The sequence below is a fragment of the Eumetopias jubatus genome, unplaced genomic scaffold (assembly GCF_037043125.1).
Source record: "Eumetopias jubatus isolate StellerSeaLion01/CBP00866 unplaced genomic scaffold, mEumJub1_p1.0 scaffold_10, whole genome shotgun sequence".
In the NCBI taxonomy this organism is placed as follows: Eukaryota; Metazoa; Chordata; class Mammalia; order Carnivora; family Otariidae; genus Eumetopias; species Eumetopias jubatus.
In genome coordinates, this window is record NW_028274816.1 from 61071084 (window position 1) to 61352810 (window position 281727).

Consider the following 281727-nt stretch of genomic DNA (forward strand, 5'->3'; position numbering starts at 1 on the left):
TGGGAAAGTGGGTTATTGAGTGGGAAAGTGGATTAATCTGTGCCTTTTGGGGTAATAAAGCCAGTTTTTTAAATCTCCCACGTCCACTGTCAGCAAAAACTACAAACCAGGCCTGTTGTTGGACATCACCACACCTTAAGTGTTCGACCGACCGTGAGTGGGGTTACGTGTAATGTTCTCAATGGATGTAATGTGGTAAACTGGGGGGGTGTTGGGTGACCTTTTATCTGTTCGCTTTATGGTCCGGTCCCCTTGTATCTCCCAGACCTTTAAGGGTAAGGCGGGTCTAATCACTGGCCGTTTATGACTTATTACCTGGTGAGTGGTTCCCTTCGTGGCCAGTCGTGGATCCTCGACCTGTGGCACTCAAACTGTGGGGGCACTTTCTGTTCTAAGGAGGGAAGTGCCGCCATTTTTTGAGGGTCCCCGATTGAGAAGGTCTGCTCGGAACCGTGGGACGCCTTGACCGTCCTGAGCCGTTTTGGGTCAAGCGGAAGCTCCGTCCAGGCCACGTCCCTACAGCTCTCCCGTGGCACTCAAATGTGGAAGCACTCTTCGATCAAATCTGTGAAAAGTGCTACAATATTTGGGTGCTACTGGTGGGCACCATCAAGGGAACCCCGATCCTCTTAGGCCCCAGCTGTCTTCGGGGCTTTCTGGATCAACAGAGACCTTTATCCATGGGTAAATTGGGTAAATGGGGATTTTAGTATTCAGGAAGCGTCTGGACATTTCACAACCAACCGTGGAACTGGGGGACGTTTCAGTGTTAAATGTTTTTAACTTATTTCTGTATTAGGCTTCCTGATGCCGCGTGTGGCTCGACACCCTTTCCGGTGGCTTCCAGGAGCAGAATCCAACTACTCACACTGGGATACACAAAATGAGGGCACTCCCCGTTCTCTGCCTGGAAAGTGCTCCCATTTTTGTGTATCCTTGTATGAGGAAAACTGCTGCATCCTCGAGACGGACTGGGAAACAAGGGTTTTGGGTGAATGTGTTAACCTGCCTCTAGACTTCAGGCTCCTACCCCCCGGGACCCAGCCCAGCCGTCCCTGGTGCAGACGAGCTGTCCCCACAGCCCACGTCTTCTGCCCTGCCCGTTTCTCCTGCCTAGTGGGCATTTGTGCAATTCGGGAATTCTATTTCCATAAGCTGACCCAGTAGTCTTAAGGACCTTCCTTCCTTAAGCTCTGAACAGATTTTTCCCTCAATTCCAAAGATAATGAACCTTTCCAGTTTACTCATTTGTGGGTGGCTTCTTCTGCTCTTGACATTCAGTCCTGTTGTAATTACGTCTCAAATGGTGAAAATCAGTCTCAAGTCAGTTCCAATAAAATGCGAACCAAGTATGTTGGCTTCTGTGGTTTGACTACCCTGATAATAGGCCCTGTCCAGTGCCGTGGGGAGGGGAGGGAGGGGCTGGTTCTTGGGCTTCACATCTGTATGCTTAAGCTTATGTCCAAAAGGAAATGCCTGCCCATAATGGCTGCCCATGTGCAGGTGTGAAAACGTGCACGGGAAGCACCAAATGGTTGCAGTTCCCCACCCCAACATGGGGACACGTGCCACGGTCTCCCTATTCTCCCATTAAGGAGTCACCCTGATACTTAACAGACCCTTTCTCCACAATCCCAAGTGTTTTGAGATAAGCTACGCTCAAGACGTGGCCATACTGAAAATGGGCAATGGGTGGAGGGTGTCAGGAACGAGCGCCTTGTAGTCCTGTGTAGGATTCAAGTGGCTGAATGCAGAACCTCGAGGTCGTGAGCAGTGGGGGAAAAAAATGTAACACTGCCTGTGCTGGGGGGAGCGCACCCTGCAGCGTTGCTACTTTAGGCTGTGTCATAAAATGCCATTTTTCCTCCCTCTTAAGGCAAAATGCGCTCAGTACACGATAAACTTAGCTGCTGGTTAAGAGTTTACTGGGAATGGCTGCTAGGCTTCATGACCATTTTCAGTGGAACAGACCTTACCTGGTCCTGGAGGGCTGTGACCCACGGGTCTCCCCAAAGTACTGCAGTACGGTCCCCAAAGTCAGGCCTAGGGAGCTGCCTCGCCCCTTCCATTGTGCCACTATCTAGCCAGGAGCCTTCATACCTTAAGGCGTCCTGTTGAACCTTCGTCCTTCCCAAGAGCCACTCACGGACCCTGCCCCTCGAGAGGTAGCCCAGAATCTGGACATCGGGCCTGCATTTCTCCTTCAGCTCCAGCAAAGGGCCTGGGTCGTGACCCATGGGGCCGTGAAGGGGGGCTGTTTCAGAAGCAGCTGGCAAAGGGGGACAAGGCAGACATGCTACAGGGGGGCCCAGTCATGGAAAGGGCTGGGTTTCCAGGAGCCAAGTGTGACGTGACCGTTCCTGGGACATTTATTGATGCCCACAGGAATGACATCTGCGGAATCGGATTTACTTCCCTTTCCAGACGTCCATGGGTTACAAGTCACGAGTTCCTCGACAAATTAACCTCTGCTTCCTAGGAAGTTCCAGTCTTTCCCAGACACCTTTCACTTAGGGCTTCAGTGTGAGCAGCGTTCTCACGGTGTCCTTGGGGGTTCCTGCCCACCACCGGCTGGGGCTGAGGTTCCCTATCTCCCAACAGGGAAAACCTGCGTTTGTTCGAGTTCTTATCCAAAGCACAGTACAGGTTCTTGGCCGGCCTACAGTCGGCTAACCGTGGCAAGGGGTCCAACCGCGGTGCACCTGCCTCCAGCCTGGCGACAGGACCATGTGCAGAACAAGATTGCAAGGGTGTGGGTGTGGCTGTTGGCATGACCAGCATCCTAAGGCACGCTGCCTGGCACCCTCATTGCATCGCTGATCCTTGGATGAGGTTTCTCAACCTTGCACAAATGTCACTTTAACTAAACACTCTAGCCGTAGGGGGCTGTCTTGTCCTTTGCAGGTTGTTTGGGAGGATCCGTGGCCTCCAGCCACTACATCCAGTAGCTCCCAACACCACCCCAATGTCTCCTGACATTGCCAATTGCCCCGGGGAGGGTGAGGGGTGCAAAATCACCCTTTGCTGAGAACCATCTGGGGCCCTGTCCTAAGTTCTCTCCATGACATCTGCATTCCCAAAACTAACGCTCCACGCTCCATCACACGTTGATGACAGTCCCCAAGCAGAAGGGATTTAACCTGCGTGGGAGTTTGCAGGACATAAAAGAGGCTGGTATCACATGTTGACTAACGCGTTGGTCCTGGGACCAACTTCCTCTGTCCTGACTCCAAGAGCCAGTGGTTGTTCAGCAACCGATGTCCAGGTGAGGTTTCGTTAGCCGAAGGGCTGCCAGTCTTCTGTGGGTCATTTTATTTAGGTCCATTCCAAATAACCTTAGGACACAGAGCGGGACACATTATTCCAGGCCACTGCTGTGGCATTCAAATCTATCACGCCTCCTGCCTTATTACCATCATTTCATTATCTAGTACTTCGTTGGAAACCAGATCTCATCGGGAACCAGGCTGGACCCCAAGCTACACACCAGCGTATGTCCCTGACCTGCTCATTCAGTCTGGGGGACACTGAGGAGCCAAGAGGTGGAACGATTTGCAGAAACCCATCACAAAACTGGGAAGTGACAGAATTAGAACTTGAGGCCTGGCAGAGTAATTCCAGATTCTCGCTAAGCTACAACGGCCTCATTTGACAGACTAGGAAGTCGGTCCTCAGTGGATCACCCAAAGTCACCCAGCTAGTGAGGACAGAAAGTAAGGCCTCCTCGGCAATCCACACTAATTGCACACATTAGCACACGAAGGAAATGTTTCCAAATTTCTAGCTTATTTTTCCATCCGAACCATGGATCTCGACTACTGACGCTCACTCCCACCTCCAAGCCCCACGCCCCTGTCTCCTTCAGAACCAGAAACCCATCTCTCACCAGAGGACTCGAAGTTTGCAGCCGGGATGACTCAGCCCCTTGCAGAGCAGCCTGACCCCTGTGTTCCCCAGGGTGTTGTGGGTCAGATAGAGCTCCGTCAGGGTCTGGCTGACCCTGAGGGCAGAAGAAAGATCCTCGCAGGCTTTGGTTGTGAGACCACAGCTATCCAGCCTGTGGAAGACAAGGAGCGGTTGAAGAAACGTAAGGAGCTATTTTGGAAAGTCTCTTGAGAGGGATTCAGGATGATGTTTTCAGGGGACCAATTTAAGAGAAAGCAGAGTAGAACCCAACTGGTCCTGGTTAAGGCCAACGTGGTGATGGAAAACATTTAAGAGAGGCATTTAAGGATGCTTGTTAATTCACAGCTCCATCTCTCTAGGATGCCCACTGATTTTGCAGTCAAGTACCCACTTCCCTTCCTGGTAATTCTACCCCAATTTCTCATTGAAACCCCAGTCTCAGTCCATCTGGGGTTCATGCTGTCCTTCAGCTCAGGATCCAGGCCTGAGTTGGTTGGTTTCCATGTCTCCAGTTACCATGAACGGTTTCAGTTGGACAGAGGACCCACCCAAAACGGGTAAATCAGAACCTTACTTGCTTCCTGGAGTTTTTCTTTCAGAACTCAGACCTGGTAAGAAGAAGTCCTCCTTAGAGCTGCAGGTGTTGTGCCACCAAGCAGGATCAAGGCTAAACTTATTCAAGAGAGGAATCAATACAGCAACAAGTACGGAAGACAATAGAGATCAAGAGTCCAAACACCTAGGGGTGTCTGGGTGGCTCAGGTGGTTGAGGGCTGCCTTCGGCTCAGGCCATGATCCCAGGGTCCTGGGATCAAGCACCACGTCGGACTTCTTTCTCAGCGGGGAGCCTGCTTCCCCCTCTCCCTCTGCCTGCCACTCCACCTCCTGGTGCTCTCCCTTTCCCTATCAAATAAATAAATAAAATCTTTAAAAAAAAGTGTCCAAACACCTAGATCAAGCCATGCCTGAAGCAAGGACAGTGACACAAGTCAATAAGCCCTCCTCCCCGCCCCCTCCGGAGCCAGTATGAATTGGGCTGCCACCTGCCCAAACAGTATGCCATCTGATTCTCTCTGATTTCCAATCTGCCTCGCATTGTGTTTCTTCCCTGCATTCTCTGCTGTTACAATAAGAACAGGTAGTAGTATCTACTGAGGGCCAGCTCTATGCTGAGCACCTTGCTAAGGGCTTTGTTTGCTTCGTCATTCATTCCTCACAGCAACCGTCGGAAAGAAGTACCATCACAGCTGGGATGCTAAGTGGAAATATTTTAATCTTAGTTTGGCTGAGCTTGTGAGACAAGAGATGCCAGCTTCCAAAAGGAGGTACAAGATAACAGCTCTGGACTTGCAGAGGAAGAGAAAAAACCAGCGTGGTGCAGAAGGGTCCGGAGAGGAGGGTTAGGGTGAGACCCGTGGTGGGGGAGGGGGCTATGCAAGGAGGTCGACCCAGATTCCATGTCAGGAGACTGAGCAGTTGGGGCACTTCCTGGGGGTGTGGGTGGGGGTCCCGTAAGAACACACATGTGATCCCAAAGACAGAGGTGGCCTTTGGATACCTGCCAGATGGGGGGGAGATACTGACACCCCGGGACCCTAGCAGCACCAGTAAGGGGAAAGTGCTGTGCCTGAGCCCCCGTCTCGATGCCCGCCTACCCAGGTCCCCAGATAATCGAGAGACGCAGAAACGACCACAATAGAAACAGACAGTCATTCGGGGTGGGGGCCGGGCAGGTTCCAGGGAGAAAGAAGGAGGAGGAAGGGACAGTTCACATTTGGCTGGAATTCACACTGCAGCAGACTGATTTTTTATTCTATAAAGGTCACTGAAGAGCCAGGCATCTGCGCAAGTAAATGTCAACAGAAAGGGGAATTTTACAGCAAATGTTTACAGGCAATGAGCGAAGGGAAAGTGAGGCATTTTGTGTTTGCATCCCACAGAGAACGAATTCCTCTGTGAGCTGTTTGCAGCTTTTCTGTCCACCTCTCGGGGCTCCCGGTGTCTTCCAGGGCCGTGGAGGGCTGGCCCTTCCGCACAACGACAGGGACACGCCCCCACCACCGGCCCCCCACCCGTCCCAGCGCCCAGGGCTCACCACAGTTTCTGGAGCCTGCAGGTGGGGTGTCGCAGCCCCTCGCACAGCGGCCACATGCCCGCGTCCCCCAGGTCATTGAAGCTCAGGTCCAGTTCCCGAAGGTGGCGGTTGACCCGGAGCACGGTGCAGACACCCTCACAGGCGGCCGAGCTGAGCCTGCAAATGCCCAACCTGGAAGACAGGACGCCCAGAGCCCAGCTCACTCAGGCCGCAGACGTCCCCGGGGAGGGCTCCCGTGCCGGGTGCCCCCAGACAGAAGAAGGGAGAAGCAAGGGGCAGGCGGGTGGGCAGGCAGAAGGGAGAGAGAAACAAGAAAGAGAGAGGGGAGCAGGAAGGAAGGAGCACAGGAATATTTGGTATGGGCTGGGCATCGGACAGGTGCCAGGGTATGAGCGTCCGGCAGCTACTGTAACAAGTACCCACGCTGGTGGCTCACATGGTAGAAACTGACTGTCTCACGGCGCTGGGAGCCTGGTTCCCTCCGCGGCCCTGAGAACCTGCTCCAGGCTCTGCCCCGGGGAGTCTTTGGTGTTCCCTGCCCTGTACAAGCATCACCCCGATCTCTGCCCCCATGTTCACACTGCATCCTCCTGTGTGTGTGCTGTGTCTGAATTTCCCTTCTTCATGAGGACACCTTACTCGGGGCCGCCTCGCTCCAGCAGGCCCTCACCTGAACCAATTTTTTTTTAAAGATTTTATTTATTTATTTGACAGAGAGAGAGAGAGAGAGAGAGCACAAGCAGGGGGGGAGGCAAAGGGAAAGGGAGAAGCAGGCTTCCCGCGGAGCCGGGAGCCCGATGCGGGGCTGGATCCCAGGACCCTGGGATCATCACCTGAGCCGAAGGCAGACGCTCAACGGACTGAGCCACCCAGGCGCCCCACCCGAACTAATTTTATCTGCAACAGCCCCTGTAATGGGCTGGGTTGTGCCCCTCCCAATTTCAATATTGGAGCCCTCGCCGACACCTGATCTCCCAGCTTCCAGCCTCCAGAACTGCATCTCCACCGGCGGCCACCCTCTGAGGGCCTGGAGGCTGAGACTTCAACACGGGGATTTTCTGAACACATGGACCCATAACAACAAATGATTTACATAGGTCTCCCTGTCTTGTCTTGTCTCATCTTGTCTTTATTTTAAGTAATCCCCACACTCAACGTGGGGCTCAAACTCGCGACCCCAAGATCAAGAGTCGGATGCTCTTCTGATTGAGCCGACTAGGCTCCCCAACAGCAAGTGATTTGTAAGCATTACTTCCTTTGCTCCTGGCGATATCTGCTGGGTGGAAAATGGCGTCACACCCGTTGTTATGACACCCGTGAGCTTCTAGGCCGCGACAGACAGACGCCGTGCACTGCTCAAGGTCACAGACCCGGGGCCCCCTCAGCCACAGTCCCTGCCCTTGAAGTCGGAAGACTGTGGGGGGGCTTCAGAGAGTCAGAAGTGCTATATTTCATAGTATAGTATTTTTTTCCTAGTTTTCAGACATTTCTGCCTGAGATATAGCTCCCATACGGTGAAACCCTGAACTCTCCTTTCCTTCGAGGGTGACGCACAGGATCTGTGTAAATGTAAACGTCTGTCTGGCCTGATGTGTCTGGACAAGAGAAGGAGCCTGGCCTCAGTCAATAAGAGCCACGCTGGGGTAACTGGACCAATGTGTTCTAAAAAATAATTTTTTTTTAATGCATCCTAAAATTTAATGGCAGAAGGGCAGGGGGGTGGCTCAGATGGTTAAGCAGCTGCCTTCGCCTTAGGTCATGATCTCTGGGTCCTGGGATTCAGCCGGAGGCCCCACCCCCACCCCCACATCACATTGGGCTTCCTGCTTAGCCGGGAGTTGGCTTCTCTCTCTCCCTCTGCCCCTCCCCACTGCTCCTTCTCTCTCTCTCTCTCTCTCAAATAAATAAATAAAATCTTTTTCTTAAATAAATAAAATAAAATTTAATGGCAGAATAAATATCTATGAATAACTGAAAATCTGCAAAAACAAAAAGCAAAAGACAGACTCTTCCTAACAGTGGAGCATGTAACAAATTACAGCAATTACAACGGCAGGAAATTAGATTAGGAGCGCAGACACGTGGAGAGCATAGAATGGGGGAGGGGCGCCTAATTGGCTTAGGCGGAGGAGCAAGGGACTCTTGATATCAGGATCATGAGTTTGAGCCCCATGTTAGATGTAGAGATCACTTAGATAAATAAACCTAAAAAAAAAAAAAACCCTGCAATATGGGAAAATAGTTTGCAATGGGACTGGCATTAAAATCAGCAAGGAAAGCATGGATCCTTTATTAAATGGCATCGCAAAAATTAGAAAAAGAAAACTGAACCAAGCCTAACCACACATGTAAACACAAAGAAGAAACTGAATACACCTGCAATGGTGTACTAGCAAAGGATTCCTTTTTTTTAAAGTTTTATTTATTTATTTATTTATTTTAGTAATCTACACCCAACGTGGGGCTTGAACTCACAACCTCGAGATCAAGAGTCAGCCTGCTTCACCAACTGAGCCAGCCAGGTGCCTGGCAAAGGATTTCTGAGACCTGTCACAAGAATATAAATCATAGAAATACGTATGGATTTGACATCAAAACGTAAAGATTTCTGTTTGATGAAAGCATCCACAATTTGACAGATCGGTGACCCGCTGAGCAGACATTTCCAAGGTATGCAGTCAACAAAAGATTAATGTCTGAAACAGGGAACATCTGCGCATCAAGACAAATGTAGGACACATACCAAAGAAATCAATAAATTATATGAATAGGCAATTCACAGACTGGGGAAACCAAAAAAGCTGATAAGCACATCAACACGGAAATGCCATTTAAGAACATTTTACACCCACCAGGGCTTTAAAGATAGAAAGTTGAATAACCATAAAGATAACGGGCAAAGTAGCTTTCCTAAATTGCGAGTGGAAGAGTAAACTGCCGATCTTTCCAGAGAGCTATTCAGAAGGGTTGAGCTATCAGGGATGCAAATTCAGGCTGAGTGTGCGACTCGGCCCCCGGGGGTGGGATCTCACTGGGGTTCAGAAAGGGACACGTACAAGAAGGAACAGCAGAGTGGGGGTGGGGGGAGGGGCGTGACTCCACAGCCTCTGGTGTTTGCAGAGGATGGCATGCAGGTCAGCTCAAAGGAACGCGTTAGATGTGTCTGCACCAGGTCAGCGCATCCTGAATGTATAATGGTCAGTGGGGCGGAGACATTGGTGAGATGTATCGTTTACATCAAATAGAGACAGGCATGCCTGTAGATGAGCTTTGGGGTGCCAATGAAGGAGACAGAATTAAAGCAGAGGCGTGTGTGGGTCCATAGTGATATTGTGGTACCAGATGGGGTGGAGAGAAGAATGTGAAGAAACAGGGCACTTCTCCAAATGTAACAAAAGCAATAGAAGGTACGTGATTCACAATGCCTCAAAAGGAAAAAAAAAATCCTTCCAGCGTGAACGACATCAAATAGTAGATGGGGCTTCTGAAGGACAGACAGACTCTCCTTTGGTGCCCCCAAAAAATGATTTTCTGACAATTGACAGCCTTCAGTGTTTTCTTTTTGTTCCTTGGGTGTATTCATGCATTCACTCATTTAAAAATACGTTAACGAGGGTGCCTGGGTGGCTCAGTCGTTAAGCGGCTGCCTTCGGCTCAGGTCATGGTCCCAGGGTCCTGGGATCGAGCCCCACATCGGGCTCCCTGCTCCGCGGGGAGCCTGCTTCTCCCTCTCCCACTCCCCCTGCTTGTGTTCCCTCTCTCACTGTCTCTCTCTCTGTCAAAATAAATAAAAATCTTTAAATATATATGTTAACTAACTTGGAATTAAAACAAAAAAACTTAAGAAAAAAATTAAAATATATGTATTTCCAAACACCCCTGAATCAGTTCTTATAGTGGCCATCAGGGTATAGAGCTGACAGAGCCCCTGCACTTTTGGAAGGTCACGCGAATGATGAGTTTTAATGCGTGATGCTGAGAAGCGTAAGATCAAATTAAATCCCACAACTAGGAATCTAGACCCTCTTCAAGGGTCAGGGAAGGCATGCATGGGGAAGAAGCATTTGTTTTGAGTCCTAACAGATAAAACAGATGTCACCAGGGTAAAAGGGGGGTTAGCAAAGCAGAAGGGCACCCCAGGATGAAAGAACAGCTTGTACAAATGCCCTATGGCAGAAAAATCCTAGAGCTTAGTTATGGGAAGAGGGGTCACGTGAGCGTGACCCCGGGAAGCCCAGACATAAGAGCAAGGACTGTGGATTTGGACTCGGGTGACGGTGAGCAAAGCAGGACTCACCGGAGGGTCTGAAGCTTGCACTGGGGATGCCTGAGGCCCTCACACAGCAGCAGCACCCCGGGGTCCCCCAGGTCATTCAGGCTTAGATCCAGCTCCGTCAGGCTCTGGTTCACGCTGAGGGTGGAGGCGAGATCCTCACAGGCAGCCGCAGTGAGGTGGCAAATTTTCAACCTGCAGAAAATCCAACTCAGCATCATGGAGTTCTCCACACAGTGCCAATTTTATCCTCCCTATCCCCAATCGTAATAGTTTTCAAACAAACAACTCATTTTTTTAAAAAATGGGCAAAAGCTTTGAATAGACATTTCTCCACAGAAAGGAAACAAGTGGTCCAAAATCACATGAAAAGATGCTCAGCACCACTCATCATTAGGAAAATGCAAATCAAGACCACCACGAGACACCATGTCACATCCATTAGGATAGCCATTATAAAAAATGATAATAATACAGTTTTTTAAGACTTAAAAAAAAAAGAATCTGAAAATCACAAGCGTTGGCAAGGACGTGAAGAAATTGGAAACTTTATGCACTGTCGGTAAGAGTGAATAATGGTACAGTGGTGCTGGGAAACAATATGGCAGCTCCATGCAAAATTAAAAAATAGGGACGCCTGGGCGGCTCAGTCGTTAAGTGTCTGCCTGCAGCTCAGGTCATGGTCCCAGGGTCCTGGGATCGAGCCCCGCATCGGGCTCCCTGCTCAGAGGAAAGCCTGCTTCTCCCTCTCCCACTCCCCCTGCTTGTGTTCCCTCTCTCGCTGTGTCTCTCTCTCTCAAATAAATAAATAAATAAAACTTTAAAAAAAAATTAAAAAATAACCACATGATCCATCCATTCCATTTCTGGTTGCATAGCCCAAAGAATTGAAAGTAAAGGCTCAAAGAAATATTTGTACCCCGATGTTTACAGCATTATTCAAAATAGCCAAAAGGTAGAAGCAAGTGTCCATCGGTGGATAAATTGAATGGATAAGCAAACTGTGGTTTATCCATGCAACGTACTGTTATTCAGCCGTAAGAAGGAAGGAACCTTTAAAACACACTACAACGTGGATGAACCTTGAAAATATACTGAGTAAAATAAGCCAGTCACACACACACACACACACACACACAAATACTTTGTGATTCTACTTATATGAGGTATCTATGGTAGTCAAATTCATAAAGACAGAAAGTAGAACAGAGGTTATCAGGGGCCGGGGGAGGGAGATGGGGAGTCCGTGTTGAACGGACAGTTTCAGTTTTTCAAGATGAAAATGCAGGAGACGGACGGTGGTGATGTTTGCACAACAGTGTGAATGTGCTTACTACCACGGAACTGTATGCCTCAAAATGGTGAGATGGTAGGGGCGCCTGGCTGGCTCAGCTGGTAGAACGTGCGACTCTTGATCTTGGGGTCGTGAGTTTGAGCCTCACGTTGGGTGCAGAGACTACTTTAAAAAAATTGTAAGACAGTAAATTTTATGATATGTGTATTTTATTTTATTTTTAGTGCAATGCATTTTCTTGGCTAAAATAATCAAGAAAATACAGAACAACATTTCTGTGCCCATCACGTGTGATTCCTCAACCTCTCTTTGATGCAATGCCATAAGTTTGTAGTAATGTGTTTGGGGTGCTGTTAGAAGTGCCTTAACCGATACAAATATAGGGCAGGAAAACACTATTGTCCCTCAAAGATGTCCCTGGTTGACATTTAGCATATTGTCTTCCTATATATAGAAAGGGAAGACAGAGACAGAGTCCTGATTTTACCACGTGAGTCCCTGGATTCAGCTGTGCTTGAAACCAGTATTTCCCTCCGGACTTCTTGGTCAGAGAGGCCAACAAATTTCACTTTTATCTTCAACCACAGTGAGATGGGGTGTCTGTCACTGGTGACCACAGGAGTTTTTGTGGAAGGCCTTTATTTTAGGGGGCTCTATGGTGCTTGTCACTGATGTTACTATCCCCTTGATGTTTGTTTATTTATGTTTTATTGTGGTAAAATATATATCACGTGGGGTGCCTGGCTGGCTCGGTCGGTGGAGTGTGCAACTCTTTTTTTTTTTTAAGATTTTATTTATTTATTTGACAGAGAGAGACATAGCAAGAGAGGGAACACAAGCAGGGGGAGTGGGAGAGGGAGAAACAGGCTTCCTGTTGAGCAGGGAACCGATGCGGGGCTCCATCCCAGGACCCTGGGATCACGACCTGAGCCAAAGGCAGACGCTTAACGACTGAGCCACCCAGGCGCCCCTAGTGTGCAACTCTTGATGGGGTCTTGAGTTTGAGCCCCACGTTGAGTGTAAAGCTTACTTTATACCATTCTAACCTTTTTATTTAGTAATCTCTATACCCAACCCAAATGGGCTCGAACTCACGCCCCCAGGATCAAGAGTCACACCCTCTTCCAACTGAACCATCCCTGTTTTAACCATTTTTTTTTAAGTGTATGACTCAGTGGCATTAAGTATATTCACAAGGCTGTGCAACCATCACCACCATCCATGTCCAGAACTTTGCATGGTCCCAAACACAAACTCCGCACAGTTCCCCATTCCCTCCTGCCCTGGTCCCATGGCGACCGCTGTACTACTTTCTGTCTGGATTTGACTCTTCTAGGGACATCATAAGTGGAATCATATCATCTTTGTCCTTTTGTGATTGACATTTCACTGAACATCATGTCTTCCAGGTTGATGCACGTCGGAGCATGTGTCAGAATTTCATGCTTTTTTAAAGATAGAGTAATATCCCTCGTATGTATATGCCATATTTTGTTTACCCACATCCACAACCTGTGGATGGAAATTTGGGCTGTTTCCACCTTTGGGCTCTTGTGAATAAGGCTGTTACAAACAGCCTTGGGTGTACAGATAGTGGATGGATTTTTATACCATCCCTCAATACAAGGAGACTTGTGTTTTAAGTTGACCCCATCAAGAACTCACCACAGGATCTGCAGCCTACACACTGGGTGCCTCAAGCCTTGACATAACAGCCTCAGACCCAAATCCTCCAGCGCATTTCCCGTCAGGTCCAACTCCACCAGGTGTCGATTGGTGCTGAGCACGGAGGCGATCTCCTGGCAAGCCCCAGCCTCCAGCTGACACTTCCTCAACCTCAGGAGGAAAGACACGTTGAAGAGGGCACCATCTTGCTGTCCTCTAACCTGCTGGCTCATCCCCTAGCCCCTTGAATCACCCAACACGAACCTACACATGTGTCACTACAGCTCAGAGATGAACAAGACTTCATCATTTCCAGCAAGGAGCATCCCGTCTGATGATGCAGAGGGGTAAGCAAGTATCCTCTAGTGAAGGTGGTGCCATTGAGGCAGGAGTGCACCATAGCTCAGGGTGGGGTCTCTAGAGCTCAAGACCTGGGTATGTCCATCTCTGCCGCTCACTAGCCCTGCACCTTCGAGCAAGTTGTCAGCAAGTCTGTTTCATGTTTCAGGGAGCTGCCACGGTGCCTTAGGTTCATTGCCTCTAAAATAAGGATAATAATCGCACCTGCTTCCCAAGGTTGTTGCAACGACTACATACTTCACTAAAAGGACAGGGTGTAGAACCATGCAGGGCACACAGTAGGTGCTTGGACAGTGAATTACTGTTTATTAAAACCATCACAGTGGAGGGGACGCCTAACTCAGGTTTGGCAAACCGTGCACAGTTAGGGAAGACTCTGGGGAGTTTGAGATGGTTCTCGAAAGGCTGAGTAGGAGTTCACTGTCAGCAACAGGATGAGACGTGGCAGGAGACAGTAGAAAACACATGTGGTGGTCTCTGCCCCCACCCGGTTCCTGACACAGGGCTCCTGAAACCCCTACATTTTCTATGTGACAAGAACGCTAGGAGCATCTCTGGTTCTAAAAGGTGGGCTCCCGTCGGCAGCTGGGCACCAGAGAGACCATGCCAGGATGAGAGGCTGGCAACGTTCAGCCCTGCCCCCCACCCTCCACCAGAGAGGGGGGAGGGGCTGGAAATGGAGTTAATGATCTGCGGGCCACAAGAGGAAGTCTCCATAAAACCCCAAGAGCACACAGCTCGGAGGTTCCAGGCTGGTGAACACGTCCATGCTGGGAGGGTGACGCACCCCAGCTCCGTGGGGCAGAAGCTCCTGCTCTGGGACCCTCCCAGACCTCACCCCATGTGGCTCTTCCACTGGCTGTTCATCTGCATCTTTCACCATAGTCTTTAATAAACAGGTAAGTGTTTCCCTGAGTTCTCTGAGCCGCCCTAGGAGATTAATCAAACCCGAGGCAGGTTCAGAAGCCAGGTGACAACCAGGATTTGTAACTGACTCTGAAGCTGGGGGGGGGAAGCGTGAGGGGGCATCTCAGGGGACCAAGCCCTCACCTGTGGGACGTGACGCCACCTCCAGGTAGATGGTGGCAGAATGGACTTAAACTGTAAGGGAACTGTAGGACCCCTCCACTGGTGTGGCAGAGTTGCTTGCTGCGGGAAACCCCACACATTTGTGACCACAAGTGTCAGAGGGGAGTGAAGCAGCCCCCCAGGGGATGCTGGGTGGCTTGTCTACAGCAGTGGCCTTGCATCAAGAGGGTGCGGAGACTCACTGGATCACCTGAAGCCTGCATCTGGGATGCCGGAGCCCCTCGCAGAGCAGCCTCACGCCCGGCAGCCCCAGCCCGTTGCAGCTTAAGTCCACCCTTGTTAGGTTCTGGTTGGCCATCAGGGCGGCCGCGAGGTCCTGGCACGCAGAGCTGGCCACGCAGCACCTCTTCAGACTGGGTGGGAGGGAGGGGAGACGGGCCAGGTCACCGTGGTGGTGGATTCTGCCCCTTGTCCTTTGTCCCCCCTTGCTTTGGTCTATACCTATTCTCCCCTTTTTCTAAAGTAAAAGAAAGGAGATCAGGGGGTGCCAGGGGCCGGGGGGGGGGAGTTGGGGAGTGTCTGCTAAGGGCTAGGGTGTCTCTTTCTGCTGTGGGGAAAATTACCCAGAGTTTGTGGTGACATTTGCACAAGCTTGTGCATACATTAAAGAAAAACCACCCCTGAGTTTTCCAGTATGTCAATGATACGTCAATAAAAAAATAAATAAAAGCAACAAGAATAACATAAGATGTTTTGGTGCTTTGCAGTGAAGGAAATGCTGTCACAGAGGTGCCCTTAGAGAGGAATTCTAGACCCTCCTACTAGCTCTGCTCTACGGCTTTTCCTTCACTTGGAGAAGGAGGTGCCGTATGGCCAGTGGGTCCCGAGGAACGCGCCGGCCCCGTGGAAGCTTGCTCATCACTGCGTCTCTCCCTGAGCTGCAGGAAAGCAAGGCTGATGGCATTGACCTGAATGAGTTGGTGACATATGTAATATAAGTTCTTGGCATGGTTCCTTGCACGTGGCACGGGTTCAAGAAAGTATGGTATTATTTCTTATTATGTCTTTGGGATCGGGCCCATGTCCTGCTCACAAAATGGTTGCCTGCTTTGCTGGGCCCTGATCCCTGTGTCTGCCCTTCAGGACTCGGGCTACGGGAGCAGGGCTGTGTTCTGGGTCAGGGTCCAGACCCCCCTGGTTCCCTCAGCTGGCTGTCATCTAATTTCTGTAAGCCATGCCTTAATAGTGCCATGTTTGGTAACAGCATGGTAGAATATGCATAAGGTAAAATTTACCATCTTCACTTTTTTTTTTTTAAGTAATCTCTGCCCAACGTGGGGCTGCGACTCAGGACCCCGGAGGTCAGGAGTCCCCTGCTCCTCCGACTGCGTCAGTCAGGCGCCCCTGGCACCAGACTGTTTTAATTACTAAGGCTTTGTGCACTCCGCTTTGAAATCGGGGAGTGTGATTTGAGGTAGGAAGCCTGGAAAGGAGGAGATAAAATAAGAGAAGCAGGAGATAATGATGCTGGAATTTCTACTGACTGCTTCTGGTAGGTATGGGCTGAGTCGCGTCCCCCAACATTCATACACTGAAATCCTAAAGCCCCGTACCTCCGAGTGTGCCTGTATTTGGAAATAGGGTCTCTAAAGAAGTAATTAAAATGAGGTCACCGCTGTGACTTGGTGTCCTTACAGAAAGAGGAAATGGACACAGACACGCAGATGTGAACACACAGAGAGGAGACTGCAGAGGGGAAAGCCGCCCCGCCCACACCTGGATCCCAAACCCAGCAGCCCCGCCCACACCTGGACCCGGAACCCAGCAGCCCCGCCCACACCTGGACCCGGAACCCAGCAGCCCCGCCCACACCTGGACCCGGAACCCAGCAGCCCCGCCCACACCTGGACCCGGAACCCAGCAGCCCCGCCCACACCTGGACCCGGAACCCAGCAGCCCCGCCCACACCTGGACCCTGAACCCAGGAGCCCCGCTCACACCTGGACCCGGAACCGTGAGAAAATGAATTTCTGTTGTTTAAGCCCCCAAGTCTGTGGTGCTTCGTGAGGGCAGTGAGAGCGAGCACCACCGTCTAGTCTTTCTGACGGAGCCCCCTGAAGACAGGGGTGCAGGCCCGCCTGGACTCACCTCAGGTTCTGAAGTTTGCAGCCGGGGTGTCTGAGCCCCTGACACAGCAGCCTCACCCCCCGGCTGCCCAGCGCGTTGCGGTACAAAACCAGCTCCGTCAGGTTCGGATTGGTGCTCAGGGAGGCAGCAAGCCTTTTGCTGTAGGCCTCTGGCAAAACGTTCTTCTCGGGTCTGCAAGGAGGGGACACAGGACAAAGCCTGGTTGTGCCAGACGCGGAACGATTGTATGGGGACTGTGTGTCACTTCCCGCTTTATGAAGTATTTGTCGTCTTTACTGGTTACTTTTTTAAAGTAGGCTCCAAGTCCCACTCAGGGCTTGAACTCCCAACCCTGAGATCAGGAGTTGCACACTCTATGGACTGAGCCGGCCAGGCGCCCCTCATGCGTGTATTTTAAATATCCCACTGTAATTATTATTATTATTATTATTATTATTATTATTATTATTATTATTATTTTCCCCACAAGCATTGGCAGCCCACCCAGACCGGGCAGAAAATGTTCAGGCTTTGCTCCTTGTTGATTTAACACCAGGGAGCCCTTTTCCACCCTTCCCCTCACCTCTGCTGAACAGCAGAGTTGGGGGAGGGAGGCCAGGTGCAGCGGCACCTGGGAGCCTGGCAGAAACAGGAGCCCCACTTCATCAGAGATTCTGGGGGTGCATCCCTGAAATCTGTGTTTCAGACAGCCTCCCAGGTGTTCTGGCACGTTCCAGAAACACAGATGAACCTAGTGGTCTTCTGCAGTCCCTCTCTTTCTTCCAGCTGATGAAATTACGATGTTCTCTACTGAAGATCCAGAGCCAGAAATCATGAGCCTGTGGCCTGGGAGCTGAATTCCTCCAATGATTTATACATCAGGAGGCCTCACATGAAAATAGGGGTTTCCACACTTTCTTGAAAAACCACCAAGTCCAGCTGCACAGGGACCTCATGAGCACGAGGCAACTGCAGGGCGCCCTAGCCGGGTGTGAGATGACCTTGTTCCATGAAACCTCAATGGTTTCATGGTGGCCAGCCTGCCGATATCTGAATCCTGTTCCCCGAGCATAGCAGCTTGAAACAACACAGTCGGTTATCTTCTAGTTCTGGAGGTCCGAAGTCTGAAAGGAGTCTCACAGGGCAAGCGTCCAGGCGGGTGTTTCACCTGGATAATCCAAGACCTCAATCCCCACCTCAAGATCTTGAATTTAATCACACCTGCAAAGTCCCTTTTAACCTGGGAGGTGACCTATTCACAGATTCCAGGATTAGGGTGCAGGTGTCTTTGGGGGCGGGGGCATTATTCCACCCCCCACTCTAGCTTTGGCAAGCATTTGCATTTATAATTACTGTTTAGGAGAGAATAGGAAGTATATATATTGGTCTCTGCCCCTGGTTCCTGGCACAGAGCCCCTAATACTTCCGTGATTTCCTAAGTGGTAAGGGCACTAGGACCATCTCATTCTAATATGTGGTCTTTGACCCGGTCCCTGACCCAGGGCTCCTAAATCCTTTGGACTCTCTGGGTGATAGGAGAAGCTTTTGTTCTCATGAGCTGACTCGGGGTGAACTTCTGGGTGGGGCTGGTAACCAGAAAGACCAAGCTATAATTAGAAGCTTTGCACTTTCTGGGGAATTTTGGGAGATACGTAATTTTGGAATCTCTAAAATCTTTATGACAGTCCCTTCCTCTGAATCAGCCTGGGATGGAGAACGGGCTGACTCACATGGCACAGGGCATGACATGCGGCCTGTAAGGCCTTCTGATTTACTTCTAGTTATACAGTCTGTCTTAAAACCTATGTTTAGAGGCGCCTGGGTGGCTCAGAACACACTACCCCAAGAGGTGGTGGCACCTCAAATGTCTTGAGCTGAAGGAGTCTGAGAAAGAGGCAGAGGCAGGAGGGTCACTGACCCCCTACCCCACCACCATCTGGCCCTTCTTCCCTGAGAGCGGATCAATCTCCTGCGTGAAGGGTCTCCTCCCTGTACCAGAAGGAAGAGGGGCGTGCTGATCACCAGAGAGTGAATTCCCCTGGCCAAGAAGGCTATATAAACAACCTTGTTGCCTTGCACTGCCCCCCAGCCCAAAGCCCTTTGTCTTGTTAATTCTTTTCTTTTTTCTTTTAAGTAAACTCTACGCCCAATGTGGGGCTCAAACTCATGACCCCAAGTCCAAGAGTCACATGTTCCACTGACTGAGCCAGGCGCACCCCTGATTTCAGAGATCTTTCATTTTATTTATTTAGGTTTAAAGATTTTATTTATTTTAGAGAGAGCACACACAAGCAAGTGCATGTGAGGTGGGGGAGGGGCAGAGGGAGAGGGAGACAAGAAGACGCCCCACAGAGTGGGGAGCCCCATGCGGGGCTCGATCCCAGGACCCTGAGATCATGACCTGAGCCGAAATCAAGAATCGGACACTTAACTGACTGAGCCAACCAGGAGCGCCTAATTTCAGAGATCCTTTAATGTAGCTCTCTATGTAATGACATGATAAAGCTGATTGGAAATTCAGCCTGACATGTCCTCAGATGGCCTGTCAATTCTTTACAAGTTGACTGTTTTTTATCCGAATGAATGAGAGCCTCCTGCTGTGGTGCAGGCTCCCAAGCACATGTGAAAATTCAATAAACTGTGTCTGCTTTTCTCCTGTGAATCTGTCATACGTCAGTTGAATTCTTAGGCTCAGCCAGAGACCCAAAGAGAGAAGAGAATTTTCCTCCCCTACAGCTCCAAGACAAACCTGCACAAACACATCAGCCCATTAGTTTCCCCCATATTTCTGCCTTCCCACAATTAACCTCCGGAGAAACTCAGTGTCCTTTTGCTTTGTCTTGCCACTTCTCTAAAAATGTATTGTTCTTGTGTTAGGATGCTATAAAAGCCCAGGTTCTATTTGTTTTTTAAAGATTTATTTATTTATTTTGAGAGACTGAGAATGAGAGAGAGAGAGAGTACATGACAGGGGGGAGGGTTAGAGGGAGAAGCAGGCTCCTCCTGCTGAGCAGGGAGCCCGATGTGGGACTCGATCCCGGGACTCCAGGATCATGACCTGAGCCGAAGGCAGTCGCTTAACCAGCTGAGCCACCCAGGCGCCCACCACCCTGTTTTATTGTCCTTATAACGCTTCTCTCCATCTGAAACTACCTGAATGATCAATTTTTTTTTCTTGTTTGCCTGTTTCTTTATTTACTGTTCATTGTCTCTCTCCCTTCCCATTAGGATGTCTGGGTTGGCAGGGGCACTGTTGGCTTACTCACACTGTCTGCACCCTATAGAAAAACACCCTTGATAATATTTGTCGGCTGGATATGCTCTCCTTGACTGGGGCCCCAATTTAGTCCAAATGGATACTGTTTAAGAGCAGGTCACTAACCTGGACACTGTTGACATTGGGGGCCAGACCATCCTCTGTGGTGGGGAGCCGTCCTGGGCACTCTGGGGTGTCTTTGCAGCATCCCTGGCCTGCATCCCCCAAATGCCACAGCAACCCCCTACCTCCTCTAGTTGTGACGACCCAACATTTCTCCAGATATTGCCAGGTATCTCCTGGGGTGGCGACAACATCAACCCCAGTTGAGGACACAAACACGGTTGAGAGCAAGAACTTGGAGAGTGAGCCCCCCCGAGTACTTACGACTGTGCGGGCAGCATCTGGGACCCCGAAGCCCATCTCCCCCCATCATCCTCGTCCGTGCTGTAGGCAGCCCCATGCAAATGCAGCGCCAGGGCGCTCCTGCAGTTCTTCACACAAAAGGAGGAAATCACGTGCTCCATCTTGGTGGCCATGTTGCTGACCACGACCACTTGGAAGTGGCTCAGGGCCTGTTGGATAAAATCCTCCTCCTGGATCTCGTACAGACAGCTGAAGAGCTCCAGGGAGCCCTGCTGCAGAGTAGAGCCCTCGCTCTGAGCTTTGCTTTGGATCCACTGCAGTAGCTCTACCTTGATGTGAGGCGAGACTTTCCAGCAAAGACTCTTCTCCAGGTAGCTTCTCGTCTCCTCATTCAGGAGTCCAAACAGGAAACGGACGGTAAGGGCCAAGAAGCTCCGTTCTGAAAACCCGTACTCAGCCAGCAGCCTTGTCACGGTCTGCTCCGGGCCGGACCCACCCTCCCCGGGATCCAGGAGGTAGTACATGGCAGCAAAGAATTCCTGGAAGCTCAGGTGGATGAAGCTGTAGAACTTTTCACAGTTGATATCCTTCTGGAAGATGTTCATGTTGAGGAAGGAAGAAACGTCCGCCCCATCTAGGCCATGCTTCCGGAGGTCCCGCTCCTCAAACAGGATTTTCTGATTCCAGAGGCCATCTGCTGCCAAGGAGCACAGCCCTCTCTGATTGGGTGGGGGCTGGAGGGTCGGGCTCCCCGGCTTGGGCTGCATCAGACTCAGGAGGTACAGCATGTACACCGCTGTGGTGGTCCTGGATGTCTGCCTTAGGAGCCCCCCATCCTCCAACTGCTGCTTGAGGCAGGTGCAAACGACCCAGCACACCATGGGGACGAAGCACAAAGTGAAGAGGGGCTCGTTGTCCCTCACGAAATGGAAGACTTGGCCAGCCTGCTCCACATTGTGGAAATACTTGTAGAAGTACTCCTTCCTTTCTGCCTCAGAGAAGCCCAGGATCTCCACGTGCCTGGGGTGCTCCAGCCAGCGGTGGAGCTTCTCCAAAGCGGTGGGCCTGGTGGTAATGAGCACTGACAGCTCGGGCAGCAGCTTCTTCCGAATCAGGCTGCAAAGGAGAAGTTCTGTGGGCCGTTTCTCCTCCCAACAGAGGCACCAGGGGCCCTGAGGGTCGTGGAAAGAGGGTTTTAGCTCATCAAAGCCATCGATAATGAATAGGAGGCGCTCAGGCACTCGGACAAGCTCCTGGAGGGGCACGCTGGGCTCAGGGCAGCAGCTGGAGATGAGGTCTTGGGCGCTCTGCTCGGTGGTGCTCTGGTTCATCTCCCTGCAGTTGATGTAGAAGACGTAATCAAACCTGTCCTGGAAAAGCCTTCCGTCGGCCCAGTCCAGCATCACCTTGTGGGCCAGCATGGACTTGCCCATCCCTGCTGCTCCCTGCAGGACCACGGTGCGCGGCGGCTCCGGGCGCTCCTCGTCGGGTTCAAAGAGGGTCTCCATCTGGATGAAGCTGGCCTGGTGTCCCACGGTTCTCGCCTGTCCCCAGCCAGTGTCCAAAAGCTTCTGCTGGGCCCACATGGGATTTGAGTGTTCCTTCACCAAGAGGAGGCGGGTGTACCTGTGGCTGAGGTTGACGCATTCCCCTAGGCGCGCATTGCGGTCTTCCATCAGCCGGAACTTCCTGCGGACAAAGTCCCTGTAGGTTTCCCGGGGATCTAACGGGGAGGAATGAGGAGTCCGTGGGAGACTCATCAGCAAACGTTCACGGATTCATGAGTTAAAGCAAACCACAGTCTAGTGCCTACTTGTTCTGCAATATCCATGGGACGGTTTTCTGGATGGAGCCTGGGAACCTTGGTACTTCTCTATCAAGATTTCCCCTTTCTTTGGGAAGCAGAGGCACTAACATGGGAACTATCCTTACAGAGTATTCTATCCTTGCTGCTCAAACGGTGGTCCACGCCCAGGAGCTGATGGAAGACCACAAGGGCACCTAAGGAATGCGTCAGTCTCAGCCACCGGTTGGCTCGGGTCCTCCCAGTGAAGAGACACTGAAATCCCTTGTAGGCTCAACAAGGAGCTGGTGGGAAATGCAAAGGTAAGCCCCACTGCCCACCTATTGAATCAGAAACTGCACTTCTAACAAGACTGCTGCGTGATTTGCAAGCACGTTTAAGTTTGAGAAGGCAATGCTGCCAAGTTTTCCGTGCCCCCTTTGAAAAAAGGCAGATTCGTGGGCGCCTGGGTGGCTCAGTTGGTTAAGCGACTGCCTTCGGCTCAGGTCATGATCCTGGAGTCCCGGGATCGAGTCCCGCATCGGGGTCCCTGCTCGGCAGGGAGTCTGCTTCTCCCTCTGACCCAACCCCCTCTCATGCTCTCTCTGTCTCATTCTCTCAAATAAATAAATAAAATTTTAAAAAAAAGAAAAAAGGCAGATTCGTATCTGCACCAGAGAACTTACCATTCTATAAGTCCCATGCTTAAAGTCTCTTTGGGAAATCAACTTGGTATGGAAGTGAATGCATAATCTAGAACAGCGATACTCAGCAGGGTGATGGTGTCCCCCCTAGGGGATTTCTGGCAAGGTCTGGAGATATTTTGGGCTGCAGCAACTGGGGGTGGGGGGCAGGCTACTACCATCTAGTGGGTGGAGGCCAGGGATGCTGCTCAACATCCTACGGTGCCCAGGATATACCCCACAACAGAGAATGATTCAGCCCAAAGTGCCAGTGGTGCTCAGGTGGGGGAACCCTGGTCCAGATGAAAATGTATCCTTTTATATTTGGATATCACTGGAGGCCCATACTGTCTGCCCAAAGGAAGGTAAACAAGAGTTCTAAATTTGATCCCAGGACTCTCTCAAAAGGAATGCATGTACTCTTTTATTTTTAATTGTAGTAAGATATGCATAACCTAAAATTTAGCATTTTTACCATTTTCAAGTGTTTGATGGACTCAGTGACATTATGTGCATTTGCGAAGTTGTGCAATCATCACCACTGTCCGTTTCCAGAACTTTCCCATCATGCTCAACAGAAACTCTGTGCCTATTAGACACTAACTCCTTATTCCTCCTCCTATCCCAGCCCCTGGCGACCACTTTCTGTCTCATGAATATGACTACTTTAGGTACCTCATATAAGTGAAATCACACAGGATCTTTTTTGTGTTGGCTCATTTGACTTAGCATAATGCTTTCAAAGTATATCCATGCTGGAGCAAGTATCAGCAGAGAACATAGGAAAATAGAAAAGCTTAAAGTAAGGATGAGAACAAAGATGGAGTTACAGTATTTGGCCATGTGCTATGCCCAGTGCATTAAGGAGCCTTGAAAGGTGTCCAGAATCATTGGTGTTATTGTTGATGATGGTGCTGTCTGTCCCGCAACCCATACTCCTTTCTTCCTTGCCAACAATCCTGATTTTATTAAGGTAATGGTGCTGATCCCTTGGTTCCAGTGAATGCTGTCCCTTCACAAGCCCCGGAGGATGAATGTTGGCTAAACCAGTCATGAGCAATCTCATTCCCTGTTGCCAGTGGCTGGTCTGGGAATGTGCCCCGGTCCTGACCGAGGCAGGGGGCAGGGGGATGACCACTGGGAAGGGGGAAGCTCATTGAAAGGATTTTATTCCTGAATAAAACAATTCTCTGTCAAGGAAAAAAGCCTTCTGTCTCTCTTTTCTCCCCTGCTTGGAATTCACTTGCATGATTTGGTTGCCACCTTGCAACCATTAGGTGACAAGTCTCAGGACAAATGAACCAGTAAGAAGTTGGGGCTTTGACGGTGTTTGTTTTTTTTTTTTTTAAGATTTTATTTATTTGACAGAGAGAGACACAGCGAGAGAGGGAACACAAGCAGGCAGAGGGAGAGGGAGAAGCAGGCTTCCCACTGAGCAGGGAACCCGAAGCGGGGCTCAATCCCAGGACCCTGGGATCATGACCTGAGCGGAAGGCAGACGCCCAACAACTGAGCCACCCAGGTGCCCCTATGGTGTTATTGATCTACTACATCAACTCTGCAACCACCCAGCCCAAGATTTCTTGTTATAGGCAACATTAAATAAATGTCTTTTTTTTTTTTTTTTTGCTTGATCTACTCTGTTGGATAGTCTGATTCATGTGGCTTGTGCATTCTACAAACTACATGGCTCATAGCTCACCTCTTCTTGGAGCTCCAGGAAAGACTTCCAGAGAACATGCTGACTGGCTTCCCAGTGAGGATGGGCCACCAGGTGGAGTATCTGGAAGAGACATGTTAGGAGATCAGCTAGCATTTTTCTGGCTAGCTCGCTATAATATTAGCTACTGTGCATACCTGAAACAAATATAACTCATATGTCAATTTAAAAAATATTAGTTACTATTACATCAAACTGTCTACATAATTCTCTGCCCATCCACACCCCAAATGTTTGGCAGTCACCTCACATGCACTGTTGAAAGCACTTGTGCTTCATAACCCACTCTCCTTCCTGAGTGCACATCATGGTGATTGGCACCTCCACCCATCCAACAAATCCCCTCAGGCAGGAAGTTGTGAGTCAGCTTGGATTTCCTCCCTCTCTTTCAGTCCTTGGCCATGTCTCATCCATCCATGCACCCACCCACCTACACATCCATCTATCCATCCATCCAACAAATATACAGATATTGGGCACCAATGTTATCCAGGCAAATTTTGCTAGCATTGGATACACAGCCATAAACAAGGGCTCTGCTCCATGGACCTTATATTCCAGCAGTGTGGGGAGTTGAGCACATCAAAAATGAACACTTCAGAGGCAGCTGGGTGGCTCAGGCAGTTAAGCGCCTGACTTTGGTTCAGGTCATGATCTAGGGGTCCTGGGATCCAGACCCAGGTTAGCTGCTCTGGGCTCAGTGGGGAGTCTGCTTCTCCCTCTGCCCCTCCTCCTGCTCATGCTCTGTCTCTCTCTCAAATAAATGAATAAAATCTTTTAAAAAATTTAAAAATAAGCACTTCATATAACTTCAGATAATGATGAAAGTTATATCTACAATTAAACAAGGGTACATAACAGAGTGATTGAAAGTAGTATTTTAGTTTGGGTGGCCAGGGAAGGCTTTTCTGTGGATGTATTGTAAGATCAAAAATTCCAAATGTTTCCTGGGCATCTTTGAGCCTCACTGGACCCCCAAAATGTGAGCCTAAGTGTGAGTTCTGGTGCTCTGGCCAGGTATGCCCTCACCTAGTGGGACAGGCTCCCCACTTGACTAGTTTTCCTAGCAGAAGTAGACCAGCTGCCCCCCACCTCATCCCCTATCTCCTAGACCTAGTGCACCTCACGTGGTGGTCCTCATTCTCAAACATTCCAGTTCCCTGCTGGCCCATGAAATCATTCAAACAAGTCAATCTCAACCTTTTTTCAGGAATCACAAAGCACCCCATGCTCCTGCGTCTACAAAGCCTGCCTCCCACAGCCCCTGCGGGTTCACTGTATTCCTGAGTGCAACCCTGTGAGACCTGCATGGTGCGTGGGGTCTCCTCTCCTGGGCTGTGAGTGCATGTGACTGTTGTCAGTCTCATCTGTCCTGGGTTTGGTGTCATATGTCCAGCCATCCAAAACCATTTAGGGAGGGCTATCCCTCCTCCATCAATGGGGTGAATAGGGGGGTAATCAGAACACCATATAAGACACTTAATCCAAGATCTAAATGGCAAGAGGCCAGATATATGAGCAAAGTTGTTCTACGCAGAAAAAAAAAAAAAAACACACACACACAGCAAGGGTAAAAGTCCTTGGGAAGAATACGGTAACACAAGATAGGAATGAAGTTGGAGTGGAATGAGCTTCAGGGTAAGTGCTGGGTGGGTTTGGAGAGACAGGCTCAGCCAGATCTTGTGGGAGTAGGTCGAGGAGTTTGGATTACAGTCTATTCACAACGGAGGCCTTTGGAGGGTTCAAAACAAGGGAGGGGAATGATTTAATCAATGGTTGTAAAGATTATTGTGCCTGCTGAGTGGGGAAAGCCTGTAAGAAGCCGTGGGGGATGGGGGTGGGGTGGGAAGCAAAGCAGAGCTAGGGGCAGTTAGCCGAGCGCAAGGTGGGTTACCCACTGGGTGGCAGCACTGGGAGGCAGTGCTTGGAGCTGGAAGTACGGGGATTTACCAAAAACCGGGTGTGTGAGGTTGTAGGAAACAAGGCCTGAGGTGATGCCCAGGGAAAACTAATCACAAATGACAGAAATCGGACTTCACGCTCATTAGGGTGGCTGCTTCGAACAAATATAACAGAGGGCTAGCATTGCTGGCTAGCCGGTGGAGTGTGCGGTTCCTTATCCCAGGGCAACGAGTTCGAGCCCCACCTGGGGCACAGAGATTTTTTTTTTTTTTAAATGGGGGTGAAAAAAAGACACAAAAACCTAGAGATAACAGGTGTTGGCGGGGATGTGGGAAAATTGGAAACCTCGTGCACTGTGGTGAGAATGTAAAATGGGGCAGCCACGATGGAAAACAATGCATTCCTTAAAATATTAAAATAGAATTACCATTTGATCCAGCAATTTCTTTTCTGAGTACATACTCAGAATAATTGAAAGCAGAGCCTCAAAGAGATATTTGTACACCCATGTTAACAACAGCATTATTTACAATAACAACCCAAGGCTATTACCTTTCGGTTGTTGTAAATGATGAATGAATTAAAATGTAATGTTTGTGTGTGTGTGTGTGTGCATTCCATACGATGGAATATTATTCAGCCTTAAAAAGGAAGAAAACTCTGACACATGCTATAACATGGATGAGTCTTGAAAACATGTTGGGTGAAATAAGTCAGTCACAAAAAGACACTCTATGAATCCACTTCTATGACATATCTAGAAGAGTCTAATTCATTTATAATAATTTTGTTATGTGTATTTTACCACAATTTTATTTTATTTTATTTTTTAAAAATTTTTATTTATTTATTTATAAGAGACAGAGAGAGAGACAGGCAGAGGGAGAAGCAGGCTCCCCGCTGAGCAGGGAGCCCGATGCGGGGCTCGATCCCAGGACTCTGGGATCATGACCTGAGCCGAAGGCAGATGCTTAATGACTGAGCCACCCAGGCACACTTTACCACAATTAAAAAAAAAAAAAAAAAGCGGGTGCCTGGGTGGCTCAGTCGGTTAAACGTCTGCCTTCGGCTCAGGTCATGATCCCAGGGTCCTGGAATCGAGTCCCACATCAGGCTCCCTGCTCAGCAGGGAGTCTGCTTCTCCCTCCCTCCCTCTGTGCTCACTCTATCTCTCTGTCAAATAAATAAAATCTTTATAAATAAATAAATAAATAAATAAAAAGGTGATCAGTGAATATTACAGCTGACAAAGACGTCAGAGTTTTTTTTTTTTTAATTTTATTTAGTCATTTGAGACACCCAGAGATACAGAGAGAGAGCATGAGTAGGGGGAGAGGCAGGGGGAGAGGCAGGGGGAGTGGCAGAGACAGAGGGAGAAGCAGGCTCCCTGCTAAGCCAGGAGCCTGATGTGGGGCTCAATCCCAGGACTCTAGGATCATGACTTGAGCCGAAGGCAGATGCTTAACGACTGAGCCACCCAGGCATCCCCAGAAATGTTTTATCTTAGTGTTTTCTGAAGTGGGCCATGAACACCACCCACATCCAAATGCAGATTCCTGGTGTCCCTAACCTGCTGGTCTCGGATTCTACCTTCCCAGCAGGGTGTCTGGATGATTCCCACGCACATTAACATGCGAGAACCACTGAGCTAGTCCAGTCCCTTTTGTCTTACTGATGAGGCAACAGAGGCCCAGAGAGGTACACTGATTTTCCAGCACCACACAGCTAAAAATAAAGCTGAGCTTCAGACCATGGGGCTGCCTTTCGATGAATTGAAAGGACACAGTCTAGAGAAGGATGCTTGCCCAAAGTCATCAGTTGTGATGCCGGGGAGAGGTTTAGGTGCAATGGGAGAAGGGGGGGCACTTCATACTTGTATATTATTTGAATTTCCTATAAGAAGTATGTAGAACTTCTATAAGTAAAACAATTATATGAGATCATAAATGAATACATTTATTCTTTTTTCTTTATTGCTGATAGCGCTTTGATTTTCATAGGTGTTCTTGAGTAAAGATGGAACGTCTCACACTCCCGCAGTCCGAGGCCTCTGCAATGTTTCTCCGATGATGGAGACAGGGAAAGAAGGAGCCACCTGAGACCGGATCTGAGGAGGCCTCTTGTCATCACGCCTCACCAGCTCAAGAGAATCTGCCCCTAAATTTCTATGAATTACAAGCCAGTGGGCATCACATTGGGAACTTCAAATCAGCCCTCCCGGGAGTATTTACACCATGGAGAGTAGCAAATTCTACAAACCAGGGTCTCTGTTTTCTCATCTGCGCCACCCTCAACAGCAGCTGGTATCTGCTGCGCGTCGCCTGAAACCCTCTGCGGGTTTTATCCCAGTAACTCTTGTCTGGGGGCAAATCGTGTTTTTCTGAGCCTCAGTTTCCTTACTTCTATAACAGGGGTGATCCTAACAATACCTCTCGCACAGCACTGAAAGCACAGAGTGCATCCTTGTGCGCCGTGGAAAGCACGGAGCGCGTCCTTGTACACCTTGGAAAGCACGGAGCGCGTCCTGTGCACCGTGGATGCCGTGTTATGGGAGGGAGTGGGTGTTAGCAGCACCGTGATTATCTCATAGGACAGGAGATACAGTGAGAGAAATCGGGGCGCTGCAGAAGCCAGCTGGGGTGGTTGAGGGCCAGGGGCAGGCCCGGAGCGGGAGGAAAGAACTCGCGCACGAGGTAGTGCCTCCCGGGTTCTGAGGGTGAAGCAGGCGTTTTCCGGGCAGAGCGAGGGCGTCGCGGGCAGAACGCAGCGCGAGCAAGGCCAAGGGCAGAAGCAAGAGCCGGGTCTTGTGCGCGCGGCGACTGTCGCTAGCGGAAGGGCCCCCGGCGGGACCTGCGGCCTCCTTACCCCTCACCGGGTCCTCTCTCTGTCCTCTCTCCCACAGGTCCCGCCGGTTGATGCGCTGGAAGAGGCCCAGCGCCAGCGGCCAGGCGGCGTCCGGCCCGCAGTGCGCCACCAGCAACTGTGCGGTGTCAAGCGGCCCGGCTGGCTCCAGCCGCCCCCAGGGGATCCTGCCCGCCTCCACCTCCGTGCCCAGGTACAGCTTGAATTTCTTCAGCTCCACAGCCTCCAGTTCTTCCAGGTAGGCCGAGAGGCGACAGAGGCCGTCGCTGATCGTGGCTCCGGGCATGGCGGCCTCGTGCCCCGCGAAGGGCAGAAGCCGGAGCCCAGGGTGAGGGATGCCAGCTCGCCCACCGTCTGCGGCTCCTCAGGCCAGGCTGCAGGAGCGAGAAAGCAAAGTCCTAGTGTTGAAATAGAGTCCCCCCACCCCCCACCCACAGGGGACGCCTGCCCTGCCCCACGCCGCACTGTTCCCTTCCAAGAAGAGGAACTTGGTCAGATTAGGAAATCCCAGGAGTCATTCCACCGTGAGAAAGACTTTCACTTCTGCTCCCTCTTCCCGCATCCCTTGGCCAAGAGCCCTACTCCTTCCTTGATCCTTCCGGCTGTTTCTCTTGGCGCTGGCGTGCCTGTGGTCCTTTGGATTATTATCAAACTAGCTACCGCCCCTCCTCGCGGGATCCTCTCTGCTGGTATGGGACTTGGACAGGGAACCTGCAATGGCAGATGGCCCCTGAGCCAGAGGGACGTGAAATGTGGGCAAATGTGAGCAAACCTCCCTTCCAGGTAGAAGCATGAAGAACCTTAACTTGCAGGGGCCTGCTGTTTTCTCTTTTCTTGGCCCCAAGACTGTCATATACCTACCACTGTGTGGTAGGATAATGGTCTCCCAAAGATGTCTGTGTCCCAATCCCCGAACCTCTGAAATGCTACCTTAGGTAGCAGAAGAGGTTTTGCAGACGTGATGAAGGCTCTTGAGACAGGGACATTGCCATGGATTGTCCCGGTGGGCTTGGTGTTACCCCCAAGAGGATCAGAGTCAGAGGCAAGAGAGATGGAAGCAGAGGAAGGAGTGATATGATTGATATCTGGCTGGAAAAGGCAAGAAGTGGATTCTCACCTGGAACCTCCAAAGGAACAGCCTGCTGACACCCTGATTTTAGCCACCTTTCAAATTTCTGACCTCCAAAACTGTAAAACAGTCAACGTGTAGAGTGGCGATTTGTTATAGCGGCATAAGAAACTGATACAGACTCTTTTTGTCTGCATTGGACCAGAAATGGAAACAATGTAGATGTAGCCAGGGCTAGCAGACTCACAGTGAACTTGTAAGGAAACATGCTGCTGTAGGTCACGAAGGGGGAGGGCTCACTCCTTACTGCGGCGTACCTCAGCCAAGACTGACCGGCATAGGGATTTAATGATTTTGGGAGGGCGGTCAAAGCAGCACTGTTTCACTTAGGATGCCTTGGGCTGAAACTAGGGATCCTAATTTCAGTGCCTTAAACAATGAGGAGAAACAAGCTACAACTACAAGAAATAATATGGATGGATCCTACAGGCATAATATTAAACAAGAGAAGGCAGATTTTAAAAAGTGTGTTCTATATAATTACATTTGTATGAAATTCAAAAACAGGTAAAACCAATGAACAGTGTTGGGAGTTAAGGTATCAGTTGCCCTGGGAAGGGGGTCCAGTTCAGCCCCAACAGTTCTGATCACCATTCTCTTCCCAACAACTAGACCAGCACTGGAAATGCTGGAAATGCCCCCATTGTGTTTGATGAGATATATAATGAATGAGTCACACATACACATAACATTTTATGTGACCCAAGGTGGAGACATCACCTAAGGGAGGGCACAGTATTTGAAGAAAAAATATATGTATTTTGTTAAACTACTTGGAATGAAAATGAGACCTTAAAGCTACGTCCAGCCTATGGGCAGTGCAGGCTAGATCGTCCTGTGTGAGAAAAGGAAAGCAGAGGAAAATGGGGGAAGGGGATAGAGAAAGTGGGGAAGGCTTTCTGTGAAATGATAATACCTTCCTCACTTGCATATGAAAACTGTGGCATGCTTGATGGGGGTGGGGAACTCTGGTGGAAAGTTGTGAAGGGATTTTTATATTTTTATTATTGGTCTGGATTGATTAAGAAGACAAAATGATCGACCTGAAACAGGAGACAGGGGATTAGGAATGTTTTTCCACCAGGACTCATAAATGTGAGTGGCTCCCATAGGTATCAGGGAGCCGGCGAGTGCTTCTGTGCATGCCAACAAGGTGAAGACAGCATTTGGGGGAGTTCCTGCTGACTTTCTGGGGACAGCAGTGCAACGTGGAGACCCCCCCCAAGTGTCTCTCTCCCCCACCCTGTACCCCACCACCTTACTAGCCGTGTGCCCCTGGAAGAGTCACCTTACCTTCACTCCAAACCTCTGAAGGCTCAGCCAAGGAATGAAGAAATAGGAGGCAGGACAAGTCTTTACATAACTTACGTAAAATGGGAATCTCAGAGGTGAAGTATTGGGATCTGACCCTCAAATGTGACCTACTTCTATTTTCCTACTTTCACTAACTACTGTGGCCTCCGTGAGTCTACCCCTCCAGCTGCATGGCTGTTAGGGGCAGGGATGGGACAGATCTGCTCAAAGGGGAGGGGAGGGACTATGAGAGCCAGTAAATGCTTTCTGGACTCAGAATACAGCAGCACTCAGAATACACAAAGAATATAGCTTCGGAGGAGGTTATTCAAAGAGGGGGATTGGGATTAGTGATCATGGCTGGGTACAATCTCAAAACCGTGAGCCCAGTGCTTCTCAAACTTCCATTGTACATGAATCACCTGGGGATCTTATTAAAATAAGGATTCTGATTTAGTGGGCCTGAGACTCTGCATTTCTTTCTTTTTTTAAAAGATTTTAGTTATTTATTTGAGAGAGAGAGAGAGAGCAGGAGCAGGGAGGAGGGGCAGAGGGAGAGGGAGAAGCAGGGTCCCCACTTAGTAAGGAGCCCGATGCGGGGCTCAATCCTGGGACCCTGAGATCATGACCTGAGCTTAATGACTGAGCCACCCAGGCGCCCCTAGATTTTGCATTTCTAACAAGCTCTCAGTTGATGTCAGCACCGTTGGACCAAGTCCACATTAGCAAGGAGCCAGACTTCTGTCAAGATTAAACCTCCGTAAAAATGTCTTCAGAAGCCCTTGGCATAGAACAAACATGGGTAAATAAATAAAAAGCATTTACATAAATGAGAAAAAAATATGGGTTCACTTTGGATTCTCCAAAGCCATGGAGTTGAGAGTTTTAGAAGCCAAAGATGCCCCAGATACTATCTGGGTGACATTGGTTAAAAAATCATTAAGCACCCAACTGTGTGCTCCTGTTCAAGGTTGAGTGTCTGCCTTCGGCTCAGGTCATGATCCCGGGGTCCTGGGACCGAGCCCCGCATCGGGCTCCCTGCTCGGCGGGAAGCCTGCTTCTCCCTCTCCCACTCCCCCTGCTTGTGTTCCCTCTTTCACTGTGTCTCTCTCTGTCAAATAAATAAATAAAATCTTAAAAAAAAAGAAAAGTTAAGTCCAGGGTCAGTCCTTGCTAGGGGCACAGCTGACCTAGGTAGACAACTTAGCCACGGGGAACCTCTTTGCTCTGCTTTCTTCTGCATTTGTTTCGTTGCCTACAGATCTCCGCATCCCATGTCAGCTCACTGAGCAACACCTGCCAGGTAAGGTTCTGCCCGCTGAGTCCCGGAAGGGGAGCCCCGCTTTCCCACAGCTCTCATTGGCCAGATTCAGTCACATGCCCAGCTGCTTCTGATTGGTCAGCCAAAGCCTGGTGCCAAAGGCTGTGCTCCACGTGGCCTGAAACTTAGGGGGAGGTGGGTTGGGGGGTTGGGGGGTTGGGGGGTTGGGGGGTTGGGAGACACTTCTGTAACGAGAGGAGTGGGATCCAGATGGTGAGCAGGTGTCCATACGATGGTGAGAAGGGGAATGAAAGACAGAAGGCGAGGCTAGAACAAGTTGAGGTACCCATGAGAGCCCCTGCAAACACTTTATTTTTTATTTTATTATTATTTATTTATTTGTTTGTTCATTTATTTATTATGTTCAGTTAGCCAGCATATAGGACATCATTAGTTATTGATGTAGTGTTCAATGATTCATTAGTTGCATATAACACCCAGTGCTCATCACCACAGGTGCCCTCCTTGAAACCCCTCATCACCCAGTTACCCCATCCCCCCTGGTCCTCTTGCAAACACTTTTAACAGTGATGGATGTTCTGCAAACTGTCATTAAAATATCTCTGTCATTTCAGTGATATAAATCCCTCCTCTGCCCCTCCACGAAATCTTCAGTAAAGTCTGCTGTTCTCAGGAATGTTTTGTGTGAGTGGATTCCCCTTGAGTCTCGTTTTTGGGGAATCAGAGAACGCATGTGTGAAATAATAACCCCCAGTAGGCAAAGGAAGCTCTAGAACATTATAACCCTTCCACCGTTTGTAGACACTTTGCTAGAGAGCAGTGTAATTGGCAGAGGTTCAAGAGAAGTTTCTTAGATCATCAAGGTCAAGGAAACCAACATTAAGGTTAAGAATATCATCCACTCGGGCGCCTGGGTGACTCAGTTGGTTAAGCGACTGCCTTCGGCTCAGGTCATGATCCTGGAGTCCTGGGATCGAGTCCCACATCGGGCTCCCTGCTCAGCAGGGAGTCTGCTTCTCCCTCTGACCCTCTTCCCTCTCGTGCTCTCTATCTCTCATTCTCTCTCTCTCAAATAAATAAAATCTTTAAAAAAAAAAAAAAAAGAATATCATCCACTCTCCAGACAGGGATTGCTTTTAAATATGACAAAAATAGCATATTTCATGATTTGTTTCATTGGGTGCACCATAAATTATGATGATTTTTACAACTTAGATTTGGTCTTTACCCGTCAATTCCACTGTGATTTAAGTAAGTTTTATTTTTCCCCTATAACAAAGCTGAAGGTTAGCTGCTCAGTTGCTCACCGGCACTCTCAGGGACCCCAGCTCTTTCCACTGTGTATTCCTCTCCATCCCTGACATCTACCTCCATCGTCATGCTTGACGCCTCATCCTAAGACGGCCACCACAGCTTCCAGCATCCCAACCCTGATCAGGGCAGACGTCAGTAGGAAAGGGTGCTATCATTTTATCAGGAAGAGCAAACTCCTGCTCAGAAGACAGCACACTTTGACTTACATTTCACTGGTCAGAACCGGGCACGTGGCACCTGGTGTAGAGTTCAACAGTTAAAAAGAATTCTTGCTATGCTCTTCCACCTCAGTCCATTTGCTCCTACCATGTTTCCGGACTCAAGACTGACCCAGTCCTCAATGCCTGAATCTAGCGTCAAGGTGGTCATGATGACAAACTCTAAAATTCTTGTCACGAAAGTTCAAGCCTGCAATGGTGTGATGCAGTGGAAAGACCATGGTCCTGGAGTCAGACAGGCTGCGTGTGAATTTTGGCTCTGCCTTGTGCTAGCTCTGGGACCTTGGGCAAACCACTCCCTTCTGCAAGTTTCAGTTTCCTCCCTAAAAAAATGAGCATGATAACATCACGCCCTTCATAGTATTGGTGTGAAGATCTAATGAACTACATGACAGGTCGTCTATAAAAGTCAGGTGTTTCTTTTTGCTGTGACTGATTCTTTTTTTTTTTTAGATTTAATTTATTTATTTGACAGAGAGACACACAGCGAGACAGGGAACACAAGCAGGGGGAGTGGGAGAGGGAGAAGCCGGCTTTCCGCAGGGCAGGGAGCCCAATGCGGGCCTCGATCCCAGGACCCTGAAATCATGACCTCAACTGAAATCAAGAGTCCAACACTCCACTCAGCTCCCCCAGGCGCCCCCAGGGAAATTTTTAAAAATTATATATAATAATATATGTGTATCTGTATATATATGTGCATATACACATATAAAGTTTTCAAATATACATACACAGTGTAAATATTTTATACTTATATATGAAATTATAAATATATATAAATCATAATTTATAAATATATGAACATAATATATATATTAAATTGGCCCCTTCTTAGCCCTCCTGAGTCAGCATCTTTGTTGGGGGGCCTGGGGGGTGGGATGTGAAGCCATCAAATACATGTTTTCAAAAAAATTCCCCAAGTAATTCTGCCAAGAAGCACATATTTATGTTAATACCGTAAAGGCACAGAGAAATTATACTTTTTCTAGCAACAGAATTCCCTTGTCCCCATCCTAGAAGAGATCCGTTTCTGTCAAGGGAACATTTTGAGAAGTCGCTTAGGTATGAGACCTGTTCACTGCACAGATTTTGAAGTGCGAGGCGTGAGTGTTTGCAGACAGTGCTAAATCATCCAGGCTAAAAAGGAATTTTAGAAGCCAGGTGGGGAAAGCCAGAGGGAAAAGAAATAGGTGTCAGGTGCCTGGAGGGAACTCTGGTGGGTTTATGGAGGTGACTCGCGGGGATTTTAATTGCTTTGCTCTATGGTGAATGATGAAAGCTCTCTGAGCCTCCACTCCCATCAGCAGCACGATCTACATGTGACAGCACACCGAGTCCGTAGGTGGCACTGGATGAGACCAGAGGCTGCCCTGTGGGAGGCCACGGCGGGTGGTTAACCTTCACCCTGCTGTCACGTAGAGAGGACATTGAGTATCACCCTTCGGGCACTCATCACTGCTGTCATCACCACCATCACCAGCTCATAGGCAGCTGGCCATAAGATGGAAGTCATCCTTCCAGCCTACAGTTGGGGAAACCAAGGCCCAGGGGGAGCCCCAGAGAGTGTGCCTGTTTGGCAGAGCGAGGCAATGAGGGGACATGACTTCCAAACTCACATCTGTCTGGCTCTGAGGTCCAGCTTTTACACGCCTTATCCTCTGGAAGGACACTTACTGACCTACCAGGCGACTCCTCCAATTTGGGGTCCACTGGGGCCTGAAGAAGCGAAGTCACCTGCAGGCCATCATTTAGCACCCCAAAGCTGCCGAGTTCACCAGTCCCCACTGCCCAGGGCCTCTCTGTCCAGTGGTCGCAGTCACTGATTCACTGGGGGCCTGTGCACGGGGTTGTGAAACTTCCTGCATAGCTGTGTCCTCACCAGCTCCGACCGCAGACCCTGGAGGAAGTGCCCAGCCCGGTGGGCCCCTCCCCCACGGGGCTCAGGGACAGTCTTCCGGAGCCCCCCCACCCCCGCCCCAGGATCCCACTGACTCTGCCCTGACCAACCAGGCTGAGTAGGCCACTTGCTGAGGATGTTAAAACTCAGTAGCGCGAGGCACTCGGAGACAATCTGTTCTGTTCCTAACGCCTCCAACCAGGTCACGCCTCTCCGTTACAAGCTCTCTTCGCAAATGCAGGAGGGGGACACTTTGCAGAAGTGAGCATGGTGTAGAATTCCATGTTGCCTTCACCCAGTTAGTCTATGACTACCAGGAGCCCGTCCATCGGCCGGCTAAGCAGGTGGTTCCAGGAGAAGTGGGGTGAGGCCTGAGCTGGGGATCAAGCTCTGGGAGTGGAAGTGGACCCCTCCCACCCACTCTCCCTGAGTTCCGGGATTCCACCCTCTCCATTCTGTCCCTTCATCTGGACTTGCCCACTCCGGACTCTGCTCTGGGAATCAGCTTTGGGAGCCGAATGAGTAGGGAAAAGCTTGCCAAGCTGATGTAACGCAGAATCCCAGAATCCACACGGCTAGCTAGGACAGCCTGTCTTCCTTCCCCAAGAGAAGTCTGTGCTTGGTACAAGGCCAGCAGGTGGCTCTGTTCCAGACTCATCGGGGACCAGGCTGCTGGAAGCCTCCACACTGCTCCGCGATTGCCTTACCACCCCAGCCTAAGGCAGTCACTGCGGCTCTCACCAGACCCCAGCTGGCAGGCGGACGGAAGGAAAAAAAAATGGAGAGCAAGCAATTTTCTTAGGAAACCACAGTCCATACATTACACAGATCATCGCCCTTCTACCCCCAATCCCCCCAAACAGTCACATGACCAAGGTAGCTGCAAGGGGGGAATGGCAAATGCCTCTAATGGGCCATCAGGTGCCCAGATAAAATTCTAAGTGTTCTTTTGCTAAAGTAGAGACTGGGGAGGTAGAGTGACTAACAGCCTCCAGCATTATGCCAGAAGGTTATGTTTTCTGAAGCAAAAAAGCAATTTTTTCCCATCTTCCATTCTCCTGTAATGAATAACTATAACCACAGTCAGCTCTTAAACTAGCGATTTTTTTCCTCCCTATTCAAGTCGGGGGGGGGCGGGGAAGATTGCCTTCATTGGAAAAAAAAAAAAACCCACACACACACACACACACACACACACACACACACACACACAAAGCAAGTAACAAGCAGTCATCTGCAAAGCTTATGCCCTGAGCTTCTTAGAAGAAAACCTTCTTCCCGTGACCAGCAAATCCCTGCACCAGCTCATTTGCTAAGGCAGCAGATGGAGGGGCTCACAGTGGGGACACTGTGGTGTTGGAGAAAGCCGCCCCGTTGTTGAGGTCTGCATGGGGTTCAGGGACGTGATGAGGCAGCTCCCGTAGCTGAGGGAGGCCACCAGGATGCAGGAGGAGCAGGCCAATGAGGAGCCCCTGAGGAAGGCAGGTGCCGAACAGTGCTGAGGATGCCACTGTAGGATAGGCTGGCCATGGCCACCAGGAAGGGCTCCAGCTGCAGGGGCCTGGGGTTGGCTGGCCAGCCTGGGGGGAGCCCAGCTGCACAGGGAGCAGAGACGGATGGGTAGGTTTGTTGCTGGGGAGATGGCCACCTGCATTTGAGCTGGCTCTCGGTCTTGGCCTGCATCTTCACTCATTAGATATTCATTGTATATTCCATTCATCATATGCAGGTTCATATGGACTTCATTCATTATACACAGACGATATCCAGGCCTGCCTCCACAGGGTGGGCTGGCTGGGGTGTCATCTTATAAGATATCTGGGAAGACAGCACTTTGTGTCCATGGGTCATGTCCCCGTGCTTTAATAAAACCACTTTTTTTGCACCAATAATAATAGTAAGAAAATAAATAAAAAATCTGGGATATGTATTCACACACACACACATATATGCATATATATGTTGTTTATAAAAAAACACTCGGAACTGATAACATCTTACTAGTTCCCTCATTAATAAAGTAAATAAAATCTTTGACAGATTTCCTTTTTACATTCGTATGGACACTATGATTTCACATTTCAGAAAAGATCATCCTCTAAGCCTTAAAAATATGAATTAGGCTTGGGGCGCCTGGGCGGCTCAGTCAGTTAAGTGTCTGCCTTCAGCTCAGGTCATGATCTCAGGGTCCTGGGATAGAGCCCCCCGCTCAGCAGGGAGTCTGTTTCTCCCTCTCCCTTTGCCCCTCCCCCAGGCTCCTGCTCTCTTTCTCTCTCTAATAAATAAATAAAATCTTTTTTAAAAATCTGAATTAGCCTTGGCTAAAATGAACGGATACCCTGCATCACACGGGGATTTGATGAGAAGCCTTGAAAGGAAGGTATGTTTGTTGCTGGGGTGCTCGGAGGACCTAACTGCTGATATGGCCCTTCTTAGCTGGGTGAGGACGTGTAGGTAAGTGAATGTTATCATGACCCAGTGTCTTGGGAAGCAGTGAACGGGGGTCTGTGATATTATGATTTATAACAAGAGAGGGCCCACACTCTAACTCCCTCAAAGTGGCTTAGCAACAAAAAACCAAAGGTCCATATGTGGAGCCCAACAGATGGGAAAAACATCAATTGATTCTATAAAAGCATATTCCAGACCTTAATATTATGCAGCCATCAAAAGGAATGAGATCTTGCCATTTGCAACGACGTGGATGGAACTGGAGGGTGTTATGCTGAGTGAAATAAGTCAATCAGAGAAAGACATGTATCATATGACCTCACTGATATGAGGAATTCTTAATCTCAGGAAACAAACTGAGGGTTGCTGGAGTGGTGGGGGGTGGGAGGGATGGGGTGGCTGGGTGATAGACATTGGGGAGGGTATGTGCTACGGTGAGCGCTGTGAATTGTGCAAGACTGTTGAATCACAGATCTGTACCTTTGAAACAAATAATGCAATATATGTTAAGAAAAAAAAGAAGAAGAAGATAGCAGGAGGGGAAGAATGAAGGGGAGTAAGTCGGAGGGGGAGATGAACCATGAGAGACGACGGACTCTGAGAAACAAACTGAGGGTTCTAGAGGGGAGGGGGGTAGGGGGATGGGTTAGCCTGGTGATGGGTATTAAGGAGGGCACGTACTGCATGGAGCACTGGGTGTTATACGCAAGCAATGAATCACGGAACACTACATCAAAAACTAATGATGTAATGTGTGGTGATTAACATAACAATACAAAAATTAAAGAAAAAAAGCATTGAGTCATCTTATCCAAACAAAATGTAGTGTGTTCTCGATTCGGGCCTCCAATAAAAAGTGCCCTGGTTTTATTGCCGAGAGGAGATATGATCTCCGCAGAATTAACTCTTCCATCCGGCTAGTTTTAGGAGCAATTCTACTGGTCAAAGTTAGTATGAAAACCTACTCGGACCAGTGCCGGCCCCACACATCTGCACACACTCTAGAAAGTTAATGAAAAAAAAAAAAAGAAAGTTAATGGACACAACGCAGGGCAGGTGGGAGTCATCCTTTACAGCTGAGCACAGTGGGGTGCAAGTCACATAGTTAATGGTCGCAGAAAATCATAAACAATGTTATATATATTTGTATGTTTATTTATTTACTTAAGCCATCTCTAGACCCAACATGGGGCTCGAGCTCACAACCCTGAGATCAAGAGCCCCATGCCCTGAGCCTGCCAGGCACCCCATACAGGATATTATCTTAAGTCGAATTGCCCAGCAGTCAATCAGGGTGAAAAATAATAAAATAAACATTAAAAATATAAAATATAAAAAAATTAAAAAATAAATAAATTTTAAAAAAGAAAATCGAAAACAAAAGCCGCCGAGCTCCCGAGGACAGTGGCCTCCAAATTCGGGATTATGCCTCTAGGGGCCAAGGAGGCGGGGGTTGGGGGGGATGGAGGGGTGGCGGGCGGGCCCTTGGCTGGGTTTTGCAGGCTGACCTCTAACCTCCGCCGCGCGCCCGCCCGGGGCTGCAGAGGGCCCGCGCGGCCAGCAGAGCCACAGAGCAACCAGCAGAGGGCGCTCCGACACAGCAGGTGCTAACCCGGCCGGCGTCGCGGTGGGAGCGGAAGCCAGGTGAGCTGGCCCCGTCAACTTGCAAATGACTCACGGCTGAGTAACCCGAGTCGCAGCTCCTGGAAATCATCTGTGAGCAACGAGGCTAGTTGCCAAGCAGCAAGGTAGGCAAAGTTCCTGTAACAGGATAAAACACTGAGGAATGCCAGTGAAAGCCTGCCATTGTTCTCTTGGGCAAAACTGAGGGTGGGATCCTGGGCCGCGGGTGAGACACCTTTACTCAGAGGATTCAGCTCTGAGTAAGGAAACAGGTATTTTTCAATGCCACCGGATAACGTGGTGATTTAAAGGCAGGGCACGCCATTAACTTCTTTTTTTTTTTTTTAAGATTTTATTTATTTATTTGAGAGAGAGAGAATAAGAGATAGAGAGCACGGGAGGGAAAAGACGACTCCCTGCCGAGCAGGGAGCCCGGTGCGGGACTCGATCCCGGGACTCCAGGATCATGACCCGAGCCGAGGGCGGTCGCTTAAACCAACTGAGCCACCCAGGCGCCCAAGCCCTTGAGTTCTTTAAAGAGGAAGGGAGAGAAGGAGATTGGGAGGGAGCCGGCTCCAAGGAGGGAAGGAGCCAGGGAGCGGGAGGAAGAGAGCACCAGCTGGCCAAGCGTCACTTTGTCCCTTAGTCCGTGGCAGCACCAAGCAGCCCACAGTGCCCGCAGGCGACTGCGCACCCAGGAGGTGGTCAGGGCAGAAGGATGAGGTTGCGTCCCCCTAGATGGTTTTCCCCAGATAACAGATAATCTCATCTGGAGTCAGGAGGAAAGTAGCCGCGCTCTGTGCTGTTAGAACCCCTCAAGGAAGCGAGATAAGATGGGGGGCCAACTGTCACCCTGACCCCCCAGCCCCGCCCCCATCGGTCGGGGCTCGCCCTGGCCGAGTTCCTGAGCACTGCAGGCGGGCACAGAATGTGGGCAAATGGTCGTGCTGGGTCATTTGCAACTGGATTCCTTTCACTCGTGGTTGCACAAAGCGTGGGAAAACCTGCAGGCAGACCCGAAAAATCAATAGATTTTCCCAAATGCTGATAGGCAGGTAGAAGTCCTGCTCACCCGCACACAATGGAAAACATGCTGTCCCCAGGCAGTGGGGTTCTCATCTTGTGCCTGACTTAGGTTTAGCTCCTGCTGTATTATTTACCTGAATATTTATTTACCGAGATCCTGAATTTTAGGCTAAGCTATCTAATGTTTTAAAGAACTGTCACATTCTAATACATTGTGTGCCAACAAGAATAGATAGTACATTTTGTCAAATGCCCCTTTAGCGTGTCTGGGGATGATCATAGGCTTTTTTTTCTACTTATCTCAGTTATGATAAATTACTGATTTCCTAATCTGGGTCATCCTTGCTTCCCCCAATCAGCCAAGATGTATTTTTGTTCCTTTGTTTTAATATGCTGCTGAGTATCCTATGCCTACCAAACCACTCTCTCCTGGAACACAGCGCTGTGGTCGAAACTTTTGATGCTGATCTAATTTTCTTTCCCTTCTAAGTCAACTTGATCGATTGTTCAGATGTCTAAATAATTGTTTTCCTCTTTAAAAAAAAAAAGCCAACTAGTAGTTTTTCTAGAATGCCTCATGTTGACTGGTTTTGGTTGGCTTTTTTTTTTTAATTTTAGTATTTTACTTATTTACTTGAGACAGAGAGCACAAGCAGGGGGAGGGGCACAGGGAGCGGGAGAAGCAGACTCCCTGCTGAGCAGGGAGCCCAACGCGGGGCTCCAGCCATCCCAGGACCCCGGGATCAACCAGCTGAGCCGCCCAGGCGCCCCTTGGTTGGCTTTTCTAGTTACATCCTGGGCCCTTCAGTTTGGAGGCCCAAATCTTGAGTTTCAGGACATTTTTTTTAGATTCTGACTTTACCCATTGTTTCCCTCCCTTGCTTTGGTTTTTCTTCTTTAGCTATTTCCTCATCTCTCTTCTTTCCTCTCACTTTCTGGGGAATGGTTTGTAGCCTCCTCATTTATATCTGTTTTTTTTTTTTCTTTCTTCTTTCCATCCTCAATTTCACCTACCATGTGTTCTGTGGGTCTGTTCATTCCTATTACAGTTCAGCTGTCATTTTTAAAATATCTTCCTTTTCTTTTTTTTTTTTGACTTTTTAAAAAAATTTACATGTAAGATATCTTCTTAAACATTTCTAGTCCTCTCCTGACCCCCGTCAGAGCCTCTTTGGGTGCCTCCTGAGATTTCCTGAGTGCTATCGTCTCTCTGTGAGGCTGTGATTTCGAAAAAGACGTCTGCATTTGGCTCAGCCCCTCTGCTTGCATTTCAGGGTTCATCGGGACACTTGCCCACCTAGTTTTCCTGCAGATGTTGTCTGTAGGTTATTTTCCTCTGCAGTGTTTGTTGTTAAGGAAGGAATGAGGGAGATGCAAAACCAAATCATTCTTGCCTCTCCCTGCATGTATTCATTATTCCTTGGGGACATACTCAAGATTCTCGGGCATGCATTCTCTCACTCACTCACTCACTCACTCACGGGGTACTCACACACGCAACAGACACTGAGCCGGTCACAGGTGCGTGTCGGAGTGCATCCCAAGGATGCACGGCAAGCTCAGGAGATGCAAGAAGGAGCAGGCAAGTATGAAGCAGATGCCACTTTGCTCGGCAGAACAAAACAATTACTCATGTTTCTCATCAAATCAAAGGCTCAGGAAGAGGAATATAAACAGTTGGCACAGAGAACCCTCGCTTCGTTCCACTCTTTCTAGGGCTGTTGTCAAGGGCCTCTCAGACCTCCCGGGTCTGGACCAGCCAGCGCCCGCGGATTACAGGGCTCCCCAAGGCAGGACCTGGATCGTTCTGCCATCATGCTCCAGCACAAGGCCCAGAACACGGGAGGTCTTGGGAAAAGTCTCCTGAATTCGTGAATCAGCTGTGGAAAAAATAAGCTCTTTGGGTTTGTTCTCAAGCAAGGTTCTCAAGCTCAGCATAACTGGAATCTGGAGCTGAGTCATTCTGTGGCGGGTTGTGGCGGGGGTGGGGGCTGCTCACAGGTCTGCCCTCTACCTCCTGCATGCCGGTAGCTCCCTCCCCCCTAACTGAGACCCCCCCAAACTGTCTCAAGACATTGAAGTCCTTGGAGGGAGGGGTGTATTAATCATCTTTTATTCTGCGATGCTTTGACATGTTGGGGTCTGCCTGACTCTGGAGGGACTGCCCTTTTCAGGTCCAGCTAATTCCTAGAAACAGCAAACTGGCCTTTGCGTGTGCCTTTCCTGTGCAGAAGCCCACCTTCATGGCCCCTCTTCTCCCAGGGGCCAGACAACCAGGGACATCCCCTAATGGCCAAGAGCCCATCCTAAATCTGTTCACCCTGCCTCCCCTGTGCCTTCCCACAGTAACCCATGGTCAGGCTCTTGGCCACATTTCCCCCTCCTTCTGCCTCCTGTCTGACCCTGGTGTTTCCCCTTGGTGTGGCATGCCCCCTCCTCCTGGGATCTGGGAATGCACCTGTGCTGTTTTCACTATGGGCAGTTCTGACAGCAAACGTGGGGAGGATTCTTACACCACAACCAGTTGTCTAACTTTCCAGACGCCAAGTGTCCAGTGATTCAGGTCCCTTCTGAATCTATGTACCTGGAGACAGCATCAGACCCTGTGAGTTAAGGCTCTGTCCCACCAGACTGCCCCCCCCCACCTTCAGATGCCAGCCCCAAGTCCCAATTCGCCACCCGTACTTCTGACCGAATGGCTATAAACCAGGGGTTCCTGCAACCACCTCCTCGGGTTTGACAATTTGCTGGAATGGCTCGCAGGACTCAGGAGAGTGCTTTGCTGATAACTAGTTTATTATCAAAGATACAACTCAGGAATAGCCAAATAGGAGAGATGCACGGGGGCACCTGGCGGGCTCAGTCGGTAGAGCGTGCAACTCTTGATCTCAAGGTGGTGAGTTCAAGCCCCACATTGGGCGTAGAGTTTACTTAAAAAAATAAATAAAATACAACCTCCTAGAAGGACCCATGTGCCCAGACTCTAACACCTCTATAAAAAGAGAGAGAGAGAGATGCAGAGAGCAAGGTGTTGGGGGGTGGGGTGGGGCAGACACAGGGCTTCATGCCCCCTGCCATCGGTGATGGACTCGACCTCCAGGCCGGGGCAGGGGCTGAAGGCTCCAGTCCTTTAACGACGCCTGGGTCTTGGTGGCAGCCGGTCGCCATGCTGAAGCCATGTAGGGGCCACCAGTTAGCTCCTTAGCGTACAAAAGACACCACTCTGGAGAGTCCAAGGCTGTTGGGAGCCAAGTGCCGGGAACTGCCCACAAAGACCAAATATTAGAACAAAAAGATGCTCCTGTCCTCCCCTATCACTCAGGAAATTACAACAGTTTTAGAAGCTGAGTCAGGAACCCAGACAAAGACCAGTTATAAACTAGGGTTTCTTTCTTTTTTTTAATTAATTGTATTTATTTATTTGAGAGAGAGAGAGCATGAGAGAGATCACAAGCAGAGGGGAGGGGTAGAGGGAGAAGCCGACTCCCTGCTGAGCAGGGAGCCCAGTGACACTGGGCTTGATCCCGGGACCTGAGATCATGACCTGAGCCGAAGGCAGACGCTTAGCTGACTGATCCACCCAGATGCCCCTAAACTATGTTTTCAATGGCAGACAATCGTCCTGATCTGTTGGCTTCACCATACCTGAAAAACAATAAAACCTCTATTTTTTTTAAGTTTTTCTTTAAATCCCAGTTAGTCAACAGTGTTATATTAGTTTCAGGTGTACAATATGGTGATCCGACACTTCCATACAACACCTGGGGCTCATCACAACACGTGCCCTCCTTCATCCGTGTACCACCTGGTTTCCCCCCACCTCCCCTCTGGTGACCGGCAGTGTGTTCTCTACAGTCAAGAGTCTGTTTCTTGGTTTGTCTCTCTCTTTTTTTCCCCTTTGTTCATTTATGAGTGAAATCATATGTAAAACCTCCATTTTATTTGTTTGTTTGTTTATTCATTATCATTTTTAAAGATTTTATTTATCTGAGAGAGAGAGAGAGAGAGAGAGCGTGTGCAGGAGCACAAGCAGGGGGAGGGGCAGACAGAGGGAGAAGCAGGCTCCCCCCCCCGAGCAAGAAGCCTGATGTGGGACCTGATCCCAGGATCCTGGGATCATGACCTGAGCCAAAGGCAGATGCCCAACCAACTGAGACACCCAGGTGCCCCTATTTGTTTATCTATCTATTTATTTATTTATTTTAAGATTTTATTTATTAGAGAGAGAGACACAGCGAGAGCAGGAACACAAGCAGGGGGAGTGGGAGAGGGAGAAGCAGGCTTCCCGCTGAGCAGGGAGCCCGATGTGGGGCTCGATCCCAGGACCCCGGGATCATGACCTGAGCCGAAGGCAGACGCTTAACCACTGATCCACCCAGGCGCCCCTGCAATCTTTTTTTTTTTTTAAGTTTTATTTATTTAAGTCATCTCTACACCCAATGTGGAGCTTGAAATCACGACCCAGAGAGATCGAGTCGTGTGATGCTCTTCCGACTGAGCCAGCCAGGCGCCCCAAGGCTAGTTTAAGTTTGTTAGCTTTTTTAATTTTTTTTTTAAGATTTTATTTATTTATTTGAGAGAGAGAATGAGATAGAGAGAGAGCATGAGGGGGGGAGGGTCAGAGGGAGAAGCAGACTCCCTGCCGAGCAGGGAGCCTGATGCCGGACTCGATCCCGAGGACTCCAGGATCATGACCTGAGCCAGAGGCAGTCGCCCAACCAATTGAGCCACCCAGGCTCCCCTGTTAGCTTTTTTTAAAGTAATTTCTATGCTCAATGTGGGGCTCAAACTCATGACCTTGAGATCTCTACTGAACCAGCCAGAAATCCCTGTCTGCAATCTTCTTGAGGGGATTCAGAACAGGTCTCCCCAAAAAGGTGCTACTTTGGCATGTGGATTATTCTGAGCGGAAGGCAATCGAGACCCTGCAGGCTCAAGAGAAGCTTTAGCTCTTCCCTTAACTACCTAGAAGAATCTACACTGGAATCTTCCCCCAGATAAAGGTTATTATCAGAGATAAGTTTTATCTGAGTGCCCCATCTGTACGGCAGGGCAAACATCTACTTACCAAACGTGTGTTCTTACTGCCCTGCTCTCCTTTGAGATCCCAGCCCCAAGCCCACTCCTTAGCTCAGCAGGGCACGGATACCTACCTCATCCTGCCTCTCTGTCTTGGAACCTCATACGTATGAAAGTAAATTTGATTTTTCATGCTAATCTACCTCATGCCGGTTTAATTCTTGGACCAGCCTTTGAAGGGTAGAGGAGAATTTTTCCTCCCCAATATTCTATATGGGTTGAGATACTTAAAATTGTATCAGCAAAGTCACAGCCAGTGGTTAATTATCACAAGTTTTTATGTTTTTTTCTTCATTTTTTAAAAAATTCAAATATACTTTTTATTTTGGCTTTTTTTTTTAAGAGAGCGAGGGTGGGGTTGGGGGAGGGGCAGAGGGAGAGAGAGAGAGAGAGACTCTCAAGCCGACTCCATGCTGAGCGCAGAGCCCACGTGGGGCCTGATCTCATGACTCTGAGATCGTGACCTGAGCAGAAATCAAGAGTCAGATGCTCAAGTGACTTGCCACCCAGGCGCCCCTGAATGGAAGAACAGTTATACAATGTTACTGTAGTTTCAAGTGTACAACAAAGTGATTCCAGAAGTGTATACATTACGCTATGCTCACTCCAAGTGTAGCCGGCATCTGCAATTATCACAAGTTTGTTAAGCAAGCTCCCTTTCCTTTCGTAAACTTGGTTCACAGCTTCAGGTCGGCAGACTATTTCACAACAAACATTTCAGCAAATGTAACTGTCCAATACTAACAGTCACAGTTTTGAGGTTTTGAGGTGATGATCCTCGGGACTATTTTTTAAAAAATCTATGAATGTTATTCAAGTATTTTATGATGGCGAGCTATGGGATAAATATAATTTGGACTCTAATTTTAAGACATTTGGTATGTCAATGTTTGTTCACTTTTTTCTGAGCCATTTACACAAAGGTTAATGACTAACCCAGCCATGTGGGCTCACTCCTGTCAACCACTTCTTAAAGATTGTCTGAGGGCGCCTGGCTGACTCAGTCAGAGGAGCACGTGACTCTTGATCTCAGGGTCGTGAGTGTGAGCCCCACATTGGGAGTAGAGATTACATAAAAAAGTAAAATCTTAGGGGCTCCTGGGTGGCTCAGTTGGTTGGGCGTCTGCCTTCGGCTCAGGTCATGATTCCAGGGTCCTGGGATCGAGCCCCGCATCGGGCTCCCTGCTCAGCAGGGAGTCGGCTTCTCCCTCTCCCACTCCCCCTGCTTGTGTTCCCTCTCTCGCTCTGTCTCTCTATCAAATAAATAAATAAAATCTTAAAAAAAAAAAAGTAAAATCTAAAAAGAAGGGTGGGGGGCGGCTCCTGGGTGGCTCAGTTGGTTGAGCGACTGCCTTCAGCTCAGGTCATGATCCCGGGGTCCTGGGATCGAGCCCCGTGTTGGGCTCTCTGCTCAGCGGGGCACCTGCTTCTCCTTCTCCCTCTGCTCCTAACCAGCGCCCCCCCCCGCTTGTGTGCGCGCTCTCTCTCAAATAAAAAACTAAAATCTTTAAAAAAAATTTTTTTTTAATTGATGGTTTTCCTCAGTAACTGCATGTTGCAACTCAGGGCCTCTGGTTTCCACGATAATTTTGATAAAGGATAGGGCTTATCATCCGTATTTCTTATTTGCACAGAATTAATAGGCCCCGAGGGGACAGCCAGAAACACACTTCTGATAGAGACTGTCCTTGCCTGGCATGTCTCCTATTCATCAAGCTTGAGTAACCATAATAGGGTAACAGTTATTGAGCACTGACTGTGTTAGGAGTTGATCCAAATCCTTTCCACGCATTAAATAATTTAATCTGAGGTATGTGTTATCACAGAGAGTTGAAGTAATCTGCTAGTCATCTGTTGCTATGCAACAGAGTTCTCAAAATTGGAAGAGCTTAAAACAATAATAATTTCTTACTTCCCACGGTTGCCGGGGTTGGCTGGGCTCTCGGCCGGGTGGTTCTTCGGCTCCGTGCGGTGCCGACTAGAGGGACTCATGAAGCTGCGTTCAGTGGGTGGCTGAGCTGAGCTGGAAAATCCAAGATGGCATCCCTCAAATGCCTGGAGCCTTGGTGGGAATGATGGGAGCATGGGGGTCTTTCTCCAGTACACTCATCAGAGTCTAGCCCAGGCTTCATATCTAGTGGCTGGCTTCCAACCCAATGCAATCAGAAGCTGCAACGTCTGGTACTGCCGAGGCTGAGGAGTGACACAGTACCACTCCCAGCATGTTCTGTTGGCCCAGGCAAGTCATCGGACCACATGGAGGTCAACAAACTCCAACTCTCAGTGGGACAAGCAATATGATCCCACAGATTCGGGAGGGATGGTCTGCAGCCATCTTTGTAAGAGAGTATACAACAGGCATTTCACCTTTAAATGGTGGAGCCAGGATTGGACCAAAACTCTTGCTCCTAACCATGATGCTCTTCAGTCTCTCCCTGCACACTTCCAAAGACGTGTCAAGGATAGCTCAGAAGCAGAGCCACCTCCTCTGAAGTCCCGGATAAAGTCTTGTAGGTTAATATTAATTTTACCTGTCAGCCTGACTGGACCACGAGGTACACAGATATTTGGTCAAGCATTATTCCAGGCATGTCTGTGAGGGTGTTCCTGGAGGAGATTAACCTTGGAATCAGCACACTGAGTTAAGCAGATGGCCCTTCGTAATGTGGGTGGGCCTCCTCTAATCAGTTGAAGACTTGAATAGAACAAAAAATTCTTTCTGCCTCACTGCCTTTGGGCTGGGAAATTCATTTTTGTTTCCTGCCTTTGGCTCTTTCTGGGTCTCGAGCCTGTCAGCCTTCAGACCAGAACTGCACCACCGGCTCTCCTGGGTCTCTAGTTTGCTGGACGCAGATCTTGGGACATGTCAGCCTCCATAATTTTATATATGTTATATACATATAAATACACACATAATTTAATAAATATATAAAAGCACAGATAACCATGCTTGTCATCATCCTATCAGCTATGACCACTGGAGGAGCAACTCTTCCAAGTGGGGGAGACCAGACTCCCAAGTGCATTCATCTGCTTCCCATAAAACTGTAGCCCAGATCCCTTGGATGCATTCATTTGCTTCCCAGAATATCCTCAGATGAGCCCTGCTTCCTCTTACAGTGTATATCTGCATTACCTCCAGAACAACCATTTAATAACTCCCAAGAATAGCTCCTTTCTCTTAACATTTTTTACTATGTTCCAGGCATTCTTCCAAATCTTTTGAGAGACTGAGTTCCTAACTCTGAATGGGAAGGAAGACCACAGTCCCATCGGAGCCCACCTCCCCTGGTGAGCCTTGGAGACTGGAGGGAATTGGCAGTTCACTCCTCAAGGACATGCATGTCAAGGTCTGGCATTTTATAATTCTTACAGACTCATGAGTTGTCATGTCCCTGTTTCATGGATGCTGGCAGAAGACTTGCACTCCTGAGTCGCAAAGGGTTTATTCTCGGGGCGCCTGTGTGGCTCAGTCGTTAAGCATTTGCCTTCGGCTGAGGTCATGGTCCCAGGGTCCTGGGATCGAGCCCCGCATGGGGCTCCCTGCTCGGCGGGAAGCCTGCTTCTCGCTCTCCCACTCCCCCTGCTTGCGTTCCCTCTCTCGCTGTGTCTCTCTCTGTCAAATAAATAAATAAATCTTAAAAAAAAAAAAACAAAACACAAAGGGTTTATGCTCACAGCACCGCAACAGTAGGAGCTGCACGTTTGTGCCATGTTGTTCCGGGTCCCCCATGTCCCGTCTGGGCAAGCAGAGGGGGCAGCTGAAGAACACTAGCTCGGGGGTTTGGGGGCCCACCTCTGGTAGAACAAGCCTCTACTCTTTGTCCTGGAAGGAGACAGCCCCTCACCCACCAAGGTTGCTTGTGGCAAGCTCGGCCCCTGAGAAATGGCCAGATGAACAGTGGAGGTCCATGCATCTTGGCACGGACACCCTCTCCCAACGACATGGCCCTATAGAGCTGGCTGGGTGACTGGGCTACCTTGTCCTGAATGGATGCCTCTTGGTCATGAAAATACTGAGTCAGCATTACCTGGAGCTAGGGGGTCCCTCAGATTATCTCACCCACGAACTCTGGATGGATGTGTCCTTACAGAGTGAATCTATAAGACCACTACTTGTCCCCTCTAGTAAGACTATACCTGTCCTTCAGGTGTGTGTGTCTCTCCCTGTAGACCGCCCCCAATGGACTCCCTGAGGACCTTTCAGCTATATCTCCCTCAAACTCTGCTTGTTCTCAGACCCCACTCTCCTCTTACAACACCATTCATTTTACTCATTTTATTTTATTTTTTTTAAGATTTTATTTATTTGTTTGAGACAGAGACAGCATGAGCAGGGGGAAGGGCAGAGGGAGAAGCAGACTCCCCCGCCGAGCAGGGAGCCTGATGCGGGGCTCGATCCCAGGACCCTGCGATCATGACCTGAGCTGAAGGCAGATGCTTAACTGGTTGAGCCACCCAGGCGCCCCTATTTTATGATTATTTTTTAAAGGTTTATTTTTTTAAGTGGTCTCTACACCCGACGTGGGGCTCGAACTCACAAGTCCGAGGATCGAGAGTTGCATGCTTCACCTGCTGAGCCAGGCAGGCACCCCCATTTGACTCATTTTAGACCGAGCAAACGCACTCCCCCCCCACCCACACTTCAACTTGCTCTTCCCATTCCCAGGAATGCTCTGCTCTAAGGCATTCAGGCCCCAGGCAGAGAGGCCTTCTCTGATCACCTACCCTGGAGCCGCACCTGGTCACTCCTATCATTTGCTGTTTTCTGTTTCTCCATATTGTCCGACCCCATGAGGACCTCATGGCCTCACCTGCAGGGCCTGTAACGGGGACAGTTCTCTCTGTCAATACCGCTGGGTGGGTGTCGCCCCGGTCAGTATACTGACCCCCACTCCCCTGCAGCCACCCGGCGTCTTTCCCCAGGGCCCCTGCCTGCTCTGGCCTCCTCACTCACTTCACTTCTTGTCTCTACTCCAGCCACTTTGCTGGCTTTTCTCTGCCTAGCAAGATGGTTTAAAGCACAGAAATCAGATTATGTCGTTTGCAGTTTTAAAAGACTCTAATTGCTTCCTTTTCCACTTTGAACAAAAGCCAGAGTCATTATCATGTCCTGAAACACCTTCCACAATCCGGCTCCCGCTCACCTCAGCGGCTTCATTTCCTGCCTCCCGGTTGGCCATCTCTGTCCCACACTGCATTAGCCTAAAAGCTCTTTTTCCATACACTGCGACTGCACCCCTTTTATGCGGGGTCCTGAAGCTGATTCCTCCCTATGCTCGAAATGTCCAGACTCCTTCTCCTCCACTCTCTATGTGGCTGGCGTCTCCTAATCCCTCAGTTCTGGCTTGGATGTCACCAGCTCCGAGTGATCTTTCCCACCAGGTCAGGACCCTTGTGCATCCTCACGTTGCGTCTTTCATGTTTGAAAGGATCCGATCCATGTCTCTGCCGTCTGTATTGTCTGCCTCTCTCCTCAGATCATGTGTGCCCTGGATGGGCCACGTCTGTCTCATCCATGGCCATCTGCCCTGTTCTACGCAGCCAACCGATTCTTGCTGAAGGAAAGAATAAAAGAACTTTTGTCATCTTCATCAATATCTAGGGTAAATGCACTTTCTCATCACAGTTCTTAGAGCAAGATCTCAGCATGCAGGAGCCCTCGCGGGACCCAGATTCATCCAGTCGCTTTCCTGAAATGCCCCACCCCAGACTCGTGTCTGACAATATAGCAGGAGACCTAAGGAGGGGAGAGAGCCCCAGGGCCCGCCTGGTCTCTCATTCTCCAGGCCTAAGTTTATCTGGCAAACGAGGCGTGGTTCTGGAAACGTCCTCGGACCCTGTACCAGCCCTGGAACCGCTCCCAGTCGGCTGAGGCGACCACAGCCTGACTCAGAACACAGGGTCCCAGCAACAGATGCCGGGGCAGAGCCCCAGTCTGGAGATCATGAACCCTTGGGGGGTCAAATTCTGGCCTTGCTTCCAGCTGCCTGTTTGGGGACATATCAGCTGCTACTATTTATCACTATCTTTACCTTTGCCATAAGCCAGATGTCTTCTCCCCTGGGGCAAGCCCACTGCAGGCTCTTTCCAGAAGCATTCCTTTTCCAGCATAAGGCTCCCTGTTAGCCAGATTCTATACCATGCCCAGCTTTGACTCAGTAATCATTTACATGGTAAACTGCAAAGTATAAAGTACTTTTGTACATGGTCAACCTGTAAGAACAGAAGATTGCAACAACATGCATGGACCTGTAGGGCATTATGCAAACCGAGATAAGCCAGAGAAAAGACAAATGCCATATGATATCACTTACGTGTGGAATCTAAAAAAGCTGACTTCTGGGCGCCTGGATGGCTCAGATGGTTAAACGTGTGCCTTCAGCTCAGGTCATGATCCCAGGGTCCTGGGATTGAGTCCTCATTGGGCTCCCTGCTCAGTGGGGAGCCTGCTTCTCCCTCTGCCTCTCTCTCTGTCTCTTATGAATAAATAAATAAAATCTTTTAAAAAATAAATAAATAAAAATTAAAAAGGTGACCTCCTAGAAACTCAGAGTAGAATGGCGGTTACCAGGGGGTGGAAAAAGTGGGGAGATGTGGTCAAAGGGTACAAACTTGCAACTAGTAGATAAATAAGTCTTGGAGATGTAACCCACAGCATTGTGATTATAATTCATAATGCTGTATTATAAACTTCAGAGTTGCTAAAAGACTAGATCTTAATTATTCTCACTATAGTGAAATGGTTAAGTGTTATGACATGATGGAGATGTTAGCTAATGCTATTGCAATACATAAATGTATCAAATCAGGTGATAATATTGCAATATATAAATGTATCAAATCAGGTAACAATATTGCAACATATGAATGTATCAAATCAGGTGATAATATTGTAATATATAAATAAATCAGGTGATAATATTGCAATATATAAATGTATTGGGGTGCCCGGGTGGCTCAGTTGGTTAAGCATCAGACTTTTGATCTCAGCTTACGCCTTGATCCTGGATCATTGAGTTCAAGCTTGTGTTGGACTCCATACTGGGTGGGGAGCCTACTTAAAACAAAACCAAAAATCAGTCAGTCAAATCAACATGGTATAAACCTTAAACTTACACAATGTTATATGTCAGTTATAGCTCAATAAAAATAAAATTTTTTAGGTTGAATAAGTCCCCCACCCATCCCCGTTTTCCAGTTTCTCAACCCCCCACCCCTTACCACTTCATTATCTTCTCCAGAAATTCACTGCATATACAAGAATGTATTTAGTGGTTAGCAAGTGACAAGATGTCACAAGTTGGAGGCACTGTCCTAAATGGTCTCCTTGGTTTGAGCTTCATAATTAATACCTAACTGTTAAATGGGAAACACACTTATGGGTTTAAGAAACCCCAATAATGCAAAAAGGTACACATCAAAAGGTTTTACCCATGCTGTCATAACCTAAACACTTGCCAGGTGTCCTTCCCTTACAGGCCACCATGTTGATGAGTTTCTTATGCAACCCTCCAGTATTTATGCAAAACCCAGAAGATAGGAAAATATATTCCCATTTTAAACCTTTCCTCACACAAATGATGATGTAATCCTAGTCTGTCCTTGCTTATCTTACTAGAAAATAGATCCTGGAGATTTTCCTATGCTCTATCCAGTTAAATAACAGTCGCTCAGCTGAGTAGGGTCACCTGGCTGGTTCAGTTGGTAGAACATGTCTCTTGATCTCAGGGTCATGAGTTCAAACCCCATGTTGGATATAGAGATTACTTGAAAAAGAATTTAAAAAATAGAAACAGAAGTTCAGCTGAGTAAATTTATTTTTTTTAAGATTTTATTTATTTATTTGACAGAGAGAGAGAGAGAGAGCACAAGCAGGGGGAGCAGCAGAGGGAGAGGGAGAAGCAAGCTCCCCACCGAGTAGGGAGCCCAATACAAGGCTGCATCCCAGGACCCTGACTGGGGTCAATGCCCAAGCTGAAAGCAGATGCTTAAGTGACTGAGCCACCCAGGCGTCCCAGAAAAGGATGGGTTTTTAAAGGCAGAAAAAAGTAAATTATTAGCAAAGAATGCATTATTTTAGGCAAGGTCACCCTCCTGAGGGAAACTGAGGGGCCCATCCCATCCACACCGGTGCCTACCAAATAATTCCAAGTTGACTGATTAAAAGTCACCTTCTTGGGGGCTGGAATTGCATTTAGGTTAGGTGTTAAGTCTTGGTTTACTGATGTGGGGTTTTAGTACAAGTGACTCCATTTTGGGCCTGCTGTCTCCATTTTAACACCACCACACATTTGCAAATTGTTAAATTCTCCTCCGGTGACTCATTAGAGTTTTGTGGTTCCTGACTCCAAAGGTGCCCGGTACACGGACATACCTGAAAACCACTTGAGTGTGGAAGGGCGATATGGGGTTGTGGGATACAGATAATCTGGGGGCCAGATCCTTATCAAAGGTAGCTTTTTTTTTTTTTTTAAAGATTTTGCTTATTTGAGAGAGAGAGAAAGATCATGAGCAGGGGAGAGGGGTAGAGGGAGAAGCAGACTCCCCAGTACTCCCTGATCAGGGAGCCTGATACGGGACTCGATCCCAGGACCCTGGGATCATGACCTGAGCTGAAGATAATTAACCGTCTGAGCCACCCAGGCATCCCTCAAAGGTAGTTTTTTTTTTTAATATTTTATTTATTTATTCATGAGAGACAGAAGGAGAGAGAGAGGGAGAGAGAGAGAGAGAAGCAGAGGGAGAAGCAGTCTCCCAAGGAGCAGGGAGCCCGATGCGGGACTCGATCCCAGGACCCTGGGATCATGACCTGAGCCAAAGGCAGACGCTTAACCATCTGAGCCACCCAGGCGCCCTCAAAGGTAGTTTTGATGAGCGGATGCCTTAGTCCACTCAGGCCCCTCTAACAAAATACCTTGGGCCGGGTGGCTTACAAACAGTCCAAACTTACTTGTCACACTTTTGGAAGCGAGAAGCCCGAGGTCAAGGTGCCGGCCGATTCTGCATCTGGTGAGGGCTCGCCTCCTGGCTTGGAGAGGGCTGTCTGTCTTTTCCCTGTATCCTCACATGAAGGAAGGGGCAAGGGGATCTCTGGGGTCTCTTTTATAAGGGCATCAATCCCATTCAGGAGGGCTCCACCCTCATGATCTAAACCTCCCCAAACCATCACATTGGGGATTTCAGTACATGGGTGGTGGGGGGGGAGGTTGAGGAGTACAGACATTTAATCTATAGCAACAAAAGTTCTGTTTTAAAATAGCTCAACTTAAACTGTTTTTTTAAAAAGATTTTATTTATTTATTTGACAGACAGAGTGATAGCGAGAGCAGGAACACAAGCAGGGGGGAGAGGGAGAGGGAGAAGCAGGCTTCCCACCAAGTAGGGAGCCCGATGCGGGGCTCAATCCCAGGACCCTGGGATCATGACCTGAGCTGAAGGCAGAGGCCTACCAACTGAGACACCCAGGTGCCCCTGTTTTATTTTTCACAGTTAGCTCAGAGTTAACTTTTTTTTCCGAGGGTATGGTATGGGTGGGGGTTGTTTGGGGTAAATTCTCTACCCTTCCGAGGTTTTTCTGGCTGGTCGAAGAATTAAACTGACACGAGACAGAGTCACAGGGGAAAATCAAATTGAATTTTGCACATTCAGGGTCCCAACATACACGAGAGGTTCTAAGGCAGAGGGGCAGGATGAGGTAGGTATCCGTGCCCTGCTGAGCTAAGGAGTGGGCTGGGGGCTGGGGCCTCAAAGGGGAGCAGGGCAATAAGAACACACATTTGGTAACTAGATGTTTGCCCCGCCGTACAGATGGGCACTCAGATAAAACTTATCTTTGGTAATAGCTCTAATTCTGGAAAGACCCCCAATTTAGAGTCTTCTAGGTAGTGAAGGGAGGGGCAAAAGCTTCTCTTGAGCCTGCAGTGTCTCGATTGCCTTCAGCCCCAAAGAGTCCACATGCCAAAGTGGGACCTTTTTGGGGAGACTTGGTCTGAACTCCCTCAGGGGCATTGGCTCAGCAAGATAAAAAAAAAAAAGCCCCTCCTTTCTCCCCTACAATGTGGTGTATGTTTGTTCGTAAGTCATGTGACTTTCTTTCGTTCGTTCTTTCTTTCTTTCTTTCGTTCTTTCTTAAGATTTTATTCATTTGTCAGAGAGCGAGCACAAGCAGGGGGAGCAGCAGACAGAGGGAGAAGCAGGCTCTCCGCTGAGCAGGGAGCCTGATGCGGGACTCGATCCCGGGACCCTGGGATCATGACCTGAGCCAGAGGCAGATGCTTAACCAACCGAGCCACTCAGGCGCCCCCAAGTGACTTTCTATGTGTGTATCTGTTTCATCCACCCGTGCATCTGTCTTTGTGAGAAAAGCAAATTAGCGGCCTCCCTCCCACCAGCTCCTCTGTGGCTCTGGACTCAGCCACGTCACCTTCCTGCTCTTCTCTCTCCCTCAGGGCACCTGCACCTGCTCTGGAATGTGCCACCTTCCTCGGTCCCTTTGGGAGGCAGCTTCTCCTCATCCTCCAGCACTGAGCTCACGTGTCACACCCTCCCGAGGCCCTTCTCTGACCACTCTGTCTAAAGCAGACCCCCGATATCCTGCACATACTTTATGTCACTTCTCAGACACAAACTGTGTCTGTGTTTGCATCTTCACCGTCTCTCCCGCGACGGTGTGCAGGGAGCAGTGACTATCTTATGTCTTGTTCTCCTGTGCCCTGTTCTCCTCAGGGTGTTGCCTTCGCTTGGAACAATCGAGAAGGAAAAGGCACCTCTTCCAAATCCAGGATGAATGCATTCCACCCTCACAGTCCCCTAGAGGGCGGCCTATCACGGATGCGCCCGCAGGGCTGGGCCATCTGGAATTGTTTTTGTGAGTTTTCCCTGAACTGCGCCTTTTAACTACAGATTTAGAAAGAGAGACCTCACAAATGGTGGAAGCCAAGGTTCAGCCCTAGGTGACCGGAGATGAGTAATTTTTATTGACTCCGGGCCCCACGCTATGTCCCCCGAAGGCATGCAGAAGTTAACGGGACCAGATGGCCATCATGGTGGGGGTGACCCCAGCCTCGAGGGCCACAGCCTGGCTCACAGAGCCCTGGGACCCCACAGCAAGTATGGCATGCATCTCACGCCTGCAGATCACGGACACCAGGATAAATCAGCCTGGGCCTCCAAGCCTTCCAATTGTGCGTGTTTGATCCCCACTATTTTAATCGGAGAAAGGGAGCTTAATAAGGAAAAGGCATCTGTATTCATTTATCATCATAAGGCTCCTTGCCTGGCAGATTAAAAATAGCCCGTTAAAATGCATGCATGCGTACTTACACGTTTTTGACTTGGTAATATATTTACCCCGGCAGAGGATTCAGAAAATACAGAAAAGGGGTGGGTAGTGAAAAATAAGTCTCTTGCCCGTGCCCGCCTGCCACTTGCCCCGTTCTCCTGTCCCTCTGGCCAGACCCAGTTTCTTTTGTATCTTTCCAGAACTTTCCACAGCGTATTTTATACAATATTAGGATATGTTAGGTATTGTACCATTATTAGCGTCTGCCGATATGGAGCCATCCTTTAAGCATTTCACGTGCATTGAGTCATATAATCTACACTTAGATATAATTGGAAATAATCGGTTAATATGTTTAAATTTTACAATGTATCCATACACACGAAGAAGTCCAATTTCCACCCCATTCTACCCCACATTGCACTTTCTGCCCGCCCTTGCAAGCCATGGCTTTTAGGGACAAATATCAGCAAATAGGGGCGCCTGGGTGGCTCAGTCGGTGAAGAGTCTGTCTTCGGCTCAGGTCATGATCCCGAGGTCCTGGGATTGAGCCCTCCATCGGGCTCCCTGCTCAGTGGGGAGCCTGCTTCTCCCTCTCCCTCTGCAGCAACCTCTGCTTGTGCTCTCTCTCTTTAATCAAATAAATAAATACAATCTTTAAAAAAAATCAGCAAATAGACCTATTCTAATTTTAAATATTCTCACACAAAAGGTTAAATCCTCTTGTACCGTTCTGCGTCTTGCCTTCTTCATTAAGTCCATACCCTGGAAAATTTTCCATTTAGGTAAACAGAGCTCTTCTAATTCCCCCTTTTTTTTTTTTTAAGGTATGCACATTGTTGCATTATCTGGAGGTACCTCCCTTCGCTTATCCAGTCCCCTATAGCTGGGGACTTGATTTGTTTCCCATCCGGTAAGAACATTTAGCAGGGGAGTTTTACAAATCAACTAGATTTCCTTCCTCACCTCCTCCCCCCTCCCCCCCCCCCCCCCCCGCCCCACAAATGCAGCCTACATCTTCAAAACAGAAGACTCCAGTCTGTTTTACTTAAGGAGGATGAAAGTCACCATCTGTTAATCCAATCTGCGTTATGGGGGAAAATGAAAATCGTCTCATGGCCATGACATCTCCTTTCAGATCCCTCGAAGAGTAATTACTGAGGGTCTCCTGCAGGGTGGCATTGGCATCGAGGGCTCCTCCCTACTGAGGTCCTGGTTTGCAAATGACATTGCTTCTGGGTCTAAGAAGCAGGGAAGGCATTTATGGGAGGGACCCTGAGTAAATCACATTATGCATGGGAAGCCTAGACAATCAAGCTTGGGAATTTGGTGGGAAGCCAAGAACAGACCAGCAGAGTGTCCCTAAAGTCATGTGAAACCACAGGCAGCTGGGGAAGCTGCCACGGTGTGGCCACCGCCCACCGTCTCCACTGGACAACCCCTCCTCTCCTCGCCTGACCAATGAATGAAGCCTTCCCCCTTCCGCCTGCACTCTGAATGTCCCCACGTCCTAGTCTCTTTCCTGCCTAATCAGAGTCCCAGGAGAAAGCTTTCAATTACCCCTACCTCCCAGGGATAGGAGGAAGGCAAGTCTGGCTCCTCTAGGCTTCCTAAAAAATCAGACACCCCACCATAGTACCCACAGCGAGGAACTACCTCCAAAGTAAGAAGGTGGGGGAGTCTAGATACCGGGAAGCCCCCAAAATATCTGGCATTCTCTATAGCGTTTATATATGCTGACGTCCTGCAAAGAGCATTCTGAGAAGTAGGGGCCCTAGACACCTGCCCTGATACCAGGGACCAGGGAAGTCCCTCCCAGAACAGCAACCTTGGAGAACCACAGATGTCTAACAGTTTTGGCAACTATAAGTTCCTATTTATTCAGTGGTGTTGTTGTTTTTTAAGCACTAATAGAGATTCAATTTTGCCAAATACTCTTCGTATAGATGGGATCGTCATAGGCTTTTCTTCCTACCTGCCTCTGAGAATGTGATAGATCTCATTAGTTGTTTCTGAATATGAGCCATTTCCATGTTTAGCCATTCTCTATTGCATTTCCAGAGTAAACTCCACTTCGTCACAATTATATTATTATTTTTTTTTTTTTAAATACTACTGGAGGGCGCCTGGGTGGCTCAGTTGGTTAAGCGACTGCCTTCGGCTCAGGTCATGATCCTGGAGTCCAGGGATTGAGTCCCACATCAGGCTCCCTGCTCGGCAGGGAGTCTGCTTCTCCCTCTGACCCTCCCCCCCCACCATGTACACACACTCTCTCTCATTCTCGCTCTCTCAAATAAATAAATAAAATCTTTTAAAAAAATTAAATACTGCTGGAATCTGTTTGCTGGTTTAGGCTGGCACACTTCAAAAACATGGAGAGTTCCACTCTGAGCGTGAGGAAGTAACGCTTTAAGGATGGGCTATCCAATATGATAGCCACAGTGAGTGTCTTGAGCTGTGGCCAGTGGGACTAAAGAACTGGGTTTAACATTTTACTGATGTTTAATCTAAAAGCTGATACTTGGGGCACCTGGGTGGCTGAGTCGATAAGCGTCTGCCTTCAGCTCAGGTCAGGATCCCAGGGTCCTGGGATCGAGCCCCGCATTGGGATCCCTGCTCGGCGGGAAGCCTGCTTCTCCCTCTCCCACTCCCCCTGCTTGTGTTCCTGCTCTCACTGTGTCTCTCTCTGTCAAATAAATAAATTTAAAAATTTAAGCTTAAAAATAAAAAATAAAATAAAAGCTGATACTTGATTCGGTTAGATAACTCCTAAGTATGTTTGGACAACTTGGGCGTAGGGATTTACTTTTTCAGCTATTTTATGAATTCTACCTACAGATGAAGCGTTTTCCCTTGAAAACTTAGCGTCCAGATTGAGATGTGCTCTAAATGCAAAATAGCGGGGCGCCTGGGTGGCTCAGTCAGTTAAGCATCTGCCTTCGGCTCAGGTTATCATCCCTGGTTCCTGGGATCAGTCTGCACTGGGCTCCTTGCTCAGCAGGTAATTTGCTTCTCCCTCTCCCTTTGCTCCTCCCCCTGGCTGGTGCTCTCTCTCTCTCAAATAAATAAAAAATCTTTTAAAAAATGCAAAATAGTCCCTGAATTTTGAAGAGAGTACAGGCCAGCATCATCACTATGGCCAACAGCTAGGTCTTAGGGAGAAATCTTAAAAAAAAAAAATGATGTAGGAGGGCGCCTGGGTGGCTCAGTTGGTTAAGCGACTGCCTTCGGCTCAGGTCACGATCCTGGAGTTCCGAGATCGAGTCCCACATCGGGCTCCCTGCTCAGCAGGGAGTCTGCTTCTCCCTCTGACCCTCTTCCCTCTCGTGCTCTCTGTCTCTCATTTTCTCTCTCTCAAATAAATAAATAAAAAATCTTTTAAAAAAATGATGTAGGAGCACCCAGCTGGCTCAGTCGGTAAAATGTGGGACTCTTGATCTCGGGGTTGTGAGTTTGAGCCCCATATTGGGTATAGAGATTACTAAAAAAAAAAAAAAAAGGTATAAAACGTCTCATCAATAATTTGGGTTATATATAATATGTTATTAAAGTTAACTTACCTGTCTCTTTTTACTTTTTTTAAAATGTAGCTACTAGAAATGTTTACATTTGTGGCTCGCATTATATTTCTATTGGACAGTGCTGCTCTTGAAGAAAGCAGAAATTCATTCATAGGCTTTGGCGCTAGATGGTCTAAGAACTAGAGATACTGAGAACTCTGGAGAGGTACTTCTGAAAGGGTGGGTTTCCCGGTCATCGTGAGAACATTAAGGACTGATTCACTCTTGAGGATTCCTGTAGTCCAGTCCAGTCCAGCAAGTGTGGACCTTGCGAAAATCCATTCTAGTAATACTTGGATACTTCTATTTACCATACTTCTATTGACACCAACTCTTTTAGGGTTCCCGGACCCATTCCAACATGGGAGGGGTTCCCCCCACCTCACAACAAATTCTTGGACACCAGCTAGTGTTCAAGAATTCAAATCAATTCTGACATTATCTACCCAGAGATAGCACCAGATCCCCCAAGTTAAAGGCTCAGTTCTACAGAGACTGCCCCCACCCCCACAACAGATGCCCGCTGCAACACCCCAACCCATTGTCTGTGCTTCTGGCCAATGGCTATGGATTGGAGGTTCCAACAACCTCCTCCTTAGGTTCTTTTAATTTTTTATAAGATTTTATTTGTTTATTTGGCACAGAGAGAAAGAGAGCACAAGTAGGCAGAGCGGCAGGCTGAGCAAGGAGCCCGATGTGGGGCTGGATCCCAGGACCCCGGGATCATGACCTGAGCCAAAAGCGGATGCTTAACCAACTGAGCCACCCAGGTGCCCCCCCCTTAGGTTCTTTTAAATTGCTAGAGCAGCTCCCAGTCCTCAGGGAACACTTAGGTTCAAAGGATATGATAAAGGATATTTATCCTTTAGCTAGATGGAAGAGATGTATAGGGCCAGGTGTGGGGAAGGGGCGTGGGGCTTCCGTGCTGATCTCTGGGTCACCACTCTCTCAGGAACCCCCATGCTCCCCAACCCAGAAGCTCTCTCTGAATCCACCCAGTCCTCTCGGGGTTCTTGGAGGCTTCACTACATAGGCATGATTGACTGATTCATTGGCCACTGGCTGATTCCACCTGCAGCCTCTCCCCTCCCCAGAGGTCAGGGGGAGTGAAAGTTCCAACCCTCTAATCATGTGGTTGGTCCTCCTGGCCACCAGCCCCCACCCTTGGGTGGGGTCCCCAAATCTCCTTTTAATTAACAAAAGATAATTCATCATTCTTATCACAGGAAATCCCAAGCGTTTCAGGATTTGTGATCCAGGAACTGTGGATGATAGGAGAAATATATATTTGGTCATCAGAGGGACTAAATATAGATTTCTTACAAATCACACTGCAATAGTCAAACATTCCTTAAAAAAAGTGGAGGGGGGGGGTTCAGAGTGCTTCCTTTTTTCCACTTTCTTCTGTTCTATTCTGAAAGCTCCAGTCTGTTCCATTGTGTTATTCATCTAGCTGTGTGCTGACACAACACTCACTCAAGTATTTGGCTTCATAAGTAAGTCTTTTTTTTTTAAGTTTATTTAAGTAATTTCTACACCCACGTGGGGCTCAACCTCATGACCCTGAGATCAAGAGTCGCACACTCTTCCAGCTGAGCCAGCCAAGTGCCCCTGCATTCTCATGGTTGTGCAACCTTCACCACTACACATTTCCAGAACTTTTTAACATCCCAAACTAAAACTCTGTATCCCTTAAACACTCAATCTCATCCCTCCCTGCCTCTAGCCCCTGGTAATTACTATTCCACTTTCTGTATCCATACATCTGACTACTAGAGATGTCTCATATAAGTGGAATCACACAGTATTTGTCCTTTTGTGTTCGGCTTATTTCACGTAGTATAATGTTCTCCAGGCTCATCTGTGTTGTAGCAGGTGTCTGAATTTCCTTCCTTTAAAATACTGAGTTTTGATGTGCCTGGGTGCCTTAGTTGGTGAAGCGCCTGAATCTTGGTTTCGGCTTAGGTCATGATCTCAGGGTCCTGGGATGGAGCTCCGAGTGGGGCTCCATGCTGGACATGGAGTCTGTTCAAGATTCTCTCTCTGTCCTCTCCCTCTGCTCCTCCCCCGCTCTCTCTCTCTCAAAAAAAAAAAAAAAAAACTTAAAAAAAACACATTGAGTTCTGGAGAAATTTATTATCCAGCAATATGTGACTAGTACAGAGATGTACAGAAGTTGGTGAATCTGAGAGGAAATACAGGAAGCAAACATGACAGGACTTGGGGGTGTCCTGGATGTAGGGGCTGAGATGATCAGTGATGACTTAGCATTCTGGCTTCTGCAACTAGATGAGGGCTGGCGATACTCACTGGTGGTGTGTGCTGTGTGCTGCACTGGGAACGACAAGGTTTTGGAGGAAAGGTCTTCTGTTCATTGTAGATATGTTGAGTTTGGACTTTTGTGTCATCCAAGTGGAGGCACAGGGGGCACCTGGAAACACACATCTGGAGTGCAGAGATCTGGGTTGCAGAGACTAGATTCCCCCAGTCTCCCTTACAGCTCTGTGTGGTCATGCAGCTAAGTTCTGGGCAATGGGATGTGTGCAATTTCAGGATTACACCCTCGAAAAGAAGGAAGAATGCCAACCTCTCCCCATTCCTCTCTTCCTGCTGGAGGCAATGCCAACATAGTGGTATGATCTGGATCACATGCTGGATCCCACACAGAAGCCCTTGTTGAAGCAACAAGGGAGAATGGTTCCTTGAGACAGTGGAGGTATCATATCAACCTTGGATTGCTAACTCTTGGACTGCTAGAAGAGAGAGAAATATATCATTATCTTGCCTAGATCTGCATTGTTTAATACGGCAGCCATTGGCCACATGGGCCTATTGAACATTGGAAATGTGGCTAGTGTCATATGTTGAAATTTTTGAGGTATTGGATTAAATATGTTGTTAAAATTAACCCTTTCCTTCTATTTCATTTTAATGTGGCTACTAGAAAATTTAAAATTACACACATGGCTCACATTATTGTTTTTATTGGTCAGCCCTTGTTTCAGCCACTGATATTTTGCCTTTGCTGAACTAGCATCTTCACTAGTACATGGGTTGTTTACCCGTTGGTGCCACCTGAAGTCTGGTGTGTATGGGATCCCCTAGCAAGAGTGGGTCATGAGAAGAGCAGGGGCTCAGGAAGAGTTTTGAGGAACTCTAGTATTCAAAGGAGCATGAGCTTACAAAGGAGTCAGAGAAGGGGCCCAAAGAAGCAAAAGGAAAACCAGGAGAATGATGTGCCATGTAGTCCTAGAGGACAGTGTTTCAGTTGGAAGGAGACACCAGCATCATCAGTTATCCATATTAGTTTGCTGGGGGGGGGAGGCGGGGGGAGGGTCCATAAGAAAGTACCATGGACTGGGTGATATAGAAATTTACAGAATTTACAGAAATAAACAGAAATTCATTTTCTCACAGTTGTGCAAGTTAGAAACCCCAGATCAGTGTGCGGTTGGTTTTTTTCTGAAGCTCCTCTCCTTGGCTGATAGACTGCCATCTTTTCTTTGTCTTCACATGGTCACAGCGTGGCTATACCTAATGTCACTGAACTGTACACTTAAAGATGATCTAAAAGGTAAATTTTATGTTACGTGCACTTTTACCACAACTAAATATAACTATCATTTCTTGAAAAGTCAGTGAAAGATTCTTTGAGTGGGAGACACTAACTATCCAAAAAGAGGAAATAGTAATAGCAATATCAAGGGTATGAGGAGACGGATGTATTTAAAAACCACAAAGCTAAGAAGGATTTTGGCATGAGGTAAAAAGAACAACTCTGTACTTGTTAGGGGAAAGTGGTCCTGGAAACAGAGTCGGGTCTGTGGTTTTGGGAGACTGGGGGACTTCCCAGATGATGTTTTCCATCATCTCTCAAATAAAGGAGGCAGGTCACAGGCCGAGAATGGGAGGGGGGAGGGCTGGAGGCAGAACGGCGTCTGAGATTGAAGACAGTAAAAATGGTGCACTTGTCACCATGGAAACGAGATGAGTTGACCAGGCGAGAGCAGTATGGGACTGTGGGCAATGTCGAGAGCTCACGGAGGGTTTGGCCACCAAGTACTCACGGTGGGAACATTCAGCACTGTAAGGTGACTTTCTTCAGTAGCGTTCAGTTGTTTAGGGATAAGCTCGGAAAACCAAAACGAAACCTGCTTGATGGGCTAGTTCTCCAAGACTGGGGCCTTACAGATACAGAGGGACAGGGCTGCCTGGGTGGCTCAGTGGTTCAGCATCCAACTCTTGATTTCAGCTCAGGTCATGATCTCAGGGTCGTGAGACTGAGCCCCATGTGGGGCTCTGAACTCAGCGGGCTGTCTCCTTGAGATTTTCTCCCTCTCCCTCTGCCCCTCCCCGCCTTTCTAAAATCAATCAATCAATCTGTTTTTTTTAAAGATTTATTTATTTCAGAGAGCGAGAATGAGAGAGAGAGAGTACATGAGGGGGGGGAGGGTCAGAGGGAGGAGGAGGCTCCTCGCCGAGCAGGGAGCCCGATGCGGGACTCGATCCCGGGACTCCAGGATCATGGCCTGAGCCGAAGGCAGTCGCTTAACCAACTGAGCCACCCAGGTGTCCAATAAATAAATAAATCTTAACAAAACAAAACAAAGACAGAAGGGCAAAGGAGTGTTAGATGCCTAACATGGCAAGAGTATTATTGAAATGATGGACCCTGGAATCATACCCAAAGGAAAGAGAGGGTGGGCAGATGTGGGTTCCTATCAAGTTAAGAAAAGGTCATGGTGAAAAAAAAAGAAAAGAAAAGGTCGTGGTGGGGGCTGCTGAGAAAGCAAGGTGGAAGGAGGAGTGGTTGAGGTCAAAGGGGCGTGGAAAACTAAGCAGATGATGGAGTGGAGAGCACCATAAATGCTGCATCTCCTCTAGGTGCCTCCCAAAGGCCTTCCCATCATGTGGAAAATAGAAACACGATGATATTTTTACAGCTCATTGAGGTAAACAGATAAGCCTGCTATAGACAGAGGCAACCAGGCCACTCTGAGGGCCGAGGAAATCAATGTCCGCCAGCCCACCTATGACCTGCTCATGGCACATCAATTGGGAAGCTCTTTAGAGAATGTCCGGAAATCATGTGGAAAATGAGGGCAAGTGACCGGGAGGTCAGTAGATGACAAAAAGGTGGTATGGCCAGAGAACAGGCTGGCGGGGGGCGTAATTTGTTTCTCCCTCTTTTTTTAAGATTTTATTTATTTTATTTATTTGAGAGAGAGAGCGAGCGAGCACGGGGAGGGGGCAGGAAGAAGGGCAGAAGGAGAGGGAGAAGCAGACTCCCCACTGAGCAGGGAGCCCTATGTGGGACTCCATCCCGGGACCCCGGGATCATGACCTGAGCTGAAGGCAGAAGCTTAACTGAGCCACTCAGGTGCTCCAGGGGTGTATTTGTTTCACTGAAGGCCAGAGAAGAATACTTAAAGAAGTTGCTTTGGGGTGCCTGACTGCCTCAGCGGGTACAGCCTGTGATTCTCGATCTCAAGTTTGTGAGTTCAAGTCCCATGTTGAGTGTAGAGCCTACTTAAAAAAAAAAAAAGGAGGAGAAGAAGGAGAGGCTGAAGTTGCTTTGATAGGGGAATTTGATTTTCTGATTGTGGAATACTTCCAAAGGACTTAAAGCAAGGGTTGGACTTGAGCAGGGAGGAGCTGGAGCAGGGTGGTGGTGACTGAGAGAGCCAGCATCTAGGAGTCTCCCTCCTGTGTGGTGCCGGAGTCATGGGTTTCCATCATCTCAAGAAACCCAACCTCTCTGGGGAAAACTGAGATCTGGACACACAAGACCGTAATGCCCCTCGTTCTTCCCCCCCCTTCCATGAGGTTCACAGCTGGGTATACCGGACAGCGGCAGGGTAACTCCAATTGCAGCTACTATTCCAGGTGCGATCTCCCTGCTGGATGAAATCAACCCAGCCCTTGGCATCTAGAATGGCCAATCCATTTATCTCTATCACAATAGACAGAGGAACTAGATGCAGTTTGCTTTCATTAGGGATGGTGTAGTAGCTAAATAGTAGCCCCAGAGATATGTCCACATCCAAATCTCTGGAACCTATAAATGCCGTCTTATTTAGGAAAAGGGTCTTTGCTGATGTGATGATGAACTTAGGGATCTTGCGGAGAGGAGATCATCCTGGGTTATCCAGGTATTCCCTAAATCCAATGGTAAATGTCCTAATATCGTAATAAGGGGGGGTGGGAATATTTGAGACAGACTGAAGAGCAGAAGAGAAGGTGCATAACAACAGGGGGTAGACACTGGAGTGATGAGGCCACAAGACAAGGAACCCACAGTTACAAGAAACTGGAAGAAGCAAGGAACCCATTCTTCCTTAGAGCCTTCAGAGTGAGTGAGGCCCTGCTGATAATTCGATTTCAGATTTCTGCCCTCCAGGATTGCAAGAGAATAAATTTCTGTGTTCTGAATCACCAGGATTGTGATGATTGTTACTGCAGCCCTAGGACACTAACCCAGATAAACAGCAGTATTGTCTTACCTTCCCCTGGGGTTACACTAACTCTCCGACTATTCTTTAAGATACTTGAACTGCATCTATGACATAATGCTGCTAACACCTGAAAAGATAAGACCTGAAAAGCAGGAAGGAGCAGATAGATATACTGTATGTCTTATTAAGACACACACATGCCAGAGCGTGGGAGATAAACACCATGAAAATCGGGGAGCCTGTCGCCTCAGGGAAGTTACCTGAGAATCAGGTAGTCTGAGGACAGTGGGAATATCCCATGCAGATGAAGTTATTACATCTCGAGCCCTTTGCCACTAACAAATGAGATAAAATCTCCATGAGAGGAGATATTCCTTAGCCTGCTTTGTGCTCACATTGGAGGCACCCAAAAATATTTGTTGATGAATGAATGCAAGTTTCAGATGGACCTGGAGTACGTATGGAAAGATCCACATGATACTGATAGAACAGAGCTCCGTAAAACCCGTGTAATTCCTGAGTGGTTGGGGTGAGAGGAGACTCTTTTATTCAATATAAGCCCCTTTCAATCCTACCTGAGTTTATGCTAATGAGATGAGTCACGGGGAGCCCCTAGGTGCCTCAGGAGGGGGCTGACTGCCAGAGAAACCAATCCTGTGATTGGGAGGTTGGAATTTTCAGCCCTACCCCCTGACCTCCCTGGAGGAGATTGAGCTTGATCATGGATAGCCAGTGATTTAATCAACCATCCCATGTAATGGAACTTCCATAAAATTCCTAAACAACAGGGCTCAGAGACTTTCCGGTTGGTAAATGCATCAGGGTGCTGGGAGGTGGTATTTCTACATGGACGCTCGGCATCTCTCCTTCCATACTTTGCCCTATGTGTCTCTTCTATTTGGCTGTTCTGGAGTTCCATCCTTTGTAATAAGTCAGCAATACTAAGTAAAGTGCTTTCTTGAGCAGTGCTGAGCCCACAGCGTGCTAGGTTTCCTAGGGACACCAGCCAAACACCTGGTCACCTGAGAATTATGTTGGGCTCCCACCATCATGAATTGAGCAGTGACTTTTTCCTCCCTGGAATAATTAAATCTGGGTTGTTATTTGCTTTCCTTTCCTTACCCACTCCCGCTAACAGCAGCATCTGTGTACCCACTGAATGGCCCTATTCACCATCATGTTGACCCACACAATATTGCTTCTGATCAAGGAATTCCATTTATTAGGCAGTGGGTGGGCAGGCCCATGTACCCCATCACCCCAAAGCAGCGAGCTTCATAAAACAGAGGTATAGCCTGTTTGGAGAGTGCATTACAGTGCCAGGTTGGACACAACATCCTTGGTGCTGGGGGCTGTCCTACGGGATGGGCAAACACTCCGAACCAGGGGCACATGCATGGTGCCAGATTATACATACCCAGGAACCCTAAGGTATCACTTCTCAAGATCACACCCGGTGACTCATTCTTTCAATGTTTGCTTCCTCTTCCTGCTACCCTGAACTCTGCTGTTTTGGGGTTTTCACGCCGAAAGAAAAACACTTCCACCAGAGAGCACAACATAGTAAATTGTGCGGGTGGAGGCTACCCCCGGAATATTTAGGGTATCTCAGGAGTGCCGCTAGTGGGTCAAAGAGGGTGGCTGACTGGGGCAGGAAGCGGGAGAGAGATGCCTCTGCACTGGGGGCCAAGGAGGTGTCTGAGTGGAACGCCGGGGACTACGCTGGAGAACCTCCAAATCGCACCGTGTCCTGACTCCTTAGGTAGGGCCGGGATGCCTGGCTCATGGAGACCCCCTCCCCTATGCAGAGCACAGAATGACAGAGAGGGTCTGTGCCTATCCCCTTTGAGGGGGCACAAAAGTGGGCAGGCACGTTCCTCCCTCCATGCCACCCCCCCATACAGCCGAGCTCACCGCTTCTAGGCCCCCCAGCCCCTCCCACCTCCGTAGGCACGCAGCCTGCTAGACAGGCTCCCGGACCCCTTCCGACCACCCCACCCCGCCGCGACTCGCGCGCCTTCCACCCTAGGGCTGGGTCTCAAAGCCTCCTTAGTTGTCCTCCTGGAAGGCACCCAGCAGCGCCCCGTTAGCTCAGCGTCGTGGAGCATCCGCAGCCGCCACCAGGCCCCGCCCAGAGGCAGCCGCGAGCGAGGCCGCGCCAGGGACGACTGCAGAGCGCGGTGAGTGAGCAGGGCCAGCAGGGAGGGACCCAGGCGTCCCGGTCCCCGCCCCGACCCCGGGCAGGCATCCCGACCTTCAGCTTCAGCTTGCTTCTGGACTCCGTCCCTCAGTTTCAGGGCCCCAGAGTCGCCCTAAGAAAGGACCCCGCAGCCCCTCCCTGTTGTGGGCCTCGGGCAGACCAGCGACTCGGGCCCCTCCCATATTGCAGAAACCAGGAATCTGAAGCCCCCTGCCCCCCAGCCCCGTCCTCATCGAGCTCCTGAGCCCCTCCCTCAATCCGGGAACCAGGAATGCAGGCCAAAAATATCTCTCCGTTCCAGACCTAGGAGGCTCGGCTTGCAACCACATCTGAGCGGATGAAAACCCAGGAGTCTGAGCTTTGATTGCTTTTTGCGCCAAGTATCTGGGCCTCCAGCCTAGGCGTCATTTGGAACCTGGGAGTCCATGCCTCCGACTCCCACCGCCCTAGATCCAGGCGTTTTGCTATCAACAGCCCTTCCCCTGCCCCCATCGACTGTGACATCTGGGACCCAGGAGTCCCGCCCACCAATCCCTAACACCGCGAGTCCCAGTATAAATGAGGATTTGGGGACCCAGGAGTCGGGGACCTCAGCCCAGAAACCCGTTAAAGCCTAGAGATCAGCAGCCTCAACTATTTCGCCTTTCAGAGACCCAGGAGACAGAGACCCTAGCCCACAGACCCCATTAAACTGAGAGGCCTAGTCTCCCAACCGGCTGCCACCCAGATGTCCAAGATTTCATCCGTCCTGGAAGAGCGGGGCCGAGGCAGACGGGGAGGGGAGGGGGCCGGAATGGAGAGAGAGGGTTGAGTGAGGTGAGACTGGGGTGGGGGACCTGGGCTGGGGGCTCGCCCTAAACAGACGCTAAACAGAGGGGTTGCCATGGCAACGGCCTTCCCGAGCCGCGCCTGGAGACTGCGCTAGGGCCGAGTCGGGGAGGGCAGCCCCCAAGAGCCCCCACACCGCCAGCTGTTGTGTCTTCCTGTTTTGTCACCACGGCAACAGTGACCTCAGCCCTCCACCCCCACCACTGGCTTGGCCGGGGAGGCTCGGTCCATTGTACCCGGGGAGGGGCGTGGTCTTTTCTTGGCCCCGCCTCAGGGGTGGGGCTGGGATACCCCAGCTCGGGGAGTCCCTTTCTCAGCCCGAAACCCGCGCTCCCGCCGGGTCCCCGGCCCCGCCCCCGGCCCCGCCCCCGCCCCAGCCCGCTAACCCCACCCAGTAAGCAAACCCTTACAGTTTGCAGCTGCCGCCTCTGCTCGGCAGCAGCCGCCACTGCGGGAGAGGTGAGGCTGCGGGGACCCCCCCCCGGCGCGGAAGCTGCGGTCAGGATTCCCGGGTGCACAGGGTGGAAAGGGTTGGGGTCCGGAATGTCTGACTCTCTAGAAAGACTAGGGCATGGAGCAGGATCGGGTTCTGGAGAGGACAGGGCTTGAGACCTGCACTCATACAGGTCATCCATCTGAAAGAGGAGGGGAACGGGGGTCCTGAATCCTGCGTCTGAGGGAGGAGGGGCTGGGGGTCTGGACTCCCGGGTCTGAGGGAGGAGGGGCTGGGGGCCTGGACTCCTGGGTCTGAGGGAGGAGGGGCTGGGGCTCTGAGTCCTGGGTCTGAGGGAGGAGGGGCTTGGGGCCTGGACTCCTGGGTCTGAGGGAGGAGGGGCTGGGGCTCTGAGTCCTGGGTCTGAGGGAGGAGGGGCTGGGGGCCTGGACTCCTGGGTCTGAGGGAGGAGGGGCTGGGGGCCTGGACTCCTGGGTCTGAGGGAGGAGGGGCTGGGGGCCCGGATTCCTGGGTCTGAGAGAGGAGGGGTTGCGGGCCTGGATTCCTGGGTCTGAGGGAGGAGGTGCGGGGACCCTGGGCTCCTGCGTCTGGAGGAGAAGGGGGCTGGGGGCCTGGACTTCTGGGTCTGAGGTAGGAGGGACATGGGTGTCTGGGCTCCTGGGTTTGAGAGGGATGGGGACCCCTATGTGCTCTGGTTGAAGGGGGCTGATACCTAGTAGAAGAAGGTCTTCAGGAGGGGAGGAGCTTAGAGTTGGGAGTTTGGGTTTGGGAAAGAGAGTGGCCTTCCCCGCTCCCCACCCCTCCATTCTGGGGACAGAATTCGAACTTTGGGCCCCAAAGGCCAAAAAGCGAGGACTGGGAGGCTGGTGTCCTGGGCGGAGAGAAGCCAAGGCTGAGGCCGGCGTCCTTGGGTTGCTGAGAATGGAGGCTGGGGTTTAGGGACGCGATTCTCAGTCTGAGTGATGGGGTGTGGTGTTTGGCGTGGAGGTGGTGAGAGGGGATGGGCGTGGCCGGGGGAGCCCTTAAGCAGCGCGGAGAAGCCGAATTAGTGTTTCCTCTCTCTCCGGCTGTCTTTGGCGGTGCATTCCTGAGTTCTGACCTCAGGTGGTGGCTGGAAGCCGGGCGATAGGAGATGGACCCCTCCCCTCCGGGTGGTCCCTGCGCTACCCACCTCCTTCCTTGGGGCACTTCTGGAGTTGTGGCTCGCGCTTTTCCTCCTTCCCTGCTTGGGACCCAGCTGTACCCGCTTTCTAGAACGCCAGAGTGTAGGCCGGTCCTGACTTCCTCTTAACGGGTTTTCAAAGGGCGTGTGGGGGAGGAGGCGGCCGAGTCCCGCGTAGCACCTCCAGGTGGCCCGGGAGGCCCAGCCTTCACCCAGGGACCTGACTTCCGAGGGGTGGTGGGAGGTGTGGCTACTAATCTCTGGACTGGATTCCAACATCGCAGTTTCCGGCTTCAGGAGGGTGGGGGGGTTCCGCTGTGCAAACCCAGGGGTTGGGTTTCCCAGCCACTCATCTCCCAGAGACTCTCTTGGGGTCCAGGCTCCCATCCCTGCTCTAGGGACCCAGAAGGACCCAGAAATCCAGGCTTCAGACCTTTCGTCCTAGGTGGACCCTCCTACCCCGAAATCCACGAGTGGGGCGGGCCCTCCCGGAGGCCGGCGCGGGGCGGAGGTCCCAGCACCGCCCCACCCCCCCGCCCCCGGTCCCCGCCACATTCCAGATGGCTGGGATGACTTGAAGCCCTTATAAGGCCCGGAGACGCTGCGCCCGGCCTGGCCTTCCGCCCCCGCAGCCACCGCCCAGGGCCCCCCCGCCCGCCGGCCCCGCGGCTTTCTTGGGCTTGGGCAGGGTTAAGATCACTCACACCCACGCCGGCCGCGGGGCGTGCACTTTTACCGGGTTCCCTCCATTCCTGCCCCCGCCGTTTGGGAACTGGGGAGGAAGAAGGGGTGGGGCTTCCCTGGGGTCACCTCCGGGACCTCTCCGGCTCCCGGCCAAATCCCCGCCCCCGCTGGGAGGGCGCCCGGGCTGCAGAGCCTGGCCGCGAGTTCTGGGCGAGCCCCCGCGGCGGGCGGGCTGGTCGCCTGGGTCCCGGCAGGGCGGAGCCGGGGCTGAGTTTGGACGCTGACTCTCTCTCCCTCCCTCCTGTGTTCTGACTAGCCTTTTCCAGGTGTCGGACTTAATCCACCTCCCAGAGCCGGATCTTTCTCGGTCGGGGTTCTCGGAAAAGACCGCTGGTGAGTGAGCCTGAACTCCGTGTCTGTGGGAAGAGGGGCTGGGGGCCCGGACTCCTGGGTCTGAGGGAGGAGGGAGCTTCCCACCTAGACTTTTGTGTCAGAGGGAGGAACATCTGGGGACTTGGACCTGTGTACCTGGGAAAGAAGTGTGTCCAGGAACTGGGCTCCTGGGTCCTCAGGGCCTCTTGCAGGGAGAGCTGGGCAAGGTTAGAGCCTGTTCTGCTGTCCTCTAGGCCCTCCTGTGCCTGATCCTGGAAGGAGGAAGTTTCTTTCCCTGTGGCTAAGAGAGACCTTCGGAACCTTTTAGGGGTGGCAGTTGAGAGATTAGATGTCCTAGGGCCTGAGGGAGGATTTGGACACCTGGTCCCCAAGAGGCTGGGCCCTCTATCCCTGAGGGTCTTTAGGACAAGGAGGTAGAATTTGCAGGTTCTGGAGGGACAGAAGAAAGAAGCTGATTTCCTGGACTACAGGTGTCTGGTCAACTCAAGGCTGAGGGCCCAGAGTCCTGAGGTCTGAAGCTATGTAATCCAATGTGAGAGGCCTGGAGATTTAAGTGGAAGGGGCTGGGGCACTGGACAGTCAAGAATCTGGAGCACTGAGTTTCTTGGAAGCTGGGGAATTTGGAGGTTAGGCTCCATGTGGGGGAGGGGCATAGGCAGGAGGAAGCTCAGTGTCCTTGGGGGCAGTAGTCCAGGACGAAATCCCAGGTGGGAATTAGACGGAGGGCACAGACCCTTGATCTCTGAGGTGGGGGGTGGGCATGAGAGGGCGTGTTCCCGAGAGTTCAGACCCAGTTCCAGAGACAGGCTGGGAGGTTGGTTGGAAGCTCTGATCACATGTGGGTCCCTGAGAACGTTCCCACTTGGAGGTGGGACTCTTGAATGTCTGGAGGCTGGAAATGCAGGTGGGTGCAGGAGCAGGGGTGCAGAGCCCTGGGTAGCCAGAGGGAGCAGGTAGAGCTCAGGAAGCGGGGCCTCTCGTTCTGACCATGGTCCAGGAGGTTTTAGAGCAGAGTCCTGAGTGGCTGGATAGCTGAGTCCCTAGGGGAATGAGGGCAGCTTTGAGTGCCCAGGGTGGGAAGAAAGATAGATGGTTTTGCAGTTGTCGGGTTGCAGAGAGAGGAAAGGAGAGAGATGGCCTAGACTCTTGGGTTCTGACACGAGAGGTAGAAAACCGAGTCCAGAGGGAGGAGGGGCCTAGGACCTCGGTGACCAACTCATCCCCATAGGCCTGCAACTGTCCCACTTGGAAAACTGAAAAGCCTGCACCCTGGGTTTCCACCCCCAGCTAGAGTCCAGGTTACTTTGTTCCCAGGGGAGGAAGGGCTGATTCCCACGTTCGGAACCGTCGTAGGACACTTCCTTTCCCTTCTTCCCAGCCATGCCGGTGACGGTGACCCGCACGACCATCACAACCACCACGTCGTCATCCTCAGGCCTGGGCTCCCCAACCATCGTGGGGTCCCCTCGGGCACTGACCCAGCCCCTGGGCCTCCTCCGCCTGCTGCAGCTGCTGTCCACCTGTGTGGCCTTCTCCCTGGTGGCCAGTGTGGGTGCTTGGACCGGGGCCATGGGTGACTGGTCCATGTTCACTTGGTGCTTCTGCTTCTCTGTGACCCTCATCATCCTCATTGTCGAGTTATGTGGGCTCCAGTCCCGCTTCCCCCTGTCCTGGAGAAACTTCCCCATCACTTATGCGTGCTACGCCGCCCTTTTCTGCTTGTCGGCCTCCATTATCTACCCCACCACCTACGTCCAGTTCCTGTCGCATGGCCGCTCCCGGGACCACGCCATTGCCGCCACCGCCTTCTCTTGCATCGCTTGTGTGGCTTATGCCACCGAAGTGGCCTGGACCCGGGCCCGCCCCGGGGAGATCACCGGCTACATGGCCACCGTGCCCGGCCTGCTCAAGGTGCTGGAGACCTTTGTGGCCTGCATCATCTTCGCCTTCATCAGCAACCCCTCCCTGTACCAGCACCAGCCGGCCCTGGAGTGGTGTGTGGCCGTGTACTCCATCTGCTTCATCCTGGCGGCCGTGGCCATCCTGCTGAACCTGGGCGACTGCACCAACATGCTGCCCATCTCCTTCCCCAGTTTCCTGTCAGGCCTGGCCCTGCTCTCTGTCCTTCTGTACGCCACTGCTATTGTTCTCTGGCCGCTCTACCAGTTCAGCGAGAAGCACGGGGGCCAGCCCCGTCGGTCATGGGATGTGGGCTGCAGCAGCCGGCACACCTACTACGTGTGCAATTGGGACCGCCGACTGGCCGTGGCCATCTTGACGGCCATCAACCTGCTGGCTTACTTGGCCGACCTGGTGTACTCGGCCCGCCTGGTTTTCGTTAGGGTCTGAGGCTCCGACGACAGTGACGACGGGAGCTCTCAACTCCCTCTTGCCCGCAGAGGTTTCTTTCCCAAGTCCTACTTGCCTCTTCTGGCTCCCTCTCGCCTACCTTTCTCATTTCCTTCCCGATTCATCCGGCTCGTCTCTGTTCCCTTAGCTCCTGCCGCCTCTCTCCTGTAGCTCTCGCCTTTCCTTCCTGTTTGTTGGGTTGCCCACATCCTGTTTTGCCTGCTTGCCTCCTTCTGTTTTCACCTCTTCTTTCCTACCTATTTGTTTCTCAGCTCCATTCTGGTCCTCGTTTGTTTCCTCATCCGCCGGTATCCTGGCCGTCTCTGTGCCAGTTTCTTTCTTCCGATTTCCTTGGGAGCTCTGAGACTTCTTTCTTCTCTGCCACCACTCCACTGCCCCCCCACCTCCAAAGGTGCTGAGCTCCCCATCCCACCCCGCTCTTTGCAGCTGTTCGTACCCTGGGCCTCCCGAGGGGCCTCGTTGCCAAAGCATGCCTGCCCGCCCTGGCTGTGCCTTAGTTGGTGTGTACATGTGTGTTTGTGGGGGTGGGGGTGGGTGCCTAGGGATGGGGCTCCCTTTCTCCCAGTGGAGGGGGGTGTACAGTACATGTCCCCTTTAATCTCTGGAGGCCAGTGATCTCCAGTGGGCATGAGGCTTAAAGCACAGGCCCTGGGTCCCTGGGCTCTGCCTGGCCCCCAGCCTCACCTGATATTGGCTCCAGAACTTCTGCCAGGCTTACTAACCAGAATTTTTGCCATGCTTACTAAAATTCCACTGCCTGGAGGTCATCTTAAAGGAAGTAAAGGGTGAATGCTTTCCATCCCAAGGGCTGTCTGGGTTATTGAAAAAGGAGCTAGCAAAGAACTGCACGGTCTTAAGGACAACTGTCTGAAGTATTTATAGGGGACAGGGATGTGGCCCTCCCGCCTCAGTGTTAAGAACAGCATGGACTGCCTTTGCTGGGAGAAGAGGTTGGCCATCGCCGGCCTTAAACACAATGTGAGCCTGGGTTTGTTTGGTTGTTTTTGTTTTTGTTTTTTCCTTTTCCTGGCCACGAGGGCACAATGTACTGGGTGGCCCTCTTCTAAAAGGGAGGTTTCTTTTCAACATCTTTTTCGTGGGGGTGGTTGGGTTGGGTAGGTGGGGATTGCTGTTGCCATAGTCAGAGGAATTGAATTGCATTGCTTGAGTGTGGTACACACACACAAACACACACACACGTGTGTTTCTGCATGCTAGTTGCTTTCTGTAGCTGCTTCCTGCTTCTCTGGGACTCACACGCGTAACGTCATATATATAAATGTATAAATATATATTTTATTTTTTTTTAATTCCCTGGAGCTTCTGATTCCCATCAGTCCCCGCTCCTGCTGTCAACCACAGAGAGGGGACTTGTCCGTTTCCTCACTCCCACATCCATGATGTTCTGTTTTTTTTTACATCAATATAAAGGTAAAAGAAAAACTGTGCTTGCTTTATTGCTGAGGAGGAGGGCTCCAGGAGAGGGGGCAAGGTCCAGATTCTTGGGTCTGGTGGAAGAGGGGGCCTGGGGCCAAGACAACTTTGGCCTTTGGATCTCCCACATTTACTCTCTCAAGCCAGGATAACTAGTTAGGATTGAAATGGGTAAGATTTGTCCCTCCTTGGAATCCAATGAGCATTTCAGAAATATAGTGTCCCCATCTGAGTGCAACATTTCTTCCCGAAATCAACTCCTCGGGTTCCCCATCTCAGTAATAGGCTCCCGAGCCTGCGAACCCAGGCTCTGGTTCTTCCCATTGGCTCTGTCAGTCGCTCACCAGACACTGTCTGTCCAGGCTCCTGACCCGGCTCCTGACCCAGCTCAGGTATCATTTTGTTTGTCTTGAGTTAGTACCCCAGCCTCCTCCTTGACTAGCCCACCTCTTGCCCACCCTGGCCGCAGGGGGATGCTTCTAACCCCTGACACTGCCCTCCCCTGCTCAGATCCATATCTGCCTGCAGGTGATCCTAAAGCTCCTCCGTCTGGGCCTTCAGGATCTGACGCTGCCGACATTCCCACCCTCAGCTCCATCTTGCCCTCAGTTCCAAGCTCCCTGACACAACCTGTCCATAGAAGACCTTGATAAAGAGCAAACGAATTACTTCTACCATGAATCTATGTCCCAGAGAAGGTCCTGTTGCCTGAGGAGAATCACAAATACATAAACCCGCAAAAATCCCAGGATCATGCAACCCATTTTCTGCACTTAACACCAGCAAAAGCAATGGCAAGCGATATGTCGAGGGAGGGAGGAAGGGAGGGAGGAAGGGAGGGAGGCCCCCCCCCCGGAAGAGAAGGAAGGGCTAACGGGAATAGATACATTCCTTTTCCAGGAGAAGCCTCCTTTTGATATCTGCAGTGCCCACCCCGGAATTCCGACCCACACCAATGCCTGCCTCCTCCAAGGGCGTCTCGCCCCCCACCCCCGCTTGAACCCCTCTGGAAGGGACCAGGGAGAACAGCTCCAGTATTCGGGGGTGATGTGTTGGTGACGCGGCAAAAGCAGCCAAGCAAAGCAAGGCAGGATTCCCTAGGTCAGTTTCCAGGGCCACCCCGACCCCATATCCTTGCCCTTGGGCAGGCCGGACGCCTGGAGGTGGCTGGTAGGCAAGGGCACCCCACTTCTGAGGGGTTTGAAGAAGAGTCGGATTTCCCTCACCTCCCCTTCGGCTTCAAGAAGCCGACCCCGGACCCCCCAAATTTCCGAAGGTGGTGCGGTGGGCCGGGTCCCCAGGCGCCGCCGCGCCCCGCCTCCGCCTCGCGGGGCACGCCGGGAGAGGAAGTTCTCGGCCGCGTCGCCACAACAGGTAGTCCTCAGGCTCAGACTCCAAATCCCAGGATGCACCGCACTCCGCAGCGCGGGGCGGGCCGTGGTTGCCCTTGGCAACAGAGAAGGTCTCAGGGAGCCGGGAACCGAACGCGCTCGGGAGTTGGGGGAGGGCCGGGGCGCTACTGGAGAGGGGTGGGGACGCGGGCGGAGCGACAGAGCGGAGGCCGGAGCCCCGCAGGGCCGACGTTCGGAGGCACGGGGATGCGCAGGGTTTTCCAGGGCCAGAGAGGGACGTGGAGGGACGGGGAGACCCCCAGGCACGGAGAGAGAGGTTCCTAGCCAGAAGGGTGAGAAAGGGATAAAGATGGGGGTCGGGTGGGGGTGAGAGACACATGAGCTCAAACATTCAGAGAGACCCCCAGCGACCGAGGGAGACGCTGGCAGAGCCAGGGAGTGGGTCAGAGAGAGGGCCGGGCACAGAGGAGGAGGAAGAGGCGAGCACAGGGAGGTTCGTAGACACAGAGGCACGGGGAGAAGGAGGGCTGAGGGGTGCGGGAGACAGAAACTGACCCTCAAAGAGAAAGACACAGAGGGACGGAGACACGGAGGCCCGGAGTCACAGCCCGATGGAGAGCGACCGAGAGCGAGCCACAGAGACAAATAGAGGCAAGAAGAGGGAGAGAGTCAGGGAGACAGAAACAGGAATGTGTGGGACCTCCGGCAAGAGGCCAAGGAACACTGATGAGACAGACACCACAGAGAGAGGGACACCAAGACCCAGAGAGGGTCACAGCTTGGCCACAGGCATAGACGGAGACACAGCAAAAAAACCCCAGAGAAATAGAGGCAAGGACAGGGACAGAGACACAGAGACAGAGAGCCAGGAACACTGGGCAGGGACAGAGACACAGAGACGGGGAGCCAGGAACACTGGGCAGGGACAGAGACACAGAGACGGGGAGCCAGGAACACTGGGCAGGGACAGAGACTGAGAGCAAGAGACAATCCCAGAGGGAGACACAGACATACACATTCACCCAGGCCCAGAGAGAAATCAAGACTTGAAGAGCGGCAGAGAGAGACAGCGGGCCTCCCCGTTCACCACCGGGTCCCCAGCACTGAATACAAAGTTTGTGTAATGAAGCAGAGTGACACAGTCAGAAACCCAGGGATCCGAGTGGAGTCTCAGCGGGCTCACGGGACCCACCGAGGCACCTAGTGGGGAGGAAGCCCGGGTCCGGGTGACAGAAGGAGGTGGGGGCAGGGCACCGCTCAGAGGATGCCCCCTCCCTCCAGCCAGCCCCCGGAGTGGGTGTGCGCACGTGTGTGTGTGGGGGGGGGGAGGGCATTTGTCCCCAGTCTCAGGGAGGGGGGACGCCTTTAAACTGAAACCCCGCCCCTCGGTCGTCATGGCAACGCCTCCCCCCAGCCGGGGCTCCCACATTTCAGCAGGTGCCTGAGCTGGAGCTCCCGCCGCCGCTGCCGCCGCCCTTGCCTCCGGCTCCTCAGCGCCCCTGCCCTCGGCTCTCCGCCCTGCCCGCCCGCTCCCCCTGGCGGAGCCGGCGCGCCCCGGGGTGCCGCTCCTTGCCCTGCGCTCCGCGCCTGGAGGTGCCTCGCCCCTCTCCTTCCCTCCTCGCAATCTCCCCGTGGCTCAGTGCTCTCCCGAGTCTCCGGCTCCTCGCCCTTCCACCTGTTTCCCCAGAAAGGCAGGATCCTGGTCCCTGCTACGTTCCTGGGGCCATGGCAGGCCTGGGCCCCGGCGGAGGCGATTCAGAGGGGGGACCCCGGCCCCTGTTTTGCAGAAAGGGGGCTCTGAGGCAGAAGGTGGTCCACGAAGTCAAGAGCCACAAGTTCACCGCCCGCTTCTTCAAGCAGCCAACCTTCTGCAGCCACTGCACCGACTTCATCTGGTGAGGGAAGGGGCTGCGGGCTTGAGGAGGGAGGGAACGAGGGATGGAGACTCCTGTCACCCCAGACCCTGAGGGTTGGGGAAGGAGAGGGCTGCAGCCCTGGCTCCTGGTCCTAGGGTAGGAAGGGGCTGGGGACCCGGATCCCTGAGTCTGAGGGAGCAGGGCCTTGGGTCCCGGATTCCTGGGTCTGAGAGGAGGCGCTGGGGGCCTGGACTCCTGGGTCTGAGGGAGGAGGGGGCTGAGGGGGGTCTGGACTCCTGGGCCCGAGGGAGGAGGGCCTGGGGATCTGGACTGCCAGGTCTGAGGGAGGAGGGGCTGGGGGCCTGGACTCCTGGGTCTGAGGGAGGAGGGGCTGGGGGCCTGGACTCCTGGGTCTGAGGGAGGAGGAGGCTGGGGGTCTGGGCTCCAGGGTCTGAGGGAGGAGGGGGCTGGGGCCTGGACTCCTGGGCCTGAGGGAGGAGGGGCTGGGGGCCTGGGCTCCCGGGTCTGAGAGAAGAAGGGCTGAGGACTAGAATGTTTGGGTTCTAGAACAAGAGGCAGCTGGGGTCCTGCTCATGGGGGGAGCAAGGTGCAGTAAAGGCTGGCAGAGGTGGGAGACCGGGTACCCTTTTCTGCACTGACCTCTGATCCTTGATCTTGCAGGGGGATTGGAAAACAGGGCCTGCAATGTCAAGGTAAGAGCTGGGGACCCAGACTCCTGGGACCCTCAGGAGGGTGGAGGCTGGGGCCCCACAGCCCAGGAGGCTTGACACACGTGTTCTTCGGTCCCCAGAGAGGCGCGGGGGAGCCCGGGGCGGGGGGTGTGGCAGAGACACAGCCTGTGGTGGGGAGGGAGCTCTGATGGCGGGGCCACCGCGGAGGTGGTGCTGGGGGCCCCTCCCTCGGCCAGCTCCAGGTGGGGACAGATATTTGGAGAATCTGTTGCCATGGGAACAGAGAGATTTGGAAAAGGGGAGCTGAAAGGGAGGGGCTGGAGATGCGAAGTCAGAGCCCCCCCCTCAAGCTGCTGTCGCCATGACAACACCAACAGTCCTAGGCAGGGGCAGGCCGGGTGGGGTCACCAATGGGCGGGTGGGGGCCGGGCGGGGCTGGCAGTTATGGGGGGCGGGAGAGGGGGGCGAGTCCTAAAGCACCAGCTGCTACTGCTGAGAACAGAGTGAGTCAGGGAGGGGGAGGCCTGCAGCAGCCCCCAGACTCACTTCTGCCCAAGTCACTGCTCTCTCTCTTCTGTCGGAGGGCATTTCTCTGTTTGCTCTCCTCCTCAGCCTGCCTCTTTCCTTTCTTTCTTGCCTCGGTGGGCTTGTGTCTGTCGATGGGATCCTGTTTTCTCTCTGTGTCCCTGTGTCTCTGTCTTTCTCTGTCTGTCTCTGTGTCTCCCTTTGGCTGTGTGTAGGCACAGGGGTCTCTCTGCTCTCTGATGCTCTGTGTCTCTGTTTCTGTCTGTCTTTGGGTTTATCTCCCGAATTTCTGTCTCCTGGTTTCCCTCCCCCACTCCATGTTGGGGGTCTCTCCTTTGATTGTCTATTAAACTCTCTTGATTTTGGGGTCCCCCTCCCTCTGGTTTTCTTTCTGTAGGGGTCTCTCTCTTTCTGATTTTCTATCCATTGGGCTCTCTCTCTGTCTCTATGTCTCTATGATTCTCACCTTCAGTCTGCAGCTTTGTGGTTCATCGACGATGCCACGAATTTGTGACCTTCGAGTGTCCAGGCGCTGGGAAGGGCCCCCAGACGGATGTGAGTGCCCGGACACCTGATTCTTTCTCTTTGGGCCGCGCCCCCGCCCTCACCCCCTCGGCGTCCGTCCCAATTTCTCCTGCTATTTTTAAGGCTGGGAGGGGAGGGGGGCTGGAGAGATAGGGGGAGCTAGTCTGGCCCAGATTCCCTGCCCTTGGCCTGGAAAGGGGAAATGAGAGGGGGCTGAGACAGGCTGGGGACACAGGTGGGGGACCAAAGAGAGCATTGGAGGGGGTGGGCTGTCATCCAGGGGTCAAGAGATTTAAAAAAAAAAAAACAGAGTTGAGGGACAGAGAGAGAAACAACTATTGATGCAGGCACTGAGATAAGACAGAGAAACTCAGAAATGCAGAAAAAGATAGAGACCCAGACAGAGAAAGAGAGAGGAATGGAACAGAGACGGCAACCCAGGAGGGAGGAAAAGGTGAGCCACAGGGACCGAGAGAGACAGACAGAGACAAGAAACTCAGAGAAACAGGGCTGCAGAGACCCAGAGAGACAAGCTAGAATAGAAAATGGTAGATATAGAGAATGATTTCTGAGACGCCAAGAGAGAGGTCCAGGGAGACCCTTCAGTGCACACGCACATGCGCTCGCGTGCACACTCACACAGCTGCACGTGCGTATACAGATCCCTCATGCGCACACACAGAGACACACACAACCTCTCTCTCCCTCCCTCCCTCCGCTTCACATCAGGGGGGATGTCAGTCGACTTACAAGAACAGTCGACCCTGTGGCCCGTTCCTGATCCCTCCTTCACTTTCTTTCTGGCCTTGGGGCTCTTCTCTCTGAGGCTCCATTTCCCCTCTACGTATGCTGTCCACTATGGCAGCCACCAGCCACACCTAGCTAGCTAGAGGCGCACTTGAGAGGGGCTACCGTGACTGAGGAATGGAAATCTAAATTCCATTTAATTTGAACTGATTTAAATTTAAATAGCCACGTGTGGTTAGTGGCTACTGGGTGGGACAGCATAAATCTCGACCTCCCCCAGCTTGGTTTTTTTTTTTTTAAGATTTTATTTATTTATTTGACAGAGAGAGACACAGCGAGAGAGGGAACTTAAGCAGGGGGAGTGGGAGAGGGAGAAGCAGGCTTCCCGTGGAGCAGGGACCCCAGGATCATGACCTGAGCCCAAGGCAGATGCTTAAGGACTGAGCCACCCAGGCACCACCCCCCACCCCCGGCTTGTTTTGATAGCTCAATGAAGCCAGGTGGCTTGAGGGTCTAGCCCAGGTTTTGACATAGGGTTGAAGCCAGCTTTATGATTAGCAGATGAAGAAAGGGACAGAATGAGAACCTGAGACAGAGAGAGAAAGGGACAGAGAGATCTCCAGAAGTCCATGGGACATTTTGCCAGCTGGTTAGGTGAAGGAAATTGAAATTTACATAAAGGATGTGATTTCATAGGACATATATTGAGCACCACTGTCTACTAGCACCCATATATGTCCATGATTAGCCACCTCACCTGCCCACCTGCACCACCAACAATACTTCTGATTTATCCAGTGCTCATTGCATGCACTCAGCAGGTATCTTGCAGACAGTACAGGAGTGAGTCTGCACAACATGAGTGTTGTTCCTGTCCCCATCTGAGCAGAGGCTCCTGAGCCGAACACCTGGGCTTGAATCCCAGTTCCACCACACAGAGGTTCTGTGACCTTCCAAAAGTTTTTGATTTACTTCTCTGCACCTCTTGAGCTCCTCATCTGCAAAATGGGGATGATGACCACGCCTACCTTAAGGATTGTTTTGAGGACTAAATGAGTCAAGTTTTGAGGACATCCCAAGTCAAGTACCATGCTTGGGATGGTACCTGGTACATGGCGAGAGACAACGTATTGCTTATTATCCTTGTACAATTGTTGCTGTTACTGATGAAAAAACAGAGGAGGGGTCTTCCTCTACCTCATTCTGACTTTTTTTTTCCTTCTTAATGCTTTTGATCTTGTTGTCAGTCATATGGATCAGGAGCTAAAGAAGTGGGGAGGGCTTGGCAAGCATGATTTCCATTAGACCCCTTTCAGGGAGGCCTCGCGGCCCCATTTTATAGGAAGGAAGGGTCTGAGTCTCCGCAAAGCGCGGCGTGGGGGGAAGCCACTAGCTGGGTAGTGGGCAGAGTCAAAATGTGGACGCTAATCTAACTGGAGCTGCAGCTCTGTCTCCTTTGTAATGGTGATTTCACCTTGAGAATAAGAACAGCTTCTCTCCGGGGAGCGATGGAGCCTGTGAGTCAGGCATCCAGCTGAGAACTTTTACATAGTATATCACTTAGAACGGCAGGCACCCTTTGAGTTAGGGTCAGCTGAAGATCGTTAGAGGCCCAGAGCGTTGAAACAGATCATCACACCCTACTCCCCCGCCCCCCGCCCAGTGTCATTCAAAATAGAATCCCCGCTAAACTGCAAAAATAAATAAAAGCCCAAGAATATCCTGAATTTTCACCCTAGTGATAACTCTCGCGATGCATTCCTAGAAAAAGGCAAATACCAAATTATTTAACACTCAGACATTGCCAGGGGTGAGGAAGGAATGCTTTACCGGTGTCCTAAATTCATGCTTAATTGGACTCTGAACATTGAGCATTGCTTCAAGATACAGACTGTTGATTTCCACTGGGCAGAAGAGGACACTGAGGCTCAAAATTGGGCACTATCTTGCCCCCAAATGACACAGCTGGTAAATGGCCCAGCTCTTATTTAAACCCAGGGCTATGTGGAGACTGCAATAAAATCATGAATAGTAACCACGGCAGCACAAATAACAGTACTGAGCACATTTAGCATGCCAGGCCCTGTTACGCAGTTTACACTTCATCTTTCCTTCCCTCCTTCCCTCCTTCCTTCCTTCCTTCCCTCCTTCCCTCCCTCCCTCCTTCCTTCCTCCCTCCCTCTCTTCCCTTTCTCTCTTTCTTTTTTTCTCTCTCTTTCTTTCCTTTCTTTCCATTCTTTGTTTCATCTCTACACCTAATATGGGACTTGAACTCACACCCCCAAGATCAAGAGTCCCACACTCCATCGACTGAGCCAGCCAGGCGCCCCTACACTTGGTCTTTCATTAACTGAGAGGTCCCTGTAACTGAGAGGTCATATTCTCCATCTCACAAGGGGCTCAGAGAAGGCAGATCATCAGTGGGCAGACATTGATAGAGGCTGACAGTGAAACATCTGGAGTTCACTGTGGCCCACAAGTCCTCAGAGAACAGCTTTCGGGAGGTGGGGGAGCCTAGGGGCTTGGAACCTTAGGAGCCCCCACCTCCTGCGGGTTCTGCCCAAATGCCACCTTGTTAATGAAGCCTTCCCTGATCACTTTCTGCAAATTTCAGTCCCCACCCCTGGCAATCCCCTTTCTTGCTTCATTTTTCTCCAAAGCACCTGCTACCATCTATCATTCTATTTTACTTATTCACTGTGTTTATTTTCTGTCTCCCTCCACTAGAAAGGAAACTCCATGGGGACAGGAGTTTTTATTTGTTCACGGCTGGTCCTGGCACCAAGAACAGTGCCCGGCACACAGTAGGCACTCAATAAATATTGTAGAGCGAATGAGTGAGGTGGAGCAGTAGAAGACTGGGAGAGCAAGGGAGAGGAGGCAGAGTTCAAAGCGCTTCTCTCCCAGGGGTCTAGGGCACGCCCCCTCCTGGCCCCCTCTGATGTCTCCTCTCTGCCTCCAGGACCCCCGAAACAAGCACAAGTTCCGTCTGCACAGCTATAGCAGCCCCACCTTTTGCGACCACTGTGGCTCCCTTCTCTACGGGCTGGTGCACCAGGGCATGAAATGCTCCTGTGAGTCTACCCTCGCGGCTCCTGCCAGAACCTGGCGCTCCGGGGCCCCTTTCAAAGTGCAGTGTCTGGGTTCCGGGTAGTGCTGGAGGATGGCGTCTGGAGTGGGGGGGGCGGCCGGACACGCTACCTCCCGTTCTGTGCCCCCTAGGCTGCGAGATGAACGTGCACCGACGCTGTGTGCGCAGCGTGCCCTCTCTGTGCGGGGTGGACCACACGGAGCGCCGTGGGCGCCTGCAGCTGGAAATCCGAGCTCCGACTGCAGATGAGATACACGTCACAGGTGAAGCCGGGCTCCTGTGTCTGGTCCCGCCCTTTTACCCCAGGGGGAAGGGCCGAAGGTATTCACCTGCGCTGCCCACCCACCCCTACAGGGAAGGCCACGCCCCCTGCGGGTCACGCCCACCCTCCTGACCCCACCTGCAACGGCTGAGCACCGCCCAGCCACGCCCCTTCCACCATGTCTCAGAGTCCCCAGCCTTGACTCTTGCAACTTTCAGCGCCTTTTTTTTTTTTTTTTTTTTTTAAGATTTTTATCTACTGGGGCGCCTGTGTGGCTCAGTCGGCTAAGCGGCTAAGCGTCTGCCTTCGGCTCAGGTCATGATCCCAGGGTCCTGGGATGGAGCCTCGCATTGGGCTCCCTGCTCAGCGAGGAGTCTTCTTCTCCCTTTCCCTCTCACTCTCTCTCAAAAAAATAAATAAAATCTTTAAAAAAAATATCTATTTATTTGAGAGAGAGCGAGAAAGAGAACACACAAGCAGGGAGAAGGGCAGAGAGAGAGAAGCAGACTCCCTGCTGAGCAGGGAGGCCGATGCCGGGCCACCCAAGGGCCCCCTTTCAGCACCTCTTTTTTTTTTTAAGATTTTATTTATTTATTTGACAGACAGAGATACAGCGAGAGAGGGAACACAAGCAGGGGGAGTAGGAGAGGGAGGAGCAAGCTTCCCCCTGAGCAGGGAACCGATGCGGGGCTCAATCCCATGACTCCGGGATCCTGACCTGAGCCAAAGGCAGATGCTTAGCGACTGAGCTACCCAGGCGCCCCCCATTTCGGCACCTTTTAATGGCCATTCTAAATCAAGGTCCTTGAGAGGGAGGGAGGAGAGAAAACCTGATTCGGAGGGAGGCCTGGGATTACTAGTGGTGATGTGGCCAGGGTCCTCACTCCGGGGTCCTCAGGGAGGAGGGGGCTCTGGGTCTGATTTCTGGGTCCCTGGCTGGGAAAAGGGCTTTAGGCCCTGTCTTCTGGGTACTGACGAGGTAAGAGACCAAAGACACCTGGGTCGTCAGAAAGGCTGGGAGCTTGGATTTTTGATTGTCGACTGGGAGAGACTTAGGGGCCTCTTTCTGGATCTCTAACCCAGTCTACCCTCCTTCACTTCTCCTTTCAGTTGGCGAGGCCCGTAACCTCATCCCAATGGATCCCAATGGTCTGTCGGATCCCTATGTGAAGCTGAAGCTTATCCCAGACCCTCGGAACTTGACAAAACAGAAGACCCGGACGGTGAAAGCCACACTAAACCCTGTGTGGAACGAGACCTTTGTGTTGTGAGCCTCGGGTGCAGGGGACGCTGTGATGGCTGACAGAGAATGATCTAAGGGTCTTGGTGGCCCACAAGACCCCAGAGAGCAGATGGTGGGAGGTGTTAGGATAGAAGGAACCCAAGAAAAGGGCAGAGAAAGGCGGTGGGAGAGGGAATGGAGTGACTGAGGGAGAGGGATGGAGTTACAGAAGCCGAGAGAGAGAGAGAGAGAGAGAGAGAGAGAGAGAGAGAGAGAGAGGGAGAGGGAGGGAGGGAGGGAGATAGATCTGTGCATTTAATCTCCATCAAAGCCCACTACTTTGGAGTGAGACAGAGATGGAGGGTGTTCAGAAGAAGAGACACAAACCCAAAGAGACACATAGACAGAATGCAGGGAGGTGGGGTGTAAGCAGAGGGGTGGTGGGTGGGTGGCAGGAAGAGAAAGAGAAGCCAGTTAACAGAAAGACAGAAGGACAGAGACCCAGAGGGAGGAGGGGGCACAGAGACTCAGATTGGAGAGAGATCTGGAGGGAAAGGACGGGGACGCAGGGATGGGAAGGGGCCAAGAATGTGCGAGGAAGGGAGAGAGACTGAGCGCGGTCTAGATGTACTCAAGGTCCCGATACTGGGGAAGACCCCCTTTGGGAGGCTCAGAGATGACAGGACACTCTAGGGAGTAGGAACACACCCCAGCGCACCCCAGAAGGGCTTGCGTCCTCCTCCAGCACCAAGGATGGGGGAGTTCGGGGAGCGGGGAGCTGGACCCTCACTCCGCCCCACCCTTCCCGCAGCAACCTGAAGCCTGGGGACGTGGAGCGCCGGCTCAGCGTGGAGGTGTGGGACTGGGACCGGACTTCCCGCAACGATTTCATGGGTGCCATGTCCTTCGGTGTCTCGGAGCTGCTCAAGGCGCCGGTGGACGGCTGGTGAGGGCGGGGCAGGGGCGTGGTCTCTCTCCTCCGGGCCACCAGCATCCTGCCTCCCTGCGCTTCCCTCTCCCTCCTCCCGTGACCCTCCCCCCACCCCGTGTCCCCCCCCCCCCGCCCCTCCTTATCTCACTCTCTCTCTCCATCTCTGTGTCTTTCTTTCTGTGTCTCTTTCCCCGCTCTGATCCCTCTGCCTCTCCCTCGGCTGCATCCCCCCCACCCCCTACCCCCACCCCGACCCCGCCTCCTGCCCGGCTCTGGTCTCCGTCTGTATGTCAGGTACAAGTTACTGAACCAGGAGGAGGGCGAATATTACAATGTGCCGGTGGCTGATGCTGACAACTGCAGCCTCCTCCAGAAGTTTGAGGTACTCGGCCCGGCTTCCCCCAGGGGGGAGTCCAGCCCTGCCACCCACAGTTCAGAGCGGCTGGTTGCCCACGCGTCCTGGGACTACAATTCCCAGAAGACCCCGGGGCTCCGTCCCCTGCCTTTCTAGGGGACTCCTGCCCCAGGGTGTGATGGGAATCAAGAGTTCCTCTCCATTACCATGGCTTGGGGGTTTGGAGTCGCCACCCTATGCTCTAGGGCAACGTCCTACCTCCCTGGGTGCTCTGACTCTGGCTTTCTTCTCCCCCAGGCCTGTAACTACCCCCTGGAACTGTATGAGGTGAGTAGAGCTCAGGCCTGGAATGGAGACAGTTTCATTCCTGTGGTCTGCATGTCTCCCCCCACGTCTCCCTCCCCTGATACCTGCTGTCATTTCCACACCCATGGGCTGAGCACAGATTTGGCGGCCGGTCTTGTGCTTGCTGAGTAAACCTAGCAGCCCGGAGGGGAACCTGGCCCTGCTTGTACTACCTCAGGGGTAGCCCAGGGCACCGAGAAGCCTAGAGGAGGCGCGCTCAGCCAGCCTGGGGTGGGGGGTGGGGTGGGGTAGGGAGTGGCCGGGGAGGGACTTCCCTGAGGAGGTGACACCTGAACGGATCCTTGAGTTTTTCTGTTTATCACGGTGGCCTTCTGTCCTCCATTCCTTTTCTCACTCACTCAACACCTATTTCCTGAGGTGTCACGTAAGTCAAACCCTGTTCTGGGAGTAGAATCAGTCCATTCCCTGGGGAGCTCCAATTTCAAAGTAGGAGAAAGGTACAGATAGAGACATCCACCCAGAAGGGATATGTTTGATAATGGAGGTAGTAGCCTCAGGCACTGGGGAGTGCCGGAAGCAGCTGCACAGCCTGGGAGAGCCAGAGAAAGCTTCTGAGTGGGGTGGTGAGTCCAGGAGGGAGTGCGGGATTCTCCAGGCACAGGAGAGAGAGACCAGATTTCCAAGCTGAAGGATGGAAAACCTTCCAGGCAGAGGGAAGAGCAGGTGCAAAGGCCCTGTGGTGGGAGCAGGCTGGGAGTGTATGTAGCACAGCAAGGAGGACAGTGGGGCTGAAGCGGGGGAGAGGGTGGGAAAAAGGACATTAAATCAGAGGGAAGGGGTGGGACTTGTCACTCACTGGAAGGATTTTAGCTTTTTAAAGATTTTATATATTTATTTGACAGAGATAGCAAGAGCAGGAACATGAACAGGGGGAGTGGGAGAGAGAGAAGCAGTCTCCCTGGGATCATGACCTGAGCCAAAGGCAGATGCTTAACGACTGAGCCACCCGGGCGCCCCAGGATTTTAGCTTTTAAACTGGGTGAGATGGGGTGGGGGGGGTGGGAGCATCAAAGATGGCCTGAGGTGGTTTAGGTCTGAACAGGACACAAGCTCTGTGTGGCGAATAGAGCCAGAGGCAGAGGGGGAGGGGGAGAGGAGGCTCCGTGCAGACTCAGGTGGGAGGAGCAGGAAGCAGTGGTCATGTATGTGTTCCGACTCCGGGTGTACTCTGAAGGTTGAGCAATAAGAAATGCGCTCAGCACTCAGGTCCTGAGAGACCTTCATCCATTCAGCACCCTCAGTGCTGGACGATGCTGAAGACACAAAAAGGAGGGTGAGACACGGTTTCTGGCTTCAATGAATTTTGATTTCTGGCTCTGCTTTTTAATCTGCTGTGTGACATTGGGCAAGTTATTTAATGTCTCTGTGCCAATTTCCTCTTCTCTAAAACGGGGGTGGGGTTGGGGGTACCTGGTGGGCTCAGTCAGTGGAGCATGAGACTCTTGATCTTGGGGTTGTGAGTTTGAGCCCCATGTTGGGTGTAGAGATTACCTAAAAATAAAAAATAAAATGGGGGGGCGATAACAGGTTATCGAATGGCATATAGTAAATGTCTGAGTGTTAGTTCAATGACCAACCCTCCAGGCTGTGGAAAACCAGTGCAAGTTCGTAAGCCAACGGGGTGGGGAGGGGGGCAGAGACAACTTTCTTTTTCTCTGTCTCTCCCCATCCCTTTCATTCTTGGATGCTGTCTCTCTCTGGGGCGTCGCCTTGTACCCGTCTGGGGTCTGACTACCTCTGCATCTCTCCCCTTTCTCACAGCGGGTGCGGATGGGTCCGTCTTCCTCTCCCATCCCTTCCCCATCCCCGAGTCCCACCGACTCCAAGCGCTGTTTCTTTGGGACGACCCCTGGACGTCTGCACATCTCTGACTTCAGCTTCCTCATGGTTCTAGGAAAAGGCAGTTTTGGGAAGGTTGGATTCCTGGGGTCCTGGGGGAAAAGGGGAGGATGTCTGGGGCGGGGAGATCAGAGTCCTGGTCTTTAGGGAGGGACACTAGGCAACTGAGTCCCCAAAAAGGGCTCGATGGGACCCCTGAGTGCCCCTGAGAGGACAGGCATAAAGGCCTGGATGCTTTCCCTGAGGGAGTGCTCAGCAAAACCAGGGCACCTGGTCCCCTGAGAGAGAGAGAGAGAGAGAGAGAGAGAGAGGAAGGACCTGGGATTCCCTTTCTCTGTGTCCCTGAAAGGGCGGGGCAGGGACCTGCATCTCTGCGTTTGTTCCCAAGATGGACTGGGCCTTTTGGGGCTCTGTCCCCAGGTGATGCTGGCTGAGCGCAGGGGCTCTGATGAGCTCTACGCCATCAAGATCCTGAAGAAAGACGTGATTGTTCAGGATGATGACGTGGACTGCACCCTGGTGGAGAAGCGAGTGCTGGCCCTGGGGGGCCGAGGCCCGGGGGGACGGCCCCACTTTCTCACCCAGCTGCACTCCACCTTCCAGACCCCGGTAAGGAAGGGGAGGTGCATAGGCTGGCCCAGGTCAGACATCTGCTCCGGGATTCCAAGATTCTGGCGAGGCAAAAGAACCTCCTGCACGCTGACTGGGCGTGGCCAGAGGGGTGGGAGCCTGTTGGGCGTGGCCTGAGCCAGCGGGGTCTTGAGTGGGGGGTGTTCTGAGCCAAGGAGGTTTGAGTAAAGGGAGTGAGGGAAGGAGAATGGCTTCTGAGTGGCCTGCCAGCAGCTGGGCTCCAAGTAACTACGTCGTCACTCTCGGATTCTGAGAGAAGGTCTCGTCAGACACGGGGGGCGTGTCCCGCACTTCGTGGGACGGGACAAGGAGTGAGAACCGCCCGAGGTTGGAGAGGGCGTGACTCCTTCAAAAAGCTCTGGATAAACGTAATCAGCTTCCTGGATTTAAAGAAACATTATTGTCCATTGCAAGTGAGGCCCGAAACGCCTCTGGTTCCTAACCCGTGGTCAGGGTTGCGTTTGCGTGAGGAGGTGCGGGAAGAGGTGGCGGTGCCCCTGGGATTTCCAGGGGGTGTGGAGGCCTCAGTCTTCCATTCGCGGAGGGCAGGACCAGTTCGGAGTAGCAGGGGATAGGGCGGGTGGAGATTCTGTGGGGCTGGCTTAGAGTCCTCGGGACCTACCAGATGCTCTGGGTTGCTGATTGGGTGGATCCGGAGCCTTCCAAGTTTGTCTGGAGGGGGTGGGAATGGGCGCGTCCTACCCTCTGGTCAGCGTGTCCCCTCATCTAAGGCCCCCCCCGCCCGCCCCCCCGCCAGGATCGCCTGTATTTTGTGATGGAGTATGTCACCGGGGGCGACTTGATGTACCACATTCAGCAGTTGGGCAAGTTTAAGGAGCCCCATGCAGCGTGAGTCTCGCCCAAGAGAGGAGGGGTGGGGGGAGGAGGGCCCCAGTCTGTGACCTCTGACTCCCCGCCCCCTTCTCCAGGTTCTACGCAGCGGAAATCGCCATCGGCCTCTTCTTCCTTCACAATCAGGGCATCATCTACCGGTGAGTGGTCTGGGCCTTTCACTGGAGGCCATCAGGCCCCTAGAGGGAAAGCGATCAAACTCGCGGCTGCAGGGGCACCTGGCTGGCCCACTGCGTAGAGCGAGCGACTGGTGATCTTGGGGTCATGAGTTCAAGTCCCATGTTGGGCGTAGAGCTTACTGTAACACAAAACAAACAAACAGAAACCAAAACCTTGCTGCTCCAGCCTGTGGAACTCCACCCGTCCCTCAACTCCTATCCATCCTGCCTCCCACCCACCAGGGACCTGAAACTAGACAACGTGATGCTGGATGCCGAAGGACACATCAAAATCACTGACTTCGGCATGTGTAAGGAGAACGTCTTCCCTGGGACCACGACCCGCACCTTCTGCGGGACCCCAGACTACATAGCCCCCGAGGTAACCCTCCCTCTGCTGCTCTTGGTGCCATGCAACTTCGCAGGGCGGGTGTGTGGCTGGTTGTCTAACATTCCGAATGTGGGGGTCCTGACCCTGGGGTCTTTACATGGGTCGGGGGCGGTCCAACAGCAAGCAGCGCAGAGAGGCCTGTGCGCCCCGCCTTCCGAGTGGGCGGAGCTGGGTCTCTAAGCTGGCAAATTGTGCGGACAGGTGGGTGAGTGTTCTAAAAGAGCGGGACCCGCGACCCGCTCGGCTCCTAAGAATTCTCAGAGAGCAGGACCCGTTGCAGGACTATTCTAGAAGGTAGAGACACCTTCGAGTGTACTCTGAGTGGGTGGGGCTGCCCCCCCCCCCCGCCCGAACACTGGGCATGTGGAGGTTCTCTCCTGAATATTTCAAGGTGGGGGGAGTATACTCTGGCTTTGTTAAGGGGGTGGAGCTAATGATCTGACCGTACGTAAGTAGAGAGAGGGTCTCAGTTGAGGGGGGAGGTGGTGTTAGTGGTGCCTTTCTTAATCTTCCAGGGTGATTCAATGCTAATGTCCTTGCATCGTGTAATCAATGTCCATGGTTTCAAAACATGGCTGGGAGTCAGAATCACCTGTGGAGATTTTGAGAAACACACATATTGTTGACTCTGACCTATTGAGGCTGGAATTCTTAGGGCTAGGAACAGCCCCCTAGATGAATCTTAAATGCACCCAGATGTAAGACTCTCTGGTCTCTGAAATTTAGCCCTTATTTTACCCTCTCCTTAAGGAGAAGGTCCAGTTACCTAAATATTCTAGCTGAGTGGAACTTTTGACTTGGTCCTTAGATGGTCTTTATTTTTGGGACCAAAGGAATGTTCTAAGTAGGTAAATTCTGTTTCTGAATTGTCCAAAAAGATGGAGCTCTGGCCGAAGTGTTCCGAGTGGGAAGAGTTTGTGTTGAAAGCACTTCAAGTGGATAGGGTTCCCGGGGGGGTGAGGCCAGAAGGGGTCTTAGGCTGCTTAAAGCACAAAACAGGATTCCTTGACTTCCATCCTTCCTCACCAGATCATTGCCTACCAGCCCTATGGGAAGTCTGTGGATTGGTGGTCCTTTGGGGTTCTGCTGTATGAGATGCTGGCAGGACAGGTAAGGGAAGCTGGGAGAGGCTGGCCTGGCTAAAGGCAACACGGTGTGGGATAGCATCTGTTACATGGCCCCTCTCAAAGGAGCTGGTTAGGAAGGGATGTCTGCCATCTAAGGAGGGGTGCTAAGCAGTTGGGAATGTCCTGCCTGGATAGTGCTGTCCTTGGTCCTGAAGCATTATTTTCCCACAGGCCAGAGGCTCTTAAAATTTTTTTTGGTGCCAAGGACCCCTTCTCAGAACAATGTGTTTAAATGCCTGAAATAAAATAATAGGATTACAAAGGAAATCAATCGTATGTAAATGGCTATCAAAACTTAAAAATTTTAGTTTAACTTAGTTCTGCCAACTAAATAAATTTAATTTAAAGGTATACAATTAGGTAAATATTGAACACTGGGATGTGGACATATATGTGATTTCCTATTAATGAATTAAATGGTAATGTCTCACAATGGTGGGGAATAAACAAGAAGGTCTGCTAGTAATCTTGAAGTTGAGATGACTAACATTTTGAGATATCTGCAAATCTAATGTGCTAAGAAAATACCTGTGATTTCTGGTGGTGATGAAGTCCCAAGTACTACTATTGTGGTTTTTGCCTACATTTATAAGGGAATGCTAAATTTCAGTTAGAGATTTTTAAAAATAAAGATGTACTTTTTCCCCTGTTCAAGCTCATGGACCCTCTCAGTTGTATAAACAGACTTCCTAGACCCCACGTTAAGAATCTTTACCTTGGGAGGCCCCTGAGTGGCTCAGTCAGTTAAGCATCTGACTCTTGATTTCAGCTCAAGTCATGATCTCAGGGTCCCGAGATCAAGCCCTGTGTTGGGCTTCTCGCTGGGTGTGGAGTCTGCTTGGGATTCTTTCTCTCTCTGCTCCTCACTCACCCCCTCCCCCCACTCCTGCATGCTCTCAAAAAAAAAAAAAAAAAGAAAAGAAAGAAAAAGGAAAAAGAAAAGAAAAAAAAGAAGAAGAAAGGAAAGAAAGGAAAGAATCCTTGCCTTGGTATTGCTTTTCCTAATCCCGGAAGACTGGAAGCCACTCATCTAACCAAGAGAATGCTTTTACAGTTTTTCCTGCATTTTTTTGGTCTCTCTTCTATTTAAGTGACATATTGTCTAATTAATGCCCCGCTGATTTGCATGGCAGAGAAAGACAGAACAGCAAGGAGGTGCAGAGAGCTGGTGCCTCTGAGATAGGAGAGCAGAGAGTCTGAGAGGCAGAGAGAGAAAGCTTTGGTGGCTTGGTCCAGTTTTTTCCTAGGATGTTGGAGCGGGGTGTTTGTGTACTTGGTGGATGATGAGAGTGTGGAAGGTGGGGGAGAGGCAGTTGGTCAAGTCTCTGACTCTATCCCTCTATTTCCTCAGCCCCCTTTTGATGGGGAGGATGAGGAAGAGCTGTTTCAGGCCATCATGGAACAAACTGTCACTTACCCCAAGTCGCTTTCCCGGGAAGCCGTGGCGATCTGCAAGGGGGTGAGAGCCCCCTGACCCCCAGAGTCTCCGGACAACCCCTGTGCCCTACCACCACCATCCTGGGCTTCCCATGCAGTGGCTCTGTGCACATTAGAAAAAGGCTCCCGCCCCTCAAGTTACTTCCCTTCCATCTGCTGGAAAAGTTTGTATAATACAGAGATGTCATTAGAACACTAATCGACTGCCCCGCTGTCCTCTCCAGTCCAAGGATGGCCTCTGTCTCCTTCCCCTCTGCTGCACCCACTCCCCAGCTCCCCGCAGGGAGTGCTGGAAGGCCGGGGTCTGCCTCTCCAGAACCGGGTGGGTCAGGTGAACCTAACTCCTGCCACTTCTCTTCCTGTGGGATCTTGGGCAAGCCACCAAAACTCCGGGAGCCTGCCTCCTCTACTGGGGTCATGGAGTTAGTGCAAGAGAAAGAGTCTAGCCCGTGGCAGCTTTTCAACAAGCATTAGCACCCTTCTGCTTCTGGCTCCTGTCTCCATTCTCTCTGACTGTCACTCTCTGGCTTCTGTCTCCCACCTCGGCCTCCATCTACATTCGATGGGGCTTCCTGTGTCTCCACCTTTTCTCTGTGTCCCTGGGGATCTCTGTCCACCTCTTGCATCTTTGTCCCCCTCTCTCTGGGTGTCTGTTCCCCTCTTACCCCCAACCCCCGTACACACATATTCTGGGTCTCTGCCCTTCCCCTGGGTGTCCATCCCGCCCTCTCTCGGGATCTCTGTCCTCTCTTTGCTCTGGGTCTCCAACTGCTTTCTCTCTCCCTGTCCCTCCCTCCCTCCTTCCCTTTTCCTCTCCTCCCCTCCTTCTCCTCCATCCCTTTTGGGGATTCTTCGCTGGTCCCCTTCCTCTTTCTGGGTTTCTTGCCCCTCGCACCCTGATGCCCTGATTTCTCTCTCTTTCTCTGTCTGGCCCCGGTCTCTGGGGTTGGAGTCCGTCTACCCCGTTCTCACTTACTCTCCCCCATTCCTCTTTCCCTCCGCCTCCCCCATCCCTGTTCCTCCTTGCTATTCTCCTCTCTCTGGGTCTCTACGCTGTGTCTCTGTTCCTCCGTTTTTGTCTTTCTCTCTTGCTCCTTCTCTGTGCCTCCCTGTCCGGGACTCTGTCTGTCTGTCTGTCTCTGTGTTTTCCACAGTTCCTAACTAAGCATCCGGCGAAGCGCCTGGGCTCAGGGCCAGACGGGGAGCCCGCCATCCGTGCTCATGGCTTTTTCCGCTGGATGGACTGGGAGCGCTTGGAGCGACTGGAGATCGCCCCTCCGTTCAGACCCCGTCCGGTCAGCCACCTTTCGGGAACAAACCTTGGTCCCTCGGGGTGGGGGTACCCAGGAGCTCCAGTTCCTGTATGTGGAGGTGGGGTGGGGCTCCCTCTGTGGAGACGCCCTAACGGGAGATGCAGAGGCCATGAAGGATGTGCAGACATTCCAAAGGAGACAAGAGATGCACAGAGGGGACACAGAGGGACACCCAAGGAGCCAAGAGAATTTCATCTTTCCTTCCCCCGTGCTTCCCACAGTGTGGACGCAGCGGCGAGAACTTCGACAAATTCTTCACGCGGGCGGCGCCAGCACTGACCCCGCCAGACCGCCTAGTGTTGGCCAGCATCGACCAGGCCGATTTCCAAGGCTTCACCTACGTGAACCCGGATTTCGTGCACCCGGACGCCCGCAGCCCCATCAGCCCACCGCCTGTGCCAGTCATGTAATCTCTCCTGCCGCCACTAGGTGTCCCCATTGCTCCCTCCCCGCGCCAGCCTTAGCCCCCTCTTCACCCTTCTCCGATTCAGTTCTTGCTCCCCAGCATTCTAGCCTCTGCCCTGTGGGTGCTAGATGCCCCTCCCCAGCGTTCCTGGCATTCTAAACTCCATACAGTCTCTAGAGCCTTACCGCGTTCTAGATTCTGCTGTGCTGAGCCCTGGATTCTCCCCCACCTCTGTTCTGGACTCTGCTCTACCAGGTTCCAGAACCACTACCACTGTCCCAATTCCATGGGGTTCTAGACTCCATTTTGGTAGACTCTGTGCCTCTCCTTTTTTTTTTTTTTTTCCTTTCTGGGAAATAGTCTCATGGGGTGGGCTGTTCCAGACTTGGATTCCTGAACAAACCCCCACCTCCGACCCCCCCATCTCCACTCCATTCTGGAGTAAGTGGGAGGCTGTGCCCCCATGCTCCAGCGCTCCTCTTCTACACTCTAGGGATTCCTGGGATGTATGAAGGATTCTTACCCCAGCTGTTCTCAATCAGCTTTTGTTCTAGACGCCCCCACCCTAAACCCATCACTGCTCGCCTGCCAGGTGCATGGCTCCAGTCCTGCTCGGAACCCTTCCTCCCTCCTGTTCCCCCCGCCCCGTACCCCGTGCCTGCCACTCTCCGGGATTCTCTCCTCCTCCCCGCGCCCACTCTTCTCTTTGGCTCTCCCACCCGGCCACAGCTGCTGGAGAATAAATTTGGGATGCTGATGCTGAAGTGTTTGGATGTTTTCTTCTAAGCTTGCAGAATGAAGGGGGTGTGGAGGTGGGACAGCGACTGTACACGGAAACACACAGAGGCTGGGGGCAGGGCGGCAGAGAGAGAGGGAAAGCACAGAGACCCACAAAGTGGGGAGAAGGTACCCACAGCGCCAGAGGGAAAGAGCAGAGCCCGGGCGTGGGGGGAGGCACGAGTGCCGCGGAGAGGAGCGAAGTGGGCATGTGCACAAGGAGGTAGAGATGGACACGCAGACCACTGGGAGTGTCAGGTAGAGAACCCCCCCCCCCCCCGGCGCAGAGACCCAGGCATGCACCGACTCACCCAGAGCCATACACAAGCTCACAGACCCACACTGAGACCCAGAGACTGGGGCAGGGGTGGGGGCAGTCCTGAGAGGGGAGATGAAAGGCAAACCTCCTATGGAGAGACCTGGAGACGTGATCCCTGGGAGACCCCACGACAGAGAAACCAAACAAGCAGAGCCCGTGAGCTTAAGAGTTAGCCAGCGAGACAGAAGACAGGCCGACGCGCCCTCCGGGCCTCTTTGCCTTGACCCACTTGCGGGGGAGGGGGGCGGGGGGTGGAAAAAAACAGTCCCAACAGACTACAGTTCCCAGCAGACACCGCGGCGGACCCTTCCCCCCAAGTGCGGCCCCTCACCGCCAGGGCTGATGGAAAATGTAGTCCCGGACCCGGGCAGGCCAGTTGAATGGTGTGCCTATGTCTGTGTGTTTGGAGAGGACTGAGCCCCAAAGCTTCGCAGGCTCCCTCGGGGAGCCCCGGCGTCTCTTCGTCTCTGCAGGCCCTTGGGTTTCCGGGACTCGGTCCAGTTGGATGCTGGGGCTCCCCTTGGCTCGCTCAGCACCGGGGTGGTACCCCCATGCTCTGCCCGCGGCCCCCAGCCCCAGCTCCGACCCTCGGCGGGCGGCCTGCCCCTTTAAGAGTGGCCCCGCTGACATCACGGCGGGTGGGGGGGGGGGGGCTGGCCCGGCTCCCGGCTCCGCGGCGGCTGCAGGACCCGGCTCCGCTCTGCGCCCGCCTGCTGCTTTGGGGACCCCGGCCCGGGACGCCCCCTCCCGCCTCCTCCAGCCGCCCAGACCCCAGGCTCCGCCCCAGGCCTGGCCAGAGCCCCAGTCCTTATCAGGGGAGCCCCAGGATTGCCCCTGCTCTCTCTCCTTCTCAGGGTCTCTCTCTCCCTCTGTCTCTCTCTCTGTCTCTTTCCCTAGCTCAAGGTGTCTGGGTCTCAGCCTCTCTCAGCCCAGGGCCTGTGAGCGTCTCCCTGTCTCTCTGTCTCTCTGACCTGTCCACTTCCAGAGCCCCAGAATCTCTGAGCCCGAGGGCAGCGGGGGTCTTAGACCTGATCTCTGCCTCTCCTTTTCTCTCTCTCTGTCTCTTTTAGGCCACCTCTGTGTTTCCCCCAGTCTCCAGACCTGCGAGTCTCAGAATTTCTCAGCCTCGAGGTCTCGGTGGGGCTCTAGATCCTCGGCTCTGCCTCTCTGTCTCTCTGTGTGCCCCTGCCCCTCTCGGGCTCTCTGCCTCTGTTTCTATTCTCCTTCCCTCCCTGCCTCCCCCATTCTCAAGGCCCATCTCCCTCCCTCCCTGCAGCCTCCCCCTCCCTCCCTCCCTCCCTCCCCGCCCCTCCCCTCCTCCGCAGTAACCAATGAGCGGCCGCCGGTCCCAGCTCCCGGCGCCGTCCGCCGAGTGAGGCCGCGGGCGCGGGGGGTGGGGGGTGGGAGGCCGGGAGGGGGCCGGGACGCCGGGCTCCGGGGCGGGGGCGGGGGGCGCGGGCACCGGCGACCCCGGTGGCGGCGGCGGCGGCCGGGGGAAGCCGCGGGGCCGGTCATGCGGCTGCGGGGCCCGCGGCCCGGAGCGTGCGCCCAGCCCTGAGCGAGGTGAGCGCGAGGGGAGGGTCCTGGAAGGAGTGGGGGCTCCCCTCGAGGTGGCTGGGAGCCGGGGGTTGGGCCTAAAAGGGGCCTGAGTGGCCCCGGGGTGTGGGATTCTGGCGGTCAGGACGCCCGAGTTCTGGAGGCAACGAGGGGCGGGGGACACTGGGCCTAGGGAATCCGGGAGGACGGGGTCCTAGGGTCCCGGAGTGGGGCAACTATACTCTTAATGTCCGAGTCTTAGAGACCGTGAGCCCTGAGGAGGGTGCAGGCCAGGTCCCTGAGGGAGGCGGTCCTGGAGGAAGGGGGGGGGGCCCGGGCCCGGTAGGAGCAGGATGTGTCTGAGGAGGGGTCCCCAGAAACGGGGAATACGTTCCCGAAGAGACTGGAGGGAGACGGAGTTTGGACTTGGGGCTTGGAGAACGGGGCCCCTGGGATCCGAACGCCTGAATCCGGGAGAGACTGCGATAGATAAAGAAGGAAAAGAAGGTGGCTCCAGGCCTGGGAGAGGGTCCCAAAGGAGGAAGGGCCGGAGGAGAATGAGGAGATCTGGGCGGGCCATTTGGAGTGAGGCGGAATCGGAGCAAAGGAGGGGGTTTCAAAGGGGAAGTGAGAAAGGTGTCAATGGGCAAGGTCCCAGCTGGGAGCCCTAGGAGCCTTGGTGGGGGTGTGGGGGGAGCTGAGGTCAGCTACCTGGGGCTCAGGCAATCAGGGTGACCGGGTTTTTGATGCTTGTTTCCGAGCTGAGCGGGCTGGAACAGGAGCCGGCTGCTGGCGGTCAAGGCTTGGGACGGGGGATGGGAGGAAAAGCTGGTCAGAGCTCTGCCAGACTCGGATCCCTGACTCCTCCAAGAGGCTGGGGGTGGGGCCTGGTGGGATGGGGGCTCTGGATGCTGAGATGTGTGTGTGGCGGGGTGGGGGTGGGGCGGCTGATGAAAGTTGTCTGACTCCAAGATCGTTACTGGCATGGGGCAGAGTTTCAAGGCTCCAAGAAATCCTATTAGAGAAAGCCGGGTCTCAAGTCTTGGCTGCATTGTTGGGGAGTATTTAGGAGTCTTAACCTTCATAGTTAAAAAAGATGATGGGGATCGCTGGTATTTCGCTGATATTCAGGGATGTAGAGGTTTTTGGCTGAGGAAGGATGGGGATCCCAAGTTGAGTCCTCCAGATCATGGGATTGTGTAGTTTAGGGAAAAGTTAAGGGCGGGGGGGGGGGGGGAGGCGGGGCAAGGGTGGTAGATAAGAGATTAGGAACTCCCTAGTTAGAATCTCTAGATCTCTGACTGGAATCTGGAAGGCCACAGCTATGAACTGGTGATCTCTTGTTTTGAGGGCCTGGTGTTAGAGGGGTCAGAGTTCCAGGCTAGATGTTGAAGAGGGTCTGTAATTGGGAGTCCTAGTGTGGAAGTTGGAGTCCAGAATCTCTGGTAGGGAATTTGGGGATCTTGTGATGGCCCATGAGAGGGATAGGGATCCTGGGCTTCCTGATTTGGAATTTTAGTGTTCAGAACGCTGATCCCTAGGTTCAAGGATGGTCTAGGGTACTCAGGTTAGGGTTCTGAGTTGGAGGGGAAGGGGGTCCCAGATCATGGTTTTGACATTCTGGAGTCTCTAGCCAAAATCCAGGCTCCAGATCTCGGGATCCCAGTGTTCTGGGATCCAGCAGTCTGAGATGGAGTCCCAGCATCCTAGGTTCAGGGGGCTGCCCGGATCTGGGATGGGGGGAATTAGGGTTCTGGAACCTGAGATCTGAGTCATGAGCCGTGAACTCAGATTGGGGTACCAAATTGAGGTCATGGCACAGGATCAAAGTTAGAAGGTCATGGGTCCTGGTCCTGGTGTTAGAATTGGGTATTAAAGGTCAAGATAAGAGTCCAGGGGTTTAAACTTAAGTTTAGACCTCTGCTCAGGTCTTGATTAGTGGGTCCTTGGTTAGTAGGATCCTTAGTTAGGGGATTGGGGGATTTCTGGTAATTATTTAGCAAGGTCCAAAAGAAAGGGGTCAGGGTGCCAGGAGTCAGGATTGGGGGAATATGCCTGGTTCTAATGTTTTGTTTTGTTTTTAAAGATTTTATTTTTATTTTTTGACAGAGAGAGAGACAGCGAGAGAAGGAACACAAGCAGGGGGAGTGGGAGAGAGAGAAGCAGGCTTCCTGCTGATCAGGGAGCCCGATGAGGGGCTTGATCCCAGGACCCTGGGATCATGACCTGAGCCGAAGGCAGACGCTTAACGACTGAGCCACCCAGGTGCCCCTGGTTCTAGTGTTGAAATGTCTGATCCATGTAATAGTTTCTGAGTCCAGGCTCAAGGTTAAGGATTCTGGTGAGGGCTGGTGTCTAGGGTTAAGGTCTCTGGTCAGGGCATAAGGTTAGGGTTGGAGGGCCTGGTTCTGGCATCGAGAATATGGATGTTGAGTTTCTAGTCAGTGTTATGATATTTGGGACCCAAGTCCAGGCACATGGTTGGAGCTAAGGTTCAATCTCTGGATCTGGGCTGAAGGTTATGGTTGGAAATCTTATCCTGGGGTCAGGGATCTGGTGTGGTGGGTCTCTCATCAGGATCCAGAGCCAGAACACAAGTGTCAGGTTTGGGAAGTCCATTCCTGGGGTTGAGGGTCAACAGCTGATGTCACTGGTTCAAATGCAGAAATGGGGTCATGGGTTAGGGCACAGAGGTCAGATTTGAGAAGTTTCAGTCTAAGAAATGGTGTCTCTGGCTTGGGATCGGTGTCCCGAGTGGCTTCCCAGGTGGCTGCATGGGGTTGGGGACTCTAGTTAGTCCCCTCAGGACTCTCCAAGGCAGCAGCTTCCCGTGTCTCAGGCCCCGCAGGGCGCCCCCCGCCGCTGAGGATGAGTCACTGCAGCAGCCGCGCCCTGACCCTGCTGAGCAGCGTGTTTGGTGCATGTGGCCTGCTACTCGTGGGCATCGCGGTCAGCACTGATTACTGGCTGTACATGGAGGAGGGAACGGTGCTGCCGCAGAACCAGACCACGGAAGTCAAGATGGCACTGCATGCCGGCCTCTGGCGAGTCTGCTTCTTCGCAGGTACAGACGCCACGTGTCCTCCATTCAACTGTCTCTGCCTTGCCTGGGACCTGAGGGTCCTTATCCACAGTTCCATCCCTTGGGTTCCAGAAATCCAGAAACGGATCCTGTTTCTCTCCTGGAGAGACAAATTTCTTCCTGGAGACCCGATTTCTAGCCCTTCATTTCCTGGATCTAAAAGCCCCCATGCCAAGTCCCTAATCTCTGGAGAGTCCACTCTTAGAAGCAAGAGTCTAGCATCAGAGCTTGTCTCCTGCACAGTTCCAGTGTTGAACGGGCAGAAAAAAGAATCCAGCGCTCCCCGCCCCCGACGACCACAGAGACCTTCCTCCTTGGAATCCCCCCCCAATCCTCTTCAGGGATTAAGGAGTCCTCGCCCACGCGCCCCCCCCCACCCCTTTGGGACCCAGGGTTCCAGCCCTGTCCTCCATCCATGGAGGGAAGCTCGGAAGAGGAACTCCCAGACCTCCTGTGCATCCCCTTCTTGACCCCCTAAGAATAATATAGACAGTAACCCCTGGATCCAGCCTCACATACCCATCCCAGGGTCTCCCACTGTGTCACCTGCCCCTCACTGCCTCTCCAGAGCTCAGGAGCCCCTCATCCAGCTTTGCCTTCGTATCTTATCCCCAGGCCGGGAGAAGGGTCGCTGTGTGGCCTCGGAGTATTTCCTTGAACCGGAGATCAACTTGGTGACGGAGAACACGGAGAATATTCTGAGTGAGGGGGAAGCAGGGGGCCTAGACAAAGGGCGGCGAGTCCTGGGAGAAAGGGCAGCACCAGGAAAGGGGTGGGGTGGAGGTGGAGTGGGGGCTTGAAAGCAGGCAGTGGTTGGGTGAAGAGGAGGAGCCAGGTTGATGGGGCGTGGCCTGGGCAGTGGGTGGAGTCCACTGGAACGGGGTGGGGTCAGACTCAAGGGGTGTGGCCTGGGTGAAGGGGTGGGGTTAGCAATGGACGTATCGGAAGGGGAGGAGCTACATAAAGGGGCGGGGCCGGTGCAGGAGGAGAGGCCAGGGGAATGGGGAGGTGTCACCCCCCCCAGAGTCCCCCTCACCCCTTGTCTCTCCCTTTACCTTTCCCTCAGAGACGGTGCGCACGGCCACCCCGTTCCCCATGGTCAGTCTCTTCCTAGTGTTCACGGCCTTCGTCATCAGCAACATCGGCCACATCCGCCCACAGAGGACCATTCTGGCTTTCGTTTCTGGCATCTTCTTCATTCTCTCGGGTGAGCCCAACGGAAAGACTCAGGGCCTGGGGACTGTTTTCCGTTCCAGGAATCTGCGGTCCCTCCTCCACTAAGAAAGCCGCTTCCTTGCTGTGTGATCCTGGAGGGGTTGCCCAACCTCTCTGAGCCCCATTTTCCTTTTCTGTGAAATGGAGATAGCAAGCACCCATTTCACAACTTGTCGGGAGGACCCAATCATAGGGAGTGTTTATTAGGTGCTGATTAGGTGCTTGGCTCTGTTCTGATACTTCCCACAACCCTGTGAGGGAAATGCTATTAATAGTCCCATTGTACAGATACAGAAACAGACGCTCAGGGAGCTGAAGTCATTGCTCAGGCGCACAACCAGGGAGACACAGAGCTGGGACTCAGACACTTGCCGTTCACCTCCAGAGGCTGAATTTTTTCACCCATCCTGATATTTTAGCAGTTCACATATTTCAGGGCTTTTTATTTCCTGTGCAACATTTTATTTGAAACATTTTCAAACAGAAAAGTGGAAAGAATTTTGGAGTGAGCATCCATGTACCCACCACTTAGAGTCAACCATTACCCTCTTACTAGATGGCTTTGTCCTGTATCTGTCCATCTGTCTATATTCCTGCCCATCCATCAGTCCACCTTATTATTATCTCTTTATGCAGTTCAGTGGGAGTTGTAAGTGTCCATACACTTCACTCTGAATATGTCACCTTGCATGTCATTAGCCACATTGCAGTATTTGTCTTTGTTTTTTATTTTTTTCTTTTGAAATACGAAGCTCTTGTGCATGAGCGATCGCACACCCTTCCCATAACATCTCTGCCGCAGAGTTATTATTAGCACTCACTTGATAAAATGGGGGCACGGAGGTCCACAGTTGTGCAGGGAGTTGCCCAAGACACCAGCCTGAGTTGGAGCCGGGGGACCAAGTGTCCTGAGCTCCAGAGCAGAGTTCTTTCTCAGGTGTCACCCACCTCCAGTGTCAGCACTGTCTGGTCCAATTCAGTCCCTCTCGGCTCAGGTCAGGCCAGGTCAACCCGGCCTTAACACATTTAACTCATCCGTCTGGTCCAATTCACCCCAGTCCATTCTGACTCCGTTCGAATTAATTCAGCATCATTTCATTAAACTCCGTTCGGGTCCTTTTCATTCAGTTGACATTTTATGAACAAACCCCTCTTATGGCTCATTTCCATTCTGTCCCCTGGGGCCTGCACCCGGATCCCTCTTTAGAGTTGGCTCCGCAAAGAGTTGAAGATGGATCTTTGACTATCCCCAGAGAAACCAGGGTGCAACCTCCCTGTTAACTTGAATTGCAGCCTGTGGAGCTGGACACGGAGCTAAAATAAGACCCGTACAATGTCACCATCCTGGAGTGTCAGAGAAGAATGGTCTTATCATTTTTATTTTTTTTTAATTTTATTTATTTATTTGACAGGGAGAGAGTGAGAGCACAAGCTGGGAGACAGAGGGAGAGGGAGAAGCAGGCTCCTCGCTGAACAGGGAGCCCGACATGGGACTCGATCCCAGGACCCTGGGATCATGACCTGAGCTGAAGGCAGCCACTTAACCAACTGAGCCACTCAGGCGCCCCGCTCTTATCATTTTTCATATGGAAAAATAGTGGCCTAGAGAGAGAGAAAGGGGGACAAGGGTAGGAAGCATGGAGACTCTAATTCAATCCACCCAAAACACTAGAAGGAAGATCCCATTTTTGCTGTTCACAGAAGGGGCAACATAGCTCAGTGGTAGAGGGCAGTTGGCCCAGAGGGTGTTCTCATCCCAAAACCCACACTCATGCTCCTGCGATGTCCCAGGACCTGACTTCCCATGGTCAGGCTGAGGATCAATGTTGCTGTCAGGGCTGGAGGTCAGGCCTCTGATGTAGAGAAATTTGGGGGGACTGAACCCCACTTCCTGAAGCCCTTCCTCGAGTTCATGTCATAGACTATGGCCTGTGCACCCCACTTCAAGGAGTCTGTCATGCGCTTTCAAGGTTTGTGGGGTGAGGTGCCTGACAGTTCATGCTGCTGTGAACCTAGAAAGACCTGGGTGCAAATTCTTCGCCTGAACTGCATGGGCTCTCCATGGTCCCAAAATCCTATTGTTCTAAGGCCGGGTTGTTTCTATTCAGCCTGGAATGTAGGTGATTTTTGCCTACTGCACAATCCTGAAACAGAGGTGGAGTGAAGGGGGAGAGGGAGTGGGAGTTGGATGACAGAGAAAGGAAGGGGGAAAGGAGTTGTCGAGAGGACAAATCCTGGTCAAGGGTTGGCAAACCTGTGTAGGGCCAAATAGTAAATGTTTCAGGCTTTCTGAGCCATAGGATTGTGATACCAAAGGAAGCAGAGGTGAGGCGATGGGCATGGCTGTGTGCCAGTGATCCTACCTATGGGCCCTGAAATTTGAATTCCATGTAATTTTCATGAGCCATGAAATATTCTTCTTCTTTCATTTTGTCCCCCACCCCAACCCCCTCACCTTTTACAGATGTAAAAACCACGCTTAGCTTTAAAACCATGCAAAACCAGGTGCTGGGACACTTGGTAGGTTGCTGACCCCTGGTGTCCATCATAGATGTGAAGGGCCAACCCAGTGCCTGGTAGACACGTACATATGTACTGTACATCCATAGTAGTGGTGATGGCAGCAACCAAAATAATCAAGAGACATGGTTGGGGGAAGTTCTAAGTGCTTTACGTAAATTAAGGTATTTCTTTTTCTTTACCTACTAGGGCAGATGTCATTGTTATTGTCATTCTCTAGCTGAGGAAACGGAAGCAGCTAGAGGTTAAGTTGCTCCATAGCAGAAGCAGGATTCCCACCAGGCCTTCACCGTGACATTATACTGCCCCACCATAATGAAAAATCACCAAAAAATGGGGCACCTGGTTGGCTCAATCAGTAGAGCATGCAACTCTTGATCTCGGGGTCATGAGTTTGAGCCCCACATTGGGCATAGAGATTGCTTAAAAAAATAGGATAAATAAAAAATAAAAAGTTTTAAAAAATCGTAAAGATGGGGGCACTGGGTGGCTCAGTCGGTTGAGCATCCAACTCTTGATCTCAGCTCAGGTCATGATCTCAGGGTCATGAGTTCAAGCCCCACGTTGGGCTCCATGCTGGGCGTGGGGCCTACTTAAAAAAAATCATAAAAATGAAGGAGATTTAAAAGGAGAGGGAAGGATGACAGTACCAGTATCTTAGATCTGGGAACAGGATAATCTAGTCCAACTAGTTCATGTTCCCAAGACTTAGAGAGAGAGACAGGAGTTGCCTAAGGGCTGTTGAGTAGTGGCATTGGCATTCAGTTCTGGAGAAAGCAGTGGGAGGGTTGGGGCAGAGGAGGGACAGGGTCACCTGGGTGTTAAGCATCCTTTAGGGATGGACTAGCAGGAAAGAAACAGGAAATGGGCAAACCAAGGAAGAAGCTTATGCAGTGCTCTGGGCAAGAGCAGCTGGGGCTTGAGCTGGGGCTGGGGTTGGAAAGATAAAGGCAAGTGCATGGCTTTGACAGAGAAGGATATCGACAGAAGAATCAATGGAACCAGATGACTGGCTGGATATGGTTGGTGAGAGAAGCAGGGAGGAAGCTGGAATGACATTGACTCTCTTTTTCCAGGTCATAAGAAGCATGCTTCCCATGTAAAGCCCATACTAACCCCTGACCCTCAACATGTTCTATGCATCTGCTCATTCATTTGCTCATCAAGCATTTACAGACACCCTATATTGCCAAGCCCTGCACTGAGCACTGAAGATGTGGCTGAATCCTAGGTGAGAGCTCACATTCAGTCAAATATGAAACAGCCCCAATTACCCATCAGTCAAAAGTACACAGCTGCTTCGATCCCTTCCATGCTCAATGGATTCCCATTGCACGTAGAGTACATCCAAACTCTCCGTGCTAGCTTATAAGGTTTTCCAGGATTTAGCTAATGCTCAGATCTCTGACCTCATTTCCTAACCCACTAACACTCTCTCCATTGCTTACAACCTCAGCCACACTGGCCTATTCTATTCCTTGAAAATGCTCATCTCAGCCCCACATGAGGACTTTACATTCATCACCCCTCCATGCTTGGAAGTCTCTTCCTCCTGATACTCAAAGAGCTCGAACTTTCTCTCTTCAGACTTTCTTTCTCTGACAATAGTATGTAATGTTGCCGTGCCCCGACTATACCATCACTTTGCATGCTTTATATTTGATTCATAGCTATTTTCATCTTACGCGTTTTCCGTCTCCTACTAGAATGTAAACTCCTAAATACACGGACCTTTACAAGCATGCTCTCATTTGTGTCCACAGAGCCTAGATGAGTTGCTGGTACAAAGTACACATTGAAGTATTTGTATAAGAGAGGAATGATAAGGACAACTTAGGGCATTCTGGGAAAAGGGAGGATGCATTAACTTGGCACAGTAGGGTGGTGGGGAGGGGGGGAATGACCTGGGAGGGCTTCCAGGAGGAGGTGACATCTGAGTAGATGAAGCTGAAAGGGTGAGGGAGAATTTTTCAAGTGAAGAAAGAATAGTGCCTTGTATGGAGGTTGAAGTCACAGCACCTGTTAATGCCCTAGAAAGCATAAAGATAGGTAGACTCATGTGCAGCTCTCCATGGTCCTGAAGCCCTATTGTTCTAAGGCTGGGTTGTTTCTATTCAGCCTAGGATGTAGGTGATTCTTGCCTACTGCACAATCCTGAAACACAGGTGGGGTGAGAGGGAAGAGGGAGTGGGAGTTGGATTACAGAGAAAGGAAGGGGGAAAGGCGGGAGAAAAAGAGGAAAGGAGAAAACTGGCGAAAGAAGATTATTTTTGGAGGACCAGAGTCATTATAAAATGTCCAGGAAGTAGAAAGAATGGCAAGAATAACTTACCTTTTGCAATTGTTTTCACGTGATTTTCAATTACTAAACACACACACACACACACACAAAAGCAAAAAAGAACTGCAAACGATTCTTTCTCTTTGGAAATATTTATTTCCTTATCAACACTTGCTCCTGACTCACCTTACGGAGAATGTTTGTTACTTAGAACTATAATGTGAAACATGGAACTTAAGGTGTGTTTGGGTGGTTAGCAGGAATCAGATCACAGAGTCTGGAATGTCAGACTGAAGAATGAAAACCTTCTCCTCTGGACAGTAGGGAGCCAAGGAAGAAATCCTTTTTTTTTTTTTTTTAAGATTTTATTTATTTATTTGACAGAGATAGAGACATCAAGAGAGGGAACACAAGCAGGGAGAGTGGGAGAGGGAAAAGCAGACTCCCCGCCAAGCAGGGAGCCCGATGTAGGGCTCAATCCCAGGACCCTGGGATCATGACCTGAGTTGAAGGCAGATGCTGAACTGACTGAGCCACCCAGGCGCCCCCAAAGGAAGAATTTTGATGAGAGAGGAATAGAGTTTATGTGGATTTTAGAAAGAACCAGGATTTAAAGCAGGGGGATAAGGATTTAGGGGTAAGAGTAAAAGCATAGAAAATAAGCCTTAACTGGGTCAGAGGACTTGTGGTTGCAAGAAGGGGTTTTGATTTATGAGAGATGCAGGGAGTAAAATGGACTTGACCTGATGACCAAGCATCTTTGCTGGATGAAAGAAAGAGAGTAAAATCAAGAGGATTCCCCTGCATTGGACTAGGGTAGCTGAGTGAGTGTGGATTGTGTGATTCCTCTGCTATCTCTTTTCTTTAAACCTGCTCATCTTTCTAGACCTATCTTGGATGCTTTTCCACCATGTGACACTTTGTGGGCCCTCTCTTCTTGAATATCAAAATTATGGAATACTAGAAGTTGAAAGTGCTACAGAAGTTCAGAGCAAGGGAAAGTTGATTCTTAGATGAAATGGAGGAATGGTGGGATTTATCATGGGTTCAAAAAGGGGAAGCAACTAATGAGCTTTTCTAGAAGCTCCAGTTGCTTGCCAAGTACACTTACCCATTCAGCTGGTGTTTATTACGTTCTGGATCTTGTGCTAGGTGGTAGGGGTGCAAGAGGGAACGAGGTAGGTTCGTTCCAAGTATCCTGGTGGGGAGAGTGATGGGGGGGCATTATTTTATCTCAATCACTCCAATTTTTTCATGAAAACTTTAAAATTGATAGAATAGTGCAATGAGCACTGGAATACCTTCCTCCACCTAAATCCTGCATTTTGCTGATGTTTTTGCCATATCCTCTTTCCCTCTCTCTTTCTCTCTCTCCGCACATACTTTTTTGGGTCTTTACCATTTCAAAATAAGTCACAGGCATCATGATATTTCATCTGCAAACACTGTAGTATGCATCTCTGAAGAGGAAGGACATTCTTCTCCTACCAAGAAATTTTACAGTAATTCCATAGCATAATTTATTCCATTTGTAGACTGTCCCATTGTTTCAAGAATGCCTTTTATAGCTTCCCCCCAAAAAACTGGGATTCAGTCTTGGTTCACACACAGCATTTAGTTCATGTCTCTTTTACTCCAGACTAGTTCCCCCACTATTTTTTTTTTACAACACTGACTTCTAAAATGAATTTCATTACAAAAATATAGAAGGAATAGTATAAATAAATGAAATCCTATGTATCCCTCCCTCAGTTTCAGGAGTTATCAACATATGGCGAATCTTTTTTTAGTCGCACTGCCGTATCTCCCTTCTGCACTTCAGTACATTATTTTAAGGCAGACTCAGCCATTAAATCATTTTATGCACAAATATTCCAGTATATCCCTGAGAAATAAGTACTTTGTTATTTAACCTAGCCATTGTGCCCAATTAAGAATAGCTACTTAATATCATTTAATATCTAGTCAGTGTTCAACTTCCCCGCCTGTCTCATAAATAAATGCTTTTTTTACAGTTAGTTTGTTGCAAATCAGGATTCAAATTCCACTTGTGCATTTAGCTGATAGATCTCGGAAGCCTCTTTTAATCTATAATAGTCTCTCTCCTATTTCTTCCTTGCCATTTATTTGTTGAAGAAATCTGGTCATTTGTCTTGTAGAATGCCTACACCCCTGAGTTTTCCCACTGTGTTCTCTCTCCTGTTGTGGTTTAATGTGCTCATTCATCCCGGTGTTTTCCTATAAAACTGTTGTTTATCTGACCCAGACTTGTGGGTTTTTGTGGGGTTTTTTTTTTTTTTTTTTTTTGCTTTTGGGTTTTTTTTTGTTGTTTGTTTTTCTGGCAAAAAATACTTCATAGATAGGGGGTGCTGTTTACATCCTACCACATTGCATCCAGAGACATAAGATCGCCCGGTTGGCTCTCTTCTTGAGATGATAAGGATGATCACTGGTTCAGGTGTTACCAGCTTGGCCCATATCACTGTCCTTTTGAAGACTGGAGGCCAGGGTATCATGTAGAATGCCCCACATCCTAGGTTGGTTTGACTGTTTTCCCATGCCATCATTTGATGATTTGCTCCTATTTCCTCATGTTCTCTGTAACCCGGAAGTTCTGTCTAGACTAGAGGCTTTATTAGATTCGGGTTAAACAGGTTTGGCAAGCAGATGCAGAGCTGGTGCCTGTTCTTTATACCCCAGCCCTTCAGGTGGCGAATACTCTCCGGTTGTTGGTTGTTCGCGCCGGGCGGGGAACAAAGTTTGAACCCTTGATAAAGGCGGTGATCATCAGGGCTGTTCATTGAAATGGTACATTTTCCTCTTTCCAATTAATAAGCAATTTGCAGGATAATACTTTGGTAACTTGGGGAGGTAAAACCCTCCCCTATTTTATTGAAATTTGGGGAAAAGAATATAAACCTACAGAAAAGTTGCAAAAATAACAGTGAACTCTCACATACCCTTCATCTGGACCAAATTTTAACGTTTTGCCACATTTGCTTTCTCTCTCTCTGTGTGTGTATATATATTGTATCTGAGATGTTTATAAATATAAATATATGAACCACTTGAACATAAGTTGCAAACACCTCACCCCTAAATATTTCAGCAAGTATCACCTAAAAACAAGTGCATTCCCTTTTCTAAACACAGTACAATAATCAAATTCAGGAAGTTTAACATTTATACAGTATTATAGCTAAAGCACAGTCAGTCCATCTTCAAATTTCACCGATTGTCCCAGGACTGTCTTTTATCGTCATTTTACCCCCATTCAGTATCCAATCTAGGATCATGCTTCGTATGTCTTTGTCCTGTTTCCTTTTTGCCTTTTATCTTTTATATAGGGCCTGTGACTTTTTAAAAAAAGAAATATCTTTCATGTTGACTTTTTTTGAAGAGAGCAGCCAGGCATCTAGTAGAATGCCCGCGGTTTTCTTAGGAGTGGATTCAGGTTACACATTTTCAGCAGGAACCCTACGTAAATGGAGTAGTGGCAGGCTCACATCAGGAGGTAATGGTGTCCGTCTGCCCCGTTATTGTTAATGTTAGTTTTAGTCACTTGCTTCAGATGGTATATTGGGTTCCTTTATGATGAAGGAAGTTTTTAAAAATCCTGTTTATAAATTAATAGATATTCCAGGGGGAGATTCTGTTGTGCAGTGATTTAATGGCCACTGATGATGCTGGCCCAAATCCTAATATTACTCATAGTGTTGCAAAATGGGGTTTTCTAAATCTGCTGTTCCATCTATAGGTATACCACCGAAAAAAATAATTTTCTCTTTTCTTTTATTATTTGTTTATTTTTTAAAAATATATCAGTATGGGTTCACATTTTTAAAAATTCAGCAAGTTATATGCCATTTTTTTAAAAGATTTTATTTATTTATTTGTCGGTGGGGGGGAAGGAGCAGAGGGAGAGGGAGAAGCAGCTCCCTGCTGAGCAAGGAGCCTGATGTGGGACTTGATACCAGGACCCTGGGATCATGACCTGATCTGAAGGCAGCCACCTAACCAACTGAGCCACCCAGGTGCCCCTCTTTTTTTTGTTGTTGTTTTAAAGATTTATTTATTTAAATTTTTCTAAAAAAGATTTTATTTATTTATTTGAGAAAGAGAGTGAGAGACAGAGAGATCACAAGCAGGGGGGAGAGGTAGAGGGAGAAGCAGACTCCCTGCTGAGCTGGGAGCCCGATGCGGGACTCGATCCCAGGGCCCTGGGAACATGACCTGAGCTGAAGGCAGACGTTTAACAACCACCCAGGTGCCCTGTTGATTTATTTTAGAGAGAGTGTGATGCACATGTGAGCATCCCCACTGGGTGGGATGGGCAGAGGGAGAAGGAGAGAAGCAGACTCCCCACTGAGCATGGAGCCTACCCCGGGGGGTTCAATCCCATGACCCCAAGATCATGACCTGAGCTGAAATCAAGAGTCAGCCACCTACCTGACTGAGCCACCCAGGTGCCCCAATATATGTCATTACTTCTATTATTCATTTTGATGTTCAAATTGTCCCTAGTTGGACTATCAGGAACCCCCTTCAAGCCAGTCCCCGCATCCTCTTCTGCCGTGTCCCTCTCATATTTTGAGTTTTTCCTTCCTTTGTGGCACAAGTGCACTTTTACTGCCTCTCCCCCAGGCTTCAAATGAGCTATTTCTTCTGGAAGCCCTAGCTTCTTATTTAGTGGGGGATGATATTAGAGACCAAAAGTTCGGTGCTAGGTGGGCTCTTTGCTACTCTGTCTCTAGAATGTTTCAGGACACAAATTGGGGAATTATATGCTTGTAAAACAGGAGGTTTTTACTAACACCTGGGGTCTTCTTCATCTTACCCCATTCTGATCTGTGTCTTCCTTTTCTCAGCACCAGAATCCAGCTCCCTAAACATCAGTATATTTGCAAATTTGCTCAGCCCCACACTGCTTAAGAGCTGCTACCTCTAAACCATTTCCCCAGAAATGTACTAAGGTTCAAGATTTCTTTGCAGATCTTTTGTCTTTAGAATGAAATATGTAATCAAAGTACTGTATTTGAAAGTTACTTAGAATACTACTTTTACCACCTCCTGTGGTTGTATCACTCATTTGATATAAAGTTAGCTTCATTTATTTTTTTAAAAGATTTTATTTATTTATTTGACAGAGAGAGAGACAGCGAGAGAGGGAACACAAGCAGGGGGAGTGGGAGAGGGAGAAGCAGGCTTCCTGTGAAGCAGGGAGCCCGATGAGGGGCTCGATGCAGGGCTTGATCCCAGGACCCCGGGATCATGACCTGAGCCAAAGGCAGACGCTTAACGACTGAGCCACCCAGGCGCCCCATAGCTTCATTTATTTTTGTTTGTATTCAACTTTAGGTTTTTTCCCCCATCCTTGTTGATTTTAGCTTTCGAATATATAAAATATTAACATTCTTCCAAGGGTCCAAATCACGCAAAAATACATGCTCAGAGGATGGCCACTTCCTTCCTGTTCTCACTTTCCTCCTGTAGGTGATCAACCTCATTTGTTGGTTTTCCTTACTGTGTCTCTTTTTGCAAAAATCAGCAGATGCACATATGTATTTTATTTATTTATTTTTGCTTAAAAGCTAGCATCCTGTATACTGTTTTGTGCATTACTTTTTTTTTTTTTAACTGAGTGAAAGCGTCTGGAACTATCATTGAACTCCACTCCAGTTCACAGAGACCTTCCTCGTTCTCACTTCACAATGGCACAGTCCTCTACTCCGTGATGTTTTACAGTTTATCCCACTAATCTTCTGTGTAAATGCATGTAGGTCATTTCTAGGATTTTGCAGTTATGGCTAATGAGGTGAATTAGCATGCCTCTGTGTGCTTTTGTATGGTTGGACAGATAGCTGCAGGGTAAATTCTTACGAGTGAGATTGTGGAGTTAAAGGGTAGATACATGTGTGGTTTTGCTAGTTATGGCCAGATTCCCCTCCACTGGGGCTGGGCCATTTTGCATTCCCACCAGCAACATGTAAGAGCTTCTGTTTCTCCGGCCTCACCAAAAGAGTATGTTGTGAAGCTTTTTAACTTTTGATGACCTGATGGATGAGAAATGACATCTCTTCACAGTTGCCATCAACATTTTTCTTATTCTGAGTAAAGGAGCATTTTTTTAAAAGATGTATTTATTTATTTGAGAGAGAGAGAGAGAGAGAGAGAGTGGGGGGGTGGGTTGTGGAGGGAGCAAGTGGAGGGAGAGAGAGAATCCTCAAGCAGACTCCCTGCTGAGCGTAGAGCCCTACGTAGGGCTCGATCCCAGGACCCTGAGATCATGACCTGAGCCAAAATCAAGAGTCAGCCGTTTAACCGACTGAGCCACCCAGGTGCCCCCACGTTTTTCTTTTTAAACAAAGAGCTCAAAGAAGGCCTTTCTAAAGAAGACCTTTCTAAAGAAGTGACAAGGGAGGAGAGATGTAAATAAAGTGAAAGAAAGACATGGAAAAAGCTGGAGGAAGAGCAATACAGTTGGGGGGAAGAGCAAGAGCAAAGGCCTGAGGCAGAAATCAGCTTGATGTGTTCAAGGAAGCATGAGGAAGTCATGTGATCTAAGTAGAGGGAACAAGGAGAAACTGTCCAGGGATGAGGCCGGTGGGGCACAGACCGCATAGGCATTGCAGTCCAGGGTCAGGAAAGTTTTTCTGTAAAAGGCCTGATAATGAACATTTTCAGTTTTCCTGGCTGTACAGTTTCTGCCACGACTGTTTTACCTTGCCACTGCAGGCGGAGGCTACACGGAAGCAAAGGGTTGTGGCTGGGTGCCAGTAACATTTTATTTATAGACCCTGACATGAGGAATCCGTATACTTTTTAAACTGAGATATTACAATTCACAAAACATGAAGTTCACATAATTCGGTGGTTTGAGTATACTTGCAAGGTTGTGCGACCATCCCCATTACCTGGTTTTGCACCATTTTCATCATCCCAGCAAGAAACCTCATACCCTTTAACGGCAGCCAGTGGGAATCTCCCCTCCACCCCGCTCCTTGGCAACCACTAATCCACTTTCTCTCTCTATGGATTTGCCTATTTTCGACATGGCATATAAATGGAATCATACAGTATGTATCTGCCTTCTTTCTTTTGCTTATTTTCCAAGTTCATCCATGTGGCAGTATAAATCAGTATTTCATTCCTTTTTTTGGCTGAATAATATTCCTTTATACAGCTATACCACATTTTGTTTATCCATTTAGTTGATAGACACTTGGGTTGTTTCCACTTTTCGGCTATTATGAAGAATGCTGCTACAAACATTCATGCAAAGTTTTTGTGTGAACATATGTTTCCTATTCTCTTGGGTAGAGATACCTAGCAGTGGAATCGCTGGGTCATGTGGTAATTCTATCTTTAACACTTTGAGGAACTGCCAAATGAAATTCATATACTTTTTTACATGCCACAAAATATCATTCTTTCGATTTTTTTTCAACAATTTGATCGTGTAAAAGCCATTCTTAGCTAGTAAGCCCTACAAAAACAGGAGGTGGGCTGGATGAAGCTCATGGGCTGCTGTTGGCTGAACCCTGTTGTAGGCAATGGAAGGAATTTAGATTTATTTTGGGTGTGATGGGCACACAAATGTTTATCTGGGAGAAGATGCTGATAGGGATGACTTGGATTGATTTAAGGCAGGGACCCCATAACCTCCGTAAGCCACACTTGGCATGGCTGCTCTTTAAAAGACGTTCAGCTTGAGGACATGACATCTGACTCTTAAGATGTCTCAAACCAGACACCTCCCCCCCCACCTTCTCCATGTGCCTCTATTCCCTCAACCGTCAGTGGTGATAAAGGTGGTACCTCTGTGGAAGGACCATTGGTAGGGTTCAATAAGTTAATACATATACAGCACTGAGAACAGTGCCTGGCACAGGGCAAGACCTGTATAAGCAGTTGCTATTGTTTTATTAATATTATTATTGCTTTGTTGCTATGATTCACACAGTCTCAACTCAGGCCTCGCCCTCTTCCCCCTGGAACGTCGCAAATAGTCTCTCCCTCCAGTCTCTTCCCAGAACCAACCGTCCCGCAAGGGTTCTAATGACACTCCTATCTGACCCTGTCCTTCCTCTGCTCCAGACCTTCCAGGGCTCCCTAATGCCCTTGGCATTGATGCCAAGCTCCTCAGCTTGGCATTTGAGGCCCATCATGGCCGTGCCTCTGCCCCTTTCTCTGGTGTCATATTTTGTGGCTGTGGCCCATGTTTTGGCTATATGGATGGATCGGTTCGGTGCTCCCTCTCCTTTGGCCACGCTGTCCCCTCTGCCTGGAGTGTTGTAACTGTGTACTCCTCTCCCCCAGCCTCATCCTTTAGGACTTGGACAAAGGCCCTTCTTCCAGGAAGCTTTCCTTGACTTCCCCTGCCCCTCCCCCGGTCCCTGCCCCTCACCTAGGTGGGTTGGTGCCTCTTCTGGACCCACAGAACTCTTGCTACTACCTCCCTTACTGCGCATGTCACCGTGTATGTGACTATCCACCAATGTCCATATTTGCCTTCCCCAATTGCACTGTGAACTCCTGGAAGGGAGATTAGGGGAGGGGGAAAGAGGAAGTTCATTCATCTCTGGGACCCCTGCAGCCAGCCAAGGCCCAGCACACAAGGGGCTTCAAAAAATGGAATTTAGTTCAAGACAGAGCAGGGAGGAAAGGGGGAGGGGATGGCAGTGAGATGGGGGAGGGGCCGGAGAGAGGGGTCCACTGCTAACGGACCAAGGGCACCCTCTGCTCCCCAGGCCTCTCCTTGGTGGTGGGCTTGGTTCTCTACATTTCCAGCATCAATGACGAGGTCATGAACAGGCCCAGCAGCTCTGAGCAGTATTTCCACTATCGCTACGGGTGGTCTTTTGCCTTCGCTGCTTCCTCCTTCCTACTCAAAGAGGTGATGTCTGTGGGGCCCAGACGTGAATGGAGAGGGGTCTGGGGGGGCCTCATTCCTGGGTCCAGGACGAGGAGGAAACCGGGGGTGTAGACTCTGGATTTAAAAGGGAGGTGGTGGCTGAGGGCCTAACCCCAGGGTCCTGGAGGAGGGGTCTAACAGCTCCCAACTTCTGGGGTCCTGGTTGGGGGGGAGGGGAGGGGGACTGGACTCCTGGGTCTGAGGGAGGAGGAGGGGCTGGGGACCTGGACTCCTGGGTCTGAGGGAGGAGGGGCTGCGGGTCTGGACTCCTGGGTGTGAGGGAGGAGGGGGCTGGGGTCCCTGACTCCTAGGTCTGAAAGAGGAGAGGGCTGCGGGCCTGGACTTCTGGGTCTGAGGGAGGAGGGGCTGGGGGCCAAGGCTCCAGGGTCTGAGCGAGGAGGGGCTGGGGGGGTCTGGAGTCTTGGGGTCCTTGGGCCCTCGGGGCCAGCCTCTGGGACCCTGACCATGCGTTGCCACAGGGGGCTGGCGTGATGTCCGTGTACTTGTTCACCAAGCGCTACGCAGAGGAGGAGATGTACCGTCCGCACCCGGCCTTCTACCGCCCGCGTCTCAGCGACTGCTCCGACTACTCGGGCCAGTTTCTGCAGCCCGAGGCGTGGCGCCGCGGCCGCAGCCCCTCCGACATCTCCAGCGACGTCTCCATCCAGATGACGCAGAACTACCCTCCCGCCATCAAGTACCCGGACCACCTGCACATCTCCACCTCGCCCTGCTGAGGCCCGCCCCTCGGCGCTCCCTCTTCCTCCTTCTCTTGCTCCTCCTCCTCCTCCTCCTTCTCTGGGGTCTCCGGGCCCCACAGCTCCGCTCCCTCCCTCGGGACTTCTCGATCCCTCCGGGAGGATGCTGCGCACGCTTTAGCCCCGCCCTCTTCCCGGTGGCCCCGCCCCGCCGTCCTAGCCCCTCCTACTTTCCAAGGGCTCCTCCCCCTTCTGGGCCTCTCGACCTCCTCGGTCCGATCCACTCGCAGACGGACCCTCCCCTTCCCTCGGGGCCCGCCCCTTTCCTCTGGCCCCGCCTCTCCCCTCCAGTTTGCGGGCCGCGGTTTCCCTGCTGCGCGCAGTCCGCGCCTGGGGCCCGCGGGGCAGGCGCGCACCCAGCCGGAGACCCACAGCGTGCTGCCTCGCCGCAGGGGCGCCGGGCTGGAGAGTAGGTTCGGCAGCCGCCTGGAATGCCAACCATCCTCCTCTCCCCTCGGCCCCGACTTCTCTCTTTCCCCCGCACGATCTCATCTCCGGACCTTCCGGGTCCGCGGGTGCAGCGGCCGGTGTTCCTGCTGCGCCCGCAGCTGCGGGGTGGGGTGTGGAGCGGGAGGCCGGGGCTTGCTTTACCTGGTGTCCCCCCCATCCCCTGGGAGGCCCCATTCTTCCTCACCCGCTGGGCTCTTCTCGGCCTCCTGAAGGTCACCTGCCTTTTAGGGGGCGCCGTCGGAAGGATCTCCTTGCTTTCTCAGCTGCCCTTGGCTTCTTTTTCTTCCTCTTCTAACTCATCCTCCAGCTCTGTCTCCCTCCTTTCTCCCCGCTCACCCAACGCCCCTAGGTGCATCTAGCCCCGCACGCCACACGACAGCGATGGAGACCCTAGGGTGGAGGGAATTCCTCCGTGCCATTTCCACACCTGTGCCGGCCTCTTCCCCCTCGAGGCCCCGTCGGGGGAGGGAGAGGCAGTAGCGGGGGTCGAAACCCCCCAAACCTCCAAGTCTTCCATTTTCTGGCACTCCCCCTCATCGAAGTCCCCCTTCCCATCTCAGACCCCCAACTCTGGCCTCTTTCAAGGGTCCGTCCGCCCCCTTGGGCAGATCTGGGGGCAAGGTCACCAGAAACTCGCCCTCCCCCCTTATTAGGGGAGCGGGGGCGAGGTAGCACAGTGTTGTACACGGAACCAGAAAGGCCCCCGGGGTGGGGGGAGGGGGGCAGGGGAGGGACGGGGGCTTTTAGTTTGCATCTTAGGTGGGAGGGGGGAGGGGGGACCGCAGCAGTTAACCTGTCTTTACGCAGTGATTTTTAACGAGGCTGGGGGGAGGGGGGGCTTGGGGGGAGGGGGGTGGGGGGCCTGGCTCTGATATTTGCCGTGTATCATATGTAAATACCGACAGAAACTTCAATAAACTTTATTTCAAACACGTCTCCGCCTGCCAAGGGGGAGGGTATTGGATAGAGGGTCTGGGTCCTGGTCTCTGCCCCCAGGGTGGGGGCCTCGAGTCCTGCAGAACAAGGTTAGATTGGTCTTTGTTAAGTTGCTTAATCATCTTAATTATTAACAGCAGCACTTGATAATTCAGTCCGTGTAAAGCATGTAGGACAGCAAGTGACACCCGTCAGGATCAATAAAAACTAACTCCTGGTGTTACCATGACCACTTAGAGTACTGTTACTATTGCTTGCCTTCCTTCTACATTTATTGCTTCATTGGGTTTTCTCCCCAAGCCTACATGTTGAATTTACTGAAGTCATTTTGCAGATAGGGCCAGGGAAGTGAAATGACTCACCCAGGGTCACCCAGGTACAAAGTGGCAGAGGTAGAGCTGAAAGTAAGTTCGTCTGGTGCCAAGATTTCAGCTTCCTTCCCTGCTCACTGGGGAGCAGTGGATTCTCCTAATGCTGCTCTATTGAGCCATCACTGCTGCGTTGATTGAACACCTACTATGAGATGCACACTTTCCTGCCGAAGGTGATCTGATGAGATGTTCCCAGCAGCCCCCTATCAGAGGCTTCCAAGTGGGCCCTAAGATCTGTGATCTCACCTACTCCACAGAGGGATTGAAAACAGCCTGAATGTTTAATAAGCTTCTTCTTGAAGTGTGTTGAGAAGGAAGCAGTGCTAGCCCTTTGGCTCTTTGCCCTGTTGGGACTTAGATTCTTGGAGGCGGTCAGGACAGCTCCCACCATCACGACCACACTCACCAAGCTATCATTAGGTGTCAGACACTGCGCTGAGCACTTTCCATGTGTTAGCTCATTGGATTCTCCCAAACCTCCTGGAACTAGGCATTGCACACAGCCCCATTTTGTAGATGAAGAAACTAGCACTTGGGAAGATAAGATCACCCAGCTGGTAAGATGCAGAGGAGAATTTCCACCCAGGCCTGCCTGGTCCCAGAACCTCCTCTCTCAAGCCACTCTATTTCACCCATGACTTTGATGCAAACTCATCCTGTGACCTTGAGAAGTCTTTTAATCTCTGGGGCTTCAGTTTCTTTTTTCTATAAAAAGGGGGGGGGTGAGCTAGAAGAACTCCAAATCCCTCTGGAACAGGGAGAGTGATGGGGGCAGGTTAGCAGGGAAGAATAAGATTCAGCAGGATCAGACTCCCTGAGGGAAATATTCTGAGTCATTTCCAATGGTTTCAGGAATTTCTGGAGGTCATGCTTGAGATCTGGGATGGCAAAGATGTTTCAGCTCCTTTGTCAAGACGAATCGATTCCTACTGGCTTCCTGGAGCATGGTGTGGAGAGGGATTTTGAGTATCTATCTGCTCCGTGGGAATGTCCCCGTTGATTGGGCTGACTGGTGCTGTCTGTCTTGCCTGCAGAAAGGGCAGTTTTGGTGCAAGTGCTGGACGTTTGCTGGACATTTGCTCATTTTGTCCAGAACTTAACAACCTAATGTCCTAAAGCTTATGTTATTTTTAAAAAAAGAACCAACCAAGTTTTTGTGGGGTTTTTTTTGGTTGTTGTTCTGTTTTTTACATTTTGAAAATGGAATGGGATCTTAAAGATTAAAAATTTGTTTATCTTTAAAAAAAATGCTGTGAAAAGTCAGTCCTTCTGAACTTTTGACATCCAGAAGTCCCCCACACCCTGAGGTATTTTTATCATACCATGTACAATTTCAAGAATCTAGTTGCATATTGAAGTATATACATGTGTGTTTAAATCCACACAGGTGAATATGTAGCTCATACATGTATATTGGACACAGCATTTGTCATCATATACACATAGTTCTGCACCTCCCAATTTCACATGGCAATGTATTATGGAGAATATCTAGTATCCGTTATATAACACTACCTTATTGTTTTTTTTCAAGGATGCTTAATAACGACAGTTTGCATAAATTAATTGCATAATTTATCGACGGGTTCCTATGTGCCAGCCACTTTGCATTCAATAACCCAGGGAAACTGGTGCTTTTCTATTCATCCCATTTTTATAAATGAGGTCCTGGAGGTGCAGAGAGATAAATTAACCTTTTCCTGGTCACACAGCTAGTAAGTGGTCAAGCTAAGATTTGAATCCTGGGGGTCTCCTGAACCGACCACACTTAACCACTAAGCTATACACCTCTGAGTATGCTGAAGCCACATAGTTCCATCTATTTACCTATCATCATTTTCTTTGATTTGAGAAGTCTCCGGCTTGAACTCAAGACCCTGAGATTAAGAGTTGCATGCTCTACCAACAGAGCCAGCCAGGTGCCCCATCTATCATCATTCTTTTTTTTTTTTTTTTAAAGATTTTATTTATTTGACAGAGAGAGCACAAGCAGAGGGAGAGAGGGAGAAGCAGGCTCCCTGCTGAGCAAGGAACCCGATGTGAGACTCGATCGCAGGACCCTGGGATCATGACCCAGGCCGAAGGCAGCCGCTTAACCGACTGAGCCACTCAGGCGTCCCCCATCTATCATCATTCTTACACCGTGTTACCCAGTCAGTTAATTTACAGAATAATACTACATACACATGTTCGTGGCTCTCAAAGTGTGGCCCAGGGACCCTGGGGCATCCCTGAAACCTGTTGACAGGGTCCATGAGGTCAAAACCACCTTTACAAGAATACTAAGATATGGTTTGCCTTTTTCACTTTTAGTCTCTCATGAGCGTATAGGGTCTGGAGTCTTTTTGTGGCTTCATGATGGGTGGTACCACAAGAGATTGAATGCAGAAGCAGATATGAGAACCCTGCTTTCTTCTAGTAGCACAAACATTGAATAGATTCTCAAAAATATTGGCCAACACCACTACATTTTTGTGTGTGTTTGGGAAAATATATTTATTTTTCACCAAAATAAGTTGTCTATGTAAACATTCAATGAGTTTATTATTTTCCTGAGTTTAGTACAGATTAAGTCTCCTCTGTTTGAATTTTGAATATGTTACATATCAATAGACATAACACGCAGAAACAAATGCTTTTGGGGTCCCCTGTAATTTTTAAGCGTGTAGAGGGGTCCTGAGACCAAACGTGTTAATCATTGCTGTTGTTTGTTATGGAGGCAGAAGCACGTCAGATGTAGAGATTCACCTCATTTTATTCAACAGCTGTGTGTGTCCCTTGAATGGAGGTAACTTATTTTAGCAATAAACTCATTTTTATTATAAGTTTAATGCCTAGTCATGAATTTCAAATGTAAGCAGCAGAGAAGGACCAAAAGAAAAAAGTGCCTTTCATCTTCTCACTGATCCCAACCCCAGCCTCATTTCCCAGACGGAATGATTGTTATCATTTTTGATTATGCCCCGGGGGGGACATTTTTGGGTGTCACAGTTTGGGAGGGGCTGCTGTTGTCCTCTGGTGAGTGGAAGCCAGGGAGGTTACCGAATGCTCTCTGATGCACAGGATGACACCCACCACAAAGAATGATCTGGTCCAAGATGTGACTGGTGCTCAGGTTGAGGAAACCTGCCTTAAACAATATCTTTGAATTCACGTACTCTCCCTTGCTTTTTTTTTTTTTTTTAAGTTTTTACTGACACAAATGGGATTTGGTTAAATCTGTCAATAGGCAGTGAATCTTAACTCATAGGGTATCAGGGGTCCCTCCAAGAACCGAATAAAAGCTATAGACCTCCAGAAAAGAGTACCCATATTCACAAAATTTCATAGGCAATTTCCAGAGCTTCACAGACACCCCCAAAACCCTGCCACAATTCCTTGGATGTGTAACTTTGAATCATCGTCCCAGGACATCCCGTCTGCAGCAAGATCACTACCCACACCCCCTCCTCATCCCCTCTACAGACAGGAGGACAAAGTGCCCAGAGCACAAGTGTTTGGTTCTGGGGTCCCTTAGGGAGGCAAGGAAAAGCAAGGACTGGAACTCAGGCCACCTGATTCCTCAGCGCTGGAATATTTCCACTTCACCCTGAATGAGGACATTTTAGAAACGCTGATCTTCTCTTCCTGGTGCAGCGGGAAAACACGCCACCACCACTCTGTTCCTCTTGAGAAAACACAAAGGCCCCAGCTGTTGTTGACGAGACACACTCAAGCACCTGGGAGGGAGAACGCACACGCAGGATATGAGGCGGGAGAGGGGTTGGACAGGGATGGGAGGTTGTAATTGGCTGCCCGAGGACCCTAGAACATGTACCCACTTGTTCTCCGAGTCTTTCACTCCTTCCGCCATCCATCTCTCCGTCCGTCCATTCGGCACCTGCAGATCGAGGCTTCCTATTAACCCAAACTGGGCACTATGGGGATAACGAAGTGAACCAGCCCCCACTCTGCTGCGGGGGACAGGTTGACATGCCAACCACAGTGCAGGGTAGTCACCCTGCCCCAGTGGGGGCACGACGGGGCTTGGGGGATGCAGCTTGCAGCTATATCCTCTGATGCAGCCTTGGGAGGTCAGGGAAGGCTTCCCAGAGGAGGGAGCATTTCAGTTGAGTCTTCATGTGGGAGATGGAAGAAGATTCCAAGAGATGGACGAGGTGGAAGGGGTTCCAGGTGAGGGAGCCACACTCAGGAACCTCAGAAGTGTGAAGGAGCTGAGCAGAGTGGGGAAAACCACTCCAGTCTGCAGGAGGCCGCTGTGGGGATGGCATAAGACAAGACTGGTGCTCTTGGCAAAGGACATCGATCAAGAGCTTGTATTTTCTCCTGAGGGCAATAGGGAGCCCTAAGAGAATCTTGAGCAGAGGAGGGAAAGGGTCCGCTTGAGCGTTAGAGAGTCTTTAGGGGCTGTGAAAATCGGGCTGGAGGGAGACCGGTGGCATCCATCAGCTGGTGGGACGGTCCAGACAAGTGCAGGACAGAGAGAAGGGGGTAGAGAGGAGAGGGATCCAGGAGGGAGAGGGGCCCGCCCATGGGGACCGACTGCCTGGTTGTGGGAGTGGGGGAGAGGGAGACATGGAGAGGTGGCATCAATGTACCACTGGCGAGCTGTCCCTGTGTGATTTACAGGGTCTCTTAGTGATCGGCTGCCGTGCAACAAAGGACCACAAACGGTTTAAAAGCAGCATGTATTTATTATCTCACACTTTCAGTGGCTCAGGACGCCAGTACAGCGCACGGGGTCCTCCACTCGGGGCTTCCCAAGGCTGCAATCAAGATGCCGGCTGGCCGCATCCTCATCTGGAAGTTCGATTAGGGAGAGGTCCATTACCAAGCTCCCTCAGGAGAGAGCGATCATTTCCGTGTGATCGTACAGCTGAGGTTGTTCCTGTGTTCTTGCTAGCGGATGCCATCCTCGGGTCTTCACCACGTGGCCCTCTCTGACCTAGGACAGCAGGAGAATTGCTTGCTCTGAATCTCTGCCACTTCTGGACCCTTTATGAAGAGATTACCTGATTACGGTAGGCCCACCCAGGATTAACTATAAGTCAGTTGATTAGAGACCTTAATTACATGTGCAAAATCCCTTCACCTTGCCATATCGTGTAATCTAATCATGGGAATGACACTTGACCCTATTCACAAGCTTGCCCATACTCAAGGGGAGGCAATTCTAAAGGGTGTGTATGCTGGGGGGAGAATATGGGGGGGTCATTTTAGAGTTCTGCAGACCACATGGGATCAGGGGAAGTAAGGGCAGAGGACCTTCTCGAGCCTAGGGGCTTAGCAGACTTATCTCTGATTCTACAGCCTCTAGATCTCTGGGTCAAACCCATGGGAGACCTTGGATAATGTTTTTTTTTTTTTTTAAGATTTTATTTATTTATCCCACAGAGAGAGACAGCGAGAGAGGGAACACAAGCAGGGGGAGTGGGAGAGGGAGAAGCAGGCTTCCTGCGGAGCAGGGAGCCCGATGTGGGGCTCCATCCCAGGACTCTGGGATCATGACCTGAGCCCAAGGCAGATGCTCAATGACTGAGCCACCCAAGCGCCCTGAGACCTTGGATAATGTGACATGAATTCATGAGCGAATATAGGAATGAGATCTGAAAGGGGCCATAACCGGAACATTCTGTGACACCCCTCCTGAAGGGTCCTTCCATGAACTGAAGGGTTGATCAGTGGGTCTAACATTTCTACCCTACAACACAAAGTTCAGAGATGCTATCTCAGTTCTCAAAGGGATAAACATAGGATCCAGAAATGCCACTCCTAGGTATATGCCCAAGAGATGTGAAAACTTATGTCTGTGTTGCCTGGCTGGTTCAGTTGGTGGAGCATGCAACTCTTGATCTCAGGGTTGCGAGTTTGAGCCCCATGTTGGGTGTAGAGATTACTTTTAAAAAATAAAATCTTTGGGGCCGCCTGGGTGGCTCAGTCAGTTAAGTGTCTGCCTTTGGCTCAGGTTATGGTCCCAGGGTCCTGGGATCCAGCCCCTCCTCAGACTCCCTGCTCAGTGGGAAGGAATTTGCTTCTCCCTCTCCCTCTGCACCCCCCCATGCTCTCTCTAATAAATAAATAATAAAAAATAAATAATAATAAATAAATAAATAAATAAAATTGTAAAAAAAATAAAAAATAAAAATAAATCCTTTAAAAAAAAAAATAAAATCTTTTTTTAAAAAACCCAAACATGTGCCCAACGCAAAAACTTGAACACAGATGTTCATGGCAGTATTATGTACAATAGCCAAAATGGGGAAATGACCCGAATATCCAATGGATAAGTAACATGTAATATATCCATACAACGGAATGATATTCATCAGTAATAAGAAGTGAAATAATGACACATATCACAACATGGATGAACCTGGAAAACATTATGCTCAGTAGAAAGAAGCTAGACGCAAATAAACACATATTGTATGACTCCATTCATATGAAATGTCCAGGATAGGCAAATCTACACAGACAGAAAGTAGATTAGTGATTGTCTGGGGCTAGGGCAGAGTGTGGGGGGTGGTGGGGGATGATGGCTGGCTAAAGGGTGGGTGGCATCTCTGCAGGCTAACAAGAATGCTCTGAAATGGATCTAAACTCGATGGTTGCCCTGTTCTTTTTTTTTTTTTTAAGATTTTATTTATTTATTCATGAAAGACAGAGAGAGAGAGGCAGAGGGAGAAGCAGGCTCCCAAGGAGCAGGGAGCCCGACGCGGGACTCGATCCCAGGACTCTGGGATCATGACCTGAGCCGAAGGCAGACGCTTAACCATCTGAGCCACCCAGGCGCCCGATGGTTGCCCTGTTCTGTGATTATAGCTAAAAGCCATTGAGTGGTACACTTTCCATGGGTGAATTGTATTGGTATGTGGATTCTATCTCAATAAAGCTGCTAAAAAGAAACCAGATATACGCCCTCTGAAACAAGCAATCACGATGTAAAGTCTATCGCTTCCTGCCACAAAATGAACCAACAGAAGAACTAAAACTATTTACATGGGGAAGAAGGGAGGGGAAAAGTGAGGTCAACAGGAGTTAAAACCTTATCTATCAGAGAAAAAGAATCTATAATGTATAAGGCTGACACATCCAGAAGATAATTATTATTTACAGATGGAAAGGCAAGTAAGAGAAGAAACAGCTAAAAACGTTAAGAGGCTTTTCCAAAAAGGAACAGGATTTGAGGTGGGACAGACCAAATTCTTTTTTATTATAACCCCTTGCTACTGGCATCTGGCGCAGGGTGGTCCCCGCCACAGAGAACTGCCCCTTGAGGATCACTAGTTCTAAGGTTTAGAAACCCTTGCTTGTTTTATTAGCTTCATAGTTGTTTTCACCCTTTGAAAGTTTCTGTTTTTGTTGTTTATTTTTAGCAGAGGCAGTTTAGAAGACAGCACAGGCTCTGGGAACTGAAGCCTCGGCTCTGATTGCAACCACTTCCTACCTTGGTAATGGGCTTACCTCTCTCGGTCTCAGTCTCCACATCTTTGAAATGGGGGCTAATAACAGAAGCCGAAGACCGAGGCAATGCCTGTAAATGACTTCGAGTCTGTAATATTCGGCACTCAATTTATATCGGTGACCATTACTGTTCACAGCTGCGTCCCTCTCCCTGGCAAAAGAGCAGAGCCAGGATAAATAGTTCTCAAATGAATGAATTTCAGGCCCCTTCCCTTGAGGCTGGTATTTCTTTGCTTCCAAACAAGGGGTGTCAGAATGCTTTTCTAAACTCCTTTCCCCCATGGCCATGGTGAGAATTAAGTAAACTGACCTCTAGAAACTCCAAGTGGAAATGAGAGATGCTGGGTACAGAAGGATATGGCTCCTCCAGGGGGAGGGGATTGGATGTGTGGGGAATACAGGTTTTCTCTGTCTCTGCCAGTCCCCAGAAGGGAGGAGCTGACCCCAAAATGGCATGTTAAGTGGCTTTGAAGTTCCCCTATTGCTGTCCGCCCCTGTCAAGCCCCACAAAGAGGCTGCTTCATCTCCAACTCTGCCTTTTATTCCAACTATGCCTTTATTAGGTACGTTGCGATACATCTCCGAGCCTCAGTTTGCTCATCTGTAATGTGGGAACGTCAGTGCCCACGTCGCAAGGATTCTGTAAGAATTCCACGAGACATCGAAGCATGCAAACTCCCTAGCCCAAGTCTATGGTCATGGCTAGCTTTTGGGTTTTGGATAGCATTTGCCAGAGGACAGAGTCTTGAAATAACTGCCTGTCTAAAGTGGTGTGCAAAGACCTTTTCTCATCCACGTTCTCCATACATTGGAGGCAGTTTTTGTTTCCATTATAACTGAGTCTAGAAAGGAGGAAGTGTTTTGTCCAAGGTCACACACTGGCTACAGGCATCTCTGAGATTTGAATCCAAGACCAAACTTTCTGACTCTCTGATTTTCTGCCTCGAGTTGTCCCACCCCCTGCCCACTGGCTAGTTCTGGAACTCCAGCAATCATTCTTCAAACTTGCAGAGCTGTCCCGCCCAGCCCCAGGCAGAGTTCAAGACCGATTTCCCCCCGAGTTTCTCACTTCCTGTTTGCCCCCTCACTCCCATTCCCATCTTGGGGCGGGGGGGGGTTGGATCTAACTCCTGGAGCAAGTGACGGGTAGGGTGGGGGGGTGGGGAGATGAAATGTCAGTGAAACTAAGGGCTTACTACCCTTGTATCTTGAATAGAAGAGAATTTCATTCTCAGGGGCTCTTTGCCCTTGGCAGCTGCGGGGGGGGGGGGGTGGGGTGGGTTGGAAGGCCTGGGGAGGTGGAGCTGTCCCTTGGATTTGGGGGAAGGGGACAGCTCCTGGGGTCCTTTTGGAAAGGCCCTCCCCTCGTTTCCGGCGCTGCAGCCAGCCTTGGCTGGGCGCCTGGATCCTGTTGCTATGACGACAAGAAGAGGCGGCGGCGGCGGCAGGCGATGCTGTGGAGAGATGGAGGCTAGTGGGGGTGGGGTGGTGGCTTTGAAATGGGGATGGGGGTAGGGATCAGGGGTGAGGGATGTGGTGGGGGAGGGGGCGCGGGTGCCCTCGATCTCTGACCTCCTTCATCCATCGGAGCCTGGCCCCTCTCCTGTTTTCCTCCAGCTTCCTTCTGATGCCTCCTCAGTGTCTCTCTGTGTCTCGTTCCCGGGGTCTCTCCCAGTCAAGCGCTCTCCACCTCTCTCTCTCTTTGGGTCTCTCTCTCTCCTTCTGCACCTGCTTTTCCGTGTCCAGCCACCTTCTGCCACTCAGAGCCTTCTCCCCTAAATTTCTCTTATTATTTACTCTCTTGTGCGTTCCCTCTCTCTCCATCTTTCTCTCTCTCTCTGAAGCATCCTTCTCTCCATTAAGACCTTGCCCCCCACCCCCCATTTCTCTCTCCCTTTCTCCCTTTCTCTCCTCTCCCAACCCTCGGTCTCTGTCTGTCTCTCCCCATCTGTCTCTCCTCCCCCTCTCTGGACGACTCTGTCCCTGTCTCTTCTTTCCTTCTGTTATCCCATTCTGACCCCCCATCTTCTCCCTTACCCCATCCCCCATCTGTCCCCCAGTCTCTTGGTTTCTCTCTTTGTGTCTCTGTCTCCGTCCCCTTCTCTCTCTGGATATTTCTCTGTGTGTGTGTCTCTCCAACTTCCTTCTGCTACCAGCCGCTGCCTCCCCCAAATCTCTCCCTCCCCCATTTCTGTTTCACAGTCTCTGGGTTCCTCTTTTTCCGCTTCTCCCTGTCTCTCTCTGTCTCTCTCCCTCCCTCTCTGGGTCCCTCTCTCTCTTTTTCCTCAGCTTCCTTCTGCCACCCAGACCCTGCCCCCCAACCCTTTCCCTCCCCCACCTCCTCTCCGTGGCTCCCCCATCCTCAGCGGCTCCCCTCCCCCTCCCTCCCTCCTCCCTCTCTCTCTCGTCCTCCAGCTCCGCACTTTACCCAGCGACACGAGAACCAAATTGTCTCCTCACCTTTTTTTTTTTTCACTCCGACCCCCACTCCCTTGGGGCCCGGGCTCAGAGCTGCCCCTCAGCCTCCCCTCCCACCTCAACACCCTCATTCCCCATACGCCTCCTCATCTCCACCCCCCAACCAGGTCGGACGCCTGGGTCCCTCGCTGCTGGGGGAGGGGGAGCAGTGAGAACTGGGAGCCACAAGGGTTTTTCTGGGGGGGTGCAGACAGGGGGGCTCATCGTCCCCTCCCCAGTGCATCGGAGAGTTGACCTATCGTTAACAGAGGTGAGACAGATCTTTTTATTAATCGGAGGTGGGTGGGTGTAGAAGGAAGGTTCTGTGACCCCCCTAATTCTGGAGGAAGAGGCCAGCCCCTTCAGAGGGAGAAGGGCTGGTGACCCCTCTCGTATCCGGAAGCTTTAGGATTGGGGGTCCCCTGCTCCCTCCTCTTTTGCTGCCGCTGACAGATGGACTAAAGGAAAGAGTCCCTAAAACCAAACAGATTGCCCCTCAAATTGACAAAATGAAAAGATCTTCAAATCTTTTTTTGATGGAGAATTTCCCTCACTTACCCCGTTTCCATCCCCTGCTTATTTTTGGTTGTGGGGGCCCAGCAGGGGGAGGGGTACACCTCGGGGTCATGGGCTCACCCCGGGGTGGAAGCAGAGATTTGCTAGGACAGTGGAGGTGGTGGTGCTGGTGGTGAGGGGTACAGATGGGGGAGAAGAAGCCAGGAGATGAGGAAACTCGGCGTTTGTCTGGAGAGGAAAGAAGAAGGGGCCAGAACTGAGGACAGGGGCTGGGGGATATCAGTGTCCAGTGGGCTGATGAATGGGGATGGGTAGGGGCTGCGTGTGGGCAGGCTAGTGGAGGTGGGGGAGGGAACACATGTGTGGGGCACTAGGCCCAGTTGCCATGGAGACACCCCCCATAGACAACCTTTCTCAGCAGCCCCTCCTAGGAGCAGACCCAGGCAGGGCCAGCTGATGGGGGTGGAAAAGGCCAAGGTCACCCTGGTACCAGGACGGGGGTGGGGGGGTGGGGGGGTGGGGGGGTGGGGTGGGTATCCTGTTGGCTTCCAGGCTCTGAACCTTAACAAGGGGTTTGGGAAAGAAGTCTAGGAAACAGTGAGTGGTGGAAGCAGGTAGGGGTCCTGTGCCTGGAAGGAGGGTTGGGTGGAGAAGGAAGGGCTGGGGGTGTGGTGGTGGGCATGCTGAGGAAGAGGGAAATGAGCAGACCGGGGGCGGGGGCGGGGGGTTGCTGAGTGGAGAATTATTCCCAACTAAAAGAGAGTTTGTAGCCTCGCAGATGAAATTTTTCTGAGGGGCACTGCCTATGGGGGGGGGCTCCATTTACATTTAGAAGTAAGAAGGGCTGCGGAGCATGTTCCTGCACAGGTGAAAGAGCAAGGGGAGCTGGGGGGTTCCCAAGAAAGGAAGTTGGTGGGGGCTCCTGAAGGGAGTTTTCCTGAGTAGAGGAGATGTTGGTGGAGGAAGAGGGTTCTTGGTGGTGTAAGAGAAGTCAGGTTATGGGGGAGGGGGGATTCTTGTAAGTTGAAGAGAGTGGGAGGTCCAAGTGAGTTGGGGAGATCTGGAGTTGGGGGGTTCATCAGTGTGATGAAGACAACAGGGAACCAGGGCTCCTGTCAGGGGATTTGGAGGCAGTGGGAGATGATGGAAGGGCAGAGGAACGGGGTGGGAGAGATGCTGGGCAGAGTGGGGGGTTCTCCCTGGACTGCAGTGGGAGTTTGGATCAAACATCGGGAGATTTCTGAATGGAGAGGAAATGTGGGTCTGGGGGAAGGGATTCCTGTGAGTAGCTCCTCCGTGGAGCTCATGGAGGAAATTTTTCTTAATGGAGGAGGAGAAAGTGATGGCTATGATGAGTTTGCCTAAGTTGTAGAGACAGTGGGGGCCAGATTTGGAAGACTTTTTTAAGCAAAGCAGAGGGTGGGGGATTTTGCTTGAGTCCAAGATGTAGTAGGGGATTGCGGTTTGTCCAAGGGAGACAGTGGGTGCTGTAGAGTGAGCATGAGGGAGATGGGGGCATTCTTCTAAACCAGAGGGTCCGACGTGTTGGTTGCCCATTAGAATCCCCCAGGGAACTTCCAAAAACCTAGATGCTCTGGGGCTACAGCCCAGATCACTGAAATCAGGATTTCTCTGATGGGGCTCAGGTGGGGCTCAGGTGGGGCTCAGGTGGGGCTCAGGTGGGGCTCAGGTGGGGCTCAGGTGGGTATCCTAAAGACCAGGTATCCTGATCTCTAAGGTCCTTTGGTGATTTCACAGTGCGTTTGAGGTTCAGAACCTTGGTCCAGAGACATAGGGGTCTGAGTGGGGAAGGGGGTTCCTACCCAGAAGGGACTGTAGGGGGATGGGGGTGGTAGTGGTGGTGACCATGTGGTTCTTCTTAGTTGTGCAAACAGTCAGGATTCCTTGGGAAGATTTTTGTTAGCTGAGGAGAGATTGAGAAATTTATGTTTCTTGAGTACAGGACATAGTAGGTGAGGAGGTGAAACTTGCAGGGGACGTGGGGGAGGCACAGAACTGAGAGAGATAAGAATGGTGATGGGGATCTTGTAGGTTCCTTGGGAGGAGGAAGCCCTGGGGCCAGAGTGGGGGGGTGGCTTTCGCGGTGGGGAAGACTGGAGGACCAGGGGGCGGAGCGGGAAGGCGCAGGAGGAGTGTCTACTGTGTCAGGCACCGTGGGGGGATTTTTCCCAGTGGGATTTAGTGGGAAGACCGCCCTGGGCCGAGGGAGACTTTTTCAGAGAAAGGGAGGCAGGGAGAACCCGAGTGGAAGGAGTTTCTTCAACCTAGGAAGTAGTGGGGGTTCTTTGTGGGGTGGGGGCGGCTCTGTCCTTCTGGACTAATCCGTTTTCTGCTCCCCGCCCCCCCACCAGCCGGCGACCATGGCCGCCCTCTGACCCCCTCCGGGGCCGCGCCTCCTCCTCGCCGCCCCCGCCCAGCCCGGCCGGCCCCGGGCCCCCGATTCTGCCTGCGCTGTGCCCCCCCCCAGCCGCCGGCACGGCCCCGCCCCCGCTGCCCCGGTGGTGGCCCACGGCCCCCCGGCTGCCCGTGGTCAAACTGGAGTCGCTGAAGCGCTGGAACGAAGAGAGGGGCCTTTGGTGCGAGAAGGGGGTGCAGGTGCTGCTGACCACGGTGGGCGCCTTCGCTGCCTTCGGCCTCATGACCATCGCCATCAGCACCGACTACTGGCTGTACACGCGCGCCTTCATCTGCAACACCACCAACCTCACGGCCAGCGACGACGCGCCGCCCCACCGCGGGGGCGGCGGCTCCTCTGAGAAGAAGGACCCCGGCGGCCTCACCCACTCGGGGCTCTGGAGGATCTGCTGCCTGGAAGGTAGGGTGCGGGGGGCCCCTGCCTCGCGCCCCTCCTCCCCCTCCAGACTCCAGGCCCCTCTCCGCCGGCTGCTTCCCACTGCTGCCCGCCCTCCCCCGCCCCGTCACCTCTCCTGGGACGCCGGCCCCCTCCCGCATCCCCCCCCCCCCCGCCCCGCACACCCTCCCCTCCCCTCTGGCCCTGGCGCCTGGTCCTGCCTCCTGGGCGCCTCCTGCCCGCTGCCATCGGCCCCTCTGCCTCCTCCCTCCACGGCGCCCTCCGCCTTCAGTCTTCTTCCCTCGCGCCTTTGCCCCTGGACCTCCCTTCCTCTCCGGGGCTGTCTGTGCTCCTCCAGGCCCCCGCTCAGCTTCTCTGCACAGACACCCTACCCCAGGCCCCACCGTTCCCCCTGCCCCTTCTTCCTCCTCTCCTGCTGTTTCTCCCTCAGACGTCATGGTCATGGCCCCCCTCTGGGCAGAGCTCATGACCCTCTCCTCTCTTCCCTCCTGTAGACTCCAGTCATGCTTGGCTCTCCCCGTTAGGATCGCCGTCAGCCTCCCATCCCGGCCCTAGGCCTCCTCTGCTTCATTTCCCCTCCACTCACATCTCCTTCACCTCTTCCTCCTCCTTGAATACCTCGCTTCTGGGCTCTAAGGCCACCGCCTCTTCCAGTCTCTGTCTCTGCTCTGTCCTTGGGTCTTGCTCTCCCTCTTGCCGCCCTTCTCCTAGCTGGGGCCCTCCACCTCCACCTCCACTCACCAGCCCACTGCCGCTCTCTCCCTCCCCAGCTCTTCCTCCCTCCCGCTCAGCTTTGCTGTGTCTTTGCACAGCCCTGGGCCGCCGGGGCGGGAGGCAGGACGCCTGGGTCCCAGGCCCACCGTGCGTCTGTCCTCGTGTGAATGCTCTCTTTTCACCTCCCTGAGCCTCACAGCTCTCATCTGCAACTACACAATCCCAAACCTCGCCTCCAGCATCAAAAAGACCAAGATCCCTCCACTTCTTATCGCTCTCTTTTCCCATGCTTTCCTCCTCTCTTTTGCTGAGCACTCATGGTGAGCAAGGAGTGCAATGGTCTCATTTAATCCTGTGAGGCAGGTGCACCCTCCTGTCAGGGCTCAGAGAGGTTAAGCCACTTGCCCAAGGTCGCCCAGCTGTGATTGGGGCAGAGCCAAGAGAACTCAGGTCTGAAGGATGGGATGTGCAGATATGCTTTGTCTGGTGTGCCAAGTGTTTAAAACTGAAACCCAAATCCGAATCAGTTGCCAACATTTAAAAATAGGGAGACTTCACATTGAAAATCTGATTTCCGGCTTCTTTTGAACTAGTGGAAGATCTGACAACGCAGGGCCTCCTCCTGCAGTGGCCACGATCGGCCCGTCCAAGCAGCAGCTGCTCCTTCAGATCAGGCACGCGGCCTGTGGGTCCCCACAGTCCCGCCTCTGCTCCCTATCGCCTCACACCTGTCCACTCTCTCATTATGGTACTTCCTTCCTCCTGTGGACATTCGAGTCCAGTCCTTTCAATGGCTGACCAAGAACCAGGTAACCAGCCGCGTGTGGGGTCTTGCATCGAATAGGACAGAGTACAGCATATAATAAGAATGCCATCCTCCCCCCCCTCCCTCCCTCCCTCCCTCCCTCCCTCCCTCCTTCCCTCCCTCCCTCCATCCCTCCCTCCCTCCCTCCCTCCATCCCTCCCTCCCTCCCTCCCTCCCTCCATCCCTCCCTCCATCTCTCCCTCCCTCCATCCCTCCCTCCATCCCTCCCTCCCTCCCTCCCTCCCTCCATCCCTCATCCTCCTCCATCCCTCCCTCCATCCCTCCCTCCCTCCATCCCTCCCTCCATCCCTCCCTCCATCTCTCCCTCCCTCCATCCCTCCCTCCCTCCCTCCCTCCATCCCTCCCTCCCTCCCTCCCTCCCTCCATCCCTCCCTCCCTCCCTCCCTCCCTCCTTCCCCCCTCCATCTCTCCCTCCCTCCATCCCTCCCTCCATCCCTCCCTCCCTCCCTCCTCCTCCTCCTCCATCCCTCCATCCCTCCCTCCATCCCTCCCTCCATCCCTCCCTCCCTCCCTCCATCCCTCCCTCTATCCCTCCCTCCCTCCCTCCATCCCTCCCTCCCTCCATCCCTCCCTCCATCCCTCCCTCCATCCCTCCATCCCTCCTCCCTCCCTCCATCCATCCCTCCCTCCCTCCCTCCCTCCATCCCTCCCTCCCTCCATCCCTCCCTCCATCCCTCCCTCCATCTCTCCCTCCCTCCATCCCTCCCTCCCTCCCTCCCTCCCTCCTTCCCTCCCTCCCTCCATCCCTCCCTCCATTCTCTCCCTCCCTCCATCCCTCCATCCATCCCTCCATCCCTCCCTCCCTCCATCCTCCCTCCCTCCCTCCCTCCCTCCCCTCCATCCCTCCCTCCCTCCATCCCTCCCTCCATCCCTCCCTCCATCCCTCCCTCCCTCCCTCCATCCTCCCTCCATCCCTCCTCCCTCCCTCCATCCCTCCCTTCCTCCCTCCCTCCCTCCCTCCCTCCATCCCTCCCTCCCTCCATCCCTCCCCTCCATCCCTCCCTCCATCTCTCCCTCCCTCCATCCCTCCCTCCATCCCTCCCTCCCTCCCTCCATCCCTCCCTCCATCTCCCTCCCTCCTCCATCCTCCCTCCCTCCCTCCATCCCTCCCTCCCTCCATCCCTCCCTCCATCCCTCCCTCCCTCCCTCCCTCCCTCCCTCTCTCCATCCCTCCATCCCTCCCTCCATCCCTCCATCCCTCCATCCATCCCTCCCTCCCTCCTCCCTCTCTCCATCCCTCCATCCCTCCCTCCATCCCTCCCTCCCTCCCTCCCTCCATCCCTCCCTCCATCCCTCCATCCCTCCCTCCCTCCCTCCCCTCCCTCCATCCCTCCCTCCCTCCATCCCTCCCTCCCTCCCTCCCTCCCTCCATCCCATCCCTCCCTCCATCCCTCCTTCCCTCCTCCTCCCTCCCTCCCTCCCTCCTCCTCCCTCCCTCCCTCCTCCCTCCCTCCCTCCCTCCATCCCTCCCTCCCTCCCTCCCTCCCTCCATCCCTCCCTCCCTCCATCCCTCCTCCCTCCCTCCTCCTCTCCATCCCTCCATCCCTCCCTCCCTCCCTCCATCCCTCCCTCCATCCCTCCCTCCCTCCCTCCCTCCATCCATCCCTCCATCCCTCCCTCCCTCCCTCCATCCCTCCATCCCTCCCTCCCTCCCTCCATCCCTCCCTCTATCCCTCCCTCCCTCCCTCCATCCCTCCCTTCCTCCCTCCCTCCCTCCCTCCATCCCTCCCTCCATCTCTCCCTCCTTCCCTCCCTCCCTCCCTCCCTCCCTCCATCCCTCCCTCCCTCCCTCCATCCCTCCCTCCCTCTCTCCCTCCCTCCCTCCCTCCCTCCCTCTCTCCATCCCTCCATCCCTCCCTCCCTCCCTCCATCCCTCCCTCCATCCCTCCCTCCCTCCATCCCTCCCTCCATCCCTCCCTCCCTCCCTCCCTCCCTCCATCCCTCCCTCCATCCCTCCCTCCATCCCTCCATCCCTCCCTCCCTCCCTCCCTCCCTCCATCCCTCCCTCCATCCCTCCCTCTATCTCTCCCTCCATCCCTCCATCCATCCACCCATCCATCCGACCAATATTTATTGGGTTTATACTATGCGCCAGGCACTGTTCTTGATCGCGGGGCGATGGCAGCGAAAAACAGAAGATCCCTGTTTTTGTATGTGTTCTATTCAAGAGGGAGAGACAAATAATAAGAAAGATAAGTAAACAAAACCTTTACGGTGTTCGCTGGCACTAAGTGCTGAGGAGCGCGGAGGAGAGGAGGGAATGTGTTAGGGCACACGTGTGAAGTTGCAGGTGAGGAGACAAGGATGGGCTTCGCCGAGCAGGTGACCTCGGAGTGGAGGTCTGAAGGAAGTGAGAGATGGAGCCACACGGCTCTCTGGGGGAAAGAGCCACAGCGAAGGCCCTGAGGTGGGAGCCTGTGTGCCTGGACCCCGGCAGAGTGAGTGAGGGGACGTGGTGGGAGATGCCATCCAAGAGAGAACAGGCCCCGATTTCACATGTTCTAGGTGCTGGAATATGACTTGCCTTTCCCGTCCAGAGTTCCTGAGCTGGCTTACATTGCAGACCAGAGCAGGAGCGCTCTGGCCCGCTGGGGAGAGACTGAAGGGAGGGAGGACCGGCGAGGCTTGTCTGGGCTGGGGGCGGGTGGAGTTGGAGACGTGATCTGAATTCAGAGCGTGTCCCAAAGCTAGAGTGGCGGTGGGGGTTGTGGCATTGCCGGCCGGGTGGCTGTGGGAGGTGAGAGAGAGAGAGAGAGACAGAGAGAGAGGTCGGGGTGTCTCTAAAACAGCATCTCTCAACCTCAGCACTGTTGACACTTTGGCGTGGATGGTTCTGAGCTGTGGGGGCCGTCCTGCGCATTGCAGGGGGGCTCGACAGCATCCTGGCGTCCACCTTCTCTCCTCCGTGCCAGGAGCAGTCCCCACGTCGTGACAACCAAAACTGTCAACTGTCTCTGGTCTGGGAATAAATTCGCCCCCGGTGAGAGTCACTGCTCCCAGGGCTGTGGCCTGAGCGCCTGAGCATGGAGGGGGTGGGGGTGGGGGTGCAGGCAGGGGGCCCCTGGAGGATGGTACAGCGGGCGTTTCATTTCATTTATTTTATTGTCTCTGATCTAATTTATTGTGAGCAGAGATATCAGGAGCTCCATTTTGGACATGTTACATTTGGGATGCCTATTAGGGATACCACCTAGGACAAGGGGGGGGCATGGCAAAATGCCATACAGTCAATATTTTAGGCTCTGTGGACCTGTCCCTGTCACAGCCACTCCTGAAAACAACCAAAGACAACACGTGAGTGAATGAACGTGGCCGTGTTCCAGTTACACTCCTATGTGGACACCGACATCTGAATTTCGTATCTTTCTCACGTGCCACAAAACACTCTCCTTTGATTTTTTTTTTTTTTCAGTCACTTAGGAAATGTAAAATCCATTCTTCGCTGGATTTGGCAGGCTGGGTTTGGCCCACGGGTTGTAGTTTGCTGACCCCCCGATCTAAGCTGTGAGCGATATGATGTATGAGGCCAGAGTTCAGGGGATAGTCTGGGCTGGAGATATAAATTGGGGGGGGTCATTGCATATGGATGGATGAGGTCACCTAGAGAATGCGAAGAGAGAAACATACCAAACAATTAGATGAAGGGCTGCAGCCTGAGCTAGTCCACTATGAAAAAAGAGATGAGAGAAGCCAGCAAAAGGAGCTCAGAAAGCAGGAGCCACGGAGATTTAGGGAAAATGAGGTAAGTGGGTATCCCAGAAGCCAAAGGAAATGTTGCAAGGAGAGTGTAAATGAAGGTGTGTTTGTGCCACAGGATGCTCACAATAGCCCTGTGCGATAGGTACCCCTGTTATCTCCACCTTCTAGAAATAGAAGCGAAGGCTCAGAGAAAGTGAAGCGACTCTCCCAAGGTCACATGACTAATAGGTAGTCGAGTCTGGATTTGAATCCAGGTCTGTTTTATTTCCTAGGAGAACAAAGCAATGCATCCACCAGCTTCCAGCCCATGTGGGACCCAGGAATGTAGAAACTGAGCCCCCTGGACCATTGCCTCCTGAAGGCACTGGATCCCTGTGGATTTTCAGGTTCCGTCCCCATGTCCCTGTGAGTCTCCCCGGCAGATGCAGTAGATGGAGTGGCTGAGACACAGACTTTGGGACAAGACTGGGATTGGTTTACCTCCTGTCTGCCGAGCACAGCAGGGTGACCTCGGACCACACATTGAAACTGTCTGTGCCTCGTTTCCATCCTCCGAGGAGTGGGAATTGCAATAGCCCCTGACCCACAGGGATTGTGGAGGGGTTCGATGAGCTGCAATTGTAAGGCATTTCAAAGGCTAGCAGGCACAGAGTAAGGGCTAGATTATGTCGTTCATATTTTGTTGTTGCTGTTCTTCTAATTATTCAGAATTCAGGTGACTGCCCTGAGCCCCATCTTCCTTGATAGCCCAGAAATCCCAGCCTCTTACCCAGCACTGCTCAACAGAAACATCACACAAGCTGCATATAGGATTTAAATTTTTCATTAGCTACATTCGTATAAGGAAAAAGGAGAAGTTTCAATGAATATAATTTAATAAATAGAATTTATACACTATAATAAATCAATATAAAGGCTAATAATATCTTTTATTTAACCAAGCATAGCCAAATATTATCATTTTAATATGTAATATAAAAATTATTGATGGAATATTATGCATTTTTTTCATACTAAGACTGAAACTTGGTGCGTATTTTATGCTCACACCTCATCTCAATTGCCACGTTTCAAGTGCCCAAGAGCCACCTGGGGCTGGTGGCATCCATGTGGGTGTAGCCCCCTCCTCAGGAATCAAGACCCTGGACCCACAGCTCCATTTATTCAAGCTGGTTATCTAAAGCCCCTGTGCTCAGCACTTTGCATGTCTTATTATCTCACCAAATCCTCCCAATTGTGTCAGGGGCGGTGGTATGAGGAGGAAGCTGATGGCCAGCAAGGGAAGTGAGTCAGCCACACGGTCACCCAACATGTGAGGGGCAGAGCGGGCTGGAACCCACTTCCCCATTCACCCTCACTGCAGCACCCCCACCCCCTCACTCCTGCCTACCCCGGTCTGTGCTGGGCAAGCTCGGGGGAGACCCAGGGACACATTACTGCCATCCCTGCACATAAAAAGCTCCTGGCTCAGCCCAGTCAGGTCAGATCATATGCAGAAGCCTGTTGCATAGCCCCTGTATTCTGCCCTTGACTCTGTGTTTCACTGAACTCTTATCAAACCCTATGAGGTCATGTCATTGTCCTCATTTCCCAAATGAGGAAGCTGAGACTCAAGAGCATTCAAGTCCCAAAAGCCACACAGGTGGGAAGTGGCCATCCTGGCACGTGAGTCCAGAGAATATGCTCCACTCTCTTAAATATACTCACTCTCTGAAGCCCAGCTGTGGTTAATCTCCTCTGCCCCCCCCAAATTAACATCTACACGGGACTAAGCAGCTTCTTTCAGTCTATGCTCAGTTTTCTCATCTATAAAGCAGGGACGTCATTATTGTCCAGTATCCCTAGGGTTTGTCATAATTACTGAGTGCATTAATACCGGACAAATGCTCGGAGAGGTGCTCAGTGTGTGGTTAGCCCTCAGTACATACTGGTTATCATTACTGCTGTCATCGCTAATCTGTTGAGAGGGTCTGTGTGCCGTGCGCTTTACATGCTCAACCTCATTTAATTATGATAACTGTTTTGAGAGACGTACTGTGACCCCATTCAAGAAAGGAGAGAACTTGAACCCACAGTCTTACCGACCACATCATGATGGATGTGCTGATGGATAAGTTTGCACTTGAGAGGTGTATAATTAATCATTCATTCATTTTTTTTTAAATTGTGGTAAAATATAACAAAACATAACATTAAATTTATCATCTTAACCATTTTTAGGGGTACAATATGGTAGTGTTAAGTACACTCGCAATTCTGCCGTTCTCCAGAACTCTTCTCATCTTGCAAAATGAAACTGTCCCCATTAAACAAAAACTCCCCATGCCCTTCCGCCAGCCCCTGGCATGCACCACTCTACCCTCTGTCTATGAATTTGACTCCTCTAGACACCCCATATAAGTGGAATCATATAATATTTGTATTTTTGTGACTGGCTTACTTCACTCAAGCATGATGTCTTCAAAGTTCATCCGTGTTGCAGCACATAGTCAGAATTCCCTTACTTTTTAAGGCTGAATAATACTCCATTGTATGTATAGACCACATTCTACTTATCCGTTCATTCACCAGTGGACACTTGGGTTGTTTTTGGATGTTGTGAATAATGTTGCTATGAAAATGAGTGTACACATGTTTCTTAGAGACCCTGCTTTGAATTCTCTTGAGTGTATACCCAGAAGTGGAATTGCAGGGCATATAGTAACACTGTTTTTAATTAAAAATTTTTTAATTAATTAATTTTTAAAATGGTAGCAGCTGGCACCATTTTCCATCCCCACCAACAGTGCACAAGGGTTCCAATTTCTCCACATCCTCATCAGTGTTTGTTATTTTCTGTTTTGCTTTTTTTTTAAAGATTTTATTTATTTATCTGACAGAGCACAAGTATGCAGAGTGGCAGGCAGAGGGAGAGGGAGAAGCAGACTCCCCGCTCAGCTGGGAACCCGACTCGGGACTCGATCCCAGGACCCTGGGATCATGACCTGAGCCAAAGGCAGACGCTTAACTGACTGAGCCACCCAGGTGTCCCTGTTTTGCTTTTTTAAAATAGTAGCCATCCTGGTGGGTATGAGGTGGTATCTCATTGTGGTTTTGATTTGCATTTCCCTAATGATTAGTGATGTCGAGCACGTTTTCATGTCCTTGGCCCATTCAATCGTACTCTCATAAAAATATTTATTAAGGGGGCGCCTGAGTGGCTCAGTTGGTTGAGCGACTGCCTTCGGCTCAGGTCATGATCCTGGAGTCCCGGGATCGAGTCCCGCATCGGGCTCCCTGCTCGGCGGGGAGTCTGCTTCTCCCTCTGACCCTCTTCTCTCTCTCATTCTCTCTCTCAAATAAATAAATAAATAAAATCTTTAAAAAAATATTTATTAAGCACTAAGTGCTAGGCATTGTTCTAGATGCTTGGAAGATTAGTGGTGAACTGAACAGCCCGTAACCTTATATGCCAGTAGGGCAAACTGCTGTGCTTTAATTCTGCTTCCACCACCTATCAGCTGTGAATTGATTAATCCTTTCTGTGGCTCTGCTTCCTCATCTGGACAATGGGTAGATTGACTGATATCAACTGAGCACTTAATTATGTTCTAGGCAAAGTGCTAAAGCTCTTTACCTGGATTCAATCCTCACAACAATCCCACGACGTAGGTCCTGTTATCCCCTTTTATAGGTGAAAGGACTGAAGCAAATTGGCCTAAGTAACACCAACAAGGTCACAGAATCAGGACATGATGGAGTTGGGTTTCATTATCGAGCAGTGTGAGTCCAATTCCCAACGTTTGGCCACTGCGCAACACCAATAACATTATCTATTTCATGGGGCTCTTGGGACCTCCAGATGAGTTAATCCACCTAGGAAGCACTTAGCAAATGTTAGCTGTTAGTGGAATTACTCACTGCCTTATATTCCTTCTTCCCAATCCTTTCCTTTATCCCCATTATTTTCCCTGTCATCTTCTGCCTCCAATCTCCCCTTCTGCTATGCCTATATTCATTCATAATTTCATTCATTCATTCAACACCCATGTGTTGAGGCCTCCTTTGTGCCAGGCGATGCTAGGGACACACAGAGGAATCAGACTCCCTGTCTTCCCCCTGCAGGAGCTCCCAGCTTACTGAGGAAGAAGAAGCTCATAAAGCAACCCTATGCATGCCTAAAAAAAGGGGGGGGGTGTACCGCAGGGAACTATTCCACCCTAGAGGGGGAAACTGACCCAACTTTGGTGGGAGGCGTGTGCGTGTGCGTGCCCGCGCGCGCGTACACAGGGCAAGCTTCCTCAAGCAGGTACCCTGTGAGCTGCCCTTTGCAGGCTAAGTTTTTCATCAGTGAAGAATGTGAACGGAATCCACAGCATGGGCAAAGGCCTGCAGGTTGGAAGGAGCCTGGAGAATCGAGGAAACTAAATGTATCTGTATTTATATTTATTTACATATCAATCTCCAGTTAGGTGATAGAGGTAGTAGAATAGGAACTGTCCCCAAAGTTGAGAAGATGGGTCCACAAAGGGTGTGAGGATGAGGATTCTGGGATGGAAGAAGGGGGTGAGACTGCATGACGCCTAGAGGCATACTTCCTCACATGCCTCTACTTGCTCCAGCCACTCCATCTCCCTCCAGAGGATTCCAGGTAAGAGACTGGGAAGCCCTCGCCCTAGAGGCAGAACTGAAGAGACTACAACTCCCATGGTCCAGTGGGGCTGCGCACTCACCGTTGGACTCAAGACTTCATAGGGCCTCATGGGAAATGTAGTCCTCGCCTTCTGTCCGCGCCTTCGTTTTCCCACGCATTTTCAGACCCGGCGACAAGTGCAGAGTTGCCGAGCGCCTTGACGTTGCCGAAGCCAGTGCCTTCTTTCTCATAGCGGGGGGGAAAACGGAAGGCCGGAGGGGTTGAGTGTCCTAGCCCGGGTTACAGGGCAAAGGTCTTTGCGGCCTTTTAGTGAGTGTTGCATGGGTGTCCCCCCCCCACCCCCCTTTCCTTTTTTCTTTCTTTAACTGCTGGGAAAACCGAGGACGAAGTTTAGAGTTTGTCCCAAATGCTGATAGGCTCAGGAGCCAGGATTTCCTGTCTCCCAATAGGCCCAGAGAGAGGAGGGGTTTGGGGAAGGAGGGGGGGGTCTTCTCTCACCGGGGGTTCTCCCAACTCTTAAAGCTCCACCCCCCCCACCATCACCCCCCCATCCCCCTCCAGGGTTGAAAAGAGGCGTCTGCGTGAAGATCAACCATTTCCCGGAGGACACGGACTACGATCATGACAGCGCGGAGTATCTGCTCCGTACGTGGGGGTCTGAGTCAGAGTGGGAGGGACTGCCGGGCCTGGGCCGGGGGCCGGAGCGCGGAGGGGGGCGCTGGGGAGCGGCACTTAGATCGACACGCTGCGACGAACTTGCCGGCCAATCCAAATCCAGATGTCGAGATCCTCTGGATCCCAATTGGTTTAGTGATCCCTCTCCCGCCCCCTCCTCTCACCTTGGGGCGGGCTGAGGGGGTGGGGGGGGATCCCGGGAGGTGATTGGCCGCCTTGCCGCCCGGGCTCGCGGCGACACTGCTCCGTGACTGGTTGTCGGTTTCTGGGCTGGGATTGGCCACTGAGGCGACCTGCAGCGCGCACGGGCCACTCTCGCGAGCTGGCTGAGGAAGCCGGTGCTGCGATTGGTAGCTACTCCGAGAACGCGGCAAATCCTGAATTGTGATTGGCTGCGGCCTCAGCGGGGCTCAGAAATCGCGAAATCCGTTTGCTGGGGTCTGGAGGGTGGGTGGAAAGGACTGCAGCTGGAGAAGGATAGACAGACAGACAGACAGACACACACACACAAGCGAAGCCCAGAGCAATAGACGGAGCCAGGCAGAAGGATAGGGGGTGGGGCACAGAGGGAGGAAGGGCGGGGAACCCAGAGAGATAGATGAAACCAGGCAGAAAGGGGGTGGGTAAGATATTAAGAGATTTGACAGATCTAGAGAAAGGGAAGAAATATGCAAAGGAGAAGGAAAAAGAGGGAGGGTCCACAGAGAAGTTCGGAGAAAAACAGAGAGGGAGAGTGATTTTGAGAAGTAAAAAGGAAAAAAAAATGTGCCAGGAGAAAGAAAAATAGGCCGAGGGAGAACGAAAAGGAGGAAGAAAAAAGGCGGGAGAGGAGATCAGACCGAAAAATAGAGAAATTTTAAAGAGGAGAGGGAATGAAAGAAAAAATGAAATGACCAGAACACAGGCAGAGAGGGAGACTTGGAGGTTTCTAGCGAGAGGAGCGGAGACGAAAGCGGGCAGGAAGCGCAGCGCGCGAGGGGCGCAAAGGGCCGCACCTGACGCCCAGGCTCCCACCCCTTCTCCCCTCCTCTCCTCTCCCTCGCAGGAGTCGTCCGGGCCTCCAGCATCTTCCCCATCCTCAGCGCCATCCTACTGCTGCTCGGGGGCGTGTGCGTGGCGGCCTCCCGGGTCTATAAGTCCAAGAGGAACATCATTCTGGGCGCAGGGATCCTGTTCGTGGCAGCAGGTGAGAGGCAGAGGGAGGGGGCGGCCGGCTGGGCGGCCACCTGCGCGGGCGCTTGTGTGTGTTATGTGTGTGTATGGGAGTGGGCGTGTGTGTGTATGTGCCTGCGCGTTTGCAAAGCCACCCTGCCCCACGCGCCTGCTGGGCCCTGGAGCCTTCCTAGGCTCTTTCTAAGCTCCATCGCCACCCGCTGGGCGAGGTAGGTGTCGCCTTCGCGCCGTCTTTGGGGGGAACAAGCCCAGCACTGACAGGTGTCTGGCGCGTAATCAGGGATGCGGGGAGCTTACGTTCCAAAGCCCGCAGTTCTGCAGGCGGAAGGGGCGGGGCTTGGGGGAGGGGTGGGGCCTTGAGACAATCGGGGTCTTGAAACTAGAGGGGTGGGGCTGGCTTCCCGATAACTGAGCGGCAGATGGAGGGGAGGAACGTGTTTTAAGGGGCGGGGCCTCGTGAACCCCGGCAGATCCAGGAAGAGGCTGGTCCTGGGAAACCATCTAGACCAACTTCGAGTGAGGTTTCCCCACTCTCCCCCCCCCCCCCCAGGTGCTTCCCTGCTTTTCTACGTGAAATGAGTAGTGCTGGGAAATTCCAGGGGGCAGAATCCAGGGAAGGGGGAGGATTTAGCATAAAGAGCAGGGGGTGCTTTGGGGATGGGTCAAGATCTGCTTTTAAGCCAGAGGACTGAAAGGGGGGGTGACAGGTGGAGAAGCCGCGTCTAGACCCGCAGGGGGCAGGGTTTGATGGGTTGGAAGCGGGGCTTGGGGTAGAAGGGTGACTTGATCCAGTAAGAGCGAATTTTAGACCAGCGAGGGGAGGGCCTAGACTAGATAACCAGTCTGGATTGATATCCTGAAAGGAAGAGTTTAGATCTACAAGGGACCGAGCCTAGAGAATCAGAGCGGAATTACCATATTAACAGTTTAAACGAGTGTAGGACTCAGGAGAAAACCCAGGTTTATAACGTTAAGGATTGAGTTAGACTAGTCAGGGTAGGGCCCGGAAACCCAGGCCGGGATTACGTCATCACGGGCAGGGTTTAGACCAGACCAAACAGGGTCTGGACCAACTGAGGCCAGGTTTAGACCAGACTAGTGGAGGTGGGGCCGGAGCTAGCTGGGAGTGGGGCTTCGACCCTCTAGGGGTGGGGCCTAGATCAACTGGGAAGGAATTTAGACCGTCTGTGACTAGGTCTGGGCCAGCCAGGGCCTGGACCACTGGGGCGTGATCCAGACTAGGCTTTCTTGGAGGCAGGGCCCCACCTGGGACGGGACAAGGACCACTCGGGGCGGGACACGGAGCACTTGGGGGCGGGGCCTAGGGCCCTCCACCCGTGGGTGGAGCTTAGACCAGCAAGGGGTGGGGCCTGGGCCAGCTCGGAAGGCATTTAGACCGCTTGAGGTGGGACAGGGACCATCCAGGCCGGGACATGGAGCATTAGGGGCAGGGCCTAGACCACCCAGGGGTGGAGCCTAGACCAGGGCGGTGCGGGGCCTGGGCCAGCTGGGGAGGAGTTTAGAGCACCTGAGAGGGGACAGGGATCATTTGGGGCGGGGCTTATGCCACTTAGGAGTGGAGATTAGACCGGCGTGGGGCGGGGCCTGGGCCAGCTCGGAAGTTTAGACCACCTGGAACCGGACAGGATCGTTTGGGGCGGTGCCTAGACCACCCGGGGGTGGAGCTTAGACCAGCGTGGGGCGGGGCCTAGGCCAGCTCGGGAGGAGTTTAGAGCTTTGGGGCGGGGCCTAGACCACCCGGGGTGGAGCTTAGACCAGTGTGGGGCGTGGCCTAGGTCAGCTCGGGGGGAGCTTAAAGCACCTGGGATGGGACAGAGATCGTTTGGGGCGGGGCCTAGACCATCCGGGGATGGAGCTTAGACCAGCGCGGGGCGGGGCCTGGGCCCCCGCTCCGGAGGAGCTAGAGCATCTGGGACTGGGCTCTTGACTGTCCCGGCGGGACAGCGGGGTGGGGCGGGGGCGGGGCCGGGGGTGGCCTCCAGGCTCCCGTCTGACCGTCCCCCGCCCAGGCCTGAGCAACATCATCGGCGTGATCGTGTACATCTCGGCCAACGCGGGCGAGCCGGGCCCGAAGCGGGACGAGGAGAAGAAGAACCACTACTCGTATGGCTGGTCCTTCTACTTCGGCGGGCTGTCGTTCATCCTGGCCGAGGTGATCGGCGTGCTGGCCGTCAACATCTACATCGAGCGCAGCCGCGAGGCGCACTGCCAGTCTCGCTCGGACCTGCTCAAGGCCGGCGGGGGCGCGGGCGGCAGTGGCGGGAGCGGCCCCTCGGCCATCCTCCGTCTGCCCAGTTACCGCTTCCGCTACCGCCGCCGCTCCCGCTCTAGCTCCCGCTCCAGCGAGCCGTCGCCGTCGCGGGACGCGTCTCCCGGCGGCGCCGGGGGCCCGGGCTTCGCCTCCACGGACATCTCCATGTACACGCTCAGCCGCGACCCGTCTAAGGGCAGCGTGGCCGCGGGGCTGGCGGGGGCCGGCGGTGGCGGCGGCGGCGGCGGCGGCGGCGGGGCGTACGGCGGAGCGGGCGCGGGCGGCGGCGGGGCGGGCGCCGAGCGGGACCGCGGGGGGGCGCCCGGCTTCCTCACGCTGCACAACGCCTTCCCCAAGGAGGCAGGGGGTGGCGTCACGGTCACGGTCACCGGGCCGCCCGCCGCGCCCGCGCCCGCCCCGCCCGCGCCCGCCGCGCCTGCCCCCGGGACCCTGGCCAAAGAGGCCGCCGCCTCCAACACCAACACGCTCAACAGGAAAACCACGCCGGTGTAGGGGCGCGCGCCGGGGGGCGCCGAGGGGGCGTGTCCGGGGCGCGTGCGCGGGCGCGCGTGCAACGAGGCTGCCGAGGGGCGGGGGCGCCCCTCCCTCCCCGCGAGCGCGCTGGAGACTGCTTGGCCTTCCCCCGCGCCCCGCGCTCGGATCGGGGACCCCCCCGAGGGAGGGGGTCGTTGGGAGGGGGCGTCGTGTTTTATTTTTTGGGGGGAGGGGGGAGGGCCGTGGAGTTTTTTTGCAGTTTTGAGATGTTTTCTTTTTAATGTTTTGCTGTGTGCATGTGGGGGCGGGGCGGGGGGAGGGAGGGACTCCCAGCCCAGCCCAACTCCTGGAGAGGGGCCCATAACACACGAATATATAGTTATACCTACAAACTATATATATATATGCCCTATGTAAAGAGGCAGAAAGGTAAAGAGAAGGCTTGCAGAAAGGCAAAGTAACAAGGAATGGACGTGGGCATTCATTCACTTTCTCATTCATTATTCCACAAGGGTTTATTGAGTGCCTGTTGTGTACCAGGAAGGTACTGGGGAGGGAACATAGCGGGCACAGAGAGTGACTCGTTCATTCATTATCCGAAATTTATTTGTATACTTAAGCACCAGACATTGTGCTGGATGCTGAGCCTACAGAAGGAAGGAAGACAGACAGGGTTCCCCAATGTCCTCACTGAGTTTGCTGCTTGTGCAAGAGACAAACATTAATCAAAGAACTGTATATACAAACAGTAAGTTACAGTTAGAACACAGGAGAAATCTGAAATGCTTTGAAATGTTCTGTTAGGGAGGTGTAACCCAGTTTAAAAGGAAGGAATATTTTAGCTGACATTGAAAGGATGACAAGACACCAGCCGGTGAAGCTGGGGGAAGTGTCTCAGCCAGGGAGCAGCATATGCAAAGGCCCTGGGGCAGGAAGAGCTTCCAGGAGGGCTAAGCTGTAGTGAGCCTGGTGCAGATGGGACATGACAAAGCTGGAGATGTAGACAGCCAGACTGCCCAGGGACTTGTAAGGTTAGGTCAGGAGTTTGGATTTCATTCTGAGGGCAGCAGGAAGCCATGGAATGGCTTTAAGCAGGAGCATAATGTGAATAGGGTACAAAAGGGAGGCAGGAAATCAAAGAGGAGAGTGAGGCAGAGGCAGGCTGAAATTCAGCATCAAACACAGGCACTGGCCCTTGAAACTCACATTCCTGGGAGGAAGCAAGTAATCACAAAATCCTAAAGCACAGGCAGGGTGTCTGGTGTGCAAGAGAAGCTTTGTGGGACTTAGACATTTGTGTTTCATTCATTCATTAATTCAGCCATTCACTCATTGACATTTCTGTGCCTCTGCTAACATACCAGGCAGTGTGTTGGGATCAGGATCCCCCGAAATGAAACAGACCCTACCCCTGCTGTGGAGGAGGAGTCGCCAAAAACTGTAATCTAAGCAGGGCGATGGGTGTTGTGACAGGGACCGTGATGGGCACCTTGAACAGAGAACACGGTGACCAAGCTCCAGCAGTGGGCTGTACTCAGGGAAACTTCCTGGAGAACCTAATGCCCAGCCTAAGTTTAAAAAGGATGTGTAGGAACCTGTCAAGTGATGAAGAGAGTGACTCAGGCAAAGGCCGGGGGAGTCACATAGTGTGCTGTCTTTGGGACAGGGTTCAAAGTTCTGGCACGCTGGAGGACAGGGTTGGGGTGGGAGGTCAGGTCAGAGAAGCAGCTAGATAGCCAGAGTTAAAAGGTGCTGGAGTTCCAGGAGGAGGAGTTTGGGCTTTATTCTGAGGGTAGTGAGGAGAGACAGGAGAGTTTTGAGCAGCAGAAGTCCAGGACCAGATGTGAGTGTTGGAAGGAGCCACTCGGGGGAAGTGGCGAACAGGAGGCTGATGCTGTGGGATAGGGGAGAAGAGGGTGTCAGGTGAGCTGAGCAAGGGCCATGGGGGTGGAGGAGGACGGATTTGAAGGCCACTGAGCATGCAGAGGGGACGTTGCTTAGTGCATGTCCCTTCATTTGCTCAGTAAATATTGCCTGTGTGCCAGGCCCTGTGCCTGACATGCTGGGGTTTGGAGATGCTCCAGACCCTGCCCTGCCCTCTGGGGCTCCCAGTCTGGTGGGAAGACAGCCCCGGACGCAGATGACGAGGAAGTGGTTATTGGTGGTGCCAGGGGCTTTGGCAGCCTCTGTCCTGGTTATGTGAGGCAGCAGAAGGAGGGATGGAATCAGACTGGGTGTTGGGAGTTCCCCTCAGGGGCCCTGTGGGTGGACTAGAAACAGGGAGAGCCTGGAGGGCAGGGGACCAAGGAGGAATTCCCTGGAGGCAGTTTCAGGGAGAGTGGATAGAAAATGTGGGGGAAGGATTACAAAACAGAGGAGCACGGAGTGTAGGGAAGCTAAATGGAGAGACAGGGCAGGGAGAGGCAGAGTGAGAAGAGACAAGTTGGGTAGGAGCGGGGATTCTTTGGTGGAGGAGGGGGTGGAACTGTTTGGGGGAAGTGGATTCTAGAGTCCAAAGGCTCCGTATAGAGCAAGAAAGAGGGGGGGTGGGGAGGAGTGGAGAGATGGGGGAGGGGGGAATGAAGACACTGAGGGTGACCCAGAGGGGACAGGGAGAGGGGCAGAGTGCACAGGTCGGAGGAGGGACGTCTCAGAGACACACAAAATTACCCAGAGACGGAGAGGTGGGACCACAGAGAAAGATCCAGAGATCTGCCCAGAAGCAAGCGTGGGGACTCGAAAGCAAGCACAGCAGACAGGATAGGAATGACCCACTTCTTTTGTGTTCAGGATTAGTATGCAAGAAGTATCGAGTGCCAACCTGTTCTGGACCCAGGCTAGGCCCAAGGACTGTGGTGGGCGGACGGTCAAGGTCCTGCTGTCCTGGATCCCCAGGAGAGACTAACGATAAACACTGCAGTTACTGAGAAGTGCTTTAACCCTAAGCAGGACGTGATGACAGCGACGGTGATTTCAGACCAGGTGCCCTGAGGAGACCTCACTGCAGTGTCGACATCTGAACAGATACGGGACTTGTCACGAGGAGAGGGGCAGAACAAGCATTCAGGCCACCCAAGGCAGCCCAGAAGCTCCGGGAGTCACAGGTTTGGGAGGAGGCCCCATGGCAGGCAGATTAACAGGGGTGAGCAACGTCGGGGCAAGGTCAGAGCGTAGGCTGGGTGCCCATCCTGTACCCCTGGGAAGAAATTTGCATTTTTCTAGACTTCATGTGAGACCATTGTGGAGGGTTTTGAGCACAGGCATGACATATTTTTTATTTTCGACAACAACAAAATAACAGAACTGCATGGTTGTGCTGAGACTAGATTAGGAGTGAAGAGTGGAGGCGAAGAGCTAGGGGCTGCTGTCCTTGTCCGGTCGAGACTGACAGTGGCCTGGACCAGAGTGGAGTCAGTGAGGTTGGAGAGAGATGGAGGACTGGGTCTGGGAGTTCAGAGGCAGAGCCTACAGCGGCGGTGAGCGGAGCGGAGGTAGCAGGACGCAGGGCGAGAAGCCAGAGGGACACAGAGGAACTCTTAATCGGGCTTGTGCAGCACTGAGCGGCAGTGTGTTGCCTGGAAGGGGCTCCCAGAACAAGGAATTGGGATTTGGGTGGGAGGGACCAAGCGTCCTCCTTCAGACATGTCAAGTTGGAGATGCCTGCCAGAAACCCAAGTCAGGGTATCCAGTAACCCGTTGGATATGTGAGCTTCGGAGAGAAGCCGTGGCTGGAAATATAAGTTTTTGGAAACGTCAGCATATAGGAGACATTGAAAGTCACGGGGCTGGACGGGGTGACCCAGAGGGAGAATGCCGACAGAGAAGTTACCTTGGCTAGAGCCTCAGGGGCATCTGTGTCACGGGAGAAGAGGATGTAGCAAAGGGAGCCACAGGCGGTGACCCCAGGGTAGGCAGAGGCCAGGAGGAAGTGGCCAGCAGGGCTGAGAACTGCAGAGAGAGCCCAAGAGCCAGAGGACAGGGGTCATTTCAGTGCAAGGGTAGAGACCAGAGCCCTGCTGGTGTGGAAGGAGAAAGAAAAGGGGCAAGCCGTCTTTTTAGCATGAAAATAATGAGAGCTTTCATACCAAAGAAAGACCATACTCTTTCTGGGAAAAGAGAGCAAGGGGAGGGAAGACAGAACCACGCACTCTGAAGTAACTTAGCACAGGTGAGATGCAGAACGCTGGGCGACCCGGGCGAGGAGGGGAACATGGAGTCAGGGGACAGGCAGGGTGCTGCAGGGGGGCTGTGTCTGCTCAGAATGCTCTGGTTCCCCTATGGGTCCTGTCAGGGCTGGGGAAGGAGAGAACAGGCGTCACTCATTTAAGAAGGAGTCCCAGGCCTTCCGGGAGCCTGGCTGCACAGTCTCACAGCTGCTGGTAGCGAGGCCAGTTAGAACGCAGAGGGAGTCGCGCCCTGATGGGGGCACCTTCCCCTTGCTTGGGAGGACATGTCTGTGTGTCACATCTCACTTCATCCATCCGTCCATCCTTTTAAGTCACCTGATGCCCATCTCCCGAGGCCTCCTGTGTGCCCAGTCCTGGCCTGGGCAGTGTTGAGGACAAAGATGAGTTCCTCCTGTACCCCGGCCCTGCCGCAGGCTGGTGGGACAGCTGGACACACAGAGTCACATTCCAGAGCAACTCGCGCTCCAAGGCAAGCCAAGCTGCCCAGGGCGCTGTGCGCGTCCACAGCAGGGTGGACAGACAGGGCCAGGGTGCTCCAGAGCAGCCAACCACGGACAAGGAGGTGGTGCAAGGTGGGTCCCACCTGGCCCGTCTGCACAGGGCTGAGGGAGGGGGTGACGGGGTGAAGATCAGGCCCTGCTGCCATTCCACATGGCCGTTCCGTCCCTGCCTCCCGGGGAGCTGAAACTGCATGGAAGGTCCCCTGGGGGCGCCCGTCTAATAAACTCGATGACGAGGACTGTGGCTCTGGTTCCAGTACCCCTGACACCCAGCCTCTCCCTGAGGCCTGCCCCACCGCCCCTGGGGAGCTGAAGACGCCAGCACCAGACGAGCGCTTGCATCCGCCAAGACCCAGGGGTCTGGGCTCAGTCTTCTGTCCCGGGGGTTCAGGCTCCCAGCCCCCTCCTCCCTCAGACACAGGGGTTCAGGCCCCCAGCCCCCTCCTCCCTCAGACCCAGGGGTTCAGCCTCCCAGCTCCTCCTCCCTCAGACCCAGGAGTCCTGGCCCCACCCCCTCCTCCCTCAGACCCAGGAGTCCACGCCCCCAGCCCCTCCTCCCTCAGACCCAGGAGTCCACGCCCCCAGCCCCTCCTCCCTCAGACCCAGGAGTCCACGCCCCCAGCCCCTCCTCCCTCAGACCCAGGGGTTCAGGCTCCCAGCCCCCTCCTCCCTCAGACCCAGGGGTCCAGCCCCCAGCCCCCTCCTCCCTCAGACCCAGGGGTCCAGGCCCCCAGCCCCCTCCTCCCTCAGACCCAGGGGTCCAGGCCCCCAGCCCCCTCCTCCCTCAGACTCAGGAGCCCAGGCCCCCAGCCTCCTCCCTCAGACCCAGGAGTCCTGAACCCCAGCGCGCCTCCTCCCTCAGACCAAGGAGTCAGGGCCCCCAGTCCCTCCTCCCTCAGACCTAGCAATTCAGGCTCCCAGCCAGGCCTGCTCCGGACCAAAAATCCAGGTGCCCTAACCCCCGGTTCTGCCACCATGGAGATGGGACCCTCGGCTCAGGCGCTTGCCCCTTAAGGAAATGAAAGCCCCCTCAGGCTCCGGCCGGGTCAGGACCCCGCCCCCAGGCCCTCCTCCCGGGGCAGCTTCCCCACCCGCCCCCCCCGCCGCGTCCCCTTAAAATACCCGGGGTTCCTATGGCAACAGGCGCTGGGCGACAGGTGCGGGTGTTATTTACGGGTCGAGCCTGAAATAGCCTGGGAGGGCGCGGGGGTAGGCGGGTGGGGCGAGGCCGGAGTGAGCGGAGCGGCGCGTCCGGGCCGAGCGGGCGGCGGCGTGCAGGACCCGACGGCTCGCAGGCGTCGTGGAGCTGGGGCCGGCGCGGCGCGGAGGCAGGAGAGCGAGAGGGGGCCCTGCCCGGGAGACCAGGGTGGGAGGCCTGCGGGAGGCAGCTGGCCTGGAGCTGAGCCTGGAGCGGTCCCGGCCCGGCAGGCCCTGGGAGCCCGGGGGAAGGGGAGCCAAGTGATCCCAAAGGGACGCAGAGTCCCTCCCGGGTCCCAGTTGTCCTTTGAATCCTGGGGGATTTCGTCCCTGTTTCCTGAGCCTCACTGGGGACCACAGAACCTCCCTCTGACCCCGATAGGGACCCCAGGGTCCCCTTCTGAGCCTGGAGGCGTCCCCTAGCCCCCTTCTCTGGACCCCACTGTGTCTCTGAGCCACTAGTCCCCTCTCTCAGACCCAGGGAGACTTTCTCTGATCTCTCTGAATGGCCAGGGAGACACCCACCCCCTTTTCCTGAAGCCAAGCCAGGACTCCACTGTCCCCTCTGTGAAGGCTGGGGGTCCTACAGCCTTTCTGAGACCCAGGAGTTCTGATCTCTTCTGAACCCCAGAGGGGACCCAACTTCTCTCTCCCCAGGCTCTGAGCCCAAAAGGAACCAGGAGGCATCTCCTCTCAGACACTCAGAGGACCTCAGCAACCCTCCCTGGGTACCCCAAGCTCTGAGCCTTAGTGGGGTGCTCAGATCCTGTCCCCCCAGGACACCCAGTTTCCCTCTGGTGATTCCCCCCAGTGGGGACCCAGAGCAGCCCCTCAGAGCCTCAGCCAGTGCTCAGTTCTCCTTCCTCTGGAGCCCTGAGGTCTCCCTCCTAGAGACCCAGCTTCTAGCTCTGGGCCTTGGGGGTCCCTTGCTTTTCTTCTGGGTCCCACCTTCCTTGCAGAGTTTTTGCGGCCTCCCCAGGCTCTCCTCGGAATTTAGAGGGTTTTTGGGGCCGGAGGCTCTATTTTTTTTCTCTTTTAAGCTCCAGAGGCGACCTCGACTCCCCCACTGGAGGTTCCAGGGAAGATTCCCATCTTCCTTTCTCAGAATCCAGTGCAAACTGAGCCCCTCACCTCCTTCGGGACCCCAGGAGCTCCCCTCCCCCCGCCCACCCTCAGAACCCCTCCCCAGCTCTGCGTCCTTTGCACCTGTTCTGAGCCCCGTCGGCTGCGGCCTCTAGGATGATGATGTGGTCCAACTTTTTCATGCAAGAGGAGGACCGGCGGCGGCGGGAGGCTGCGGGCCGGCGGCGGGCTCAGGGGCAGCACCAGCTGACGCCGGAGCTGGAGGGGAAAATCAAGCTGGGGCTCCTGCTGAGCGCCGTGGGCTCCACGCTCGCTGTGCTGGCCGTGGGCACCGAGTTCTGGGTAGAGCTCAACACCTACAAGACCAATGGCAGCGCTATCTGCGATGCTGCCCACCTGGGGCTCTGGAAGATGTGCACCAAGCGACTGTGGCAGGCCGACGTGCCCGCGGGCAGAGACACCTGCGGCCCCGCAGAGCTGCCTGGAGGTGAGAGGCCACGCCCCCAGGCCGGGGATTGTACCCCAAGGTAGCGAGAGTAGTCGGGGGCAGCGGAACCCATACCCCAGAGGGAGCCTGAGCCCCAAGAAGGAAACTTGCGCCCTCAGAACCGGCCCATACCCGCACCAAGCTGTGCTCCTTGGAATAACCTTTGCCCCAGACGTGAACTGGGGGAAGGGGGCGAGTAGGGGAGAGGGGAGAGGGAGAAGAGAGAAAGACTGTACTTCAGACTAGCCTGTAACTGACCTTCTTGTACCCACCCACCCCCGAAGCAGCCTGTCCCAGTTATGTCCTGTGCCCCAACCTGCCTACCCCCAGACTAGGCTGTACCCTAAAACCAGTTCATACCCTTAGACCAGCCTACCGCCAACCAGCCTGTACCCCCAGACCAGCCTGTACCCCCAGACCAGCCTGTACCCCTAGACCAGCCTGTACCCTCAGACCAGCCTGTACCCCTAGACCAGCCTGTACCCCCAGACCAGCCTGTATCCCTAGACCAGCCTGTACTCAGACCAGCCTGTACCCTCAGACCAGCCTGTACCCCCAGACCAGCCTGTACTCAGACCAGCCTGTACCCCCAGACCAGCCTGTACTCTCAGACCAGCCTGTACCCCCAGACCAGCCTGTACCCCCAGACCAGCCTGTACTCTCAGACCAGCCTGTACCCCCAGACCAGCCTGTACCCCTAGACCAGCCTGTACCCCCAGACCAGCCTGTAGCCCTAGACCAGCCTGTACCCCCAGACCAGCCTGTAGCCCTAGACCAGCCTGTAGCCCTAGACCAGCCTGTACCTCCAGACGAGCCTGTACCCCCAGACCAGCCTGTACCCCTAGACCAGCCTGTAGCCCTAGACCAGCCTGTACCCCCAGACCAGCCTGTAGCCCTAGACCAGCCTGTACCCCCAGACCAGCCTGTACTCTCAGACCAGCCTGTGGCCCCAGACCAGCCTGTACCCTCAGACCAGCCTGTACCTCCAGACCAGCCTGTAGCCCTAGACCAGCCTGTACCCCCAGACCAGCCTGTACTCTCAGACCAGCCTGTAGCCCCAGACCAGCCTGTACCCTCAGACCAGCCTGTACCTCCAGACCAGCCTGTACCCCCAGACCAGCCTGTAGCCCTAGACCAGCCTGTACTCTCAGACCAGCCTGTACCCCCAGACCAGCCTGTATCCTCAGACCAGCCTGTACCTCCAGACCAGCCTGTAGCCCTAGACCAGCCTGTACTCTCAGACCAGCCTGTACCCCCAGACCAGCCTGTACCCCCAGACCAGCCTGTACCCTCAGACCAGCCTGTACTCTCAGACCAGCCTGTACTCTCAGACCAGCCTGTACCTCCAGACCAGCCTGTACCCCCAGACCAGCCTGTACTCTCAGACCAGCCTGTACCCCCAGACCAGCCTGTACCTCCAGACCAGCGTGTACCCCCAGACCAGCCTGTACTCTCAGACCAGCCTGTACCCCCAGACCAGCCTGTACCCTCAGACCAGCCTGTACCTCCAGACCAGCCTGTAGCCCTAGACCAGCCTGTACTCTCAGACCAGCCTGTACCCCCAGACCAGCCTGTACCTCCAGACCAGCCTGTACCCCCAGACCAGCCTATACCCCCAGACCAGCCTGTACCCCCAGACCAGCCTGTACTCTCAGACCAGCCTGTACCCCCAGACCAGCCTGTACCCTCAGACCAGCCTGTACCTCCAGACCAGCCTGTACCCCCAGACCAGCCTGTACTCTCAGACCAGCCTGTACCCCCAGACCAGCCTGTATCCCCAGACCAGCCTGTAGCCCTAGACCAGCCTGTACCCCCAGACCAGCCTGTAGCCCTAGACCAGCCTGTACCCCCAGACCAGCCTGTACCCTCAGACCAGCCTGTACCTCCAGACCAGCCTGTAGCCCTAGACCAGCCTGTACTCCCAGACCAGCCTGTATCCCCAGACCAGCCTGTATCCCCAGACCAGCCTGTACCCCTAGACCAGCCTGTACCCTCAGACCAGCCTGTACCTCCAGACCAGCCTGTAGCCCTAGACTAGCCTGTACTCCCAGACCAGCCTGTATCCCCAGACCAGCCTGTATCCCCAGACCAGCCTGTACCCCTAGACCAGCCTGTAGCCCTAGACCAGCCTGTACCCCCAGACCAGCCTGTACCCCCAGACCAGCCTGTATCCCTAGACCAGCCTGTACCCCCAGACCAGCCTGTACCCCCAGACCAGCCTGTAGCCCTAGACCAGCCTGTAGCCCTAGACCAGCCTGTAGCCCTAGACCAGCCTGTACCCCCAGACCAGCCTGTACCCTCAGACCAGCCTGTAGCCCTAGACCAGCCTGTACTCCCAGACCAGCCTGTATCCCAGAGAGAACCCATGTTCCCTAGAGAGATCTTGTGCCTCTGCATGCAGCCTGTGTCCTGAGACCCAGCCTGTTCTTCATACACAGCTGGTAACCTCAAACAGCCTGCATTCCCCAGAAGCACCCGCACTTACTGAGACAACCTGTGCCCCTGGAGAGAGAGTTTGAGTGCCTGGGGTCAGCTTGCTTTCCCCACACTGGAGACAGGCCACACTCCCATCCTGCAGGCCCTGGGAGACAGACCATTTTGATGCCAGCCCCAAAATGGAATTTGTGCCCGTTCCCCACTGATTCCGCCAAGCAGAGCTCTCGCCAAACACCCCCCAACATCCCAGCAGAGACCTCGTGCCTCAGGGAAACATGCTTCTTCATTTCCTGTGCCCCACAGCCCTCCCTGTCCCGAAGAATGGCCTTTCACCCCTGGCGATGCCAGAGAGCTATCCCATACCTCACACTCTCCCTGACAGGACATGCCATGCCCTTGATGTATACCAGTGAGACATCCTATACCCCCTGGGAGCGGGAATGGGCTCTGGCTCCACATCTGACAACCCTCACAGTCCATCTGGGATGTCACAGGCTTGATCATCCACATGAGATCTGCAGCACTCTACTTTCCCATAACCGATGTCCCATAACCTCAGTGCCCCTCAAAGAAGATCATCTACCCCTCTGGGCTCCAGATGGGATTTCCCTCCTCACTTACCTAGATATGATATCTTACATCCATGGGATCCCAAATAGGATGTCCCAAATCCTTGATAGCAAAGTGGGATGCCCAGCACTCCTTGGTGTGTGAGTTTCCCACCCACTCAGAGTCTGGATTAAACACTTCACTTCTGCAGATGGGCTCATTGTTTTTGCTACTTAGAGTCTCAAGCGGGAAGTTCCCAGGCTTTTGCAGAATGGGATGCCCTGGTAATCATATGCTTGTGTAATATGCTCAGATGCTTATGTGGTACCCATGCTCTGTTTGAAGTACTTCACATGCATGAATTCATTAATCCTTGTATCCTCATGGCAAGCTTCCGAATAGTTATTATCATCTCCCTTTTACAGAAGCTAGAAATGAGGAGTGAGGAAGGTTAAGTGGCTTAATCTATGCACCCAGGCTAGTCATATGGGATTTGGACGCTGGTGGTCTCTGTTCTTAACAACTACACTATATTGCATCTCACTAGCCCACAAAGATGTCCCAAAGGTCCTCGTTGCCCTGGAGGGGATGTCCCCTGCCCCAACCTCACTGCATAAGGCAGGATTCCTCACATCCCTTGATGCCCCGCTATTGTTCAGAAAGGACTTCAACCTCCTCACAGGACCGTCTCCATCATCCCCCAGTCCTGACCCTTCAGAAGCTCACAACTTCCATTATCTCTGAAACATCCCACACATTGCCCTACCCATCAAAGGATATCCCATATTTCCCTGGGCTGCACGGGGAGAGGGTGTGTGTGACCCATCATACTCTTTTCCAAATGGGATATGCCATCTGGAGTCAGAGACAGGATGTCTTCAATCATTGGTAGCCCAAACGGGAGGCCAGACACCCCACACTCTCTCAGAAAGATGTACCACACCTTCTTACTCTCTAGATGGGACTTCACATTTCCCTCATGGATGAAGACCATGTGTCCCCCACTGACTGCTACAAATAGCATCCTCACCCTTTGCTCTGCTGCATGAAGCATCCTTTACTTCTTGCTGCTGCAGGATTGCTGCTGCTGTGGGGTAAGGACTCCCGTCCCACTGCTTCTGATGGGACCCCTCCTGCCCCTCTCCTTCCCCCACCCTCACCTGACTCAGCAGTTTAGTTCTTGTCTCTGCAAATCCTCCTTCAATTTGGAAGGTTCCTTTCTCCTTCTCCAGACCAGCCGGCCCCTCTCCTACTTCTTGTACCCCTCTTACTGTCTACCTCTCTTCCCCCTTCCCATGCCTCACTTTCCCCATCTGTAGAATGAGATCATGGGGCCAGGTGAATTCTGTGGGAAATACTGGCTTTGAAATGCAGTTTGGAAAGCGCCCTCCCCCCCCCCCCGCCTTTTTAAAGTTTAGGTTTCCTTGGACCTCAAGTACACAAAGTTGGATGAATCTGACTCTTCTTTGGCTTATATCACAATTGTCACCAGCCTTCCCAAGATCCTTCTTGTGCTTTATTTTACATGATATTCTCCTGGTTCCTTTCTAACTCAGCTCTTTAATGTGTTTGATATGCATCCACGAATGTATTTGTTAACTTGGAAATATGTAGCATTCTTTTACACCTGTTTTAATTTACATAAATGATATCATGCTGTGGATTTTTTCCTGTTTATGATATTTTTTTTCTTAACACTTGCTCAGATTTCCCCATATTGCTTTGTTGTTCTAGTTCACGGCTACTCTGTGCTGTGGAGATTTGCACAAGAGGGCATCCCTCACATTTACTTGATCCCCTAGAGATGGATACTTGGGTTGATTCTGACTCCCTGTTATTACAAACATTGTTGCAGAGAACATCCACATATATGCTCCTGCTCCTAGTTTTTGTCTGGATATATACCCAGAGATGAAATTGTTGGGTTATAGGGTATAAACGTACTTCACTTCATAAAGTATGTCAGAGTGCTTTCCAAAAAAGACTAGTTTATACTCCCAGCTGTTTCCTCTTATCTTTCCAGTGCTTGATATTATCCTTTTAATATTTGCCAATCTAATTGATCTAAAGTGGCGTTCCCCTGCTGATTTAAGTTGCATTTCTGTGATCCCTGGTGAGGTGGAGCATCTCTTCATATACTTGTGAGTCATTCAGACTTCTTCTGTGAATTGACTATTCCCGTCCTTTGCCCATTTTTCAATTGGTTTCCCTCTCTTTTCTTGCGGGCCTGCAGGAGTTCTTTGTGTGTTCTAGCTAGGAATTCTCTCTGAGATGAGAATCTTTTCCGAGTCTGTTAGCCTTCTGTTCCCTGTATCTTGGTTGAATAAAGCGATCATTGTTTCTAATCCCACTTGACCCTCAGCAAACCCATATGATGGAGCCAGGAACAAGACTATTATCTCATTTTATAGAGAAAGATTCAGAGGCCCCAGAGAGGTCAATAACCCTTACAAAGGCCACAGAGTTGGATCTCAGAGCTCCAGACTGGAATCCCAGCTCCTGTATAGCTGGGTGATGGCAGGTGGTTTTTGCTTCTCTGAACATCATTCGTCTCCTGAGTATGTCAGGGATGCAGATGTCCTGTTTTTAGGCAGCTGTGAGCGATGTTAAATGTCCAGTCCTGCGCTTACCCTGGCAACTTCCATGTCACCACCTCTTTCTCTCTCCTGCTCCCACAGAAGCAAACTGTACCTATTTTAAATTCTTTACCACGGGGGAGAATGCGCGCATCTTCCAGAGAACTACAAAGAAAGGTGAGAACTGTACCCCGTGGTGGGGTGGTGGAGACGGGGTGGGGGGAGTTATGCTGACCATGCCAGAGGAGTTCTTGATAGCATTGTCTTCTTCTCTGCTTTGCCCTGGGGAGGTCCCATCTTTGGGGACAGGCGGTTCTCCCAAGCCTCCTGCCTGATGCTTCTGCCCCAGCTCTGCCTTTGCCACATGCTGTGTGGCTTTGGGCAAGTCACAGCCCCTTTCTGAGAACAGTACTTTAACATCTTAAAGATGCGCATCTGCCACGTGCGAAGCACAGCGCCGAAGCGCCGAGTGTTTCATTTGTTTGAACTCCAGTCCTTTGCACGACCCTGTGGAGCAGCGGCTTTATCTTCATCTTCCAGATGAGAAAATGGAAGCCCAGGAATGTTTACATTTACTTTTCCTGGGAAGTGGCAGAGGCAGAGTTCAAACCCAAATAATCCTGACTCTAAAGCAATGCTCTCCTATAGAACCTTCCGTGAAATGGAGATGCTCTCTGTCTCTACTGACCAATATGGTAGCCACTGGCCCCGTGTGGCTGCTGAGCACTTGGAATGTGGCTAGTGGTTTTGTTTTGTTTTTGTGTGTTTTTTTACGGTTTTATTTATTTATTTGACAGAGAGAGAGAGAGCATGAGCAAGGGGGAGGAGCAAGGGGAGAGGGAGAAGCAGGTTCCCCACTGAGCAGGGAGCCTGATGCAGAACTCGATCTCAGGACCCCGGGATCATGACCTGAGCAGAAGGCAGGTGCTTAACCAACTGAGCCACCCAGGCGCTCCTAAATTTTGTTTTAAGTTAAATCCATTTAAAATTAAAAGACCACACATAGCTAGTGGCAACCATACTGAACAATGGGACTCTTAGGACTTTACCCTTTCCGCTATGACCACAGCCCCTCCATCACCCCTGTACCTCATCCCTCCCCACCAGGAAAGGGATTGTGATCGTGTCATGACTCATATCTGGTCTTTGCAAGGATTTAATGAGACGATGCAGCTAAAACAGACAATGTGGTGCCCGGGTACACAGTAAACTGGTCTCCCTCCTTTCTCTCTTGTCTTTGTGCTCAGTGAGCTCCCGCAAGTCTCTGTGCCTCTCGGGGAGAGTAAATAATCACAATGCGCATGTTCGGCACACCTGCTGTGTGCCCGGCGCTGCACTCACTGGGCACTTTACATAAGCGATTTCTAATCCTCACTACAGCCCAATCAAATAGGGATTTCAATCCTGATTTTCTAGAGAAGGAAACCGAGGCTCAGAGAGGTTTGGTCACTTCACTACAATCTTCCAGGGAGGAAGTGGCTGGGGACAATTCAGACTTGGACCGTTCCACTGTAACGTCCCGCCTTCTCTGTTGTCACCCACACGCCCACTGCCTCAGCTGCTTCACCTGTAAGCAAACACGGACCGGATCCTAAGTAATGCTGGGCAGTTCCCATTCCCTTCTAATCCTGGCAGTGTCTCCTCTTTGCTCTGTGGCCTCAGGCAAATCACTGACCCTCTGTGAGTCTTAGTTCCTTTAACGGTGTAAGCAAAATATTGGACCGGATGATCCACCTGAAAATTCTTTTTTTTTTTCTTTCTTTCTTTATTTATTAGAGAGCGAGAGAGAGAGAGAGAGAGAGAGAGAGAGAGAGAGAGAGACAGACAGCATGAGAGGGGAGAGGGTCAGAGGGAGAAGCAGGCTCCCCACTGAGCCGGGAGCCCGATGCGGGGCTCGATCCCAGGACTCCGGGATCATGACCTGAGCCGAAGGCAGTCGCTTAACCAACTGAGCCACCCAGGCGCCCCTACCTGAAAATTCTTGTCTAGTTCTGAATCTTCCATCTTCCTGGTTCTGGGTCCCTACAGGGGAGTTCTTCGTACTTCCTACTTCCCATGTCCTCTGCTTCTTCCCTTTCCTCTCCTTGCAGAGGTAAATCTGGCAGCTGCAGTGATAGCAGTGCTGGGCCTGGCAGTCATGGCCTTGGGGTGCCTCTGTATCATCATGGTGCTCAGCAAAGGTGCAGACTTCCTACTCCGAGTTGGAGCCGTCTGCTTTGGCCTCTCAGGTGAGGGTTGGGAGCCTGGAGACGGAGGGAACTGCATGCTGGGAGGTTGGATCTCTAAGCACTGTTGCATGCTGGGAGGTTGGATCTCCAGGCGCCGTTGCATGCTGGGAAGTAGGGTGTCCAAGCACTGTTGCATGCTGGGAGTTGAGGGAAACCCATGGGCTATAGTGGGCTCAAAAATGGGAGAATTCCAAGCTTTGTTGTTGCCTAGGGATTGAAGGGGTCTCCAAACGCTATTTTAAATTTGGACCAATGGTCTCCAAGGATTGTTGCATGCTGGGTTGTATGCTGGTGATGGAAGGAAACTCAAGGGCTATAGAAGTCTTAAACATAGAATTCTGAGCCCTGTTGTTCGTTGGGAATTGCGGGGGGCTGCATCTCCAGTTTCAACCTGGAGTCTTTAAGCACTGTTGCATGCTGGGAAGTTGGAGGCCATCTCTAATCACTGTTGCATTCTGGGAAGCACAAGGGCTGTAGTAGGCTCAAATGTGGGAGTTCTAAACCCTGTTATTAGCTGGAATTGGAAGGTCTCCAAACACTCTTTTAGATTTGGAACTGGGGTCTTTAAGGACTGTTGCATTCTTGGAGTTGATGGTCCAAAAAAATGCTGCATCTTGTTAATGTAGTCTTCGTTGGATCAAATGTTTTCTAAGGTAGATAGAAAGGTCATTAGTTATATAAGTTTCATTTATTTATCCTTTGTGTATTTACTGAGCACCTGCTATGTTCCATGCGCTGTGCTAAGGGCTTGAGATATAAGACTAACAACAAGACAGATAGTATCTGCTCCTCACAGAGCCTAGATTCTGACAGAATTACACAGTAACCAGGGGCGCCTGGGTGGCTCAGTTGGTTAAGCATCTGCCTTCAGCTCAGGGCATGATCCCAGGGTCCTGGGATTGAGCCCCACATCAGGCTCCCTGCTCCCTGGGGAGCCTGTTTCTCCCTCTCCCTCTGCTGCTCTCCCTGCTTGTGCTCTCTCACTCTGTCAAATAAATAAATAAAATATAAAAAAAGAATTAGTAACCAGTAATTACACATATAATAATTCAACCATAATTGTGATGAGAGTTATGATAAAGCATATTAGGGGTATGCATTGCAGTGTGGGTGGGTCAGAGAAACTCAGAGAAGGTGATATTTTAAGTGGGTAATTGAAGGATGAATAGGAGTCATCCGAAGTGTGGTGGTGACAGTGGTGGTGATGTTTGTGGTGGTGGTGATGGGGACAATGATGGTGGTGACAGTGATGTTGGCGATGTTGGCAGTGTTGGTGGTGATGGTGGTGATGATGGTGTTGGTGAAATAGCATGTGCAGAGGCTGTAAAAGACTTAACAAGCTTGAGGAACAGAATGAAGATCAGAGCATAAAGCAGGCCAGATCTTGCACAAATGTACATGGTAGCCTTAACTAACAAGTGAGGTAGAGCCTGGCGCAAGATAAGAGAGACGCAGTGAGTCTTCAAGAGCATGGACATATGAATGGAAAATAATAAGGACCGATTCTTATTATTTTGTTGCCTTAGATATCTTCCTAAATAAGGAGGAAAATTCAGTCATCTTCTTTCCTTTCTTTCATTAATTCATGTGTTCATTTTATTCATTGGTACACACACAGACACATTGTACACAACACGTTTGTACATGTATGTAGATGTAGTATCAGAGTGTACAAGACAGAAAGGTGCTTTCCCTTATGGAGATTATCATCTGGTTAAGGACCCAGAAATATCACAGATCATCCCACAGTTACAAACTTCTAGGTGCTCTAAAGGAAAAGGAAAAGTAGAATTCTATCAGAGTGCACAATGAGAGCACTTGATTTGAAGCAGAGAGTTAGAGAGGGCGTTCATGAGTAACCAAGCTAGACAGAGTTCAGTGAATTTAAGGTCTTGAAAGAAAGCCAGTGTGGTTGGAGCGTGGAGAGTGAGGAGGACACTGATATAAAAGATGGACCAGTAAATCAACAGGGATTCAAAAGATCTGGGTTGGAATCCCAACTTCTGAAGACATGTGATCTTGGGCAGATCTTTTTTTTTTTTTTTTTTAAATCTCTGAGCTCAGGTATTCTTATATGCCTGAACTCACTCATCCAAGTAACCATTTGTTAAACATCCATCCCATTAATCCATCCACCCATTCATTAATTCCCTCCCACTCTCTTCTCTTCTCCCTTTTCCATTCTCCTTTCCTTTTTCCCTCTCTCTCTCCATCTCTCTATTTTTCCATCTGTTCATCCATCCAATTATTCAACAAGTATTTTTTTTATATTTAGTAAGTGCTAGATGCTGTGCTAGGTACCACTGGGTATAGAAAGATGAATAAGATTAAGATGATCCCTCTTCTTGTGGAATTTATAGCATGGTAGGAATTTGGTGCTACTGTTATTACTGAACTCATACCTGGGTTATTCCTGGGGGTGCCATGAAGGTGTGGATAGAAAAGTGTTTTATGGAAGTCTCAGGCATGAAATTTTTCTGCAAATTGTACAGCCAAATGAAAGTGAGGGCGTGGATTTGATGCTGTAAGTACTTTGGTTATATTGGGTAGCAGGGACTGGGCAGGTTGTGTTTTTAAGGTCTCCTTAGATAAAGGGACATATTTGGGTTACGTTGTTTCTCTCCATAAAATATATACGTCAGGTGTTTGTTCATGTTTTAGAGATCTGAGACAGACAAGATTCCTGCCCTCATGGATTTATAGTTTATTGAGAGAGATAGAAATTGGCCAGACAGATAGTACTAGTATAAATTAATACATGTTAATAATTCCAGCTGTGGGGATGCCTGGGTGGCTCAGCCAGCTAAGCATCTGTCTTTGGCTCAGGTCATGATCCCAGGGTCCTGGGATCCAGTCCCACATCAGGTTCCTTGCTCAGTGGGGAGCCTGCTTCTCCCTCTGCCTGCAGCTCCCCCTGCTTGTGCTCTCTCTCTGACAAATAAATCTTCAAAAAATAATTTCAGCTATGATAAATGCTATAAGTGAAAAGAGTAAGAGGGAAATGTATCATAGGGAAATCTGATGTTGACTTAAGTGGCAGTGCTCAGGGAAGGCTTCTCAGAAGAAGTGTAATGTAAGTAGGGATTCATATAGGTCTCCAGGCTTGAAAGAATTTGGTGCATCTAAAAGCTGAAAGAAGTCCTACTCTCTACTAGGGTGGGAAGAGCAGCTGAAAGGAGGCCGAAGAAGTAGGCAGGGGCCAGATCACATGGGCCCTTCTAGGTCATACAAGGGATGTCAGGCTTGATTTTTGAGGCGGTACAGTGACGTCCCTAACAGAACAGTCAACGGAGTAGATCTGGCTGTGCTCAAACCCAAGCTCCACTTCCCTAGGCTTTAATGTTCTCCTCTATAAAGTGGGGATGATAATAATATGTACCTCATTAGGTCTAATGGGAAGAGATGAGACATGAGAGCATCTGGTTGGATTCTTGGCACAAAGCTAGTGTGTCAAGGCTAGGGGTCCTCAGACTACAGCCCATGGCCAAATCCTACCTCTTTGCTTTGGGGTTAGTCATATTTTTAAACCGTTCCCTGCCTGGTTCAAAAGCCAATAGATTAACAATAAATTACTACCACTAGAATAACATGGCTCCAGGGTCTTATGTGGCCTGGCTCCTGGCTACATGGGGCTTCATCTCTTACCACTTGCTCCCTCCATTCTGGCCACGTTGGCTTCTCCGCTGTTCCTCAGATACTCCACGTTCATTGCCTCCTCAGAGCATTCTGCACTGCTGTCCCCTCAGCCTAGAATGTTCTTCCACTAGATCATCCTATGTCTCATTTCTTCATATCATTTAAATTTCTGATCAAATATTACCTCCTCAGAGAGACCACCGTTGACCACCTTGTCTAGAGTAGGCCCATCACCTGCTGTGTCCCTACCTTGCCTTCCCCCCCCCATAGAATCGATCACTACCCGAAATTATATATTTATGTATGTATTCATTTGCTTGGGCTGCCATAACAAAGTACCATAGATTGGGGGTGGGGAGGGGGCTTAAAGAACAGAAATGTATTTTCTCACAGTTCTAGAGGCTGGAAGTCTGAGGTCCAGGTGTAGGCAGGGCTGGTTTCCTCCGAGGCCTCTCTCTTTGGCTTGTAGATTGCCTCTTCTTGTGTCCTCACGAGGTCGTCACTCTGTGTGTCCTGACCACCTCTTCTTGTAAGGACACCAGCCATATTGCCCTCCATGTTGGATTAGGGCCCTATTGGCCTCATTTACATTTAATTATTGCTTTAAAGACCCTATCTTCAAATATAGTCACATTCTGAGAAACTACAGGGTCAGGATGCTAACACATGAACTTTTGGGGCCACGATTCAGCCTACAGCAATACATTTACCTGATTATTGTCCAATTCTCCCTCTGGGATGGGACTCCAGGAGGACAGGGCCTTTGTTAGTCTTGTTTATATATTTTACAACGAGAACTCAGTTAAGATCTATTGAATGAATGAAAGATGCATGAATTAGCAAAGGAAGAAAGGGGACTGGAGAGCGTCTCCTCCAGTGCCCTAAGCTGAGCTGCGTGGGGCCTCAGAGGGGAGCCAGTGACCCACAGGACACAGATTCCTGGCTGCGTTCTTCAGGCCCCTGATTAAAAACCGCACGGGGAAGCAGAGTGCCGGGAGGAAGGAGGGTCTGGGACTGAGGCTGGACTCATGGATGACCATCAGATGGTCCTACATGATCTGACCGCTGCTCGCCTCTCTACTTCCATCACCTACCACTCTCCCCTCCCCACTCTCTTTGCTCCAACCACACCAACCTTCTTTCTTTCCCCCAAACACACTGTATTCATTCTACCATAGGGCCTTTGCACCAGCCATTCCCTCTGCTGGAATTAGCCATCACTTAGTTTCTTGCGTGGCTGGCTTCTTTTCATTCTCCAGGTCTTACTCAAACGGCTTTTCCTGGTGACATCATCTTAAAGTCCCTGCTCCACCCTTGGATGTCGCTCCTCTTCCCATCACCCTGTTTTTATCTCCTTTCCCAGCACACATCAGTCTCTGAAATAATCTTGTCTTCTCATGTGTTTACTTTGGAAGTTACAACCTGGCAGCCCACAGCTAACAATGACCCATAAATGTACTTTGATGGACAGTGCCTAAAGATTTCTCTGAGCAGCTATTTAAAGGTATTGGGCAAATTTCCATAAAAATAGTCATCATTTAAAAAATTCCAGCTATCCTTGAAAAATCAGAAGGTCTGGCAACTTAAGTCCCCATTTCTGAAGGGTTGCCGTTGGCCGAAGCTGAGTTTTGGCTACTCTCCGTCATATTTCCCACCACACTCACCTGCCTCGTTGATTTATGCTTTCTCTTGTCGCCTCCTGCAGGCATCTGAGTTTGGCAAGCCTTGGTTTATTTGCTTACCACCTGTCTTGTCCCAGTAGAATATAAGCTCCATGAGGTTAGGGTCTTTGTCTGTCTTGTTCTTTCTTCTTTTCTTGCCATTGCTGTTTTTAATCAAACTGCGTCGCAACTTGACTGCCTTTCTTTTCATTTTATGATCCCTCATCTTTATTGGGGTATGATTAATGGACTTTACTGGGGTATGATTGATGAGTGGAAATTGTAGATCTTTAAGGTGCACAACTTGATGAGTTGGTATACATGCACGCCGTGAATTGATCACCACAGTCAGCCGAGTTCACATTATCTATCACCCCACACGGCTACCTTTGTGTGTGTGGTGCGAACTCTGAGGATCTAGTCTCCTAGCAGATTTCAAGCGTGTGATAGTGTTGCTAACTATAGTCACCCAGGTGTACATCAGATCCCCACAACTCATTTGCCTTGCATAGTTGAATTCTGTGCCCTTTGCCCCACATCTCCCCACATCCCCTCCCCCCAGCCCTTGGCAACCATGTTCTACAATGTGCTTCTATGAGTTGGACTGTTTCAGATTCCATCGTCACTCATTCCAAAAGCCTTGATGGAGTTTTTTGTTGTTGTTTGTTTGTTTTTGTTTTGTTTTGCTTTTTTGAAACAAACAAAGCTCTACACCCAAAGGTGGGGCTTGAAATCACACCCCCTCCCCCCCCGCCCCCGAGATCAAGAGTTGCATGCTCTACCAACTGAGCCAGCCAGGCACCCCTTTTATTTTTTTTAATATATTTTTTTAATGGAGTCTTCATTTGATTTTTGCTATTCTTTTTTTTTAAAAGATTTTATTTATTTATTCGACAGATAGAGAGACAGCACAAGCAGGCAGAGTGGCAGGCAGAGGGAGAGGGAGAAGCAGGCTCTCCGCCGAGCAGGGAGCCGGACGTGGGGCTCGATCCCAGGACCCTGGGATCACGACCTGAGCCGAAGGCAGCCGCTTAACCGACTGAGCCACCCAGGCGCCCTGATTTTTGCTATTCTTGATTCCAGGGTTTGCTTGCTTGCTTGCTTGCTTTCTTCCTTCCTTCCTTTCTTGCTTTCTTTGAAGTGGGGAGGGGCAGAGCGAAAGAGAGAATCTTAAGCACGCTCCATGTCTAGTGTGGAGCCCAACGTGGGGCTTGATCCACAACCCTGAAATCATGACCTGAGCTTAAATCAAGCCGGACACTTAACTGACTGAGCCACCCAGGCACCCCTGCTTTTTCTCTTCCTATAAAATGCACATAACACAAACTTGACCATTTCAACCATTTTTGTGTTCAGTTCTGTGGCATTAAGTATGCTTACACTGTGGTGCAGCCAGCCCCGTCATCCGTCTCCACCCCTTTTTCACTTGCGTGTTTCCCCAGCTGAAACTCTGTCGCCGTGAGGCAGCAGCCCACATTCCCCTGGTCCCTCAGCCCCCGGCGGCCACCATTCTGTCCCTCTGTCCTTATCAGTTTATGTTGTGTTCCTTCTTTACCTCCAGCTTCCCAAACTGTGCGTGCTGTGTAGTAGGTGTTTGGTAAAGAGCTATTGGGTGAATGGGGTGGGGCGGTGCTGAGGGTCCCCCAGGTTGCTGTTTGAGCGAGCACGAGATGGGGTGTGTTAGGGCAATGCTCAGACCTGGGCCTGGCTCCCCCAGGGCCTGAGCACAGTGCCTGTCCTCTCCCTACAGGTCTGCTGCTCCTGGTCAGCCTGGAGGTGTTCCGGTATTCCGTGCAAGCCCTCCTGCAGAGAGTCAGCCCTGAGCCTCCCCCGGCCCCTGCCCTCACCTATGAATACTCCTGGTCCCTGGGCTGTGGTGTGGGGGCCAGCCTGGTTCTGCTGCTGGGGGGAGGCTGCTTTCTCCTGCTCACCCTGCCTCCCTGGCCCTGGGGCTCACTCTGCCCCAAGCAGGGGCACAGGGCCGCCTAGAGCCACCACTGTGCCTTCTGCAAACTCCTTCTAAACCTTTCCTTTTCCCCATTTTATGCCCCCAAATCTGCCCCCCCCCACGCCATCCTGGAGAAACTGTGGGGCACACATGGTGTGCACAAACCTGCCTCATCTTTTCCCTCTTTGAATATGTTCTTCTCTGTGGCTGAATTGGGATGCTTGGGGGTAAGATGGGGAGAGGCTTTTTGCAAACGAGGGTCCCCAGGGAAGGCTGGGGGGGACCTGATGGGGTAACTAGGGAGTGGGGTGGAGGGATGAGGTCAGGCGGTCTTGGGAGCGAGTTGGACCGATTCATTTCCCAGATCTGGATGTGTTCACTTGTGGGAGTGACTTCTTCCAACTAATTTGAACCTTGGGGAAACAGGGGAGGGGGCGGGGAAATCTTTGGGTCTGACCTTGCTATGGTCAGTTTGGGATTAAAAGTTTGGAAACTTAACAGCTTTTATTTGGAGTCTGTTTGGGTGTGATTGTGCGTCCTGGGGTAGAGAAAAGTGACCCCCTCATGCTCTCCAGAAACCTGTGGCATGCTGCTTGGCAGCCCTGGAGTCACATGTCAAGAAACCCACAGAGAGTGACAGGAAAATGCAGCAATTTAGGACACAAACATTGTGGGTTGAACTGCATCCCTCCCAAATGTCTGTGTTGGGGTCCTAACCCCCAGGACCTCAGCACGAGACCTGATCTGCAGAGAGGGTCTGTACGGACGTGATTAAGCCCTATTCCAGGGACTGGTGTCCTCATATGGTGGGGAGATTAGGACGCAGACAGGCCCAAGGGAAGAGACAGGGAGAAGGCGGCCAGTCACCTATGAGCCCAGGAGAGAGAATCAAGTGCAGAGTCTCCCTCGCAGTCCTCGGTCCTTGGAAGGAAACAGCCCTGAGACACGCTGACCCCGGGCTTCCCACCTCCAGAATGGGGACAGTGCAGTCTGTGATGCTCTGTTAGGGTGGCCCCAGCAGACTAGCACGGAGTCCAGGACCTGGGAATGGCTGCTAAAGATGAGCACATGGCTCTGGGACAGGGGGCCTGGGAGAGGCTGGGGACTGCTGAGGTGCGTGATGGAAAAGCCTCCATGTCCTCCAGGAGACTGCGGGAGGGGAGGCACGTGCGGGAGAGCTGTCTCCTCAGGGAATGCAGTGATCACACGAACAAAATGCTGGTAGGAACTAGAACAGCAGCTGCGGAAACCAAGGGGAAGGAAGACCCGGGTCAAGGGTTCCCGTCCCTCGGGCCAAAGGGCCGGCCTTGCACCTTGTGAAGACCAGGTATGTGTTTCAACCCCAAAATCACAACTCGAGTACATTCTTCAGTTACACAGAATAGCCGAAGCCCATCTGTTATTTCTCAAATTCTCAACATTTAAAGATACTTAAAGTACGGATGCCTGGCTGCTCAGTGGGTAGAGCATGCAACTCTTGGTCTCTGGGTCACGAGTCCAAGAGCCCCACGCTGGGCACAGAGATTACTTAAAATTAAAATATATATTTTTTAAGATTTTATTTATTTGAGAGAGAGGGCGTGCGCACAAGTCAGGGTGGGGGGGGAGGGCAGAGGGAGAGGGAGAAGCAGTCTGTGGGGCTCCATCCCAGGCCCCAGGGATCATGACCTGAGCTGCAGGCAGGTGCTTGACCGACTGAACCACCCAGGCGCCCCTAAAAATAAAATCTTAAAAAAACTTTTTTAAATTGGGACTATGTGCTGGCTTAGGAATACAAATGTGTTAATATCCAGAGTTTGATTCTCTTAAGTGTTGCTATATTTAATTATAAATATAATTACATGTATAATATTATATATTATACCAGTATTATATATAGCTATGATTATATTATAATCACTTGGTTATTAATAATACTATGGATGTTATATTTAACAGGTTAACATATTCTCTTACGCATTTCTATATTTGATTATACATTATAAATATAATTATATATTATGTAACTATATAATGTAACATAATTATATATTATAGTAATCTTTATATAATATATAAATATAGCATTCATAATATTACGTATATGGAACGTAATATACATAATGTATAAATATATCATAATATTTATAATATAACATGCCACATAATATTTCTATAACATGACGTGTTATAGGACATCAATAATTATGTAGGTATAATTGCAATTATCATCCCGGGGCTCCCAGCAGCCTCCTCACTAGGGAGATTCCTTTTCGTCCAGGAAATGTGGGGTGGCCTTCTGTTGGTTCACTGAGACCGCACCCCCACCTCAGAGCCAGTGGGGCACTCTCTGGTAGGACACTCTCTTCCTTTCTTTCTGTGCTGAAGTCAGCATCGTGCTGAGAATGGGGGGGGTTCCCGTCCTCCTTCGACAGGTAGAGGAGGCGTGGGGCAGTGGCCAGGGAAACCCTAGCTCCACCTTCCACAGCCCGAGCACGCTGCTGGACCGCTGGGTTTCCACTTCTTCTTCCCTTCAGGGGGCTCCTCGCAGGGCTTACCTTCTAGAGCCATTGCCAAGAGTGGTGCCGTCGTACTCGCTGCAGCGCCTTGGCACCCAGGCATGACTCAGATCAGCCCTGCTGTTCTTATTATCGAGTGGCACTTTGGGCCGGCATACAGTAGAGGGCGAAAATGGGACCCCCGAAGAGCTGACAGTCTGGTGATGGAAACAGATATTCATCACATAATCACGCTAATGAACGTGTAATTATAAACTCAGATAAAAGCCAGGGAGCGGGATCAGCAATACACTTTTGGTTCTTTTTTTCCTACTTGGCTTTGAGGCCAGCTGGCTCGGGGAGGCTCTGAGAGATGTCCGCCTTGGTCTTGGGAATGGCTGTTAGTGCAGGGGGCCTGCACTCTGCACCCTCTTTCCTACCCAGGGTCTGTGTGGACTTCTCAGAGGTGGGGGAAAGGAATAGAGACCCACCAACAACTAGTGCCTGGAACCACATTGTACTGTGGGATAATTTGCCGAAACATTAACTTGCTTCTCTTCATCTTATATTTTTTGCAGTGAAGGAAAATAGAAGCTTCTTGAAATCTACAATCCTGTCCTTTCTAAATACATTTTAAAACTTTTTGAACATAATTTCGAAGTTACAGAGAAGTTGCAAGAATCAAAATAACGCAAAGAAGACCCACATACTCTTCACTCACGTTCCCCTGTTGCTAACGTTTTACCCTACGTCCATGTGTCTTTTTGAAATTCAGCAAACATTTATTTTTAAATGTGGAATGCATCAGATATGCAAAAGTGTGTGTAAGAACCCAACATCCTATTTAAAGAACCAGAATAAAAAACACTCGCTTTCTCAGAACCCTGGCTGAGAAAAAGAACTCGCATCTTGGAAGCTGCTTTCATGTTCTTAGCTGAGCTCATCCCCACCTCCAGCTCCGAGATTACCAACCACAACCTGGATTTTAAATAAGTCCTTCCCTTTTCCTTGTAGTTTTGCAAACTATAATTCTACTCTTTAAAGAAAATGTTGTTTCATTTTGCTTATGTTTGAACTTCATGTAAATGGAATCTCACCATGTATATTTTTCTGTGTAATGTTTGTCTTTTTATTTTTTTTTAAGCCTGAAGAAGATTCAAGGTCATGGCCAGAGGGACAGATGAGACCCACAGACATATTTGTTTAGCCTTCACCATGTTTACAAGGTTATTTACTTATTTAATGGAGGGAAAATTCATACAATGTAAAATTAACCATTAGCCATTTTTAAACAAACAACCCAGCAGCATTTAGTACATTCTCAGTGTTGTTCCAAGACGTTTTATGCCCCCAGAGGAAACCCTGTCTGCACCAAACAGCTACTCTCCGTTTCCCCCACCCCCCGTCCTCCCAGTGCCTTATAGCCGCTCATCTACTTTCTGTCTCTGTGGATTGACCAATTCCAGGTGTTTCGTATAACTGAAAACAGATGTTCAGACAAAGACCTGTACATGAAGGTTCCCAGCAGCACCATTCACAGGAGCCTAGAAATCTCTGCGGGGAGTCAGACGAGGGGACAGTGCAGAATCTACTCTAAACATTATTCACTGCCTCCTCAGGGAAAAACAAGGGGCACTCAAGTGTGAGACGTGAAAAGCCAAAGATAAGATAAGGAGAGCTTAGGACTTTGCCCGTCTTCCTTCTCAGTGTTACGAAGGCATATTTCATGCTCTACTTCCTTCCCCACTTAGATAAAAATTCAGATTTCTCATTGGCTCTGTGCGATCTGGCTCTGTACCTTTCTCCCTGTGCTTTGTTCTGACCAGCCTGCTTTGCCCCGGCAGCACTGGCCTCGTGCTAAGATTTTAGAAGAACATGCCAACTCTCCCCTGCCTCAGGGCCTTTGCACCTGTTGAAATTCCTGCCTGAGGGGCATTCCCTTTACATTCCTCAGGGCTGGATACTTTGCAGTCTTTAATTCTCATAAACACACTTCCTTCCAAGCCTTCCCTGACTCCCTTCCTAAAGGGAAGACCTCCCCTCCATACACCCATTATGTTATGTTCTCCACATACCCATTATGTTATATTGTATCACCCTGCTTATAGCCAGCCTAACAGTCATCGCAATCTATAAATATTTATTTACTTGGTTCTGTCCCTCTTTCCAAGCAGAATACAAGCTCCATGAAGGTGAGGATCTTGGCTACTTTTTAAAAATAGTAATAGCCCTTCAAGAAAAAAAAAAAAAAAAAGCCCAGTACATCGTGGGTGCTCAATAAATGTTTGTTAAATAGCTGGATAAATAAAACAATTCCAGAAATGGGAGGGGTGCTCAAGACAGGGAGCCTGCCCCAGGCTTCTGTCTCCTGCCTCCCAGACCAGGGTCTAACTGCCACAGGTACAATGCCAGCCAAGAGCAAAGAAAGCCCTCAAGTGGACTGACTCGGTGGCATGAAGTCCGTTCGTCTTGTTGTTGACCTCCAGAACTTTGTCTTCCCAAAGCAAAACTCTCTGTGAAGCAGTCACCCCCCATTCCCCTCCCCCTTTGGCCCCGGGGTAGCTACTTTCTGTCTCTATGAATCTGACAGCTCTAGGAAACTTCATGTAAGTGGTTTCATCTAGTATTCGTACTTTGGGGTCCTGGCTTATTTCACTGAGCATAATCTTCTCAAGGCTCATCCATGTTGTAGCAGGGGAAATGTATAATTCCCTTCCTTTTTTAAGGCTGTGTAATATTCCCTTGTCTGCCCCAAATTCATATGTTGAAGCCCTCACCTCCAATGTGACTATATTTGAAGAAACCAGCTCTGCCGGCACCTTGATCTTAGATTTCTAGCCTCTAGAACTATGAGATAACACATTTCTGTTGCTTCAGCCGCCCAGCTATGATATTCTATGATAGCAGTCTAAGCTGATTAATACACATGTATACAGCACATTGTGTTTATCCGTTCATCTGCTGACGGATCACTTCTACCTTCAGTGCTGCTGTGAACAAGGGTGTGCAAATATCTGATGCAAATATGCACCTTTGAGTCCCTTGCCTTCGATTCTTTCAGGCACATGTCCAGATGCAGCAGTTGGAGCATACGGTAATGCTATTTTATGAGCTGGAATCTGACGGTCCGAATATTTGTTGGGTCAGTGAGGACTCACAGCGAGAGAAGCTCAGTGGGGGATGGCTTTGGGGAGTGTGATGTCGCAATAAACTATATCTCATTTCCTGAAGGGTCAGCAAAAGACCAGCTGTGGGGCCGAAAACAGAGCAGGGAGAGAGTGTGACCGCCACAGCTTTGCCCCCTTTCTCAAACTGCAGAACCGGAATGGGGGTCTTTGGAACAGGGCAAAGGGACCCCCATGTGTGGTGCTTCCTGCTCTGCCTTGGGGAGCCTCCTGGGGTGGGGCAAATGGCCTGAGGCTGGAAATGAGGGTTTTGGTGTGGAGATGGGCAGGATGGGACTGGGTTTCTGCAAGGAAATCACCATTACAGTCCTGAGTGAGGTTGTGTTGGACGTTAGACTTCCGGGGAGAACAGTGGGTGCCTTGCTTCTTCTCCGTCTTCCTTTGGCTGGAGACAATCACTGGCTGCCACCTAGCCGCAAAAACTGGCAGCCAGCAGGAGCCATGCCGGCTCCCAGCATTGATTCTCTCTTCCGGTTAGCTCTCAGTTTATACCAAACCAGCCCGAACTTAGTGACATAAAACAGCCATCATTTTCGTATGCCCATGGATTGTAAGGTTGGCACTTTGGGCAGAGCGCAGTGGGGAGGGTGGTATCTGCTCCACAGCATCCCAGCGTCTGCTGGGAAGACCTGCATGGCAGAGAGAGACGTGGGTGGCAGGTTCCCGGCATCAAGCCGAATCATCCTCTACCTGGTCCCAGGCCCTGCGCCCGTGCTGCTTTCTCTCACCCTTTAACAAGGAAACTTTTAATTTTAGAATGGTGTTAGGTTTACAAAAACATTGCAAAGAGAATACACAGACGCCCATCTATCCTCTGACCTGTTACCACTTGTCCCTATTGTCAATATCCTACGGTGCATTTGTCAAAATCAATGAACCAAACTCGATACATTGCTGCTAACTAGAGTCCGTGCTGTGTTCAGATGTCCTTAGTTTTTACTTAATGTCCTTTCTTCTACAGGATCCGTGACACTGATACAACGTGCCCCCTCTTGACTGCAACAGTTTCCAGACTCCTTGTTCTGAATGACCTTGATGGTTTGAATGACCTTGATGGTTTTGAGGAGTGCTGCTCAGGTGTCAGGGCTGGGGTTCATGTTCACCTGAAGGTGTGGGAAAGCGGTGTTGGAATTAGAAGAGTTATGTTGTTTTTGCGTGTTTCTGTCCAAGAGCTGTGAGTCCCCATGCAGGAGGGTAGCAAGCGTGCCAGTTCCTCGCTTCAAGCTTCGAGGGGGGTAGCTTCCACTGGACCGCTCAGAGCATTCAGTATGGGGTCAGGACAGGCTCAGAGAGGAATGGGGTCCAGCTCAAGTTTGAACCATCTCGAGGGCTCAAGGCTGTGGCTCACAGCTCTGCAGACATCTGGGACAGAATGAATGAATCAGGTATCTTTTGTGCTTTCCACCAGCGCCACCAAGAGGTGGAAGGTGAACCCTGCTGGAAGGGACTGGAGGCTGGAAATGGACTGATGGACCCCAAAGACAAAGCAGGCGGTCCTTCCGTGAGCACCCGGAGGAGATGCGTTTACAGGCACCAGGGAGTATGCAGGTGAGAACGGTGCCTGGGGAGCAGGAGAGGAGGAGCAGAAGCTCCAGGTGGGGAAATAAAGAACAAGCTGACCATGCCCAATGCTGCTGCAGGCAACCTGCCAAAAGCATTTCAATTACTGAACTGACACTATTTTTCCCTTGCGTGTGACTAATTGGACACCTTTATTACCTAAGATGACTCTGAAGGTCATGAGACTTGCCTTAGATGTCTCCCAAGGGCACAGACCTGTGCCGTGGGTGTGTTAGGGTAATGGGGGCGGAAGGAGAGCGCCAATGTTCTTATCACGCCTGCTTACAGCTCCTACGCTTACGATGAGGGTGACGAACGAACTTGTAACTTGTTCCCATTTGCCCAGGGCTTTCTCAGTTTTAGCCCTGAAATGTCCATGTCCTGTGAAACTCCTCGTTCCCACATCCTGGGGCAGCCCTTTTCCCAGCCCCAGTCCTGGGGTAAGTGGGACAGTTGGTCCTGCTGGTAACAACCCTATCCAGTATCTCTCTCTCTTTATGGCGAGGACGTGGAGTCCTGGTGATTTTAAGAAATCTTCCTTGGGCTCACATAACCTGAACGTAGACCCAACACCATCTGAAAACAAAGGACACCCCCTTTCCTCAGCCCTGGCCTCTTCCCCGGCGTGCCCCGCCCCCCCACCGGAAGACACAAGTTAGGAAAACACCAGTGGCAACCCTCGCCATATTGCATTTGGAATTTTAGCGAATAAACCGTTGGGAGTCACTTCATTACAATGAAAGATGTGCTGTAGTGATTTAGGATGAACACCAGAGTGGATGTCCATAAATGATATCTTTTAGGGCCAGCGATATTAACAATATTTGTCCAGACTCTGTTCAAAACAAAATCCATTCTCAGACTAGCTCCGACTCAGAAAACTTTCTTGGGTGTCATTTATTTTAATTTTATTTATTTATTTATTTTGGCTCAGTGGGTTCCCAGAATGACTGAACAAGAAGCCTGCACGGAGAGGGAGGATGCTGAGTGTTGGAAGCAGTCAGAAGCAAGAAAACAAAAGCTGCAGGCATCCCAGCTCCTCCGCGGATGCTCTGAGTCATCTTCGTGTTTCTCCTTAAAGACCGACTTCCTCCACATGGTGAGACAGATGGCCACCAAGAGCTCCCAAGTTTTAAAGAGAATGACTTCCCCGACAAGAGGAACAGAGGTACCGCTCCCCCGCCTGCCCAGTGACTCCCCCGGGGGCTTCAGCACTTTGTCAGCCGTGGGCTGTGCAGGGAGAGGAGGGGAGCAAAGGGGATGCGCCTTCAAGTGCACCGATCCTAGGAGCTGCTGACTGATGCTGGGGCATCAGCTTGGCCAGCTCCGACCAGTGCTGCAGGGCCTCACATTCAGCAGGGACCCTGTGCTCTGGGCTTCGTGCTCTGCGCTCACCATCTTGAAGTTCTTAGTAGTTTATCTTGGGATCTGTGTTTTGCTAATGAATTCCTACCGGGACAGTGTAGCATATGCCCGGGGCTTAGAGCCATGCTTCCCTCCAGCTGCCTCCCTAATTTCCTGGGTTAGCCTGTTCTCTCGGCCTGCTACCACAAAGCAGCACAGACTGGGGGTGGGGTGTGGGGAGGGGGCTTAAACAGCAGAAATCGATTCTTTCTTGGTTCTGGAGGAACCAAGGTCAGCAGGACTGGTTCCTTCTGTCTCAGGCCTCTCTCCTGGCTTCTGGTGCTTCTCGGCTTGTAGACATATCACCCGGATCTCTGCTTTTGTGTTCGCATGCTGTTCCCCCTGTGTGCATCTCTGTGCCCAAAGTTCCCCTTATAAGGACATAGTCATATTGGACGAAGGACCCGCCCTCCTCCACTAGGACCTCATCTTTCAAATTAGGTCTGCCGTGACCCCATCTCCAAATAAGGTCACATTCTGAGATACAGGAGGGTTAGGCCTTACATATAGGAATTTTGGGGGTACACAAGTTGAACCCACAAGAGTGTGAATCGGTGTGTGTGACTGTGCACACGTACAGGGTCTGTGAAGCTCTCTCTGTGGGTGTGTGTATGTGTGTGTGTTATGGACTGAGTATTTGTGTTCTCCCAAAACGCATTATGTTGCAGCCCTAAATTCCAGTGTGGCTATATTTGGAGATGGGCCTCTAAGGAAGTAATTAAGGTTAAATGAGGTCATAAGAGTGGGGCCCTGATCTGATAGTATTAGTGTCCTTATGAGAAGAGCCCCAGAGAGTTCGCCCTCTCTGTCTCTGTCTCTGTCTCTCTCTCTCCACCCATGGCATGAACACAGAGGGAAGGTCATGTGAAGACACAGTGAGAGGGTGGCCTCTGCAGGTCAGGAAGAGGGCTCTCACTAGAAGCTGAGTTGGCCAGCGCTCCATCCTGGACTTCCAGCCTCCAGAACTAAGGAAATAAATAAATGTCTATTGTTTAAATCACCCGATCTACAGGGTGTCACTGTGGCGGCTGGAGGGGTCTAATAGTGTGTGTGTGTGTGTGTGTGTGTGTGTGTGTGTGTGTGTGTGTGTGTCTGAGAGAGAGAGAGAGAGAGAGAGAGAGAGAGAGAGAAAGGGACTCTTTGTAGAGCAGAGGCCCCTGTAGGTTCATCATGGAAATCCAGACTGAGACTTCTCTCCCTTCCTCCAAGCTTAGTGACCCCTCACTCTCCTCTGCTTTCTGTCCTCACCCCCCAGAGTGCACCCCCCCCAAGCACACACAGTGAGAGCAGAGAGACTGACACACCCTAAGGAGGTTGAAGAATCTGGGACAGGCCAGGGCCCCAGGATTCAGGAGGCCTCTCTGCTCCTGGACCCCTTCACCCTCTTCCCCCACCCAGTCGCTTTGACTGTGCTTTGCAGACTGACTCAGGCTACAAAGGTGAAGCCACAAGCTGCAAAGTTCCTGGGAGACAAGCCCCATGCGAGTTGCAGAGCCTGCTGGGTCTCTTCACAAAGAGATGTCAGTCGGGCCCCCTCCCTTAGGCAAAACCACCTCTGCGGTAGGATGGACGGCTCCAGAAGTTTAGCACATCAGGACAGAGAGGACCCCAGAAACCATTCTATCCTGCTTGTTTCCCACTTTTACAGATCTGAAAACTGAGGAAGGGGCAAAAAAAGTCTCCCATTGCATCCTAGAACACATATTTCCTGGCTTAATTCAGTTCTTATTCTGGTGATTCATTCAGATTTCAAAAAGCGTTGGTCTAGGACAGATGTTGGCGATAGGCCCATCACTTGTGTTTGTAAATAAAGTTTTATTAGAACACAGACCCACCTATTTGTTTACATAACAGATATGGCTGCCTTCATGCTTCAAGAGCAGAGATGATTCGACATAGAGATCTTATGGTCCACAAAGGCTGAAAATACTTTTCAGAAAAAGTTTGTGGACCTGCGGTCTAGGACTTGGCAGGCCTGGGTTTTCTACCTACTGTGTAGGTACATGGATGAAAGATGCTAAACCATATCCTCTGTTATTATTCCTGATAAGGTGGGCATGCATTAGCCAAAGATAGTCTTGGAGGTTTTCTTCTTTGTGTATTAGTTGTAGTAATGTATAAGTAGAAGCTTGGCCTCCTCAACTCTGTGGTTGTGCTAAGGTATAGGTTATAAATGAAAGCAAAGATAAATGCCTGATTTCTTTCCTCTGTGCTTAAGTCTTTTGTGAGTGCGTTTCTAGCATGTTCCAAAGGTAGCCAGTAATATCTTTTTCTAAATTGATCCAGTAAGTGAAAACCCCCCTTACCTCTTTGGCTAAAAGTCTGCAAGGCTGTGAGCCTAGAATTGTCACTGTCAGTCCCAGACTCCTCAGGACAGCTGGTCTGAATAATAATGATGACACAGAAATAGAAACAGGGATGAGAGATACAGAGAGGAAAAGTCTAAATGATATTTGAGCCTGTGGATGTAATTGTCTGAGATATCTCTAGTTCTGTCTTTTCCTTAGTTAGTTTACATGACTCAGTTTCTTCTTTCTTTCCCTCCCTCCCCCCCTCTTTTTTTTTTTTTAATGTGATCTCTAGGAGCACCTGGGTGGCTCAGTTGGTTAAGCATCTGACTCTTGGTTTCTGCTCAAGTCCTGATCTTAGGGTCTTGAGATCAAGCCCCGTGTCAGGGTCTGTGCTCCCTGGGGAGTCTGCTTGAGATTCTCTCTCTCCCTCTCTCATGCATGTGAGTTCTCTCTCTCTCAAATCAATCAATCTTAAAAAAAAATAAATGTAATCTCTACAACCAAGGTAGAGCTTGAACTCACAACCCCAAGAGTCTATCAACTGAGCCAGCCAGGCATCCCACCTTTTTCTTTATTGTTTCCAAGTCTTTTCAAATCAAGTTTCTCCTTTTGTCATTTCCATCCAAAAGTTTCAAGTACGCTAGTAATGGAAGGCAGTGCCCATGAAATAGAAGTGAGCATATGTCATCAGGAACAGGTCTTTCAGTAAAGGGTACTAGGGCAGTTGGTTATCCAAGTGGAAAAATTAGATCCCTACCTCACACCTTAGACAAAAATTAATATCAGATGCATTACATATGAAAAACAAAATTAAAACATTTTAATTTAGAAGAGTAGGAGAGTATATTCATCATGTAAAGTTAGTCAAGACAATGAGAAGTCCCTCAACATATAAATTAAAAGATGAATTACTTTGACTAGCTAACATTAAAAGATACAGAAGGAATGAAAATACGTCACAGGCTTCACGGAGATGTTTGCAGCATACAGCTTACAAAAGAAAGGTGTGCCTGCTCTATATATAAAAATCAGAAAGGAAAAGACCCACAGTTCAGCTGAAAAGTGAACAATGGATACAAATCATCAATTTACAGAAAAGAAACCCCAAATGGTCAATAAGCCTCACTCATACTCAGGAAAATGCAAATTAAAGCAACCATGAGATATCTTTATATAGGCAGCTTAAAGTGGGTTATGAGTTCATCTATTTTAATCAGCAAAAATTATCAAGTTTAATATATTTCTGAATTGGCAAGGACGTGGGGAACTGGGAACTTATTCATCCCTGGTGGAAGTATAAATAGGGAAAACTACCTTAGTTCTCAGTTTGGCTCTCCTAGTGGGATTAAAGATGTGGACATCACAAAATACAGGTTTTACTTCTAAATATGCCACTGAGAGATCACACTTGTGAACAGGATGTCTATTGTAGCATTTTGCTGATAGCATAGCCCCGGTAACAGCCCAAACATCTAGCCGTCGAGGAAAGAATTAAAGAGAAGCCATGGTTGATGCATCCAACCAGTTCTTTTTACAAATTTGCTTATTGAGATATAATTCACATACCATAAAACCTTTGCTTCTAAAGCATCAAATTCAGTGTTTTTTTTAAAAAAAGTATATTCACAAGGATGCACAACCATCACCGTTTCTAATTCCACAACATTTCTGTCACCAGCAAAAAAAACCCCCCAAAACCCCATACTCATTCTCCTTTCTCTCAGCCCCTTGGCAGGCATGAATCTGCTGTGTCTGAGGTTCGCTTATTCTGGGTGTTTCAAAGAAATGGAATCCTACAGTATTTATGTAGCTTTTTGTGACTGGCTTCTTTCCCTGAGCATGTTTCCAAGGTTCATTCATGTTGTGGCATGTCATGGTGCTTCATTCCCTTTGGGGCTGAGCAGTATTCCATGGTATGGCTAGCAGCTGAATTCTATACTGCGGGGAATGAGCTAGACCCACAGAATTCACCTGAATGATTTTCAGCAGCATAATATGGGGGACAATAAAAAGGCACAGGATTATAATATACAATAGGATTCCATATATATGTGTATATGTGAATAACACATAGACTTAGGGTTAGGGTTAGGGTTAGGCAATTTCAAGCAGATTGCCATGTATTGACTATCAATAGATGTCTGTGTAGTAAAAATACAAAAAAATGCATAAGAATAACGTATAATAAGATGGATAAACTTCACCTCTGGGGAAGAGAAGAAGGACAACAGATCAGGAGTGGTAGAAGTGAAGCACAGCAAAAAATGTCTAGAAAGTAAGGACAGTGTGCATATTTCTATTTATACAATTTGGTGTTTTCCTTTATGGTCAAATTATTTCATAATTAAAAACCTGAAAGGAGAAAAGTTACCCAGCATATGCTTATAAGTTAAGAATATTTATATCTGCATCCCAAATCCTTATGGTTTCATTCATTCATATATTAAAAAAGGACTTTCAATCCTGATCAGGTGACATAACTTTTGAAGCAGAGCGCATTTATTTATGTTTATATGTAACTGGCCATTCTGTGTCGTCACAGAAAAAAGTGCATGCTCAGAAATGTCCTTACAGTGACATAATACGTAAATTAATGAAGTTATGGGTGCCAAATGACAAAATCCACATGTATTTGGTAAGTCTAGCTTCATTGCATCCTTTGATTTTCAAGAAATAAAATGAACAGAAATATGATGGCACTGAGAAAATGCTTCCATTCATGTCAACAAGGAAACTGGTCTTGGCTTTAAGACTAGAGGGCTGCCCAGCATAGCTTGGAAGGATCATGGACCAAACACAGCTAGCAGCTTACCCTGTTGCATGCCACTCAGAGTCACTTTTGTTAGTTCACAGTCGAGTGTCCCTCTCTGTGGCTTGTATCTGGTGCTTCTTTTCTTTCTTTCTTTCTTTTTTTTTTTTTAAAGATTTAATTAATTTATTTTAGAGAGAGCAAGAGAGAGCATGAGCAGGGGAGGGGCAGAGGAAGAGGGAGAGAGAGAGAATCTCAAGCAGACTCTGCACTGAGCGAGGAGCCAGAAGTGGGGCTCGATCCCACGACCCTGAGATCATGAGCTGGGCTAAAAACAAGAGTCAGACGCTCAACCAACTGCGTCACTGAGGTGCCCCTCTTGTGCTCCTTTTCAAAATCCCTCTGTCTATGGGATGCCTCACCCAACAGCAACCAATGGACTTTTCTGGGGAAAAATCTTTCTATTTATGGGGTGCCATCCAGAATCCCCTAAGTGGGTATTATAGTACCATCAGCCCATAGACGTAGGGCATGTTTTAAGTCAATCCATACTAAAGTCACACTCCAGATTTTGGGAAAACCCAACCAGTAATTCTTGAGAGGTGTGGAAGCAAAAAGTCAGAGACTTAACTTTATTACTATGGATTATGAGCCAAGGACGTGGAATGACCTGGTTTCCATGTGTCCAGTCATCCCATCATCTTAACCCACATTCTCCTTCCTCTAGGGCTCCGGCTGTCCTCCTTCACCTGCCGCACTGCACATTCAAAAGATCCTGGGGGCTCCTCAGCTGGGGACAGAAGCTGCCTCAGGTATATAGGTCAGCATGGCTCACTCTCCGGGGGTCTTTCAGTCTTTGGGGGAAAGAGATGGGCATTTAGAGCTTAGCTGTCCCGTATGGTAACTGCAAGCCACATATGGCTATTTACATTTAAGTGAATTAAAATTACATTTAATTTAAAACTTGGGTCCTCAGTCACACCAGATGCATTTTGCATGTCAATAGCCACGTGTAGCCAGGGGCTGTTGTGCTGGACAGTACAGCCATAGGACACGTCCATTATTGCGGGAAGTCCTACTGGACAGCGCCATTCCAGGAATGGCTGTGTCTCGGGGAGGATGAGGGTTTTGACTCTAGTTTTAATAATATGATACTAATAACTATGACTGGTACTAAGAACAGTCATTGCAAACATATGGTGTTGAAAATAAGAACGACCATCCTGTAAGAATACCTACTGGTTATGTAATATTACGCTATTTTAAAAACAACTTTATTGAGATATGACTTATATACTGTGAAATTCCCCTAATATAGGTGTGCAATTTGATGACATTTAGTGAATTTGTAGAATGATGTAGCCCTCGCCACACTTAAGTTTTAGAACATTCGTCACCAAAAAAGTTCCCTTGTGCCTGTGTGCGGTTTTATCTCCTCTCCCAGCTCCAGCCATAGGTGACTATTGATTTGCTTTTTCTGGAGATTTTACATAAATGGAACAATGGACAGTCCCCTGTATCTGGCTTTTTTCATAACTTAGCAAATGTTTTTGCCGTGCCTCCATTTACCACATGGATCTATCACTAGTCTCTTCCTTTTTTTTAATTGCTGAATAGAATTTCATTGTATGGAGGTACCACATCATAATATTATGTTATTATAATATTATTATTTTCAACAACTTGCTAATCAATGTCATTAATCCAACATTTAAAATAGACTAGATTTGTTCATTGATGGTTCATTTGTGAACCTGTGAACTGTGTTTTTCCATACCTTTAAAAAATATATGTATCTAAATGAATGCCATGTGCATAGATATTTTTTAAATACAACAGTGAACAATTTGCATCTTTTGTTAATGCCTCTTTTTACTTGCTTTGGCATAAAGAATGAACCAATAAACCTCTGTGTCCTATGGGAAAATGTATAAATATCACCTGATAATTGCTTTTAGAGGTAATGGTAATTAATGTTAAATCACAAGTAAGCAGTATTTCAAATAGAAAAAACTGATTGATGTACATTGATTAACATTTGTTAATTGATGCTTTCATGCCATCCATCTGACATTTAAAATTTGCCAGAAATTCCAGCAAACCCTTTGTGTTTAGTGCATCACTGGATTACACAGGACTGTCATGGGGGATTTTGATCCCCAATAGATAAGGGAGGGAATGAAGGGTCCAAATCACAGGGGTTTCGTGAGTTGTCTCAGACCATACTGGCAAGAAATGGTAGCCATAGGGAGTTGGAACCCAGTTACTCTGGAATACAAAGCATGTGTTTCTTTGTTGAATTATTGAGATATAATTGACGTATAACACCGTATGAGGTTAAGGGGTACCGCGTGTTGATTTGATACATTCATATATTGCAACACGATCACCACCGTAGTGTTAGCTAAACCTCCATCCTGCCACATAATTATCATTTCTTTTTTGCAGTGAGAACAATTAAGATCTAGTCTCTTAGCAACTCTGAGGTTTATAATACAATGTCGTGAACTCTAATCATGATGCTGTGCCTTACACCTCCACGACTTCCTTATCCGCTAGTTGCAAGTCTGTACCCTTTGGCCAACATCTCCCCAGTTCTCCCACCCCTGGTAACCACCATTCTACTTTCTGTTTTTTTTTAGTTTGGTCAAAGCACATGTTTTTAAACACAATGTTAACTGGCCTCTTGTCAATCGTGTGAGCTGGGGGCATCCAAGTAACTAGAGTATGGGCTAAACCAGGAGGCAGACAGGGTCAGCCTATGGTGGTAAGTGAGCTCGTGGAGAGAACTCACCGAGACAGATATCCTTTCCAGGTTGGACAAATCTGCATGTGAGTGAAAGGAAAAAAAAAATCAGCTCTCAGATTGCAGGAATGAGACTTATTCTTTCCATCCAAACCATAAGATTCTCTTATGGTTTCTTCCCTTACCACTCACCTGTAGCCTCCTGCTTGGGAAATTCGGAATGGCTGGTTCTGAGAGACAAAAACACATTAAAGTATGGGATCTGAAGACTGAGGGAGAAAATGGGGCATTAGAAGAGGCATGGGAATCACAGACATACAAACAGGGTATCTGAAGAAGAGAGGGGCGCAAGATATGTCAAGTATATCCACCTCTTGGTGGACTCTTCATGTGACGAACCTACAAAACAAAAAAATACAAGGAGGAATTTATATAATGAGAAAATCCTTCACTTCATTCCCCTTCCCTAGTGTATAAAACTGGTGCTTCCCTGGGGTGCCTGAGTGGCTCAGTTGCTTAAACACCCGACTCTTGATCTCAACTCAGGTCTTTGATCTCAGGGTCGTGATTTCAAGCCCGGAACTGGGCTCCATGCTGGGCATGGAGCCTACTTATTAAACAAGCAAGCAAGCAAACAAACCAACCAGTGCTTCCCTGAACTCACCATGCTGGGTACATCTGTTGATGAAGAAGATGAGAGAGGAAGAGAATCAAAATGGAAAGGCAGCTGAAGGTGGCAGCAAAGATTAATCCATTGGCTGGTGGGAGAGGAGCAGGTCGGAGAATCAGTTCAGCTCCTGAGACACCCTGATCAAGTTTAGTCCAACAGGTGTGAGGAGCCAGACAATCTGGCTTCCAAAACTTGCAGCTACCACTTCTGAGCTGGAACGTCTGATTACTATGGGAATTTCCTTAATCTCCCTGACTCTCCATTTTCCCATTCAAAGTGAGGATAAGAACAGTAGCTGCTGGACTGGATGGCAGGGGGTTAACTGGGTGGGCACTCGCAGAGAGGGCCTCGCACAAGGGAAATCTCCAATAAACGTTTCAGCCATATCAATAATTCTGATTATTTGTCGTGAGCCTCTCTGTGCTAGGTGCTTCACATGTGTTCTCATCTTGACAAGAAGCACATGAGATGGTGGGAATGCAAGCTGGTACGGCCACTCTGGAAAACAGTATGGAGGTTCCTCAAGATGTTAAAAACAGAGCTACCTTATGACCCAGCAATCGCACCGCTAGGTATTTACCCCAAAGATACAGATGTAGTGAAAAGAAGGGGCACCTGCACCCCAATGTTTATAGCAGCCATGTCCACAATAGCCAAACTGTGGAAGGAGCCCAGATGTCCATTAACAGATGAATGGATAAAGAAGATGTGGTGTATGTACACAATGGAATATTACTCACCCATCAAAAAATGAAATCTTGCCATTTGCAATGATGTGGATGGAACTAGAGGGTATCATGCTAAGCAAAATACGTCAGTCAGAGAAAGACAATTATCATGTGGTTTCACTCATATGTGGAACTTAAGAAACCAAACAGAGGATCATAGGGGAAGGGAAGGAAAAATAAAACAAGATGAAGTCAGAGAGGGAGACAAACCATAAGAGACTCTTAATCATAGGAAACAAACTGACAGTTGCTGGAGGGGAGGAGGGGGAGGGATGGGGTAACTGGGTGATCAACATTTAGGAGGGCATGTGACATAACGAGCCCTGGGTATTATATAAGACTGATGAATCACTGACCTCTACCTCTGAAACCAATAACACATGATATGTTAATTAATTGAATTTAAATAACATAACCTTAAATTAAAAAAAAAAAGAAGCATACAAGATAGCTTTACTGTTCCCCTTTCATTCCAATGGGAACAAAGTATCCAGAAGTTAAGGGAATTGCTCAAAGTCACACAGTCGGGATGGGCTTCGCATCCTGGTATGTGTAACCTTTTAGGCCAGTCGGCCACAGGTCAGGGCCGCTCCGTGCTGGCCTCTGGGTGTGGAAACACCAGAGAAGTGACCTCGCAACCTGGGGAAATGCACATTTACCCAGATAACTGTGATGCTGCAGAGGGAACAATAAGTCCCATCTCAGATGAACGAAAATCCAAACTCTCTCCCAGTCCAAGAGTTGTTTAAATGGTATATATACTGGGATATTATTCAGCCATAAAAAGGTAGAAAATCCTGCCATCTGCGACAACGCAGATGGACCTGGAGGGCATTATGCTAAATGAGATGAGCCAGACAAAGACAAATACTACATGATTAGATTCCACTGATGCATGGAATCTAAAACAAACAAACAAAAAATTTTTAATTGAACTCATAGATTTATGGAATGTGAATTATGAATCAATAAAAAAGAAAGAAAATAAGTAATGCAAGAGCTAAAAACATGAACACTTCTCTTTCTCTACGCTCTTGCCCATCACTAGGCTTCCCGCCTTATTTCTGATACTTCCATGATCCTTGACCCTATCAGATTTCAGATCTCTCCCAGAAAACATTCCTGGGAGAATAGAGTGGTGGCTGCCAGGGGTCAAGGGCTGGGGAGGTGGGGAGAGGCTGGCAAAACGCTACCAGCTTCCAGTGAACAGATGAATAATTTCTGGAGATCCAACGTATAGCGTGGTGACAAGAGTTGACAAGTGCATAACTGAAATTTGCTAAGAGTAGATCTTAAGCATTCTCACACAGAAACCAAAGGTAAATATGTGAGGGGAGGATGCGTTCGTTAACTCGCTCCTTCCGCAAGTGGACGGTGCATCAAACGATCACGTCCTACACTTGTCAGTTATACCTCAAGAAGGTGGGGTAAGGAGGAGAGGGGCAGGATGAAAACACCAAACTTGAAGAGCTTGAGTAATGAGGGAAAGTGCCGGCTTCAAAGTGCTTCAAGGTCTAGAATTTGACTCCGTGTGTAGGATAATGAGATTGCAGCGATAATGATTATTTTCTCCCCCGATATCCCACCCACATCTGCCTCCCTCTGTGACAGATGATGCCAGGTCTCCTCCACCCCTGCTCCACAGATCCCTTTGCCATTTTTATGCACTCTGGATCATCGTTTCTCTCACTTCCCGATGTGAACATTTGTATCTCTTTGTCGGGGGACTGCCAGGAAGGACCCCAAGCGCCTCGGGATCTATGTATCCCAGGGATACCTCTTCTGCACCTCCTACAATGTCGCTTTGACATTAGTACTTATTTGAGTCTGTTGGCGGCACTGAATCCAAGAGACCCTCAAAAGCAGCAAACTATCAGCGCATCTCCAAGGACATAAGAGAGCAGGGTGGGAACAGGTGTTTCCGGACGAGCAGGGCCCGGATGGAAGAAGAGGAACATCAGCCCTGCCTTACACTTCATCTAGCCTACAGCTTCTCTCACACAACGACTCACTAGAAATGAGAAGTAAACTCTCACAAGACTTTCCCCTTCCTATGGTGCCACAACCCGCCAATCTGAGTTCACCCTGAGATGTCCGCGTTTCCTAGGCCAAATTTCACCTCACTCTTTACAAACTGCCAGAATAAATTACAAGGAGTCTCTGGTGTCAGTGTGAAGGAATCACACTGAGTAGTGGGATACAGCTTGCCACGGGGTGTAAATGAGGTCACAGGCAGCAGAGAGGAAGCCTGGCCTTGTGTGCACCTATGCATCCGTATGTACAGGCTGGGGGCATCATATCTGCGCTTAAAGACTTTATTCCATTTAGAATTGCTGCGGTATAAATTTGAACTCAGAAAGTACATCTCAAGAAACGATCTACACACCCACTAGGATGTCTATAATAAAATAAAAGGAAAATAAGTGTTGGCAAGGACGTGGAGATATTGGAACCCACACGTATTACTGGTGGGAATGTAAATTGGTGCGGCCACATTGGAAAACAATTTGGCAGTTTCTCAAAAAGTTAAACATAGAGTTACCATATGTCCCAGCAATTCTACTCCTAGGTGGATATCCAAGAACATTGGAAGCAGGGACTCAAACAGGTACTTGCCCACCAATGCTCAGGGCAGCCCTAATTGCGATACCCGAAAGGTATGAACAACCCAGTGTCCATCATGGGGATCGGAATGGGGAGAGACTGCTTACAGGGTAGGACATTTCATTTGGGGTCTGAGAATGTTCTGGAATTATAGAGTGGTGATGGTTGCACAGTCTTGTGAATATACCAAATGCCACTGAACCGTGTGCTTTAAAAGGGTGGATTTATGGAATGTGAATTATGAATCAATAAAAAAGAAAGAAAATAACTAATGCAAGAGCTAAAAACGTGAACACTTCTTTCTCTTTACCCTCTTGCCCATCACTAGGCTTCCCGCCTTATTTCTGATACTTCCATGATCCTTGACCCTATCAGATTTCAGATCTCTCCCAGAAAACATTCCTGTTATGAATTATGTTCATAAAGCTGGAGTAGAAATCATTTCCCAAGTCTGCTAATACTGAATAAAAACATTTTCAAAGGCTATTACTTATTTTGCAAAGACATTTTTGGGAGATACCTTTAAAAAAAAAACTGGTTATTCCAGCATAGATTCTAATCACAGCCTTGAACAATTTTGGCTCTTTGGAGTCGATTACAGGGAGGTTATGAGTTGCAGAAATTAAGGATGAGTAAGCAACTAGGTGCCAACTTACATTATATATTTGGCCATTAAAATCTGGATGAGCTCCTATTTTCATCCAAAGATGCCAAAAGCTCTGACTTTTACAAGCATCTCCAAGGATAGACTCTTAGTCAATTCCTCATGGAAAAGCAACATCAGAGAAAAATAACTTAATATTCACCTGTTTTTGAGAACTTTAAAGTTTTAGCAAATCCTTGATCACACACATTCCCAAAGCACCTGGGCTCCACGGGTCCCCATCCTGTTGCCCAAACCAGACACACAAGCTCATTCCCATTCTTCACAAAACTCCGCCATGGTTTTTTGTTATGTAAAATGACAAGCAACCCACCTCTAGCTGTTTTACTCATCAGCTTTTCCTTAACCCATGAGGAGCTTGGGGTCATCTTCCCAGAAAGGCAGTCATTCTCCCCATCACAGTGAGAAAGCAGGCATCACGATTCTTCTTCTGTGCCTTTTATTCAAAGGGGAATGCCTGCCTCATGAGGTGGATATAATTTGGAAAAACATCTCTCAAATTATCTTATCATTTTTTACTCCAGTAGCTCCACGTCCATTGTGGTCACCTAGAAAACAGGATGCAGGAGGAAAAAAGTCACAATGACTGAGTGGAAACCTTGGGGACCTACGTCCTCACATTCCGTTTATGGACTCTAAGCCCTCTTTGGGAAGCAGACAATGCCTTTTCCACTCTTGGGATGCTCACTGGGTCCCCAAACCAGGGCCAGAACATTAGATGGCTCTTTTTTTTTTTTAAAGATTTTATTTATTTATTTATTTGAGGGGTGGGGAGAGGCAGAGGGAATCTCAAGCAGACTCCATGCTGAGCACAGAGCCCGACACAGGGCTCGATCTCACGACCCTGAGATCATGACCTGAGCCAAAATCAAGAGTCAGATGCTCAACGACTGAGCCACCCAGGCACCCCCAGGTGGCTCTTTTTAATGCTCCTGGAGTTTGATATTATTTTTAGTAACAAAAACATTTATAAATGATTCCACTGATTTCTCCCCTTCCAATCCTATTCCTTACCAGTCTTCTCCATCCCAGGAAAGAGCACCACCACTTTGCAAATATTTTCTCCCTTTGGTAAGTTGTCTTCTCATCTTGCTATTTCTTTTGCTGTGCAGAAAAGCTTTTTGCTTGATGCAATCCCACTTATTTATTTTTGCATTTGTTTCTTGTGCTTTATGTGTCATATAAAAAAAAATCATTGCCAAGATCACGCAAAGGAGCTTTTCCCGTTTTCTTCTTGGTGCCTTATGCCTTGGGGTCCTACGTTTAAGTCTTTAATACATTTTGAGTTAATTTTTGTGAGTGGTGTAAGATGAGGGTTCAATTTCATTCTTCTGCATGTGTTTATCCAGTTTTCCAACATCATTTAGTGAAGAGACTGTCCTCTCCCCATTGAGTACTTTTGGCTCTCCTGCCAAATGTTAGTTGATTGTATATGTGAGGGTTTAATTCTGGGCTCTTGATTCTGTTCCATTGATCTATGTGTCTATTTTTATGCCAGTGCCACACCATTAGGATTATAAAACTTTGTAGTATAGTTTGAAAAAAGGGTGTATGATATCCCCAGCTTTATTTTTCTTTCTCAGTATTGCTTTGGCTATTCAGGATCTAGCAGGTTTTTGGTTGAGTCTTGAGGATTTTCCATAATAAGATTATATCATCTGCAAATAAAGACAGTTTTACTTCTTCCTTTCCAGTTTGGATGCCTTCCATTTCCTTGTCTTGCCTGATTGCCCTGGCTAGGACCTCCAGTACTATGTTGAACAGGAGTGGTAAGAGTGGACATCCTTGTCTTGTTTCTGATCTCAGAGGAAAGATTTTGACCTTTTGCCTTTGAGTACAATGCTAGCTGTGGACTTGTTGTGTATGCACTGTTATGTTGAGATGCATTCCTTCTACACCTGATTTGTGGAGAGTATTTGATCTTGAAAGGATGTTGTATTTTGTCAAGTGCTTTTTCTGCATCTACTGAGATGATCATATGATTTTTGTCTTTTATTCATTAATGTGGTCAATGACATTGATTGTGTAGGTTGAACCATCCTTGCACCCCAAGGATAAATCCCACTTAACCATAGCATATGATCTTCGTAATGTGCTGTTGAATTTGGTTGCTAATGTTTTGTTGAGAATTTTTGCATCTGTGTTCATCAGGGATATTGCTCTGTAGGTTTCTCCTAGTGTCTCTATCTGGCTTTGGTATCAGGATAATGCTGGCCTCATGAAATGAGTGTTGGAATGTTCCCTCTTCTTCAGTTCTTTTTTTAAGTAGGCTCCACACCCAGCATGGGGCTTGAACTCATCACCCTGAGATCAAGAGTCACATGATCTACCGACTGAGCCAGCCAGGCACCCCCACGTCTTCCATTTCTGGTAAGAGTTTGAGAAGGGTTGGCATTATTTCTTCTTTAAATGCCTGGTAGAAAGCACCAGTGAAGCCATCTGGATGTGGGCTTTTCTTCATTGGGAGGTTTTTGATTATTGAGGCAATCTCCTTATCTGTTATTGATCTGTTTAGATTTTCTATTTCTTCATGATTCACTCTTGGTTTATAGACTTCTACAAAGATTCTCTTATCCATGGGTGATTGCCCAAGTCTCCAGGTGCTTCTAGGCCATGGCCAACAAGGCCTGGAACTAATTTACAGTCTCCTGCAGGTTCCACAACTGGCACTGAGGTCTGTCTGCCTATTACTCAGGTGGGTGAGACTCCTCTCGGGTCCCTTGCTGTATGGTGCCAGATCCCACAACTCCCACAAAGGCACTTTTTTTGTGGATGGATGCCAAACTTCTTTTTTTTTTTTAAAGATTTTATTTATTTATTTGACAGAGAGAGACACAGCGAGAGAGGGAACACAAGCAGGGGGAGTGGGAGAGGGAGAAGCAGGCTTCCCATCGAGCAGGGAGCCAGATGCAGGGCTTGATCCCAGGACCCTGAGATCATGACCTGAGCCGAAGGCAGACTTAACGCCTGAGCCACCCAGGCACCCTGGACGCCAAACTTCTGTTGTTGAAGTGGGGGTCAAAAATGAGGGATGAGGGGTGGGGGGGATGGGTTAGCCTGGTGATGAGTATTAAAGAGGGCATGTACTGAATGGAGAACTGGGTGTTATACGCAAATAATGAATCATGGAACTAAGGATGTGATGTATGGTGATTAACATAACATAATAAAAAAATTAAATATTATTAATTAAAAAAGTTAGGGATGTCTTATGCTGTCCTGATAGTTTGGATTTTTCTTCTTTTCTCAACTTGTAGTGGCTCTGGCATTCCTATTTTCAGCAGAACAATAACAATACAATTGGATCTGTTGTATGCAATCAGACATCAGAGTCTCTGTGACCTGGAGTCATCTCAGGGTCTATGTTGAGTAAGAGGGAAGGTTTTAGGACTGATCCTGAAGAGGACAGAGCAACAGGGGTGAAGGAAAGGACCAGGGATTCCCCTTTTCCAATGCACCTGGGGACATTCTTACCCATCTCTCTATTAACCACATATTTTATGTTCTGAATTTGACCCTTTGATATCTTGGGACCTTGGTGACCCTGGAGAGATTCCCCCCCCGCAAGGGTATCCACTTCCCCAAGTGTGCCTCTCAAGTGCAAACCAACCAATCCAGAGCTTACGCTCCCAACCACCTCTTCTATGGCTCTCACACTCTGAGTCACAATTCCCCTGCCCTAATCATTCCAGGGCCAGATACCAGACAATCAGGGACAGCCTCTATACCCCAGAGCCAATCCTAAGCCTATTCCTTCCCACAGAAATCGTGGTAAAGGCTCTTGCCCAGTCTTATTCCTCCCTCTGTTTCCTGACTGATCCTGGTGCTTCTCTATGTGGTCCTGCATGGCATGACATACCCTTCTTCTTGGGAACTCTAACAAACTATCTCTCTCTCTCTCTCTTTTAAAATATTTTATTTATTTATTTATTTGAGAGAGAGAGAGAGAGAGAGAGAGTGCTTGAGAGAGAGCACCAGCAGGGGGCAGGGTGGGGCAGAGGGAGAGGGAGAAGCAGGCTCCCTGGGATCATGACCTGAGCCAAAGGCAGACACTTAACCAACTGAGCCACCCAGGTGTCCCCAAAATATCTTTTTCTCAATGACAATCATCTCTTCATCTTTGACCATACTCTACTTCAAATTTTCTATTAATACCTATATTATTTTTTTTAAAACTTTTATTTATCTATTTAACACACACACAGAGAGCACAAGCAGGGGGAGAAGCAGATGAGGGAGAAGCGGGCTCCCCACTGAGCAGGTAGCCCAATGCGGGGCTTGATGCCAGGACCCCGGGACCACAACCTGAGCTGAAGGCAGACGCCTAACCAACTGAGCCACCCAGGAGCGCCTAATACCTATATTCGAAAACACTCTCCCACATCCACCTCATTGATACACACTCAGAATCTCTGATGAGAGCCTGTCCCCACCCTCACTTCCCATTTCCCCCATACTTTACACTCAAGTGGTCACATCTGTCTGTTTCCTGGACTTTTCCTTCCCCAGCCAGGTTCCATCACAGGAAAAGGAATATGTGCCTCAAGAGCAAGCCTGAAGCTGCCTTTCTCACCTTTGACCTTCAGCTGCAGGTATTCACTCTCCCCTGACCACTCCTCGGAGATCATCGTCTTGTAGGCACAAAAGTATATCCCAGCATCCTTCGGTTCCAGGTGAGTGAGGAGGAATTCAGCCTTGTGTTCTGTGGATCTCTGCTCCTGCCTGTACCCGGAGTGCCGCAGCTTCCTCAGCATGAATGTCACATTCTGGAAGTGAAACTGGCACCTCAGGGTCACATTTCCTCTGTGTCCAACCACTAAGCTGGACAAGGCACTGAGGGAGGGTTTGGGAAGCATCTCTGGAAAGAATTCAGAGTTAGTCTGACTCTTCATCATGATGACCACCAGTGCCCTCCCAGAATTCAGAGGATTAAAGAGAAAATTTGGGTTGCAGGAACAGAGAATTTATGCAGGAAAACTCACCATTCTTTTTCTTGTCTTCAAAGCCCAGGCTAAGCCCTGGAGGAGAAACCCTCCTGAGACATGGATTATATATTCATCTTTGACTACATATCAGGCAGAGAATGCATGATTAATTTGTTAAAGATCCATTCTATTTCTTTTTTTTATTAACATATTATGTATTATTTGTTTCAGGGGTACAGGTCTGTGACTCATCAGTCTTACACAATTCACAGCACTCACCATAGTACATACCCTCCCCAATGTCCATCACCCAACCACCCCATCCCTCCCACCCCCCTCCACTCCAGCAACCCTCAGTTTGTTTCCTGAGATTAAGAGTCTCTTATTGTTTGTCGCCCTCTGTTTTCATCGTTTCATTTTTCCCTCCCTTCCCCTATGATCCTCTGTCTTGTTTCTCAAATTCCTCATATCATTGAGGTCATATGATAATTGTCTTTCTCTGATTAACTTATTTCGCTTAGCATAATACCCTCTAGTTCCATCCACATCGTTGCAAATGGCAAGATTTCATTTTTTGATGGCTGCATAATCCATTGCATATATATATCACATCTTCTTTATCCATTCATCTGTTGATGGACATCTAGGCTCTTTCCATAGTTTGGCTATTGTAGACACTGCTGCTATAAACATTGGGGTGCAGGTGCCCCTTTGGATCCCTACATTTGTATCTTTGGGGTAAATACCCAGTAGTGCAATTGCTGGGTCATAGGGTAGCTCTATTTTCAACTTTTTGAGGAGCCTCCATACCATTTTCCAGAGTGGCTGCACCAGTCTGCATTCCCACCAACAGTGTAGGAGGATTTCCCTTTCTCCGCATCCTCACCAACATCTGTCGTTTCCTGACTTGTTAATTTTAGCCATTCTGACTGGTGTGAGGTGATATCTCATTGTGGTTTTGATTTGTATTTCCCTGATGCCGAGTGATGTTGAGCACTTTTTCATGTGTCTGTTGGTCATCTGGATGTCTTCTCTGTAGAAATGTCTGTTCATGTCTTCTGCCCATTTCTTGATTGGATTATTTGTTCTTTGGGTGTTGAGTTTGATAAGTTCTTTATAGATTTTGGATACTAGCCCTTTATCTGATATGTCGTTTGCAAATATCTTCTCCCATTCTGTCGGTTGTCTTTTGGTTTTGTTGACTGTTTCCTTTGCTGTGCAAAACTTTTTATTTTGATGTAGTCCCAATAGTTCATTTTTGCCCTTGCTTCCCTTGCCTTTGGCGATGTTTCTAGGAAGAAGTTGATGCAGCTGAAGTCAAAGAGGTTGCTGCCTGTGTTCTCCTCAAGGATTTTGATGGAAGATCCATTCTATTTCTTTAAGGCACTTCCTTGGATTGATTTTTTACCTTTTACTTATGTCCCATTGTCTCTCATTCAGGAGTTATGATTATGTACAAAATTCCAGCAACCTTTTCTGATTTATCATGTTGCTTTCATGATCAGGCTTTCTTTCACCATCTAGACATCATTGCACGTTTACCTATATTTTCCTCTCCTGCTTTTTATGACTGCACTTTTCACTCTTGCCACTTAAATAACACAATGGTTATTTTACTGTGGAGTGTGAGTGGAGGGTTTCCTCCCTGATTCAAACAGACAGAGGTCGCTCTCTCTGACCAGGTTCTTCTTTTCACAAGGAGTTCAAGACATTCATGGTCCTAAATGCTCTTCCCACATGTGGCTTTGATCTTTACAAACATCAGACCCTACCTCTCCTTTGTTCCATTCTATGTATTTCATTCTGGGATAGGAAGGTCATTCCTTCGATGGAAATATGGGAAACCAGTCTTGGGGTCTGTCAAGACGTGAAGCTAGAATTTCTGTAGGTGCGAGAATGTGTCAGAACACCTGGCCCTTGTTTAAACTCAGGGGTCAGCTCACAACATGGACCCCCCCAAGTTTCACCAAGAAGAAAGGAGGTAGGGGTCTGACGGTGCACTGAGGCCAAACTTGCAGTGACAGTGGCTGGGATTTGTAGGTAGAAATCATCATCTGGGTGGTCAGGGGGTCCTAGGTCTCCTGGTCTCTTTTTAGTCCCCCCTCCCCCACAAACCTGCTTTTAGACTCATGTTGTCTCAGCTCTGGTACAGCCAGTATTCTGCTCAAAACAGTGATTCCCCCTCTTTTTTTTAAGTAAGCACACAGGTGCCTTTAGTTCATTTTGCCTTGTGAAACCCTACTGGAGAATAGGGTGTAAAAGTGAGGGAGAGGTTCTCTTTCTTTGACAAATAAACTGTATATACTTAAGTTACACAACATGATCATGTATATACACATATATAGAATGATTACCACAATCAAGCCAGTTAACACATCCATCAGCTCATAGAGTTACCCTTTGTGTGTGCGTTCATGTGTGTCTGTGATGAGAACACAGAATTATCAACTACAGTCTCCATGCTGTGCATTTGATCCCTTAGAACTTGCCCCTCTTTCCTAACAAGGGACCACAGTGGATGCAGACAAGGAAGACTGGCCACACAGAGGAAACCATCATTGAGGGGAATGCAGGATAACTTGAAAAAAGCATATTTCTCAGTAAAGAAGTACAATAAAAACCCATCAATTATTAAGTGTCTGTCTTTTGGCTGACTCTTTACAGACACTGACCACTGACATGCTTATATTCTTTGGCAGGTCCTTGGCAGACAGCTGTCATCTACCCTACAGCTACCTGCTCTGAACAACATCCAGCCTCGTTAGGTGCTACACCTTCCACTGAGCTAGGAAGGAGTGGGAACACTAGAAACCACAGCTCCCTAAAAACTAATGTGATACTGTGATTTATGATAAATATACATTTGGTCTTTGTCCTGGTTCCTGGGACACAGCTGCTAAACACTTGGAATTTTCTTAACCATGCTTTTTTAAGTCTATTTATTTATTTATTTATCTATTTTAGTAATCTGTATACCCAACGTGGGGCTCGAACTCATGACCCCGAGATCAAGAGACCCATGCTCTTCTAAGTGAATCACCCAGACACCCACCCTTGGAATTTTCTATACAAGTGTCTTTCATTATGTTAATGAAGTGACTTTTGGACCACACCTAAGGATGAGGGCTGGTTGCCGGGGGAACCAACCATATGATGACAAGGTTGGAACATTCAATTCCACCTTGTTGACCTCTGGGAAGGAGAGAGGAGTTGGAGATGGAATCAATTGCCAATGGCCATGATTTAATCAATTGTGTTTATGTAATGAAGACTCTATAAAAGCTCAAAAGGATGGGTTCAGAGAGCTTCCAGATTGATGAACCAGATGGAGGTGCAGGGAGAGTGGTGTGCCTGGAGAGGACGTGGAAGCTCTGTGCTCTTTCCCCATACCTAGCCCTCCATATTTCTTCCATCTGGCTGTGCAATTATATCCTTTTATAATACACTCATAATCCAGTAAGTTAAATATTCCTGTGAGTTCTGTGAGCCTCTCTAGTGAATTAATTGAACCCAAAGAGGGGGTCATGTGAACTCCTGATATATAGCCAATTGATCAGGTGATAACCCAGACTTGCCACTGACATCTAAAATGGGAGGAGGCAGTTTTATGGGATGGAGCCCTTACATACAGGATCTCATGCTAACTCCAGGTAGTGTCAGAACTGAATTAAATTATAGAACACCCAATTGGTGTTCAAGAATTGCTTGGTGGTGTCAGGGCCCCACCCTCACACATTGGAATTGGGGGGCCAGAACTGGATCTCCAGATTACTGTTAAATTATAATTTAACAGATCCCTTGAACTCATCATCTGGAAAGCTTAAAAATTTTATGTAAAACATTATTCAGATTGTAATATAAAATACTATCCTATTCTATTATAGAAAGAAATGTTGCAGTGATATATCATGGATGGACCTTAAAAACATCATTCCAAGAAAAAGAAGCCAGACATGAAAGGTCACATGGTATGATTCCATTTACATGATATATCCAGAATAGCTACATCTAGAGAGACAGAAAGTGGATGGGTGGTTAGCCCCCCCGGGGAAGGGGGATGGCGAGTGACTGCTTTGTGGGTACAGCATTTCCTTGACGGGTGATGAAAACATTTTGTTGTGGTTACACAGCATTGTGAATGTTTAAAATGTCACAAGATTGTCTACTTTAAAATGGTTACTCTCATGTGCATTGTATCTCAATACATTTTTAAAATTATATGTAAGTTGGGTACACTTACCGTCTGTACTAAAGATGTATAAAGATTCAAATATCAGAAGTCTGCCTGAAATCAGATGAAGTGGAAATGACTAGTTGTGTTAGTTTAGACAAGCAACCTCCATTAAGTGCAATGGTAGATCATGTTTCCAGAGCAGCCTGACCCAGGGATTCAGTGCTGTTGCAGTCTTTTCTCTCAGCTGCCGTGTGTCATTCCCTCCGAATATTGTCAGGACAGGACCAGGAGCCTGGAAGCAGGGCTGTAGGCAGCTACGATCTGGCATCTTTGGAAGGTCACACTTGGAATTTTCTTAACCATGAACCAAAATTTATCTGTGTCTCAATGCCAGTTTGAGAAACTTCCTGACAGAACTGGACTGGCTTGCTTTGCATCATAGACCTATCTGTGGAATAATGATTATTTGCGTCCTCCAGAAAGGCATGTTCAAGTCCTAACCCCCAGTACCTGTGAATGTGAACTTATTTGGAATTGCATTATTTGGGAGTAGGCTGGTCCCATAATTCAGTATGACTGGTGTCCCCATAAGAAGAGGTGGAGAGCTATGGAGACAGACACAGAGGGAAGATGGCCATGTGAAGACATGAGGGATTGCAGCAAAGCATCTGCAAATAAGGAACCCAAGGACTGCCTGCCATCCCCAGAAGTGAGGAGAGCCTGGAACAGATTCTCCCTGGGAGCCTCAGAGCCCTCAGAAGGAACCAACTCTGCTGGCACCTTGATCTTGGACTTCTGGCCTCCAGAACTGTGAGAGAATAGTTTTCTGTTGTTTTAAGCCACTTGGTGTGTAGCACTTTGTCACGGCAGCCCTGGGAAATGAATACAAGCAGGATGAGGTCAGTCTCTTGACTGTCCAACTTATTCTGCCCTACAGCTGGAGGTTTGGGGTATAGTGACTGACAGCCACCCCTAAAGCTCAAATGTGTGTGTGGGAGGAGCATTACCCCAAAGGAAGGGCTGTGTCTCCGAAGAGGAAGGAAGGAACTGGGGCAGATGACAAGTCCTGATATCCTCTACACACACCCCTCAGCCCCACCTCACGAAAGAGGAACTGGGGGCTTGGTCAGTGGAGCTGCTGGTTCACAGCCTAGAGCTCCTGTGAGACCAAGCCAGGGTTGTAATCCCAGGTCTTCCTTTTTACAGGCTGAGGTCCCTTTGATTACATCATGTTCAAGTTGAGGACAGTTAAAATCAGTAGAGGGTAGAGCTGGTCAGAAAATTTTCTTTTCATCCATTGTCCCCAGACATAGCCCTTCTCTGTAATCTTGGTCTGTACCCAAACCCACAGCTCCACACCCTATGTATTCTGCCCTCCTATATGCCAACACACATTCCTGGGAGGATTGGTATTTGGACAAATCAGGTTTGGAGACCTCATTGGAGCTCTGCATTGCTCAGCTGAGTAAATGAGGGTATCAGCCCACGTCTCTGAACCTCACTTCACCATCTCCTGTGTGCAAGCACCAAAACAGAGGCATGTCAACCACAGCCCATGAAACTCTGACAGCTAGCATGTGTCCAGTACACAGAAGATATCACTTCACATCAACCCCTGCTTCACCATGAATTTTCTCACCATCCAAACCCATCTGTCCCAGTCCTGGAGACTCACCAAGGCAAAGCAGGGGCAGGAATTCTCTGAGCTTAGTGTCCCTTCCACTCAGACCAAGATCCCATCTTCAGTTTTACAGTTCAAAGGAAGAAGAGGAATTGGGCCATTGCAGGTCTTTCCTGCCGACTTCGTCTCCAGGTTGTGTGGACAGAGGTTTTACCCTGACACTTTTGTTCTCCACTGCCTATTGTACAATTTCCTTCTCACAACCAAGGCAGGAAACCATCAATGACATCTCCCTCAGAAACAGTGTGTGTGGCTCCAGCACCACCCACCCTGAGATCTGTCCTATCTCATCTGAAGTCCTGACCAAGACATTTTCTTTAAAAAAATAATAATTGTTTGGGAAAAAGTTTTAGAGTTGCAAAAAAGTAGTACAGAGTTCCCACATACCCATCAAGCAGCTTTCTCGTTAGTAATAGAACTACAGTACATTATGAAAACCAGAAAGTTGGCATGGGCACAATAAGATGGCCGGGCAAGCACATGGTAACATCTAAAATGTGGGAGTCTCTGGTAATGCTGGGCACCCACTGCTCCTGAGAGCAGGGGGTTCAACAAGAAAACAGAAATGGATGTTTGTCTTTGAGTCTGAACAACTTGTCTTTTAGTAAATCTTGACAAATGGGTCACACCATATCAGATTTTTGCTGTGCTTTCTTTTACAGAAGAGAAAGTAATCAAGGGAAACTGGAAAGCTTCGATTCAATTTTTTTCCCAGATGGGAAGAGTATAATCCCATTTTCCATGAACAAAGGAGGAAATACTGATGAATTAAAGGAGCAAATTCTTCTCTAGAAGTACAACACTCATCCTTCCTTCCCAGCTACTCATTGCTTCCCAAGTCTGTTAAGAACTCTTGTTGATTATTGATTGCCTCATGTAACTGAAAACACTAGGGTTGTGTTCAAGTATGAGTAGATCCAAATGCTCAAATAATGGTACTGGGAATCTGTCTTTCTCCATGTCTAGGTGCCACTTTCCACTGCGTAGACTTCACTCTCAGGTTGGTTCTCTTCATGTGCTGGGAAGCTATGCACCAGCATCTCTAGGCAGAAATAGTGCACTGGCACTAACACTTGCAACACTTGCAACAAAACTCATAAGGCAGACTCAACATTGCTTGATTGGTTTACATGTCCATTCCTAAATTGATCGATGTAGCCAAGGTGATGGATTGCACTAATTGGTCTTTCTGGGACATATGAGCACACCTGCAGCTAGAAAGCTGGATCAGTCTCATTTAACCACAAAGAGTAAGTGACAGGTGGCCAATGTCCCAGTGAAGATAGTCATACCAGGATATACTGGATATGAATAGTTGGACATGCAATAAGTCAATACTGTCCACTCTGTGCCTTCATCTGCCCATTTCAGGCTATGCCCAGGCAAGATTTTGTCTCCTTCCAAGAACTAATCTATGATTCTTCTCTCCCTTAACCATGAGTCTTTAACCATGAGATTGCTGAAAGCATGTGCAGTTGCCATAATATTATTATAACTATACATCAGTTTTCTAGAATTATTAGGTCCCCCGCCTGGAGGTATGAGAGGTGGGAGGAAACATGGTTGTCTGCTGATACACAATGTTACAAGGGTTGAAAAATCCTATACTACATTGCAAAGCAGATGTCAGCACTTCAGATACACAATACCCTAGCAGAGGTAACACACAGTTGAGCAAGAAACAAAAAGCAGATTTTCATACATTCTCTGAGAGGGCAAAATAGATCAAGTCCCTCAGGTTGGATTGAAATTATTGGAGGGATTAAGACTGGAAGGGAAGACAGAGTAAGCAGAGAAAAGCCCCAATCCTGGGCCACTACAACTCTGGGTCACTACATGTCTATTAAAAACACCTTGTTTGAATCTCTTAAAGCTCATCGCCTTCTGATTCAACCTCAACCTTGTCCTGCAATTATTTTTTAAGTACAATTTTTCAGAAGTTAACATTCCAACACAACACCAATGGAAAGTGAGTCCTGATTTTTGTTAAGATTTGAAATCACCAAAGTTCAACCCTAACTAGTAATGGGAATGTATGTCTGAATGCACAAATGCACACATGCTCTCCACATCTCCCGGATCCACTTATTTCTGGTCCAGGTCTTTCTGCATTCAGATGAGGTGACTTGGCTCTGGTTCACATGTCCTTCATCTTCCCCCTGAGAACAATGTGCTAGCTCTCACATGTCCTCGTGGAAATGGAAGATGCACAGGGGCTAAATCAAAATATGCTGTGCCCCTGAAGACCTGGGCTGCAGTTAAAATATTGCCATTTGCACCTTATCCTGTTGACCAAAGCAAATAACACAGCTGAATCCATAGTTGAGGGGCTATTAATGCGAACTATTGCACTATGACTTCTTGGCCAGTTATTCATATACATCCTATGTACAAAATATGCTCATTCCCATCCCAGGACCTGTTCCCCCAAATTTCCATCCAATAATGGTGTCAGGTTTTAAATCCAGCACCTAGTGATCATTATCAAGTCTATAGGTGGCTCCTTTGGATCCAGGACTCATGAACTAAAAACACAAATTAGCTGACCCATACATCTGCCATATGATGACAAAACAGAAGTGGGATATAACCACAATAGTCACTGGTTTGCAGCAGTTTCAAAATCACTTTGGGAAAATGCCACCAGATGCCACAATTCTGGGGATGGAAATGTTGCTTCATGAAGTTTCAGTCCTGTTCTCTATTAGGAGCTTCTCAGCCCACTGTCCTGTGAGGTCTTGTTTCCTCCCTCTGAGATGTCTTTGTTTTATCAACCTTCCTGTCCACTTCTGAAGAGGACCTTGGAGAATATGACCCTCTTGATGGATGGCCCAGTTTCTCAGCTTGCTTTCTGCACATAGGAAGTTGAGCCTTCATGTCTTTGTATAATTTCTCTAAGGTTAGGCTGGCAGCAATTTTGCCAGCGTAGCTCTCAAAACCGTTGTCGCTTTTGGGGCACCTGGGTGGCTCAGTTGGTTAAGCCTCAGACTCTTGATTTTGGCTCAGATCATGATCTCAGGGTTTCTGGAGCAGAATTCAGTGATCACTTACATACAACACCTACTGCTAATCACATCAAGTGCCCTCCTCAATCCCCATCCCGCCCATCCCCCACCACTTCCCTCCATCAACCCTCAGTTTGTTCTCTAATTAGAGGGTATTATGCTAAGCAAAATAAGTCAATCAGAGAAAGACAAGTATCATATGATTCACTGATATGAGGAATTTGAGAAACAAGACAGAGGAAGGGAGGGGAAAATGAAACAAGACGAAACCAGAAAGGGAGACAAACCGTAAGAGACTCTTAATCTCAGGACACAAACTGAGGGTTGCTGGAGTGGAGGGGGGTGGGAGGGATGGGGTGGCTGGGTGATGGACACTGGGGGAGAGTATGTGCTATGGTGAGCACTGTGAATTGTGTAAGACTGATGAATCACAGACCTGTACCCCTGAAACAAATAGTATATTATATGTTAATTAAAAAATAAAAAAAGACTTATGATTTCCTTCCCTCTCTCCTTTTTTCTTTTCCCCCTTCCCATATGTTCATCTTTTTATTTGTTAAATTCCACATATGAGGGAGATCATATGGTATTTGCCTTTCTCTGAATAACTTATTTCATTTAGCGCTCTAGCTCCATCCATTGCAAATGGCAAGATTTCACTCTTTTTGATGGCTGAGTAATATTCCATTGTATATATACACCACATCTTTTCGATGGACATTTGGGCTCTCTCCATAGTTTGGCTACTGGGGACATTGCTGCTATTAACATCTGGGTGCATGTACCCCTTCAAGTCTGTAGTTTTGTATCCTTTGGATAAATACCTAGTAGTGCAATTGTTGGATCATAGAGTAGTTCTATTTTTAACTTTTTTATTTTAGATTTTATTTATTTATTTGAGAGAGAGAGCTTGAGTGGGGGAAGGGCAAAAGGGAGAGGGAGAGGCAGACTCTCTGCTGAGCAGGGAGCCCGACATGGGGCTCAATCCCAGGACCCTGAGATCACGACCTGAGCCGAAGGCAGTTAATCGACTGAGCCACTCAGGTGTCGCTATTTTTTTTAAAAAGATTTTATTTATTTATTTGACAGAGAGAGAACGAGAGCAGGAACACAAGCAGGGGGAGTGGGAGAGGGAGAAGCAGGCTTCCTGCCTAGCAGGGAGCCCGATGTGGGGCTCGATCCCAGGACCCTGGGATCATGACCTGAGCTGAAGGCAGACGCTTAACGACTGAGCCACCCAGGTGCCCCAGGTGCCGCTATTTTTAACTTTTTGTGGAACCTCCAAACTGTTTTTCAGAGTGGCTACACCAGTTTGTATTCCCACTAACACTGTAAGAGTGTTCCCCTTTCCCTACATTTTTGCCAACACCTGTTGTTTCTTGTGTTGTTAATTTTAGCCATTCTGACAGGTGTGAGGTGGTATATTAATCTGGTTTTGATTTGTATTTCCCTGATGATGAGTGATGTTGAACATCTTTTCATGTGTCTGTTGGCCATCTGTATGTCTTCTTTGGGAAAATGTCTGTTCATGCCTTCTGCCCATTTCTTAATTGGATTATTTGTTTTTTGGGTGTTGAGTTTGGTAAGTTCTTTATAGATTTTGTTTTTTTAAAGATTTTATTTCTTTATTTGTCAGAGAGTGAGCACAAGCAGGGGTAGCAGCAGGCAGAGGGAGGGGCAGGCGCCCCACTGAGCAAGGACCCCGTCGCAGGACTTGATCCCAGAACTCTGGGATCATGACCTGAGCTGAAGGCAGACACTTACTAACAGAGCTACACAGGCGTTCCAGTTCTTTAGAGATTCTGGATACTAACCCTTTATCAGATACGTCATTTGCAAATATCTTCTCCCATTCTGTAGGCTGTGTTTTAGTTTTGTTGCTTACTTCCTTCACTGTGCAGAAGCTTTTTATCCTGATGAAGTTCCAATAGTTCAGTTTTGCTTTTGTTTCCCTTGCCTCTGGTGACATGTTTAATAAGAAATTGCTGTGACTAAGGTCAAAGAGGTTGCTGCCTGTGTTCTCCTCTAGGATTTTGATAGTTTCCTGTCTTACATTTAGGTCTTTCATCCATTTTTGTGTCTATTTTTGTGAGTGGTGTAAGAAAGTGGTCCAGTTTCATTCTTCTACATGTTGCGGTCCCAACACCATTTGTTAAAGAGACTGTCTTTTTTCCATTGGACATTCTTTCCTGCTTTGTCAAAGATTAGTTGACCATAGAGTTGAGGGTCCATTTCTGGATTCTCTATCCTGTTCCCTTGATCTATGTGTCTGTTTTTGTGCCAGTACCATACTCTTTTGATGATTATAGCTTTGTAATAGAGCCTGAAGTGATGCCTCCAGTTTTGTGTTTCTTCTTCAGAATTGCTTTGGCTATTCAGGGTCTTCTTTGGTTCCATACAAATTTTAGGATTGTTTATTCTAGCTCTGTGGGAATTGCTGGTGGTATTTTGATAGGGATTGCAATATATGTGTAGATTTCTTTGGGTAGTGTAGACATTTTAACAATGTTTCTTCTTCCAGTCCATGAGCATGGAATGCTTTTCCCTTTCTTTGTGTTCTCTTCAATTTCTTTCATAAGTGCTTTATAGTTTTCAGAGTACAGATCTTTTACCTCTTTAGTTATGTTTATTCCTAGGTATCTTATTGTTTTGGGTGCAATTGCAAATGGGATCCATTCCTTGATTTCTTTTTCTGCTGCTTCATTATTGGTGTATAGAAATGCAACAGATTTCTGCACATTGATTCTATATCCTGTGACTTTGCTGAATTCAGGTCTCAGTTCTAGCAGTTTTTTGGTGGGGTCTTTTGGGTTCTCTGCATAGAGTATCATGTCATCTACAAATAGTAAAAGTTTGACCTCTTCCTTGACAATTTGGATGCCTTTTATTTCATTTTGTGGTCTGATTGCTGAGGCTAGGACTTCCAGTACTCTGTTAAATATTAATGGTAGGAGTGAACATCCTTGTCTTGTTCCTGACCCTAGGGGAAAGGCTCTCAGTTTTTCCCCATTGAGGATGATATCAGTTGTGGGTCTTTTGTATATGATGTTGATGTATGTTCCATCTATCCCTGCTTGTTGAGGGTTTTTATCAAGAAAGAATGCTATATTTTGTCAAATGCTTTTTCTGCATCTATTGAGAGGATCATATGGTTCTTATTCTTTCTTTTTATTAATGTAAGGCTAACTTCTTTTTTTTTTAAAGATTTTATTTATTTATTTATTTATTTGACAGAGATAGATACAGTTAGAGAGGGAACACAAGCAGGGGGGAGTGGGAGAGGGAGAAGCAGGCTTCCCGTGGAGCAGGGAGCCCGATGTGGGGCTCGATCCCAGGACCCCGGGATCATGACCTGAGCCAAAGGCAGCCGCTTAAATGACTGAGCCACCCAGGCGTCCCTGTAAGGCTAACTTCTTTAGAATGTTTAGGGTGATACATCCTAATATTTGGGGTGTTATATCCTAAAAAAATTATTTTATATATATATACTTATATATATGTATATAAAAATTATTTTATATGTATATGAGAAATTTTTTTCTTATACAAGATATCTGATATAGGATCATATATATGTATATATGTATATAAACACATATGTATGATCTATGTATACTATATAGTTATCTTCTTTAGTCACAAACCAACACATTTTATTTATTTATTTGTTTGTTTTTTAAGATTTTTTTTTTAATTTATTTGACAGAGAAAGACACAGCGAGAGAGGGAACACAGGCCAGGCGGAGTGGGAGAGGGAGAAGCAGGCTTCCTGCTGAGCAGAGAGCCCATGTGGGGCTTGATCCCAGGACCCTGGGATCATGACCTGAGCCGAAGGCAGATGCTTAAAGACTGAGCCACCCAGGTGCCCCACAAACCAACACATTTTAAAGGGTGTTCCATGCCAATGAGTACTTTCTCACACCATAGTTATAAATGGCTTCCACAGTGTGATTTATTTTTAATTTTTTTTAATTTTGAGGTTCCTTTATTTGTTTATACATATTTATATACATTTTCATATCTTCTTTTTTTATTTTTTTAAAGATTTTATTTATTTATTTGACAGAGAGAGACAGCGAGAGAGGGAACACAAGCAGGGGGAGTGGGAGAGGGAGAAGCAGGCTTCCAGCTGAGCAGGGAGCCCGATGCGGGGCTCGATCCCAGGACCCTGGGACCATGACCTGAGCCAGAGGCAGACACTTAATGACTGAGCCACCCAGGCGCCCCCATTTTCATATCTTCTTAGAAAACTGAAATTTTATTTTTATGCTCCACAATGTGATTTAAATTGATGCATAGTTTTCCCCTCTATGGAAGTAAGAACTTGTAACTAACCAATCCCTTACTTCTGCACATTTATATTGCTCCCAACTCACTTGCTAATATAAATATAATTAAAATGATTATGGACAACCTTATCTTTTTGACAACTTTAATTATTATAAATCTTTTGGACAACCTTAATTATTCCTCAGGGTAAAACTACTGGGATTTAAACTCCCAGATGGAAGGCTATAAGTGTTGTGTGTGTGTGTGGGGGGGGGGCAGATAAGCTTCATAACCTAGTGGCCATTTGGTAAAGAATATTGATTTTTTATCCTAAAAACTGATGATGCACATGTAATTTTCCCAAATTTTATTCAACATGACATGTTAACATTAAAACCTTTTTATCAAATAGAGAGTGAAATGGCATCTTTACTTTTCCTGGGTTTGATTGCTTGAGATGGTGAATGTATTTCTTTTCTTTCTTTGTTTTGACTTTTTTTTTTTTCACATGGATTGCAGTTACTGAGAGAGATGTGTTAAAAGATAGAATGTGATTATAGGCTTATTTAGATCCTTTAATGGTGTCGACAATTCTTTTATGGATTTTTGTATCTATGTTAGTAGGTGCATACAAAGTTAGGATTATTATGTATTTCCCTTGTATTGACTCTTTTATCTTAGGAAGTATTCCTCTTCATATCTAATGCTATTTCTTGCCTTAAAATCTATTTACATGATACTAATATATCCATATCACTTTTCTATTGCTGGTGTTTGCATGTTATATCTTTTTCTATTTTTTTGCTTTCAACTCATCTGTTCATACACGTAAAGTATTTCTCTTTATTTTATCTTTTAAAAGTGTTTCTCCTTAAAAAGCAGCATACATTTAGGTCTTTTTAAAACATCCAGTCTAATAGTCTTTTAACTGACTTATTGAGCCCATTTACATTTCATGTAATTACTTATTTGTAGGTTGTAAGTTTATCATCTTGCTAATCCTTCTATCTGCACATCTGTTTTATGTTTCCTCATTTCCAATTTTTTTTTTAAGAGAGAGAGAGCATGTGAGTGGGGTGGGGAGGGGCAGAGGGAGAGAAAGACAGAGAATCTTAAGCAGGCTCAGTGCAGAGCCTGATGCAGGGCTCAGTCTGACGACCCTGATATCATGGCCTGAGCCAAAATCAAGAGTCAAACACTTAACCAACTGAGCCACCCAGGTGCCCCTCCAATATCATTGTTTAAAAAAAGTTATTGTTATTTCTAATAGGTCATTTTAACTCCCCTATTTTTTCCCATCTATTTGCTTTTTGTACAATTCTTTTAGTGATTACCCAATGGATAGAAACATTTATGCTGGACTTACTAATAACTGTGTTGAATTTTCCCACTTAAAACAAAAAAACTTTAGGGACACCTTGGTGGATCAGTCGGTTAAGCACCTGCCTTCAGCTCAGGTCATGATCCCAGGGTCCTCGGATTGAGTCCCGCATCAGGCTCCTTGATTGGTAGAGAGTCTGCTTCTCCCTCTGTCTGCTGCTCCCCCCTGCTTGTGCTCTCTCTCTCTCTCTCTCTCTCTCTCTGGCAAGTACATAAAAATAAAATCTTTACAAGAAAACTTTACACAGTGTAACTCTCCAGACTCAATTTGTTTTCAAATGCATGAACCATAGTCTTATTTTTTTTAAGTACACTCTACACCCAACGTGGGGCTTGAATTCACAACCCTGAGATCAAGAGGCACAGGCTCCACTGACTGAGCCAGCCAGGCATCCCCGTGAACCATTGGTCTTGCTCGTCACTGCGCATGGACCTCAGAAAAATACCTCATCCACTACGGTCACTCAAAAATAGTCACTAACACTGACTCCTTCATTCAGTTCCAAAGCCCAGCATCTTTCCTATAGACCAGAGAATCTCCAGCAGTCTCTGCACCAACCTGTTTCCATCTCCTCAGTGGAGTCATTTGGATCCAGGAGTCTGGCACCCCTGGCTTTTCTAGGTGGGTTAGAATTTGAAGCCTGAATTCACTGTGTTCACATAAAGAGTTTGTGTAAATTATGACCTCATGGAGCATTTTATTCCTTCTTGTTTCCGGAATGTGGTTGGAACACAAAACCCGAAGGTCACATGGGAGGAAGGAAGGGAAGTGTTGGCCAAAGATGCCACCACCCACATCACCTTCCTTCCCTGTTGTGGATGAAACCAGAGAGGGACCCCTAGAGCAGGCTGCAGGGCCAGTATGATCCCTGAATTCCTGTGCCTCCTCTGCTTTGGTAAGTCTCTTGGACCTGTCGACCAGAATTAGAGATAAAGGTAGGTGGAGAAAGATGTGACCACTAGAATTGGAAAGAGAAGTGGTAACATCTGCTTGTCTTTACTGATTGCTTCATGTGTGTCAGGAATCTTGGAGGAGGCTTTAGATACGTCTTACCCATCAAAAGTTCTCCAGTATGCAAATACATTTCATGTCCATAACTGTCCTGTATGCTTCTAGCATCCCTATTTATTTAAAATTTTATTGACTCAATATCTTTATTTTGTTTTATTTATTTTTTTGTATCTTTATTTTTTTATTTTTTTTAAAGATTTTATTTATTTGTTTGACAGAGACATAGCAAGAGAGGGAACACAAGCAGAGGGAGCGGGAGAGGGAGAAGCAGGCTTCCCACCGAGCAGGGAACTGGATGCGGGGCTTGATCCCAGGACCCTGGGATCGTGACCTGAGCTGAAGGCAGATGCTTAACCGACTAAGCCACCCCAAGGCGCCCCTTAATATCTTTGTTTTAAACAGGCACATTCATCTGAAGATGGAAATTTTATGCCAATAGCTTAAATTAAAAAATAAAATTTAAAAGAAAAGCCAGGGTCACTTAGCAAAATATAGAAGGTTAATGTAAACATATATACGATGCAAAGGAAGAAGACATTAGGACATTCTAGCCATGGGCTGTTGGCCATCACATTTCTGAGCCCATGGCCAGCTACTTATTTATTACAAATGGCAGTTGGCCAGAGACAGATGTATAAGAAGGTTGATCTCTAGCTTGAGAAATTCTTTGTTGTGATCAAAGGAGTGGACGTGATTTGAAAGGGTAATACCGTTTTGATCAATGCTATAGAATACCATGTCACTGCATCCCCTGAAATCATCTGTAGAGCCCCTGTGGTTTGTATTCCATCCTGTGGGAAATACTGCTCTGACCCTTGCAAACAACCTGTGTGATGGAAATCAGACCCATGTTGATAAATGAGGACCAGAGACTGACAGCTCATGGTTCCTGCTCAGGGCCACACAGTGAGTGAGCAGAAACCTCAACACTCAAACCCAGGCCTGTCTGGCTCCAAAGTCACTGTTGTTTCCACTTGGTCATAATGGGATATTAAGAATGAAGCGTGGGCTCTTCATAATGGGAAAGTCCTTGGGGTGAGTCAGCAAATGCCAGGTTGGGAAAATTATAACGACATGAAAGCAGAGTGCTTCAAAATGTGCAGGGGCATAGAGCTGTGGACAACTCAGGATGTCTGTTTGCTGGTGCTAAGAAAGCCTTCTTTGCACAAATAGGGACAGTGTGGGTCTTAGCTCGATTGGGTCCCAGCGATGTGATTGGTCTTACACAATAGTCTCTGATCCCTAGATTCTAGGGTAATCCATGGGGCTTTCATTGCCTTCAGGCTGGTCTATCTGGTGAAATGAGGAAAGGACGGTATTATAAGTTTGAATCTTTCTACCATCCTTGAAAAATCTGAGCCATGCTTAACTTGGGGCATCTCTTCTGTTGACCAAGGTGCTTCTTACTATGTTCCAGGATTGTGTAGACACTGGGGATGCTAAGGAGAACAGAATAGAGTAGCTACGTTCCAGGTGTTGACAGGACAGTAATGCCTTGTGTCTCCCATGGCATGAGTACACAAACACTCTTAAGGATTAAGGGGCTTGTCGACATTGGGGAACCAGGACAGGTCCTGGGGCTGTGGGAGGAGTGAGCTGCACAGGAGACCTTCTGGGAGAGTGGGGAAGGAGCCGAGAGCACAGCTGCAGCCACAGTCCAGTGTGGGGAAATGAGAAGCCCCAGATGCATGACCTCCAGGGTCCGAGCTCAGCAGCAGCCCCCGGGGAGGCCCCTCAGAACGGGGCTCCAGGTGGACGCTCAGGTCTCATGGACGGTTCTCCCGCAGGGCTGTGTGCCGGCCAAGGAAGCAGGACAACTGATGGTGAGTTCCTTCAGTCAGACCCTCCCTCCCCTTCACTCCAAAGTCCCCGTGTCCTGTCTCTTTCCTTCAAGGGGCTTCCTGACAGCAGACGAGGGCACCAAACCCCGTCCCCAAATCTGCTTCCTTCCAGAGTCCCTTCCCAAGCCCTCCCTCAGGGCCTGGCCCAGCTCGGTGGTGCCTCACAAGAGTAATGTGACACTGCAGTGCCAAACGTCTACCAAGAATGTCAACTTTGTTCTCAGAAAGGGAAAAGTTCCACTGCAGTCCGTGCAATCACGGGCTTCCACAGAGGGCCTGGCTGAATTTCACCTCACTGACCTAAAAACCGACAATGCTGGAGAGTACAGCTGTGAGTACTACAGACTAGGGAGCCCGTCCGTAAGTTCACGGCCCAGTGACGTCCTCCTACTGCTGGTGACAGGTGAGGAGGTGCCTCGGAGGGACATAGGGTCTTGCAGGGACACGTGTGCGGGAGGAACCCGAGGGAGGGAGGGAACGAGGGGAGATGGAGAAACACAGAACAGAATGACCTGGCTCAGCTTCATCCAGGGCTTGTTGGGGAAATCTTCCCACAGAGTGGAAAGAGGGTGAGACCAGGGATCTGTCATTTTCGCCCACTTGGCGGGAACCCCTGCCAGGAGAACAAGGGAGGGTGGGGGACCCCGGGCTTCTCCCCATGACCTTGGAGCCCTCCTTCTCTTCCAGGAGATTTAACAAAACCTTCCCTCCAAGCCCACCAAAGGGGTGAGGTGACCGCAGGAGACACCGTGACCCTGCAGTGCCAGAGGCCAGACAATATTTTCGTGCCTGTAATGTTCGCTCTACTGAAGGCGGGGGCAGCAGAGCCCATACGGGTCCAGAGTCCTGCAGGGAAGGAGACGGACTTCTCCCTCCGGACTGTGACAGTCAGTGATGCCGGGAACTACAGCTGTGTGTACTTTCTGATGAGGGCTCCCTTCCTGACCTCACAGCCTAGTGATCATCTTGAGATCCGGGTGACAGGTGAAGTTTTGCATGATTCTTAGGACGTTTTAAAAATTTAATTAATTTATTAATGAGTTTGTTTTTATTTTGGCTATTTATTTTCTTTCTCCTGTTTTGTTGACCTATAACCGACTTATAACACTGTATTAGTTTAAGGTGTGAGTCTTTTTTTTTTTTAAACTGGCGAGCATTTCTTCTGTTACTTTCTGATTCCTGTTTCTCCTTCACTTTCCCGAGCCATCTCCTTTTTAATCTCTCCTTTCCTAGTTTCTAGTCTTTGGTGTTTGTTGCTTTGCATTCTTGGAGAATGTCTCAGGCTGTTCTTCCAAACGATCCATCCCGCCACCACCAGAGCCCCTTCTGCCACCCTGGGCGTCACTTAGACTTGTGGGACATCCTGCTGATGGCAACTTCATGGCAGTACCTTTCTCACTCTTAGAACACGGTGCTCCCCCAGCCGCCCACTTTTCTGGCATAGACGTGGTATCTTCTAAACTGATCTTCTTGCTTCATTGGATAATACACCCTGCTTCCTCGGTGATGTAAATGTTTGCGTGTGTGTTGTGGTTAGCGAATGTTCTGTAGTTGGAAAGCAAGGTCCGGGCGGGCAGTGCTGAGGGATGCAGAGGGCATCCTGGGCTTGGTGGGGTCATCACATGTCTCTCCCCGTGGACTATGTCTCCAGGGGGCATTGTTGCTGATGTCTTCAGACATGAACTCTGCACTCATGGCACGTGTGAGCTGGAAGATTCAAGTGCAGGTTCTGTCTAGGAGTCAGGGCCAATGGTGAGCCCTAACTCTTCTTGGGTGAAGCTGAAATGAAATGTATGGTGGTTCTGATGCTCAGCTACTAAGCTTGAATTTTCTTGAGCTCACTGGCTGCACTAAGCCTTTGCTCTGAGGAGGGGAGCAGACGGAGCCCTGAACTACTTTCATTCTCCGTGCAGCACCTTTGGGTTTTGGGGTTGCTCCTAAGCCTGATTCCTACTACAAGGAAGGGGAAGGGGGAAAGGGCAGTGTGGGAGGGTGGAAATGAGATGAAGAGCAAAGAAATGAAGGAAGAGCGGTAAGGCAGAAAGAATAGAAAGGAGACAAAGGAAGACCCACTACAACTCTCAGGAAATGTCACGTGTGTTTTGAGTGATTACAACGTCAGTGAAGGTACAGCTGACGACTGTCCAGGAAGCACAAGCAGGTGCAGGAGAGTCACATTGGGCAGATCCGCGTGAGAAGGAGGGATGCTCCTTTCCAGCTGGTGTTCACCCTCTTCTCTCTTTCAGCTCCCCCAGATGCCATGTCGGGGGATTACATCATGGGCAACCTCATCCGACTGGGTCTGGCTGCCATAATTGTGGTGATTATGGGGGCTCTCGTGGTGGAAGCCTGGTGCAGCCAGAAGGAGTCTCCACGTGGATCGGCATGAAACAGCTGAGCGCCTCTCTTGTTCATGGGCTGGTGTAGTGACACGGGGTTCTCTAAACACCAAACTCTACCATGGGACTTCTTGTGTTTTTCAACATGGGCACAGATGGCTTTTTGGTAGGATATTTCTTTACCATATGGGACTGTCCTGTTCATCGTGGGAACATTTAGCACCGTTCCTCTTTCCCATTAAAGAGCAGTTGAAGCCCCAGTCATTGTGGAAGAAGATAACAAGCAAGTACTACTGTACTTTTCCAACACCCCTAGATATGGAGGATGGGAGTGGGGTGGTGTTCCCCTGGCGGAGAGCCCGTGTTTGGAGGCCAGGAGAAATATTCCTTCTCTTCCTCCCTTTCCGATCTCACATCTGTCCTTCTACACATAGGCTCCTCAGCTGTCCAGGGGGAATGATGCATCCTTGATCAAGTAAACAGCTTGTGTGAGATCTGGTTCTCCTCTACCCTGGGACAGAAGGTGCACATGAGGAGATTTGGGAAGCTTGCAGATGAGATGTGATCCCACTCATTTCCTGACATTACCTAAGACCCAAAGTGGCCCCTGCATCTCCTGACAGTATCATCTAGGATAGTGACAGGAGTGACCAGGAACTGTCCCCCATATTGAAGGCTTCTTGGTGCTCAGGATGACATAAATTAAGATAGTTTCATTTGGTTGTAAAATTTTTTGTGTGTCAAAATCAAAATTAATAAGGTATATGGCACCAGCTCACTTTTACTGTTACTAGGATACAGAAAAGTGGAATTTAACCACAAATTCCATACCAATTAAGTGTGATACAGCCTTCCACAGTGTTTTGGTAAAAGTAAAAGCATCATGACATCCTGGTGTTCCATTACCTGAGAAATTTGAGAATAAATATTTTTTACTTAAGTGTGATCTTGGTTTCTGAAATCAAAAGCTAAGAACCAGTGGCCTTGAAAAGGATTTTCTGAACTGTGGGTTTATGTCTGAGCCATTGAAAGGCAACAAAACTGCTCTCATAAATCATCCCTTGCTCTCAGGACCAAGCCTCAAATCATCAACATGCTCCTTTAGGTCAAGAAAGATTTGGGTCCGCTTCCCTTGAGACTTCTGGTACACAAAAATTGAATCAATGCCAAAACCGTTTACAAAAATGGAAGCATATTTTGAAAGCTTATATCTAGCTCACACACAACTCAATCTAATTTTGCTACTCACAAGTTCATGATAGGTTTTATATGCGTGTATGGATTCTTAGAGCAACAGGGACCTCTAGGTCCAGAAACTGGAAACCAGCAGTGAGATGTTCTCTTTTATTTAAGCCTGAAGATGCATCTTCCTGACTGTACTGATAGTCTCCCTTGGAGCCAAACTCAAAACTGAGGCTCCTTTTTTTGTTTGTTTTTTAAGGATTATTTATTTATTTATTTGTCAGAGAGAGGGGGCACAAGCAAGGCAGGGGCAGAGGGAGACGCAGGCTCCCCGCTGAGCAAGGAGCCCAGTGTGGGACTCGATCCCAGGACCCTGGGATCATGACCTGAGCCACAGGCAGATGCTTAAGTGACTGAACCACCCAGGTGTCCCTTGGAGGCCCTTTCTGAAAGTGAGGTCCAAAGACGCTGGCGACCACATCCCCATCTAAGCCTTGCTCACCATTGTCTGACATAAACCACTCACTACAGGCAGACCACACTCCTTTCTACTCCCTGCCACCTCCCCCTCATCTAGAGCATTCCACTTTTTTTAAATAAAGATTTTATTTATTTATTTATTTGAGAGAGAGAGAAGGAGCAGAGGAAGAGGGAGAAGCAGACTCCCCTGCTGAGTAGGGACCCTGACACTGGGATTATGACCTGGGCCGAAGGCAGATGTTTAACCCACTAAGCGCCGAAGCGCCCAAACATTCGACATTTCAAAGCCTGATTGGAGCCCAGCATCGTCGGGGAAGGTCCCCCCCCCCCCGCCCCCGTCTCTGGCCCTCGTGTGACCTCCAACAGCACTTAGAATTTGTCATTTTTGTTCCTGCCGTTCTTCCTTGCAAGTTCATCTTCCTGCTTAAACTAAAGTGCGCAGGAGCTCACCGACTCTCCCCCAAGTCCAGCTAAGGTGTTCAGCATTCAGCAGGCGCTCAGTAAGTAATACGGACCCGGGTGTGATGCAAGTGAAGCACGGTGCTCTCCAACGCTGTAAAACGGAGTGGTCCCCAGCCCTACTGATTTCGCAGAGGGGATGACTGCCGAGTCGGGCCCCACCCGGGGACTACAAGTCCCAGCGGCCCGTGCGGGCCTGAGCCTGTTCTTGGGGGCCCCGCAGCTTTGTCCCACTGAGCAGGGCTCCAGCCGGACGACATACTGGGACCTCTCACAGGGCCGAGTCTGGGGGCAGTTCGACATTCCCTGGATGCACAGGGCATTGTTGTTCAGTCCGGGCCGGGGGCGGGACCGGGAGAGGGCAGCTGCGGCCCGCGCGCTCCCGACCTGCGCACCGCCCGCCGCGCGCTCGCTCACGGCGGGGCCGCAGCGGGTGGGGGCTCGGCCCGAGGCAGCTCCGCCGGCCGCCCCCGCGTGCGCGCCGCGTGCGCCTTCGGGAAGCTTCGGTGCCCGCCCTCGGCGCCCCGGCGCCCTGCGGGTCTGTGCTGGCAGAGGCCCGAGAGCCGCGTCCCGGGCGGCGGGAGAGCCGCCTGTCGCGTCTGGTGAGGAGGAGCGGTGTCCCCGACAGGTGAGTATCGGCCCCGAGCTCCCGCGTCGCCAGGGGAGAGGGCGTTGCCCGGAGGACGCTCCAGAGCCGGCCCTGCGGAGCGCTCCCCGCGCCGGGGGTGCGCCGGGTAGACGCGGGCTCGAGGGCCGGGGCGCCCCGGGGAGCCGCCCGCGCTGGCCCCCCGCCTCCGCCTCGCAGAGGAAGCGGGGGCTCCGGGATTTCAGGCGCTTTGGGTGTGGCATCTCAGTGAGCGCCCTGAATATGCAAGGGGGTCTTTTCTTCTCCAGAGCTTTCCCTTAGTGTAACCCATTTAATACTCCGGAGTCTTCAAGGAGGGCGTGCCATTTTGTATTCTTCTTGAGTAAATTTGACGTGTGAGATTAGGGTGTACAGCTGTGATTTTGATACATTTCTATGTTGCAGCATGATTGTTGTAGCGACATTTATCCCATTGTATAATTACAGCAGAATATTACTGTCTGTATTCATTATGCGGTCCATTAGGTCTCTGTGGTTTATTTACTACTCGTTACAGTTTTGTACCCTGAAAAACGTTAGTCTAATCCCTGCATCTCCTGCTAATCACCATTTACTCTCTGTTGTTTTATAGGTTTGACTTCTTTAGATTCCCCGTATAAGTGATAGCATGCGGTACCTGTCTTTCTGTCTGGCTTACCTCCCTTAGCATAATGTCCTCAGGGTCCACCCACGTTGTTGTAAATGGCAGGATAGCCTCCTTTAACGTTACATTGTGTATATGTATTACTTTTTATTTTGTTTTATTTTTTAAAAGATTGTATTTATTTGAGAGAGAGAGAATGAGAGATAGCACGAGAGGGAAGAGGGTCAGAGGGAGAAGCAGACTCCCCGCCGAGCAGGGAGCCTGATGTGAGACTGGAGCCCGATGTGGGACTCGATCCCGAGACTCCAGGATCATAACCTGAGCGGAAGGCAGTCACTTAACCAACTGAGCCACCCAGGCGCCCTGTATTACTTTTTTTTTTTTTTAAAGAGTTTATTTTCAAGCAATGTCTACACCCAACATGGAACTCGAACCCACAACCCCGAGCTCAAGAGTCACATGCTGCAGGGACTGAGGCAGCAAGATACCCCTGTACTACATCTTTTTATCCATTCACCAGCTGATGGGCATTTGGGTTGTTTCCATATCTTGGCTCACGTGAATAATGCTTTCATAAGCATGGGTGTGCAGAGATCTCGTTGAAATCCTGTTTTCGTTTCATTTGGGTATATATTCCCAGAAGTGGAATTGTTGGATCATTTCGTAGTTCTATTTTAAATTTTTTGAGGAATCTCCATAGTGTTTTCCACAGTGGTTAGACCAATTTACCTTCCCACAACAGTGAACAAGGGTTTGGTTTTGGTTTTTGTTTTTCACCACATCCTCACCAGCATTGTTATCTCTTATCTTTTTGATGATAGTCATTTTGACAGGATGAGGTGCCATATCATTGTGGTTTCGATTTGCATTTCCCTGATGATGGGTGATGTGGAGGTTTTTTCATGTGTCTGTTGACCATCTGGATGTCTTCTTTGGAAAAATGTCTATTTACTTCTGGCCATGTTTTAATCTGATTGTTTTTGTTGTTGTTACTAAGTTGTGTGAGTTCTTTATGTATCTTGGAGATTACTCCCTTGTCTGGTATCCCCGTCTGTTTCTGTCTACTTTTGTAAGTTGGTTGTTTTCCATTGTGATTTGCTCAGTCTGCATATTTTTTCATGCTGTATGTCTTTGCTGTAGATTTTTGCTTTATGGTTACTGTGAGGTTTACATCGAGCATCTCATAGATAACATAGTCCCCTTTCTGCTCTAGCAGTTTGTCTTCACTTGCCTGCCAAAGTTTCATCCTTTTACTCTTCCCTTGTGTATTTTTGATACCACAAATTATTTCTTTTTATGCCGTGATTTCATCACCAAATTGGTGATTTTTAATGCTCTTTTTTCTTTAACCTTTATGCTATATCTAAGTGTTCAATATACTGTTCTAAAAATGTTACCTTTTTTCTAATGGTGACTATCACCTTAATCAGAATTTTGTGTATTTTTGTCCTTCGGTTTCAGTTTGAAGAACCCCCTTCAACATTTCTTGAGAGGCAAGGGTGGTGGTGGCGAGCTCCCTGAGCTTTTGTTTGTCCGAGAAAGTCTTTACTCTCCTTCGTATCTGAAGAGTTTTCTTGGCTGGCAGTTTTTGTCTTTCGATATTTGTCATTCCAGTCTCTCCTAACCTGTAGAATTTCTGTGAGAAATCTGCTTATAGCCTCGAGGAGGTTCCTTTATAGGTTACTGCCTTTTCCCCCTGGCTGCCTTTACAGTTCTTTATCGCTGTCTTTTGACAGCATTGTTGTAATGTGTCTTAGAGAAGGTCTTTTGCCTTGAGATAATAAGGTGTTCTGTTATTAATCCCCCCTGAGCACAAGCAGGGGGATTGGCAGGCAGAGGGAGAAGCAGGCTCCCCACCGAGCAAGGAGCCCAAAGTGGGACTCGATCCCAGGACCTTGGAATCATGACCTGAGCCGAAGGTGGACTCTTAACCAACTGAGCCACCCAGGTGTCCCTGCTTTGTGGACTTTTATGTCTAGTTTCTACCCCAGGGTTGGGGAATTCTTAGCTTTTGTTTCTTTAAATACAGTCTCCCCTTCCCTCTCCCTCTCTTCTCCTTCTGGTGTACCCTTGAATCTTGTGCTTTTTCCTCTAATGGAGCCTGATGGTTCTTGTAGGGTTTGTTTTATTTTGTTTTGTTTTTAAGATTTTATTTTTTTAAGTAATCTCTAAACCTAGTGTGGGACTCAAACCCACAATCCTGAGATCAAGAGCCACATGATCCACTGACTGAGCCGGCCAGGCACCCCTCCTGTAGGGTTTATTTGCTTTAGAAATCTTAGTTTTGGGGGCACCTGGGTGGCTCAGATGGTTAAGCATCTGCCTTCAGCTCAGGTCATGATCCCAGGGGTCCTGGGATGGAGCCCCGCATCTGGCTCCCTGCTCAGCAGGGAGCCTGCTTCTCCCTCTCCCTGCCTCCCTCTGCTTGCCACTCCCCCTGCTTGTGTGCATGCGTGCGCGCTCTCTCTCTCTCTCTGTCAAATAAATAAATCTTAAAAAAAAAAATCTTCTCTCTCATCTTCCACCTGAATCATTTCTAGATCCCTATATTCAGGCTCACCTATTCTCTCTTCCAGCTGATCTGCTCTATTTCTAGTGCTTTCTAATGTATTATCCATCTCATTTATTGAGTTCTTCAGCTCCAGAATTTCCATTTGGCTCTTATTTAGAATTTTAATCTCTTTGGTAAGATACTCCTTCTGTTCATTAATTTTATTCCTGAGTTCGTTGTATTGCCTCTCTGAGTTTTCTTGTAGCTCACTGAATTTCCTCATAGCTCTTTTGAATACATTTTTTAAAAGATTTTATTTTTAAGTTAGGCTTCACACTGCACATGTGGCTCGAAATCACAACCCCAAGATCGAGTTGCATGCTCCACCCACTGAGCCAGCCATGTGCCCCAGCCTTCTTTTTTTTCCTTTCCTTTTTTTTTTTTTTTTTTATTTTAAGAGAGGAGGAGAGCAGAGCTGGAGGGGTGGGGAGGAAAGGGGCAGAGGGAGAGGATGGGAGAATCTTAACCAGGCTCCACGCCCAGCTCAGAGCCAGATGCGGGGCTCGATCTCAGGACTCTGAGATCATAACCTGAGCTGAAATCAAGAGTTGGACGCTTAATCGACTGTGCCCCCCAGGCGCCCCACCTCACCTCTTTTGAACTCTTTAGCAGATAACAATATTGTATCTTTGGGTTTGGTTGGTTACTGGAAAATTTCATTTGCTTTTTGTAATGCTGTGCTGCCGTGATTCTTCACAGTGTTTGATGAGAAGTATCCCTGCCCCTGCACTTGAAGTAGTGAGCGCATTCTTACTTGGGTAGGGTTTTGTTCACTTTGATTCTGATCTAATGGTTCAACGGGTAGGTCACTAGGAGCCTTTCTTCTGTGTTCCAGAAGGTGGCACTAGGGCACAAGTCTTGGTTTCTCTTTGCCAGAGCTGCCTCCCGGCTAAGCTTGGGAGCATGTGAAGAAGCAGGTTGAGGGAAAGGTGGGGTGGCTCAGAGTGGGGGGGGGGTGCGTGCTTAGTACTGCTGCTTCAGGTGTGTCCTTGCTGTAGGGACTCCTCGAAGGGGTGATCCCGGAGCTCCTTCTGGGCAGACAGTGGGAGAGTGTTCCTTCAGTTCTATCTGTTCAGTCTTGGAGGTCTCGCCTCTGAAATGGGGGTGTCGCTGAGGAGCGGGGACCCCTCTAGCTGCAGCCGGGCTGCAGATTTTCACTCCTCACTTCATTGCCCCCCCTCTTCCACGCAGCCACCTGCAGGTCCCAGCCACCCACCTTCCATGCACACAAGGATGGATCTCTGGTGTCCTAGTGAGCAGTGCAGAGGTGCTTTTGTTCAGTTACAGATGTGGATTTGTTGTGCTCAGCAGGGAGAGAGAAAAGGACTGACTCCTGTCACCAGGATGCTAACATCCCTCTGGTTGTAAAATCTCGAGTGAGTTTAGGGGCGCCTGGGTGGCTCAGTCGTTAAGCGTCTGCCTTCAGTTCAGGTCATGATCCCAGGGTCCTGGGATCAAGCCCTGCATCAGGCTCCCTGCTCGGCGGGAAGCCTGCTTCTCCCTCTCCCTCTGCCCCTGCTTGTGTTCCCTCTCTCGCTGTGTCTCTCTCTGTCAAATAAATAAAATCTTCAAAAAAAAAAAAATCTCGAGCGAGTTTATAGAAGTGTATGTCCTTCGTGCCACAGGAGACACGATGTCACTCGCCCATAAAGCCGGGACCGGTGCTGTTACCTCGGCATCTCTCTTTGTACACAGGTACTGGCACACAGTAGGGCCTCAACAAACACACGATGGCTGACTGACAAGATGCCCAGTATAAGCACGACTCAGAGATTTTTTTCAAGGGTGTGAAAAGTTGCAAAGTCACCATAACTAACCAGTGAACGCCACTTCCAACCCAGTGAGCGCCACTTCCAACACCACCCCGTGGTCACCCACACCCACTTGAGGGGAGAAGGGCTGGCTCAGAGATGGAGAAAACCCTTTCCTTGCAGAGAAATACATGTGACAGTCTTAGCCCTGGCAATGAAAGGTTTTTGAACTGATCTTTTCCATCATCTCTTTTCATTCCCTGATACTCCAAGCAGGACAAGGCTCACTGCTTAGTGCCCTAAAACAAACCTCAAAATCCAAGTGGCTATTCCAGAAAGGGGAAGACATGCATTCCTCCCCTGTCCCACATGCAGATGCATTTGTAGGTGTCTTCGTCAGCTCAGCCCGCTCTAACAGAAGACCGTAGACCAGGTGGCTACACCAGCAAATGCTTATTCCCACAGTTCTGGAGGCTAGAAGTCAGAGACCAGGGTGCTACCATGTTTGGATTCTTAGCAAGTGCATTCTTGCCGGTTTACAGACCGCTGCCTTTTCCCCTGTACCCTCACATGGTGAAGAGAGATCATCTTTCTTGTGTCTCTTATAAGAAGAGACTAATCCCATTCATGAAGACCGCATCCTTATGCCATAATTCTCTCTCAAAGGCCCCACCTCCCAACACCATCACACTGGGGCTTAAGGTTTCTACATGCGAACTTTCGGGAACAGGTATATTCCAGTAGAAGTAGGTTGCTCCAACTCAAGTGTTCTTACTCTTGGCTACTCTTTGGCTCCCCTGCATGCATATGCTTCCTTTCTCTCTCAAATAAAAATAAAATGTTTAGGAAAAAAGGGATTAAGACCTAAATGTAAAATCTAAAGCTGTAGTAGTTACATAAGAAAACATAGGAGAGGAGGAGGAGGGGGAGGGGGAGGAGTGGGGACTCGGCGGGAGGATGGGCTTGCTCTCAATTTTGCGCAAATTGAAAAGTGCACCAGACCAGGAGGTGAGAATTCTTCTCCTGGGCTTGGATAATGCTGGCAAGACCACTCTTCCGAAGCAGCTTGCATCTGAAGACATCAGCCACATTACACCTACACAGGGATTTAACATCAAAAGTGTACAATCACAAGGTTTTAAACTGAATGTATGGGACATTGGTAGACAGAGAAAAATCAGACCATACTGGAGAAATTATTTTGAAAATACTGGTATTCTCATATATGTAATGGACAGTGCAGACAGAAAAAGATTTGAAGAGACGGGTCAGGAACTAGCTGAATTACTGGAGGAAGAAAAACTAAGTTGTGTGCCAGTGCTCATCTTTGCTAACAAGCAGGATTTGCTCACGGCAGGCCCTGCCTCTGAAATTGCAGAAGGACTAAACCTGCGTACCATCCGCGACCGCGTCTGGCAGATCCAGTCCTGCTCAGCTCTCACAGGAGAGGGCGTTCAGGACGGCACGAACTGGGTCTGCAAAAATGTCAATGCAAAGAAGAAATAAAATCTAGCTGAACGGAGAGATGCAGGAGCTGTGGGAGCTGAATTCTGTCCTGAAAAACACTAATTTGCTGCTTTCTGACCAAATGTTTTTCCATCTGCGTACAGCTACAGCTGTTTGAAGGCAGGGAACCACACAGTTTATAAAGAATCCCCGTTCCAGCAGCTTTAACTGATCTCTGAGGCTCAGTATCATTCTTCAAATAAAGGAATTATATTATTTCCTCTGCAAAAAAAAAAAAAAAAGGAAAAGGATCTTTGTGACCTTGAGTTAAGCAAAGATTCCTTAGGACATAAACGCTCAAGCCATAAAGAAAAAATAATTCATAGTTGGTGAGCTTAACCAAAATGTAAAACTTTTGCTCTTTAAGAGAGGTTTAAAAATGAAAAGACAAGTCACACAAACTGTAAGAAAAATACTTGTAAAGTAGATGTTTGTTAACAGACTTGTGGCCAGAATATGTATATATTCTTGCAATTCAGTATTGGGAAGACAAATAACCGAATTAAAAATGGGTAAATAGGGGCACCTGGGCGGCTCAGTCGTTAAGCCTCTGCCTTCGGCTCAGGTCATGGTCCCAGGGTCCTGGGATCGAGCCCCGCATCGGGCTCCCTGCTCCGGGAAGCCTGCTTCTCCCTCTCCCGCTCCCCCTGCTTGTGTTCCCTCTCTCGCGTGTCTCTCTCTCTGTCAAATAAATAAAATCTTTAAAAAAATAAAAATGGGCAAATATTTAATCAGATACTTTATCAGGAATTAAAATAAATGTCATATAGTGACAGATGGTGACCATGCTTACCATGGTGAGCATCAAGTAACGTGTAGAACCATTGAATCAATATGTTGTGTGCCTGAAACTAATATAACATTTTTTTTAAAAACATTTATTTATTTGACAGGGAGAGAGAGCGAGAGCAGGAACACAAGCAGGGGGAGTGGGAGAGGGAGAAGCAGGCTTCCGGCGGAGCAGGGAGCCCGATGCGGGGCTGGATCCCAGGACCCTGGGATCATGACCTGAGCCGAAGGCAGATGCTTAACAACTGAGCCACCCAGGCGCCCCTTTTGATAAAAAGTTTTTAAAAGGCCAATATACGTGGGAAGACACTCAATATCATTAGCTATGAGGAAAATGCAAAATAAAGACACACCAAATAACTAGAGTAGTGATTCCAGAAAGAGGTTCATCCATGTATGGAAATTTGGGGTATGACCTAAGTGGCATGTCATATTGGTGTAACAAAAGATAGAGTGTTCAGGGTGGCATAATCTTTGTTGGGTGCATTTTTATGCCCCGTCCTGTTCTCTGCCACAGGTGAGGAGTACAGAAGAGGAGACCATCATCTTGTCCGGGAGGGGCTCTCAGCAGAGGTGAGAATGAATGCACGACCCACTGGAAACTGTTCAGGGTCAGTAGGTCCAACTTCATCAACACTCATCATTCCCCTCAGCAGCTGGGGGACCTGTAGGTGGAGGAGAACCGAGAGAGGTCAGGCGAGGGAGGAAGAGGAAGATATGGTTTCTCCTGGCCTCCAAACACAGGTCTCCAGCAGTGGAACTCTCCCCTCCTCCTCCGTATCTAGGGATGTTGAGAGGGCATGGGAGTGTTAGTTAGTATGTCTACACAGTGACTGGGGCTTCAGCTGATTTAACGAGAGATGAGAGAGATGCTGAATGTTCTTGCAATGAACCAGACAGTCCTACATGGTAAGAAATACCCCACCAGCAATACCAATCATGCCACGTTGAGAAACATAGGAGGTCCCCACAAGGCAAGTTTGGTGTTGACATGCCCCCTATCACTAGGACAGCCCATGAAAAAGAAGGGTGCTCAGTTGTTTACTTGGGTCCATGCAGAGACTCCTTGCGGCTCTGCCAGGCTTCAGCCAGGACAGCTTCCATAATCAGAAAGGGCCACGAGACCCAGTCGGAGGTGGTTTATCTTGGTGTGATATCCTTTTGCCATATTTGAGGAAAGTGAAAGAGACAGGCATTCAGCACTGACCACAGAGCACGCTCCCTCCTGCTCTGTCAGAAGTCAGAGCCCATTTGTGTGTCCTGGTCAGTGAGCTTACCATCCTGAGTCATCAGAGAGCAGAAGCAGAAGCATCAGGACACAGAATGCACTGTATTTCATTGCCTAGGATGATGGTTTCTTAAAATTCCTAATCAATTAAAAATATATAAATGTACATTGGTGAGGGCCAAGGGAGAAGTCTACACATGCGATGCATCATGATAAAGAAGAAATAATGCAAGGAGGAGAATGGATGGGGAAAGGGGAAATCTTAAAACCCCCAAAGGCAGAGATTGCTGCTAGTCACAGGTTAGGTTTGTGGGGGAGAAAGTCTCCGTCCTGTATCCCACTCTGTGTGCGAGGGTCTCTTCCAACATGATTCTTAGCCTGTGCTGGCTCCCAGGGGCTCGGTTCTCCCACCGTGACACTGAGAATGACAGCTCTGTAGAGAGAATACATTTGCACGCGGGCTTTCTGATGACAGACAGAGTCCCTGGTCCCTGAGCAAGACGGAGTCCCTGATCCAAGGATTTCCCAGATCGAGATGACCGAGGTCTTGGCTTCCAGTTTCTGGTTGCCCATGGAAGTCACTACTCCACAGTAACAGTGAGGAAAAGCAGAACAAACTGAAAAGTTTATAACTCTTGTGAGATCTGAAATGGCAGTGAGGACACAGAGAGCCCTCGGCCCTGCAGCTGGAGAGGCCAACCCCTGAGTCCCGAGAATCAGAGTTTGCTGAGCAAGAACCCACAAGCCGAAACCTCCATGGGGACCAGTGCTGGGTGGGGATGCTTGGCTTGGACAAGTCTGGGAGTTCGGAACTCCGGGGAGCTGGTCATGGGGGCCCGGTCATGGGGTCTGGGAGTTTCACCTCCTGGAGCTCTACCAGGTTCTCCTAGTGAAAAGCCAAGAAAAACCCCCTCCTGTTTCTGGCAGGGAGAGGGGAAAACCCACTTTGAAATACAGCAGAGCACTGTGTTGTTGTTGTTCTTTTTTTTTTTTTAATTTTTATTGTTATGTTAATCACCATACATTACATCATTAGTTTTTGATGTAGTGTTCCATGATTCATTGTTTGTGTATAACACCCAGTGCTCCATGCAGAATGTGCCCTCTTTAATACCCATCACCAGGCTAACCCATCCCCCCACCCCCTCCCCTCTAGAACCCTCAGTTTCTCAGAGTCCATTGTCTCTCATGGGTCGTCTCCCCTTTCAATTTACCCCCCTTCATTCTTCCCCTCCTGCTATCTTCTTTTTTTTTTTTCTTAACATATATTGCATTATTTGTTTCAGAGGTACAGATCTGTGATTCAACAGTCTTGCACAATTCACAGCGCTCACCATAGCATGTACCCTCCCCAATGTCTATCACCCAGCCACCCCATCCCTCCCACCCCACCCCCACTCCAGCAACCCTCAGTTTGTTTCCTGAGATTAAGAATTCCTCATATAGGGTGCCTGGGTGGCTCAGTCGTTAAGCGTCTGCCTTCGGCTCAGGTCATGATCCCAGGGTCCTGGGATCGAGTCCCACATCGGGCTCCCTGCTTGGCGGGAAGCCTGCTTCTCCGTCTCTCACGCCCCCCCTGCTTGTGTTCCTGCTCTCGCTATCTCTCTCTCTGTCAAATAAATAAATAAAAATCTTAAAAAAAAAATTCCTCATATAAGTGAGGTCATATGGTACATGTCTTTCTCTGATTGACTTATTTCAGCATAACACCTTCCAGTTCCATCCACATCGCTTCAAATGGCAAGATCTCATTCCTTTTGATGGCTACATAATATCCCATTGTGTATATATACCACATCTTCTTTATCCATTCATCTGTTGATGGACATCTTGGCTCTTTCCACAGTTTGGCTATTGTGGACTTTGCTGCTATAAACATCGGGGTGCACATACCGCTTCGGATCCCTACATTTGTATCTTTGTGGTAAATACCCAGTAGTGCAATTGCTGGATCGTATGGTAGCTCTATTTTCAACTGTTTGAAGAATCTCCATCTCCATATTGTTTTCCAGAGTGGTTGCACCAGCTTGCATTCCCACCAACAGAGCACTGTGTTCTTCTTAACAAGGCCAGGGGAAACTAGCTCACCGAGTCTAACCTCCTGGGGTTTTATCAGAGCCTAACTGACCTGGAAGAAGAGAAACACCCAACCCCAGCCAGCTCTGGCCACCCTGTCCCACCATAGCAAGAGGACTGAGAAACCCTGTGAGGGTCACAGCCCAGGGGCACAGGCTCTGTGCAAGTCGGAGTCCCAATCCTAGGAAAGATCCTACCAAATCACTAAAGGCCAGTTTCCAACAGTTCCTTTGCCCGGCGCATCATGGCTGGCCATCAAGAACAAAGGACAGGGTGTACCAAAAGCCAAAAAAAAAAAAAAAAAACCCCAAGCAAAAACATTTTGAAGAGATACAGCAGCAGCAGAACCAGATGCAGGTATAGCAGAAATGCTGGAATGATCATCTCAGGAACTTAACCCACGGTGATTCATATGCTAAGGGCTCTTGCAGGTAGAGTAGACAGCATGCAAGAGCAGATGGGCGATGTGAACAGGGAGGTGGAAATCCTAAGAAAGACTCAAAAAGAAGCTCCAGAGACCAGAAACCCTGTGACAGAAATGAAGAATGCCTTTCGATGGGCTTGTAGGTGGACTGGGTGTGGCTGAGGGAGTAAGCTCAGTGCCTGAGGATGCACCAGCAGAAGCCTCCGAAACCAAGCAGCAAACAGAAACAAGACTGGGAGAACACAGAAAGGAGTGTCCAGGGGCTGTGAACCAGGGCGTAACCCGTGCGTCATGGGATCAGCAGGAGGGGAGAGAGAGAGAGAGAAACAGAAGAAATAGGAGAAATAGCAACTGAGAATTTTCTCCAAATTAATGTCAGACGCAAAACCGCAGATCCAGGAAACAGAACAGCAGGCAGGATAAACATCAGAAATGAAGGAAAAACAACCCTATCTCTATGCATATCCTTTTCAAACTAGAAAGGCAGAGGTTAAGAAAATCCTGAAGGAAGCCAGAGGAGAAAACACCTCAGCTACAGAGGAGCAATAGAATTATATCTGACTTTCTTGAAACGATGTGGGAAGAGAGTGGAGTGAAATATCAACGTGTTGAGAGAAAAAAACCACCAACCTGACATCCTGGACCCTGAGATACTATCCTTCAAAATGAAGAAGTAAAACGTTCCTCCGACAAACAAAAACTGAGGGAATTTGTTGCCGCTACACCTGCCTTGCACGGAATGTAACCAGAAGTTCTTTAGCGAGAGGGAAGGTGATGCGGATCAGAAACTCAGATCTGCGTGGAGAAAGGCAAAGCAGGGGCGCCTGGGTGGCTCAGTTGGTTAGGCCACTGCCTTCGGCTCAGGTCATGATCCCGGAGTCCTGGGATCGAGTCCCGCATCGGGCTGCCAGCTTGGTGGGGAGCCTGCTTCTCCCTCTGACCCTCTCCCCTCTCATGCTGTTTCTCCCTCTCAAATAAATAAATAAATAAAATCTTAAAAAAAAAAAAAGGGGGCAAAGCATCATAGAAGGAATAAGTGAAGGTAAAAATAAGAAGTTTCATTTTTCCTGTCCTTCAGTCATCTAGCAGGTAACTGTTTGAAACGAGCATAGCAACACTGCATTCGACTGTGTTTGCTTATATTGGTATATGTGTTTGCGAGTAAGTGAAATGAACACTGCAAGGATGCAGGGCATGACAGCGAGAGGTTAGGGTTATTTTATTATAAAATCATCCCAATCTTTACCTGTCACCCACAGTTCTAAGCTGTTGCTGGGCTGTGAGGCCCAGAAAGGAGCCTCGGTTTGGTAGTATACACATCTGTAGCTGCCATGGTCCCTGACTCTTACAGTCCCGAAGGCGAAGTGAGCCACATTCCCTGATGGTCTCCGGGATGTCAGCAGGCTCACGAATTCCCTGCTTCAGCAGAGCACACGTGATAAATGCAGTCTCGAGGTCTGTCTTCCGGCACTGAAGAGTCACGTTCTCTCCTGGTGTCACCGTAGGCCTCTTCTGATTGAGGAAGTTTGGTTTAGATGAGCTTCCTGGAGGAGAAAGAGGGTCAGAAACAATGGGGAGAAGCTCAGGGTCCCCTGAGGTCTTTCCTGGGAGCATGTGAACCAAGGATTCCAGACACACCTTTGCCCAGCTGTGGGCAGAGTCTTGTCGAGGATCAGAATTTCACTTTCACTAATCCCCAATCAAACCAGTGTCCTCAGACTGCTCCTGCTGTCCTCAGGCCCCTCCGTGGGAGCAGAGACCACTTAATGTCCTCTGAGTCCTTCTTCATCCTCTAAGGCTGGGGGCGGGGGCAGATGGGTTAAGCCAGACTCTTTCTGGGACACTTCCTTCTCACCTGTAACCACGAGAAGGACATCTCTGGCTGGGGAACACTGGCAGGGGGGCCTCTGTGTGGCAGTATTTGCAGGTATATTTCCCCGAGTCTTGCTGACTCAGGCTAACGAGGGGGGACTTCAACCATTCTTCCTGAATGATCCACGGACACCATGGGCTTTGAGGGTAGCAGGATTCTTCCCTTGCTGAAGGTAAACTCTACATTCGTGACAGGAGTCCAGCATCTTAGGGTCATGTTACTCTCGGCAGGAACCAAAAAGCTGGGTGAGGCTCTGAGGAAAGGCTTGGGGAGCTTCTCCCCGGAGAGAAGTAGAGCTCAGAGCTGGATTTGATGAGCTCAGCAGTTCTCAGGGGGCCCTCTGATGAGATGTCACCTTGCACCTGTCAGAATGGCACTCATCCAGAAAACAAGAGACCACAGGTGTCGTCAAGAAGGAGGAGAACAGGGAACCCTGTGCACTGTTGCTGGGAAAGTAAGTAGGGGCAGCAGCTAAAGTTGGGTGGTTCCTCAGAAAACGAAAAGTAGATCTACGCTTCGATACAGCAACCCCACTTCTGCACATATAGCTGAACAAAATGAAAACACTGCCTCGTAAAATTACCTGCACCCCCATGTCCTCTGCAGTGTCATTTACAACAGCCAAAACATGTCCAGTGATGAGTGAATGGATGAAGAAAATTTGGTGTGTGTCTATGTATAATGGAATATTATTCACCCACAGAAAGAAGGAAATATTGCCACTTGTGTCAATATGGATGGATCTGGAAGGATTGTGTTAAGTGAGATAAATCAGATGGGGGAAGACAAATACTGTATGATGTCATTTATACGTGGAATCTAAAAAGGAAAAAAGAACGAAAGAAATCATAGATACGGAGAACAGACTGTTGGTTGCCAGAGTGAAATGGGTGAAGTGGGTCAAAAGACCCAAATCTCCAGTTACAAAGTTAGTCCTGGGGATGCAACATGCAACATGGGGACTGTAGTTCGCAATGCCGTAGTGCTTATTTGAAAGCTGCTGAGAGAGTAGATCGTAAAAAGTTCTCATTAACCAGAAAAAACAAAAAATTGTTAACTGTGTGGTATGTATGTTGACTACATTTATTGTGATGATCATTTCCCTATATATACAAACTTTGAATCCTGAAACTAATACGATGTTACATGACCATTATATCTAAAAAGAAAACATGGGGGCGCCTGGGTGGCTCAGTCGGTTAAGCATCTGCCTTCGGCTCAGGTCGTGATCCCAGGGTCCTGGGATCGAGCCTCACGTTGGGCTCCCTGCTCAGCCGGGTGTCTGGTTCTCCCTTTGCCTCTGCCTCCTGCTTGTGCTCTCTCCCTCAAATAAATAAATAAATAAATAAATAAAAATAATAAATAAATAATAAATAAATAAAAATAAATAAATAAAAAATAAATAAAAAATAAATAAAAATAAACAATAAATAAAAAATAAAAATAATAAATAATAAATAAATAATAAATAAATAATAAATAAATAAATAAATAATAAATAAATAAATAATAAATAAATAAAGAAAGAAAGAAAATGGGGGGCACCTGGGTGGCTCAGTTGGTTAAGCGACTGACTTCAGCTCAGGTCATGATCCTGGAGTCTCGGGATCGAGTCCCACATTGGGCTCCCTGCTCGGCAGGGAGTCTGCTTCTCCCTCTGACCCTCCTCCCTTCTCATGCTCTCTCTCTAATAAATATAAAATAAAATAAAAATAAAATGGGAAGAAGAAGCCTCTGCCCCTTGACAAGACCCAGAGAAGAAGAATTAGGGCTGCAGAACAAAGGTGAAGAGGGTCTCACCAAGAATCACTCACCGTTGGTACCCCTGCTTCCTTGGCCAGCACACAGCCCTGCAAGAGAACCGTCCATGTGACATGAGCATCCACCTGGAGCCCCGTCCTGAGGGGCCTCCCCGGGGGCTGCTGCTGAGCTCGGACCCTGGAGGTCATGCATCTGGGGCTTCTCATTTCCCCACACTGGACTGTGGCTGCAGCTGTGCTCTCGGCTCCTTCCCCACTCTCCCAGAAGGTCTCCTGTGCGGCTCACTCCTCCCACGGCCCCAGGACCTGTCCTGGTTCCACAGATGTCCACAAACCCTTCCATTCACATCCTCTGTCCAAACCACCCTTATTCTTAGCATTTGCTACTAGAATCCGTGTTCTATTTCCTTGATTCCCCATCCCCCAGGGAGAAAGGCAGGACTGTGCAGGAGATTGGTGAGCCTGGGCTGAGTATTGCTGCCGGCTTAAGTCCTGATGATCACCAGACCCTGAGTGGGCCTGGGACGCCCCCCCCCCCCCGCCAGACAGTCTCCTCTGTGATAAAAGCATCCCCCATAATGAAGGCTGCTTTGTGCCCTGGGTGGCATGAATTAAGACAAACGATTGGGTCATAAAATCTTCGAGTTTATAAAGTCTGCAGCTCATGCCACGGGAGACGAAGGCAGGGACTCTATGTTCTTCATCTCAGCATGCCCAGTGTCTGCACAGGCCCTGGCACATAGTAGGACCTCAGTGAACTCACACTGATCGGCTGACGAGATGCCTCTCTAAGCGCAGCTCAGATTTTATAAGGATGGTAAAAAATGCAAACTCATAGGGCTGTTTAAGTCATATCTTAATCCTCAAGGACCAGAAAATGACAGGCCTTTCCAGATAGATACTGACTCCATTTACGAACCTGACTGATGCTGGGTCCTCTACTAAATTGTGATATTTTTTTGGAGATGACCAATGTCCTTTCATCCCGTTGTATTCTTGGCACCATCTAGAAGTCTCCACACGGTAGATGGTCAGTTCATTTGAACAGTGCAAACTTCCAACAACTGCTGTCATTCCTCCCTCCGGCCCCTGGGATGACACCGTCCTCACCCACGTCCATGTGGCTGGATGGTGCAGCACGCCCTTTTGTGGGAAGGAGCTAGTGAGGACAGCCTCAGCCTTTTGTGCTAAAACGTTTCGGAGCCCATCTTTTCCATTATGTATTTTCATTCCTTATTTCTCCAAGCAGGACAGAGCTCACTGCATAGCGCCCTAAAACAGATCTCAGGAACAGACCATGTTTCCCCCCCGTCCTACACAACACTGTCCCACACAACAGCTGTGTTTGTAGCATACTCCAACACTGGCTACGCATTGGGCTCCCCGGGGGACTGTGGAAACTCCCAGCGCAGATGGTGACATCAGCAAGAGGGTGGGCTGCAGAGGCCTCAGTGCTCGGGTCCCCCACAAAAACAAGAACAAATTAAAAGCACAGCTGCAAACGGGTGGAAATAGCTCTGGGAAATCTCTGGACTGCAGCGAAGAGGCAGCAGAAATGCTGAGAGCTCAAAAAGCAGGTGTGGCCACGTAGGGAAGCGAGGTCAGCCTTTGACCTGCAGCCCTGCAACTCCCAGGCCAGAGCAGCTGGGCACCGGGGGGAGATCCCCTCTGAGGACTTGTACCGCATGGGGGAAGGGAGAGCAGGAGAACCCCAGCAAGTCTCACCCCAAGAGCCCCACGGTATTCACCCAACACTGACCCCAGCTGACAGTGGCCCACCCTCCCAGCCACTGGGGCTCCCTGGGACCGGAGCTGTCACCACCATGGGACCTGCCCCAGGAGCCCCAGTTGCTGCCATGCCCTGTCATCCCAGGGCCTGTGCCGCTGCTGCGTCCCCCTACCCGGCTTGCGCTCCCAGACCTGATCCGGTGGGAGGCCTGCACTCACCCACACCTCAGGCACTACTGCCGTCACCTTCTGAGGAAAGCCTCCCCACCCGAGCCAGACCCAAGAGGCCGGGAGAGGCGACCACTCCCTCAAACGTGCAGATATGCATGCAGCATGGACTAGCAGCGTGAAAAAGCAAGCAGACAACACTGTCAGGGAACACAGCCATTTTCCAGGAATGGACTCCAAAGAAGCAGAGCATTCTAAGTTACCAGAGAAAGAATTTAAAGTAATGATTTTAAGGAAGCCCCGCAGCATTCAAGAGAAGACATGTTGGCAACTCCGTGAACTCCAGAAAGCACGGCATGGAGAAAACACGTTCAGCAAGAAGCAAGACGCCCAGCTGGACAGAGCCTGGTCTCTGTGCATTAAAGCCCTGGGGCCTGGACCCTTGTCCCTCCTGCCCAGTCCCTGCCGACAGGAGGAGCCCTCCAGCAGACCCTTCCCCGTTGTAATGACCATGCTGGGTGGGCAGGATGTGCGCCATTTCAGTTGTTGTGTAACTCTGCGTAAAGGTGGAGGATTCACACCATGCATGGAGCAAAGGGAGCGGACAGGCCGGTGTGAATGGGATCTCTATGGACAGGTGTGTGAAGGCTTAGAGAATGTGCAGGCTGCTGTTTGCCCAGAGCTGGTGGAGAATCAGGGCAGAGGAGGGATTAAGGAGTGAGAGTCCAGTTCATCTCGGTTAAGAAAAGATTCTCAGCATCATGAAGCAGGTCCTAAGCGATTCCCATTGGAACTCGGTGCCCTCGCCCTGCCGTCTCCTGACTGATGATCACACAGGGTTCTGAAACATCCAGACCTCTTCAGTTCCTGCCTTTGCAACACCCGCCATCACTCACCCCTGCAGAGACTGCTTGGCAGGGGGTGGAACTGCGACCCTCTACTGCCTCCCAAGTGGGGTATCCCTCTGAGGCTTGAGGGCTTCACCCAACATGGTTGGAAGAACATGTTGGTTGGATACACACTTGACCACCTGGCTTCTGATCTGACTGGCATCTTGTGTCAACTCTGCACATCACCTATTCAGTGATAAGAGACCATTCCTAGAAGTCTTATCTCAAAGGGGTCAGTGCCTTGGAGCCTGGTTAACAGGGGCACACATTCTGTCAAGGACAGAAGAGAGCAGGGACCTGCATTCTTCAGTGACAGATGATGGAGACTTCTCTGTGAGCGATTTCCAGCAGAAATAGCACCTGAGCCAGGAAGGTGGGGTGATAAAAGGATTCATTCCCCCATGGAAATAACAGTAATCTTCCTATGCATACACAGTCTCTCGTCACTGTGATGGCCCTGCAGATGGCCATAATTATCCTCATTGTATGGACAAGGAAGTCAAGCCCCAGCGCCGTGTGATGTATTTCAAATGCAGTCAACCAGCATGTGTAGGAGTGGAGGCCCAGAACACACACCTGATTCACTCCTCTCCTGGAAAAACAGGTGGGCAGCTTATGATGTGGACCCCTTCACCATCCCAAGGATGACGCTTTTAGATCTAGTCTAGAGTATTGGAATCAGAGGAATGTGGTGAAGACAGAGCTAGGTGATGGCGACCACTGCCTGGAGACCATGCCCACTCCCCTTGTGGACACCAGGCTTTCGTGGTGCCTACAAACAGACATCCTGAGATGTACTTCCTCCCCACACTTGTTTGAATCACTCCTGTGTCACGTCTTTAGATTCCTCAACCTGTGTACACTCCCCCTGAGGACATTTATACTCTGAAGACCCCATGCACACCTTCCTCTTAATATCCCATGATGACTGGACAGAAACAGCAGTGATTTTGGAGCCAGAGAGGCCTGGGTTTGAATGCTGACTTTTCTGTGTGGCCATGAGCAGGAGCCCTCAGCTTTTGGTCTCAGGGACCTCATCTATTCCCGTGGGCCTAGTTCCCATCACAAAGGACACTTTGCGTTGCTTAGAGTGATACTTCCCACAACATCAGCTAGGAACCGTAGGTGCTCTGTGGGATGATTTTAGGGGATTCAGTGACTAGCATTCTGTAGTATTGATCACGGCTTCAGAAAGTTACTTCGGTAACTTTCAGTCACGTTAAGCCCTTTTATCACAGCGAGGATAAAGGCTCAGGTAGGGATGGGCACCTCTATGTCTTGCTAATCACCCTTCTAACAAGAGGTGAGCCATCTTGAGCTCAGAAACTTGACCAGCAACTGCACGTAGCTAGAAATCCTAACATTTTCTTCTTTTTCCTTCTGCATACACTTACAGAAACCTTCCATACTTAGTGAATCTGGATTATTGTTGAAAGTATTGCTTGAAAGTGTCCATCCTCCAATAAAAAATACCGAGTCGCTAAAACTAAAATGTTAAGTAGAAGTGATGTGGGCGCAGAGCACAGTCATGGATACGGAATGTAAAATTTTAAATGTTGACATCACTTGTTAGAGGAAGCCTGTCTAGAGCTGCCAGCAGGGCCCTGACACCTGTGAGCTGTGAATGAAGATAAGCAGATGGTTCCCACTTCATTACCTTCCCTAGGTCTGTCACTCAGTCCACCCCCGTCTCGAATCCCAGTATATGCAGTCCAAGGAACTTACCAAAGCAGACAAGGGAGAGGGACGCAGGGATCATACTGGCCCTGCAGCCTGCTCTAGGGGCCCTGCTTCAGTGTTGCAAGCATGGGAGGGTGGAGAGACCCCCATGGTGGCATCTCTGGCCAACCCTCCCCTTCCGTCCTCTCCTGTGACTCATGGGTTTCGTGACTTACCCACATCCCTGTAGTGAGGACCAGGTGTGTGCACGAAGAGCCCCACAAGCAACCACTTCTTTTGTCAAAATCCTCATCTGAACACACTCAACCGCAGGTCCCAATTTTAACTTAGAAAAGCCCTCAGGGACCAGAGGATTCTCTTTGAGGAGACGGAGTCAGGTTGATATCAAGAATATTGCCCATTCCCTGGTTAGTGGGAAAGATGGTGGGCACCAGGATGAAATGAGGTCATCAGCACTGCTGAATAAGTTTTTGAATGACTATAGTGAGACATTCATCAACATCCTTAAAAAGTCCACGAAACACTACCACCCGTCTGCCCAAACACACACACACAAGGGTCTTCCATCATGGAAGGTTTTTATCTACATAGTTATTGATGAAACAAAAATATCAGGCTAAAGAAGTTGGAACAAAATGATTAACCAATTTGACCTAATTAATATTTTTAGAATCCTGCTACACCCAGCAATTACAGAATGTATATTATTTTCAAGGACACATGGAGCATTTACCAAAATAGGTATATGCACTGTTAAAAAGCAAGAAGGAAGGAAAGCAAAAGGAAGGGAAGGTTTGTGTCTCTCCCAAGTGAGAGCTCTAGATCCTAGTTTAATATGTATTTAGGAGCTTGGAGCCTGCAGTGGTTACCTTGGACTTACAGTGGTTTAAACATGTCCATATATTCTTTTCTATTCATCACATCAAAAGTTAGGGTCAAAATCTCCTCTCCTTGAACATGGGCTATTTTTTAGTAGTTTGTTTCTAACGACTAGAATGCAGGAAAGTGTGAAGGGAAGGGTGAACTCAGCTGGCCTGCCTTGCTCAAACACCGCATGTTACTAAGAAAAGCCCGTCTTCTGCTCAGGGCTTACCTTTGGCAGCTACTGGGGGATGGGCCCTGAGCCGTTGGAATACTCAACCTGGTCAGTGCAGCAGGGAGTGTGGTGTCCCCTCTGCAGTCCTGCACAAAATCTTTGTACATAATCACATGCTCTGAGAGAAGAGGATTTTTTTTTTTTAGGAAATCTTTAGGGAAAGTGAAGTGTTGAACATCGATCTAACAAGACAAGTCAAAATGGTATGCCACTTGCTAGGAGGTAGTGAGAACCCAAGATCATGTTTGTGAAGATCCTTTTGAAGATTCACAGATAACCTGAATCTAAATATAAGGAGAAAGGAGACTAACCGACCGGAGACCTGTTCTGCAAAGTAACTGGCCTGTAATCTCAGGTCCTGAAAATCAAGGGAAAACCATTCAAGAGTGAAGAAGATGAAACATGGCTGCTACGTGCAACATGAAACCCTGAACTGGGTCATCTTGCTGCAAAAGGAGGTCCTGAAGCAATTGGCAGAATTCAGACGAGCTCTGAGTACTAGAAGGCAGTCATGGATCAGTGTCTAGTCCTGACTCTGAGGTGTCCTGTTGTCATAGAAGAGAATGCTGTATTCATAGGGATCACACAACGGATTGAATGTTGGGAGCATCACTATTATGCACTCCCGATTGGTTTGCAAATCAGAAGGCTTTCATGCTGTACTTGGAAACCATGTGTAGCTTTGAAGTTGTTGCAAAATGAAATATTTACAAAGTGCATCTTTCTTTAAAAAGATGTTATTTATATGGTGTGAGATTATTTTAATTTTTTTGAAAGTAGGCTCCATGCCCAAAGTGGGGCTGGAACTCACATCCTTGAGATTAAGAGTCACATGCTCTGTGGACTGGAGCCAGTCAGGCACCCAATGAGATGATTTTAATCTTCATTTTCTGTGTTTTCTAATTTGATATACAGTCCTTTTATTCCATTATGTAGATGTTATTTAGGTTTTCCTTAAGAATTAATAATGGAAACATTCCTATTATTAATAGATTTCATGAACTACTGTAGGCTAAATAAATACCAAAGAAAGCTCCATGCATTTTATATCTTTTGTAGTGTTCGGTAATTGAAAATTGTTGCTCCATAATAATTCTTAGTTCAAAAATTCGCTAGTATACGGGGCGCCTGGGTGGCTTAGTCATTAAGTCTCTGCCTTCAGCTCAGGTCATGATCCGAGGCCCGCATCGGGCTCCCTGCTCTGCAGGAAGCCTTCTCCCTTTCCCACTCCCCCTGCTTGTGTTCCCTGTCTTGCTGTGTCTCTTTCTGTCAAATAAAATCTTTTAAAAGAATTCACTAGTATAGACTAGGGTTTTTCTGTCAAAAAGAGAATCAGGAATCAAACTTTGATACTGAAGAAATTTTAAGAATTTCTTAAATTATTTATTTTCTTTGTGCTTATTCTTAAATTGTGTCTTACCTTTCTTATATGTTTTCTATTATAGCAGACATGATAAAAACAATAAAGACCAGCCAATAAAAAAAAAAAAAAAGACTAGGTAAAATTCATGTCCTAGGGTTGGTCCTCTGACTATAAGAAAGAATAAGAACTTCATTTCATGAATAGAAATATCTCTATTCAATATACTTTTGTGCGTGTGGCAGGGGGAGAGGCAGAGTGAGAGGGAGAAAATCTTAAGCAGACTCCGTGCTGACAGCAGAGCCTGATGTGGGACTCCATCCCCCAACCCTGAGATTATGACCTGAGCCGAAATCAAGAGTCAGACACTTAACTGACCCATCCACCCAGTCACCCCTGCAATATACTTTTCATACGCTGTGCCTTTAAGCATTGTTTTCCATAATCTGATAAATAGGGTCAAGCGGGGAAGTAGCTATAGCAATTCCAACTAAGGACATACAAGCACTTCCTTAAATAATAGGGGTAGACAGGCAAGTCAGCCATCTCCTATATGGGTTGATTTGTGGCCCCCCAAAAGATGTTGAACTCCTGTCCTCCAGTACCTATGAATGTGGCTTTATTTGGAAATAGGGTCTTTGCAAATGTATACTTTTTCAGATGAGGACATTAGGGTGTGTCCTAATTCAGTATCACTGGTGTCCTCATAAAAAGAGAAGAGACACAGAGGGAGTAGACCAGGTGACCAGAGAGGCAGAGAGTGGAGTGATCACTGTGAAAGGCAAGCGTGCCAAAGATGTAGCAAGGCTAGAAACTAAGAGAAAGGCAAGGAGCAGATCTCCCCCTAGAGCCCTCAGAGAGAACATGGCTTTTCCAGTACCTTGATTTCAGACTTCTAGCCTCCAGACTGCAAGAGAATAAATATTTATTGTTGAGAGCCACCCAGTTTGTGGTACTTTGTTACAGCGGGTGAGGAGATGAATACAGTCACTAACATTGATTACATCATTCCATACCAATATCCAGCAAATTTTTGATTAACCAAAGAATTCCTGATAGGCTCAACACCAACCTCAGTCATATCCTTCAGATCTTAGGGGTTTGGGGTCCTTCTCTGTGAGTTAGTGCTTGAGGCTTGAATTCATGAATTTGACCATGTCTGGGCACTAATTTCACATGAATGAAAATCTTTTGTGTTGAAGAGGAGTGGTCTACATTAATGGGATCAGACAGCCTGTGTTTTTGAGATTGGGTTTTTTTCACTAAGAAAATGCCCTTGATACCCATCCAAATTGTATGTCTGAATCTCAGTAATTTGTTAATTTTTATTCCTAAGCAGTAGCCCATGTGGGTGTATGAGTTTAACTATTCACCTGCAGACATTGTTGATATTCCATGGTTTTGGCTATTGCAAATAAAGTTGATAAAACACTGTGTACAAGATTTTGTGGATATATAATTCCATTTCTGTGGGATAAATGCCCAAGATTGAGATTTCTGGGTCATATGGTGAGTACACATTTAGTTTTATCAAAAAAAACAAAAAACAAAAACAGGTGCCCGGGTGGCTCAGTCGTTAAGCATCTGCCTTCGGCTCAGGTCATGATCCCAGGGTCCTGGGATCAAGCCCCGCATCAGGCTCCCTGCTCAGCAAGAAGCCTGCTTCTCCCTCTCCCACTCCCCCTGCTTGTGTTCCCTCTCTCACTGTGTCTCTCTCTCTGTCAAATAAATAAAATCTTTTAAAAAACTTAAAAATAAATTAAAAAAAACCAAAACTACCAAACTAATTTGCAGAGCGACTATACCATGTAAGCTTCCAGAAGCATCGTATGAGAAACCCACTTTCTCTGCATCCTCCCACATTTGATATTGTCATTATTCTTAATTTAGATGTTCTTATTGATATGTTCCTTAAGTTGTGGTCTTAATTGGAATTTTCCTAATGGCTAGTGATGTTGAACACACATTTATGTGCTTATTTACCATCATATAATCTCTTTGAGGAAATGACTGTTTATGGCTTTTGCCCACTCTCTAATTTTTTTTAAAGATTTTATTTATTCATTTGAGACAGAGAGATACAGAGAAAGAGAGAGCATGAGCAGGGAGAGGCAGAGGGCGAGGGAGAAGCAGGCTCCCCGCTGAGCCAGGAGCCAGACGTGGGGCTCGATCCCAGGACCCTGGGATCATGACCTGAGCCGAAAGCAGACGCTTAACTGACTGAGCCACCCAGGCGCCCCACCCACTCTCTGATTTTTTAAAAGATTTTATTTTTAAGTAATCTCTACCCCCAATGTGGGACTTGAACTCAACCCTGAGATCAAGAATTGCATGTTCTACTAGAGTATATTCTAAGTGAAATAAGTCAGAGAAAGACAAATACCATATGATTTCACTCTGATGTGGAATTTAGGAAGCAAAGCAGATGAACATAGCGGACATGGGGGAAAAAGAGAGGGACGCAAACCACAATAGACTCTTTAACTATAGAGAACAAACTGAGGGTTGACGGAAGGAAGTGGGTGGGGGGTGGGCTAAACAGGTAGTGGGTGTTAGGGAGGGCGCTTGCTATGATGAGCACTGGGTGTTGTATGTAAGTGATGAATCACTGAATTCTCCTGAAACCAATATTACGCTATATGTCAACTAACTAGAATTTAAATAAAAGCTTGGAAAAAAAAAAAAAAAGGAATCCCATGCTCTACCAACTGAGCCAGCCAGGCGCCTTGCCGTTCTCTAATTTTTTTCCAATATTTTTATTGTGGTAAAGCACACATAATGTAAAATTTAGTACCTTGACCATTTGGAAGTGTACAGTTCAGCGGTATTAGGTACATTCACACTGTTGTGCAACCCCCACCACCATCTACCTCCAGGGCTCTCTTCTTGCAGAACTGAAACTCTGTCTCCATTAACCAACTCCCCAATTAAAAAAAAAATTCTTTATTGTTGATATTTGAGAGTTCTTGATTTATTCTAGATAGAAGGCCTTTGTCAAATACAGGATTTGCAAATATTTTCTCCCAGACTGTAGCTTGTCTTCTGATCCCCTTTTGAGTCTTCTGCAGAGTGGTAGCTCTTAATTTTGATTAAATCTAACTTAATGCATTTTTCTGGAATGGGTCATGCTTTGGTGTCGTGTCTAATAACTTCACCAAGGCCTTGATCCTGATGATTTTCTGCTATGTTTGCTTTCAAAATTTTTTTTTAAGTTTTTATTTATTTGACAGAGATAGCGAGAGAGGAAACAAGCAGGGGGGAGCTGGAGAGGGAGAAGCATGGGGGAGCTAGAGAGGGAGAAGCAGGCTGTCCTTCCCATCCCATGATGCTGGGATCATGACCTGAGCCGAAGGCAGGCTTAACAAATGAACCACCCAGGCACCCCTCTTTCAAAGGTTTTCTAATATTACATCTTAAATTCAAATCTTTAATCCATTTTGATTTCATTTTTATAAGGTGTGAGGTTTCAGCAAACCAGGAACATAGAAGGGAACTTCCTTCGATGTATAAAGGACATCTGTGAAAAACCTATGAGTAATAGCATATTTAATGGTGAACAACTGAATGCTTTCACTGTAAGATCACATAGAAGGCAAGGTCACTAATTTCCTCAACAGCATTCTTAATATTCTATCTAGAGAAATTAGGCTAAAAAAAAATAGTATACAGATTAGAAGTGGAAGAAGTAAAACTGTCTCTAGTCACAGAGAATATGATGGACTATGTAAAAATTTCTAAGGAATCTACAAAAAGTTAAATAATATCTGAGCTTGGCAAGGTAGCAGGATGTCTCAGTAACAACAAAATAACTGTACTTATATGCACATGCAGGGAACCACTGCAAGTGATAATTCAGGAGGCAGTTATCATTTACATCATGTAAATGAACATGAAAAACCTAAGGATAAAATTTAGTTGACATATGTCAGTCCTGTATGTTGAAAAAGGCAAAACACTGATGAGAGAAACGAGAGAAGTCTAAATAAAGATATAAACTGTGCCCCTGGATCAGAACACTCAATGTTATTAAGATATCTATTCTCTCTGAGTTGATACATAGTGTAAACACAAGGCCAATCAGGATCCCAGTAGCCTTTGGTAGAAATTGACAAGTTGATGCTAAAATGTATATGGAAATTTAAAAAGATCTAGAACTGGGGCGTCTGGGTGGCTCAGTTGGTTAAGCAACTGCCTTTGGCTCAGGTCATGATCCCAGGGTCCTGGGATCGAGTCCCACATCGGGCTCCTGGCTCAGCAGGGAGCCTGCTTCTCCCTCTGACCCTCTCCCCTCTCATGCTGTTTCTCTCTCAAATAAATAAATAAATAAAATCTTTAAAAAAATAAAAGATCTAGAATTGCCAGAATAATTTAAAAACCTGATATGCCAACAGTTTCTGTTTTCGAGACTTAAAAAAACTACAGTCATCAATATAGTGTGGTATAGGCAGAAGTATAGAAAAATGGATCAGTGGACCAACAGAGTTCAGAAAGCAACTAGTTAATCTATGGTAAACTGGTTTTTATTTATTTCTTATTTTTTAATTTTTTATTTATTTGACAGAGACACAGCGAGAGAGGGAACACAAGCAGGCGGAGTGGGAGAGTGAGAAGCAGGCTTCCCGCCGAGCAGGGAGCCCGATGCAGGGCTTGATCCCAGGACTGCAGGATCATGACCTGAGCTGAAGGCAGACGCTTAACGACTGAGCCACCCAGGCACCCCCTGGTAAACTGGTTTTTAAACAAAAATGCCAAAATAATTTAGTGGAAAAAGAATAACCCTTTCAAGAGATGGTACAGGAACAATTGGGTTAATCTGTTTGTTAAAAGAATGAACCTTGACCCTTACGTGATACCATCTCTATAAATTTTGAAAAGATAATAGACCTAAATGTAAGGGGTAATACTATCATACCTACAGAAGAAAACAAGGATTCACAATCTATGTGTGGCAGAAATTTCCTAGATAGAATACAAGAGCTCTAGCTGTAAAAGAAAAACTTTCATAATTTATAGACTTCATGAAAATTCAAAACTTTGGCTTTTAAAAAGATGCAAAATTTCATTTAAAAGTGCAGAGAGGAGTAACAGACTGAGGTAAATATTTGCAGTACATATCTGTTAATAATGGACTTGTGCCCAGATTATATATATATTCTTACAACTCAATATCAAGAAGATTAAAAACCCAATTTAAAAATGGGCAGAGTTGGGGTGCTTGGGCGGCTCAGTCGGTTAAGTGTCCGACTCTTGATCTCAGCTCAGATCTTGATCTCAGGGTCATGAGTCCAAGCCCCACGTTGCGCTCCATGCTGGGCCTGGAGTCTGCTTAAAAAATGGGCAAAATCCTTCATCAGATACTTCAGTGGGAATATATACATATATCCAGTAGTACATGAGAAGATGCTCAACGACATTAGCTGTCAGGAAAATGCACAGTAAAGCCACATTGACCAAATAAATAATGATCCCAGAAACAGATCTATATACTTATAGAAGTTTGCTTTATGACAGAAATGGTACATCAAAACAGTAGGGAAAAGATGTTCTGTGTTACATAAATTAATATTCTGTTGGATTAATCTTTATGCCCAGGCCTGTCCTCTGCCCCAAGTGAGGAGTACAGAAGAGGAGACCATCATGTTGTCCTGGAGGGGCTCTCAGCAGAGGTGAGAATGCACGACCCACTGGAAACTGTTCAGGGTCAGTGGGTCTAACTTGATCAAAACCCATCATTCCCCCGGACAGCTGTGGGGCCTGTAGGTGGAGAAGGACAGAGAGAGAGATCAGGGGAGGGAGGAGGAGAAAGAATGTTATTTCTCCTGGCCTCCAAGCACAGGTTCTCCACCAGGGGAACACCCTGCTCCCCATTGTCTATATCTAGGGATGTCTGAGAAAGTACAGTAGTACTTGCCTTTTTTCTTCTTCCACACTTACTGTGGATTTTAGCTGGCGTTTAGTGGGGAGGGAAAATAGATGCTAAGTGTTTCTATAATCAATAGGACAGTCACACATGGTAAAGAAGTATCCCGCCTAAAGGCCACTGGCCCTCCTACTGAGAAACAGGAAATCTCCATGATACAGTTTGGTGCTTAAAGAACCCTGTATCACTATAAAAGCCCATGAAAAAGATAAGTACTCAGATGCTTTATGTGGATCCTCATGGAGACTCCTTCTGGCTATGCCAGGCTTCAGCCAGCAAAATCCTGGTGATAATCAGAAACATGGCAGCGAGACCCAGTCGGATGAGGTTAATCTTGGTGTAATCCCCCAGTGTGGTACCTGGGAAAACAGAGAGAGAATGAGGTCATCACTGATATCCCTTCTTCTCAAATGAATCTACCAGCTGTGACTCTCACACACCCACTTGTGTTTCCTGGCGTGGTCACCTACCTGTATCTTCACTGAAGTTTTATTCATTGAAAACATAGGCTTTCAAGAGGGCTATAGTGGTCCTTCTTTTGCCTTCTTTTCTTTATATTCTCTCTGCCTCATCTCTCTTTCTTCGTTTATTTGCTCTTTATTTCATTTCCACCTTCCCACTCTTCCTTTCTCCCTCCATAGATTAGGAATTAGTCTTAGGAGCACACAAAAAGACTTAGAGGGCTTTTAGTGGTTTCCTAGGGCTGCTGTAACAAAGTCCCACAAACTGGGTGACTTAACATAACAGAAATGTATTATCTCACAGCCTGGAGGTTAGAAGTCTGAAGTCAGGGTGTTGACAGGGCAATACTTTCTCCAAAGACTCTAGGGAAAGATCCTTCTCATCCTTCTCTCTTTGCATCTTGCAGCTTCTGGAAGCTCCAAGCCTTCTTTGGCTTGTGACAGCATCACTCCAGAATCTCTGCCTCTGTTGTCACATAGCTGTCTTTCTTCTGTGTGTCTCTGTGTCTTTACTCTTCATCTTTTATGGACACCAGTCATATTGAGTAAGAGTCTTCCCTAATCCACTATGACTTCATGTGGACTTAAATGATTATCTGCAAAGACCAAGTAATGCTATTACCAAATAAGATCACATTCACACATACCAGGAGTTAGGAGGACTCAAGCATACCTTCTGGGGGGCAAAAATCAACCTATTACAGCATCAACAGAGTACTGAAATCTAGTAGCTGGCCCAGTATCCTCCTCAGAGCACAAAACTCAATTTCATACAGGGAGTGAGCTCAGGAATTTTGGAATTCAGCAGCTAAGCATCTGGGTCATGGTGTATTTCAGCTGCATCTAAGAAGAGCTTGAGACTGGCAGTGGCTCTGATTCCTAATGAGGAGCCTGTGCATGTGTCATCCCTCTCAATAGAGCTGGGCATAGCTATTGCATATAAACAGGGAATGTCTCACCTCATGCATCCCATTTACTGTAGACTCCATCTCTAAATTCAGCAGTAACAGTATTCCCTGAGGCAAGGTCCATGGAGAGAAACTTGTAATGATGCCACCAACTTTAGAAAGCCCCCTCCACCTCTCATTACTGACCATACAGACCTTTATTTCTAATTATAAAATATTCACTGACTATGGGAAGAATCAGTAAGACAAAAAGGAAGTTATAAACTGAGAAATTAGTGTGTAGCATCCAGGGAAGCAGAATTATAGTAGGACCCAAAAGATAATTTTATTTATTTTTAAAGATTTTATATATTAGAGAGAGAGAGAAAGAAAGCATGAGCTGGGGGAGGGGCAGATGGAGAGGGAGAGGCAGACTCCCCACTGAGCAGAGAGTCCGATGTCAGCCTCAATCCTGGGACCCTAGGATCCCTAGGGCCCTACTGACTGAGCCACCCAGGCGCCCTGAAACAAAAGATAATTTTAGAAGGCAACAAGTAGTATGGGCCAGGATATACAAGTATGTACTGCATCCATGACAGAAAAGCAGTCTGCTGGGGAAACACCACATTTGGAGAACAAGATAGAGTCATCGAGAATGAAAGTCACTCATACCAAGATAAACCAAAATTGTAATAGCTGCAGACAACAGTAGAAGGCATTCTGCTGGTGACTAGCTTAGTAATTTTAAAGAATGACATGAGAAATCATCCAAGAATGCAAAATAGAAAAGGCAAAGAAATGGAAATTACAAGAGACATAAAAAGAACATAATGGGCATGATGGAGAAATGAGAATCAGAGACTAACAGAACACTCCCTGATTAAAAAAAAAAAATCTGGCGCCTGGGTGGCTCAGTCCCTTAAGTCTCTGCCTCCAGCTCAGGTCATGATCCCAGGGTCCTGGGATGGAGCCCCACATAAGGCTCCTTGCTCAGCGGGAGGCCTGCTTCTCCCTCTCCCACTACCCCTACTTGTGTTCCCTCTCTTGCTGTCTCTGTGTCAAATAAATAAAAATCTTAAAATAAATCTTTCTTAACATCATGTAAAACCTTACCTGTTACCAGGATTTCAAGGCGGTTACTGGGGTGTGAGGCCAAGAAAGGAGCCTTTCGTAGTAGACACAGCTGTAGTTTCCAGTGTCATTGTCTGTCACATTCTGAAGGGAGAAGTCTGCTCTTCCTTCAGGTGTCTGGTGCTGTACCTGCTTTCTAGTACTTGTTTTCAGGAGAAGAAACATTACATCTTCAAGCATATTGTCTGGCCTGTAGGACTGCAGAGCCACATTTCTTCCGGGGTTCATCTTATGCCTTCCGAGGGCCTGGAGAGAAAGTTTGGGCTAACTTCCTGTCAGAGAAGGTCACTTCCTGTAAAGAAAGGTCACTTCCTGTCAGAGAAGGTCACTTCCGGTATCGGAAGCTCGCTACCGTTAACAGAAGGTCACTTCCGGTAGCAGAATGTCGGAGGTAGCCTGGTTTCTCTTCTTCCCTTGGCCTTCTGGAAGGCAGCTCTCACCTGATCTTGGCCCTCTTTCAATACCAAGGCAGGGATATGACTCCCACCAAGGCGTGGGTTCAACCAGCTGATTCCAGATTATTCTATTTTTCTCAGTTGGGGGCATGGAGGGTGAGAGCGCCTCATCTCCCAGGCTTCTTTTAGTTCTGCCTCATTCTCTGTGCCAAGGAAGACTGTATTTGATGCCAAAAGTCATCCTAAAGTACCCCCACCTCACCTGTAACCACCAGTAGAGAAGTATCACTGGCTGGAGAGCTTCTGAAAGGGGCCTTTTCCATGGAGTATTCGCAGGTGTACTTCCCAGCATCAGTGACTCAGGTTAAAGAGGTAGATTTTAACCTGGATCCCTGTAGAACTGGTTAGCGGCATGGGATCCAAGAGTGGCTTTCCTTCCTTTCTGAAAACAAATTTTACCTTCCTGCCTAAGAGTAGAGCACATCAGAATCACATTACTCTTGGGAGATACCACCCAACTGGGGAAGGCACTGAGAGAAGGCTTGGGAAGCAACCCTGGAAAGAAGTAGAGCTCAGGTCAGAGGACATACTCACCTGACATTCCATTTAGAGGAGAAGGAAAGGATGGGGAATTTGGGATGAAAAAACAAGTAACATTTAAATAAGAAAAAAAAAAAACACCAACTATTGTGTCTCTTTGGCCAACACACAACCCTGTAAAGGAATCACCCATGAGATACAAGCCATTATTGAGGGAGAAGATTCCTGGTCACTTTATGCCAGATGGCCTTGTGTAATGGCAGGAGTTGGCTAGAGTCAGACCCAGTCACTAGGCTTCCCCATGGTTACTGCTCCTCTCTCAGGTGGAGCAATTTAGAACATGTAACACAGGCTGTAGAAGAAATGGCTAGATTAAATGCAGTTTGGGATAGAGGATGGTAATAGTATGATTTGTGGAGTATCTGTGTGGGGTGGATACTTTTGCCTGAGTGCTAAGATCTCCTGGAAATTTATATCATATATATGAATATTATTGTAATAAGGATATTACGTTAACAAGGAGAAGTAGGAGTTTGGGTGTGTGTTTCTAAGAACAGAAATTTCATTTCTTTCTCCTGTATGGAGGAACAGTTTGGTGTTTCAGGGGGAAGGTGAGAAGTTACTGGGACTTTTAGGTGCAAACAGATGCAGACATGAAAATTAAAACTGCGGTCTGAGAAAATGGAAGGTAGTGGACGTGTGCCAAGGTGTGTGAAGGAATGCTATTGCAAAGTCAGAGGATCCCAGGAAATGGAGGAAGGACAAGTGTGGAGACAGCAGAGGCCTGTGGGCACCTGAATCCACTTGGAAGCTGCACATGGGAAGCAGCATTGACCCCCACTTCTGGACGGAGCGTGGTCCCTGTGCATCAAAGCCCTGGGGGCCTGGACCTTTGTCCCTCCTGCCTAGTCCCTGCAGAATGGGTGGAGCTCCCAGGACAGACACGTGCCACCTCAGATGTTGCTGAGAGTAGGTAAAAGGTAGAAGACCTACATCAACTTCATGTAACGGCACAGAGCAGAGTGAGCAGAGTTAGTGATGAAATGAGATTTCCTATGGGAGCAAGTGTGATGTTGTAGAGTCAGAGAATATGAAGGTACTTTAAGCTGGCTATAGTTGTTGGAAAATCAGGGCAAAGGGAGGAATTGAGGTGTGAGAACCCAGCTTAGCCTATAAATTAAACTTAGTTAAGAAAGAAATATCATAAAGCATCATGAAATGATTTTAAGTGAATTCCTCCTAGAACTTAATGCCCTCAATGTGCCATCTCCCAGCTAAGGACCACACAGCGTTCTGAAACATTTAGACCTCTTCAGTTCCTGCCTCAACACCTGCCCTCACTCACCCCTGCAGACACTGCTGGGGTGGGGGGGACCAGGACCCTCTTACCTGCCTCTTGAGTGGGGTGTCCCTTTGAGGCTTGAGGGCTTCACCCAACGTGGTTTGAAGAACATGTTGGTTGGATACACACTTGACCACCTGGCTTCTGATCTGACTGGCATCTCGTGCCAACTCTGCACATCACCTATACAGTGATAAGAGGAGACCATTCTCAGAAGTCTTATCTCACAAGGGGTGGGTGCCTTGGAGCCTGATAACAGGGGCACACATTCTGCCAAGGACGGAAGAGAGCAGGGACCTGCATTCTTCAGTGACAGATGATGGAGAGTTCTGCATGAGCGATTTCCAGCAGAAATAGCACCTGAGCCAGGGAGGTGGGGTGATAAAAGGATTCCTTCCCCCATGGAAATAACAGTAATCTTCCTGTGCATACACAGTCTCTCGTCACTGTGATGGCCCTGCAGATGGCCATGATTATCCTCATTGTATGGACAAGGAAGTCAAGCCCCAGCACCATGTGATGTATTTCAAATACAATCGACCAGCATATGCAGGAGTGGAGACTCCAGAACATACACCTGATTCACTCTTCTCCTGGAAGCACAATCAAGACCTAAGAATGGAATCCTTTTCATTTTCCCAAGGTGGAGGTCTGATGTAAAGAGAGCCCTATAGACTATCCTAGAGTCTAGGGGTCAGAGAAATGTGGTAAGAATTCAGATCTAGGGATGCCTGGGTGGCTCAGTCGGTTAAGCGGCTGCCTTTGGCTCAGGTCATGATCCCAGGGTCCTGGGATCGAGTTCCACATTGGGCTCCTTGCTCAGCGGGGAGCCTGCGTCTCCCTCTGCCTCTGCCTCTCCCCCTGCTTGTGCTCTGTCTCTCTCTGACCAATAAATAAATAAAATCTTAAAAAATAAAAAGAATTCAGATCTAGTCATGGTGCCCAAAAACAAGCTGAAAACCACACACTGTCCTTGTCTGAGGAAACTAGGGTTTTTGGCACCTGCAAATAAACATCCTGAGCTGTACCCCATTCCACACCCAGGAAATTTTAAACAACTTTATGAAGATGTAATTCACATGCCTGCCATATAGTTCACCTATTTACTATGTACAATTCATTGGCTTTCCTATATTCACAGATATGTGCAAACTTCACACAGTCAAATTTAAAACACTTTCATGACTTCAAAATGACACCCCATTACTCTTCAACTTTTGTTGCATTTCCCCACCTCCCCCATCTCCAGCCCTAAACAACCACTAAGCTACTCTCTCTGTGGGTTTCCCTATTCTGGACTTTCATATGAATGGAATCGTGTAGAATGTGGTCTTTTGTGGCTGGTCTTTCACTTGCCATGATGAGCGGCTCCTCTTTTATGCTTTAGAATTTCCTCTACTCAGCATCTGTTCAATCACCCCAAGGACATTTCTGTTTTGGAGATGCCATACTTGTATCCATTTTAGTTTCCTGTTAGAACCCAGTGGAAACAGTCATGACTTTAGAGGCAGACAGGCTGGGCTTGCATTTTGGCTATTCTCATTCTCTGTGTGGCCCTGAGCAGGAACCCTCAGCTGTCAATCTCAGGGTACTCATTTAACCCTGTGGGCCTAATTCCCACCATGCAGGACTGTTTGCAAGGGTCAGAGTGGTATTTCCCACAGGTTGGAATATGAACCACAGGTGCTCAAGGAGATGATTTTAGGCAACACAGTGACACAGTATCCTATAGCTTTGATCACAGCATCAAAAAGTTATTACCCTTTCAATCAAACCCTTCTGATTACATCAAGGAGAGATCATTTATGGCATACTTTAGAACAACTTTATCTCTGGCTCATCGCCCTTTATAGCTAGGAAGTGGTCAGCCATGGGCTCAGAAACCTGAAAAGAGCATAAGGCTAAAATGTCCTAACATTTTCTGCCTTTCCATAGTATTATATATTTGTATTAATTCTCCTTTATCAGGGAGGTGACACTACATTATTAAACTATTGCTAAGTAGTTTCCATTTTCAAATAAATACCTTTATTTGAAAGGTATTTTCAAATACCTAAATTTTTCTTTATTTAAAGAAAAATATTGACTCACTGTCAGTAAATTATTAAGTAAAGGTGGTGTAGGCATAGCATACCATCACAAATGTGAATGTACATATTTGAATATTGGCAAAAACTTGAGTGGTGGATGGATGTAAAGCCTCCAGCATGGGTCCTGATGTGTGTGAAGCAATCAGTAAATATAAATTGACGTTATTTCTTTGGTATTCTTCATATCTCTCTGTCAGTCCACCCTCATCTGGGACCCCAGCACACCATCCTAAGGAACTTACCAAAGCAGAGGAAGGAAAGGAGTTCCAGGGTCATACTGGCCCTGCAGCCTGCTCTAAGGTTCCCTCTTCAGCTTTGCAACCATGGGATGGAGGGAAGCTCAGTGTGGGCAGTGACCTCTTTCCTCCAGCCTTTCCCTTCTTTCCTCTCACATGACCCACAGGTTTTGTGTCACACCTACATTCAGGAAATGAAAATAATATGACATAAAACATTCAGAAAATGACAGAATTTTAAAGATGGAGAACAAGCCAGTGGTTGCAGTGGTGTTGGGGAGAGAGGTTGGGTGTGACAGTAAGGCACACCGTGAGGAACATCTTAATGGTGATAGACTACACCAGTATGCTGATTATACCAGTGGCCAGATGAATCTAAATGTGATAAAACGATATAGAATCCTACACACTGTACTAGGGTCAACTTTTTGGTTTTGATATTGTGATGGACGTACAATGGAACCACTGGAGAAACTGGATGCAGGGTGCAAGTATCTATATTGAGTTTGCAACTTCCTGTGAATCGAATGATTTCAGAATAAAAGTAGGATCTGATTGAAGAGGAAACACAGTCTAAAGTAGACATGGGCAGTCACACATTAGGGAGCAGGAACATCATGAAGGCTCTTCCATACATGGCCAAGGCAGATACTGCAGCAAGAAGTGGTTATAGACTGAGCAGCTGGTGTCTGTCTGATGTGCCACCCATAAGTCCAGAGTTCTGTCCATTTTGACCACTCTTGACCAAATAGCAATGAAAGGGGTCTGTTGTCAGGAGGAACCATGAGTTTTACTACTCATTACTACTCTACTCTGATCAGAACTGGGTTTTTGTAAGTGTATTTCCCGGGTTATAAGAGAGGAGATAACAGTTCTAGAATAAGAATGAGTATTTGTGAAAAAGAACAGGATTATTAACAAACAACAGATCTTGAAAATGAAAATATTGAGGATAACACTTTACACCTGCACCAGAAGATGAAGACCCGTTGGGTGCACCTCAGGAGCAACTTGATGCTGTGAAACTGAGAGGAAGTCTCCCCACATTAGATAAAATGTTGGGACTATGTGAAATAAAATTTAAGACATGTGTGATAAATACAGAAATTTAAATACTTGACTAATTGCTGGTCCAGAAGCACAAAATAGAGAACGGGGAGAAGTCGATAATAAATATGCAGGAAGCAATGTTTTCCCCACTTTTCAATGGAACAACAGTTCCTACAGAAGTTACTACACAGGTTACCCAGCCTGACTCTGAAGCTTTAAGTATTTTTTCAAGTCATCCAAATTTATTAGGTGTGTCTTTATTCTCCAGCCTGTCCTCTGCCCCAGGTGAAGCTACAGCAGGAGAGAAGCCATCTCTTGTCCTCAAGTGGTTCTTCATAGAGCTAAGAATGCAGGTTCCATGGGACTGTTAAGAATCAGCAGGGCTCTCCACCGACATTCATCCTTCCCTGGGCAGCCAGGGGCATGTGGGTAGTACAGACCTGAGGTCAGGAGAGGGAGGAAGATGAATATTATTTCCGTGCCCTCCTAACGCAAGCTCTCCACCAAGGCAACACCACCCCACTCCCATCCTCCATATCTAGGGGTCCTGGAAAAAGTACAGTAGTACTTGCTTGTTATCTTCTTCCACAATGACTGGGGCTTCAACTGCTCTTTAATGGGAAAGAGGAACGGTGCTAAATGTTCCCACAATGAACAGGACAGTCCCATATGGTGAAGAAATATCCCACCAAAAAGCCATCTGTGTGCATGTTGAGAAACACAAAAAGTCCCATGGTAGAGTTTGGTGTTTAGAGAACCCCGTGTCACTACACCAGCCCATGAACAAGAGAGGCGCTCAGCTGTTTCATGTCAATCCACGTGGAGACTCCTGGCTGCACCAGGCTTCCACCACGAGAGCCCCCATAATCACCACAATTATGGCAGCCAGACCCAGTCGGATGAGGTTGCCCATGATGTAATCCCCCGATGTGGCATCTGGGAGAGAGAAGAGGGTGAGCACCAGCTGGAAAGGAGCATCCCTCCTTCTCACGCGGATCTGCCCAATGTGAATCTCCTGCACCTGCTTGTGCTTCCTGGACAGTGGTCAGCTGTACCTTCACTGACGTTGTAATCACTCAAAACACAACGTGGGATTTCCTGAGAGTTGTGGTGGGTCTTCCTTTGTCTCCTTTCTATTCTTTCTGCCGTACCGCTCTTCCTTCAGTTCTTTGCTCTTCATCTCATTTCCTGCCTCCCACACTGCCCTTTCCCCCTTCCCCTTCCTTGTAGTAGGAATCAGGCTTAGGAGTAACCCCAAAACCCAAAGGTGCTGCACGGAGAATGAAAGTTCAGGGCTCCGTCTGCTCCCCTCCTCAGAGCAAAGACTTAGTGCAGCCAGTGAGCTCAAGAAAATTCAAGCTTAGTAGCTGAGCATCGGAACCACCAGGCATTTCATTTCAGCTTCACCCAAGAAGAGTTAGGGCTCACCATTGGCCCTGACTCCTAGACAGAACCTGTACTTGAATCTTCCAGCTCACACATGCCATGAGTGCAGAGTTCGTGTCTGAAGACATCAGCAACAATGCTCCCTGGAGACAGAGTCCATGGGGAGAGACCCGTGATGACCCCACCAAGCCCAGGATGCCCTCTGCATCCCTCAGCAGCCCCCGCCCGGACCTTGCTTTCCAACTACAGAACGTTCGCTGACGACAGCACACCCGCAAACATTTACATCACCGAGGAAGCAGGGTGTAGCATCCAATGAAGCAAGAAGATCAGTTTAGAAGATACCACGTCTATGCCAGAAAAGTGGGCGGCTGGGGGAGCATTGTGTTCTAAGAGTGAGAAAGGTACCTCCATGAAGTTGCCATCAGCAGGATGTCCCACAAGTCTAAGTGACGCCCAGGGTGGCAGAAGGGGCTCTGGTGGTGGCGGGATGGATCGTTTGGAAGAACAGCCTGAGACATTCTCCAAGAATGCAAAGCAACAAACGCCAAAGACTAGAAACTAGGAAAGGAGAGATTTAAAAAGGAGATGGCTCGGGAAAGTGAAGGAGAAACAGGAATCAGAAAGTAACAGAAGAAATGCTCGCCAGTTAAAAAAAAAAAAAACAAAGACTCACACCTTAAACTAATACAGTGTTATAAGTCAGTTATAGGTCAACAAAACAGGAGAAAGAAAATAAATAGCCAAAATAAAAACAAACTCATTAATAAATTAATTAAATTTTTAAAACGTCCTAAGAATCATGCAAAACTTCACCTGTCACCCGGATCTCAAGATGATCACTAGGCTGTGAGGTCAGGAAGGGAGCCCTCATCAGAAAGTACACACAGCTGTAGTTCCCGGCATCACTGACTGTCACAGTCCGGAGGGAGAAGTCCGTCTCCTTCCCTGCAGGACTCTGGACCCGTATGGGCTCTGCTGCCCCCGCCTTCAGTAGAGCGAACATTACAGGCACGAAAATATTGTCTGGCCTCTGGCACTGCAGGGTCACGGTGTCTCCTGCGGTCACCTCACCCCTTTGGTGGGCTTGGAGGGAAGGTTTTGTTAAATCTCCTGGAAGAGAAGGAGGGCTCCAAGGTCATGGGGAGAAGCCCGGGGTCCCCCACCCTCCCTTGTTCTCCTGGCAGGGGTTCCCGCCAAGTGGGCGAAAATGACAGATCCCTGGTCTCACCCTCTTTCCACTCTGACTGTGGGAAGATTTCCCCAACAAGCCCTGGATGAAGCTGAGCCAGGTCATTCTGTTCTGTGTTTCTCCATCTCCCCTCGTTCCCTCCCTCCCTCGGGTTCCTCCCGCACACCTGTCCCTGCAAGACCCTATGTCCCTCCGAGGCACCTCCTCACCTGTCACCAGCAGTAGGAGGACGTCACTGGGCCGCGAACTTACGGACGGGCTCCCTAGTCTGTAGTACTCACAGCTGTACTCTCCAGCATTGTCGGTTTTTAGGTCAGTGAGGTGAAATTCAGCCAGGCCCTCTGTGGAAGCCCGTGATTGCACGGACTGCAGTGGAACTTTTTCTGAGAACAAAGTTGACATTCTTGGTAGACGTTTGGCACTGCAGTGTCACATTACTCTCGCGAGGCACCACCGAGCTGGGCCAGGCCCTGAGGGAGGGCTTGGGAAGGGACTCTGGAAGGAAGCAGATTTGGGGACAGGATTTGGTGCCCTCGTCTGCTGTCAGGAAGCCCCTTGAAGGAAAGAGAAGGGACATGGGGACTTTGGAGTGAAGGGGAGGGAGGGTCTGACTGAAGGAACTCACCATCAGTTGTCCTGCTTCCTTGGCTGGCACGCAGCCCTGCGGGAGAGAACCATCCATGAGACCTGAGCGTCCACCTGGAGCCCCGTCCTGAGGGGCCTCCCCGGGGGCTGCTGCTGAGCTCGGACCCTGGAGGTCATGCATCTGGGGCTTCTCATTTCCCCACACTGGACTGTGGCTGCAGCTGTGCTCTCGGCTCCTTCCCCACTCTCCCAGAAGGTCTCCTGTGCGGCTCACTCCTCCCACGGCCCCAGGACCTGTCCTGGTTCCGCAGATGTTTACAAGCCCCTCTCTTCTCAGCTTCTGTCCTGAACCACTCTCAGTCTTGCATTTCTGTCAAGCTGACGTTACCGTGACCCCCACTTCACCCTGGGGGCAGGAACCATGAGCAAGATGTTGTGGGAGCACAGGACTTAAATGTGACCCTAACCCACCTCTGAAGTTATTTGAGACCCTGGGTGGACCCGAGGGTCTGCTGACAGTCTCGCCTGTGCCAGAAGAACCCTCCTGCTGAAGGCTGCTTGGTGCTTTGACTGACATAAACTAAGATAGATACCCTTGGTTTGTAATTAAGAGAGCTCAGAAGCTATGGACCTCATACCGTGGGAGACACAGGATGTCACTGCCTGTGAGCAGTCAAAGGCAGAGACTTTGTTCTTCATCTCAGCATCCCCACTGTCTGTGCAGGTCCTGGCACATAGTAGGACCTCAACAAATGCACACTGACCGGCGGACGAGATGCCCCGCGTAATCACAGCTCAGCTTTTATAAGGATGAGAAAAGATGCAACCTCACCCTAACTTCCCCATCTTCCTCCCACCAGGCCAGCTCCATTTCCAGACCTCACCAGGTCACCCATGTCCACTTGTGAGTCAGGATTGGCTCAAAGATGGAGCGAGCTCTCTCCTTGGACGAGGCTAGTTAAGTCAACCTCAGCCTTTAATCTGATGACTTTCTGATCCCATCTTTGCCATAATGTCTTTTCATCTTTTGGTGTTCCAACTAGGACAGAGGTTACTGCTTGGTCCTCTAAAACAAGCCTCAAAGAATCCACATGGATATCCCAGAAAGGGGAAAACCTACCTCCCTCCCCTGTCCCACACATGGGTCCATCTGTAGGGTACCCCAACTCAGTTGTTCTCAGCCTTGGCTTCACATTGCACTTTCCTAGGGGGCGGGGGCAGTTGAAGATCCCAGGGCACAGACCAAACCACAAAAGCCTTGAATCACAATCACTTGGGTTAGGGCTCAGGCACCAAACTTTTGAAATCTCCTGGGTGATACAAGTATTCAGCTGAGTAACCAAACCTAGAAAAACATTTCTCAAGACTGTAGCATAGATATTCGAAATCTGGTGGCATAGAAAGAAACTTGCAAGTGATGATAGTGGTTATGTGCATCTCTGACCAACACAGACATCCTGCCATTATTACCCAAATGTGGTGGTTACAGCTTGCCTGAGTTCTAAGATCTCTTTAAAAATAACATCAAGCCTGTTTACAGAATTTATTGGAAGAGAGAGATTGCTCTAATTCCACAGACTGATTGGATCTGTGTTTCTAAGAAATTTACTCTTTTTTTTTTGCCTGTGTGAAACAGTTTTGTGTCTTAGTAGTGGAAAGGGGGGAAGTTACCAGGCCCTTGTGCTAAAATTGCATAGGCCAATCAAAAATATTACACTCCATGTTTTGGAAAAGAAAAGTGATAAATAGCCAAAAGGTGAAAAGACCCAAGCGTCCACCAGAGGATACATGGATAGAGACCAGGTATGTGGTCTCTGTAGACAGGGGAATACTATTATTCCATAAAAAGGAATGGAGGGGCGCCTGGGTGGCTCAGTCGTTAAGCGTCTGCCTTAGGCTCACGTCATGATCCCAGGGTCCTGGGATCGAGCCCCGCATCGGGCTCCCTGCTCAGCAGAGAGCCTGCTTCTCCCTCTCCCACTCCCCCTGCTTGTGTTCCCTCTCTCACTGCGTCTCTCTCTGTCAAATAAATAAATAAAACCTTAAAAAAGGAATGGAATTCTGACAGATGCTACAGCGCGAGTGGACATTATTGTGTGTGAAATTAACCAAACACAGAAGGACAAATATTGTATGATTCCACTTACACGAAGTACCTAGAATAGGCAAATTCATGCAGACAGAACATAGAATAGAGGTTATCAGGGGGCTGGGGAGAAAGAGAGGAAAAATGTTTATTGATTAATGAGTACAGGGTTTATATTGGGGATGATGAAAAAGTTTTGGGTGAAGGCTGCACATCATTGTGAATGCATTTATTTATTTTATTTTTTTTAAAAGATTTTATTTATTTGAGAGAGAGAACGAGAGAGAGCGCACGGGGGGGAGGGGCAGAGGGAGAAGCAGACTCCCCGCTGAGCAGGGAGCCTGATGCGGGACTCGATCCCGGGACTCTAGGATCATGACCTGAGCCGAAGGCAGTCACTTAACCAACTGAGCCACCCAGGCGCCCCTTGTGAATGCATTTAAATGCCACTGTACTAGATAGAGTTAAGAGGATAAATGTTATTTACATATATTTTACCACAATAAAATAGGGAGCACAATGGATGTGTTTAAGGTATTGAAAACTCTCACAGTCAGTGAATCCACAGAGAATGGAAAAAGGAAAAAGGTGGTCAGAGCACACGTCTGTGGACACCGAATGCATTAGAAGTCCCCCTGCCCGGGAAGCAGCATGACCTGAACTCTGGACCGAGCCTGGTCTCTGAGCACCAAAGCCCTGGGAGCCCAGATCTTTGTTCATCCTGCTGTGCTTGGCAAAGAGGAAGAGGAACCCGCAGCACAGAGCCTGTCCCCTCTTGACCGACCATGTTGAGTGGGAGGTAGGAGTCACTTCTCTCTGCATAGCAGGTGAGAGACCATCCGTGAATAGCAGCCTCGTGTTGCGGTGAAGAGCAAAGTGAAGGGCAAGAGCTCAAGGACTTCCCTGCAAGAGCCTGTAAAGTCTAGGGACTCAGAAAGTCTCTGGGCTATGTGAGATGCCCAGAGAAAGTGGGAGTCTGAAAATAAATTCTCGATAGCATGGAACACCTCATGAGGGGCTTGTGATCAGGACTGAGAAGTCTGTGTGGGCACTCTCTTGGCTCACGGGGCATTCTGGGGCCTATGAAAATTCGGAGCTTTTGCAACCCCAAGCCCCTCCTTCATCAGCCCTCTCCTGCACTCCCCCAGACACTCCTGTCCCAAGGCCTTTGAGGGAGGTGTTGTGAGGGATGTAGGAGGTGATATAAGGAACACTCTGTGGGGCAGCCTGACCTCTTGGGATCAGAGAACTGTGGTGGTAGGGAGGCAGTTTTAGCACAAAGACCTGGTGACGTCCCCTTTTCCCTGCTAAGACACAAAACTGGTCCACATGGGGGAAAAGAAATCTTTTAGAAACATGGGTCGAACTCCTTCAGTGGCCTGTGCTCTGGTAGCTCGAAGGGGCTTGAGGGCTTTGCAGAGCTTGGTAGATAGCAGTGGGACACACCCTCAGGTCAGATGGGACTTATCTCCCGCTCACAGGCCCCAGCACATCTCATGGGATCTCATCTTGGTCTTCAGCAGGACGCTGCTCAGAGGCCTCGTTGCTTAGGGGGGAACAGGAAATCCACTAGGAGAGACTCACTGTCTCTCAAAGACAAACACGAAAAAAGGTTAATCTGGGGCGCCTGGGCGGCTCAGTCGTTTAAGCGTCTGCCTTCCGCTCAGGTCATGATCCCAGGGTCCTGGGATCGAGTCCAGCATTGGGCTCCCTACTCAGCGGGGAGTCTGCTTCTCCCTCTGCCTGCATCTCCCCCCTGCTTGTACTCACACGCTCTCTCTGACAAATAAATAAAATCTTTTTCTTTTTTTTAAGGAAAAGGTTAATCTCACTGACGTGAGGAAGATCAGGAACCTTCAAAAGGTGGAAACAAGCCAGGTGACCACCGACAGGTGGGTGGATAAACAAAACGTGATCCATATATAAGCAGAATAGTACTCAGCCATAAAAAGGAATGAAAATCTCATCCACGTGCCCAGGGAAGATCTCTGGAAGGGATGCTAAGTGGAATTAGTGCCTAACTCAGCCAGAGGAGAATGAATGATGCAAGGAATAATAAACATAAAAAGATCATTTTTGGAGCATGGACTGGCCACGCATGCTTGAACCTGATTATGAAAGTAATTCTGAAAGACGAGGGAACTTGTAACTACGGACACACGTTCCCCAAGGCCCCACAAGGACTGTGTGTGGGAGCAGAGTTCTCAGAACTCAGTCCTGTGTTCTCTCTCAACACAAAGAGGTGTGCCTTCCCAAGGCAAGCCTCTGATGTTAGGGGTGCTCTAGGGAGGAGCCTGAAGTCTTGGGATCAGAGAACCATGGTGGTTAACAGGAAGACTAGTGCAGAGGGCCACGCGGAGGCGAGTCCTCCTTCCCTGACGTTTTGTGGATATCGAGCTTTGTTGGTTTCTGGAAACCAGTTCATTCTGAGGTACAATTCTAGCATTCTGAAGCACTCCTGTCTACCTCCTCAGGCTTTTTTCAACCCCAGAATCCTTTCAGACATGCCTAGAATGCTCCATACGATGGACCCTGTGGATCTGTCCCTCTTAATTTAACATCGTGGCTGAGTGGAAGTGTTTTTGGAGCTCAGCAGTCTAGGTTGAGATTTGGCTTCCCTTTGAGATTGGCACAGGTGGTAAACCTGTGCAGTCCGAGGCAAATCTCTTCACTTTGCAGACTCAAATTCGATTCCTCATCTATAAAAGTGGACCTCATTCTCCCTTGCAGGTTTTTTTTTTTTTGAGGGGGGGGTGGATCAGAATGGTATTTCCCAAATGTGGAATACATCCCATCTGTGTTATGTGTGATGATTTTAGGTGGAAGAAAAGACAATCAAAACACGACATGGGGGCACCTGGGTGGCACAGTTAAGCATCAGATTCGGCTCAGATCGTGATCTCGGGGTTGTGGAATCGAGCCCTGTGTGGCGCTCTGTGCTCAGGGTGGAGTCCGCTTGAGATTCTCTCTCTCTCTCTCCCCCTCCCCCTCCCCCTCTCCCCTCCACTCTTGCGCACGTGCACAAGCACACTCACTGTCCCTCAAATAAATAAATCTTTTTTACAAAAGCACTACATGATCTCATGCAGTAAGCACTCCTGTAGAGTTTCTCATTATTGTCACCAAGAAAGCTTATTGAAGCTAGTCTCTGATATATGTGGATTGTGGCTAATTACCTTTATTTTATTTTAAGATATTATTTATTTGTCAGAGAGAGAGAGTACAAGCAGGGGGAGTGAGGGAGGGAGAAGCAGGCTCCCTGCTGAGCAGGACTCAATCCCAGGACCCTGGGATCATGATCTGAGCCGAAGGCAGACACTTAACCGGCTGAGCCACCCAGGTGCCCCGTGGCTAATTGCCTTTATAGCAAAGAACTAGCAGGTCTCAGGCTCAGAAGCTTGACGGGGACCAGTGTATAGTTATAATATCCTAACATTGTCTCCTTATCACTGCATTTACTTTATAGTTCTTGTATTTGACCTGGGTTTTTATTCATAGTATGGAGAGTTTGTATTGTAAGCACTTTTCTTTAAGCAAAAAAGGCTGAGTCTATATTAAAAGCAAAACCCATTAAGCCAATAAAGTATAGGTAGAAGAGGCATTCAGCAGAAATAAAAAACTCGGAACCAGAGTAATTGAAATTTCCAAAGCACTGGTTTAGAGGTAACGTATGCATTGTACGCAGTGAGATTTCTGATACATAGCACGCGCTCGTTAAACCAAAGCCAATGTGACGTTTTCTCTTTCCATCCCAGTCCAAACCTCTTACCAATTCTGTTGTTTTCTATGGTCCCACCATGTTGCCCCGGGACACTTACTGAGACAGAGGAGTGACAGTAGCTTGGGTATCATGGCAGCATGTCACTGTCAGCCTCTCCAGCACCTTTCTTGGGTTGTACCATCTGCAGGTGAGCGAGGAACTGGGGTGGCCACAGCCTTGCCCTGTATCTAGAGTGTGGGAAGTAACGATTTTTCTGACTTTTTAGTTCCTCCTTCCACACTGCATTCTGAAAACGGTGCTGCTGCTGATTGCAATATATTCCTTACACACTGAGCTTCAAAGGCTTGGCTCACAGAAAGTCCTCATCTGTCTCAGATTTCCAGCATCAAACGTGTGGACCCCCGCCCCCTCCAAATGCCTGAGGCTTGAGCCTGAAGGGTTCTTCCTAGGAGATGAAGGTACTTCACTGTTGAGAATATTGGAAAATCCTGGACAGACACTCAGGTTGCTAGACATTGCCCACTGTCTTTTTTCTTTTAGATTTTATTTATTTATTTGAGACAGCGAGCGAGTGAGTGAGAGAGCATGGGGGGGAGGGGCAGAGGAAGAGGGAGAAGCAGGCTCCCTGCTGACCCTGGGATCATGACCTGAGCCAAGGGCAGATGCTTCACCGACTGAACCACCCAGACACCCCAACATTGCCCACTGTCTTAAGAGCTAAGGACTACAGCCAAATAGTTCCTTTTTTTTTTTTTTTTAAAGTAAACTCTATGCCCATTGTGGGTCTCAAAACTCACAACCCCGATATCAGGAGTTGCATGCTGTAACGACTAGCCAGCCAGGCACCCCACCAAATAGTTCTTTTACTAACTGTGCCAGTGAGGTTCAATTGCTAAAGCAGACTTGTAGAACCCAAATAGTGTGTATTGCAGGAGAAGAATACAATATAACAGCTGTCTGGCATTAAACTGAGAGTGTGTACCCCAGGCAAAAAGGATCTCTCTCCTTTCACACAACTTCCTAGATGGACTTTCTGTCTTGAGTTAGGAGTCACTCACAAAGCCCCTCAGATTCAGGAAACCTAAAACAGATCCTTGGCTGGGGTTTCTTATTCCATGACGGGCATGTGGCAGAGCCCTCTGGAGGGTCATCATTCCCATGTTTACCAGTAAATAATGCTGAGAAGCTGGCACCAAGCTCTCCAGGACCGCTGGGACTCATGGTTACAGAGCAACACTATTAATCAGTAGGTTTTATTGCACAAGCAGAGGTCAGTGTCCTGGGATACATTTTCATGTCAGCAGAATAGCTCAGACCAATTCCTGCTGGAACGAACCTCACAGCACCATACTCGAATAACCATCATGCGTGGGCACAGCGCCAAGTTCTTCAGGATTTGCAGTGACTTTTGTGAAGCCACGGTCTCTATACCCAAAATCATTTTTGTCTCCTGGAAAAGCTGTGTGTGACTCACAGGCTCTTACTTAGCCAGGAAATGAAATTATCAGAAGGTCTGAAATGGGGGCGCCTGGGTGGCTCAGTCGTTAAGCGTCTGCCTTCGGCTCAGGTCATGATCCCAGGGTCCTGGGATCGAGCCCCGCATCAGGCTCCCTGCTCAGCTGGAAGTCTGCTTCTCCCTCTCCCACTCCCTCTGCTTGTGTTCCCTCTCTCGCTGTCTCTCTCTCTGTCAAATAAATAAATAAAATCTTTAAAAAAAAAAAGATCTGAAATGGCAGCTTTCCATTCTTTTTCTCACTGCCCTCACTGATTTTGTCTCTAGGTAGGAAAATGTGTCTCTGCAACTTAAAAATGTAAATCCTGGTTTACCTACATTTTGACCAACTTGCTGAGTTCATGATGCAGGTGAACCAGTGTGCTTCCTGCCAAATCGTATTTGGTGAAATTCGGGCAGCAGGGGCAAATTAACGGGAAATATGTAAAGTGAGGGGCAGCAGGGCAGGTTTCCTTGTGCAAAGACGTAGAGGTGGGAGAGGCAGGTGCAGGAGTTGGAATTCAGCTCTGTCTCAGAAGCCCATTCCCTTTCCAGAAAACCATTTGAAGCTCCCCCAGCAATGGTGAAGATGCCTCCTTGTCTCAGGTTCTTTGTGTGGAAGGGTACACACGAGGGTTTCAGCATTTTGGTTATCTGTTGCTGTGTAACATTACCACAAATACAGCAGCTTCAACAACACACCTTCACTCTCTCATAGTTTCTGGGGCCAGGAACCCAAGCACTGCTGAGCGGGATCCTCTGTGGGCTGCTGTCACCATATCAGCCAGGGCTGGGGTCTAATCTGAAGGTTTAGCTGGGGAAGGATCCACTTCCAAGCTGCAATGCAATTCTGACATGAACCACCAGAGTTAGCAGACTTCACAGGCTGAGGGTGCAGTGCCTACAAGACTGTCCTCACTGCAGACACTAGTTGCAGGCTCAGGTGTTCCCGAGTCACCTGCACCTCTGAACCAATGACCGAAAATTTTGGAGGGTCCTGCTACTCCTGTCAGGTTCATTAACTTGCTAGAAGCACTCAGAGGATTCAGGAAAGCACTATACTTATGATTATAGTTTTTATTATAAAGGATACAAATCAAGACCACCTAGATGAAGAGACACACAGGGGGGAGTCTGGGAGGGCCCCCAAAGCAAAGCTTCCTATATTCTCAGGATGTGTCACCAAGCAGGAAGCTCCCCAAATGTCCAGAGTTTTCATCAGACTTTCCTTACATAGGTGTGATTGATTGAATCATTGCCCACATGACTGACTCTGTCTCCAGCGCCCTCTCATCCCCAGAGATCAAGGCTGTAACCCTGTAATCACATGGTTGGTCTTTCTGGCATCACCAGCCCCCAATCTGGGTCATCTTACTGACATAAACCCAGGTGTGGTACAAGGCACCCACCATGAATAACAAAGATGCTCCTGTTACTCAAGAGATTCCAAGCACTTAGAGATTACCTCCCCAGAGCCAAGGACAAAGATCAGCCAAATTCTTTTTTTTTAATTTAATTTTTTAATTTTTTATTTTTTTAAAGATTTTATTTATTTATTTGAGAGAGCGAGAATGAGAGAGAGAGAGAGCACATGAAATGGGGGAGGGTCAGAGGGAGAAGCAGACCCCCCGCCGAGCAGGGAGCCCGAGGCGAGACTCGATCCCGGGACTCCAGGATCATGACCTGAGCCGAAGGCAGTCGCTTAACCAACTGAGCCACCCAGGCGCCCCAAATTCTTTATTATATGACACAAGCCCACATGGTTGTTGGCAGGAGTCAATTCCTTACTGGCTGGAGACTATTCTTGGTTCCTTGCCAAGTGGGCTTCTCCAAAATGGGGAACTCACATCATCACGCAAGTGCACAATCATAGAAGGCAGGAAAGAGCCTGCTGTCTCGATGATAGTTGTATTCTTCATTAACACGGCTGCTGAAGTGACATCCTGTCTCCTTTGCTATATTCTGTAGGTTAGAAGCCAGTCTCCAAAACCAGGGGAGGGGATTACACAGAGGCATGAATACCAGGAGTGAGAATAATTGGAGGTCACAAGCCACAGTGAAGGCTCACTGAAGCCCACAAACTTGTGTAAGGTCATGGGGGCAGTTTTGTGGAGAGAAGGGAGTGGGAGCAGAAGAGTGGCAGTCAGGAAAGGCACTGAGCACTTGTCAGGAAGGAAGCAGGAAGTGGGACAACCCCTCTGGAAAACTGTTGACAAGTGTCTAATGAAATGAAGCATACACCTGTTCTTTGACACAGCCGTCCCACTATTTATAATCCAGGGAAAGGCCTGCATATGTGCCTGTGTATACAAAGACATAGCTAAGAGTATTCATGCAACCTGACCCATAGAAACCTCAGCCTGGAAACAACCCAGAAGTTCTTCCACTGGAGAACGGATCAACAAATTGTGGCATGAATGTGCAATGGAGTAATACTCAGCAGTAAAAAGGAAGAAGGTACGAATGCGAGTAACACCTGGGATAAACCTCAGAAACAACATCTTCGCATGGAAGCAGCCCACACAGAAGAATTCACGTGGTGTACTGTGTGTATATGAGTGCATATGAGGGAGGGGCAAAAGTCATCCAAGGCGATACAAGTCAGAAAAAGGAATGATCTCAGGGGAAGGGTGGTTAGCTGGAGAGTGGCACAAAGAAACCTTTTGGAGTGCTAGAAATACTTTTTTTATTTGGACAGTGGTTATACCAAAGAAGATAGGTAGAGATAAGGTTTGTGCATCTTACTCTATGCAAATGATACCTCTTATTTAAAAAAAATAAATTTTTAGAAGAAGGAAACAAGTCTTCATTGGAGATTTGAGGAAAGGGATCCCCCATTTGCTTAGTGCCTCAGGGGTCCTCTCTCCATCATCCATCCCCTTGTTGGAAGTTCTTCCTTCCCAGGCTCCAGGTGCTTTCCTGGCTTTGCCATAAGGGTTGAGTACACACAGGTTTCCAGAGGCTGCTCCATTTGGCTGGAGGGACCCTCACTTAGGGCTCTGGTGTTCAGCTCAGCATAAGTCACTCCATGGGGTTCCTCAGCTCTTGAGACCTGGGATGTTTTAATCTCAAGGGAAGCAAGGAGAAAAGGATCAAGTATTCCCTGGAAAGAATGTTGGATTGTGAAGATTTAGCATTTGTAACAACAGTGTGGTAGACAGCTGTGTTAGAAAGAGCCTCCTGCCCTTTGAGTCTTGGTGCAGTCCCCTACCCTCTTGAAGGTTGGTGGGACCTAGGGACATGCATCTGTCAAACAGAGTAAGTGAAAAGGATGGGCTGTCCTGTGTCTTTGTGTCCAAGACTAGGTGGTGAAAGACTGACTTCTGTCTTGTTCACACCTGTCTATTTTCAGGTCCCTCGCTCATGCTGATCAAGCCAGCTGCTGGGTTACGATCTGTCCTATGGAAAGGCCCATATGGTCAGGGTGGTCTCTGGCCAGCAGCCAGCAAGGAACTGAATCCTGCCAGCCACCACCTGAGTGAGTGAGTGAGTGTGGAAACAAATCCAAGCCTGAACCAGCCCTGGCCAACCCCTTCATGCCAGCCCGTGAGACCAATGTGAGTCACACCCAGATTCCTGACCTGCAGACACCGGGAGATCATAAGTGTTGCCTTAAGCCATTGTGTTTGGGGATCGTTTGTTATGAAACCATAGATAATTCATACAAACAGCCACCAAAGAGAGTGTTAATCTGAGATGTCCAGAATAGGTCAGTCCTTAGGGACAGAAAGCTAGTGGTGGTCAGGGGCTTGAGGTGGGGGTATGGGCATGCAGAGAGTGCTTAAAGGCTGTGGGGTTTCCTCTGGGGTGATGAAAATGTTCTGGAACTAGATAATGGTGATTATTGTACAACATTGTGAATATTCCAACAGTTGCTAACTTGTACAGGTTAAATGGTGAGTTTTATGTTACATGCGTTTTGCCACAATTTTTAAAAAAATTGAAGTGTAAATGAAAAAAATAAAGGGTCACTATTGATAACTGCAGGTTGTAGTATGCAGGTACTTCATGGTAGGTAGTTACCATATTTTCATAAATAGCATGAAGAGGTGGAGCACATTATCCCCATTGTCCAGATGAAGAAACAGAGGCTCAGGGTGGGAAAGTCACTGGCCTGAGATTATAACAGATAGTTTATAATAATAGTAGCTTCAGGGGCACTGAATGCTTACGCCATGCCTGGGATCCTACTGATCATTGTGTGGCTCTGAGCTTATTAAATCATCCCATTCATCCTAGAAAGAAGGTGATGTACATCCCATGTCACATGGGGAAATGTCCCCAGAAAGGACAAGTCATGGGATGAAGGTCCCCTGGCCAGAGAAGGCACAGAAAATTTCAGACCAGATTCTCCTGGAAAGTAGAGCAAGGGTGGGGGTAGAGGAAAGCAGAGGCCCAAACCATTGACAAAACTGGAGGGAGTGACAGAGAGCTTGGGTTGAGGGGATGACGGGAAATGGCCACAGCGGAAACTCACCGAGGCAGGAGAGCAGTTCGTCGTAGCTGCAGGTGGATCTGGGAAGGAAAAATTCTGCTGTTGCTTCACCCCCAGGCTCCAGGGGTTGTGCGCACATGTGTGCACACGTGAATACTCATACACACATCCACATGCACAAGAACATGCACACCACACATGTACACACACAACACACTCATGCACGTCTGCACATGCATGCTCTCACACACATGCACACACATGTTTGCATGCATACACACATCCCTGCACACCTACACACGCAGACTCACATCCATACTCAAATACACAGGCTTACGTGAGCACAAGCAGCACACATGTGTGCACACACACATGTACCCACCACCATTTTCTTTCTCAGGCTGAATACTTGTCCCCATTTCTTCAGGTTCCTTAGAGTGGGACCTAAAAGAAACAGTGAAGCATTAGAGGTAAAGGAAATTGGTAAAGATAAAAGGAATCGGGATCATTGTGGGTAGGTGGAGGTGAGGTGCCAAGCAAGATCACGTGTAAACCAAAGTCCCCCCCACCACTTACTCGACGCTCACACACCCCTTGCTGGGGTCCCCAAGTCATTCAGATGCTCAGCAAAGTCTTGAGAGGTGAGGAGGGGAAGTGGTTGGGGGCAGTGTGGTCCATGAGGAAAGGATCCAAGGAAAGAACACTGAGTGAGAAGTGGAGGGTAGTTGTAAGAAGAGAGGATGTGGAGAGACACCGAATGGTTGCTGGGGCTGCTTGGGGCCACATAAAATGTTGAGGTAAGAAAGAAGGTCTTGAATAGTCCAGGCAGCAATGGAGGAAGAGTTAAGTATGGGCAGATGGGATCCTCTGGGTTGCTCTACCGTTTGGTCATCTTGTCCGGAGCTGCCCCTGGGGATAAAAGAGAGACAGGATCAACCCTGTGGTGTTACTTTCCCATTCTGTTTCTCCCATTTCCTCCCAAATATTTAGCTGTTGTTTTCCTGAACTCACCACATCGGGTGTATTTGCAGATGAGGAAGGTTCCAAGGAGGAAGAGAAAGATGAAGATGACAATGAGGGTGATCCCAGTGGTCCCTGGGGAGAGGTGAGGGGTTAAGAGGGCTCACGGTTTCCTGGGACACTCTCTGGTGCCTCAGTGTGTCTCCATCGATCAAGTTCCTACCACGTGCTGGAGAGCTCACTACGTTATTTTCATACTTACGAGTATCCTGGGAGAGAGACAGAGTGATGCACATTTTACAGATGCAGAAGCTGAACGTCAGAGGGTTGAAGTACTATTTCCAAAGTCGCCCAGCTACCGAGGAGGCAGAGCTCTGCCTCTGATCCTCCCCACCTCGGAAGACCTTGCACTGAGCCACAGCCTTCAGGCATCACCAACAGATAGACAGACATCCTCGAGAATTTTACCAGGTAACTCACAGCTGCACAAGGACATCTCATCCCATGGGTGAATGACTGTATGTCCCAGGAAGCTCTACTCTCTTACCCAGCTCTGTTTCTGCCATCTTGGGAGACTTCCTTTCAGTTTTATCTAGAAGATAGAATTCTTGAGTTAAGTTTTAAATTTAATCAAAAAAATTTAAAATTTTATTATGTTATGTTAGTCACCGTATAATACATCATTAGTTTTTGATGTGGTGATCCACGATCCATTGTTTTCATATAACACCCAGTGCTCCATGCAGTATGTGCCCTCCTTAATACCCATCACCAGGCTAAACCATCCCCCCTCCCCCTTCCCCTCTAAAACTCTGTTTCTCGGAGTCCATAGTCTCTCATGGTTCATCTCCCCCTCCGACTTCCCCCCCCTTCATTTTTCCCTTCCTTCTCCTAATGTCCTCCATGTTATTCCTTATGTTCCACAAATAAGTGAAACCGTATGATGATTGAGTTTCTCTGCTTGACTTATTTCACTTAGCATCATCTCCTCCAGTCCCATCCATGTTGATGTAAAAGTTGGGTATTCATCCTTTCTGATGGCTGAGTAATATTCCATTGTATATATGGACCACACCTTCTTTATCCATTTGTCTGTTGAAGGGCATCTCAGTTCCTTCCAGAGTTTGGCTATTGCGGACATTGCTGCTATGAACATTGGGGTGCATAGGGCCCTTCTTTTCACTACATCTGTGTCTTTGGGGTAAATACCCAGGAGTGCAATTGCTGGGTCATAGGGTAGCTCTATTTTTAATTTTATGAGGAACCTCCACACTGTTTTCCAAAGTGGCTGTACCAACTTGCATTCCCACCAACAGTGTAAGAGGGTTCCCCTTTCTCCACACCATCTCCAACATTTGTTGTTTCTTGCCTTGTCAACTTTTGCCATTCTAACTGGTGTAAGGTGGTATCTCAACTTAATCAAATTTAAATAAAATTTGAAACTCTATACATTATTTACAAAGGCATGTCCATGTAGTAAAAATATATAAAAACATGCACAGAAATAACACCAGCTTCAGGGCAGAGGGTTCTACTGGGAAGGGGGGAAATAATGGGAATAATGTTGAGAAGGAAAGAGGACTCTCTTTTTTTTTTAATCTTTATTTGTGGAAAGAAAACAACTTGGAACAAATATGACAAACTAAACAAGTCTAATTCTGGGTGGTGGATATGGGACTATCTTATTTGATTGTTGTTACTTCTATTAGGTAGTAATTTTCAGATTTCTCAAAAGAAAGGAAATTCTTATCAGTTCTCTGGCTGGTTTGTGGGAGGACAGTTTTCTGAGTTTGGGGTCTATCTAGGGAACAGAATTAAGTAAGATAGGATGCAGAAAGAAAAAGTGAGTGTATTCCGGAAGTGTCCGGACCCCCTCAGGGACCCCAAGACTTGAGTGTAGGCGGGTGTGATCGTTAAATTTATGTGTCAACTTGACTAGGCTACAGTACCAGTTATTTGGTCAAATACCAGTCTAGACTGGTTGCCAGGAAGGTGGCACCTGAAGCTAATGTAACACTGTATGTTAACCACACTGGAATTAAAATAAAATAAATGCAATCTTAACTAAAAATCATTTTTAAAAACAGATGTGATTAACACTGAAGTCAGCAGAGTTTGAGTAGAGCAGATTACTCTCTGTAATATGGGTGGGCCTCATCCAATCAGTTGAAGGCCCAAAGAGAAAGACTGATCTCCTTTGAGGATAAAGGAATTCTGCTTCCAGCTACCTCCAGGCTCAACATCAGCTGTGTCCTGGGTGTCCAGCCCACTGGCTACATGAGTTGCCCAGGGTCACACAGCTAGTGAGTAGCAGAGACCGGGGATGGGACTCTTGCTTAATGTGATGATACTCACCACATCATTCTTCATTGCCTTTACCATCCAGAGCTGTTCTGGCTACGAGTTGATCAAAGCAGAAGAAGCAGACCCCTGAGACCATCTGAAGACCCCACCTCCTCCCCCAGCCCTGAGCTTCCAAGAAGGCAGCAGGCCTGGGAAGTTTGTTCACTCCGGACCACTGTTTCCTCTGTTCCCTGTGGTATCACCTGTAGCTCCTCACCTCTCTGTCCTGTGGAGCCACACCGTCAGGAAGTGGGACACTGTTCGACTCAACCACCTCCTGTCTACTCACCCTCCCCTCCTACCCCCTGCCAGGTACATTCTGCTCTCCTCTAAACCAGAGACTGCATTGATCTCATTCCAACTTTAGAAATGCTGAGTAAACCCCACGAGCCATCAGGCTCCTAGGGTCTGGCTCTGAAGAAATCGCTGGGAAACTGGAGACAAATCAAACTTCAGGATAAAAGGGAAAAAAAACCCAAAACACCACAAGTGACCTTGAAGGAAGACAGTACTCTGGTAAGTAGTTTCTGAAACAGCTACTGGTCCGGGGCGCATAGTTTAAGGAATTAGAGGCTTCAGGAATTGGAGGAGAGTATGGTCTCCACCCTTAAAAATCCCTGCAAGAACTCTGGTGTCTACCTGGAAACTAGACAGTGGGTCTGGAGCAGGGTTTCTCAACCTGGGTGCCATTGATATTCAGGGCTGGATAGTTCTTGGTGGGGAGGGGTCCTGGGCATCACAGGGTGTTTTGCAGCTTCTGCGGTCTCTGCCTCCTAGATGCCGGGAGCATCCTCTATCCCCCATCCCCAGCAGTGACCACCAAAAATATCAAAAGGGTTGATAAAAAGCTCTGGCGAATCCCAAAGGGAAACTCTTGGTCTCCGTTTGCAGTAATCTGTCAATGCACCTATATTCAGTCATCTTCCTGCCACCCCCCACCCCCCAGATGACACCCTCCTGTCTTCCTCAGCCTGTTGCCCTTGGTGATGGTTGTCAGGGTTTGAACAGTTGCTGAAGGAACACGGGAAAGGTGATTAGGCTTGACGACAGCTTCCTGGATCCTTCCAGGTGAGCCATTCTGTCACTGATGTACTCATGCCAGGAACAGCATATCAAGAAACTCAGAAGGTTCCTTATATGCCAAGGATAAAGAAGAGAAAAAACAAATGATTCACCAGGTGTTGAATAACGCAAAATTATTTAAAATTTCCACCTTCTACAGAGAGCAGATCCAACCTACAATATTTTTCTTCCAGTTTTGTCTCTTTGAGCGTCATGTTTTGAAGACCATCTCATCTGTGCTTAACCTTGTCACATGCAATTGAGCTGAGTTAGAGACACAGACATGCACCCTTGGCCCTTTTAGAACCTGGAAGACCTTAGGAGATCATGTAATTCTCCACTAATATTTGTAATTCATTGTAACGATGAGGATATTTAGTGTTATCATTTGAGGGGTACACACCTCAAATGTTCTCTGTTTCCTGGAAAGTCTCCCATTAGGAGTGCAGTTCTTGATAAAGCTGTTTTGCTATGCAGAGGGGGACATTTGGGGTGTTCATAATGGTAATAATAGTAAAGACTTAGATGACTTCGATGACACTTGCTGTCCACCAGACAGTTTAGAAAGGATTTAGGTCCTTTAACTCCTCAAAATCTCACCACTGAGTCCCTTGTGCAGGTACTACTATCAACCCCGTTTAACAGGTAGAGAAGCTGAGGCAGACAGAAGCTAAGTAATCTATAGGAAGATAACTTGTTAACTAACTAAAATCCAAACGCTTGTAATTATTTGCAAAACGAGTAGGTACACACTCTTCCAAACGGGGGCCATCTACCTAAGTGACAGGTGCTCATCCCTGTTCAAATGGCTATGGTTGTTCGAATGTTCTTCCCTTTCTCCCAATTACCTGACTTATCCCTAGGGGGAATGTCCTTCACATTGACCTAGGAGGCAATGGAGTAGCTGGATCTTAGATGCAGGAAAGGTTTCCTTAGACCCATGAATTCCCTGCCTCACTCCTGGGCTCTGTGGCCCCACCCTGGGGTAGAGAGAAAACTCCTTCACCCCGTGCTGCTGCCGATGGTCTCCAGATCAGCCTCAGGACCTTGGAATTTTCTTGCTCTGTCCAGGGCTCTGTAATTCTGTAGCAAACACCCTTGCTGAGCAGATACCCCACCCTCATTAGCTGTCTTAGTCCCTTTGGGCTGCTCTAACAGCATGCCACAGGCTGGGGGGCTGATGAACGACAGACATCTTTTTCTCACAGGTCTGGAGACCAGAAATCTGAGATCAGGGCGCCAGCATGGTCCAGGGGTGGGGGTGGGGCTCTTCTGGATGGCAGAAGGGGACAAGGGAGCTTCTGGGGTCTCCTTTTATAAGGGCACTAGTCCCATCATGAGGACCCCACCCTTAAGACCCAAGCATTTCCCAAAGGCCCCCGCCTCGTAATGCTGTCTCATTAGGGGTTAGGATTTTTCAACGTGAAATTGCAGGGGTGGGGGACACAAATTTCAGACCATAGGATCAGAGGGTAGCTCCTCTCCTTCTTTTAGGAATTGCTCATTCCCCGCTACATTTGAGTCACCCTGGATGGCGCTGGGGTTTTTCTTGCACAGCATTCTCTCATGAGCATTTCCTAGGATCGATCTAGAGGCTAAGCTGACCGGGACTATTCACAGCCCTCCCCAGTCCCTTTGTCTGTCTGTCTGTGTGTCTGTCTGTTTTGAACTGGGTCTGGTAAGGAGGGTCAGATGCTTCTCCAGGAGTAAAATTTATGAGCTGCTCATAAATTCAGCTCTTAAAAGCCATGCTCTCTGCCCAAAAGAGGGAGCTGGTCCCCACTAAAAGAGAATGACACGGGCACAATAAGGACACAAACAAGTGTCAGGGGAAAAGAATCCGGGCAAGACTCCAGTCCTTCATTCCAGTTTCTGAAGCTGGTGGCATCCATGCGCTTCCCGTGATTTACTGGCCCGTGATCCCAGTGGTTCCCAGCCACACATAGTCCGGACTCCGTGGGACACTTGGCAGTGTCCGGAGATGATGTGGTTGTCACAGTTGGCAAAGGAGACTTGTAGCAGTTGGAGGTCAGAGATTCAGCTGAACATCCTATGATGCACAAGATGCACCATTCTCCCACCCCACCCCCCCAAAAAGAATTATCCAGCAAAAAATGTCAGTAGTGCCCGGTTGGGAAACCCTGAATGACCTTTTTAATTCCAAGGGCTGATCTATTCCCCTCACTTTCCCTAGGTCACTTGAAGGTAGGTGCTTTTCACTTGCAACCAAGTGTCTTGATGAATACAGTCCTATCCGTTATGATTGATCACTTACATTCTCTCTCCTTCCTACGGAAGTTGTATGGGTCAGAGGTGTGCATTGCTGCCCCCCTGCCCCCGCACTTGACAGATGAGGGAAAGGCATACAAAGAACTGAGTTGAAGAATATTCACAGACAGCGAGCACCAGAGCTGTGGTTTTAACTCAGGTCCACTGACTTCACCTGTTCTATCCTGCATGGCGTTTCTCAGGAGCCCTGAATCCCTGCCCCATGAACTTTTTGGAAATTCCAGGTTCTCTGTTTACTGCCCTGTGCAGGTATGACTGGTCCTCATGTCAGTACTGGGGTGCTCAGCCCCCATCCAGGAGGATGCCTGGTTCCTACTGGCCTCTCTTCCTCCCCTTGTCCTGGACAAATTGAGTCGTGAAAAATAGCCCTAGTGCACAAGGGAAAGGTTGTGGTCAAAAAACATCCCTTTCCTGAATAAACCAACAGAACCCTTGTGCACTGTAGGTAGCAACGTAGAACGTGGCCACTATGAAAAACAGTATGGTGGTGGGTCCTCCAAAATTTAAAGGTAGAACTATTCTAAGATCCAGCAATCCCAATTCTGAGTATACATCCAAAAGAATTGATAGCCACTAGGTGGCCAGGAGGTGATAGGTCAGTAGCCAAATAGGTGGAAAGGACCCAAATGTCCATTAGCTGATGAATAGGTAAACGAAATGGGGTCTGTCCGTAAAATGGAATGTTATCAGCCTCAACAAGGAAGGAAATCCAGCTATATGCTATAGTATGGATGAACCTTGAGAACGTATTTCGGAGTGAGAAAAGCCAGTCACAAAATGACAAATACCGTATGATTCCAGTGATGTGAGGTTCCTGGATTAGTCAGATATATTGAGACGAGGTAGGATGGTGGGAGCCAAGGGCTGGGAGTGGGGGAATGCAGAGAGGCTATCTGATGGGGACAGAATTTCAGTTCTGCAAGATGAAGGGCATTCTGGAGGTGGGTGGTGGTGCAAGTGCACTTAACACTACTGAGCTGTGCACTTGCAAATAAGATGGTAACTTATATGCTATGCATTTTTGCCATAGTTTTTTAAAAAAATCATTCCTCTTGAAAGAAAGGGCTTGGCAGGAAGAGAAAAGCTCGACTCAGCTGAGCTAAAAGGCAAGAGTGCTAGAGTCCCAATGAAAATGGAACACAGGTCTTCTTGCAGTCTCTGAGTCTTTCTCAGGAAGATGCTCCTGGGCTCTGTTATTCTCTGCCCCCTCCTCTGCCTTTTTGCTGGAACCTCCTCCTGCATAACCCCAGGAGGTGTCATTCACACTTTAGATGAATTATGCCCTGCCCAGGAGATATGCGATGGTTTTGTGGCTACATCTTATTTTCCTAGTGGGGGTCAGTTATTGCAAATCCCCCCTCCCTGAAGCCTGCCCCCCCCAGAGCACATCTGGCCACCTACAGTGGGAAGCCCCCACCCAGCCTCCTTTTATGTGATTCTCCACCATCTCTGCTCCCTGTCTTGCCAGAAGATCCTCTCCACTGTTCCACAGAATCCTGGCCCTCCATTGGTTCTTCCTAAATGATTTCTCCAAGCTGCGGAGTCTTGTGGAGACAAACTGTGCCTGCACCACACCCCCTCAGGTCCCAGCACCTCAGCAGGCAGGTAATCCAGCTGCGGTCCTCCTGACAGTGCAAACCTCACCTGTCACCTGGATCTCAAGATGATCGCTAGGGTGTGAAGCCCAGAAAGGAATCCCCGTCTGGAAGTACACACAGCTGTAGTTCCCGGCATCACTGACTGTCACAGTCCGGAGGGAGAAGTCTGTCTCCTTCCCTGCAGGACTCTGGACCCGTATGGGCTCTGCTGCCCCCGCCTTCAGTAGAGCGAACATTACAGGCGCGAAAATATTGTCTGGCCTCTGGCACTGCAGGGTCACGGTGTCTCCTGCATTCACCTCCCCCCTTGGGTGGGCTTGGAGGAAAGGTTTAGATAACTCTCCTGGAAGACAAGGAGGGCTCCAAGGTCATGGGGAGAAGCCCGGGGTCCCCCACCCTCCCTTGTTCTCCTGGCAGGGGTTCCCGCCAAGTGGGCGAAAATGACAGATCCCTGGTCTCACCCTCTTTCCACTCTGACTGTGGGAAGATTTCCCCAACAAGCCCTGGATGAAGCTGAGCCAGGTCATTCTGTTCTGTGTTTCTCCATCTCCCCTCGTTCCCTCCCTCCCTCGGGTTCCTCCCGCACACCTGTCCCTGCAAGACCCTGTGTCCCTCCGAGGCACCTCCTCACCTGTCACCAGCAGTAGGAGGACGTCACTGGGCCGCGAACTTACGGACGGGCTCCCTAGTCTGTAGTACTCACAGCTGTACTCTCCAGCATTGTCGGTTTTTAGGTCAGTGAGGTGAAATTCAGCCAGGCCCTCTGTGGAAGCCCGTGATTGCACGGACTGCAGTGGAACTTTTCCCTTTCTGAGAACAAAGTTGACATTCTTGGTAGACGTTTGGCACCGCAGTGTCACATTACTCTCGCGAGGCACCACCGAGCTGGGCCAGGCCCTGAGGGAGGGCTTGGGAAGGGACTCTGGAAGGAAGCAGATTTGGGGACAGGATTTGGTGCCCTCGTCTGCTGTCAGGAAACCCCTTGAAGGAAAGAGAAGGGACACGGGGACTTTGGAGTGAAGGGGAGGGAGGGTCTGACTGAAGGAACTCACCATCAGTTGTCCTGCTTCCTTGGCCGGCACACAGCCCTGCGGGAGAACCGTCCATGAGACATGAGCACCTGCCTGGAACCCCATCCCAAGGGGCCTCCCCAGGGGCTGCCGCTGAGCCCTGTCATCACGCTCAGTGGCAGTCCCAGCCTCCTGCTGGAGAACCCATCTGGCATGGGTGCTGATTTGCCCCTTATGTTAATTTCCTAGGGCTGCTGGTGTCACAAATTGTCACAAGTCTAGTGGCTCGTGATGACACAGATTTATTATCTTGCCATTCCGTGGGTTAGAAAAATCCAACAACACAAGTCCCACTGGCTCAAACCAGGGTGTCTTTGGGGCTGTGTTCCTTCTGGGGGCTCTAGATGACAACCCATTTCCTGGCCTTTTCCAACTTCTAGAGGCGCCTGCACCCCTTGGTAGTGGCCTTTTCCTCTGGCTCTAAAACTAGGAATGGTTGGTGCATTGACACCCTCTTCTGCCTCTTCTGCTACCCTGGGGGTCGTGTGGTTGGTGACACTGTGACCACCCAGATAATCCAGAAGAAGCTCCCTACTTTAAGACCAACTGATAAGCAACTTTAATCCCTCCTGCCACCTTGCATTTCCTTTGCCACATAAAGGAACATATACACAGCTCCTGGGAGTCAAGACATGGACATCCTCGGGGGTCTACCACAGTCTCTGTCATTTCTCACATTGTCCCACTTCACCGTCCCAAGGGTCTTCCCTCCTCACAATGGCCCCAGGACTTTGGATGGCTTTGCCATTTTGCCTCAGAACCTAATGATTTCCCCCACCACCCATCCTTTATCCATCCACCTTTTTCATCTGTTGTATCCTGTGATGTCATCTCTAGATTTGATGGTGAAGAGAGGATAAGGGACACTACACTTGGCTCCTGATCATCCCTATTACCCTAAATGTGTCACTCGGGGTGTCTCCTGAGCATGTCAGTATTGTAGAGGGCACAGGACCCACCCTTCCCCTGGTGCCATGGCTTCTTGAGTGTGAGAGAAATCTTAATAATGACAAAAACCATTTGGCTGGGAGGAAAAGAAACCACTTAGGTTTTAAAGACACCTATTATTCCTGATGCTCTTGGGTTCATAAGAGATCTGGAATCACTAGAATTTAAGCCCCTTGAGGGCAGAGAATACATCCTCACTACCTAGAATGCAGCATGGACTTTGGCAGATGTTCAACAAATACATGTTGACCAATGGAGTTGGTCTTATGTAAAGAGAGTCATTTGCAAAGATTTCTGAAATAATGATTTCAGAAATAATGATTTCCCAAATTCCATCCTAATGCAACAGCATAACCATCCGTGTCAACTGAGAGCAGGGGAAGGAGGTGGGGAGATCCCTACCCTATGATAAGGGACATCTAGCTGCTGAGAATGCAGTCCTTTGCATGGAGAAGCTTCTGTCTTTCCTTGGGGAATGGCCTAAATGCATCCCTGACATTATGGTTGGCCATGAGTCCTTCCTTGGTGCCCCGGAGGAAATCTCAAAAATCTAAGATTGGTATTGCCTGGAAGGGTGAGGAATATGTTCCCAGGTGGCCTTCCTTTCAGATCTAGACCAACTGATCCTAAGAAAAGTGAGTTCATACAGTGTTTATCTTTCTGTCTCTGACTTGTTTCACTTTGTGTAATACCCTCAAGGTCCATCCATGTTGTCACAAATGGTGGAATTTCCTTCTTCCTCACAGCTGAATAATATCCCATTATACATGCAGACCACATCTTCTGTAACCATCTGTCCATGGATGTACACTTAGGTCATTTCCATGCCTTGGCTGCTGTGAATAATGCTGCAGTGAACATGGGGATGCAGACATCCCTTCAATTTCATGTTTTCATTTCCTTTAGATCTATAACCCCAAAGTGGGGTTGATGATCATATGGTAGTTCTACTTTTAGCTTTTTAAAAAATTATTATTAGAGAGAGAGCACGAGCATGTGGGGGAGGGGCAGAGGGAGAGGGAGAGAGAGAATCCCAAGTAGGCTCCACACTCAGTGAGGAGCCCAACCTAGGACTCAGTCTCACGACCCTGAGATCATGACCTGAGCCAAAATCAAGAGTTAGATGCCCAACCGACTGAGCCACCCAGGCGCCCCTATTTTTAACTTTTTGAGGAACCTTCATACTGTCTTCTGCCGTGACTGCACCAGTTTGCATTCCCACCAACAGTGTGTGAGTCCCTGGTCTCTATGTCTTCACCAACACCTCTTGTTTTCTTGATGAGAGCCATTCTGACAGGTGTTGAACGGTAGGTTACAAAGACCATGCAACCCCCAGAGCCTGTCTATCAGGCCCTTTACAGGAGAAGGTTGCTGGCACCTACTAAGATCATTGGATCCACTGCTCATTTACCTTCTTGAGGTTTTTCTAACCATGACTCCCTTCATCCACCCTCCAGACATTTCCACCTCCTTAGGTCCAAATTAGGACCTTTTAATTCCTTCATATGGCCCAATGGAAAATTATGGTCTTTGGCACTGTACAGACCAGAATTTGAATTCACCTTCTCTGCTTAGCAGCAGAGTGACCTTGGCATGTACTTCAGCTGTGACTTTCAGATTCCTTGAATGCAGT

General features: G+C 49.3%; 9 protein-coding genes, 2 long non-coding RNA genes and 3 pseudogenes across 22 annotated transcripts in view; 9 read left to right on the top strand and 5 right to left on the bottom strand.

Annotated features, from left to right (window-relative positions):
* Window positions 1-1903: 1903 nt before the first annotated feature.
* Window positions 1904-29729, bottom strand: NLRP12 (NLR family pyrin domain containing 12). 2 transcript variants are annotated; one of them, XM_028094736.2, is made up of 10 exons: window positions 29325-29729; window positions 24540-24620; window positions 20393-22094; window positions 16771-16941; window positions 14865-15035; window positions 13234-13404; window positions 10299-10469; window positions 6002-6172; window positions 3887-4057; window positions 1904-3335 (listed from the first exon to the last, which is right to left on the bottom strand). In XM_028094736.2, the coding sequence occupies exons 1-10, from the start codon at window positions 29605-29607 to the stop codon at window positions 3248-3250; spliced, it is 3180 nt and encodes a 1059-aa protein (XP_027950537.1). In that variant the 5' UTR covers window positions 29608-29729; the 3' UTR covers window positions 1904-3247. The 2 variants fall into 2 exon arrangements, with proteins under 2 accessions (XP_027950537.1, XP_027950538.1); XM_028094737.2 differs by lacking the exon at window positions 14865-15035.
* Window positions 29730-70007: 40278 nt separating this feature from the next.
* MYADM (myeloid associated differentiation marker) lies at window positions 70008-77469 on the top strand. Of its 3 annotated transcripts, none has more exons than XM_028094693.2 (3): window positions 70008-70115; window positions 73580-73656; window positions 75035-77469. In XM_028094693.2, the coding sequence occupies exon 3, from the start codon at window positions 75037-75039 to the stop codon at window positions 76003-76005; it is 969 nt and encodes a 322-aa protein (XP_027950494.1). In that variant the 5' UTR covers window positions 70008-70115; window positions 73580-73656; window positions 75035-75036; the 3' UTR covers window positions 76006-77469. The 3 variants fall into 3 exon arrangements, with proteins under 3 accessions (XP_027950494.1, XP_027950492.1, XP_027950493.1); XM_028094691.2 differs by lacking the exon at window positions 70008-70115 and adding an exon at window positions 71357-71422; XM_028094692.2 differs by lacking the exon at window positions 70008-70115 and adding an exon at window positions 72023-72047.
* A 2952-nt stretch (window positions 77470-80421) lies between these two features.
* Window positions 80422-98301, top strand: PRKCG (protein kinase C gamma). Its single transcript, XM_028094689.2, has 18 exons — window positions 80422-80707; window positions 81350-81381; window positions 82358-82440; window positions 86120-86231; window positions 86380-86511; window positions 87621-87777; window positions 88544-88678; window positions 88958-89045; window positions 89316-89345; window positions 91146-91298; window positions 91644-91832; window positions 92611-92702; window positions 92783-92845; window positions 93107-93245; window positions 94284-94364; window positions 95733-95840; window positions 96973-97113; window positions 97353-98301. The coding sequence occupies exons 1-18, from the start codon at window positions 80538-80540 to the stop codon at window positions 97539-97541; spliced, it is 2094 nt and encodes a 697-aa protein (XP_027950490.1). The 5' UTR covers window positions 80422-80537; the 3' UTR covers window positions 97542-98301.
* Window positions 98302-103037: 4736 nt separating this feature from the next.
* Window positions 103038-118918, top strand: CACNG7 (calcium voltage-gated channel auxiliary subunit gamma 7). Its single transcript, XM_028094674.2, has 5 exons — window positions 103038-103233; window positions 103867-103953; window positions 104318-104458; window positions 118018-118163; window positions 118661-118918. The coding sequence occupies exons 1-5, from the start codon at window positions 103038-103040 to the stop codon at window positions 118916-118918; spliced, it is 828 nt and encodes a 275-aa protein (XP_027950475.1).
* A 14711-nt stretch (window positions 118919-133629) lies between these two features.
* CACNG8 (calcium voltage-gated channel auxiliary subunit gamma 8) lies at window positions 133630-148471 on the top strand. Its single transcript, XM_028094732.2, has 4 exons — window positions 133630-133969; window positions 144400-144483; window positions 145559-145699; window positions 147717-148471. The coding sequence occupies exons 1-4, from the start codon at window positions 133792-133794 to the stop codon at window positions 148469-148471; spliced, it is 1158 nt and encodes a 385-aa protein (XP_027950533.2). The 5' UTR covers window positions 133630-133791.
* Window positions 148472-155576: 7105 nt separating this feature from the next.
* On the top strand, window positions 155577-170982 carry CACNG6 (calcium voltage-gated channel auxiliary subunit gamma 6). Its single transcript, XM_028094675.2, has 4 exons — window positions 155577-155907; window positions 161571-161645; window positions 163559-163696; window positions 170744-170982. The coding sequence occupies exons 1-4, from the start codon at window positions 155577-155579 to the stop codon at window positions 170980-170982; spliced, it is 783 nt and encodes a 260-aa protein (XP_027950476.2).
* Window positions 170983-182148: 11166 nt separating this feature from the next.
* Window positions 182149-197243, bottom strand: LOC114201814 (uncharacterized; annotated as a pseudogene). Its single transcript, XR_015769087.1, has 4 exons — window positions 196493-197243; window positions 188018-188251; window positions 187402-187540; window positions 182149-185461 (listed from the first exon to the last, which is right to left on the bottom strand). The product of XR_015769087.1 is annotated as an uncharacterized LOC114201814 (transcript).
* A 15001-nt stretch (window positions 197244-212244) lies between these two features.
* Window positions 212245-217585, top strand: LOC114201831 (T-cell-interacting, activating receptor on myeloid cells protein 1-like). Its single transcript, XM_028094739.2, has 5 exons — window positions 212245-212349; window positions 214253-214288; window positions 214419-214709; window positions 214994-215290; window positions 216553-217585. Exons 1-5 carry the CDS (start codon window positions 212316-212318, stop codon window positions 216693-216695), a joined length of 801 nt encoding a protein of 266 aa, XP_027950540.1. The 5' UTR covers window positions 212245-212315; the 3' UTR covers window positions 216696-217585.
* Window positions 217586-219282: 1697 nt separating this feature from the next.
* On the top strand, window positions 219283-267853 carry LOC114201809 (uncharacterized). 2 transcript variants are annotated; one of them, XR_015769203.1, is made up of 6 exons: window positions 219283-219394; window positions 227110-227165; window positions 245437-245598; window positions 246468-246541; window positions 261992-262068; window positions 267670-267853. It is a non-coding gene; the product is annotated as an uncharacterized LOC114201809 (long non-coding RNA). The 2 variants fall into 2 exon arrangements; XR_015769204.1 differs by having other exon boundaries at window positions 267740-267853.
* LOC114201808 (ADP-ribosylation factor-like protein 3 pseudogene) lies at window positions 225245-226021 on the top strand (annotated as a pseudogene).
* Window positions 227223-232788, bottom strand: LOC114201827 (T-cell-interacting, activating receptor on myeloid cells protein 1-like). The gene is made up of 4 exons (XM_088028068.1): window positions 232777-232788; window positions 232324-232466; window positions 231567-231736; window positions 227223-227257 (listed from the first exon to the last, which is right to left on the bottom strand). Exons 1-4 carry the CDS (start codon window positions 232786-232788, stop codon window positions 227223-227225), a joined length of 360 nt encoding a protein of 119 aa, XP_087884194.1.
* LOC114201828 (T-cell-interacting, activating receptor on myeloid cells protein 1-like) lies at window positions 247033-258789 on the bottom strand (annotated as a pseudogene). Its single transcript, XR_015769267.1, has 6 exons — window positions 258729-258789; window positions 258131-258166; window positions 257715-258000; window positions 257112-257426; window positions 255747-255863; window positions 247033-247154 (listed from the first exon to the last, which is right to left on the bottom strand). The product of XR_015769267.1 is annotated as a T-cell-interacting, activating receptor on myeloid cells protein 1-like (transcript).
* Window positions 267854-268050: 197 nt separating the features above from the next.
* Window positions 268051-281727, bottom strand: part of LOC114201807 (T-cell-interacting, activating receptor on myeloid cells protein 1-like) — a 14490-nt gene continuing 813 nt past the window's right edge. The window contains exons 2-10 of one of the 4 annotated variants that reach the window (XM_028094712.2): window positions 279129-279164; window positions 278708-278998; window positions 278123-278419; window positions 271332-271376; window positions 270836-270919; window positions 270706-270733; window positions 270210-270268; window positions 269867-269904; window positions 268051-268456 (exon numbers count right to left, since the gene is read on the bottom strand). In XM_028094712.2, coding sequence (XP_027950513.2) covers window positions 268232-268456; window positions 269867-269904; window positions 270210-270268; window positions 270706-270733; window positions 270836-270919; window positions 271332-271376; window positions 278123-278419; window positions 278708-278998; window positions 279129-279164 — 1103 coding nt within the window. In that variant the 3' untranslated portion in view covers window positions 268051-268231. Of the gene's footprint in view, window positions 268493-269866; window positions 269905-270206; window positions 270269-270705; window positions 270734-270835; window positions 270920-271331; window positions 271377-278122; window positions 278420-278707; window positions 278999-279128; window positions 279165-281727 lie in introns of all 4 variants that reach the window. The other 3 variants (XM_028094710.2, XM_028094711.2, XM_028094709.2) reach the window with 3 other exon arrangements.
* The window catches only part of LOC148163286 (uncharacterized), a 14437-nt gene continuing 1319 nt past the window's right edge, over window positions 268610-281727 (top strand). The window contains exons 1-4 of one of the 3 annotated variants that reach the window (XR_015769201.1): window positions 268610-268946; window positions 271088-271255; window positions 273171-273643; window positions 277947-279078. This is a non-coding gene — a long non-coding RNA (uncharacterized LOC148163286). Of the gene's footprint in view, window positions 268947-270523; window positions 271256-273170; window positions 273644-277946; window positions 279079-281727 lie in introns of those variants that run through there. The other 2 variants (XR_015769200.1, XR_015769202.1) reach the window with 2 other exon arrangements.

Bases quoted from the DNA above. Each gene is read 5' to 3' on its own strand.
- NLRP12 (XM_028094736.2), bottom strand. From the start codon at position 29,607: ATGCCCGGAGCCACGATCAGCGACGGCCTCTGTCGCCTCTCGGCCTAC. The intron at 4,058-6,001 runs GTGAGCCCTGGG...TGTCTTCCACAG, and splicing joins TGCAGGCTCCAGAAACTGTG to GCTGGATAGCTGTGGTCTCA. The intron at 3,336-3,886 runs GTGAGAGATGGG...CTGTGTCCTAAG, and splicing joins TGCAAACTTCGAGTCCTCTG to GTTATTTGGAATGGACCTAA.
- MYADM (XM_028094693.2), top strand. From the start codon at position 75,037: ATGCCGGTGACGGTGACCCGCACGACCATCACAACCACCACGTCGTCA.
- PRKCG (XM_028094689.2), top strand. From the start codon at position 80,538: ATGGCAGGCCTGGGCCCCGGCGGAGGCGATTCAGAGGGGGGACCCCGG. The intron at 87,778-88,543 runs GTGAGCCTCGGG...CCCTTCCCGCAG, and splicing joins TGGAACGAGACCTTTGTGTT to CAACCTGAAGCCTGGGGACG. The intron at 95,841-96,972 runs GTGAGAGCCCCC...TGTTTTCCACAG, and splicing joins CCGTGGCGATCTGCAAGGGG to TTCCTAACTAAGCATCCGGC.
- CACNG7 (XM_028094674.2), top strand. From the start codon at position 103,038: ATGAGTCACTGCAGCAGCCGCGCCCTGACCCTGCTGAGCAGCGTGTTT. The intron at 103,234-103,866 runs GTACAGACGCCA...TCTTATCCCCAG, and splicing joins GCGAGTCTGCTTCTTCGCAG to GCCGGGAGAAGGGTCGCTGT. The intron at 104,459-118,017 runs GTGAGCCCAACG...TCTGCTCCCCAG, and splicing joins CATCTTCTTCATTCTCTCGG to GCCTCTCCTTGGTGGTGGGC.
- CACNG8 (XM_028094732.2), top strand. From the start codon at position 133,792: ATGACCATCGCCATCAGCACCGACTACTGGCTGTACACGCGCGCCTTC. The intron at 144,484-145,558 runs GTACGTGGGGGT...TCTCCCTCGCAG, and splicing joins CAGCGCGGAGTATCTGCTCC to GAGTCGTCCGGGCCTCCAGC. The intron at 145,700-147,716 runs GTGAGAGGCAGA...TCCCCCGCCCAG, and splicing joins GATCCTGTTCGTGGCAGCAG to GCCTGAGCAACATCATCGGC.
- CACNG6 (XM_028094675.2), top strand. From the start codon at position 155,577: ATGATGATGTGGTCCAACTTTTTCATGCAAGAGGAGGACCGGCGGCGG. The intron at 155,908-161,570 runs GTGAGAGGCCAC...CTGCTCCCACAG, and splicing joins CCCCGCAGAGCTGCCTGGAG to AAGCAAACTGTACCTATTTT. The intron at 163,697-170,743 runs GTGAGGGTTGGG...CTCTCCCTACAG, and splicing joins CGTCTGCTTTGGCCTCTCAG to GTCTGCTGCTCCTGGTCAGC.
- LOC114201831 (XM_028094739.2), top strand. From the start codon at position 212,316: ATGATCCCTGAATTCCTGTGCCTCCTCTGCTTTG. The intron at 214,289-214,418 runs GTGAGTTCCTTC...GCTTCCTTCCAG, and splicing joins AGGAAGCAGGACAACTGATG to AGTCCCTTCCCAAGCCCTCC. The intron at 215,291-216,552 runs GTGAAGTTTTGC...TCTCTCTTTCAG, and splicing joins TCTTGAGATCCGGGTGACAG to CTCCCCCAGATGCCATGTCG.
- LOC114201827 (XM_088028068.1), bottom strand. The intron at 231,737-232,323 runs GTCCGTGGATCA...CTGCTGAAGCAG, and splicing joins CTACCCTCAAAGCCCATGGT to GGAATTCGTGAGCCTGCTGA. The intron at 227,258-231,566 runs GTAAAGATTGGG...CTCCACCTACAG, and splicing joins CTTAGAACTGTGGGTGACAG to GTCCCCCAGCTGCTGAGGGG.